At 40.0% G+C, this 275988-nt stretch overlaps 2 protein-coding genes across 5 annotated transcripts; both read left to right on the top strand.

Annotated features, from left to right (window-relative positions):
• Positions 1-53051: 53051 nt before the first annotated feature.
• On the top strand, positions 53052-214524 carry sema6cb (semaphorin 6Cb). 4 transcript variants are annotated; one of them, XM_087848419.1, is made up of 22 exons: positions 53052-53236; positions 71509-71596; positions 95614-95747; positions 118999-119175; positions 145468-145670; positions 150603-150717; positions 152144-152201; positions 157201-157257; positions 157646-157747; positions 163136-163226; positions 164146-164268; positions 166368-166456; positions 166635-166852; positions 168790-168921; positions 169187-169342; positions 171459-171635; positions 172084-172221; positions 179661-179738; positions 193276-193334; positions 193806-193856; positions 197944-198099; positions 210406-214524. In XM_087848419.1, exons 5-22 carry the CDS (start codon positions 145529-145531, stop codon positions 211734-211736), a joined length of 3273 nt encoding a protein of 1090 aa, XP_087704545.1. In that variant the 5' UTR covers positions 53052-53236; positions 71509-71596; positions 95614-95747; positions 118999-119175; positions 145468-145528; the 3' UTR covers positions 211737-214524. The 4 variants fall into 4 exon arrangements, with proteins under 4 accessions (XP_087704545.1, XP_087704547.1, XP_087704548.1 ...); XM_087848421.1 differs by having other exon boundaries at positions 197944-198021; XM_087848422.1 differs by lacking the exon at positions 197944-198099.
• Positions 214525-253142: 38618 nt separating this feature from the next.
• LOC102790461 (cortexin-3) lies at positions 253143-262161 on the top strand. The gene is made up of 2 exons (XM_006791807.2): positions 253143-253444; positions 258500-262161. Exon 2 carries the CDS (start codon positions 258577-258579, stop codon positions 258826-258828), a length of 252 nt encoding a protein of 83 aa, XP_006791870.1. The 5' UTR covers positions 253143-253444; positions 258500-258576; the 3' UTR covers positions 258829-262161.
• The last annotated feature ends 13827 nt before the right edge of the window (positions 262162-275988 follow it).

The raw sequence follows: 275988 nt of genomic DNA on the forward strand, positions 1-275988 counted from the left end.
GGGGGAACACCAAGGCGTTCCCAGGCCAGCCGAGAGATAGAATCTCTCCAGCGTTGCCATGTGATTGGCTGAATAGATATGTGTCATATTTGTGTCAAACTCATCAACTGATTCACACCAGAGAAACAAACTATAGGTCTAAACATGCCCTAAGCCTCTGAATCACTTTGTTTCCACATTTTCTTCACTTGGGAATGCACTCCCAAATTTTGTTGTTTAACTACAAGGGATTGTGTCCATGTTTGCTGTTGCATGCTTTCACCCTGATATCCTGCCTGCTTTTTATTTTCTATCTCAGGTACATTATAAGTACATAAACAGGGCTTCTCACAACCCAAGCACTTACAGGAGCAAAACTAATTATATGATGAGCCTAAAACAGATGTATTGTTTACACTGAGTACGCTTATAGGAGCTTGTTTCAGTTCCTCTGCAGAGCGAGTCTTGTTTCCTGCTTCACTGGTTGCTTTTTTTCAAATTCAATTTTAAAGTTGCTAAACTTAAGACATATTTGTATAACCTTCTGTGTTATTTTTCCCATGACCCTGGATTGGATGAGTAAAAGGAAATGTATGGATAAAAACTAGTTACTAAAATAGCTTCAGTTATATTAAAAAATTTGAAAATACCTTTTGCGTTTCAACCCTCTCAAATTCCAGCTTTTTACGTGCAGGGAACAGCTATAGTTCTGTGTGCATCGTCCTCTTATTTGACATTTCACATTTAGGCTATAACTCAATTATCAAGCTCCTCTCATGTGTGCAAACTGCACAACATTAATAAGCCCATCTTAAGTGCTGTTTAATGAACTATACATAGAGTAAAGGCCATCTTTTTTTCTCAATGCCACTGTATGCTAATTGTCCTCATGTCTCTGACACCGGATCAGACTGGCTTAGTTCAAGGTCGTGGTTTGCTGAATTACACCACCACTACAGTAATCTCTGGCTTTAAGCCCACAAGATTTATTAAAATATTCCACTGAATATAACCACTTTGCATTCATGCAGGCGATCTGCGTTGAAATGTCAAAATATTCTATTCTGGCCTTTGGCTTTGTTCTTTCCCCGGAGTCTCTCGGTTCGTTTAAATCATTACAAAAACCTTAGGCTACCTTTGCACACTGGCCTTGCACTCACATGTTGCTTTGCATTTTCCCACCCACACATCTTATTTTTGGCATTTACTTTCTGTGCCATTGTTGTATTACTGATTGTTTGCCTTCTGGTTTGCTTGTATCTTTCTCCCTTTTGCTTTGCTTTTTAAAATGAGCATTGCGTATGATTTTTACTGCCCTCGTGATGCAGAATGATCACATATCTGGACTGGCTTGATGGATTTTTAATTAACATGACAATCACTGGCCCAGGCTGCTGAGATTTCTGGCTTTAACTTTCTCCGTTGAAACAAAAAAATCCCATCAGTTACCAGTGGCAGCAGATGAAAGACTTTATATGTGGGGCTATGTGTTTTCCAACTAGGACATTGCAGCGAAACTTTATGGCAGCAATATAACAGGAAAAAGTGGTGTAGCAAAGGTGTGGAAGCACAGGCCTGTCAGTGCCGTTAATTACATTGTTCTAGCAGTCTGAGATGTTTTTACGGGTAGAGCAGCAGGTTGTGTGCAAGAATCACTCTGCAGTACAACACAATGTCCTTCACAACATTTGAATTCAATCACACGGTCAACCACGCTGCTGGTGGACCTGCTTTGTGCGAAGAATTGCTAAAAATTAAGAATTGTGCTAAAAATTCAAAATTTCTAAGCTAACAGTTTCTTTACTCATCAATAATGGCATGTGTCATTATTACTATCAGTAGCGCGCATGCACCTAGGATTTCTCCAAAAAGTAATCCACATCACAAACACTGAAGCTGACATGGGCGACATGGGGATAATTAGCATACAGCAGCACAGAGAAAAAAAAGATGGCCTTTTCTATATGTATAGTTCATTAAACAGCACTCAAGATGTTCTTTATAATGTTGTGCAGTTTGCTCACATGAGAGGAGCTTGGTAATTAAGTTATAGCCTAAATCTGAATAAGCGGAATAAGAGAATAACACAAACAGGCCTATAGCTGTTCCCTGCACTTAAAAAGCTGGAACATAAAAGTCTGAAACTATTTTACTAATTAGTTTGCATCAATCCATTTTCTTCCATGCAGTTCATAGTGTTTTATTTGTATTTTTGGAAATAAAAAAACAAAAAAACACTCCCAGCACCCAGCATTTGCAGCCAGTGTTGGGAAGGTTACTTTTAAAATGTACAGAATTACAGAATACAGAATACATGCCCCAAAATGTATTCTGTAACGTATTCCGTTACGTTACTCAATGAGAGTAACGTATTCTGAATACTTTGGATTACTTAATATATTATCATGCTGTTTACAACTACATGAATGTACTATTGCTGTGATTTATTACTGTTACTGAAGGTCGCGGCTGCGAACCGTAGTAAAGGGACCTCTGGCTCATACGTCGGGTTCGTTGGGCTCGTAGCCGAAAACTAGCTTTACTTTGTTGTCTGGGTCAAGTTTGCTAGTGAGAGACAGGGAGAGGCGTTGAAAGGCTGCTCCAACGGAACTTATTGTTTCGGAGGAAAACACGAACACGGTGTACAGTCGAGTCTTAATAGCTTACTTACAACTGGGCTCGTCAGGCACTCTTCTTGGCTGCAGTGGTTATTATTATATTTACATGCTTCCAGCTCCCGTTTTTGCTCGATGACAGCTCGTACTTTTCCTTTTTCTCCCTCCCTCGCTCACAGACAAATAACGGGTATGGCAGTCCATTCTCCCTGCAGCACGGACTACACTGCCTATGATGCTACATTCTTTAGAGCTATACCTGTAGCATTCTGCCTATTAGCTTAGCACAACAACAACAAAAAACGCTCTCTCACCCAGGAAACACGCAGAGAGAGAGCGTCACCCTGTAACCATGGCAACCGTAACGCTGCCACCTGGAACAACAGAAGTAGCTGTCAAACAAAACCCAAACAGTCCTGACCCGCCACAATATGAAACAGGGAAGTACCGCCGTGTAATCCATTTATTTCAACAAAGTAACTGTATTCTAAATACCACCTTTTTAAACGGTAACTGTAACGAAATACAGTTACTCATATTTTGTATTTTAAATACGTAACGGCGGTACATGTATTCCGTTACTCCCCAACACTGTTTGCAGCTAATGGTAAACAGTTAGATGATAAGTTTAGTAATGTCATTTTTCAGTTTTACAGTCAGCAAGGGGAGCAGAAAAGTGAAAGCGATGAGGAAGAGAAACAGGCTGCCTTTCTGTAAAAGTGACCACACGCCACTGTAACTTTAATTTCCTTTGGGGAAGAGAATGAAGTTGCACAAAGCCAAATCTTTTGAGTTGGATATGTGATGAGTGCAGGTCGTGTTGGTGTAGCCAGAGAAGTTGTGCCAGTGGGCGTGGGCGACGTGCCACAGTTGGGTCATCTCTGGCAAATGTTACATTTGAGACTGACAGTCTGACACTGCGGGCTCTCAGTGATGCTCTTCAACACTGAAGGTTAGGTCAGTTTAACACAATGTCAGTGATGAAGAGAAGTTTTATAATAATAATAATAATAATAATAATAATAAATTTATTGTTTGAAAGCTTTATTTATTTATAAAGCTTTCAAACAAAGTGCTGATTAGCTTTATGAAGATAAAAAAAGGATAAATAAATAAACAATACAGGAAAAAACAAATCATTTTAAAAACTGAAAAAAAAAAAGGGAACAACAATAAGAACCACTAAAATCTTTAAGCATGAAATTAAGACACGCAGGATAGGGTGAAAAAATGGGATTTTAGCTTAGCTTTGAAAACCTCCACAGAGTATGCCTGCCTAATATCATGAGGGAGGTTGTTCCACAAAGATGGGAGCATGAAACGAAAAAGCGCGCTCCCCAGTAGTGTCTTTTCTGGCTTTAGGAACTTTCAGAAGGTCAGAATCCTGAGATTGGAGAGCACTGGATGGAACATAAAGGTGCAAAAGGTCAGAGAGATATGAAGATACCAAACCATTTAAAGCCTTGTAGCTGAGTAACGAGAATCTGCTCGAACCTGACAAGGCAACCAGTGTAGGGATTTCAGTACTGGGGTAATGTGCTCAAATTCCCCAGTTTTGGTTAAAATACGACCAGCTGCATTTTGTACCATCTGTAAACCTCTAAAACTTTTCTTCGGTAACCCAGAAAGAAGAGAGTTACAGTAATCAATGCGTGAAGACACAAATGCATGGACAAGAACCCCTGCAGTGTAAAGTGATAAAACTCCTCTGATTTTTATCTATTTTCCTTCTCCGTCCTCGTTGTCTTTTACATGAGACTCGAAGGAAAGCACCGTGTCAAACCACACGTTCTTTACCTTGTCCCTGCAACTTATGACAAAAATTTCAAGGTGAAATTTTGAGATGAGTACCGAAAGTTTTGTGGTCCAATGACCATCAAATCTGTCTTATCAGCATTAAGAATCAGGAAATTATCAGATAACCAGCCCCTAACTGCAGATAGACAAGCTTCTAATTTAGACAAGTTATGTTTGTTTTTTTTTAATTATTTCCTTCAAGTAATTTTATTTGCAGGAGTTGTTTTGCTAGTAAGGTTTACAGAAAGAAACACAATGAGAAAAATATATATGCATCATACATATGTGCAATGATAGATGTAAAAATCAAGTCTAAATTAATCTATCATCACATTTACCATTAATAATATACTATTTGGAAGTAACATTTTAAGAAAGTTTTCATCAGTAAAATCATGTCAAATGTATATTCTATTGCAAAATATCTTTTTATGGTACATGAACACTAACAGTAAATATACCCGTAGGTTCTCTAAATGTGTCAGACGTGTACGTCTTTCCACAGCATTTTTTCGTGTGTCGGGTTCCCCTTGTATGTATGCTGACCTGGCCGACACAATTTGCCTATTCAAACGTTATTTTCCATGTCATTTTTCATAAGACCGTCAATGGTTACTTTTAATCCTCTTTCTATTGCTGTATCTTTGGTGTACTTTTACAATTTGATTACATACTAAAACTTTAAGATTTATAACAATTTCTCAAATTATTTTAGCTTTTTAATCTCTCCACAGCAGGTTACAAAGTTAAATAAGGAAACTGAGCCCAGAAGATTACATCTTAAATACGCAGACAGTGAGGTAGAGTCCTCCCATGACTATGACTGTATCCTTTCCACATTGGAGACGTAGCATTGATTACCAAAGGGTCTAAGCTATTATAGTCATTTGAGACATTAAGTTATATAGCTTTAATGGAGTCTTGATTTCAGTTTGCAAAGCAATACCATCTGATAATTAGAAAGATTGTTAAACAAGAAAAATAGCTGTTGTTTTATACTAAGGAAACGATTCTTTGTGCCAGTTATTGGTGTCTCCACCACTGTGTGATTGTTCTCTTTAGCTCTCTGTCTGTACTCTCAGACCTCTTACATCATCTCTGTGCATCTCTTCCAGCTCATGAAATTCAATGTATACCCCCCACACCCATTACCCACCCTGACACACTTAGTGCCTGTCTGTATTTGTCTCCTGCGCGTTCCTCCTTTCTTTCTCTGACACGAGTCTCTCCAATTGTATATCCTCATCATGCCAGATGGATCATCAAAACATGTTATATAAATATATAAAAGCTTGATGCTTCTGAACAAGGAAGGCCACATATTGTTTTCTTCCCACAAAGAGAGAGCCCTCAGTCTGGCTGAACCAGCAGGTTAGCGGCATAAACAGCATTGCAGTGTGAGGACATTATTTGTGAGAATGCAGCCTGTGTGTGGGTGGGAAAGGCTTCCACATCCATACAACATAAACACACAAGACCTTTAATGTATTTCAGTACTTTAGCGTTCCAGTAAATCAGTGGCAATTGTTACAAATGGATCAGTTTTTTTATAATAGAGACAGCGAAATTTATACAATAATGCCACTACGAAAGTATTCATCAAGCAAATGGTCTAGATATGACCTTGAGTCGTAGCGGTTAATGTTTTTTGTTACCAAAGGCAACCACTTATTCTAGAGCAAAAACATCATAATTCAATAACATGACAGATACATAATTTTACTCTTTTTTGTCCAAATGGAGCAACACCAGGATTCTGTGGTAGACTGCCAGTAAAACAATATGAAAATATGAAACTTTGAACCAAGTTGTGGCATTACAACAGCTTGTGCTCCTTCAGCAAATTCTCTAAATCTCTAACATGTAAAAACATCATGACAGACTAAGTTGCCAAGAGTTCATTAAAAGATGAAGTCAACTTTAAATTATTAATTTCAAAACTTCACATGTTATGAAAGTGGTGATGCCGCTGCTGAGAGAGCTCATTCTTCTTCATGGGTCTTCAGTTATTGTCATTTTGTTAGTTACTGCTGTCTGAGAGCGACTCAGACATTTTTCATTGTGTAACATTGTTAGGTTTTTCTCTGTATTACTGGAGGGCCTTTAAATGACAATATAAATTGCCTTGAGACAGCTGTTGTTGTGATTTGGAGCTATATTAATAAACCTGAAGTGAATTGAATTGAATTGAATTGAACTGAAATGGCACACTAGGTCATGGGAATACCAAGAAGGGTCCCACTCATAACTCATCATACATGGACCACTAAAATAACAAGTAAATACACTACTTTTTTTATTAAACCCAGCTATGTTGAAGTGTTTAAACCTAAGTAAACAATATAAAATCATAAGCCAATTACAAAAAACAGCTTCGTTACGTGGACTTTCTGTCTCCTTAAAACTAAAGGATCACTCACTCACCTGCCTGTTCTAGAGCTTTCCTCCATGGTCTTTCATCAGCAGATGAGGGTTATGCACGTGTCATGGCAATGAAGAAATCTAAAATAATGTTAAGCTAAATCAAGCTCAAGCATGCATTCATACATAACATACCTTGTCACTGGCTCGTGAGTGTTTTCCTGCTGATTAAATGAACAGCACCATGAAATCTTGGCTCCCGCAGAAGCATCATGATGGCAATGTTGTAAGAGGCTTAGCCTGTATAAATCGTAGTCTTTGCAGTTGTACCACTGATATACAAAGGCGCATACAATGTGCTCATAATGCAGGCTACACACTTGACATGTAGAGAACAATGGCAGCCATTTATTTCAGGCAGTCAAGAAGGTCCAAGTGGAAAAGTGGATCCTCAGCATCTTTGATAACCTGCAGCGGTGGGACACTTTGCCAATTTTTAACAGCCAATCACATTCCAGTGCCTCTTGGTTATTCCTTTGCTTGTGTGTGTGTGTGTGTGTGTGTGTGTGTGCGCGTGTGTGCGTGTGCGCGTGCACGTGCACATGGGTGTGTGTTTTTAATGACCTGAGTGAATATTCTCTTTCTGTCTATGTATGAGTGGCCTGTGGGTGCCTTAAACTGTTGACACGAGTAGTTTTGCAACCTTCTGTTGAATATTAAAATTAATATTGAATTATGTTATGCCAATATACATGGCAAGTACCTTTAGTAGGTGAATTAATCCAAGGTGTCCTGGCTTTTATACTTATACATGTCATAGATGGAGACAATCAGTGTCACTTTCTTGTGTATTCAAGAAAGCGTATTTGCACAGTAGTAACATATTTTTATGAAACATGCATATCATACACCATTCCACAGCCAGACATACTTTTGTGAAACAAATCTGTGATTCATTCAGAGTATGGCTGACATTGCATCAGATTTACAATAACAATAATATATAATATATTTCCAAATGCTTTACAAATGTGGTAGCCTGGCAGATCTAGGTTTCCCCTCACCAGACATATATGTATGAAGGATTTTTGTTATCATTATTATTATTAATACTTTATTTTATTTTGTTTTGTGTTTTTTAGAAATTCTTTCCAACTGTTCATTACAGAATTAAAACAATTATGGCCCAAATAATAATCAATTACTTTGAACTATGCTGAGAACAAAACCTGTGCTAGAAAAATATAAATATAACATAGAGGAAAACTTCAAAATTAAATCAACCCGGCAATGCTTTTATATTATTCTACATTCCTGATAATTAAAACACATTTCAAGGTCATTTAATTCAAGCAAAATATAACATTTTTCATCATTACATTCCTTGAACCTGCAGGATGGATGCGAATAAAGCTGGTAGGAGTCCACATCTGTGAGATACCTTTAAAATTCCCACAAAATGTTTTGCATAGAGCCCAGGTACTTCCATTTGAGGGAATGGCATATCTTTTGTACAGTAAGTTGATCATTTTTATAAAACCTCCATTACTCACTGTGTTTACTGGACACATATTTTTTGCTATTGCATTGATAATTTCAATGCACCTTTCTAAGCTAGATGGATATGCAGACGTGCTCATGGGCTCACTTCTATGGATGTCTTAGTCTGTGTTGGACAATTCACCTTAGCAGTCATTGCTTAGTTTTTGTTTTGTTTTTTTGCCTTCATGTATCCATTATACTTCAAATTACGTGTTTTCAGGCAGCCGAATAAGTTGTGTTGCTTTGCAGTGCTGACACAAATGCACAGCCCTCTTTGTATATGATTTGTCCTTGGGCAACATCACTTAGGCTACATCTAAAGAATTTCCAAACAATGGATGCTAAGCTTTTTTGAGAGACTGGTTCTTCACCTTCTGGTATGTTAGACATTTGAATTGTGTTGTATTTGTGTCTTTCAACATAGTGTTACTCATCCTGACCAGTCTGAAAAACTTCAAGCTGCAGGAAACAGCTGTGATGGGTTTGCATAGATATGTGGTCAGGCATTGATTTTATGGAGCGCTTCATTTGCTTTTGCTCTGTGTTGTATAAGTGGACCACACATTTTCAGTCTCACTCTATCTTGCCTATTAAACTTTGTTGCAAAAACAACAAAAAAAAGTGAAGAAGTTCAAAAAGGTTTGAGTCAGATAGATTTTATGACTTATCTCCATAATTAGGTTGAATCACCTGCTCGTATAGTCAATGTTACTTTTTCATGGTGAAAGTAAGAAGTACTTTCACTAGCAGAGTGTCTGCAGAAGAAAAACTTTCAAACCTTCAAAGCGTCGAGAGGTCTCCTTGATTAAATGCAGTGTAATCCTTTCAAAAAGCAAACAAACAATAACACAGTCAATCAAATTTATCTCTGAATGATGTGTTTATCAAATTATGTCACTCAAAATATAAAAATGGGCAAGGAGAGAGAGGGAGAGCATGTAATCATAAATGTGTAAAAGTATTCAAATACACAATTACTTTATGTGTCAAGTCAAGTGTTACGGCCCTGGGCCTTGGAGAGAGTGAGACTACCCTTTTGTGTTTATGCAAATCTAAGTGTGCTAGGACTCGTGGATGACTGGCTGCTGGGAGTCCTGTGCCAGCCTTCTTTTATGCAGATCCAAGTGTGCCAGGCCATGCGGATGATTGGCTGCCTGGAGGTCCCATGACACTCCAAGACCAATTGACTGGCTGATTGTCTGCACCTGGGAGTATAAAAAGGCTGAAGCTCCTTCACACTATTACGTTGCTCAGTATCCTCCTTGGCTGCGTCGCATTTGACCTTTGTTTGTTAAACCCGATCTACAGCTGAACTTAGTTTCATTAGACTTTTGTGATGCTGGCTTGCCTTAGTTAACCCTTAGCTTTTACTCTTGACTGTTTTTTTTCTTTATGTAATAATTGTTTGCCCAGTGGTCTGTTGAACAGCCCCGTCGGTTTTCTGTTTAAAATTTGAAATTAAAACCTTTTCTTTTACTCAGTTTTGTGTGGGGGGGCTTGTGTATGTTACTCCTCCCCTGACGCCTAGCAGAGGGGGTCGTAGCAGTGTAATCCTTTCAAAAAGCAAACAAACAATAACACAATCAATCAAATTTATCTCTGAATGATGTGTTTATCAAATGATCTCACTCAAAATATAAAAATGGGCACGGAGAGAGAGAGAGAGCCTGTAATCATAAGTGTAAAAGCATGCAAATACACAATTACTTTATGTGTCAAGTCAAGATATTAATTCACAGATAACCCATTGGTGTTGCCACAGCAAACACTGTAGTGCAATAAAAACACATTTCTGGTTCTGCCTTTTTCTTGATACGAATATTTCATTTTTAAATGTCATTGTTATCATCAAAATTGATATGTGTCAACACATTAATCACTGCACAGCATGATAATATGTCAAGTAAAACAAAAAAAGCAACCACCCAAGGTGAGGTAGTGAAGATGTGAACAGGATTTTAAACAAAGAGTTTTTTTAATATGTGAGACTGCTGCCATATCATTCATCTGCTTGTGTGAAAACACAAGTATGGCAATTGGAGTTTCTCATGCTGGCCGCTGCTGATTGCAGCTGAAATACTTGCAATCAGTGTAACACAGGAATATTGTGGTGAATCACACTGCTCGTCAGAAATATAAGGTAAAGGAAGAAAGGTAGAACTTTGTAAGAATTCACACTTACCATCATCGGGGCTTTGATATATCCTGTTTGACTTTTTGATCTTCATGAAAATTCAAAAAAGAAAGATGTGACATTAAAAAAAAACGTTTGCAGAAAATTATAGCGCTACTATGACAACCAAGGATTTCAGAATTTGGCATTACCTCCTCCTCTTTGACATTTGCATGACTTACCCTTTTCCAAAGTAGGTTATGCAGCAGTTTGCAGTGATCTTGATGTGCCCCTGCTGCAGAGCTAGTCCGAAATAATATGGATTCATAACATCCTCTTGTTTAACACAAAAAAACAAAGATGAAACTCTTGTAAAGCATGCACACATGGATGACTTTCTGCACTGCTGAATTAAATATGAGTCCTTTTCTCTCCTGGAGGAGTCTCGGTCTCATCTATTCTGCTCACATCCACTTTCAGGCCAGCGATGTTTGAGGAGGGCTTGTTGGGGTGTAAAGGTTTGTATACGATTTTCTGTTATCATTTCCACATCTGGAAGCTAAAACCTGTCACTTTTTGACATGAGGTTAAACTCTCAACGCTCCTGAATGAGATTTTGCTGACAGCCAGCACAACTTAATATGCGGGCGGAAGTCAGCTAATGTTGATCACTCGTTATGTAACTTCTCAGCAACTGTTCGGCAAAAGTGATTTACCATTTTCAGCACTTAATGTCGGAAATTAATCAAACAAGCTGAGTCATAAGAAACTTTTCAGCACCAAAGGGTGTTTTTCCCTCTAGTGGATATTTTCACTTTTTTCTTTCTCAGCAGTCTTTCCACTTATTGTGATTACTTATTAGAATCTTAATATAAAGAAGTTTAACTTGTTTCAGTGCCTGAATATAAAGCTGATGAGGTTACTGAGTTTACAGTCAAAATGAACTTGAGATGTAAGGACAGGAGTTTGAACTAATCCTGAATCCTTTTCAGCCACGCATCTGCTTCATGATATCCTGAAGACACTGTACTGAATCCTTTGCACTTGATTCCTCGCAGGTGACAGAATATTCATATTCAGAGCATGCTGCATTAACAAAAGCAATTTGTTAAGCTGTGGAAAATGATTAAGATATCAGATAGAAGCTTATTACAGGAGATCTGAAAGAAGACAGAAAAACAAAAAAAAACTTTGACTCAAATGGTTCAGCTCATTTATTCAGACTAAAGAAGGAAAAAGCAGTTGTACCACTGATATAGCTTTGTGGTTCTGTTGTTTTGTGTTCACACGATGGATGGATGGATGGATGGATGGATGGATAGATAGATAGACAGACTACTAAAAAGCATCCCATCAAAAAAATCAAAAGATGTGCAAATTCCAGAAATCTTTTAAAGAGACAATTATTCATTGACTGTGAGTTCTACTCACTGCTTCTGCTTAATAAGAAAAATTCTAAAACACTGTGCTTACTGAATATTGAATTATGTTAATTAAATTAATCGAGCATTAACAAAGAATATAACTGCTCTGTTTCATATCAACCATTAACAACCACGAAAAGTTGACAAAACCATTAAACCAAAGAGGATGGATCCTAAATGAGCTGCTTTTTTTGAGTAGGTTCCTTGTGTTATTGACCAGTCATGACTTTGTGCTGGCAACCACATTAACCCATACATACATTCAGTGATAGGGTGATCATTTTCTAACAATTGAACATACCTATGCACTCATTGGAGGAGCCAAGATCAAATCATCGGTATGACTTGCCCTATGTCATGGTCTGGCTGAGTCACAGTAAATTTCCACAGTGCCTACTCTCCTCCTTGGGGGGGAGCCTGTGCTGCTCCTCGCCAGAGTGCCACCTGAGACTGATTAAACCAGCTGTATATAAGACCAGCGTCCACAACCAGACTTCGCCAGATTGTCTGCCAACCCACTTGTTTCATGACTCACATTACAACCTTGCAATAGTCTCGCTCTCCAGGACGTTGGACTCCGTTATACTCCACAGCTGGTAAAACTCTCAGTTTTCTGCATCCTCATCTGTCTGCCTCCCTGCCTTCACTGTTTTTGGACCATGGATCACTACTCCACTGGACTCACCGAGGCCTCGTTATCCTGCTTTCCCCCCTCTCGCATGACTCCGCCTGCAACCAAGTAAGACTGTTCAGGCTAACAGTTTGGATTAATTCAGTCATTTCCCCAAGAACCACCCCGACTCTGTTTTCCCTCTGTTTCAGTGCCTCCCCACCACCCACTCGCGTACCGCTGTTTCTCTCGCCGAGTCCTGTCAACCACCATTCATGTTCTGGGACAATCTAGTTTAAAGCCCATTAGTGCTTCATGTCACCTTCTTAGTTCTTAGATCATAGCATGTGACAGTTTGCTCATAGCTTCTATTCATAGTCTCAACTTCATTCATATCTCCGAGTGTGTCACAGTTTGTTCTTAGTTTCCGTTTATTGTATTTCACAGTTCATGTTCTTATCCTCTCGTACCTTCACGTCATTGTAAATAAAACCCTTGTTCACATCAAAGTTCTGATTATCAGCTTGAATCTGTTTTTGGGTTCACTCTACGTTCTGGCTTCCAGCCGTGACTCTCTACCGCCCGAGCCTTAACTATATATTACCATATATTTCAACAATTTTAAAAAATAAGGTTTTTTGTGTTTACCAGCTGGACTTGTTTTATGCTGCTTTTGAACATCAAGCTCTTTATTATAGCAAATTAAATTTGCTGTGAATTCATGCATGTGACCTTTCTATTTCTATTATAGTGTTTTTAATGCCTACTTTTGATGTTCTGAAGAATATTTTCTCCAACAGGATCCTGTGTATGGCAATAAGTGCAAATAAACTGCAGTTGTAATTAAGGAATATGCCACCCTGTGATCAGTGTGGTAGAAATGAATTAATCTCTTCTTTTCATTGCATTTATCGACGAGGTAAAGTGTCTGCGTATGTCAAGTTGCTGTAAACTGTACAAAAAGTAGAGGGAAGAGTGCTAATATTGCTGATAGAGGGCACCACAGAACATTATATGGATCATTTAATAGCCCTGCTACACACAGTCCAGAAGTGGTGAAGGTTGTTTTGTGTCCTCCAACATTTTGATTCTACTTCAAATCACTCAACTTCACCACCATTAAACTCATATCTGCTGTCATTTCTGTTGAATATTTTTCAGTACGTGATTTTTCTCAAGTCTCTGGCGATGCCTTGAGCAGAATCGCAAACTTACAGTGGGGCAAAAAAGTATTTAGTCAGCCACCGATTGTGCAAGTTCCCCCACTTAAAATGATGACAGAGGTCAGTAATTTGCACCAGAGGTACACTTCAACTGTGAGAGACAGAATGTGAAAAAAAAATCCATGAATTCACATGGTAGGATTTGTAAAGAATTTATTCGTAAATCAGGGTGGAAAATAAGTATTTGGTCACCTCAAACAAGGAAAATCCCTGGCTCTCACAGACCTGTAACGTCTTCTGTAAGAAGCTTTTCTGTCCCCCACTCGTTACCTGTATGAATGGCACCTGTTTGACCTCATCATCTGTATAAAAGACACCTGTCCACAGCCTCAACCAGTCAGACTCCAAACTCCGCCATGGCCAAGACCAAAGAGCTTTCGAAGGACACCAGGAAAAGAATTGTAGACCTGCACCAGACTGGGAAGAGTGAATCTACAATAGGCAAGCAGCTTGGTGTGAAAAAATCAACTGTGGGAGCAATCATCAGAAAATGGAAGACATACAAGACCACTGATAATCTCCCTCGATCTGGGGCTCCACACAAGATCTCATCTCGTGGGGTCAAAATGATCATGAGAACGGTGAGCAAAGATCCCAGAACCACACGGGGGGACCTGGTGAATGACCTGCAGAGAGCTGGGACCAAAGTAACAAAGGTCACCATCAGTAACACACTACAACAGCAGGGAATCAAATCCCGCAGTGCCAGACGTGTTCCACTGCTGAATCCAGTGCATGTCCAGGCCCGTCTGAAGTTTGCCAGAGAGCACATGGATGATACAGCAGAGGATTGGGAGAATGTCATGTGGTCAGATGAAACCAAAGTAGAACTTTTTGGTATAAACTCAACTCGTCGTGTTTGGAGGAAGAAGAATACTGAGTTGCATCCCAAGAACACCATACCTACTGTGAAGCATGGGGGTGGAAACATCATGCTATGGGGCTGTTTTTCTGCCAAGGGGACGGGACGACTGATCCGTGTTAAGGACAGAATGAATGGGGCCAAGTATCGTGAGATTTTGAGCCAAAACCTCCTTCCATCAGTGAGAACTTTGAAGATGAAACGAGGCTGGGTCTTCCAACATGACAATGATCCAAAACACACCGCCCGGGCAACAAAGGAGTAGCTCCATAAGAAGCATTTGAAAGTCCTGGAGTGGCCTAGCCAGTCTCCAGACCTCAACCCCATAGAAAATCTGTGGCGGGAGTTGAAAGTCCGTGTTGCTCGGCGACAGCCCCAAAACATCACTGCTCTTGAGAAGATCTGCATGGAGGAATGGGCCAAAATACCAGCTACTGTGTGTGCAAACCTGGTAAAGACCTATAGTAAACGTTTGACCTCTGTTATTGCCAACAAAGGTTATGTTACAAAGTATTGAGTTGTATTTTTGTTATTGACCAAATACTTATTTTCCACCCTGATTTACGAATAAATTCTTTACAAATCCTACCATGTGAATTCATGGATTTTTTTTTCACATTCTGTCTCTCACAGTTGAAGTGTACCTCTGGTGCAAATTACTGACCTCTGTCATCATTTTAAGTGGGGGAACTTGCACAATCGGTGGCTGACTAAATACTTTTTTGCCCCACTGTACATTTATCAGAACATGTGTAGATATAGAAATTTATCATCATTATTAACATTTTAATTATTAAAATACACTTAAACTTAATAGTAAATAACATTTACAATAAGAAAATAATACAATTTTCTGCCAAAAACATGTATTTCCCATTAATCATTGGCTACTGCAGCTTGCTGCCCCTTTCTTCCCTGGTGTTATTGTTTCAGCTGCTCCTTTCTTACTTTTAGTAATACCATTGTTTTACATTTATCGTTTCCATGATATGACTTTATTATCATTAGCTTGACATAACATATTTAGTGCAGCAGCTCTCCAGACATGTCCAGCTGAGCAGCAGTAATTGGGGTTTGCGTTTCAGTTTTCACACTGGAACAGGGGGCATTTCCAGGATTGTTTTTTATAATGATTTCAGCGTGCACAGACCTGCTGCTTCAATAAACACATAGTATAAGACATAACTCTCCTGTCAGCAGCATTAAAGCACAAGATTTAACAACATAATGGAGCTAATAAAATACAGTCTGTTTACAGTAATTAATAACATTAAGCACATTTAATTTTACTGAGAAGTAAATAAGGGTGTTTCAAACATAGTTTCTTTACAGTTTGAAAATTAAGAAAGTTGAGGAATGATAGGCACTGGACCAAACCGCTGTGAGACACACAAGGGAGTGTCCAAGTTTCCAATTTCTTTTTTTCTTTTTTACAGAAAAAGGAAGCTATATCTCCTTTTCCCATCTGATAACCCAATGTCAGGAGGTCTCACCGGGGGGTCGGCAATAGATTTATGGGGGCAGAGCTACTCATGCCAACCTTTTAGCCTCTCCACGGGCTGGAAGAACATTTGGGCTGCTCTAGAAAGATTTCTGTCAGATTTCTCCCAAATTATTCACCAAAATTGGCCTCACATTAGAAGTAGAACACATCAGAAGCACCAAATAGGCCATCCAGCTGTATCATGCCTAATTTAATTTATTTCAGATTCATATCCCATGAAAAATGAAACCTGCAAGACTTAATTTGACTTTAAAGGTTACAGTTTTCTTGTTGTGAATAACAGGCAGGTTCCAATGTTCCTTCCGTTCCCCAAATTAATTTTGTTCAATGCAAACATAGTTCCTGTGACTTCAGTCTTATAGACTGTTTGCAAGCTATTGTCACTCTGTTTTATTGTTCTTTACTGCATATATTGGAGTCATGATGTTAAGTTGTTTTCATTTTCTTCTAAGTGTTTTTTCTAATTCAAGTTTGGATAACAGGTTTGCCACAAGCACATACTGATAACTTCATACTCACTGTGCAGGATGGGAGACTATGTTAAAATAAATGACATTTTTAAATAAAAGTTGTTGTTTTTTTTTAAAGTACATAAAAAAATCAACAACAAAAACATTTAAAATGGTTTAAGACTATGCACTTTTGATAAACAATTTGGCCATTTATTTCCATCCTATCTGCCATTCCTATCAAATCAAACTGTTCTCTTCACATTAACTGATCTTAATCTCTTGTGTGTTTGAAGTGGGGCCTTTTTCTTCCTTTGAAGCCTGAATGTGTCCTGATAGCTGCAGCATACCAAAATAAATTCCTCGCGCGTAATACCACACTTGACCGAAAAGAAAACCTTGTCCTGATTCAGATGTAGTACAAATGTTAAGAATAAAATTGAATTGCAGCAATAAATTCCTCAAATTAAACAGCAAAATATGTTGCTAGTAAATGCTCACCGGAACAAAACGCAGTGTTGAGCTCTATTCCAGTTTAAACCCTCTACCAGCAGGACAACATCCTTTTCTGAGCCTTTCACAACTATTAGAAATAAAACTTAAAATAAAGTCGCACCATGAACCATTTAGCTTCATTCAGTTAAGAAATGTACCGACTTTGTGGCAGCATTCAGACACAAGCACTGCTATTTATAAATGCGGCAGTGCTTATATCAAAAATCCTTTTAGTTCAGCGATACTGAGATTAAACATGTACTGCATTTTAGCAATTTACTGTTGTTGTCCAGCGGTGGACTTTTTAAAGTACAGAAGATATTTCTAAAGCTGAAATGCTTTATGATTAAATAATTCATTTGCCAGTATCATAAAGGAAGGAATAAATCCTACGAGAGGCGCCTCTGGAAGCTGTGACAGACAAGAATGTGAATCGCAGCTATATAAAAACAAATTAAATCAAATTTCTATTTATGTAGCTCAAATCATATGTTAAGCAATCTAACTATAGACTGTTAACTCTAATAAGGAAGACGTCCCCAGAAACTCTCTAACAAGGAAAAAAAATGGAAGAGCAGCATAGGAAATCCTTTTCCCACAACAGACAGATCATTGTTATGTGAACAGAACAGAGCAGCATTGTAAGTTTATAGTAGGGAAGATATTTACACTCACTGGCCTCTTTAACAGGCGAACCCCTTTGTGTTAAGTGCTTGGTAAAGCAAATATCTAATGCGCCAATCACATGGAAACAACCTAATGCAATTAGGCATGCAGATATGGTCAAGGTGACCTGCTGAAGTTCAAAGCAAGGGTGAGAATGGGGAATAAAGGTGATTTAAGGGACTCTAATCATGGCATTGTTTTTGCCAAATGTGCTGGTCTGAGTATTTCAGAAACTGCTGATCTACAGGAATTTTCTTGCACAACCATCTCTGGGGTTTACAGAGAAAAAGAGAAAACATCCAGTTCTTTAGGCAAAAACATCTTGTTGATCTCGGAGGTCATTGGAGAATAATCAGACTACTTTGAGCTGATAGGAAGGCAACAGAAACTCAAATAACCACTCGTTACAAGAGCATGTCTGAATACACAAGCAGCAAAAGACTACACTCCTATCCGCTAAAAACAGGAAGCAGAGGTTACAGTTCGCATGAGCTCACCAAAATCTGACCATAAAAGACTGGAAGGATGTTGCCTGGTCTGATGAATATCGATTTTTGGAGCAGCATTCAAAACAAACATGAAGGCATGGCTCCATCCTGGTTTAGATCAGCACTTCAGGCAGGTGGTGGTGTAATGGGGTGGGAGTTATTTTGTGGCACACTTTGGACTCCCGAGTAAGTACTGGGCATCATTTAAACACCAAAGCCAGCACGGGTATTGTTGCTGACCCTTTCGGTCCCTTTATGACTGCAGTGTACCCATCTTCTGACAGTCGCTTCAAGCGGGATACGGCGCCATGTCGCAAAGCTCAAATCAACTCAAACTGTTTTCTGATCCAGTTGGGATGTGGTGAAAAAAATTATTCACATCACGGATGTACAGCCAACAAATCTGCAGCAACTGAGTGACGCTAGGATGTCACTATGAACCAAAATCCAAAGGAATGTATTTAGCATCTTGTTAAATCTATGCCATGATAAATTAAGGAAGCTTTTAAGACATGTTTACTCTGAGAAGAGGCTTTTCTTTTTAGGTAGAGTACAGCAGTGTTGCTTAAAAGCAGCTTTTCCATATTTTTTGTGGCTCTCTACAGTAAAGGTTGCTTAGAACAAGTGGCTGACAGCTCCATATGTGATATGAGTACCAGATTGAACATAGAAGGAGGGAGATAGAGCGTGAGCAATAGACACGTTCTTATCTCTCTGCACAGAAATAGTAAAGGTCAGACAGGAGTCCCTAATCAATCATGCGTCACTTTTTTGGATGTAAGTGGAGTGCTGATCTGGAGGTCAGTGGTTTCACAATATTAACTTGGTAATCGTAACATATTTTTTTTGTTCGGTTTTTAAGAGGAGCCCTATAATTGGACAGTGTCAATGATTTTTTTTTTATAATTTTAGTAGAAATAAGGCTTCAGAGATTGCAACCCATCCACATAACATGAACATAACTACTTCATATTTGAATTACACAGAAATCATAGTGAGGCCCTTCGCCAGGTAAAGTGCTTGTATCTGTTGAACAAGGGTTGATTTTCCTCTGCTGCCAAGTCAAACCCCACAGTGTGAGACAGACAGCCGTGTTATTTTGGCCAAGGCCAGCACGTCATTATCTTGTTCTCAGCTTGTCTTTGGAGGATTTCAGGGCAACGGTGATGTGTCCTCTCCATTCACACTCAAACACAGAGTAAATATGCACACACACATAACTCAGCGTGATGTTTTTTGCTTTTATCTTGCCTTTTCCCCTCTCTGTTTTTGTAGCAGTGACCTGTTCTATATTATTGTGTGTCCTATGCTACCTACAGGCATCCATATACAAATTTATAGACTTAGCATGCATCAGGGCACAATGTACTCCTTGGACACAAACTCTAGCCTTAAGGGGTAAATTCCACTATATTGTTAAAGAAATAGATCTCATTCACACTGGGTGCTGTGTGAATGAGATCATATTCCTGTTGACTTTGGCCTCTAAAACCCCTGCTGCCTCACACAAAGGAATTATATTATATATATTATATAAAATAAACCATGGCTCTCCCGACCGTTATTATAGGAACTAAGTTATTTATTCTAAAGCTGGAGCAAGTGGTTTCTGTTCAATTATATCTACTTAACTAGGTTCCACTAACTAATACTAATTATAAACTTACAGAGCACTGCAGCATATTTACCAGAAAGTGTATTTTTTGTACTTAATACACTAAAAAAAGTAACAGTACAATACCAATACATTGCTTATGCGAATAATAGTATTAACAATCTGTCCAAGAAGCCTTATGAGTACCATTAATCAGCAATGCATCCATATTGGACACCAAGCTTGCTTGTAACTTAGCATTCTACCCTGGCATCCATATATGGTCACTTCTAGCTCCAAATAAACCAACATGGCAGCAGCCAAAGGGCTCATGTTAGAGATTGAAAACAATACAAGACTGCACTTGACATTGTGTCGTTACCTCATCATTTTTTCCAGACCTTAGCTATTAACCTGTTAAGCATGCATTACCATATCAGCAACAATTACGCTGCTAAAAACAATAAAAACAAGATCCAGTCTTTTATAAAGTCTCAGCCATGTCTGAAACAAGCTCTCCTGTCTCAAAGATATCCTCACTCTAATAATGCAGCTAATATGGTCTTCACAAAGGTAAAGGCACAATAGCGCATAGACAGACACAAACAACTCATAAAACACAAAATATGTCAGCCTGTCACAAAGCCCAAACCATTAAATCCCCCCCTTTAGTACCTGTTTATCACATCCACAAATTCCCAGCTGTGCACACACAGTCTCACAACACACCAGCTCATTTACTGATCAAGGGCTTGTCTCCATGCTGTACGCCTCTTTTGAGCAAAGGTGAAGATGTAAAGGCCCAAGATAGCTTTAGTTTGAGGGCTTGGGATACTGAGACTGAGCCAGATCTTATTTCTCCGTGACTGGGGTTGTCAAAAGCTCAACTTCCTGCAAAGTTGGCTTCTCTCATAGTCAAAAGTGACAATTACCTTAAAAGAACAATGTAAAAAGGATTTCTGATGGTTGAATTATCTTTTCATCTGAGCAAAAGCCGTGAGGAAAGACTGTGAAGACAAAGACGTTGCTGTCTAAGAAATGCCACCATTTCTCCGCTGCTGCACAAGATATTCACATTTCAAATGCCAGCAGGCACAGGCATCGAGGGGGGGGGGAGTTAGCAGAGGGGGGATATTGTGGGAGGGCTGATTTGATCAAGCAGCAGGCGGCTACAGATCACCCCCCACCCCCCTTTGCTCTCCACTATCCCATCTCTCTTCCACGGAGCGAGGGAATAAAAGTGACAGAGTGCAATCACTGTCTCTTATCTACCAATGAGGAGAATGGGTAGGGATGAGATTGAGTGACCAGCCGGCTGTGGCGTGTCTGCCGTGTCAGCCTTATTGAATTATGACTCGGCAGGAAGTGGCATGTTATGAGCCGCGCGGGGCCACGGCAAGATATCACGGACGTGGATTCGGGATGAGGCGACAGGGCGGTAAAGCAGCTGAAATGAAACCTGTCTGTATGTAAAGTTCATGATGTCTTTTATGGGGTAATGAGATTTGAAAAGATACTGGATTGGCTGTGATGAAAAGATGAGCTACAGCAGGTTTCAGGTAATGTAATATATCCCGCTTTGAACACATTGAAGTTTTCAATATGAGAAACAATGGCTGTGGATGGCTAATTGTCTAAAAAAAACATCACTGAGATACATTTGATCAATAGGGGGCAGTAAGACACAGACAGAGACAGATGCAGATACAGTCACGTTGTAAAGATGCTATGGCTAAACTTTAAGAAAGTAATAAGAAATCATGCAACACAAAATTTGATATGTTTCCCTGATGAAATAACTGTAAAAGAGCCAATATTTTGGATCTTATCTCTGATTTACTTTCTACCAAAACTTGAGAAAATGAAGATGCTACATTGGCCACTCAGCCATAAAGTCTTTTGATTATTGTTTGTTTCATATTTCATTGCACGAAATCAGACAAAAATAACTGTAGACAAGTCAACCAACAGATATGAAAATACCTGTAACCCTCTAAAGCCTGAACCATGGAATAATAATTGCCAATAACAAAACTGTAATATTAATTTGCGTATATAAGTTTTAATGTGTTTCATATTTGTAATTGAGGGGTTTTTTTGCAGTTTATTCCTTATTCCTTATGTATTGTGCAATTTATTTTGTTTTTTCAGGGTTATAATGTGGTAGAGTCTCAAAAACACACAAAATTTGAAGTATCAAATATGATGCACTTGCTTGGACTAAGGACTGGGCCCTTATTTTAAAAAGTCAAAGCCTTTTCATACTGCTGAATGCTGATATATATAAAAAAAAATGGATCTCAAGTTGCTGTTTCATGAACCAGCGTCAGGTTTTGAATCCAGGGTTTTGCTTTATTTTACTTTGAATTCTTGGTTAATATTAAGCATTCTCTGGTTTGGTTATAGTCTTTGAGTTTTGTTGTTTAGAGTTGAAAGTTTACAGCTGTGATGGACCGAGTTGAAAAACAGGAGGAGTCCCAGGAATTATTAGAAAAATATAGTTTCCATTTATTTAACCGCCAAAAATCATATTTACAAACGTAATAAATGTTGAGCTCATAAAAGAGGTCAAAGAAACAAAACTGAACTCAGGCAAAGACTGCAAACTTAACGACCCAAATGACTGCTACAAACAAACATAACTGACCTAAACATGAAATGACATACAAGGGTATATATAATGGCTGATCAGACCATTGTGACACATGAGGGGTAACAAACAAAACACAATCATAAACCACAAACGATGCAGTACAATCTAGTTTGTTAATAAACTAAACGCCAAAGAAGAAAATCAAAAAACCCCATTAAACCCTAAAGTCAAATATTTAATTAAATATAAATACTTTGTTTTTAAAGTAAAGAAAACACACATTCTCCCCTTCAGCAAGAAGTGGTGGTGTGGTCCAATTATCTTCCTTTTCATTTAATGGTTTCAAACCCTGGCTACCATCTTTTGTCCAGCAACTCCCAGGGATGATGGCAGGTAAGACATAAAAAGACAAAGGTTAGTCAAAAATCAAAGAAATTAAGTAGTATGAATACATAAGTAAACTAAATGTGCGCGCTTACAAATAGAACAAATGTATCCAAACCAATCAATAAAGTTATTGGTAACTAAAATGTATTACTATGTTCAAATGAAGAATGAAAATACAAAAGTTACCGACTTTAGAGTGTGGCCACGGGTTTGGCCATCACAACAGCATTAAGATTTTCCTCTGTTTTTGTAATATTTATAATATTTTGTAATGTTATAATAATAACTTAAACTCTACACTGTTCCAAAAAATAGTAATGTCAAAGTATCTTACTGTATATTTTACAGTTTTGTACTGTCTTTCTAGAATATCATTAAATTTACATAAGTAGACTGTGATTTTACATGTCAAAGGTAAAATAACATAACATCATTGTAAATATAGTAAAACACAATTTACTTGTGTTTTAAATATTTTTTTTTGTACATATGCATATTTAGATTGTATCATAATTTCACAAATATTTGTCTGTTATGTGATAGAATGATCTGTTAAATTCAAATGTAATACTATGGAAAAATATATAAAATGATCTAAAATTAATGAGAATAATCAATAATTAAAGGAGTATTTGAATTATAATTTTGCTGAAAATTTCATGTCATCTAGGTCTGATTCAATAATTCAGAGGTAACAAGTGAAAATATAATTAATAGGAATAAAAACTAAAAAAAACATATAAAACATTGCACGGCCACGCTGTGCTAATTATATATTTTTAAAAATAAATGTAGAGGTAGGAATTGCAATTAATATAAATCTCAAATCACAACATTCCTGAACAGAAATAGGCCTCTGCACCTGGGGTGAGGGTGTGGCCATGAAAACAATGTGACATGCCATTGGATGTTGGGACACATAATCAGTGTTGGGGAGTAACGGAATACATGTACCACCGTTACGTATTTAAAATACAAAATATGAGTAACTGTATTCCGTTACAGTTACCGTTTAAAAAGGTGGTATTTAGAATACAGTTACTTTGTTGAAATAAATGGATTACACGGCGGTACTTCCCTGTTTCATATTGTCGCGGGTCAGGACTGTTTGGGTTTTGTTTGACAGCTACGTTCTGTTGTTCCAGGCGGCAGCGTTACGGTTGCCATAGTTTCAGGGTGACGCTCTCTCTCTGTGTGTTTCCTGGGTGAGAGAGGCCTTTTTGTTGTTGTTGTGCTAAGCTAATAGGCAGAATGCTACAGGTATAGCTCTAAAGAATGTAGCATCATAGGCAGTGTAGTCCGTGCTGCAGGGAGAATGGACTGCCATACCCGTTATGTGTCTGTGAGCGAGGGAGGGAGAAAAAGGAAAAGTACGAGCTGTCATCAAGCAAAAACGGGAGCTGGAAGCATGTAAATATAATAATAACAACTGCAGCCAAGAAGAGTGCCTGACGAGCCCAGTTGTAAGTAAGCTATTAAGACTTGACTGTACACCGTGTTCGCCTTTTACTCCAAAAACAATAAGTCCCGTTGGAGCAGCCGTTCAACACCTCTCTCTGTCTCTCGCTAGCAAACTTGACCCAGACAACAAAGTATAGCTAGTTTTCGGCTACGAGCCCGACACAGAACCCACCGTATTAGCCAGAGGTCCCTACGGTTCGGAGCCGCGGACCTTCAGTAACAGTAATAAATCACAGCAATAGTACATTCATGTAGTTGTAAACAGCATGATAATATATTAAGTAATCCAAAGTATTCAGAATACGTTACTCTCATTGAGTAACGTAACAGAATACGTTACAGAATACATTTTGGGGCATGTATTCTGTATTCTGTAATGGAATACATTTTAAAAGTAACCTTCCCAACACTGCACATAATAACATGACGCTAAGCATCGGCCAATGAATGTGAACTAACAACCACAAGGTTGCGGGTATGGCAGCACTGTAGGAAAAAATGCTAATATAAAAGCATTTTACAGTTTTGTTCTGTTCTTCTAGAATAGCATTAAAGTTACGTAAATAGACTGATTTCACATTTCAAATGTAAATTAACGTTAAATCACTGTAATGTAATAAAACATAATTTTCATGATTATTAAATGTATCTGTCTGTACATATGCATATTTAGATTGTTAAAATACATTCACAAATGTATCATGATTTCACAAATATCTGTCCGTTATTTGAAAGATTGAACTGTTGAATTCAAATGTAATGCTATGGAAAAGTATATAACATGATTCCTATAAGCTTGTGTTACATCACATAAGTATTATTATCATTGCTATTTAGGGCGATCGTGGCTCAAGAGTTGGCAGTTCGCCTTGTGATCAGAAGGTTGCCAGTTCGAGCCCAGGCTCGGACACTCTTGGTATTGTGTCTGTGGTGAAGACTCTTCACCTATCGCCTACTGGTGATGGCCAGAAGGGCCGATGGTGCGATATGGCAGCCTCGCCTCTGTCAGTCTGTCCCAGGGCATGCAATCCATTTTTATTTAAACCAATGTACAGTGGGGCAAAAAAGTATTTAGTCAGCCACCGATTGTGCAAGTTCCCCCACTTAAAATGATGACAGAGGTCAGTAATTTGCACCAGAGGTACACTTCAACTGTGAGAGACAGAATGTGAAAAAAAAATCCATGAATTCACATGGTAGGATTTGTAAAGAATTTATTCGTAAATCAGGGTGGAAAATAAGTATTTGGTCAATAACAAAAATACAACTCAATACTTTGTAACATAACCTTTGTTGGCAATAACAGAGGTCAAACGTTTACTATAGGTCTTTACCAGGTTTGCACACACAGTAGCTGGTATTTTGGCCCATTCCTCCATGCAGATCTTCTCAAGAGCAGTGATGTTTTGGGGCTGTCGCCGAGCAACACGGACTTTCAACTCCCGCCACAGATTTTCTATGGGTTGAGGTCTGGAGACTGGCTAGGCCACTCCAGGACTTTCAAATGCTTCTTACGGAGCCACTCCTTTGTTGCCCGGGCGGTGTGTTTTGGATCATTGTCATGTTGGAAGACCCAGCCTCGTTTCATCTTCAAAGTTCTCACTGATGGAAGGAGGTTTTGGCTCAAAATCTCACGATACTTGGCCCCATTCATTCTGTCCTTAACACGGATCAGTCGTCCTGTCCCCTTGGCAGAAAAACAGCCCCATAGCATGATGTTTCCACCCCCATGCTTCACAGTAGGTATGGTGTTCTTGGGATGCAACTCAGTATTCTTCTTCCTCCAAACACGACGAGTTGAGTTTATACCAAAAAGTTCTACTTTGGTTTCATCTGACCACATGACATTCTCCCAATCCTCTGCTGTATCATCCATGTGCTCTCTGGCAAACTTCAGACGGGCCTGGACATGCACTGGCTTCAGCAGCGGAACACGTCTGGCACTGCGGGATTTGATTCCCTGCCGTTGTAGTGTGTTACTGATGGTGACCTTTGTTACTTTGGTCCCAGCTCTCTGCAGGTCATTCACCAGGTCCCCCCGTGTGGTTCTGGGATCTTTGCTCACCGTTCTCATGATCATTTTGACCCCACGGGATGAGATCTTGCGTGGAGCCCCAGATCGAGGGAGATCATCAGTGGTCTTGTATGTCTTCCATTTTCTGATGATTGCTCCCACAGTTGATTTTTTCACACCAAGCTGCTTGCCTATTGTAGATTCACTCTTCCCAGTCTGGTGCAGGTCTACAATTCTTTTCCTGGTGTCCTTCGAAAGCTCTTTGGTCTTGGCCATGGCGGAGTTTGGAGTCTGACTGGTTGAGGCTGTGGACAGGTGTCTTTTATACAGATGATGAGGTCAAACAGGTGCCATTCATACAGGTAACGAGTGGGGGACAGAAAAGCTTCTTACAGAAGACGTTACAGGTCTGTGAGAGCCAGGGATTTTCCTTGTTTGAGGTGACCAAATACTTATTTTCGACCCTGATTTACGAATAAATTCTTTACAAATCCTACCATGTGAATTCATGGATTTTTTTTTCACATTCTGTCTCTCACAGTTGAAGTGTACCTCTGGTGCAAATTACTGACCTCTGTCATCATTTTAAGTGGGGGAACTTGCACAATCGGTGGCTGACTAAATACTTTTTTGCCCCACTGTATATTTCTGTACATTTACGTATTATGATTCATATTGCCACATTCATTGACCTTGTTTATAGGTAATTTCATTGTTTGATCACATTAAAATGTTCCTAATTTAATGTCTAAACGCACTTGAAAAGGCAAGATCCCATGTAAAATTAGCGCAACAAACTGTATTGTCATTACTGGAAATAACCGTATTTTTATGAGGAAGTTATTTTCTGTTATTTTACGGTAGTATTTTGGCGCCCCAGCTGCCGGAATATTACTGTTTTTTAAGATGTTTTTTAACAGTGTAGTCTTTAGGACTTTAGAGTATCCTTTTTAGTTCTTGTTGCCTTTCAGTGTGAATTTTTTGATTCACCGTGCTTTTGTTTTTTAGGATCTTCTTTCTATGATAGTGCTGTCTTCCCTTTGTTCGTTGTGTGCCTGTGTTTCCAGCGTTGTGTGTTCCTGACTACCTTGTAATTATTTTGGAGTTTTTCCAATTGTTTCCTGCAGTAGAGTTTTGCCGTGTTTGCTTTGGACTTATTGTCAAGTAATTCAACGTAACAAGTTTTGCTTTGGAGTCCTTGGATTTGATTAGTCTTCCTCCATTAACCTTGACAACAGTAATTTGTGGAAGTTCAGTGCTGGTTGGAATTTTTCACCCCAAGACGTTACCAGATGGTTTGAGAGCAACTTCTTAATTGCACTATACGAGCCCAGTAATTAAGCATTCAGACTGTGTAATTGTGAAAGTTCTTTGTGTTGCTGCCTTACATTTTTTTTCCCCTTAATTTCAAGTCAAAGCTTGATGTTTTGACAGTTTTGACATTTACGTGTCAAATTGTCAACTCGTGAGATTTGCAAAAACTAAATCAAGTCAGACAGCAGCCTGACTTAAGAACAAGAAGTCCAAGTCTGCAGCCCTAATTAATACTACTACAATTAAGCTGGCTGATTACAAAGAATTTAAATGGCAAAAGCTGTCACTAGCAAAGATTTAAAGATTAATAAAGCAGTACAAACCTCTGCAAAAAATAAAAGTAGTATCTCCCTATTGGCCTACCAAACGATTAGTATATTATTAGTTCAATATTAACATAAGGTTAAGTGCTACTTTTATTACAGTCTTCAACTATTTATAGTACTACATTTATTTAACCTCATAAAATATGACTTTTGTATCTCTTCATTTTCGTCTTTTCTTTTTCTTCTTCCTTTAACTTTACATTTTCAACATCCTTCCAGATCTTTTTCACCCATTTCACACTTTCATTGTCTGCTACATCTAAGCGGCTGACCCCCATATGAGCAAGAGAACACACAAGGACAGCAATTATCAAAGGTACATTGAGGCCTGCTCTGCAGCTCAGGCTTGGGATTTGTGGAAAATTACACGGCAATAAAACGGTTGCAGTATTTCTATGCAGATATATATAGATGTGTGTGTGTGTGTGTGTGTGTGTGTGTGTATCTGATACAGAGGGCAAAGGCTGTATTATGGCTGTTGAGGTATTATATGAGAGAAAAGATACAGGCAGGTGTGTGACTACATGCCCTGCCTTGAAATGAGTTCTGAGCAGAGGAGTCACCACAGAGGGCAACAGTCAAGATACCATAGAAAAGAGTAGATGAGAGGGAGGTAGTTCTCTCTCTTGACCATTTATGTGCTTTGTGAAATCACAGATATCTGCTGTCTGGTCTAATAAGTGCTACTGAAAGCATCACAAGTACAGCTGCAACTGTGAGGGAGCTGCTGTCACCGCTGGCAGTCAGACTTTACTCACACAGCCGTCAAAACATGGCGCTGATATGAATAAATTACAACCAAAACTAGAATACTCCTCACTTCCACATCAAAAAGTCTTTTTAATCATTGTTTTGATTGACATTTGTTGTTTTGTTTTTTTCTCTGCTAAATTGTTTACTCAATCCTGAGTCCCAACAAAAGCAAACGCTGCCACTGAACCTAATTATATGTTATAGATTGTTCAGTCTCGATTAGATCTGTGAATGCACAAGCGCTTTTTATTAACAATTAATGAGTCCTTTGATCATATTCATTATTATTTAGGTATTATTAAAACCCTCAACATCCAAACAACACCTACCTACGGCGCAGAAATTACATTTCATTTTTATTCTGTATTTGAACTCTTTTAGTGTTTTTGCTAAAATGATCCCTTTAAAATGTCCAACAGAGAATAAAAGTGAAACTAAACCGGTGTAATTTAGCTTGTTGTATTATTTCATGGGTATTTTTAGCTGTGGGGTGTTTTTTTATATATATTATTATTATTATTTGCCTTGCAGAAGGAATTCAAAGCCAGAATGTTACACAAGAAAATCAGGATGATGTATCTGCAGATTTATTTTATGGCTACTTTTCTAATGATGTTGTTGTAATTTAAGCTCATCGCAAGCCAAGGGAGTAAAAACCTTTTGTTTTCTTTTTGTATTTTTGTTTTGTTTTTTTCTTGAATCACAGGCATGTGGATGTCACTGTATGAATAATAAATAATGGAAAAACTCGATGCCGTCCATCCTGTCATCTGTGTAAAAGTGACTCGTGTTGCTCTAGTTTGAGAGCGGGTAGTGGGGTTTTTAAACAATCCAAAAGTTGGTGGTTCAATCCCCACCTCCTCTAGTCTACATGTCAGAGTGCTCCGGGGAAAGATACCAAACCCCAAATTGCTTTGAGTTCATCCATCAGACTGTGAGTGTGTGCTTGACTGTCACAAAGCACTTAAAAGGCATCGAATCAAGAGCTGTAGGAATAGCTGAACGACGCTTGTCGTGGAAAGTGGTTTGAGTGCTTTAGAGCAGAAAAGTACAGTATAAGTACCACTATTCTTTGCTAACAGTACATTTAGAAATATACATTTTCTGGGCATCCTTATGAACGTCCAATTGCATTTGCTTCCTTTACTCTTTACTCCTCTGGCTTTCATTGGAAAAGCAAACCAGAACATCTTTCCCTAAAATGCCCAATCAGTTTACAGAGACAGAGTGCTGAGTCCAGAAACAGATGGACTCGGTTTTCCTTTCTTTAAAGCGTCACAGACCACAGCCAAGTTGGTAGTTAAATCTCTTGTCTCAAAGCAGCTGATTATGAGAAGAGAGCTGTCTGTGGCCGCAGTGTTTCCTTGATATATTGCTCTGAAATGAAATACTTTGTAGGCTTAATAAGTAAAATAAATATGCATGGTTCCAAAGCAGTTTCACAGATGTGCTGAAAATGACCTATTTTAGCAGAACCTGGCAGTTTACCTAAAAGAATGTCATTAATGTGGAGTTCAGTGAAACCTACAGTGACTCACAGTCTATGCTGTTTTATGGACCTTTCCACCATCCAGGAAAAGGTTTTTGCAGGGAAACTGGTCCCCGAATCACTTCCTTTTAGCCAATTTCCCGCCTTTTGTTTATCTGAGGCTTGTGTTTGACCCTTGACCCTAATGGGCTGATATTTTGCTAGCGGTACAGCACTGCTTCTCAAATATTATTTCATCTTAATGTCAAAATATTGTATGTGTTTTTGTTGTAAATTTTCTGTGAACGGTGCTTTTCCAAGAAATAACCCTACTATAGGGAGAGTTATTGTTCCTTGTTTCAGTAAAGGTCAGAAATAAAATAGCTGTTTCGCTAGCAAAAAGACCAGAAGAGATTTAACGCAGCAAATAAAATGGGATGCCAAACTATGGAAGGTTTATCACTTTGATCTTTGCTGGCATTAGATTTAAAGGTTAATAAACTTTTTTTGAATGTAAAGCAGCTCCATAAAGTTTCACAAAGTTAGCTGTCTTTCACTTTATATCAAAAGTTGTGTTCAATAGAGGACATGTATGAATGATTTATATACATTCGGTTTTAAAGGAATGCTCTAGCAGTTATCCTGAAAGATTTCCACTGAAAACTTCTTTTTCTTTCCCATTTTTTGGAGGACAACAACTACATCAAAGTGATAACAGGACGCAGCAGTTGTATATGTATTTCTGTCAGGCAGAAACTGGGTTTAGAAACATTAAACATACAAATACTGATCAAAGGGAGAAAGGGGGTGATACTGCAGGATCTGTGTGACAAGTTGGATATGTTAAAAGGTTTTGACACATTTTTGCCATGGTTTCAGTCTGATCCTGTGCAGTCATAAATCTTGGCTGGTTGACAGATTTTCTCTCTGGTTCAGTGCTTCAAGACAGACATGAGGAAATACTGTGAACTCAGTTTTATGAGTAGTCATGAATTCATTTCCTGTGTTTATGTACCAACAGTTTGAGGTCATGGTTTGGATGTCCACACACCACTGAAAGCAAACAAAAGAGAGATCACACAGAAAAGGACAACTAACTCAGATCAGTGCTCTTTTAAAAGCATTTAAAATATAAATTCTCCAGTTATGAGGTTTTGCAGTCATGTAGACGTGTAGCTAACTGTATGGGATGTTTGACAATCAGAAAGGCCAAGTGAATAAGTTCTCAGTCACAAAGACCCAGAGACCAGTAAGGAGCCTATCTAGTGACCACTGCTCATGAGGGGAAAAAAATATTATATATATCCCCTTACCAGTTGGCAAATCCTTGTGATTGCTTTGGTCAGTTGCTTTCACAGCCATTCATAGTTTACATGGAAGACAAGGACTTGTTTACAAACCCTTGCCAGCTATTCTCCAAGCTGTAGTGAAAAAGACTGAGACAAACCAGAAGCAGAGACTCATTCTGAAAGTAAAGGTTGACCTGTTGAAATGTGTTGACTTCAATGCTGAGGGAGAACTTTGGCTTTGAAGTTGTGTCTCATCTTCAAAGTCAAAGTTGTTTACAGCTTGCATCACACTTTTTCAAGTTTTACAGCCACTTGGCTAAAAGTTAGCAAGTGTTTGCAGACAAGCCAGCAAGCAATCTGCAGCAATCTGCTGATGACCAAAGGAATCATAACCACATTGAATATGGAACCAACTCTCAATTTAGATGCAAAAATATGACCACAAAAAGGCATGCTGTTACACAATGAAGCAGTGTGTTACTCATTCTTTGCAATTGCGCTTTTTAATGAAACTCAAGGAGAAACAGCATGCAAGTACTCAACTGGAAACATCACAAATTAATACAGGACATGCAGAGCCAGCTGCACATCACCAGCACCCATGTACTGATTCTTCACGTCTGTAATTCTATTATATAACTATGAGGTGACAGTTAAAATCCATGTTTAATCTTTAGTCATAATTCCACTTCCCAAATTAGCATTATTTTTGTGTTAGAAGTAGTTCACTCACTGGGCCCACGTCCTCACTGTGGGTTTGATAGCGTTGAATGGCTGAATGGCTTGGACGTGAATTGAGCTGCATTTGGGGAAGGCCTTGAAGGGGACTGGCAGCGGCTCCCGGGCCTGGCAGATCCCCGTGTGCTAAATAGAAGTGAAGAAGTTAACGACCTGAAAAGTGGAGGGAGTGTGGAGCAACTAAACGAGAACAAACAGCTTGTAGAACTGGGGGAACGTATGTAGATAAGAACCGGAAGGAGCATCTTTGGAGACGTGGTCCTGCTCCTGAAATTCAGATTGAAACTCCAGTTGTAGTGTTGAGCTTGGTGGCAAAAGCTGTTGCTTGCTGCTTTGGTTAAGTACTGCACTCCCTATGGGTTATATTATTTAAAGTGAATATAAAGCTCAAAAATGCAATATTGGGGTTACACGGGCCATCGGTGTAGATTGCAAAACATAACCTCTTTTTCTTAGTGCTAACTTATTTAACAACATTGTCAAGTGCATGAAGAGAAGAGTGGTATCTGCTGAATCACAAACTACATCAACAGAAAACCAAAGTAAGATGCTGCGTCGTGCTGCCCACATTGTCTGGTAGGTGATCTCAGGGAAAAACTGCGCAGGAGCACACAGTGGTAAGAGCTTAGCAACAAAGATGGAGACAAAATGAAAAAGAAAAAAAGAAATAAAACACTCTGTCACGGATTACCTCTTCATAAAGGATTCTCATTTCTAACACATCCTTTCTCATCAGAGCCAGGGCTGCTGATCTAACTGAGCCAAAGATTTTCCACCCAAATAAAGATGGAAAAAAAAGGAGGGGAAAAAGCAGAATAATCAGGGACACGCAATATGTCTCACACGCATCGTCATACTGCTGCCACTTCTCTTTTCGTGGCGATGTTTTGTTTGTATGTTTTTGCTTCCACAACAGCCTGAAGATAGAGTCAGGCTACCACAATGTGGCAGTACGCCTGTCACCTCGAGGTGGTGGGGATGGGGATGAAGGGGGTTAAGGGGGGGTGAGGGGGAGGAAGTCACATGCAATTCTGCATTAATTGGTGTCACTTCACCAAGGGAGGAGGCATAGTGTTACATTAGGTCTCCCTCTGCTCCTTTTTCCCTGACAGACTAATTAATGTTTCTGAGCTGCAGTGCACCTCTGTGTCTGCAGGCATGCATGTGCTGTGCGTGTGTCCGTGCATGCGTATGTGTTGAGGGGGCTTGTAAACAGGTATGTGGGGCACATGAAAAATTTCCTGATGAGTTATGGGTCATCAACACCTTATCTGCTGCTAATCAGCACTGCGTTTCCTCCCTCTCTCAGCCCGGCACCTCTTCATCACCCCTGTGCTTTTTGCAAACTCCTGGGTCCTAAAAGGAGCTGCTGTGTCACTGGGTTACTAACCAGTGTTTTTCATTGTAAATCACAGAAAGGGCTCTTTCTTTCTAACTGTGAGTGCTGCAAACATGTTGTAGAAGACTGGAAATGTTTGACGGACCTATCAGTGGCATAATCAAAAATAGCGTCCAGGCCCCAGTAATTTAAATAATGTAGAAGAGACTTTAAGACAAAACACAAAGTCCTTGATTATTTTATATAAACAACCATCGCCAGCCCCTAAAGTCACAAATATGTTATACTTAGGGATTTGATTTGATAAGGTTTTATGCAAGTCAATGCCATTATTGAACCTGCCCATCGATCCAAATCTTTATTGATTTCCATATTGATCACTGACCTATTTTATATGTGGAAATAAATATACCTACACAGACTTTTCAGGGTCAATACAACTGCTTTATTATCTAAAATCCCAAACAGACTGCTGCTTAATGCTAAACGTAGCATCTTAAGAGGAGAGAATGTTTGTATGGCATTATTTTTCATTCAGTCTTTGTGAATCACATAAAATTGTGTTAAGCATCTGTACAGATGTTCAGTTGGGGAGCGGTAGGTGTAGCACCTGTGATTCCACATGCATACACAGAGTGTTAAATACATGGCACCTCTTCCATGTTGTGTGGGAAAATGTTTCATCGTGTTGCTGTGGTTGGTGTTTCCAGCCTAGTTGAAATTATCATGTATACAGACATTACAACTAGCACATCATCTTTCTCTGGGAAGCAGTACTTTAGAGCACTTTGTGCGCTCTGCAGTGACTTCTTTTGTGGCAACGCGAAACTTGCATGTATGACATTGTTGATTGGCAATCAGTGTGTAGTGGCAGCAGGTGCAGGCATTGATAAAGGAATTGATAAGCTCGGGCGCATATGATACTGATGCTCTGGAAAATTTGGGACCCGATTTCAATTCCCACCCTTAACAGAGCAGCGCAGCTATTCATCGGTTAGTACTGTTGCTTCACAGTAAGACAGTCCTGTGTTTGAATCCAGTGGCTAATTGCTGCTTTAGTGGCTTTGCAGTTGATTGTTTCTTAACTGTGTGATGTTTTGTATGTTTCAAGTTATTTTTCCCCTGCAGCAGGTAACCATATTAGAAAATTTTCATTTAAACCTTTAATCGTTTCAATAAATTTCTTACCTGTGTGAGCATGTCACCAGGTAGAAAACAACAGAAGAAAAATCTTGAATTAGCATTGGCTCCTTAACTTCACAGCTCTATGACATTAAACAAAAAAGTCATAACCTTCATAATTTTATGACTCATGGACTGATATGCAGTGTTGGGAAGGTTACTTTTAAAATGTATTCATTACAGAATACAGAATACATGCCCCAAAATGTATTCTGTAACGTATTCCGTTACGTTACTCAATGAGAGTATTCTGAATACTTTGGATTACTTATCATGCTGTTTACAACTACATGAATGTACTATTGCTGTGATTTATTACTGTTACTGAAGGTCCGCGGCTCCGAACCGTAGTAAAGGGACCTCTGGCTAATACGGTGGGTTCTGTGTCGGACTCGTAGCCGAAAACTAGCTTTACTTTGTTGTCTGGGTCAACTTTGCTAGCGAGAGACGGAGAGAGGCGTTGAAAGGCTGCTCCAACGGAACTTATTGTTTTTGGAGGAAAACACGAACACGGTGTACAGTTGAGTCTTAATAGCTTACTTACAACTGGGCTCGTCAGGCTCTCTTCTTGGCTGCAGTGGTTATTATTATATTTACATGCTTCCAGCTCCCGTTTTTGCTCGATGACAGCTCGTACTTTTCCTTTTTCTCCCTCCCTCGCTCACAGACACATAACGTGTATGGCAGTCCATTCTCCCTGCAGCACGGACTACACTGCCTATGATGCTACATTCTTTAGAGCTATACCTGTAGCATTCTGCCTATTAGCTTAGCACAACAACAACAAAAGGCCTCTCTCACCCAGGAAACACGCAGAGCGAGAGCGGCACCCTGTAACCATGGCAACCGTAACGCTGCCGCCTGGAACAACAGAACGTAGCTGTCAAACAAAACCCAAACAGGCCTGACCCGCCACAATATGAAACAGGAAAGTACTGCCGTGTTATCCATTTATTTCAACAAAGTAACTGTATTCTAAATACCACCTTTTTAAACGGTAACAGTAACGGAATACAGTTACTCATATTTTGTATTTTAAATACGTAACGGCGGTACATGTATTCCATTACTCCCCAACACTGCTGATATGAGTGAGCAACTTTGTTGATTTATCATCCTCACATTCTACGTATGTGTAATATGTAAATATTGATGGGTTTTTTTATTATCTGCGACAATCCCCGTTTCTGAATAGATCCAATTTTCCTAAAAGATCATCTGACATTAACCCAGTTTCCCTCTTACAGTTTCAAAAGTTTCAAAAGACCAATCATTTATGCAGGGAAAGTAACACACAATAAGCCACCATTTATGTTTTATTAGCCCTCTTATTACCTTGACATTTTCTCGGCATTATTATCTCGGCGCTATCTTGACAAACTACGACTGTGTTCTGCTCGTCTGCGCTGCTCCCCCTCGACAAACAGGAGCTTCGTTGGGAAAACTCATATTGAGGGTCAGGAAGATTAGACTTTTTAATAACAAGGCCAATATTTGACTCTAGACTTCGCAGTGCAAAAAACATCAATATTTTTAGTCATTAAACAAATGCTGAACAAAAAAAAAATGACTCCCGGACCACTTCCCACTCCAGAGGCACGGCAGACGGATGCTGTAAAACATTTAATCACCGCTCTTTAAAAGCTCAGAGATTTACTCACCCCGCACTGTAGAAGGCTGCAAACGGTGTGATCTGATCTGTTTAAAATACTGCCCTTCATTCGCCCGGGGCAAGAGGGCTTTTCTGGCTCATTTTGTAATGTGACTTGCTATTTAACTGCCCACAAGTGATGTAGAGAGAGGGAGCCAGCAGGCAGTAGAAGGTCAGCCCAATGTGAGCTGCCGTGCCTGCCTGGTAAACTTTCCCGCATACCCAGTGTCGACCCGCAGCCCACCAGGCGCAGCGCAGCTGATGAGGCAGGCATCATTGAGTGAACCAGCCAAATCTCCCACCTACCTACCTCCCACTAAATTCACTCTTATTTGTTATTCACATGCCCTTAAGGGCCCGGTGCCTGCCTATTGACATCCATGCCAGCCTCTCTGTGTCCATAACACCTATCTGACTCTGGAGCTGGTGGGTGGGTGAGTCTAACATAATGCCCTTTTTAGAGGCCCCTAGCCTCACCTCAGACCATAAATTTAAGAACTTTGTATACACAAAGCAAAAGCGTTTCCAGTGTCAAGCAGACCTTTTTTCTGCATGACCTTGTGGTGCCCTGCATTATTTCTCTCTGATGAATCTCAGAAGGGTCTGCAGCTGTCTCACCATGTGCTGTTTCTGCAATTGTTTACTCAGGTTTGATGGATGTGACGCCCGATCCTTGTGACAAAGCGGCTGCTGCAGCGAGCCCTGAGCAACTCCTCGTGCAGCCTCGCCTTGCTTGCCTCGCCTTGGCCGAGTGATGTAAGCAGCCAAGACAAAACCGTGATGACGAACACATGACGAGGTCACAGGACATTGTTCATGACTGACAGGCAGCATAATAAGGGCCTTTGTTTAATTAGAGTACACAAGGAAAACTGCTGAGTCAAATCCTGTTCTACTTGCGCCAAACAAAAAGTCACCAGCGTAGGTGATGCTTAAAGAGCAAAAGACAAAAAAATAAAAACAAAACAGATCATTAACACTGTGACGTCCAGGCCAATTGTATTATCCTCTAATGCTGAAACAGTGGTTGGTACACAGGGCAAAAACAAAGTCCTCTCAAAGGTTATCAGTGTTGGGAAGGTTACTTTTAAAATGTATTCCATTACAGAATACATGCCCCGAAATGTATTCTGTAACGTATTCCGTTACGTTACTCAATGAGAGTAACGTATTCTGAATACTTTGGATTACTTAACATATTATCATGCTGTTTACAACTACGTGAATGTACTATTGCTGTGATTTATTACTGTTACGGTGACAAAGAGAGGCGTTGAAAGGCTGCTCCAACGGAACTTATTGTTTTTGGAGGAAAACACGAACACGGTGTACAGTCGAGTCTTAATAGCTTACTTACAACTGGGCTCGTCAGGCTCTCTTCTTGGCTGCAGTGGTTATTATTATATTTACATGCTTCCAGCTCCCGTTTTTGCTTGACGACAGCTCGTACTTTTCCTTTTTCTCCCTCCCTCGCTCACAGACACATAACGGGTATGGCAGTCCATTCTCCCTGCAGCACGGACTACGCTGCCTATGATGCTATATTCTTTAGAGCTATACCTGTAGCATTCTGCCTGTTAGCTTAGCACAACAACAACAAAAAGCGCTCTCTCACCCAGGAAACACGCAGAGAGAGAGAGCGTCACCCTGTAACCATGGCAACCGTAACGCTGCCGCCTGGAACAACAGAACGTAGCTGTCAAACAAAACCCAAACAGTCCTGACCCGCGACAATATGAAACAGGAAAGTACCGCCGTGTAATCCATTTATTTCAACAAAGTAACTGTATTCTAAATACCACCTTTTTAAACGGTAACTGTAACGGAATACAGTTACTCATATTTTGTATTTTAAATACGTAACGGCGGTACATGTATTCCGTTACTCCCCAACACTGAAGGTTATACACTTTGTCGTTGCATTTTTGGCTGTCCAGTCTCTCAAATTTCCTTGTTAAAGTTCAGTAAAGTTCAGCTCTGAAAGGAGCGTTTGCAACGATTAAATGCATTCCTCAAGCAAATCCTCTGATCATACCAGCTACATTGGAATCTAATTGATTTTTGCCATCTAAAGTCCTGGTGTGACGAGAGTCTTAATGCTAAAATTCCTTCACCATGTTTGGGAAAAAAAAGTCAAGTCAAGTGTGACTAGTCAGAACTGAGTTTGAATTTCAGTTCCAGTTCAGGCCTCCAGTACAATTACTCTGTGTGTATCAGCCACCTGAGAAATTTCTGCCGTGGGTGCAGGTAATGGGTTATTGTCCAAGATAACTGTGAGCTAGTGCGAACTCCTGGACAATTCTCTGAGTAATAATCTCTGAAATCCTGTAAACTATCAGGCAGATCCACTAGTGCACAATAATGGAGAGGATGTGAAGATTGCGGCTCTTCCTCTTCTTCCATCTCCACTTGCAAGCCTGTTTTCTTTCAGATGGGTAATGACACTATTTGGGAGGGCAGCCTTGATAACTCCGCTGAGATAATCTGGTGTTGTAATCCTCTCTTCTGTAAATTGGGCCTTTTCGACTGCCAAGACGATGGCGCTCTGAAGTGCTGTTGAGAAACACTCTCCTACATATTACCCCCCTCGTTTCCCATCTTATACCCCATTTCACACATTTTCATGTTGTCATTTTTCTGTTTTGTGCGCTGCTTTTTTTTGTAAGAATAAAAAAAACTGTGATCCTTTTAAACTACAGCCATTTTTTTCTCCGAAATCCATTTGGAGAGTTTTCCCATTTAGTGTCTATGAAATGGAAGCTTTTCCAAGAACTGTCAACAAAGTTAAGGGCCCTGCATGAGTTGGCTGTTTGTAAGGTTATTATTGCTCATAATAATCAGCATGCCTTCAGGCGAGACTGTGTCTTTTGCTGCTTCATCGAACGCAGATGAGTGAGGAAGACATTCGGAATGAGACTGTATATTGTATTTTGAAATGATAATGATGATGATAGGATTGTGCTAAACGTGCTTCATGGATGACAGCTTGGAGAAGCTGCAAGCCAGCATATCTATTTTGTTACTAGGGTTTCTGTGCCATATGGTCTATTAATGTAAGAACTGTAATAAAACACTCTTTTTGTCTAGTTATGAGCTGGCTCAAAGAGCAGTTAAGTTGCACAATGACCACTCGTACATGTATGCAGACCTTTTTTATTTGTAAAATTTGCCACTAAAAATTGGACCCGGAACTGCATAAGTGGTGAAGAAAATGGTGTTTATAAGTTATGACAAGTTTTTATAACATAATAGAAACTGGATTGGGAAAATGAAACTAATATAAAGAGATACATTTATGTAATGACTTAGATCATTAGTATAGTAATGATATACATGACTCAGTTTAGTAACAGTTTCCAAAACTTTTTTTAGAAAGTAGTGGTGAAAAGTTGAACCACTTAGGTTTTTGGACCTGTGCGCCAAAGGAGCAAATAAGTAGATAAATCAAGACATAAAAATGATGAAAGACACTTCAGGCATTTTTCGTATAATTATAAAGAATGATCATCATGATCCGATTGATCATTACACTGCCATCTATTAATGCGGTACCTCAAGGTTTGAGGTAATAACGGCAATTTCGGACCATTTTGTGAAGTTTTGTGTTACCAGAAAGAGAAAAAGGGAGGAAGAGCAGAATACAAGGTTACTTTAGGTTGACCACTTGGACCCCTAATGATTTTCTTTCCTTTATTTCAAACTATAAAGTTGGTCACAAAAAATAACTCATCTAGGAATCATCGTTGTTGTCGCTGTTTAACCCTGTAATGCTGAGAGTGTCTGACTATCCTCTACTTGATTAGTGCGATTTTGTTTTTCATCGTTACCTTCTTATATGTTTTTATTTGTTTAAATAATCAAACTGTTGGTAATAAATTGCCCAAAGGTTCAGATGTGGCAACAATGATAAGAATAAAAAGTCAAATATGCAAATTGTTCAATAAACACTGAAGTTTGTTTTTGTTTTTTTTATCAATTTTCTAACAATTTTTTCATGGCTCAGGTCATACAGAGGTAAGTAAATGTAACTGTTTTTTCTCTCCCTTCTGTTATGTGCAGGCTGTGTGCAGGCAGGAAAGGTGGACCCAGAGTGCAGACGCTCGGGGGCACAATGTGAACTCAAAAAAGGTAACAAAACTGAGACTCCAAATAAACTCAGGCAAGCAGACAGAACACACAGCACAGAAAACGGTAGATCGCAACACGGACACAGAGAAACACGGGGCTTAAATACACAGAGGGAGCAATCAGGGAATAGGTAACAAGAGGGAAGCACAGCTGGGGCAAATCAGGCCTAACGAGACAAAGGAAGCAAAACCAAACGCATTTACATGAGACACAGACTTTCAAAGTAAAACAGGAAACGTAACACAGAGTGAGCTTACAGACTCACAGGCAGGCACTACAACAGAGGGAACAGAGACGTGGGACCAGGGCAGACACAGACACTGACTGGACACGGGGATATAGCAACTAAGGATTACACCGAGACATAAACCATAAGACAGAACTCTAACAAACCAAAGACTACAAATGATAAATAATATAATAAACTCAAAACCCTGGGTCAACGACCCAGGCATCCTAACACCTTCAGTTAGTAACATTTGTTTTAATCTATACAACAATGTACTATATAACCTAATTTGCAGTATATGTGTTGGTTTCCCAGCGGACACAGTTTGTCCGTTATCGAAAAGTTCCACTGCAGACACAATCACGGCCTTGAAAGTTAAAGTAACAGCGAGGCACTGAATGAACCCAGCAGAAAAATTTCCTTCTCACGCTGTTTTGTTGCTGCATTGAATGTTGTTTTTGGAGCCTTTGTCTGTGCCAGCTCTTCTATTCCAGGTGTACACATCGTACTGTTAAAGCTATGCACATTAAATGAATGCAATGAGATCATGAACAATACCACCGAGCTGAGAGGATTTTACACAGCCTTTTAACTGACCTCTCTGATATGCCAAAAAATGTGTTACAGAGAGGAATTTTTAAAATGAAATTACAAATAAGTGAATTTGGGTGAAAAACGACTTGGATTTAAGTTCAACTTGATTCCTTAACCTTTGGGTTTATGATGCAAGTCAACACATCTACTGCATGTTCAAAGTTTGCCTCTCACTACATTCTTCTTCCCAGCACCTGCTTTGTTATCGATCCGCATAGGGTCATCTCTCTAATGGTGGAATGACCTTCCTATTCCAGTCATAACAAAGGATTCACGCCTCGCTTTCTTTGTAGACTGAAAACTCACCTCTTCAAGGAGCGCCTCACATCTCTCCTACTCCAAACACTGAATCATATCCATTCTCCATATCTTTCCTCTCCTCTTGTTCTCACATGTTCTCATCAGAAATCTTTCATCTTTTCCCCTTAGCCTCTATTTCTATTTTTTGCTCCGACCTTTCATCATTCTGTCACAGTAGCGTTCTGAGGGTGCTGCGGTTGTAACCCTTGACCTTCCTAGTATGGTTTTCTTAATATGACGGTGAGCTGCTGCCGGGGGTGAAGTTCATTCTGCTTTTGGGCTCGCTGCTATTCGTCAGCTAAAGGTCTACACTGTAAATGAAAGTGGATATAAATGGATAAAAAAAAAAGAAAATGGATTATTGGGGGGAGAAAAAAGAAAGCCTTAGGGCAAAGTATATACGATAGGGTAGTGCAACACTGTAATGCATGCAAAACGCTGGCACACTTTGGAGGATGTTCAGAGTACATGTTATTCCTTTCACTGGAATTGGAATGTAATAACCGAATGGAGTCTTCATTATAAATCTGCCTTTTTAATATGTTCCTTACTTGTTAAGGGGATGAGAAAATTATCTTGCATCCTTTTTCACTTTGGAGCATGCAAGTCTAATATTAAAAACCCATTGTACTTTGAGGCACGTGCGGAGTACCATTTTCCCTGGTGCCCTGACCATCAAAGACCCTGAAAACCACCATTTGGCTCATTTTAATCTGAATATGAAGCATAGTAGAGTTAAATCTTAAAAAAGCAAAGAAGAAGAAGAAGAGAAAGTATCCAGAACCTAAACAAGGACATTCACAAGTTCCTAAAGAATGCAAGACTTGCAAGAAAATGTAGCTATAAGTGGAACAATTTAAATGCTTTTGTATGCTTGAAAGAATATGATCAGAACGTGTATAAACTCCAAAATTTGTCGTTTTAGAAGTCCCTCAAAAAGCATTTACGGCTTTGAAACTGGATGTGCAAATGACAGCTGACAGAAGCAGCTGTTAACTGTATAAAGATGTAATATGTCATGTTTTTTTTTCTTCTGTCTGTTTTCTGAGCGACTTTGAAGAATATTCCATATCTTGTAATAGTTTGTTTTTTTCCTGCCATTGTGGGTGTCTTGTTTTCACCAGCTGCGTATTGCCCTTTCCTCCTTTGTAATTTGGGCTTTACTCATTTATCCACTTTGCGCCTTCTTGTCGCCTCTCTCCTCCTGCATATGACCCAGAAATTGATCACAAAGCGCCATCTTGCAGGACGTCAGGATGCATCTGCATCTGCATCTACATCAAAGAGGAACAGGGAAAGAGAAAAGCTGGAGGAGCTTTGAGCAAGAATGCACAGGCGCACTCTTTGTGGAAGTGTTTCTAACCATCACTTATAAACAAGGCGTGACACCCAGCTTGAATATATAAAATGTGACAGTCATTGAGGGGTGGACACAAACACGGGGCATGAACAGAAAAGAGTTCAAGTCATAAAAAAGATCTTAACAGGTAGTGGTCATACACAGGGCATCGGACACAGTGGGAAACAATCCAAGTGAGGCCAAAGCAAAAGGCAACGTCAAAAAAACAAGCCAGAGGTCATACATGAGGAAATACAAGCAAAACAACAGGAAGAAGCAATAATGGGCAGAAAGCTAAAATAAGAAAAGACAATCTGGCAACTGGGAGGTGAAGGCATGAGATATTTACACCGAGAAGAAAGATCGACTGAACACAGGTGTGGCTCAAAAAGGGCAGAAAACAGGACAAAGACTGGGCGTAGAGCAAATTAAAACAAAACAGATTTGAGAATAAATTAATTATCACGATAGAAAAAAATCTACATATGAATATTTCTGTTGTAGTCTTTGTTTTCTGTTAGTTTTTGTGGGATGAGCCACTGTGTAATAAAATGTTCTGTTCTCGGCCATTTGTGGCTTTGATGTAAAAACAAAAGCAAAAGCTGGAATAATGAACACTGTTATGGTCATCTGGGACAATAAAATGACAGGTAGCTTGTCAACAAAACAACTAATAGATGATGCAGCCCATACCTACCCATACATCATAATTAATCAGCATTGCCTTTAAAGGATTGGTCTAAATGGAGAACATGTTTTCTCACAGGCTTAGGTGAGTTATTTTGTTGTGCTCTCTGTGGGGTTTTTTTTTCCAATATACACTCCATAAAGACTCAGGTGAAATTAGTTTTTTGGACCTATTCAACTTTTTTGTATATAAGGGCTTATATAAAGACATTCATGTGATTTGAGTATTATTATACACTTAGAACCAAACCACTACATACTGTGCGATATGTGCTAAAAGCAATATATAACTAACCAAGACTATTTCTAATCTTTTATAAAGTGTTTTTTTCTATATATCTGGTACACACTGGGCTTTTTTTCTACCTTGCTGCTCTTTGGTTATTACACTAAATGGTCCATAAGCTTTCCTTCAGTGTCCCTTAGACTGTAACAGCATGCATCTTCTGTGGTATTTGTCACATTTCATAAGTATTATGTAACACAATATAAAACAAAATTGTTATGGCAGTTCAGTATAAAAACGCTCATTTTCAAGAAAAACACTATGAATCAGGCCAATTTCTGGCAGTTAGGTTCCTAGGAATGCTTTTATTCTCGTGGATGTCTCACGTGCTGTTTTAGCCACACTGTAGTGGGTGGATTGCTGCATCTTAAGGTCCTTGGGTTCAGACTGTGAGTGTCCTTCAGCCAAGTGGCCTAAGTTCGAATTAAAGTGTCAGCAAATGTCCACTCTGCCAGAGTGCCCTTGTGTCAGACGGTGAAGCTACTGTGAAACATGTTTTCACCGTTCACCACTATCGATTCTGTATTAGTGTATTATGGGCAATTTTTAACACAGAACAATGGACCATAATTTGAATAAAAGCATTCAGTGTCTGATCCATTATTGAAACATGAGGGCATGAATACCCAAAACACATATATATGGCAACACAACATCATAAGCTACTTAAAATGTGTAATAGAATTCACGAGCTTATATAAGCTGGGGGCTCGTGTGGTCTTAAATTTAAGACTTTTTTTTTCTTTTCTTCTCTTTTCTTGTGATCACAATGCTCCGTTGTGCTTGCAGCTTTTTTGTCTGTTCTTTGATGTTTTGTGTCTGAGGTTGATGAGGATGGCTAAACTAAACCAAACTGTACGGTGATAAAACTTAAACGCTCTATAGAAAAACCCTAAAAGGAATCCTAAAATACAAAAATAGAATCGAGAGGAAATGTTTTGAGTTTGTGATCATTTTCTATTGGTTTTTCACTACTCTCTCTTTATTCTTCTCCCCTCTTTTTTCATTGGCTCCATGGTTGACATAAACAAGTCATTACTGCAGCTTTAAAACAATTGAGATGCCTATAAAAACTTTAAATTCTGAGAGGAATCTTTTCACAATGCTTTAACAAAACCATAAATAAAGGATGCAAGCATGTCCTTTAATTAAAAAAAAGAAGACGAAACATGAAAGCCATTTATTATCAGAGATAATAAAATAATAATGACAACGCAGCAGCTTTTTGTAGCTAAGTCATGACCTCCAGGAAGTTCACATAAAATATTGTTATGTCTGAGGTAATGTAATTGTTTTGGTTTATCTCTTTATTAGCACGATTACTCAAAAGGTTCTGAACAGATTTACACTGAAAACTTTTCCCATAGGAGAAGCTTGGTCCAGTTTGCTGGGGTGCAGCTGTTTTCACACATGGCCAGAAATGATTGCATCCACTCTTCTATTGTAGCTGCAAATTTCAGAAGCAGCTCTAAATAGCCAAAGTTTTATTTTTTTAATCAAAACGTGTCAAGCTGTATGAAGCACCGAGGATGACAGAAATCCAGGCAGGAAGACTCCAGTCAGTTTTCAAAATAAAAGACTTTATGACGACTAAGCAGGTGTGATTTTAATCTCTGTTAAAGATGGAACTGAATAGCATGATAGACATTAGAAATATGCACCCCATTCACTGATGCATTTCCAAATTCAGAGGTGATTGACTTTTAGAGTCAATCTGGATCTAGATTGGATTTTTTCCATTGTGAGATGGTGCAAAATTGGGCCTTTCACTGCACTAAACCCCAGAAATTAATATCAAATTGAAATGAGAAAAACTGGAGAGATCAACTTCATATTCTCAAGAAAATAAAACCAAAAAATCCTGATCCAGATAGTTTTCTGAACACAGAAACTCGATCCATTCGTTGTATGGTGGTGCATCAAGTGGGCATTTTGCAACAACAGTAGATTTCTGTCTGAGGCTCAGTGCCTTGGCATTGATGGGAGCAGTGAAAAAAAATTAGAGCGCCATTTGTTCTGCTTCCATTAGTCCTGAAGCTGACCTCTGACATTCATTCAGATGATAAACAAGCGGCCAGATTCCTCCTAATCTATGTTTAGTTGAAAAACCCACTGGGGATAACAAACCCCAGTATTGGATTAAGATTACACAGACAGCAGATAAACACAGCCTATCACTAATACAGCCAAATGGCTAGACATGTTTCCAGACTCTCCTTATGCCTGCTAACATTATGAAATCACCACTTGTTCACACTCAGCTGTGAGGGGATAAGTATTATAAGAGTTATTTAGATCAGATACACGAAGAAGACACGTGTTTTATTTTCACTCTGCAGTGGAACATGTTTTGGTTTTGTGGTCCTGCAAATTTCATTTACTAAGACACAGCAATAAATTTTTTATCAATTAGGTGCTCAGTGTCAGCTTTTATTTTAGTGTGTTTGCATCAGAAATTTATCAGATATAGAAATCTAATTAATGTTATCACTGCATACGCATTTTCACAAAATTCAGCCTGACATAAACAACAAAAAAGTTGTCAGTCTGTGTCTGATCTCACCTTCAGTTTTCTCTCCTTGTGCACTTCTACACCACTTCCATTTATTTTTTACATTTGTTTAAACCGTTGTGTTTGTATGTGTTCCACTATCTAGTTGCCATATTTAGAAACTGTGCTGTGCCCAAGTTTTGTGAGTTTGAAAAATGTTCGTTTTCACACTGTGAGTTGATAATCACTGACCCACGTATGGTCTCTAAGGGTTACATATTGAAACATAATAATTCATAGTCTGGTCTATACCACATCTTAAAATAAGGATGACTACACCTTTCTTGGCTGCTGCCTCAAAGCACATTGTGCGCTGTCTATCTTGCGTGCTGCACAATATCGTTTAATATTTAGTATGTACTGTTATCTACTGCTAGCTAGTTTATTGTGATGGTGCTGTTTTTATTATGTTGCTCTTTTTTTGTTTGCTTTCTCTTCTGTTTTTTTTTTCTCCATACAGGTGATCCAGGTGTTTTGTTTGTTTTTCTTTCTTTCTTCCCCCCTTTCTCACCGTCTCTTCTCCCCTCTGGTTTTCTTTCTCTCCCTCTCTTTCTTTCATTCTTTCTCCCTGTCCTATCCCCCAGTCATGTCTGTCCCGTTTGTAGCGACCGAAAATAAAATAAATTCATAATTATAATAAAAGTCAATCAAATGGACCAATATGGCAAGGCCATGATGATCCACTTGGTAAAATAAATCCGCTTAGCATCTTTCTTGGCCTTAAGACAACAATTCTGATGGCTAAAGATCCAAACGGGACACAAAAAATAATAATAATAAAATAAAATAAAATAAGGTAAATAGAACAGATGAACTACACATGACTTATTATACTGTGTCATTATTTATTTACCAAACATAAGCCAATATGCAGGAGCAGTTTGTGAAAACTAAATACTTGATTAATTGACCATCAGCAAGTGCCACTACATCTGTTAAGTTTTAGTTTGTACTGAGAATCCAGATTTGTGATAACACAATGCTAAGGACGAAAAACCTCAGCAATGATCTTAGGGAAGCAATTTTTGCGGCTCTTCAGTGGGATGGGTTATGAGGTCATTTCCAAATAATTTAAAACACATTATTCTACAGTGAGAAAAGATTATTCACAAGTGGAAAACATTCAGCACAGTTGACAGTCTTTGCAGGAGTGAAACCAAGGCAGTCTAAAAGTCTACATCTCAGCCTCAGGTAGGCTGTTAACTGTTAAAGTTAAAGACAGACTCCAAGAAGAAATAAAAGACTTATTTCAAACAATTGCCAGGAGAAAGTCTCATCTCTCTAAAAAGACCATACAGGACTGCTTCTGTTTGCAAAGCTGAGTCTAAACAAAATACAAGACTTCTGGAAAAATGTCATTTGGAGATGTCTGGCCAGGATGCACAATACCATGTTTGTTGAAAACCAGGCATAGCATATGTCGAGCATATCAAGTATCAAGCATGTTGGTGGAGGAGTCATGATTTAGGCTGGTTTTGCTGCCTTGCAATCATTCAACTCCTCACTATGTCAAAGAATTAAATGTGAGGTCATCCATCTGACAGCTAAGCTTGGTCATAACTGTGTCATGCTACAGGATAATTATCCCAAAATGATCCCACACTAGCAAATTTACACCAGAATAGTTAAAAAAGAAAAGAAGGTGTAGCAATGCTGCGGTTAAAGCTCAAACCTCAACTCTCCTGGAATAACCTTAAAAGAGTTGGGCATAATCAAACAGCCACAAATCTCAATGAGCTTAAATAACATTGTAAAGAAGAGTGAGCCAAAAACAAAAAATACTTGTAGTATGCAATGCATAATTTTTCAAACATAAACATTATCTTAGACAATAATCTCAACACCACCTTCTAAAGTTGCCACATAAAATTTTATGGTATTATTTTCTTGGCAGTTTAAAGTCAGACAGTAGCATTACCATAGAATACATGAACAAATTCCACTCATATTCCCCTAGAGCTTAAAACGATAAATTGTGCATTACATTACTCCTTTGCCACATACTATCAATCCAAGTTTATAGCAGCAGTATAGCATGAATATATTTACATTATATTAATGATTATTGACAGGCAGGGATAGGTCCAGCTTCTGCGTAAACACAGGGGATCTGTGGTGTACAGGCAGTCTTTGCAGTCCTGTGAGAGGACGAGACACCAAAGCCTTGTAAAGCACTGTCATCATTATGCTGGATTCATAGCCCACACTTCTTCTCTTCTGTTCTTCCATTTTCATTGCTTTAGCTTGCTCAAAGAGACCCATGGGACCAAACAGGGAATATATTGCTTGTGTGTGTTTTTTATAATTGGCTCTAAGGTGACACGAGTCCTCGAGTTGTTCCAGCAGACTCCAAAACAGGTTGTTTGAATTTGCCCATTGTGTTTACATGATTCTCTGTCAATGCAGGCATTTGTTGATATGCTGCATGATTGCCAGTATAAGTTGCAGGGGCAATTTTGGAGACAGTCTTGTGGTCACAGGAGTATTTTGTATGCATTAACTTGTTTGGTATTTAGATTGCTGGCTTTGTGAGTTGGGTTATTGCAGTATTGATGCAAGCCTTTCACTGAAATGGACCAAGTGATTAATCCTGCGATTTCATCAACAACATATTACCACTTTATATCAATAAATATACATTTAACTTATAAAAAAACAAGTACAAATTGTATTTCTCATTTAGAAATCCTGATTACCTCAAAGTTTTTACAATTTTAACATGAAAGAAATGCATTTAGTTGAACAAATGTTATACAGCGTTGTAATATATTGCAACAGGCCAATGTTTAACGCAACCTCCAGTATTGCTGTCTTGTAATATGCAGTGGATATATTAGTGGCAAATAAAAACATGTCTATTAAATGTTGGATTCCTGTCTTGGCAAGGAAAATGTAGAGGGTATAATAAACAGAAGTTAACTAACTTTAAGTAAAAATAACACACTGACAGGTGTGAACTGGTGGACAGTGGTGTACGATAAATGAATCGAGACAGCACTGAAATTACATTGATCGGGCATAGCACTAAGACCAGTGACAAGTGAAGTGAATAACACTGTTTATCTCTTCATCGTGGCACCTGTTAGTGGGTTGGATACATTAGAGAGAAAAGAGAACATTTGTGCTCAAAGTTGATGTGTTAAAAGCAGAAATAATTGGCAGGCATATGGATCTGAGGGAGTTTGACAGGGGTCAAACTCACTCAGATTGTGATGGCTAGATTTCTGGATCAGAGCATCTCCAAAACTGCAGCTCTAGTGGGTTTTTTTCCAGTGGTCAATATCTATCAAAAGTATCTATCAACCACAGGCTCACTGACAGCCAAGGCTCAATGATGCACATGGGGAACGAAGGCTGGCCTGTGTGATCTGATCCAAAAGGTGCAAAAAAAGTTCATGCTGGTTGTGTTAGAAAGGTGTCAGAATACACAAAGCATCACAGTTTATTGCATATGGTGCTGCATAGCCAGATCTGATGATTTATGTTACCTTTTGCATCATCAAGGTTGCTTACCTTGGGAACATTAGGCACCAGGATACACTATTGGCAAACCAGCAGAGGCTGCGCGATGCTGTGACCCACAATCTGCTGAAAAACCTTGGATCCTGGCATCCACGTAGATTTTACTTTGACATGTACCATCTACATAAGCATTGTTGCAGACCACACATGCCCTGTCATGGAAACAGTATTCCCTAGCTGTGGCCTCTTTCAGCAGGATAATGTGCCCTGCCACAAAACAAAAGTGGTTCGGGAATGGTTTGAGGATCACAACAATGACTTTGTCCTTGGAATTCTCCAGATCTCAGTCCAATCAAGCATCTGTGGGATACACTGGACAAACAACTCTAATCCATAGAGGCTCCACCTCACAACTTAGAGTTCATGCCTCGACAGGTCAGGGCTGTTTTGGCAATAAAAGAGGCACTAACACAATAGTAGACAGGGAGCCATAATGTTTGGCTGATCGGTGTACGCTGACAAAAGCAGTAAATTTATACACAGTTCATTATGTCTGTCTTTGTTCTGTTATTTTTCTTCTTCATTTACAGTTGCTGCAATGTGTTCTAGATTTTTTTGTCTTGTGATATATCAAATATCACAGGATCATATCATGGTGTGATGGTACCATCATGTCAGGAGAATGACTGAAGTGTTTTATTGTTATATGTTGGAAAACCAAGGATGGACAAAGGGCTAAAGCTCCCTCAAAAAGGAGAAAATTCCTGAATGAATTTGTTGGTATTCTTCTGCACAGTTTTCAAGTTGGTTGTTACAAAAATCTTGGCGATCCTTCCTCAGTTGATCTGGGTATCTATTCTGAGTCGCATCTGTCTTTTTTTGTAATCCCAAAATCACTTGATGAGGCCGTGATAGGGACTGTGGGGGCTCCATGCAATCTGTTGCAGTGCTTCTTACAAATAATTCTTCGTGATTCTTACTAAATGGTGCAGAATGAACTTAAAAACTAATTAAATAGTGAGATTAAACTTTGAACATGTTAAATAGCTAAAACAGTTGTATATTACTGTATATATTCCACTTGTCTGATGTAAACACACAAATAATTTTCCAAATTTGTTAAAGTATATTTGAACAAATTTTAGCAAGAAAAATAATTAAGACATAGGCCTGCTGTGCCATACGTGTGCTCATATCGGTTTAGTCTAACAACATCCTTGTTTCTGTGTAAACAAATGAGCATCAGCTTGAATGATGACGATGATGACAGCTGAAACCACTGCTCCCATTTTCCCACCGGTTACTGTGTTTACATCTCTCAACACCTTTGTTGTATTTGCTGTGTGTTTTCGTTAGATAAGAAGGCAAAAAGTCAAGTTCAATCCTGGTTGTATGCAGAGAGTCACAGAAAGAAAATGATCTGCCCCGTATTTAAAATGTCATTGCGAAATAACGGTTGGATTGACAGAGTGAGAGATGTATTATTATCAAATAATTATTATCAAATTAAACAGATGCGTAACCTGAAATGCTGAACTATGGTTATTGTCAGCCCAGCAATTATTTTGTCAGAGTGGCCTTGATGTCCTCTACGCATGAAATGGTCTTTATTGAGAAACCACCACATCCCTAGGCTACAAAGTTATTTACATTAAGGCTCTAACCACTGACCCGCTTATTTAAGGAAAACAATAAAATAAGAAAAACATGTTTGCCAATCTTTCAAGCCTCTCTACTGCCAAAACCACTGCAAATGTTGTGGTGAAGTGAAAGTTGCCAAAGATTTACCAAATCCATGTAAATCATGGCCCTCTGAGCTTGTGTCCTCTCCCTCTCCTCAAAAGCCCTTCAACACAACAGGCAGCATCGCACTGCCAAAAGAAATGTCTGGAGTAAATCTGCTGGTGTTGAGTCACAGCTAACCCAAGGCACATCCATTTTTTTTCTGCGGCTCGAGGCCAAACAGAGATCTAATAAACAAGTAGGACCTGAGAGAAGGGCCCCTCATTTATCCGACTACCAGAGCAGTTAGTATCATAGCACAGAGGCCACTTGAACTATTGTCCTGTGTATAACTCATGAGCATTTTGACAAGAAAGACTGACTGAAATGGTAATGCAGTAGATGAAGGCTAGAGATGAATGAGACACAGAGTCCATGGTCATCTATTAGATTATCATCAAACAAACACGCAGTCAAACCAAATTCCTCAGCGCTGCCGTCTCTACACAGGTGTCTTATTAGTGTTTCTGGCAATGCATGGCACATCAGCATCACAGCTGATTAACTTTTGTGGATACATTTTGTTCCCTTCTTCAGATTATACTCAGCTATTTTCCTCAGTAGGATACTGACAGTACATGCACATGTTTCATAGTGTAGCATCCCCTATTGAAATGTGAATGTGTTATGTATGAAATTAAAATATTTGTGGAACACAAACCAAAATGATCTGAAAGTCTTTTAGTTAGTTCCAGCATCTACAACTGATTTTATCCTCTGCTTTATAGCCATTTAAGCTGAATATCTTAAGGTTTAAGAGTGTTAGCAGGGCAAAATAAAAGACTGTATAAAGAGCTTCTGTAGGACGTAAAGAAGAGTATTTTCACTGTTTTCTAACATTTAATATTTCTAACACTTCATGTATAATATTAATTACTGATAATTACTGTAATGAACGGCTCTTACACTAACAATATTCACTCATACATGTATATTCTGTACAAACAGCAGAGATTAGTCGAATCCACTAGCATGACTATACTAAATTTTGTTTCTGTTATAAGATGCTTTATTATAAACTGTAAAAATATATATATAAATAACACCTGAATTAAGAAAAATAATTCTCTAACAAACATTTTATGATACCCTGTAGTGCGGGCTAATGTGCAAGATAATAGTGCGGCTAAAGTACTTTCACATTGGTTTAAATAGATTCAACTCCTCCCATAAAGTTAAATTATCTGTGTTTAAACCCCGTATCTCGCGCTCTGATTGGCTGGCTAAACTGTATGGGGACCCTGGTGCTGAGGCATTCAACATCTGGGAGAAAAGTGAGCGTTACAGGGGCGGGGCGTAGCGCAAAAAAACTGCTCCATTGGCCAATCGAAGGCAACCTCATCCTAACTTCACTCGTTGATTGGTTTGAATCCCTGTCAAACAGCACTACGGGGGCGTGGCCTGAGCTGCAGCCGAGGTGTTGTGATTTCAGTCTAACCAGCTTCAGTCCTGTCACAACAGTGAGGGGCGTCTTTTCGCTACGCTGGCGCTCTGGGAATACTAACCATTTCAGAAACAACTAGCTAAAACTAACAACCCCGCTTTTTTTCCTTCGTCATTCTCGAGACTTTACAGCTTGTTCTCTGCGACAGTATCTCAGAAACACTGCGACGTGTGTATTTTCAAGGTGGAAGCACGAAGGTAAGTGGTTCGTTTACTAGTTGAGGACTTTGGCGATGCTGTTGCAGCTGTGCTTACTTTGCTCATTACGAGACAGATGCTTTAAGTTTGCCACAGGAGAGAGATTATTTAGGCATGTGAATACGATAATCACTTGAAAACAACATATCAGACGCTTTTAATAAACCTGAACTGTCCCTGTACTCTCCGGGAGTTTCATATATGGTCCGGAGAAGCCGCTGCTTTTCTGTTTTTCTCGGTTGTGTTTCGAAGTCCCCCTTTTTTCTGCACTGGTAACTGAATAACAGAAATTACAATCTGACATTAGCCAGGGTTAGACCAGTTTTATATAGTTTTTTTTGCAGTAGCTCTGTTCCTTTTTGTTTTTATTTTCGTGTGTGTATCATGGACGGGTTTGGGAGACGTGTTAACATCGGCAGCGAAAACTATATGCATAGTCATATGAAACCCTGACACACACGTTTTCTCTCTTGTTGCTGCAACTTATCAGAAATAAGCAACCGATAACACGTCTCTGACTGGCATCTCGCCTGAGACACTAATTGAATTTTTGGTTTATTTTCTGGCGGAAGCAGCCCAAACTTGTTTATCAAGGACCTGATTGTGGAAAAACAAAAGAAAGAAAGAAGGGGAAAAAAGCGGGGGATTAGTGCGTAATGGAGAATTTGCTTCCTTTTCACCATCAGATAGAGGGGGGAAATCAGTGTGAGTTTCTGGAAAAGAAAAGCAGCAATTACGTGGCAGTTGGATTATTATGAAACGGCACATCTCCCTCTCACTCTGCACAGATTTTACCTCTTAAATCACGCTTACTTGTCTTAATGCCAAACTCGGAGGGAAAACGATGAGCTCATTGTTCTAACAGGTTTCAACGGGAGAACCTGCATTAGACCTCAGTGTTGCCTACGATGCAGAAAGAAATTGGAAACCTGTGTTTTTCTCCTCTTCTCCTGCTTTCCTAGGAGTCGCTGGTGAATGTTTATGTTGAAATAGATGCTCGTGGCTGCTTTTAAACCGTCCTCCGCACAAAGGGAGACCACGATTTGTCTCAGCCCGCTGTGCATTAGTCCTCTAATTTCCTTAAGTGGGTGTTCAGTTTCAGTTGAGGCTAAGAACATTTCAACAATAAATAAATCTCTGTTGTGCATAAACACTGACAGACTACACCACTGCCTTTTCGATCCTGGACTCTTGCAAGGTGATATTGTAGACTGCATGCCCTCTTGCTTAACTCAAAGGCTGCCCGCTTCTGCCGTTTCTCTTTGCTGTATCTGTAGCCTTGCAAAAGTTTCCCAGGCATTTTAAAAATTCATGTTCAGCTTAAGGGTTGCTTTGCCTGGATTGAACAGCAGAGCCAGCACTTACTCGTCTAGCATGTGCCTTTTTGTTCTGGCTGTTGCATGATGTTTTCCTCGAGCAGTCAGATGTTTAAGCAGAAAGTGTGATTAGATCTTGTGATCTTCTTTACGTTTTTTTTTTTGCCTTGTCCCCACTCCTCACAGCTGCTGCAGTGATATCATAGGATGATGAAGCCACTAATGGCTTGCGGTTTCCTACCCTAGTTGTACAATGACTTGGCACTCTTTGCTGCTGCGAGGACATTGCAGTGTGCCTTCAGGTTATTTTATTTGACATGTAACTGGTGCACTAACCAGAGGAAAGGTGCTGCTGCTGTTGTGCAGGACTAGTGGGATGCTTCTGTGTAACGTATCCAATGCTTAAGCAGCAGCAGTGGTGGTCTGTGGTCCCATCTGTACTGTGCACAGTTCATACAAACCTCATTTGTGGTTGTCGCCCACAGTCGCAATGAACCAACTCTTTGTTTTGTTTTGTTTTTCCATTCTCTTACCATTAGGAAAGTCACATTCTGCTGATGGGTGAGTTGTAGTTGCGAATGTGAGCGAGAGCAAAGTACCAGCAGTGCGTTCATTTCCCTGTCACTGCTGAAAATTGCTTGCTCTTCGTCCAGCTCTCATTTTCAGGCCCCGATAGGTCGGTCGCTCAGTTAGCATGGTTAATGGTGCATTTAGCGCAGTGTGTAATTTTATTTCCAATTTCCATTCCGCTGCTTGCTTTTAGTTTGAAGTGACAAGAAGCCCCGATGGAGGGGCCCTGTGTGTGCAGATGGCATCTTCTTAATGGTCCTCAGGGTAATGATGGTTGAAATAGGCTCCTAACCAGGGGCTGAGGACTGTGGCCCTTGGGGGACATTCAGCAAGCCTATTTCCATTTTCATCATCAAGATAAAGTACTCAGAACGTAGGCGTATGTATACACACACACACACACACAGTTAGTCTGCACTTTGGATTGGTCAGAAGAAGAAAAAAAGATGAACTTCAGCAGGACTGATGAAGACACTTTAAACCCTCAGGCGAATTTGAAGTTGGTAAATTGCTGTGCCCTATTTTGAGCTCAGTGGAACTTGAGGGCATAGATAATATATTTTGGGATAAATTTTGTTTCACATCATGTTCAATATTGTCTGAAGCGCTTTAGACTTTGAGCACTTGTGAAACTGCTGATGTCTAAAGAAGGGTGGGTGCAGTGCCGTGCTTCAGGAAGCAACAGTTAATCGCCACTCCTCATCCGCAACATATGGGACTTTGTTTGGCCCTGTACCTGAGAGAGTCACCGGTCTGTGGCACCTCATATTTCATTTTGATAATGGCTGGTAACCCGTGGCAACTGTGGAGGCAATGAGAGCTTGGCTTCTTGAAGGGCATGGTTGAAAAAGGGAAGAGGGTGGGTTATGAGGATGTGAAGTCCAAGGCTGCTTCCCCCCTGCTCTTTCCTGGTTGGTTGCGTTGTGTCCAGCGAAGGATGTGGGACCCCTGGGGAGTGAATTATTACCTGTCAGCCCCGCAGGCTCCCTGTCATCCATAATCCAGGGCTGACACAGCACAGGCTGGTCCAGGCTATCAGCTGGGACCACAAGGCCTTGGCCTCCAGGTCTGACCTGGTTTGGCCATAGCTGGTAAGAAATCGCATTAACATGTTGAATCAAGCGTTACAAATGCACAGTTTAAGACTATCATACAAACCTACCTCGTGCCTTTTGCATTATAGCCAGTGGGTCTTTGTTATTATTCTGGCTAGTGTAGCTTTTACTGAGCAGAAGGAGCTTCTTTACTGTGCCTTGAAGTAAAGCTGTTGCTCATCATTTTGCTGATTCAGTGTACTGTATCTCCCAGGTTTATCAGCCTGTGTGGTTTTTAAAGTTCATTTACAGATTGCCAGTGGCACAGACATAATATATACTGCCAGCTGCATCTGTTTTCCTGTGATTGTCGCAGCTTGTTGAAAGTAAAGGTGAATACGGCACTGACAATTTTTGTCCGACAGGTCCAATCATTAACTGTTAGATGTGAATCCTTAGCAGGCATATTATTACTTTTGATTTCAAAAACAGGCGTGCAGCTTCATCCCGCAAGTGGTCCTGTGGTTAGTGCAGAACTGAAAATTATAGCCAAGCTGATGAGTGTGTAAGTTTTGGGAGGAAAACCTTTGAGTTCAGTGAAAGGCTAGAGGGAAGAAGTGAAGGAAGAAGAAAAAGATGGCGGGAGGCGGCAAACCACAAACTGGACAAGAGACAGGCTTTGGTGCTTCTATCCAGACTGGCTGTCTTCCTGAGGTTTTGTCAAGCTGTTCCTCAGAAACATTAACCCCTTGTCAAACATGGACTGGGTCTCCGTTTTCCAACTCGCCACAGCCACATGCAGTGCGGCAGGAACACAGGATGACTGTCTGGTAACACTTCATGAAGCATGGTGGATGCAGTCCAGCAATTGGAGTGGAAAATATAACCTGTGGCTCTCAATGTCAGCAAATTAGCTCAAAATCATATTTTTTAGTCTAAATGGGGGTCTCATGTATCACAAAGGAGTCTTTGTCAAAAATCAGACCTTTGTTCTCCTTTGTTTCTTTTCTGTATTAAGTCATGCACTGAGGTCTCACTGTTTTCAGTGTGGTTTGTCTTTTTAAAAATGCTGAAGTCGAGTAATGATACTTGTAGTTTCATGCTTTTTGTCTCTCTCACTCCATATCAGTTGCCCTTTAGATGAAGGACAGAATACCTATCTTCAGATATCAGACACACTCACTCTTTGATTTGTGTAACAAGGAGGCTGTGTATGCTACCTGCGGGGAAGCTTGGAAGCAGCATGCACCACAAAAAGGATTTCTCCTGAATGGAAAGAAAATGAATCATCCAAAAATAAATTCTTGTCATTTTTCATGCATATTCTATGTGGAGAAGTAGCTAATGCAGTGCGCTTGAATTTTTATATATATATATATATATATATATATATATATATATATATATATATGGAATTATTAGCTATTGAATAAGCACAAAGATCCTCCAAAATGCCCATTCAGCTGTGTGACCCACAATCCACAGAATCCAGTTTATTTTGAAAACCACAACAGTCAGTAGCAGAGCTCCCCAAAGATTAAGATAATGCAGACATCACAGCAGGCTCTCTTACATCCACAGAGAGCAAAAATCCCCACATTTATGATTCCATTTCTTGCCTCTGTGTTTAATTATAGGAAGCAACTGATATGAGGAAACACGTGTCTCTTTAAGTAGCCTCTGGTCATAAATACTAGCTCTTGATTCTTGAACTCTTAGTTGGGTCAGATGGGGAATGGCAGAAGGGCCCAGTTTGTTGCTCCAAATGATCTCTTAATTACTTCATAATGTGGGCAGTCCTCCTGCATCATTGATTAGCCAGTCAGGCTTAACATGGAACAAATTGCCCCATGACTTTCCAGTCTCGCGCCCTTATTGCTTATATTGGTAAAATTGGAAATTATAGTGAATGTTTTATGTTTTTATAAACTAAATATTCATTTCATTCAAATGGTATATACTGTACACCAGAGACCTTATTAGTTGTTTAGCTATTTACCAATAGTTACCAAAAGTAACATCATAAATGCAGAACATTAAGGCAGTATGGGATCATCTTGACAGAAAACGTAACTAAAGACGACCAACATCCGAATTTCCTAAAGACTACTTAAAAAAATTACAAGAAAACTTTAATTCAATTCAATTCAAATCAAATTAATTCAGTTTAATTTTATTTATATAACACCAAATGACAACAACAGTCATCTCAAGCTTTCCTTAAGATAGTTTAGGGTGTGTTGAAGAATAAATGGTCATACCAAATATTGACTTATATACTGTATTTACGCCTATGTTTGCATATTATTCAATGCACTGCACCTATTTCTAATTTTTAAGCAAAATAAAATGCAAAAAGGGGGGCAGGTCAAGACTTTTTCATAGTGCTGTACTTAAACATGCTGGTATGTTAATAAAAATGATCAGACATTAGGCACTAAAGTTGGCTTGTACTTGCCTATTCAGTGCATTTGAAAGTACTAAAGTAGACAGTTGGATATCTGATTATTAATATCAGCATTGTTACTGAGCTTGACTTTCAGTGTTTCGTTTTCTGATTTTATCTTTGTCTCCACGCAAAAACATTGTAGAAACCTATAAAAAGGCCCAAGTGTACAAAAATCTCTGCGCTTTAATGTCACTGTTTTGCGATGTGTGACTCTCAGAAAAACATGCCAGCTCTGATAAAAGGAATTGATGAGCTTAGAGGCTTAGAGGCTTAAAGGCATACAATTCCAATGGATTGAAAAATGTGGAGAACTGTTCCTCGATTCCGATCCTTTGTCCCATCTAACTGTTTTTAGCAGTGCAATTTATTGAGACTGCCCAGTCTATGTCACACACATAATGGCCGAAACACTGGAAAAATTGCAGCTGGTGTAGCATATGGGGAAGATCGAACAAAGAACAAAAACCTGTATTAGTTGTGCTGGAACAACTGGCTTCGATAAACAGTACAGAACAACACAAAACTACACTTTAAAATTAGTGTGTGAGGGAGGGAACAAACTATGTATTTTATCACCTGAAACACAGCCATGATATGTTACAAATGCTGTGTAGCAAAGAGAAATGTTGCACACTTGCTGCAGTCAATTACAAAAGCTTTGCTAATGTGAATTAATTAGTCCATATTTGGTTGTTTATGACACTTTTTTTTAAGTGTTTGAGTAATTTAAGATAGCTGCTCTGCATGTATTCTTAATATTTTGGTGGCACAGTTGGAGAATGATATTCAATTCTTGGAGTTAAACTTTGTAACTTTAATTTGGCCATAACCCAAGAACTAGAAAACACAGATCCCAAAGTAGACAAGAATAACAGCAGCATCTGCCTTTTCTATTATTCCAATGAAAGTTACACATGTGCAAAGTGTCCTCTATAAATTACCCAGTTGTGTGTTTTTGCAGACCTGGGCTCACAGAGCATGCACATTGCCATCCTTCTGAGCTGAGCTCGCAGGGAGTATGTGTAAGTGAGACTCCCTCTGGCCAAACCAGCCAGCTGACTTCCTGTTGGCTCCCCCACACACGTGAAAATAATCACATTGGTATGACTCCTCCACACTTTCCAAATGATGTTGTATCGGATGGATCAAATTCTGGTAATAATTGGGGTCATTCTCTAATCACTGTCAGCCCGACCATCTCCATATACATTCACTGAAATGGGAAAGTCAGCCTACTGCCAGCATGTTTTTCACACTTTGAAATCCGAATCAATGTTTGAACAGGAACATCTTCAAAACTGTTAAAGATAAAAACCTGAAATTTTCACTGACCTTTCTGGCCATAACATTGAAGCTGGATCTATAATTCAGGACAGATGCATTAAAAAAAACCCAAAAAAACCCCACTTGAATAGTGGCTAGTCAAGAAACATGTTATGGGTAGACAGAAACGTATTTGCTATATACAGCTATAATTATATATGTCTAAATTTTAAACCATAGATTTTACAGACAGAAACTTTGAGCAGAAATTGTTGAAAAAATGTAATGATTTGATATGGAATAAACCAAAGGAGTTTTGGGTTTCTTAATACTCGTAAAAAATGTGTTTTAGCAGCTCCTTTTCCAGCAATTTGGTTTATTGCTGTGTGCATCACAAGATGAATGTGGAAGTTGTAGTGATGTGGTTTGGCCAGTTTGGTGTGCAGCCCAGCAACATTTCCTCGTGTTGGATTTTTGTTTTTCTAGAGCAGGAGGGCTGGTAGATCTTTGATTTGGGTTTTGTTTTGAGTTTTGTTTTTTATTCGCTTGTAAAGCGAAAGATAAGAGAGAGATTAATTTTGCCTTAATAATGAACTTATTTCAGTTCTGCGCTGCATCAGTGCAGTTTTGAAGTTCTTGTGTTTTGACAATTAAGCACAAAAGATTATATCAGTCCTTTAGTTGGCAGTATGGCAGTTTAAGTATGATGAAGAACTTTATTTTTTTCCTGTGCATTTTCCTGTTTTATTTCTGACAATTTTTGATTGCCATTCCACTAAACCTGGAGCCTTTTTATAGTGCATGTTCTCAACAACGTTTATCTATTTTCTCCGTTGTGCAGTATCATGTTTTCTTCAGCATTTTCATCTTCATTGCTGGTTGTTGTTTCTTTCTTTTTTTCTGTGTGTGCCTCCCTTTCAGAGATTGGCTCTCAATCAAGTGGTGTGGGCAAGACTGTAATGCTGTTTTCAATTTGTCAAGTTTTTGCTTCTTTTAGTGGAGCTTTTTTTTCTTTGCCTGTTCAGCCACAGTGGCTATCACAGCTTCTACTAACAGCCAAGTTACTCTCCTATTTCCGGCAAACAAACAGCTGTTGTTTCTGGAGGAAATGTAACCATCCATCTTTGTCCCTGGCAAAGACCTACAAGATAACCAGAGCTCTTTTTGTTTTGGTTTTCACTTTCAAAAAGAACATTAGGCACAGCTTATTTTCCGTAGAATAAGTTGTTACAGACATGTATTGCTTTGAATTGGAGTACGTTTCTATCCAAGACAAACAGTTGGGTCTTTTTTTTAAAATAAATGTTATATAAAAAGGGCTAGTTTGTCCCTACATGTTTGGCTGGATATCAGTACTCACAGAGCTTTTGGTGGCACAGATTAAAATCTCACAACTCCTGAAATGGTGAACTGAGAGAAAACAAGGCTGATCCAGATCGGGTGGCAGAAAAAAGACTGGCCTCATTTAAGCCGGCTAACAATGCCTGTCACCCGTGTCTGTTTTGATACAGTTGTTTTTAGACTCCTCATTAGTCTGCTGTTTAAACAGAGTGATACCTTTTAGTCAGATGCATGCCTGCTTTGCGCATTTTGAGGATGAGAGACTTTATTTTTGTAAAGATTGTGAGTACTGTGTGTAAGAAATTTATGTTGTGTCAGTAATCCAGTCTGCTAATGTTTTAGAGCAATATTGGAGCTGCTGGCATTATTGCTTCTTTTTTTGTTTTTTCAAACACAAATGCAAAATGATGCCCGTTTTCATAGTAAATCTTTTGATAGCTGGTCATATGAAACCAGCAACTGTAAGTGTCATATTGCACTTTAAGCCACTGTATTTATTTTATTTCTCTTACTATAAATCAACTGATTAGTTTTTGGAAATAATAATAAAATGAGTTGGTACTTCCAGTTCTGCATGCACATAAATGTATCAAGTGTAGAATGGGGGGAAAAAAGAGAGAACCCCGCCAAATTCTCATATTTGAGAGGTTTGCCAAACATAATTGAAATCCACCAGAAGTGGGCTGCACTGAAAGACTTGGAAGGAAGTGTGCAAAGTGTTGATGTTGAAATGGCCATCGCTAAGGCTGTAGAGCAGATATGCGGAACGAATTGGGTGATGCAAAGCAATGTGGGTTAAGAGTTTCTGGCAGAGTGAGACTGAGAGATTGAATATCTGATTTTTCTCAGGTTTCTCTTTTGATAATCTGTTGCACAGAAATTGTCTGGCTTGTCAGATCTCGACTGAAGCAATTAGGTTGACTGCACGAGGGAGGAGGGGTCTGGTGTGTTGGTGCTATTGAAGTAACTTTGAGTTATGATCATGCCTCATTGTTGCTTATTGCCGTTTTTTTTGAAATGAGAATTTTTATGGCCCTGAAACGTGAAATGAAGCAGGAAATTAAAAACCTACGTTCTTTTTCTCCTCCTTCCCTCCTGTCCTATTCATCCACAGCTGATGCCTTCAAACAGTAGTAGTTCCTCGTTTCTATTCTCCACACACTCAGGTGACAGGTATTCACATATTTAATTCATTTAAGTGGTCAGAGAATTGATTTTTTTCCTGCAGGGAGTTATCTCACATCTTTTGAAAATGAAATGGGCTCTTCTCACAGCTGGATGGTAATATGACAGTCATACTTTGAAAGAGGATCATAAATGCATCTAATTTCCAAACTTTCCAAAAATAGCCCAAACCATTTGACCCCATTCCTTGAAAGGTTGGCCAAGTCTACATGCACTTACCGTACTGGTCTTACTTTAAATGGATAGCAGAAGTTAAACTCTGCAAACCTTAAATTTAGGTGGAAGGTAGATTGATATTTTCCGGAACCGAGACTGGCTTCCCAACTCTCGGCCTCCCTCGGGGTCTTTATCCGATTTCTTATGCATGCACCCTGCGCTTTGCAGATAGGAATTGTGGCTGATTTTGTGCAAACAACACTCTGCATACCCTTGTGCTTAAATTTGTAATGTGTTAAAATTAGAATCTATAGTGTGTTTTCTTTTAAGATTTAACTGTGAATTCCTGGGTAAGTATGAAATGTTTTACCTGTGTGAGCATTTGGGGCCGGATGTTAGCCGTTTTAATCTGCTTTGACGCTCTCATGCTATTATTTGTGTATATTTTAGTGGTCACCATATGTGCAGTGAATGTTTGGCTTGGACATTGTGCGATAAGTCTGCTCGCCTACACTTAGCTTGGTCATTTTCATCCATTTCTCAGAACTCCGGGCTTGTTTCCATTAAACTGAGGCTATTTTTATATCAGTGTTTGAGGGGGAGGGTTTATCAGGGGGTTTCAGTTAGTGTCATATGAATCCAAACCGGGCAGGGGTCCAGGGTGAGTAAAACAGACCTCCTCCTCCTCTCAAGTGCCCTGAACTCTTTCCATTTGGAGAGTGTGTGTACCAGTTTATTAACCATGTGTTGACTCACTACCACAGCTGTGTGATTGTGTATGAGTTTGCATTCTTGTGGTTAGGGGAAAAAAAAAAAGAAGAATTCTTCATAGATTCACCATGAATCCCTTGATGGTTAAGCACTGATGCCAAGAAATGTTAAGAAGAATTAAAATGTCACACTGTGTTGCTTATTTTTATTTCTTGATCATAGACTAAAAACGCCAAACGTGAATTTACTGACACAAATCAGAGAAAAACAAATTAAAATGCCCCAAAACCTGAATAACATAATTGGATTAATATGTTTAACCTCCTAAGACCCGAACTCTTCCACGGCATGCATTTTTAATTTCTCTTTGATATTTGGTCACATTGGGGCCCGATCAATGTAAAAACAAAGAATTACCAGATTGTTTGTTTGTTTGTTTTTTTACCTGATTTTTGTTTATAAGAAAAATGAGAGCCACATTTGAGGATATTTGTTTAAAATTTTGATAAAACAGTAGCAGTATAATGTCTTCGTAAGTGGATATCAGGCCCTTGTAGAGCAAAATTGAGTATTTTGGTCTAAATAACCCAAAATGTGATGTCCACATATGTGGACGCCAGCTTGCTCTATACCTCTAATACCTCTATAAGGTCTTGACCTCACTAAATGCACGGAAATTACTTTTGTTTTGATTTTGCAATAGATTAAATTGAATTCAACTTAATTGCTGCCTATTCCCTAATCAAATAAGCAGAGGATCATTTGAGCACCAAGTTAACATTTCTTGCATCATGCTTCATGTGTTGTCTCAGATTGTGAGCTGTTCATCTTTCTTCTTTTTGCATTACAAAAAAAAAGCATCTTGCATACATGACACATTTTGTAATTGGGTTATAGTGAGTGTGACTAAATAAGAAAGCAAATGGAAACAAAGGTTGAATCTTCTTACTTAAGCATATATAAATAAAATATAAAATAACCATCAATTATGTCAATTTTCATCTGTGTTATTGAATTTTGGATATCAACTGGTGAAGGAAAAGGTCATGTTGCTTGTCAAAAAATTCTGTTAGTCAAACTATAATTCCCTGAACATGAAAACAATCTTAGAGTAATTGCACATGATAATTTTGGCATAATTGTGTGTGTGTGTCCCACAGTGATGTGGATGACTGCGTCGGGCTTTAAAAACATGTTCATTAATTTACTGTGAGGCTGTAAACTTATTTCCACCAAGAGACACACAAACACAACAAAACACACCCACTCAGCCACATGAGCAACTTCCAATTTGCAGCGAATGAAACCTTGTTTGAGCTGTCTTCATTGCCTCCCTCTCTGTCCTCCCGGCTTCCATCGTCTCTCCCTGAGGGGAAGTTTTTAGTGACTGATGGCATGAAAGCCAGCTGAGGGTAAACAAACCAGCAGACCACACTTTTGCTTTAATGTCACAAGTCAATGACATGCAGCTGGGTGAAAGGAATGAGGGAGGGGGGGGCAACACCTACACTTTCACTCTCAGGGCCATATCTGAGGCTGACAGTAGCCCTCCAGCTAAACACAGACAGTCTGCATTAGTGTGGGCCTGTAGCTACAGGTGCCAGGAGAATCAAGCCCAGTTTTATAAGTTGGACAGAAAGACATGGTGTGAGTGTTTATGCTGCTCTGAAGCAGGTTTATACAGCTTTGTTAAAATTACCATTACTAGGTGTCAATTTTACAGCCTTACGGAAAAGAAAGAAGAGTCCTATGAGCTACAAACCTGAACTTATTATGTACACTTAAATGTATTTCCTACTTGAATGTATTTCACTTGAGCTGTATTTCTCGTCATTCAACTATGAAATATGTGGGTTCTTTAAAAAAAAAACAGGGGGGGGGGGCCCTTCCCCTCTGTGTGAGGCACCCCGGATTCTTACTCGTTTGTGGGGCATGAAGTGATCAAATACCAAGTTTCCACAATATGACAAGATTAAGAGGAAGGGCTGTTCAAATTGCAGTGTCTCATAGTTTTCTTTTGTTTGGTTTTAAGATTTTAGTCATTTAGATCCAAGTAGGTTTGACGTGGGTCAACCTTTTACAGTGCAACTCTGTCCACCAGCAGCTGTCAGATCCTTCTGGAAAAATAAGTTTTGATCTCACAGGATAGTTTTTGTCTATGGAATTTAAATGAGTTTAAAAGTGGCACTGAGTTGGCAATATTTCTCCTGGATTACTAAGTATCAAACCCTTTCTACTAGGATTGTGACAATAGTAGAATTTCAGATTTGATACCAATACCCAGGAAATACTCACAGTATGACTTTGATACCAGATTGTCTGACTGTGCTATGTTTCTGTTGTCAGAATTTTGTTGCTGATCAATCAGAGTTGGTAAAGTAGGGTGCCGCTCTTGTCTAGTTGCTAGTGGGCTTATCTCAGCTTCAGAAAGCTTGCAAATAACTGTGATATACATTAACACTGTCTGTTGACTTTACAGACACGCAGGACTCACTTTGCTTTCTAGTTCCAACATTACTGTCATCCCTTTTTTTTTTTTTTTTTTTTTTTTTTTTTTTTTGGGCATATGTACTATCCCCCACCTTAAAGATAACTTAACAGATGGCTGATGTGCCAAAGGGGTAATTGCTATTAGTTTTACAGTTACTGTTAATGCTTGCAGTGTCTGTGTGAAGATATACAATAACTGCTAACGGGCGCTTTAGTGGTGTTGAAGTGTGAAGTGCTGTGTCAGCTGGGAGGCAAAGGTGGGATGCTGCAAATAATAGTTTTTTTTCCTACCTACTTATCTGTCTCATACAAGCAGGTAAAACAAAATGGACTAATGCAGAATTATTGTCACATGCATGGGGTTTGGGGTGTGTAACATATATTGACACAATAAAAGAGTGCAAACATTAGGCTTGGTGTCTGTTTTGTGATAAAACAACCAACTTATTCCAGTGAAAGTAAAGTGATGTGCCATATATAATGGTTTTTATTGTTTGTTTGTTTCTTTTTTTAAATATTTTAGCCATAAGTGTCTTTTTGTAATTTCTTTTCCAAAGCATCTTGAGAAGTAGATCTCTTCGATTTCTAAAGATCTTTCAGAAACACTTGACTCTGACCTATGAATCATCAAGCATATAAAAGGCACCAAACTCAAGGGATGAACCAGTGTTGTCTACCCATACCAGAAAACTTTTTAAATTGTATCTTTAGGCACTTTAGTAGCACTTTACTGCCAGGGGCATAAACGCATAATTTGTTCCTATTTCTTTAGTTGAATCTATGAAAAATGCCAGAGATAATGACACACATGCACGCCATTCGAACTGGCATCAGAAATGACATTAGTGAAAGTGTGGCTGTCAAAAAGCCATTCTTAAGGAAAATTGGGAGAAAAGGCTGAACTGTTCCTGAAGACTACTTAAAGAAATGATTAAAAAAAAGCTTGCCTACAAGGGTTCAGGCTATGTTGAAGAATAAAGGTGGTCTTACCACATTTTCACTTTCAAGCTTGTTAGAATTGTACAAACTCACATTGCACATTTCAGTAAATCAATCTATTTCCAATTTTCAAGCAAAACATAAAGACAGTACTGTATGTTCCAGAAACATTGCTCTCTAACAATTCAAGTCATTAAAAAATAGCAGAATAACTTTAAGGCATAGTCGTGTGTGCATGTCAAACTGTCTTTGAACACATTTCAAATCGGTACTAACTGAAAAACCCGATATATTGACCTTTTTGTGAAAAAGTTCTGCACGAAAGATAGGGAATTAAATCGAATGTCATGTGCAAGTTTTATTGACTATATAATAGCAATTCAAAGCCGTTTATCAAGTACCAGCACCCCAACCGAGATCTAGTGCACTTCCTGCAGCGTACTATTGTGTTTGCCGCTCGTCAGTCAAAACCCCTCTGATTTGAAAATTAAATCTGTGAAAGAAGAGAGCTGCTGACTGGCCTATGCCTAACATGTGCAGGAGACAGAGGTCAGTAACTCCATAGACGGCAGTCTATTCACAAGGAAGATCTTTTTAATTAGACTATGTTCTTTTAATTAACCAGCCAGCATAATGTCTGTGTCCATTTGTCAGCCCTTTACTTTGCTTAGCGGAGCAGGGTGAAAATACCTTCTTTTGTCTCCTCACTGTTTCAGAGATCCCTGCTTCCTATTATTATATATCATTGTTCACTGAAATGTATTTTTTCTTGTCTTTTAGATTAGCATGATAATACCCCCATGGAGGGGAGGAAAAGTGGTGAAGAGCTATTGCAGGACTGCTCATCAGGCTCACTGTGTGCAAGACCGTGGTTATTATCATACTGAATGCACCATCAGTTAAGCTAACAGCCTAAATTTCGACATTTATCTCCAATATCATAGCCTGACTGTCAATTGCATAGGGAGCACTATGGTAAATTACAGGTTATGTCTTGCTCCTTGGAGCCTGGATCGTTCCCCAGTGTAATTACGTTATGCTAATTCTGCCCCCCATGTGCTTCCCATGACAGAAAGAAGGCTTTCCAACTGTTCGGATATTAAGTAAAATATGAAGGAATAAATGTGGCGATTTACGCTACGGCATTGCTCGCGAAACCTGAGCGCACCCCTTGTTTCTCCATGGAACTCTAGGGGATGGAGGAAAAGGCTCTGCTAGAGCTTGTAGCCATGTTTCCATAGACTGGTTCAGCTGCAGGTCAGGCCACCTTGAACTCCTCAGCTGGAATTATTGTGTCAGAGGTGGACAGGGTCAGGCCACGCTCCTCCCTTCAACACAAGGACTTTGTTAGTGTCGGACACGCAGCAGACACTGGCAGCACAAATCCCTGTCACGCTCTCGGAGTAGAACCCTGCATGGGTCAGAGGTTGTGTGTTAAGGGGGCATCCCCGTTTCATGACCTGAATACTGATTGATTTCCTTGAATGGCTATCAAGGTAGGGGGCCTTGCCTAGTGATTGCAGGGACTGGTCAAACCACTTACCCTTACCCCATGTGGCGATTCGCAGTGAGAGAATGCGGTACAAGGGAAGGGAAAAGCCACTCTTTGTCACAACATGCTCAACTGTGTACCTCAGCGGGCGTATGTTTTCACTTTCCCTGAAACAAGACACTAGACCACATGTTTCCCTTTTAATAGGCAGCTGAGTGAGGAAAGGGCAGGAGTGTGGTCTGTTTGCCATTTGGTAGAAGATGGACGAGGCAACACTCCCTAGTTCCTCTGATAGATTTATTAGTTGTTCAAAATTGCACAACTGTAGTGGCCATTGACAGTTATATCAGTCATTCAATTAGCGGTGTTCAAAGTGCTTGACAGTCGCCTAAAAGGCTGAACAATTTTCTTTATTTTCACAGCCAGAAGAGTAATTAATCAATCCTTTCAGTAACCATGTTCTGGTAAACACTAACCAGAATATGGCAACAATGCTAAAGTTGGAATAAACAATTAAACAAAATCAAAGGCATGATAAAATGAGCCATTCAATTACTGTAAACTTCAGAAAGTTTTCACTGACTTTGTTTACCATAAACTGAATTTGATCTGTTAAAATGACTGGCACAGGGAGAGCAGAATAATGCACAGAACTGTGATTATGACTAAAAAGTTCATCCTTATAGAGTATCTGCAGTGGGACAATGCCATTTAAATGTCTCCCATCTCCTCAAGTGAAAAAGAAAGGTCACAAATAAGACTGAAACATGGCACTCATCATCACTATAAAACCTCATGATCCCTTGTACTGATGGGAAACCCTTTAAACCTGAGTTTCCCCCATCAGGGTGGATTTGATATTTGAAGTTGGCTTGTTTCTGCTTGAGGAAGCAGCACAACATGTCCTTGTGTCCTTTTACTGAACCACTAGTAAGTGAACACATTTAACAATGTTGTCAATTGTTCAACTAAAGAATTAATCTTACCCATTGTTATGGTTTTGGTTGATCATGTTGTTAATGTCTGTGTAAATTAGGTGTAAAACGGCCTTATTGACAAGAGCTTGTATAAAAAAAAGACTAAAAAATAAGGTGAAAATAAATTCAACGTGTGATTGGCCTAAATATTTTAGTGGCTTTCAGCTTTGAGTCATCACACAAATTGTCACAGCCCAGATCATACACTCTGGAGTGATATGAAAAGTGAATAAAAAAGCGAATAAATATTCCTACAGCGAACTCGGATGATTAACCAAAGGCTGAGAGTTAGAGAAGATGTGAGCGTTCACACTGAGGCTTTTTGCTTTCCGTGCAACCTGAAAGTTTGTGCTTTTTAGTATAATTAAATAGTCATTAAGAACTGCTAATCACTCCTCCCCACCATTGATCTGAAAAAATGTGCATGCAGTGTGTTTTGTTCATTGGAACTGAGAAATAATGGTGTCATCTCCAGTCTCATTGTAGTGCATTTCTTTACTTTGGTCACTTGAAAAGTCATTCCCCAGGCGTGAGCTGGGAGGAGTCGATATAACCGTAATTGATTCTTGATACTGAAATGACTAAAAGCTTGAATTTGCCAAAGCAAGCAAATAAGAAAACGAGTAAACATCCAGTCCAGAGATGAGGCATCAATTTGATTACTCCTTCAGCTGTAGCTCCCAGTTGTGGTTTTGAAATTATTCTATTAGAAGGATCTAGTTTATGGGTTTTATTAACAGCTGAGTGTGAGCCCAGACTAGTCCGAAGTTCTAATGATCAGGGATTCTCTTTCATGCTCGTCACACGCTCAGGACAGATTAATATAACACTAAAAAGAAAAATCTCCAGTACTTCTCTTTAATGTCACGGCTTATTTTTTGATTTTTTTGTCAGTATTAAAAATGCAATTTAAACCGTTTGCAACCTTAAGTAATATGTTTGATATTTTATATATTTATGTAGCAATTGCCACACAATACTGAGTTGTATATTTTGTGGCAATTTCCCCCCATTTCTAGACATGTTGCATGAATCTACCAGATGGCCTGATGTATGGTATTTAAATCTTCCTTAGTTCTGGTAAAAACACAAGAACACAGTACTAAAATCTTCTAGATGCATTTAGGGCCAATTTAAAGTCTTGAAAGTGCACCAGAGATAGCTTTGTAGCTCAGGCAAAGGAATTTGTTTTCCACAAGCCCTTATCTTCCTTTTGATGTTTTGTGTTTTTTCTCAGACAGTATTGTAAGTTCCAACAAATACCAGACACAGATCCTTATTGTCAACATACCACTGATACAAGAAAATAATGGCCGCACGCCTAATGGTGTCACAATAGCTGGTATAGGCTGTTACTGATGCACAGTAGTTCTACTTTCCATTTGGGACTTGTGGTCCTTTTGTCAATACAGTGAGAACTTGAGAGAGAAGAAAATATGCTGGCGAGCTGGCTATGCTTTAACCTTAACTGAACCATCATCAGCATGTGGCTGCCAGCTGGAGTGTTTGCTAATCCAGAGGATGCTGCCTCTGCAAGTCTTTCTGGGCTCTGCTACTTGAAATTTGCAGGGTGTAAAGGTCTAAACCTCAGTCATCACCATTTGTCTGAAGTAATATTGGGACAGGTGGAGATCCAACTACGTCATTATATTACGCAGTATTTCACAAAAATGCTTAATAGTTATTGCTGGTTTAATAATTGAGACTCTACATACTCCCTATGGCTATATGATAAAGCAAATTAAATGCTTTTGCTATAGGATCAGGAACTACATCCTTCTAAAAGAAAGATAATCACTTGTCAACTTTTATGCATCGGTGACTCAGAATTTCACATTTTACATTTCAGCTTTCAGCTCAGATGGAATGTTTTTTTTTTGGTAATATCAGGCTGTATAAAGCTCTGTTTAGGTTTGTGCACTGGCAAGGTGAAGACGTTTTTGTGGGAGCAGACTGCCAGAGCAGATTGTGAGCTGAGATGCCATCATCAGATTTGGCAAGTTTGGTCTCTTGGATTTGTCAAAAGATTTTGTTCACTTATTGCAAAAGCAACCTGTTGTCATGCGAACAGCATTTCCAGCAACGTCTTTTCCTCCGAGTTCAAAGCAAGTTGATTCACATTTTCATTTCACATTCTGGCATTTTTCTGATGAAAGTGAATAGCACACCCAGCAATGGATACTCGTCATTGTTATCTATACTTTGGAGTTTTAGAGATTTTTTGATGGAGAATGCAACATGACTACTATGACTGTTTTTCAAGGCTTAGGCTGCATCACCGTAAGCTGTCCTGCATTATGTCTGAGGTGTACACAGATCTAAGAGGCATCTCTTATTTATCATTCACAGATTCACTGACAGCTGGAGTGTGTACCAAGCTGGTCTAGTTACCCGTTTGGTGGATCACTGGATTCAGCCGACTGTTTGAAAAGTTAAGGTAAGCTTTGCTGCTTCTTTCTAAAAGTGTGACTTTCTAAATGGATCCAATGTAATTAAAAGTTAAATAAGATTTGATTTGATGAGGCACGGAGTCACTATTCACTGATCTTTCAAATGCAGTATTTAGATTGAACTGAATATATGTGACGGTGAAAGTTCTACTTTCATGAGGCATCTACAGAGGACACTTAATTAATGGATGGTCTATGGAAACACTGCTACTGCTGCTTTTTTAAAATAGGTGATTGAGCATACAGCACTGTATCTATCTAATTAATTTAATCAAAGGTAAGAAACCAGCTTTAACACATTTGTCATACAACATTATCCAAGGACAAACTTAATTTAGTCCACTGGTTTTTAACTTGTGGGCTAAGCAACTGAATGAATCTGCTATTTTTAGGTAAAGACTTTGCTGATAGTATTCCTTTATTCAATTAAAATATAACGTTTTTTCTTGCAAATCACATAAATTGTGAGGTGTTGAGCATGAACTTTTTATGTTTTTGAAATAGGGGGCATTCATAAATTTAGAGAACCACTGATTTAGTCAGAGCGTGCATTAGGGCTGGGCGATATGACCCAAAATTCATATCTCGATATTTTTTACCTGGACGGCGATATAAGATATATATCTCGATTTTTTTTTTTTTAAAGCCATAAAGTAAGAACAAAAAGAGAGTTCTTAGTCAAAGCTGTGTCCCAGATGTCACACAGGCACTTTTATTAACATAGAGCATAGATGTACATAAAATTTACTCAAAAATAAAGTATGAGCATTTATTAAATAATAATGCTCCATAAATAAAAGAAAACTATGTTGTTTTTGTGCATAACAAAAAGCTCACAATTGTGCAGTCAAAATGTAAACTAACAGACGCTGAGCATAATAACAAAGACAGATTTCACAGCTGCTCTGTTCCCAACTTCTACTGTGTGACTGACAGCCTGGAGTTTGAAATCCTCTTCGTAACCACGTCGCTTAACAGGTGCCATTTATGGTCCTTATACACAGTAGGGTAATATTACGTTGAAGCACAGTATGTATCACTCCGCGAGGCTCCTCGGTAGCCGTAATGCTCTGACAATCCATCAACCGGTGAAGCACCGTAGCTTACCAAAGTCGTACTAAAACATTTTTTGACAGATTGCTGGGCGCTGTGTACCACATAAAATCGGTTCGCGGTCATCAAGCACAACCAGAATTCATACATAAGGCGCGCTGTCAACTTTTGAGAAAATGAAAGGATTTTAGGCTGTGCAGCGCCTCTGGGCTGCATGGCGTTAGCGTGGTTAGCTTGTTAGCGTGGTTAGCTAGCTAACACGCTGACGGCGTCCAGCCCCACGCACGGGGCGATGCGCAGTAACTCGTTAACGGAGATTTGCCGTGTCCATCTTGTCGCTTCCTGCAGGTGAAGCGATGGGGGAGGAGGGGGAGTTGTGTTCAGTGAAGGAGAGGCGAGGCCGAATAATGTTGCGTAAAGACAAAAGTGGACGAAAGAGAGGCAAACTTGCGGCTCCACAAGTATAGTTATAACGTAACATAGACTATATCGATATAAAGGATATTGTCACATCTTATATCTCGTATAAAAATATATAGATATTTTTTAAAAACTCGATATATCGCCCAGCTCTAGCGTGCATAACAACCACATATTACAGTGATGCGTAGAAAGTGTGAAGGACTGAGCTCATGGTTTGAGTTTGCAAGTTGTGTTCTTGAGTAACATTTAAAACCACACGTGAAATGGATGAAAAATAACTTTTCTGTCAAAAGTGCTTGAGTGGTCAAGATTTCTATATTTCTGTTTTTGCTCTGGTTTGGATTTGATGAAGCTCTGTTAATGGCAGTTGTTGAATTTGATGACATATGGGACTGTTTGCCTACATTGCCAGAAAATGAAAATGTAGAGTTTGTCAGATTGCACAGCGCATTTGGTAGAATGGACAGATGGGAAATGGTTACTTTAAATCAAGAAGTTTTGGTTCCTTATGTTGATTTAGAGTGCTCGTCATCACTGTTACTTAATGTCCTCAGGGGGGAAAAAATGTCCAAAGTCTCTTCATTCATTGATACTCGATAATTGCAAATTGGCACATGTCTAGTGCAGACCATGTCAATGTTTTCTGGTGCTGTGAGCTGTGCTGTCAGGTAGACAGGTAGTCAATGGGGAGAACAACTGAACAAATGCATCAGAAACTTGTAGCATCGCTGAAAAGCTATTGTGTCTGGCCAAGCATTTCCCTTGTGAGCTTGAATGTGGACAGTAGAGGACAGGGCCAAGGAGCGCCGATGACAGGATGCCTCATGGGAAGGCTGGAGACAGATGGCTGGCCAGATGTAGCCCTGCTGTGACCTTGAAGGCGTCTGAAGGTAAAAGCATAAAATGTCTCAAAAATGGCAGACAGAACGGCAAAGAAATGGGAGTGTTTTGTTGTGGCCTGAGCTGTTTTGGTTTTTAGACTCGTTGTTATGTTCTTTGTTCTATTAGCATGTCATCATTTATGCTCCTAATTTTCTTTGCGGTGGGCTGAAGTTTTTGTGCACATCCGGTTTATTTTTCAGCTCACACTGTTGAGGGATTATTAGACACACGAGGCACTCACTCAGTTGCACAGCTTTAAGTTGAAAAACTTTTCTAGCAACCCTAAGAGTAATATCTGATGTTGCAGGGAGGTAAAATTACCCTGGTTTCAGTTCATAGTCATTTTCGCACATGTACTGCATACATTTTTGGAAGAAAAAGGTCAGCACACTGTGCACAATTGCCCCTTTGCACTTCAGGACCCAAAGCAGGAGTTTTTTTTGTCAGGCAAGGGTGCTGCCTCGGCAGAGTCTGCAGGAGGTAACCACTAGCTGGCTGTGAATTTGCTGAACTATTAACCATGCTGTTCCTGCATTAGTGCAAATTGCAAAAGTACAACACACAGACTTTGTACTATGTAACTCTGCATAAAGACCATTTAATTTATTTAATGGTCCAACAAACTGTTTTGGATGTTTGCACCAGCATCAGAAAATGTCTAGAAAAGTACTGAACTGCATTTTATGTGTGAATACAGATGCATGATGGATTTATTTATGCTATTTTCCATAGTTTACGATTCATGCCAGTTAATAATAGACAAAGAAACTGAATGTAAACATAAGTTAAGAGTTTTGTTCATCTTTGCTTCACTGTGCAATGTTGGGCTCTCTAAACACTGGGAAGTATCAGGTGTCAGCATGCGCATTCTTAAACCCAGTGTTTAAGGGTTTCTGTGAGAATATCTTATTTGGTCACGTCTTCTTGATTCTCTCTGGATCGTGGAAAGAAACGAGACTTTATTTTAAATTTGGAGTGAACTTTCCACTGTCGCTGGCTGAACAGTAGTGATTTTGTGTCAATACTAGAAGAGACACACTCCTGATGCAATTCAAGCAGCAGACTGTGAAGCGAACGTCACCAGCAGCCTGATATTGTTCAGGCCTCTGGGGCTTTGAGCACAGCAAAGGGACAGCCTTGATCAGAGCTGGGAACTGGATGGTGAGCTGAGGGTGGGGGGGGGTTGCTGTGAGAAATAAGAGGAGATGGAGGAGGGTAGAGGTGTCAGGCGAATAATTGGGGTGAGGAGATCTCAGGGGTGGATAGAGGGAAGCTTTATTAAGACCGCTGAAGTCTGATGTGCTTGCATGGCCGCCTAGCTCTTCCTCACACACCCACGCCTATGGGCCAATCCGCCGTTTCCACAAGAGACTCTGTAACAACAAAGGGATGAAGGCCAAAGTCCTCAAGCTCCTTTCAGTCACAGATAAGACAAAAGACCCCATTACTTGAAAAGCGCTGATGGGAAAGCAGCAGTATATGGATCTGCCTTTTCTTTTAAACCAAGGCTCATTGTTGCTTCTTTTAAGCTATGCTGCTGTTACTTGCTGCTGTATTATATCCTGAGATCCTGTAGATTTACTAAGTTCAATGAGGTGCTGGTAATGTGTTCATTGTTGTATCGTAACTGGTAAATGCTTGATAGTCTTTTTGGATTCCTCCGCTCGTAGAGGAAATGTCCTGACCTCTTTGCTAAGTTCCTCTGAAATGTACGCTTTTGTCATTAGCTCACTGTGACACATTTAGACACGTACTTAGCACACTGCACAATACGGTCTGCTTTTAATGCATTTTGTTTGTGATGCAATGAATGCACAACTTGCAAATGCACAAGCTCAAAGTGTAGACAAATATTACCACTTCATATGGATAAAAGATGAGTAATCTCTTTTGTTTTGCCTCACAATGGGAAAACAAACTTTCCAGGGTGACTTCCCCCGTGACCGATCGTATCAAGTGTGATGGTGAGATTAGGAGCTTAACTGCTTATTTTCCCCTGCTCTGTGAACATTGAAATGTTACTTTTGAGTCAATGAAGTTCCCATATCAATAATTGAATCCTTTGTAGATGCGTGCTTCCTTGAGTTTGGTATTCTGAAAATGTTTGCAGTTTCACAAAAGCAGATTTTTGTGAGTGACACAACAAGGATTTTGAGTTGAAGCAGGAGGCGGTTATGGGGAGAATTAGCGGCCTCCCCCAGTTCTCTGCTGTAAATTGGTTTCTGTGGAAGTCATGAAAAAGGGGGCTTGGAGGTCTGTTTTCTGCTTCCTTAGTAGCTTGCTAATCCCCCACGGCTCTGGCTGGAGGGAGAGCTGCTTGCACATATACAACCGTTGTGGAAAATGGCGTTACTCCTCCTCCAGCCCTCTTTCGTCCTCTTTCCACTCGGTCCTGCAGGGCTTGGCTAATCCTCTGCCTGGTCATGGCAGGGAGATTGCAGCCTTTTTCAAAGCTGGCTGGACTTCAAAGTTACAAGGATACAGGGACTAGAGGAGGTGGGAGAAAATTGGGTCCACCGCAAGCAAAGACTGCAAGGGGTTCACCTCAGCTATTTCTTTTGCTGTTTATGAGGTGACACTGAAGAATTTGTGGTCTCACAGGAGAGACTTTGTTGATCGTAAAGACAAGACCTTAGAGGTGGTGGCTTTTTTGGATTATGATTTCTATGTAAAAAGAAAAAACAATACCCTTATGCAACAATGTGGGGCACCAACATGCAAAGTAATAATAGACACACAATTGATGCAAGATTCGTGATAAAAACACTAAAAGCTTACGTATGCTTTTACCTCTTTAGAAAATCAATCATGCTAGGTTTTTTAACTTTTGTAAGAACTGCTGCCAAAATGCACAACGAAAAGGGAAGTGGTATTTTTTCCCTATTATTTTAGAAAGTGTGTTTACTTTGAAAGATCAATAGATTTTGAACTCTTTTCTCTACGCGTTCCTTTTATGTTGGCCTAGTCTTATCAGGTTGTCATCAATTTAGCATTGCCCAGTTGGACTCACAGGTGCTCAAGAGTTTGGTTCTGTCATTAGACTAGTCTTTGTTAGAGCTTCAGCACTGACGTTTTGTGCCAGTTTTTTTTTTTTTTTAGTTTTTTTTTTGTCCATTACTCTTTATTCTGCTGGCAAATTTGTCTAATTTGCTGGAAATGCCTTTGAATGCTGATCCTTTGTTAAATTCTCAGATGACAGAGAGAGATTAGAGTGAGATCATTCCAGATGAAGAAAAATGTCTGCTATTGAAATTTTGTGTAGAAGTGTGTAGTTGGCTTTGTGATGTGTTGACAAGCACTACGCATGTTCACTCTGAAAAGTCAGACGGGAACTTAATTTGCATGCGAGTTTGCATGCGTGTTGCGACACACAGCTCGTGGAAGCAATTAAAGCTCTTTGCATCCTTGAAGCCATAATGTCTCAGTTTGTGTTTAAAAATGCTTTTTTACTACTTGGAATAGATTAATCTAATGAAAATGAGAAAAATGAAAGACACACTTCAAGGATATATTTTTAAAATAATTCCGATTCTTATTTGCCAATGTCAGAAATCAGTTTTAAGTAGTTTTACATAAATCTTGATAGAAAAAACTCGAGATGGCTTGTAAATCCTTTTATTTTCTTTTGCTTTTTTCTTACAGTCTTACTTGGTCTTTCAGTAGACTGCTGATGCCAGCTGTCCTTTAATGTAACAAAATATTGGCTAAAAACAACCCAAGAAAAAAAACCGAGTCAATGGTCACACTGTATTTCATCTTTTCTTTAAGCCCTTTAGGCCATTGTGTATCCTTTCTTATTTGGATTTTGTCTGGCTTTTTAAATATAGCTTTTAAAAAAATATTTAATAAGTTATTTTATTTAAGGTCTTGACTACAAGGAACCAGGATTGCAGGTTTATTGGTACTCCCTATTCACCAGCAACATGGTAATTACTTTAAGTGGACTCTTGGGGAAGACGAGGCACAGGGTTAGGATTTTACATGATTCCCTGTTTTGGTGTTCAGGGAAGTGTGCAGTCAATATATATTGCGTCAGTCAGATCTAATTCACACCCCTTTAACCAAGCGGGTGCGAGATGTCATCAAGCTTTTCTAAGCTTCACCCTGGGGTAACCCTTCATGAAGGTTGGTTAGTTTTAGCTCAACTAGGAGGATTATGTAATTAACCATGGTTTCCTTAGTAACTGCTGTTATGGAGTTTCATTGTGTTCATTTTATGTCATTAGTACCGCTTACTTTAAATGGATTTTAGATGCTATCAATATGCTCATGGTGCAGAAGACCTGCAATCTGTTTACTTTGGTCTGAACCGTAGCAGAAAAGTTTAATGTGTTTTTTTTTTTTTTCTTATACGCTTTAAGGTTTAAATGGTTTAATTTTGGCATATTGAGCTCAGATAGCACTGGTCGATGACTTGAAACAAAGGTGCTTACAGGAAAGTTTAACAATCCGAGTTTATGTATACTTCTATGTTAAAGAAAAAAAATCATTATTATTATTATTATTAAATGGAGAGGGATCACATGGATGTCAAGTACACAGCTTTAGGTTTTATTGACATCCACCCTGCAGGTACAGTAAATGAAGTGATTTTATATTTTGCTTCCAGGAGATGCACTTGGGCCAGGTGAAATTCAAGCCACATTATAAAGGTTAAAACAATGTCAAAGATGTATCATATGGAGGCGTAACAAACTATTACATGTCTAGTTAACATCAAAAGTACAAACAGTCATGTAACAGAGTGAGTATTGTCCAGGAGGTCTGTGGATTCCCTGCTTTCTGGCTCCTTTATTGTGTGGGTCAAACAACACCAACCTTCCAAACTTGACCTGCATTTTGATTGCAACTACATGCTGTGAAGCTTTGGCAGTTGTGTAACAAAATGTCAATGCAAGCGTGCTGAAACATGTTAGTCACAAAGTGTTTAAAACTGATGCCCTGAGGACAGACGAACTCAAGAGTTGGTTGATTTGGAGATGTTAACTTTTCAACTTCCAATGAGATTATTATATTTTTACTGCGAAGAGCACGCCGTAACTGCTGCAGAGCAGGAGGCACTTTATCCGAGAGCCTCTCATATTTCTTAAATTGATGTTTACAAATTCCCTAGGTGGGGCATTAAGGAAGATTGGTATATTAATTGCCAACGCATGCCATCTAAACGGGTAATTGCAAGCTGTTTGCTGGAATGCAAATGTACTCAGCTTCAGTTTGATGGAGCTTGTTTGTTGAAGTGCTGGTCGCTGACAAATTAAGATGGTTAAATTGATGCCCTCTGCTTTTAAGTAATCAGTTTGTTTGCTGATTGTTGTATTAGAGTAATAGCAAATTGCCATTTTTCTTTCTCTATTTTTTTTTTTTTTTGGGCATATCAACACATTAACAACAGCTCAGTGGCAAAAAGGACACGGTTGGGATTTCTGTGTGCTACGCTAACAATTATTTTCATTATTTGTTAAACCTCCAATCATTTTAGATTATTTATTCAAATGTTTAGAGTAGCTTTTTGAGACTTTTGGAAATGAGAACCTTTAACTTATCTGAGAACTATGACTTTTACTCGGGTGTTTAACATATAACAACAACAGAATGTAACAAAACAAAGGAGCAGATGAATTAGTTTGTATGGAGTACATTCCTCTTCCATTTGTGTTGTTACTATTTTGAGGCTGAAATATTAAGCATCGAAGTCCATAGCTACATGAGTTAACCCATAATTACTCGTATGTATAACAATGCCAGCCCCACAGATGGTTGTGATTTATTATTTGTTTTTTATTATTGTCTTGCTCATGTATATCAAATTGAGGTAATATTTTTTTGGCTACATCACCACACTCTGCGAGCAACTAATCAACTCAATGTTTCATCACGATAACTCATGCACCCCAGCTTGTAAATTGTTTTTTCCATATCCCGGGGTTCAGCAGTGCAACTGTAAAGTATGCAAATGTGATTTACTTGCATAAAAATACATTCTGAGCCTCTTGGGTATTCTACCTCAATAAAAGTGTTTATATCTATGAGAACCAATGAATATGAATGACCTAGTTTTTTTCATTTCTAATCTTATAAAAAAGATATTTACCTGAATGCCATTTTTCTCTGCACCACTGTGATTTGATTTAAGCTACTTTCAGCCGTCGTTACCATGAGACTGATCATGACTGATGAATGTCTGTGGTAGTCAGCTTAAGACATCGCCATCCCCCTCTGTTCCAGAACACCTCAACACCTACCGTTTTTAATAATATTGGCCGTCCCATATCTTTACATATGTGTGGGTGTTTGAAATAAGTTCATCTTCATTCATCCCTTCTCGGCGGGCTTGACTCCTGCACTTAGTATCCAATTTCTGCCCATTTGTGGGCGTAAGCAGCAGAACACTCTTTCTACAGCTCCCGTTCGCTTCCTGAATTTCTCCACACATCAGCACACACCGTCTGCAGGGCTGATCCATGGAGAGGGGGGTTAAGCGCTCTCCTCATAAGCACCTGTGTACCTCAAAGATCAGGGGATGAGAGTGGGCGGATGGGATAAGAACAGAAGGCGAGGATGAAGCAGTTGAGAGGGTGAGGAAGGTGATTACTGAGGGCCAGCTTCAGAGAAAGTGGCACTGGGAAGAAAAGATGATAGAATTCTCTTTGTGGTACAGCTACACACACACACACACACACACACACACACACACACACACACACACACACACACACACACACACACACACACACACACACACACACACACACACTTACTTGTCAGTCCTTTCTTCCTGTTTGCGGTTATTTTCAATCACTCCGCCTGACTCTTACAGCCCATCGGTCTGTCCTCTTTCTTGTATTTCTTTTCACCTGTCTTATCATTTCACTCTTCAACTTGTGTGATTGGAGCATACTGAGCATCAATGATCTAATCTCATCCCTATTCATCACTCTAGGGCCTTTTCCCTTTTCCCCCTCCCTTTCGTCAGCCCCCACATCCCTCAGTACACAACTTGCCGCCTCTGCTTTTTACCTCTTTGTTTCACATGTTTTGTTTAGCTTTTAAGTCCCCTTTTTACTCATCCGACTGACTTGCCTACCGTAGAAAAGTTGACACGGCATCACAAGCAAAAGGCTTGGTAAGCTTTTTAGAGCCAGTCACGGTGCACCATTTCCCCCATCGTAATTACTGCTGAAACAAGCAGCTATGGGAAGTTTCAGCACTGGTGGACCCGTCATTACTGACAATCTCCCAGCCTTTATCTGCCATAGCTAAGACGCTCTTGCACCGCGGGGCTGTGATCATTGCTTTACTGAGTTTGGGTAAGAATACGGGGGGGAAAAAGGATGATCAGAGACTGTGCAGTTGGAGGTTTTTCATAACGGTGAGAGTCATAGCGGTGAAGCTAAAACCCTTAAACTTTAAAAAAAAAAAAAAAAAGTATTTTAAACCAAAAGCTGCCCAAATCTTCCACAGAGGAGAACTTCAAATCTATTACACTCACCCTGTCCTGTCAAGCATGTTTTTGCTGAGGTGTCCAGCTCTTGGCTCCCAGCCTCCTGTCAACACAAGGCGCTAAAGAACACCAGATTGTTTGTGCCCTTCAGATGAAGGCATCAGCACTTGGAGCTCGGGATGTCAGGAATCATTTACTTGTCCTCAAGCAGTGTTTGCATCAGCTAGCAACTTTCCCAACCCAAAACACGCTTTTATTTTGGGGGGGCACACCTATTACTCGTCAGTTACAAACCAGTTCTTAGAGCATCGTGTATGAGTGGATTGAGACCATGATGCAATTTGGAGCTTTTAACTGTTTTAAGGTTTCTGTAAGGAGAACTGTTATGCTCATGTATTGATTTTGTGACTCCTAAAAAAATATATACATCTCATACTTTGCTGTGGTGCAGCTCTTTCACTGCTCTAAACACATCATTCTCACGTCCATCCCCCTCCCTTTAAGACAACTTCCCTCTGATTGGATGTCACAGACAGAATACTTGAGCAGTAGGTGTAGCTTCTGGACTCGCAGCCAGAAATGGTCTGAAATGACCATATTAATCCTGCCTGTTCTCACTGACATTGTGCTGACCCAGTTCACATATTTTACTGAGCCAAAAAACTGCCAGAAACACTAAATAATTGAAACTGTCTTAAATCTTGAGCTTTTGAATAGCAAGAATAACTTTCACATACTCTGACTACATTATTTTCAAAAAAGGGGGTTGCTGAGGCGCTCTGTAACACCATTTTATTCTAAACAAATGTATTATTGGAGCAATTCAGCAAGCAAAACAGACCAATGTGCATCGACTTCCAAGTCTTCAGCGGGATCTCTGGGTCTTTGAAACTCGTCACGTTTAATATAAACAACTATTATTTATATATGTGAGAAAATAGGCCCACTATAAAGGTTCCCTGTTTCTTTTTTTGGAGTACACCTCCAGTTTGCAGAATAATGTGGGAAGTCCAAAATCAGTGGCATACTTGAATTGTCTAAATGGCCTAAAATGTGTACTTAAAAAGATTTTGAAAAACCGATCAGAAGTTCTTGTGATATGTCTCAGAAATAAATGATAACTTAGAAACTTCTGTATCTGCAGAAAGCTTTTTGCTCCATATTTCTTGGGTTATTTACATTTGACGAAGCATGACTCATTGCTTCGAGAAGCTGTTAAGTCTGGCATTCTCTGCGGTTGAATTGTTATTTCAGAAGCCTTTTCTTCCATTTTTAGGAAACAAATGTATTTCTGGCTTTGAGATGAGTCACTAAATGCGAGCATAGTGATAATCAATCCGTAGTAGTAACCCAAAGGCTCCGGAAATGTTCGCCGCTGTAGACCAACCAACTGTTCTCACCAGCCATTGTGCAGCATATAGTCTACCTTCTGTGCTCACTGCTTGTGCTTCAGTGTTCCATGAAATAACTTGGCTAAATTTGCAGGCTCGTGGGTGTGTGATTGCATGCAAGTGCGTGTTTGTGCGTGTGTGTAGAGCTCCATCCGCTTCCAAATGGACGTGGGACTGTGCTAAAAAGGGAGAAGTGAGGCAACTGCTGGCAAAGAGCAACTGCGACCCAGCAGTTGGAAACAGGTGTCATTACTTACCTGCCTGGCTGTTAGCACCTGCCCCCAGGTGGAAAAAACCTGTTCTTGAGAAAACAACCCAGGTAGAGGGACGCAAGGGAGTGAACCTTTTTATTTTTCCATTCTGTAAGCTTGGGCTTGCCGCATTTCTTCTTAGGTGTATTCTTGTGGTCATTGTGTTTCACACAAGCTTGAAAAACGGCTTCAAAATGCACATCCTTGCTGTAATTTTGAGTCTCAGCAGAATGATTTGGAAATTTACCATAATTTTATTTCCACAGCTTGGAGCCGGACTGCAGATTTATATACTTCCTTAAACAACTCCTCAAATAACTTTGAAAGCCAGTATTTCACATCTTTTGCCATTCATCTCAAGTTCACGTTTTCTGACTATACGGTTTTTACTGTACAGAAACTAGATGATGGCTTGTATGGTGTATATTCAATTCGTTTAAGCTCTGTTACCAGTTTTTACACTGCTGGTACTCTACCACCCCATAATCTCATAAATTACTCATCACTTGATTTTTACTCAGAGGTCACATGCATAATTCAGAAAACATACATAGTATCATAAAGGAGTAGATTGAAATTCCAGCGTTATTGGTGTTTTGTCTCCTACTAAGCTTGGGTAGAATATGCAGCATGGGAGTTTATTTTTACAAGTAGAGCACAGTGGGAGGATTTTTTTTCTCCCCGAGGTTGTTATAGTCTTCTCAGTTCTCTGCACAAGCTTTGGATATGCTTTCCAACTGCATAATACCAACTCCAACCATGCCGGTGTTGTCTCAAGGGCAAAAACTGAATAGGGAGTAGCTCGCTGCCCCGTTGATGGATGAAGCTCATCCATGTGCCAAGTTCAACAAGTCAGCCGCCCTTCCCTTGCCATGCACCCCTTTAGCCTTTCTTTCAGCTGTGTGCCCCCTGCTATTGCACTCATCTTCTCCCTTTTCAAATGGTAATAAAACTGAACCATGCTGGAGCTCTTCAGCTAGGAGTGAACTCTCTCTTCTCAGAAGAGAAATTATGGATGGTCATGCAGAGTTTTTAAGGTTTGGCCCAGCAGGCACCAAAATTTTTCCTTGTGGCCGAATCATTTTGGCCACAGTCTAGGCAGCTTACCGCAATACACCAAGGGTCTCTGGCTATTGTTATTTTGCATAATGGAACAAAATCCAGTTTCAGTGCCCTCTCTGCACATCCCCTCCCCCCTCCCCCACTCCCATCACTCTCTGCTCCACAACCACTAATGTAGGGGATGTTGCCTGGCTTCTGCATGCTAGTGTGCTTACAACTGCCCATATTAAATTAAATTTGCCTCTTGAGCAACATAAACAACTCACATCCCCCCCCCCCCCCCCCCCCCCATCAAAGCCCGTTTAGCCAAAGGACAGACATTGACGATCAAAAGCTGAGCTCCAGCAAGGCTGCTCTTGGTGTGTTTGGCTTGTGGAAAGCGTGGACATGATCACACATAAACTAGAGAGAAAGAAGACACATAAATTTGCATCTGTCTTCTATTGTTTCATGGTTCCTTGTCTACTCATCCCACAGCCATCAGCTGTCAGTACACCTGCCAGATAATAAACAGAAAGCTTTTTTTTCTCCAGAGCTTTTTTCCCCAGAGTTTTAACAGATGCAGCAGTTTCAAAATATTTTTAAAAAATGTACAAAGCAACAGTATTTGCGTCACAGTCGTAATTGTTGTGGAACATTTTCTTTCTATCGTTCATCAAAAAGGTGTTGCAAAAATGCAGTGTGACAAATATTCACGACTGCTCTGAACATAAAATATTAAAGGTGCGCAGCTGTGGTGCATTAGAGGTATGTGTTACGACTGTGCCATTGGCAAAGGTGTAAAATATTGCCCATTACAGCAAATAAATAACAGGGCATTGTTACAAATAACAGAGCGGTGCAATCAGCTGCTTCTCCAGTGAGACTGTCGTCCTTTGGGAAAACTGCAACACCGCCTTCTTGGACTGCTCCACTCCTTATTCTGGCTTGCAGCCTCAGTTTGCGCACTGTGGTGGCACATGTATTAGATTTCCACCTGCTGCTGCTGGTTCTACTTATAGTGACCCTTAAGCTCACAGCAGATCTCCATAGCAAAAGGCAGACTGATGTCACCAACTGCCATCCACAACAGTGGAATGGAACCACTGTAGCTCCTATGCTCTATACATTTTTAGAAGTTGTAACGGCCGCCATTTTCTTTGAGTATTTATTACACGGCGTGCTGCTGGGAAAAGCCTGTTCTAACGTTTGAGTCTAAGGTTTATTTTGTTTTGAGTTGTCTTTCTGTTTCTCATCATTTCAGTTTATTTTGAAAAATCTCAACAGGATCTTCAGCTCTATTGTGAAAGGTTTATGTGGAAAATAAACAAGCGGACGGTGGAGCCACAGGCTGGGTTTACCGTTGTCGTTACTTATGACAACGCGTCAAAACAGTCGCTTGTCCGTCTGTAGTGTAGTTACTTTAAACATAAGAGAAAGAGAGAACTTTAAGAAATGAATATAGCCACTACAGTACCATCAAAACGATAAAAAAATATTGCCGTAAACAGTTTATTTTGCGACACAATGAAACAACGATGGTGCATTTTGAAACGATAGACGTTTTCATATCTTCATCCGATATATATCGTTATATTTAACAGCCCTGTTTGATTTGTTGATTACAAATGTGATTGACGTATAAGGACTTATGCCTGAAGTAACAATCGAAAGTATCAAGTTGCAGCAAGTGCAAAGTTAAGATTTAACATTTAAAGGCTTGTTTTAGGGCTTCTGTCCCTAATTCTTTAAGTCCTAATCTTCCGTGCCTCACAGTCATTAAATGTTCATGTGTGCTCGGTGGTTGAGGTTTAAAATCACTTCCAGGTGCATGAAGATTTTCAATGAGGCAGCAAAATGGCTGTTGGCGTTGGCTTCTGTCTGTTGCATTGAACTCTTGCAAAACTGGTTAGTAGGACAAAGTCCAAGATGCATTTACCATATGTTGCCTGCCAGTTCTTCTTGAAGGTGTGACTTTGCATAGAGCAATAAAGTACTCTGACAGCACTGGTCAGCAAAATAAAGTGATATCTTTTTCTTTCTTTCTGTCTCTTTTACAATCTTGGCAACACTTAATTTTCCAAACAGCCAGACGTGTCCATGAAGGCAAGGCTACACCCTATTAAACATTGAGATGAAAAGCACTTATTAAGTTCTTGTCAACATAAATAAGTTTAGGCGTGTGCTGTGAGTCAGCAATTATAAACCAGTTCTTGGCCAGTTTCCAAACCTGTTGTATTGAGCAGTATTGACTCATGATCGATTGTCTGCTGATTTTTGTTTTTAAATCCTTCACGAGGTTCAGGGTTCCTCCAAAGCAGCTTCTTGTAACTCGGCTTCTATCTTTCTTATACTGCACATGTGAAAGGCCACAAGTTCCTGGAGTTCATGTAGGGGAAAAAACAGTACAAGAGTCCAGCGCTTGTTCCTGCAAATAACACGAAACAAATTGGATACAGAGACAGAGGCTGTTGAGAGAGGACAAGCCAGACTAGATGACCATCTGGCCCTTGCAGTGTCAGTGACCCAACCAATATGCTGTTGATCTTTTTCCCTTAAATAACTCCAGTCTTTATTGCTACAGCCTTTATCAAAACCTCAGATCACGGAAGAAAAACTCTGGGTTGTAAACAGTGGGTTGTTCGCTTGATTACAGTTGCGTGCTTGTGCTGGTGTGTGCGTGAGTGGAATCTTGTTGATTGTCTGCATGAGCTGATTGGTGGTGATTTGTGCGAGGGAGGGATGGAGTGACAAAGTAAATTGAGGCGGGGAGTGGAGTTGTTGACTGCCAAGTTGTAGGCTCGCTGTATAACTTGTCTGCAGCTCGCTCCATAAGTCATGTTTTTTTCTTGGGGCTTTTCATAGCACAAAAAGGCAGCAAAGCAACAACTAGGGTCCTCTCAAAAGACATTAATCTGAAGCTGGCACCGCTCTGAAATGATCACCTCTCACTTCATACGTCCTTATGATGGTTTAACAACCCTCTAGAGTTGGAGATTGTTCTGTTTGTTTGGTTTTTTGTTTTCTTTCGTGCATTTCTCAATAATTAAACACTAACTTACCTTTTTTAAAAAAAAATATCTGTTTGGGGTACCTATTGGGACTAAATATTGGTTCACGGTATGAAGGAAAGCAGCACTGTATTCAGCTACAGCCATGCCTCCCAGTGGTGCTGCAGCATTGTCACTGCTACTGGATTTCAACATGGAAAACACGGCTACTCTCGCAGAATCCAGGCGTGTGATTAAGAAGTTTGCAAAACAATGCCTGAGTGCCTTTTTTAATTAATTTTTTTCTTTTTCACAGTTTATTACTTGTGTAAAACTAAGAAATACAGAAACAATCAGCTGACATTTGTCCGGGAGGGAAATTCTAGGGCTCTGTAATTTAGTCATTTGTGTAAGAGGGTGGCAGTTTGGAGATTTTTATTTATTTATTTATTCATTAGGATTTTATTGGAAAACATTCCCACTCATATTGCCAGTGGCTTTGACTCTTAATTAAATGCAGCCTCTAAGCAACCTTTTATAATTTATGACTGTATGATGGCAGAGACGAAAGAAATCCTGTCTCTTCAGCAGAAACATACACGTCTGATGGTTTAATGCTACATTCATGCAAATATTGCCTGCTGTCCTTGTTTCAGCTCAACTGTTTGTTCTTTCATTTTTCTCTTTGCTTCTCTCTTTGGTACCCCTCCCTTTCTCTTCTGTTCTCTGCTCCTCCCTGTCATCACCTTGGCAAAAACCCTTTCACAGGCCCTGAAACGCTTAATTGACTTTTCATTGGCACAAGCTGTAATTGGCTTTTAATCACCGTTTTACATCATGTTTTGAAATTCAAATCAGCAGTGTCAGCTCAGAGAAAGGGGCCTCTTCAGCGCTTTGCTGTCATTCACGGATGCTACAAGAGGAGCATCTCAGTATTGATGACATGTTTAACATCTTTCACTTGCTAAGTGAGTGAACGGAAACTTCAGGGTTTGTGTATAAGGTCCCTTCTGCAAGCACCAATCTACAGACTGAGTGATACTTGATAGAAAACATTTGGTTTCGCTGTGGCTCTTTCTGACAGGCAGCAGTTATGAGACGTTAGCATCATTTGCACAAGAACTCAGTTGGAACCAGGTAGATGGTGCCCTTCTTGACCTCTCTCACCATTTAATGCTAAAAGAACCCAAACAAAACCCACCTGAGTATCATAAAACTAATATGTCATATCCCAGTGCATGCAGTGGAAAATAATGGACAGCTTAATTTATGTAACAGTAAAAAGCAAAGGTAAGTCATAAATACGTCAGCAAGCTCAAAAAAGTGTGCATTGTGTTATGCAAACAATGCTTTTTTTGCTCTTATGGTGTCTGTAATGTAACAATACAGAGAGAAATATGTATATAGGTTGATGGGTTCCATTTATAAACTTGCCGTGGATTTGGCTGGAGGCCACGTCAGGCATGAAGATGTGCATTGTGAGCACTGTTCGATAAGTCAGGGTCAGTCTCCCACCTCCGCTCAACACTCTAAAAGCAGTTCCCACGCTCTCTGTTACCGATGGATGAGAGATGAGAGCAGCCGTGTACACTTGGATGGCATCGGTTTTACAGTACCCTTTTTTTTTTGTGTGTGTGTTAATTTCTCTCTTTGTTCTGATCAACTGCGAGCCTGGCAGCAAAACCTGAGCCGTGCATCAAGATGTCTGTAAACTCCTATACTTCAGCATGGCCTGTAGTTATTTGTGCTTTGCTTGGATAGCAAATCCCTTCACGATTCCCAGCTCTAACCCTTTCTCACATTGGTTAAAGAGCCATAGGAGACAAGGATTAGCATACATAAGTGTTTTTTTCCTTCGCTTTCTGTCTCCCTTTCAACTTTTAACTCCTTTTGTTTTTTTGTTTTTTCACATCGACCCTCTCTCCTCTTTGTCGATTCCTGTCACTTTCTCTATTTCCTCCTTTCATTTTCTCCTTTTTACTCCGTTCTGTGTTTTCACTCTCTCCTCTCCCTGGTGGCTGAATGATCGTGAGTGACGTTTAGCAACTCTTCAGCCGCCAGGAAGGCTTTGGGAGAGAGCCCACTCTTTTTAGAGCATCCGTGATGCTCCCCAACAAATTGTGACACTAAGACGAAATGTAAGCTGGCAGCCAGCGTGTAAACCGTTCAACTCCTTAGACCCTGGACAGTTTTTTTTTTTTTTTTTTTTGCTCCAGTGCTGCATAAGACTTATTTCATTCTCCTTTCACACTCCTTCGGTGCCCAGCTGGAGAATGGAAAATAATATTTTAGATTTTTTTTTTTTTTTTAACTTCTGGAACAGAGCAGAGGAAACCCTGTTGCTCGACAACCCCTCCCACCACAGCCTTTCAGCTGCTCCAGTGTCTTTCCTTGATTTAGGATGTAATTCAAAGATTTGCACTTAAATCCTTCGTTTTCTCACCCATTTCTGTCTCACCTCCACTAAAACTTTCCTTTCAGTTTTCATTATCATTGAACTGTCAGGACAAAACCTCCTTGTTGTAAATCACGGTTCTCTTTCCACCCCAGCAGGAGGGATTCATTTTCCAATTCACTTGCCACATGTGATTAATTTTAGTTGAATTGTGAGGGAGGCAATTATGATTTCAAGTAATTCATATATTACTTAACATTGAATAGTCTCCTTAGGTCATCATTCAGGCACTATATTAACTTTAAATAATCAAAAATAATACGACTGTGATAATGCACATTCTGAAACTGAAATGGGAACTCCGAGCATTAATATCTTTTGGGTTTGTCACTTGGCAGATTCATGTGTTATTAAACACCCAGTCAAATTTGAATGAGTGGAAAAAATTAATTAGATTAAATGATTGAAGGTCTCTGCTATTTGCCACTAGCTCATCTAATCATTCAAATTTTCTATTCTAGTTCATTAATTCTTATGTTCAAAACACTGTAAAATGCTAATGTTGTTGCTAAATCTTGATATACATATGCCAGTTTATTATTTTTAATAGTCCCATTTATGCTCAAAAGACTTACGTGGATCAAGTTGCCCATTTGTGCACAGCCCTAATTGGTACACTATGTGCAATTCTAGTATTTTATGAATAATACTGGCTTATTTTGAATTTGATGGAAATTCAGTTCAATTCAGCAAGTCTCACAACAGCTGGGATGGGGCAACAAAAGACTAAAATAATAAGTGGCACTGAAATGAGAGAGCTGGAGAAACATTTTATAACAAACTGACAAAATGTCACTTAACCTAATTAGCTCATTGGGTAAAAAAAAGAAAGAAAAAAGCATTTTAGAGAAGCAAAGTGTTTCTGATGTAATGCAGGTTGAAGCTCTAGCATGCAGAGAAGAAGCCATATGTGACCATGACCCATGGGTGTCGGATTTGCAAGTCATCACATTGTTTTTCTACACAGCGCCCACACTTTTTTGGATTTGGGATGTACATGAGCAGTGCATCAGTAGCTGTGGGTTGGAATGATAAATGCTGGCAATGAAGATGGTTTGTATGAGCTTATTTAATTGTAATAAGGGGATAATCCTTAAATTCCAGCTGGCTTTAATAAAAATTAGAAGTTCCTAATGTAAAATGGTCACAGTATGGTTTCACTGTGGCTCGTCTGAGCTGCACTGTCCGGGTGAATAAGGGCTAAAATTCTCAAAAATAAAATCTGTAGAAAAACCCCAAAACATAAAAAGTCACAGTGGTAGAAGATGTTTGTGGTGATAACACACATCAATACGACTCTTCACAAAATCAATCCACCGCTGCTTTTGATTCGGGAGAATGAGCTGTTCTGCAAATTTTGGCTTCCAGGACAGATACGTTGGACAAGGACATAGCTAGTGTAAGAAGCTGTGTGCTGCTGTACCAGTAAATGTAGTAACTGATCGAGCGGGAAAACCACAGACTTAAATGTCAACGGTAAAACCGCACACACTGTGTAAAGTGTCTCTCCCACATTAGCTCAGTAGTTCAGCAACCTCTCATATTAAGCTTCAGCAGGTCTTCTGTCCAACCCTTCGTTACTGATGACCCATTATCAGAATCTTTGTCCCTCTGAGGCTGTGAAACCAGACTGATAACGAGGCCTGCCATTTGAAAGGCCACAGTATTCTCACGGTGTCATGTCTCATTACAAACCACCGCGATATTTGTTTACATCCTCTCCTGGCCCCTGAGCGCTCTTATCAAGACCTTGTTTTTTTGTAAGAGCCCCTGCAGTCCAAAACACCTTCATCAGAGATGGGTCTGACAATTTCTGCATTAGTGTGAAGTGCAGTTGCACTCTATATTTTCCATCCTCTGCTGCCCCCTCCTCAATTATTTTTCTTTTTCAGTGAGATGAGTCGTATTTCTGCACAATTGCACTGATTGTAATCTATTCCAGCTTTAAAAAAAAAAGAGCTCAACCTGAAATGAAGCCATTCATCACAGAGTAAACAGCATAGAAGGGCAGGAGCAGGAGAATGTTAAGAGAAAATGCTTGGGGTAGAGGCAACGGAAGAGAAATCCATGCTGAAAAAGCAAACAAAGCACGCCACCCTTTGCCTGACAGAAGTTCGCCATCCCCTGCTCTCCTCACGAGGATGTGACATTTAAGAGGGTGGTGTCTTGTTATTGCAGGCCTAATTAACATTCCACGTTACGCCAGCTGGAGATGGACACCCTGCCAGTGCCGTCCTCCTTTTCACCCTCGTGTTTGTCCATGAAGTTCTTTGCTTTCTCTAAGTGTAACTGGCTCTCAGTGTTCCCTCATGCCCTGAGGTCTTTATTGTGTGACGATGCACACGGGCTCTGCCAATGTCGTCTCAAATGTTCCACTGTGGTCAGTCTATTTGCCATTGCCAGAGGTGTCAGGCAGTAGTAACCATGGTGACAGTGTAAGGTCTGAATTGTTGGAGGTGTCGGAGCCCTCGGGGGTGCTGCAGATCTAACTACAAGAATCTGTGGCGCCCAGTGAACTTTCTCTGTCAGGTCAGTTACCGTCTTATGACAAGATGTCGAAAGTGATTGATTTGATATTTTTTTTTATGAAGACGTATTTAAATGTTTCTCAATATATCAAAGGAAGTGGAAGTTTCTCTTTGATAGTTTTGTTTCCACCACGAATGTTATGATTGCTGATGTGATTATTTTTGCATTTTTATTTCAACCTTAAAGCTGCCGTTTTTAGATGGGTTTAGAGGAGAATTCCTGTCTGACCAAATCAATTACCGTCAGTTTAAAGCAGTAAACCGGTTAGTTAAATTTAAAGATCCCAAAGCAACAGTTAAATAAATGGGCGGCTTTAGTCTAAGAACACCTGCACAACTTCCAAACTGCCATGAGGATGGTTTTGGCAAAGGATTTCTCTCTGAAATAAAGTAGGTTTAAAGCAGTGAGCTGTTTATGAAGCCTAAAGTTGACAGAGGTGAACTAAACCAAGAATCTCAAGATCCTGTGCTAGTGATTTGTTAAATATAGAGAAGCTTAGTATGTAGAAATATGTGAGTATTAAAGGAAGTTCCTTTCTGAAGAGGTAAAGACAAGCAGAGTGTTCGCGATGTCAGTCCTTGGTTTAACGGCACAGTGGACTGATGAGGAGTTCGTTCGTCAATGCCAAATACTTTTGTTATTTTGTTTGTTTGTTTACAATATGGACACTCTGCAATAATTTAAAAGTTTATTTTATTCTCAAACCTAATTTGTATTTATTTTATTCCAAACAGAAGTGTTTATTTATTATTCTGAAAGCTCAAGACAGTGCCAATAGTTCAGTGATATTTTGTTAAATTACAATGTGGAGACTCTGCAATAATTTAACAGAAGAGCTTATTTTTCACTTGAAATTTTTTTGTGGTCATTTTTATTAAGATTTTATTTTTTATCGGCAGAGAATAAAATAAAACCTGTCTTCCAATTCATTGCATTTGTGTGTGTGTGTGTGTGTGTGTGGTAGAAGTATCGGTTTTTGTACTCTGTATCGGCAAGTACTCAGATCCAAGTATCGGTATCGTATCGGTTTGTAAAAATTGGTATCATTACATCCCTACACAGGACACACACAAACGTCAAAGAGTTTAAGTTAGTACCCCATGGCTTTACTTTTCAGACCCTGAATGCTATGACCATCATGTACATGCATTTCTATAGAGATTAGAAGGGAATATAGGGATTTCTTTTTTATTATGTACTTCTCTCACACACAGTCGATATCACCACAGAGCTAATTTAAAATTTGAAGTAACTCTTCGAAAATGTTACCCAAAAAACACAGTTTTTTGTTTTTATTTAGCTTGGTTTGATATTGGTAATGATCAAAGCAACAATTTAACAAAAAAAGAAAAAACCCATCTCTATAGTCACTCGCCATCCTTCAGTGCTTTCCAGAAAGAGCTGAAAACATTTAGTGTGTGAGAACAAGGAGCAATCTGACATGCAGGGCAGGGGGTACAGAACTGAAAGAAAACAGAAAATTGCAGACAACAAATAGTGGATAGTTCCTTTGAAGTATATGTATTTTTGTTTTGGTACAGGCGCTGTACTTAACTTATTATACTTGATGCTTAGATGTTATCCTTTTTGCACAAAACCTTAAAAACACTCTCTTCAATGGAGAAACAGAGTGACATAATATCGGACGTTGCTGCAAAGAAAGTAAATTAACGTTATAGCGTTTATGGACCTCTTGGAAAAAATGCGAGAGCTCTTCTTTTTTCCTGCTGTTGGTCCTTATTTCCAAAAAAGGGGGAAAGCTTAGATATGTAACAACAATTTGATATTAGAGCATTAACTCTTGAGTAAAATTAAAGAATTAGAGAACCAATTTTTTGAGAGATAATTTCAAATAAAAAGCTTGAAATATTGTTAGGCTACGTTCACACTGCAGGCGAAAGCGCATCAAATCAGATTTTTTTTTGACCCTTTGCGACCCATATCCGATCATGGTATGACAGTATGAACGGCACAAATCCGATATTTTCAAATCCGATCTGGGTCACTTTCGTATGTGGTACTGAATCCGATACATATCCAATGTTTTAGAAAGCGACTGCTGTTTGATGGTCATGTCGCATTAAATCCGTCTTTTACGTCACTGACACGAGACAGACGCTGATTATCAGCGCCGGAGAAGACATCGTGAACGCTTCCTGGCCATCCAGTGTAGATGTTAGTGAAACTGTTGGGAAAACAACGTTGGAGAAACGTGAACATTTTATTTGTACTGTATAATCTGCAGATTCTGACAGAAATCTGCAACTATCCTTTGAAGCACCGCTCCTCTCTAACACATCAATAAGGATCATTATTAGGTTATTTACATTATTATGTAAATAACAAAATAACTTAAAGCAAAAATTGGGAAACGTAAAGTCCGAAGTCTTTATATTAAGGGCCATCAGTCAAACAATACTGTTTGCTCTGGGTCTAAACAGCGCGTTGTGTGTGACGTCTTCTTTTGCGCATGCGGGCGCTTTGAGCGTTCACACTAGAGCGCGTTTGCTGTCGCATTTTATTTGTAGTGTGAACGAGCAGACAAAAAAATTGGATTTGATCAAAAAAATCGGAATTGAGCATTAAGACCTGCAGTGTGAACGTAGCCTAAGTCACACAATTGTCACGCATGTCACACTGACAATATTGTGAAATAGTGTGAATGTGAGGTATCCAGCATCACCATAAGTAGTGGTGTGTGCACCTTAACCAAATAATACAGCATGAAGCTGTGCACAAAATGTGTCCTAGAATTCTTCAAACTAGCCAAAAATACACCAAATAAATTGGCCTCCTCCTGGTTTTAGCACATGTGTATGTGCTTTATTGTGATTTATTCATCACCTCAGTGTTTGGCTACTTATCAGCAGTGCAGGCAAGTATTGAGCTTGTGGAGATGATAGAATTGTGGGACTTGCTGTGCCGGGCTGGAACAATAGACGAGTGGCAGTGCAGAGTTGGGGGGGGGGGCGTTGTCACTCGTGTGAAAGATGGATGCCACACAGAGCCAGGGCTGAAAGTGGGACAGCTCTCAGAAGGACAACCGGGAGACAAAGGGCTAAGATACCAAAAGGCCTCCGAATCGGCAGTCTGAGGAGATCTTTCAAGGACTGATTCCACAGTCCTCCGTTTCATTCTTCAAGACATGCCAGTCTAATAAATAATAAGCATGCGCGGTTTGGTTTTGAAGTTTATGGCCCCCTCTCTGCTGTCAGTTCAAATCAAACTCCAATTTAGATTGTATTCCTCTGCGCATTTGTGCCTCTAACTGTAGTGCTTTCTCCCACTGGTAGTAAATTCCAGTGACATTTCATCGTCTTTGATATCCTTGATTGTGTACTTCACCTCAACTAAAACACAGCCTCTGAGTCTGTGCTGGTCTCTGTAGACTGTCTCCACTGATCAATTCTTCAGCCCATCTGTCTGCCAGGCTTATTCACAGGGCCGCACCATAGGCAGACGAACTCTCACGGCAGGAGTCTTCATTAAACCAATCCTCCCTACCTCCTCCTCTCCCTCCCTCCTTTCCTTTTTCTATCTCTCCACAGGCCTGGGGAAAGTTAATAAGAAGATTCGATCAGCTGGCAAACCACCACCCCCCACCTTCCTCGACGCCATCCTCTTATCCCAGCCATTGTCTTTGTCCAGTGTTGCTGTGACTCACTGACATAGTTGGATGCTGGTGAGTCAATAATGGTCTAACCTCAGCTGTTTTTTGATGGGGTTAGATCACTTAATTTGAGAAATATTGCAAACTGTTCCAAGTATCAGATGTAACTACAACAGTATTAACACAGCTTTCAGTTGTAGCAAACGTTGTTCTGCCTTATGTTCATATCATAGCTTGATTAAAGCTGCTAAGTAAGTGAACTTACTATTATTATTACCGTTGGAAGCTAATGATACAAAGTAATCCCATCTTTTTCTGGGATCAGTTACTTTAAATGAAAATCCTGTAAATCAGCGGTCCCCAACCCCCGGGCCTCGGACCGGTACCGGTCCGTGAGTTGTTTGGTACTGGGCCGCGAGAGTTGAGGCTCAGGTGTGAAATGTATGGTTTTCAGGGTATTTTTTTTTTCGGTTTTTAGCGTTATTTTGTTATCGTTTTTATCCTTAACTCTGTTTTCCTGGGTCTTTTCACGTGTGTTATGAATAAATCTTCTTTTTTTCGGTACCGGTATTAGTTTTATTTTGTTGTATTTATCTGCGACACCTTAAAGGCTGGTCCGTGAAAATATTGTTGGGCATAAACCGGTCCGTGGCGCAAAAAAGGTTAGGGACCGCTGCTGTAAATAGCTTTACCTCACTTCACACCAGTGTAAATCGCTGCTGTCTTGATCTTAGGGTTCAGGCTTACGTTACTGTGCATACACAGAAATAACACTGGGGTCTGTGTCTGGGCAGTATTTGTTATTTGTACCAAAGTTTTTATGTTGAATAGAAGAGCACAGAAATGGGGCAAAATATGTGAACAGCAATCTTAGTGTTATTTTCATCTAAGCTGTGTTGGAGAAGGCACATTTTTGCCAAGTGTTAGGAGGACTAGAGTGAGAGGAACTGTAAACAAAAAACGGCTAGTAATATATGGTCACCTTCAGCCTAACAAGACTTCCCTATTTGCTGAAACCATCAGAACCCTTGTTTTTTATATTTCTTTCTACCTGCTGCTAGGCTGTGCTTTGTGTGAGGTGAGGGGGTGTCGGTTTGGCTCAGTTGTCCTGCCAGAGAAATGGATTTGCCATGATGGATGGCACCAGTGGCACTGTACAGGTCTCAGCCTGTTGCTGAATCACAGCTTTAAACTAATTTTGTGGGCACAGCAGAGCCGTTGTGCTTTGTGCCCGAGCTTGGGACCTGGCTCATCTAACAGCCCAGCTGAAGCTTGCATGCCAATTACACCCCCCCCTCCAACCCCCACCATTGGCCAAGAAGAGCAGGCAAAGCAAGAAAATAAAGAAGTATCTGCTCACTTGCTGAGGCAAACACTTTGCTTTAGCGCCCTTGTAATTCAGTAGTGTAGGTAACAGCCATACGCTGTAATATCCTGTGGGCGAGCACTGAGTTAATTTAATTATACTCGTCATGGTCACTTTCCTTCCCTGTAAAGATTGTTAACGTAAGTGTACTACTTTTATAGTCGCAATTTCTGCTTGATTCACCACATCTCGGACATGTTGACATCTTGTTGTGATTTATAAGTAGCGTGTGGGGCTCAGATTTGTCTTAAGCGTCGAAGCTCAGTAAGCACTGTTTACCCTGTGCATGCTTTGAAAAGTGATGCAGAACCCAAACTGAAGAAATGTCCAAAAGTTTTTATTGATGGAATTAATTTTGCTCAAGATACTTTCATGTCACGCCCTGTTTTTAATTTTCCAGAGACTGCTGCACTTGCATGTGTTTAGCTTAGATTAGAGGTTTGCTATTGTGTGGCAGGAAATGTCTTGAATTCAAGGTCTGCATCACAGCAAAGAAGAATGTCTATTGCATAGTGTTTTGACCTTGAGCCCTTTCTTGTTCTAATTGCTGGTTTTGCTGTGTTTTGCATTTCCCCGTGACATAAGATTTTGATGCAACTAGGAAGATGGTGAAGTTGTAGTTGGATTCGCAACCTGCAGGTGTCATAGGAAAAATCAAGTGCTTTCACATTGTTGGATGTCATCTCGGTCTGATATTCAGTGCCTTTATTTTTTTAAACTTAGGATTCAATTTACTCTTATGGCGTAACAACAATAAATAATGAGCATAAACCGATTTAAATCAAAGCGCTTTTAGTCATGGTGAGTAAATGTAAACAGCTTAAAGGTGTGTTCGGTATGTTTTGGGGTATAATTAATCATGATTGTGCTCTTGACTCCAATCTCTTTGTGGTTGCTTTGCATTATTGTGCTTTTAATTTACTGTGTGAGAATTTTGACTTGGGGCGCTTTCCGAGTGAGACGCGACAACAGCAGCAGCTGCCATTTATTCTGCACGGCTCTCACCAGATTACACAGCGGCCTGCTCTGCATCCAGCAGCAACATTTTTGACATGGTCAAACTCGAGCAGCAGCAACAGAAGAAAACTGCTCATTCACGGTTCTCTACCCCCACAATGCCCTCTCTCTGTTCTCTGGTCAGAAATGTCATGCGGGTAAAATAGCATGGTGGCAACATGCTTCTGATACTCGGACCTTTTTTCACACCGACATTCTGACTTGTCACAATAGGTAAAACAAGGCTGCGTAATGGTGACTGCATCCATTCAGCAGCAGTCAGGCTTTTGAACATGCTGCTTGGCTGCCATCGCTTACTGGGACACTTCTTATGCTGAGCACAGTCTACACAATATTTTTGTTTGTGTATATGATGGCCAACATTTCAGATTAGATGATTAGAGCTAGAGCTGGGTGATATATCGAGTTTTTAAAAAATATCAATATATTTTTATACGAGATATAAGATGTGACAATATCCTTTATATCGATATAGTCTATGTTACGTTATAACTATACTTGTGGAGCCGCAAGTTTGCCTCTCTTTCGTCCACTTTTGTCTTTACGCAACATTACTCGGCCTCGCCCCTCCTTCACTGAACGCAAATCCCCCTCCTCCCCCATCGCTTCACCTGCAGGAAGCGACAAGATGGACACGGCAAATCTCCGTTAACGAGTTACTGCGCATCGCCCCGTGCGTGGGGCTGGACGCCGTCAACGTGTTAGCTAGCTAACGAGCTAACCACGCTAACGAGCTAACCACGCTGTCGCTACCCGATCCGTACCGGAAACCCGATCGGTACCCCGCATGCGCAAATCTTACGTCACTTCCTCTCTTTGCCAACATTGCGACATTCAGTATATTTGAATGATACGGTTAGCGCCCAGTTAGCTCCTAGCATTTCTCAACAGCTCTGCCTCCTTTCCGACTGCCCGGGACATTTAAACAATGGATAATCCGTATACAAACAAATTCACGCTTTTCTCCTCAACAGAGAGCGTTCCCCGATTGAACAAAAGCGCCGTAAAATAAGAAGAATGGCGCCTAATTACAGACGTAATAATATTGACTTAGCAATGTGTCACATGAAGATTCAGCAGCCAGATTAAGTGTTTACTGACAATTGACAGTGATAGCGGACATCATCATCACTATTCCAGTCAATCCTCTCCACACAGACAAGCATAAACACACTCGACTATCACTAAATCAAATTTAACACACGTTTGTAATGACGCCAATTCAGTTTACAATAGGGTTCATTCGCTCGGTCAGCAGGTGGCAGTATCCTCGTACACTGGGGAGTAAACTGCCATTAAACGAACAGAAGAAGAAGAAAACCCCTGCACATGCGCGGTACGGATCGGGTAGACCCGGGCCCTTTCTCAATTCTCAAGTACACGAGTACGTACTCGCGTTCTCGGCGGGTACGTACTCGCCGAGAACGCACGGAAGTAGGGACTCGCCGAGAACGCGAGCACTGACTCGCGATTTGTACAATTGGAACACCAGCGTACTTCGTACTTGATGATGTCACAGGTCCGGAGTTTTTACTGCCGTCCTTAATTTAACTGTGAGTAATATGTTATGAAGCTTAACTTTAATCACAGCCAAACCGGTTTACTCAGGAACAAATAAAAGCCGAAATAAGCCAAACATTAACATTTAGAAGTGATCTAAGTGACTTATATATCATGTTTAACCTCAGTAGTGAAATCTCTATTAATAAAAATAGTGTACATGTACATACGTGTACATACCTTAATAAAAACAAGCAGGTGAGATGTTAGAACGCTTTTATTTTTATTTTAGTGGACACTCAATACAATAGACAGCTACTGGGGTTTGTTTAACCTGAGTAGCGAAAAGACCGCGGGGGGGTTGAAAACGATCTGCCGGGAGTCTGCTGTTCTCGCCGGCTGTAATAATCCTCGACCTCGCTGTCTGCTATGGAGCTGGCGGGTCACAGACGTCTCCGAAAACGTCGGACCTCGTTTGGAAATATATGATATCTTGATAAACTGAGCAGATATTCGAAGTTTACACAGCTACATTCTCGCTTGAAAAGAACTTAAAAGTTTATTTTGTGACCCAGAAAGAGTAATATTTAAAAGTTTTTAGCCCCGCTCGTCCACCATTGCCGCGTTTGAGTTTTGGACGAAATGCATTCTGGGATATTTAGCTGTACCAAGTCCACACAAGTCACCACCGATGCATGCTCGATAAAACGGGCGGAGCGAGAACACATCCGGGACTTTTTCGCGTTCTCAGCTTGATGCGTACTTCGAATTGGAACAGTACTTGGTCTCCGACTGATGACGTATCACGAGTACACGAGAACGCAAGTACGCACAAGTACGCATATTGAGAAAGGCCCCCGATTTGTACGGTCCGACTTTGCACATGCGCAGTAAGGATCGGGGAGTCCCGATCCGTAACTATCTTTTTATTTTTCGTTTTTGTCTACATTGTACTGAAATGCTTCATTATTGCAAACATTTTAAGATATACTTATTATTCTTAACATCTTAACAGATACTCTGACCCGTAACTATCGTAAAACGCTTTGACCGGAAGTAGACACCTTTCGCGCATGCGGGGTACCGATCGGGTTTCCGGTACGGATCGGGTAGTGACACACGCTAACGAGCTAACCACGCTAACGAGCTAACCACGCTAACGCCATGCAGCCCAGAGGCGCTGCACGGCCTAAAATCCTTTCATTTTCTCAGAAGTTGACAGCGCGCCTTATGTATGAATTCTGGTTGTGCTTGATGGCCGCGAACCGATTTTATGTGATACACGGCGCTCAGCAATCTGTCAAAAAATGTTTTAGTACGACTTTGGTAAGCTACGGAGCTGCACCTGTTGATGGATTGTCAGAGCATTACGGCTACCGAGGAGCCTCGCGGAGTGATACGTACTGTGCTTCAACGTAATATTACCCTACTGTGTATAAGGACCATAAATGGCACCTGTTAAGAGACGTGGTTAGGAAGAGGATTTCAAACTCCAGGCTGTCAGTCACACAGTAGAAGTTGGGAACAGAGCAGCTGTGAAATCTGTCTTTGTTATTATGCTCTGCATCTTTTAGTTTACATTTTGACTGCACAATTGTGAGCTTTTTGTTATGCACAAAAACAACATTGTTTTCTTTTATTTATGGAGCATTATTATTTAATAAATGCTCATACTTTATTTTTGAGTAAATTTTATGTACATCTATGCTCTATGTTAATAAAAGTGCCTGTGTGACATCTGGGACACAGCTTTGACTAAGAAGTCTCTTTTTGTTCTTACTTTATGGCTTTAAAAAAAAATAAATAAAAAATCGAGATATATATCTTATATCACCGTCCAGGTAAAAAATATCGAGATATGAATTTTGGGTCATATCGCCCAGCCCTAATTAGAGCCATAAAAGCTTTGCTTCTTGTTTCTTTTTGTCAGTCAAGCTTGTTGGCTTTCACGACATGCATGATGTCAGTGGAAAGGAGAGTCGAGCTAGAGAGTTAAGCTGTGTGTGTGTGTGTGTGTGTGTGTGTGTGTGTGTGTGTGTGTAATAATGGCTGTCTATTCTGCTTCACAGTTCCACCTACCTAAACTGGATAATGAAGCAGTCATGGAAGATTTTTTGGGAGAATAAAAATGTGACATGCAAGTCAGTGTGCAGGGACATTATAATGTACCCCAGATATGAGAGATGTGAGAGAAAGCAATCAACTGACATGCACGTTAACCATTTCCAACAAGACCCTATGTTGTGTGTGTTGGACCATAACTGGGCTGTTATTGTGCAGTCTGAACTTGGTACGCATTAATTCCACCTGCGTTTCCTCCCCCTGTGGAAATTGTGACGTAAGAATTCTGCAAATCCACAGTTTGAAAGGATATAGGCATCATTACTTAATCATAATTGGATCATGAATGAACTCTTATTCAAATACACTGTTTTTCCACTTCACGGTTTACCTGAAATATCTTTAAACATGAAAGCTTTCAACACGCTGGCATTTGTAACAGTTCAGGACCGTTAAATGCCAAAAGTAACATGGCGTCACCTCAAGACTAGACCGCAGGACTAGTCTTGAGGATGTTTGTACCTCAGTTTTAGTCAATAGTGGAAAAAGTTCTGGCAGTGAATCCAGCTTAAAAGAAATTAGTCTTAGTCACGCAAAGTATGCTGCAGTTGTGCGTCATAAGGATGCATTTTAGGGTGGCTTTACCCTATTAGAATTGGTAAAACATTCTATACTCTTAGGACAGCTTTTACTGATGGCCTGTCACGATGCAGGTAGTGCTAGGAGGTGATACAAACATTAAAGTGGCAGTATTGTTCTCCTTTGTGCACCCATCAAAAACTCCCTGGCCATCTCATCTCTCCTCCTCTTTTAGAATCAGACACAGGGATTCATGGCAGCAGTGTGTGACCTGGGACCTGTTTGGGTCTGCAATGCATTAAGATGAATACAGCCATCCCACTGTCAGATGATAGATGGCGGGCTGCAGGGAAGGCTCTTCACTATGTAAAAGAGGTGCTTGCAGACATGGCACTTTCATCAATCAGAATAGGAACCGCTGTAATGTTGTTACACCACAGAAAAGATGTACAGTCTGTTTCCGTGCAGCACACAAATTAATCCTCTTTGTCTGTTTGGATAATGCTTTTCACCCTCTGCGTTGCAGGGGACGTGATTCGGGTGCAGTGATGAGATATTTAGGTGCATAAAGTCCTTGTTTTGAGCTTCATTTAAAATAATCCCACTGTGTAATCAGCTGTCCTTACACAGGTGTAACGTCGCCTTATCTGCGCTACAATTTTTCCGTTTCGCTCAGACGGCAGCATCGAGGTCTCAATTAAAGTGACACCTGGTATCTCACATTCACACTTCCTCGCGAAACCCCAGCAGAGCTCCCTGACAGTGAGCCTGGAGCTGCTTAGTCAACACTTCAGAAAAACCCTGGAGATGATTTTGGGAAAGGTGCAATGCCCCCAGTGGAGTGAGGGTGACGGTGTGTTGCCTCTAAGGCTACGTTCACACTGCAGGCGAAAGCGCATCAAATCAGATTTTTTTGACCCTATGCGACCCATATCCGATCATGGTATGACAGTGGGAACGGCACAAATCCGATATTTTCAAATCCGATCTGGGTCACTTTCGTATGTGGTACTGAATCCGATACATATCCGATGTTTTAGAAAGCGACTGCTGTTTGAACGGTCATTAAATCCGTCTTTTACGTCACTGACACAAGACAGACGCCAATTATCAGCGCCCGAGAAGACATCGCGAACGCTTCCTGGCCATCCAGTGTAGATGTCAGTGAAACTGTTGGGAAGACAACGTTGGAGAAACGTGAACATTTTATTTGTTCTGTATAATCTGCAGATTCTGACAGAAATCTGCAACTATCCTTTGAAGCAGCGCTCCTCTAAAACAGCAATAAGGATCATTATTAGGTTATTTACATTATTATGTAAATAACAAAATAACTTAAAGCAAAAATTGGGAAACGTGAAGTCTGAAGTCTTTATATTAAGGGCCATCAGTCAAACAATACTGTTTGCTCTGGGTCTAAACAGAGCGCGTTGTGTGTGACGTCTTCTTTTGCGCATGCGGCCGCTTTGAGCGTTCACACTAGAGCGCGTTTGCTGTCGCATTTTATTTGTAGTGTGAACGAGCAGACAAAAAAATCTGATTTGATCAAAAAATCGGAATTGAGCATTAAGACCTGCAGTGTGAACGTAGCCTAAGATTAGAGCAGCAGACGGGTTTATGTGGGACACGCAAGGGTGAATAGTGCAGTCACTGGTAAAGAGAGCAACAGGCAAAGGAATTTTTGAGGGGTTATTTTTATCCCCTTTTTCTTTCTTGTTTTCTGTTGTGATAAAGGATCCAGTGTGAATTGGGATTTGGTTGTGGAAATATTATGATTAGTCTTTAATGTCACTGTGTTTGAGGAGCTCATTTAAGTGCCTTGGCTCAATAATGTGTATGTTTTTCTTTAAATTGCTTGCTAAATCTCTAACACACATATATCATTTTCACCATTTCTCAGTTCTACTCTCTCTGGTATTCTCCTGCCTCTTCTACAAGCAGCACTTTCTTATAGCTCAGAGGATCTAATCATTCTCCTGGCTTCTTCTTTTTACGCTGCTAATCTCCTCCCCGAACCTACTGTATCTCTACCTCCCTTTTCTCACGTCTCTTCCATCATGTTGCTACCCTCTCATTCTCTCTGCATGTAGCCGCTGAGTCGTAGCAGTTCTTGTGGCAGGAGGTGTGGTGTAACCCCGGCTGTTTTGGCAGATAAGCCTCAGCCTGCCCACCTGCTTCCCCGCTGCTTGTCAGCCAAATAGGACTTGCACTGTCACTGACATTCATTCGGCGGCAGGAGGTTGCCTCCTCGACGGATCCGCCGCAGCCGCCTCACCGCCTCTAATTTTCATGCATGAGAAGGCTGAAGAGCATTCGACTCTCCTTGAAACAAACAGCAAAAGTCTCAAAAGAATTAAACCAGCGAGTGTTAAAATTGCTCCCCGTTTCAGTTTGAGATGAATTTTACGTTTATTTTCACTCAACCTTTATCTTACCTGTGGAGATCAGAGTATTGCTTTTTTATTCTGGCTATATAATCGCAACACAGTGTTCAGAGAAAAAGCTGCATTGCCAAAAAATTCTAACAGATTTTGTTGATCAGTCTGTTATTTTTTTATGATTTTTTTTTTTTTTTTAAACAAGCCTTCCAAACTTGACAGTTTCCCATTAGTCTGTATTTAGACTCCAAGTCTACAAACATGATCAACAAAAAGAGGAAATAAAGGAGGAAGTTCAGTGCTGGTATACCTGCTCTAAAAAAACATTTGGGACTGGCTATTTTAAAAATATCAGTGAGGATGAAGTCTGTCATTTTAGATTTGGGGAGTTTTACTCCCTTTAGGGCTTGATCAAAATCAGGGAGCAACACATAAAAATCAAAAAAAATAAAATAAAAATCTCTGAAATAGTTTTTTTTTCCCTTCTGGAGAGACTGGTTTGACTTGTTTCTCTTGTATGCTTTTATTCATACTGCCCATCCTTAAGGGCATCGTCCTAATTGAAGATTTTAAAGCCAATATGTTATGCCTGTGAAACTGGATGACAGCAGCTTGGGCAAGACTGAGAACCATCAAGTATAATGTTGTGAATACAGACTGCGAAACCATATGCCTCTCAGGCACTCATGTGAACACGGGCCTTTAGTGCTGTAATTCCCTTTAATTGATTTGTTACTGCACTAATGGTGGTTATAATATTGAGTTGTCTTCTTTGATGATCCAATCATCGCTGCTGTCAGAGAGGCACTCCTCCTTCGCTCAGGCACCAAACGCGCTTCCTGAACTATGTACGCAGCTATTGAAGCCAGTTGTACATTTGTGGATTTGCAGCACTGAGGCGGCAGAGCAGTGGGAGCTACATCTCTGTGTCTTGAGCCAAAGGAGTGATTGCCTGGTGAATAGTTGTATGGTAAAGGTCAATAAACAGTGGCTAGGTTATTGTGCAGCAGATTGAAAAGGAAATTATATTGCGGCGAAGACGGGGAGGTGTGCGTTTGCATGTACTGTTTTTATGTGTGAAATTGTGTGTAGAGGTGCAGCCCTGTGCTCTTTTCTTTCTGTCATGAGTCTCTCTTGGCAGTGAGTCTTCCAGCTGACCTGTCAGTGTTATTCAGCCTACAGGGCTGTGAAATGACCCACCACAGGGCTCACCTGGGGCACTGCAACCTCTTTTAGCTTTTCCCTTCACACTGTTGCTCCCTAACTATGTTTTATTCCTTTTCCTGCCTGTGTTCTCACTGCTTTATATTCACTCGCCACACCTCATTCACTCTGTCTTTTCACTCTTTCACACAGACAGAATTGCTGTACTTTCTCTCTATTCTCCAGAGACTTAATGTTTCCTGTTTGGATCCTGCTCGCAAGGCTTCAATAAGAATCGCTTAATGAAGTAAGAGGGGCGATGCAGACCCCTATTTTTTTTTTCTTCATAGACTACTGAAAATGTTCCAGGAATAGGAACAACCTATCTCAACAGCTCGTCTTGCTTTCTGTGGTTTTTGGCTGTGTCTGATGCTCTTCTATTATGTACAAGACAAGAATGCCAAGTTTTTTCTTTTCCATTTTTGTTTTGTCTTCTCTTCTGCTGCAGTACATTTATCCCCTTATCCTCACAATACTCAAAACACACCCTGCTCTACCTGCAACTTTGAAGCTTCAGGTGTTTTATTATGTGAGGTTGATTTGGGGAGCAAATCCATGTTGTTCTGGTCCAGCATGCCGGAGCGCTGTACTTTTGCTCTGATGGTGAAGAGATGGATGATTGAAAGAGATTAATCGTCATGGAGCAGACATCAGTCAAGCTGACAAATGGCAGCCGCAAACTTGGAAAGCCATTAGCGGACCAAGGCGGGAGTGAAGCCCAGCCAAGCCCTGCTGATTTCCATGAGTCTCCCTTCTAAAGCACCGGCCCGTGCCAGGTCGCAACACAGTGGTGGGTGTGAGCACCACCTCAGGTCCCTTCTGGCCTTTGCTGCTACCAACCAGTATGTTGACATGGGGTTGATTCTCAGCCATTAACGAACAAACGCTCCAAAGAAACATGAAGGAGTTAGTCCATCATTTCACTTACCTGTCATGACTCAGGCAAAGAAGTCACGTGAGTTGAAAATAAGGGCGTTGACTGGCGTTATGTCCTACTGCTTAGAGTTTACAGTGTCAGCATTAATGTTGTGATTCAAACGGATTCAGATTCAGACAATTTGAACAAAATAAAATAAGATGATGTTCCAAACTGATATTGAATATTTTTCTGCGCTCCGCTTTTGAACAGCTCTCCTTCTTTTGCTGAATGTGCCAGTTTGCAACGGTTTCGATTTTGATTTTCACTGCACATATTATGCAAAACAACTTTTTTTTGAGCCTCCCATACAAAACCAGGTGAGAGGTTAGCTGTTCTGCTTTGACTGCACTCCACAGAGAAGAAAATGTGTGGTAGACATCAGCGAGTGCTGTGTTTTCTTTTTCCTTTTTGTTTTAGCAGCTGCTTTTGTAAAGGAAATATCTTTTTTGTTCAAACAGAAATAAAGAGTCACTTGGGAGGGAGGGCAGATGAGGGGTGGGGGGTGGGGGATGGGGGGGAATTGGCTCGTATAAACACTGTGCCAGAACTGTTCTTCTGCAATTAATGTAAACTGACACTGAATCTACTAAAGGGTGTTCAGAGTCTTATTTTGCAAGTTGTTTTAAAAAATGCATTAGAGTGAAGCAAAAAAAGTGGATTAATGCAGCATTAAAAAATAATTTACCCTACGTTAGCAAAGCATTAGAGCCAGACATCTCTCTTAAGTTATTATAAGAAATGGCAACGTGGATGCAAAATAGACAAGAACAATGAAAGTCTCTGGCAGTGAAGTATCTGATGCTCTAGTTGAAGGGAATACCTTATCTTGCAGACAGTGTTCTGGAATGTATCAGTGTTGTGTTAAATGGCGTACAAGTGGGGAGAGAATGTCACTCTGCAGGAAATGCCATGAAGCACTTACAGAGGTAGCACGAGAAATGTGGTCAAACTGTTGCTCAGACCAGCCATCCAGTTGTTGATGGGGGGGGGGGAGATGCACTTTAAACTGAAAACAGCAAGAAGCCCCCTCACATGGATAAACATTTGGACTAAATTTATTTTGTAATTTATTCTGTGACTTCACGCAACTTTGGAACACTGCAAAAGGGCATCAAGTAAGTAATTTTCAGCTTTTTATTCGTCTTGTCTAAAACACTTTGGCTACAACAAGTCAGTTGTTAGTCTGACCTCAAGTCAAAGTCTCTTTAGAATGGGATTGATTACAAGTTGAAACACTGGAACCTCTCGATGGACAGACCTCAAAATAACTTGCAAGGATGTATAAAAACGAACATAATAAATTATATTTGATTGTTTTTCATGCAGGCTGCTCATTTAAAGTAATCTGTGTATGAAACTTGTGATTGATACTACAGCACGTAATTATTACTTTTTTCTTTCCCAGAAGAAAGATTACAACTATGAAATAGTTGAGCTGATATTTTTGTCTGTTGCTTGGAAATACTGGAACTGTGTCACGTTGCTCATGCAAACATGACCGTGTGATCGACACGACAGTCATGCCGATCACGCAAACATTAACGTTCTTGTGATTGACATGACACAGTGCCACCATTTTTGATTCCTACAGCTTCTTTTCTGTTGAAACCAAATTTTTTTTTGTATTTCTTTATCTTTTTTTTCCTGCAGTCTCATGCTGATCATGCAAACGATTGGTGCAAAAAATGGTGGCATTGTGACACATTGATCACACAAACATTAGTAGACCTATATCTACTAACCTGTTACGTGATCAACGTGTCACAGTGCCAACTTTTCAGATATAGATTTGCTATTGTTTGAGTGATCAATGTGACACTGACATTTGTAGAAAAGAAAAACAAACAGATAAGAACTGCGACAGAGATAAAGGTAAGGCGTGTTGGCATTCCAACAGAAAAGAAGCTCTAGTTGAGCTGCGGTAGGAGAAAGGTATATGCACGAAGTGGCCTCCAGCTGTGATCGATACAGCAGCCACGTTTCTTAGCCTGTGATTGAACAGATAATATGATCATACAGAGTGCAAACATAAAATCTTGTGTCTTATTAAGGCTATGTCCACACGTACCCGGGTATTTCTTGCAAACACAATTTTTCTATGCGTTTGCACCTTTCGTCCACACGTAAACGGCGTTTTCGGTCACTGAAAACGGAGATTTCTAAAAACTCCGGCCAGGGTGGATATTTTCTAAAACTTCGTTTTTGCATTTACGTGTGGACGAGAAAAACGCAGAAAACGCAGCGTCAAAGGTGTGCGCCTTTTTTGACGTCACACTGTGCGCCACGTTATTGTTTCGGTGAAATGAATTTCTACAACACTGTTACTGTTAATTGTACTCTCTGCAGTGTTTAAATGCTTACATATACACACACAGTTGCTGTCCCTCCACACATACGACTCGGTTCTGCTTCTATGCCCCAACTTTTTTTACTTTTTCCCACCGAGGCTTCTAGACTTCTGATTGGCCAACATTTCTACACGGTTAGGAATATAGCGCCACCTGCTGCTTTGGCATGTTCCTAGCAGCGTTTTCCTTCATTTCTGCCTTTACGTGTGGACGGGATTATTTTTTAAAACGAAAACGGAAAATCTCCGTTTTCAAAAATACCCGTGTACGTGTGGACGTAGCCTAAGTTTATTAGAAGCATGTTTTTAGCGTGTGGCTCTCAAAGAGCTTTGTTGAAATCACTGAGATGGCACTATATTTTGTAAATGAATATGTGACTATATGCTTGCACAAAACAGAATTGGAAGTGGGGACAGAATTAAAAAGGGAATTGGATGATATAGAAAACGGGAAAAGAAGGAAAAACAAATGGACTTGGTCTTAAGGCTATAGATGAAGCATCCCAGTTGAACGCTCATACTAAGACAATTTTAAGCAAGTGGACTTAAAAACTCACTTTCTTTTTTCAGTAAATGGATTCAATGAGTCATTTAGGCCAAATACAGGACAATCAACGTGTATACTTGGTGCCTTCAACAATAAAACAAATCTTTAACTTCAGTTTTTACAAGCTTGTCACACTGAGATTGTGTGTGAACCTTACCTTTTACCTTAGTTACTCTGACATGCTCCCTTTTTGTAGGATTTTAGTTTTAGTCTTTAGTCTTATAAGCTGTTGCATTTGCTATCTCTCCAGCAAACTGCAGACTAGTTATAATATTGTCAGTCTGTGGGTGCCTGTTGGAAGGATTTTGAAACAATATGAAATTTAATTTACTATCGGGATACCTTGTTTGCTTTAGAGCTCCAAACACCTGGAAACTGGCAAACGTGAGCTTAAGATTGTCGGAGGGGGGGGAAAAAAACGGATGGCGTTGACAAGGCAACGGGAGCTCATTATCTCGTCGTCTATGCTGGTCCACGGTGCGCCATTGATGGGTGCCAGAGGAGAGTTTTCAGGCAGACAGATGGGGTTGAACTCTGCATTTCACGCAAAAGACGAGAGAGCAGGGATAACAGCGTCCACAGAAATGACATGTCGGTGTTGTAATCCTGGATTACCTGTCTGCCTTGCTCTACTTCACTGTTCGTGTTGCACGTTCCACATTAGACAAGATGACAAACAGTGGCTAAGCCTCAGCTGCTGTGAGATTTGATCTGTATTGTCAAGATACAACATGTATGCATTTAAATTCAGCTATCTAACACTCCTTACCCACACGTTTTCTACTGACCATTTTTTGAAATGATGTCTGAAAAGGACAGGTAAGCCTGAAGCAGTTAAAGACGAGGGGAAGGATGAGTTGCATCTGGACCCATTTGAAATTACTGCTTGTCTGATTTCTTTTTTTCTTACTTTCTTTTCTGTCGGAAGTGAACATGCAGTACTCAACTTGCAGCAGGTGGTTTGCGTCATATCTTCCAGGAGTGAGCTATTTAAGTTCTGAAAGATTAAGTGTTGGACTATGGCTAAAGCTTGCAGCATAAATCCTGGTGCACAATACACCAGCTTCCTGAGCAAGAGACCTTCTGAACAATAAAAATTTGTTTTTGGTCAGGTAGACCAAAAAAAAGCGACTGAAAGTCACAAATATGAAACCACATAGTGAGCATGAATTATTTACTACAGTTTAAGAGATTTTAAGTTAACAAAGACTGTCAAAGGTAGTTTTATGTGTGTTCAAGATATTTTTATTCCTTTTTTTGGATATTTTCAGGCGTTCTTTTGAATTTTCACTGAGCTGAGAAATCGGTGCACACACCAACCAGGCTGACAGCTTTGGCTTCTGTTTTTGAGTTCTGGTGCATCTTCCATTCCAGCAATGGTTATGACAGCTGAAGCATCTAATTGGCATGGAGCTGTGGTCATAAAAGTTTTCCTTTATTCAGACTAAAAACACGAAGTGTTGTGTCTCGAGCCTATTTGTTAGCATAATTATGTAGCTATGATGCGTATTACAGGAATTAGTTTTGCGTAAGGTCTGTAGGGAAACACCTGAATTGAGACAGTTTTCCGACTAATTATGTTCATGCTCGCAGAGTTTTACTTTTGTGGGTACAGATTGTGCAGGACTCTGGTCATGTCACAGCCACAGGAGCCTGCAAAGCAAAACCTCTAACGAGTAACCCATGCCTTTGTTCAATTCCCATCCACAGTATTTTATTTCTAGAGTGTAACAACTTCTATTCTGAGAGTTTGAGAGCTGTTTACACTTCTGTCTCTCAGCAGCGAGGCTTTCTTTCAGGATGTGTTCTGCTGCCAGTGTTTACCAAGGGATGCGCCTTGTTTGCAAGAAATGAGTGGGAGAAAGAGATTTAGTGTTTTTCCTGTTCTCGATTTGCATGATTTTGGTTGGAAGCACTGTGGCAGCCGGCAGAATCTTAGACACATTTAGTTGGCACAAATAATCACAGCTCTTAGTGCAGGCAGAGACTTGACATCTTGGATTCCTTCAATCCTTTCAATAAAGCTTTTTCATCATGTGTATTATATCCAAACCCCTAAGATGATGAGTAGCTGTCCTTAGGGGTGAAAGAACAAAGATGCATGAAAACAATGGTGATTATTAAAAGCTCTAATTGAATGTAACAAGTACATTTTATGCAAATATTGACTTGTAATGAACTTGACATCTTGCTGCAGTCTTCTTTCAGTCGCTTCCTTTGGGGGTCATAACAGCGAATTATTTGCTGCCATCTTACCTTGTTCCTGCTCTTTCACACAAGCCCTCTGCTGAATTGCCCTATGCAGCTTAGTTGCTTATTTTTATTCCTTTTTTTTTATTTTAAAAACTACATATAACAAGAACCTCTTTCTGTGTGTAATCCTGTTGAAATTATGCTTCTTTGAGTTTTAATAAATCACTGGAGCTGACAGTATGTAGTAGCAATGTCACAGCTGGTACTGAGTCAGGCAGTTTTATTACTGCAGGTTAAAGGCTTTTAAAAAAGGGGAAAGGAAAACACACACATACAATCTGAGTTTTGTTTTGTTCCATTTTATATGTATTGTCTGAATTCTGGGGGTTTTTGGACTTTTAGTAATTTATAATGATCTGTGTGACGTTTGCACGATCCATAAGTGCTCTTGGGCAGAAGAGCATCTCAAGGGACATTTGCCTGTTGTTACTTCACAGTTGTTTAAAGCAGTGGGCATTTAAAGAAAGAGTTCAGAGTTCAGTAGGGTGGAGAAGCAAATCGATTGCATTTGAAAATAAAAGAGTAGTCAACTATTGTCTTTTAGATGGGAAGAAAACTTTGAGAAAACGGAAAGAATCAATGTTTTCTCTCCGTCAACATATACGGCCATATGGTGACTCATCTCATGTTATTGCGATTTCTTCGTCAGCTCACATGACATTTACTTTTGAGATTTTTCCCATTTAGTTGTCAAAGTTAATGAAAGGATGGAGAGATAAAGCAAATATAACACATCAACAAAGCAGAGCACAAACGCATACTGTTGTGTGCACTGTACAGCCAATAACACGGAGTTTTCACTAAGGCAAATCAGATATGAATAGACATTCATACTTCCGAACTGATGCCTCACTTGCTGTGGGAGGGAGACAATTGATGTAATTGTGAAGAGGAATGGTGACAAGATGTAAAAACAAAGGCACTCTGTCACAAACACAGACACAGAGACAGTTTTGTGTATATTAAAGCTTAGAGAAATGTATTTGTGCCTGCAGAGGAAAGTATTTGTATTCTTGTTTGCATAAAAATGAGCTGAGGCGTTTATAGTAGGGGCAACTGAGGAAAAAGCGCCTTTCAATATAATATGCTCTTTAATAAAGACACAGGTTGGCAGATTGGGAGTGTCAGTGCATGTGGCATGCAGCCTCTTCAAGTGATTTATGAGCACACCGCTAGGCTATTACATTATGGGCCCGAGTCCTATTCAGTGAGGGTGATAAGAGCAGCCCACCTCTGTTGAAACACTGCAGGTACAAGCGTTTTGTTTTAGTGGAATATCACTAGTTTTTGATAAAGGAATTAAGTATGAGGAGAATCTAATCATGTTGTCTGTGCTGCAGCTGTATCTCATCCATTAAGTTAGAGTTTGTGCTTTTGTCCTTCAGAGTTTGCAGAGCATGTTCGGGGGAAGATTGCTTGGAATTGTTTGCATCTTCATTGAATTTCAAATTGAAGATCTCTTTTTAGTGTGTAAACAATGTCATGCATCAGTTATACTTGCATGAAAAAAAATGGCAAAAAGCACATTTTCTAACCGCTAGAGGACTGGTTTCATTTACTCTGGAGAAATTTCTTTAACTCGTAAGAACAGTGAGGGAAAACATGCAAGTCTGCAGTTTCTCGCCGCTCTGTGTGGCTTCGGATTTGGCCCCGCATTCGCAGAGGGAGAAAGGCGAGAGGCCAGCGCGGCGAGGTCAGAGTTGACGCCGCAGTCGAAAGGCCAGTTGTCAACCTCCGGCGGAGAGAAAAACAACGGGGCATCAGCTAGAGTGGTTTGGAAAAAGGACGAGTCAGGGTCGCTTTCAATTAGCACAGCATGCTGTCATAGCAGTGAGCCACCGAGGCAGCGAGAAGGAGGTGAGAGGTAGCTTTGGGCTTATGGAAAGAAGAAAAAGGAAAGCAGCTACAAACCAAGATTGACAGAACTAAACATGGAAAGACATGCACGAGGCGGTTGTTTTAAAGAACGGATAAGAAAGAGCTTCCTCTATGGCTTGTGGTGTTACAGGTTCCTAACCCAGAGGCCTGACGGTAACAGTGTGTAACCTTTGCTTGCTCAAACCCTGTGTGGCTTCAGTTTTTCCTTTTTTCTTTTTTTGTCCCGCTCCAAACAAAGATGTAAGTGCTTCCTGGCAGCGACGACACAGTAAAGTTGGTAAATAACATGTCAAGAGTTCTGAAGGTGGCTTAAGTTCAAAAGACTAATCATGACAGTTTCTGCATTGTGCATGAATTTGTTGGTTGTGTTGTCCTTTGGGATGATGTGTCAACAGATTTCAGTTATGGTAGTCTAACAAAGCTCCGTCTTTAGACATTTGTTGCTATAGCAGTGGAGTCAAGCATAAATGAACTTTGTCAGATACGAGGAACTGTCTCAGAACTGCCTCCCAGCAGGATGGAGGAGTGGAATAATTAATAGGTCTAATATTCCACTTCATCCTGACAGCTTCTCGAGAACTCATGTGTGACAAGAAAGCGTAAAGACCCATCTCGCTGTCAAACAGGCTGATAAAGATGAGTCTTTTTATGATTCATGACATGAGATAAGAAGCACAAAAAAGCAAGCCCTGTGTTGGCGAAGTGCATCACTGGCAGTCCAGCTCTGATGTCGATGACATTATGTCAGATTTGTGAGATGGATATGGACGACAGATTTCACTGTGGTGCAGGCTTTCCTTGTAATTTTGCAGTTGGGCCAAATGCATGTTTTCGACAGGCTTCTAGAGAATAAATCTTTTTTTTTTTCTTGTCATTTTTTTTTTCTTTAAAATCAAAAGTGGCACAGTTATTGCAGTGAACGTAGCGATGCATGCTGGGACTGTTCTCCCGTGAGCTTTGTGAAAACCAGCAGAGCACGATATGGCTCTCCATGGTCTGTTGGTGTAGAGGCAAGCCGAAACAAATAATACAGCTCCCTATTTGGAAGGCATTATTCCCACAGAAGTGTGAGGCTATTTATGTTGAGTGTGGGCGTGTATAATGAGTGTGGCCATACCAATGTGCCAATTAGTCTCATACATGCATGCCTGCTTTGCCACTTGTTGGGAATTAAGATGTGATTTTGACAGAAATAACTGCAGCTGTGATGTCGATCGTGGGCTTGGATTATGTGATTTTTTTTTGATTTTTTTTTTTTTAAGCCTGATGCCTGATTTAATGAAGGATGGTTTTCCAATAAATTTTAATATTTGGATTAAAGTGCTTCAGAAAGACTGTGTGACTGTGTGAGACAGTCGGACGCTGTTAATTGAAAGCAAGGATAATTATTATTATTAAGAATAACATCTTCCCACAGTCTGCCAGATAGGTCCTGATCAATTTTACAATAAATACGCCCTCAAACAAAGATGCATCACATTCATCTTGTGGAGGTTACACTGTGACACTGAATATCACGAAACTGAGTTTTACTTTGAGTCCAAAATGTGGGCAAAACCAATTTCAGTCCAAAGTGACTTAGGGCAGAAATTAGTGTTGTGAATTTAACTAAATGCTGTGCGGAAGAAAAGATGGCGGTAAATATATTTGCCTAATCATTTGGTAACTTTACCACTCACACTGCACAATGTGTGCAACACAACTCAAGGCTTTGATGTGAGTTTTATTAGTTTTATCTCTAAAGGACAGTTGGGAGATTAAGTGTAACTTAATCTCTCCAAACCTCTGTGCCTGTTGGCAAATGGCAGTTTTCTGCAACACTAGCATTACCCTCATTACATGAAAACTGGATAGAAGTTGGCCTTATCATGTTGTGTTTTCCAGATGGCAATAGCTAACAAGACAACAAATGTGGGAATAATAGGGCGGGAATGGCCTCGAATCAAAGCAACAAATAATACTGCTGTCGACCTCAGTTAGTACCACGAGCACTGCAGGTGAGTTGTTCCTTTGGCATGGACAGGTGCGTTTAAGAGAGAGGCCTGCAGAGAACTGAGCAATTTATTCGACATTTTTAAACCAATCGGTGGGCCGGCTCTTGATTGATCTGTTGTTTATTGCACAGACTCGGGGTATTCTTTCCTTAATTTAATACTGAACTGAGAGGAGAAGCCTGATTTGTAATCTGCAGAGCCACTTTTCCTCACACTGTATGTATATTTTTCAGCCATCCTGGCTCCAATACCATCACACTTGTCAGGACTCCGGTCTATTACTTTCTCCTCCTTTTCTAAAAGACAGCAATTAATCTAATTAGTAATCAATCAGCCTTTAGGCCTCCCGCCTCCTCTGTGCTAATGGAGGATATGACAGGCCTGGACCTTGCATTATTAATACCACCATTCCTGTACCCCTAGACCCCCCCCCCCCTCCCCGAACGCCCACTGCCAGGGGGCCATTGATCACTACCATAACCAAGCGAGCACTGCAGGGAAGTTTCCAGCGTAGTGGGATTGTAGACGGGAATGTGGTGTGTCGTCGTGTGGTGTGTTGCTGTGCAATCCGTTCAGTGGGATTTAGCATAATTTTGGTAACGGAAAGAATTTGCCAACTTTGCTCACGGGAGACCAACTAGATGCAAAACTTCTAAAAATGAAATATTTTCTTGCTGGTGCATTGAGTCTGTGGAGAAGCTCATGGTGCACATTTGAAGGAGAAGAGGGATTGTATGAGTGGTGTTAATGGGAATGTTGTGCTCTGAAAAGCTCATTTGGTAAATGGGGCTCACCTCAAAACTATTATGGCAGGATACGGGGGCCTCTCTGCGGGACTATTTCTAGAAAATGAGATTAGAAATTATAAAACGCTGCTAATGCCGGGGCACAGTGATCGCAGCGTGGCAATAAAACAATCACGGCAACATTATCCTTCATCTCCCATGCGCTATATGAGCACCCAGTGTAATAGACCCAGCAGCTGAAGTGATGGTGCCTGGTAGCGGCCCCACCAGCTGATCTCATTCACTCTAATCAATACTGGAACCTACTCTGCCTAGACTGGGTGGGAAAACAGCTGCACGGAACAACAAAACTTCACCTTGTGTCCTCTTTAACTGAATCTGCTGATCCTAATTTATCTAACCTCTGCGCCAGTGGCTGTTAATCATGTTGTCATCCAGACTACAGGTTGTTTTTGAGAACGACAAGTTGAGGCTTGCGTGACATGGATGTTTTTGAGAATATCCATTTTGTTTGAGATGAAGCCCTACCCTTAAAATTATTAGTCAGTTTGAAGCTGAAATGACAACTTTATTATTAGTAGTAGTAGTATTAGTAGTACTGTATAAATGGGGTAAATGTAGGCTTTGTGGTTGGACAAAACAAGTAATTTTAACATAATTTGTATTAGTTTCAGCTTTATTTGAAATAAAGTTGCACATTAAACAAAAAAATTAAGCAGGTGATGAGTGCCACTAGGCGTATTAAAGGTGTTTTGGATAACTAACACCTTATTTTAAACATATTTCTTTCATTCGTCACCCTTCTGCATGCACAGTATGTGTTGGAGGGGAAATAATCATTATTATTGTTGCTTAATATTTTTGATGGAGATGATTTTTGACAAAAAAGACAGCTGCAGCCTGTCCGCAACATGACTGATGGGTGGGAGGCTGGAAAGGAGTGGTCAGAGGCTCTTTTGGTCTTTTTAAAGCTGACATCATTCTTTACTTCAGCCGGCCACTTCCCGTGACTAAATCAGAGTGTGATTTGGCGTAGTGGCCATAACATTTAAACTAACCAGCCATGTGTTTAGAGTATAACACGGCCTCCTGCCTTTACACCACACAGGTTAAGTCACCACAAACCAGCGTGCCAAAGCTGTCACACCACTCTGCTTAATTTGCGGAAGGCTGGGGTTGTTAAGTATTTACAAGCCTTCAGTGGCTTTATGAATCTATGATGGGAGCGAGCGTTGGTGTTGAGCTCACAGCAGCTGCAGTCGGCTGCCTCATTCGGGAGGGATTGGGAAAGCAATGCAGCTCATCTGCTGCGCTGTGTGAGTGAGTCAGTGGACAGGCTTTATCCGTGGCTAAGGATTTTGGGACTCACTCTGCGGTCACAACCTCTTCCCCCCCTTTTTTTTACTCGAGTGCCGTGTGTATGTAGGTTTATATAGATTAAGAAGTCATTTTCTTAGGAGGTAAGCTCAGTTACGGGAATTCGTGCACTTTCCATTAGTCATCGCTGGTTATCTGAGATGACTTTTTGTGTGTGTGTGTGCGGAGAGCTGAATTTGGGATAATGGATGTACAAGGAAGTTCATCTGTCATGAATTCTCTTCAGTGCGATTGTGGTTTTGCTATGGGGAGGTTGGGTAAAGAATGACTGTGCAGTTGGAGAGATGAACTAACTACAGAGCAGCACTGGTTTAAACCCCCAGCTGTGTTGCATGAATGAGTCTCTTGAGAACAGAGAGGGGCTTCAGGCGAATGAAGAAAGTTTCAAAGTTCTGACAAGTCTAGATAGATGTGCAAAAGCTCCCAGCAAACATGACAAATAGTAAAGCTCCTAAATATCTGCTACAAAGTATGAAGAAAGCAAACTTATTTGCATGGTTAATGCTGGGGTAACAAGGTTATGCAGATCAGAAATAAAGTGCGGGTGTGTTAGGTTCAGCTCTATTTTTATACCATCGTTGCTCCGTTTTATTATTTTGCAGCTAATATTTGGAGGCGCATCAGTCCTGTTGTTCTACATAGTCTTACCTCCATATTGTATGTTACAACACCAAGTTTTGGATGAAGTTCCCACACAGTTTACCATAAGCGTGGGCACGTTTAAAACCACAAGGTGCATTTGGTCCACATTTTGTGTATATATGCAGAGAGTGTGGGCAGAGGCATTCGTGCTGAATAATCATGAATTTGTCTTTTTGTTTATACAAATTTGATATTGTTTGTTTTATTACACAGTGAATGCACACTCATAAATCATCAAATTGGACAGGGAAAGAGCAACGTGGTCTATAAGCAACATGAAGCTGCTTGCCTATACCGGCACATCTGCTTCCATTTCTGCTTGTGTTGGTTGTGATGTTATGACAGCAGAGGGACTGAGGAGTTTACACTGAGAGGACATAGAGCCCCTCTCTGTGGGATCTCTTTGGGTCAGTGGCCCCGTTTTAGGAACCCCAGAGGTTTTTCGGCAGTGTGTTTGCAGTGCAGCTGTCTTTATTCTGCTTTACATTCTCATTTTTTCTCTCTGTTTGCTTTCAGAGGAAGTTCACTGAAGATCGTTTTTTGAATGGAAGACCTCAAAGAGACTTTTAATCCTTGAAGACCCTGCAAACACCTTATCTTCATAACCCCTTCTGCACACGGCTGCCGAGGTCCTTTCCCGAGAGACGAAGGGGCAGCAGAGATTGGTGGATTTTGGATGTGACAAACACCTTTGTAAGTTCAGTTTTAGCTTTCCCTTGATTTAAATTTTTCCCTTCATTCTGGGTTAAGGAATTCCCAATCTGTAATCAGGATAATATCTTAGGATATTTCCAGCATTGTACTTGAGTGAGGGCTCCTGGACACCTGATTTCACTCCTTTGCATTTTGCTGTGTTCAATATTTAAGATTTAATAAGCAATCAAACGGTTCATGAGGTTTACCCAGAAGTACATTGATTGATTGAAAGTGGCAGCTTGATGGCACCATTAGAAACGACCAACTTCCATCAGATTGAATATAAGCATTTGATTTCCATGCTAAATTTTGAATTCAGCAGTGCAGGACAAAACAGAAGTTTGCCTTAAACGCCTTTATGATCTGTAGAGCATGCAGCATCGTCTGCCCTTAGACACGTCATTGAGCCAAACATGTGCCAGAAAAAATGGAGGTAATGGTTGCAGAAACGCAGGAGATGATGTTTTAAGCATGCAACACAAATACATCAAATTAACCATGACCAGGCTTTACACTGCATTCCTCTGAAATGTCTGTGCACGCTGTAAACTCTTTCAGAAGCATAATTTCACACAATTTTGTGTATTGTTGATGAATGTGGGAAATAATGACATGTTTGTCTGCCATGAATTTGAGTGCATAAAGTTCATACCCTGTGAGGCTCACATTGGCCATAGTAATAAGAGAAAACCATTTGGCAGTTAAGAGCTTGATTGTATGAGACAGTGCAGGTCATGATTTCATTTTGTGTTTTTCCAAAAGCAAAATGACTCGAGGGCTTTCAGGCAAAGCGCTGCCTCACAGAAACAGGTAGACAAATAAACGTGTAAAAATCGTTTGTAACTCGAACACATTGTTTTCCTGGGGTTGGCAGAGGCTTTGTCCCCACGAGCTGTTATTTACGATGATCTGACACTATGAATGCTCACGTTGGACTCTTGATCTCTTTATTCATACCACCTTTCAAAGCTCCACTGTTGTGTGATCCCTCTTTTGGCTGGCTCTGCATATGTGCAGCACAGGACCATTGTGGAGTGTTGCGCGTCAGTCAGAATGAATAGGAGCCCACCGCTCTTGCGTTGCGCTGTGCTGACAGCAGGGAAACAATACATGATAGCTTGGTTTAGAAGGTTGAGTTTGTAGGAATTAGGTTGTTGGTGTTGAACCGGATCACTGGCATCACGGTGGCATAAGGGGCCCCGATGTGGACACCCATTTTCTGCCTGTCATTATTGATGACACAAAGACGTATCAAAAAGGGTGAAATGGGACAGAACAGCAGTCAGTGCGGGTGCAAAGGCGTGAAACATGATCAGACCACTCTGTTGAATAGTGGTATTATGGTGCCAAAAATGTGAGCGAGAGAGAGAGATGGGGGCAGAAAGAGAGTGACTGGCATTGCTTTCATATCTTGTCACCTACTCACTCCACAGTGCTGGCACTGTGAAGCATAGTTTGATGCATAGTTTAGATGTATGAACATTTGTTCGTGGCCCACATGGTTTTGCAAGAAAAACAAAAAGGGTCTTTGCACGCCAAACCATAGCAGCCGAAAGCTGCAGGCAAATCCTGCCCTCTGTCTTAATTTGTACAACTTTACAAGCAGGGCACTGAGCTAAATTTTCGAACCTGCGTGATATGAATGAAAATCACAGAGGGGTTAACATTTTAGAATTATTGTCTATTTTTTTTTCCAGTTTATTCAGATAACAGATTAACATTCTTTTCCACCCCATCTCTTCTCTGCATGACCCTAGTTTTAGCACCTGTCTTTTCAGCTACAAATAAGGAAAGCTGTCTCTAAATCAGTAACACACTGAGAATGCAGCTGTCTCTGTTTCCTCCTTTTTATTTTAAAATTAAATTGTGGATTTTTTTTTTTTATTTTCATTTTTTTAGTTTGTTTTTGCCTTTTCCTAAAAACTCATATGGTTAGAAGATGTGACATACGTGCTGGCCCACGTTTTAGCCCAGAGTGTTGCAATGTGGTTTGTACTGGAGTCACCAGGATGCCCCCCTGTGTATATTTCTTTGTCTTTGCCCTCTGATAAACTTCAGTTGACCTCTCTCGCTGCATGTCTCGAGGGCTTGAGTCTTTGTCAGTGCCCTAATTTCCTCCTCCTTACCCTTTTTCCCATCTTCATTCCTGACTTGCGCTCTTGTTCAGTGTTAAATGAAGGCATGGCCACACTTGGATGTGCTGTGACAAATTGGCACACAGGAGGCAGATGGTGATGGGGAGGAGACTGGTTGTCATGCCATTTGCTGTAACGACATGAATTGATCTCCGTGCCACAGAGCAGCCAAACACGCTTCACTTGTGTAATCCTGACTTTGGTTAGCGCATACGTGCATGCACACACACGTATGCCTACACACACACACCCCAACAAACTCTGTTCCACATGCCACACTACACCAGCCTTCCGTCCCCATTAGTATCAATGATGTGTGCAGTGGAGGCGCTCGCTAACTGTCATAGGCTCTTTGCTTGGATCCGCTCAGAGAGGCAAAGGGATGCTCAGGGATTTTGACAGAGAGACAGAGCTCAGACTAATGGTAGGCCGGTGAGAGTCGGGGAGCCCTAAAAAAGAGCCTACGATAGGCATAGCTTTGCCGGTGTACTGTACGTGTCAGCCAGCTGTTCTATTTACAGAGCTGCTGTCTTAACAATGTTTGCCCATGAGGCTATGGTGCAACTCGTCTAAAATCCCCATGGGTGTTTTTTATTGCAACATAACTTCTGGAAAAATTATAGTTTTCCTGACAGGACTGGCATTGCTCATTAGGCCTTCCAAGGGATATTAAATTTGTTCCCCAATTGGGTTTTCTTTGTAGCTGCATTAAAATATACTCATCTTAGCTTAAATTATGTGTGGATACACAAGAGACTATGTGTTACGAACAGGGTTTTAATAGTTTTGCAATTTTCATTAGTTTTTATTTTTATTTAGTTTTGACTTCAGATTTTCAATTTTATATCAGTTTTAATTAGTTTTTACCAATTGTTTGCTAGTTTAGTTTAGTTTTTATTTTTTTGAAAATCCTTAGTTTCAGTTTAGTTTTGATTAGTTTCAGTTATAGTTTTAGTTGTGTTTGCAATAATTAAGTGTAACAAAATCCCAGTTTCATCATATCAGTCATTCTGCTCATCCTTGGGTATGTTGCTATTCCAGCTACCATACTGCACCCTGGACAGGTCGCCTGTCTGTCGCAGGGCTAACACGCAGAGACAGACAACTCACATTCCCACCTATGGGTTCTTTAAATAAATAAATAAATAAATAAAGGCAGATGAACAACCATTGATACCAGGCAACTATAAAATGTATATCTTGGCCCCAATGAGACTATTAACTCTTGCAGCACCGGGTGTTCGTAATTTTGGTTCAAGTGAATTGATAAACTTTTTGAAGGTAATTGACTCACACAGTTGTGTAGATATCCCAGTCCTGTTGTCTCGGGATGCATCACGCTGCCTTGCCTGGGGTTAGCTTCTGTTTTCTGGGGATGAGGGTTGAGTGTGCTCCCTTACCTTCTCAAGGTAAGCTAGGTTAGCCTTCTTGTGTGAGCTTTTCAAGTGCACTTTAAGGTTTGTGGGATTTTTTTCCCTTTAGAAATGTCTCTTTCCACTACAAGACACTTGCTTTATCCAAAACAGTCATATTCAAAGTAATCCCAAATTGGACTCTGGCGCTTTCTCCCGACTTTTCCTGACATGATTCTGCGCGTGGACGGAGCAGCAACACAGACGGCTCGACTAACGTACTGCCACCTGCTGGCATAATGAGACACAGCAAGAAAAAAATCTGTAAACTAAACTTCATTTTCACCCTTGACTCTTGTATGACACGCACACATCAACGAAAACTAAACACATTTTTGCTATAAATTCAGTTAATTTTAGTTAGTTTTGTGAACACTCATTCCAGTTTTAGTTAGTTTTCCTTTTTTTGTTTTTATTTTTATTTCCGTTAACGAAAATTTCTTCTTTGGCTCTCGGAGGAGGCGGACGCACTTTTTCTCCTCTCCCTTATCTTCCCTGCTTATGTCCTTGTCTAGTCTTGTGGGGTTTTTTTGTATTTTCCCTGGAACATTCTCTCACAGTCTGTTCTCTAAAACCTAAAAGAGGAATTATGGATTTGATCAACTGGTCCCTAAATGCAATCGACACCCCTTTCTCAACGAGAAGTTTGGGCTTGGGTGAGCCTGAGTGCTGAAGATATCTACCTATTCGGAACCATGGTAACAGGGTTCTGGCGGATCGCAGCTGGCTTGGCCCTGACTTATCGAAGAATTAAGAAAGCGGAACCGGCTGTTCAAACCCCCACAAGGCTGCCCGCTGGAATTGGAACAATGGGAGAGGCGTGAGTTTCTCAAAATGGGCTCATTGAGTCAGCACGGATAAGATCTTGGAGAGGCTACGGCTGCTGTGAATACTCAGAATAAGATCTCTGACTGCAGACTGGATACATCTTGGAAGGGCTAGCCGGAATAACATCTCTGGGCGCAAAATTGGATGACATCTCGGGGAGGCACACTGCCGTGAGTTCTCAGAAATCGGCTCCTTGAGCACAAGAAATGACAACATCACAGAACGCAAGTATGGCGAAGCTCGCGGCTCTCCAACGGGACCAGTGTTGGACTGTAGAACTGCTTTGAAATTCATATGAGCTGTAAAAAATTAACATCACTTCATGCGGATACCCTCTCGGCGCCAGCTACAAGGCCGGAGCTGAACAAAACACCCTGATAACGACTGTGTTTAGTCTGTTCCTTCCCATTCCATGCAAGGCCACCTGGGTTGGCTGGAAGACTGTTTACTTAGCCTGGCAGGGCGAAGGACACTGTCTCAGCTGAACTATGGAAACGCACACACATACATATACTGATACTGATAAGCACTCACCGACGCATCACCCTCCCTACCCCGGATCCAACGCCACCTCCAACGCTTACCTCCCCTCTGATGTGGACATCGGGTCAGTTGGAGGCGCAGTCGAAAGATTGCAGCGGTCCCAGATCAGATGTACACACTGGAACTCTTTCCCATGTTGCTTGTCTGTGTTTATTGTGCTATGGTGTGTTGATATCTGTGCATTCCTGTATTATCCTTTTGTGTTACACATTTCGATGTTTTTTTCCTCGCTACCTAGCCTGACCTGTCTCCCCAATGTGATGTTTGTGTATTGTATGTACGGTCGGCAAGGTCTGTCATCTCGGTTGTGGGCAAAAGACCTGCAACTGACAAATAAAGGCTATCTCATCATCTCATCTCATCATCAAATGTTTTTTCACTTCTAGTTTTCGTTATTTCGTTAGTTTTCGTTAACAATAATAACCTTGGTTACGAATTGGTGTAAAATTAAAAAATGAAGCAAGCTTGGCACTTTTGACCCTTGAGCAAAAAGGTAAAGGGTCAAGGACAGGTTAACAGTTAAACTACTAAAATTCCTGCTGTAGTATCTTACAAATAGTTGTCAGTTTAACACAAAAACAAGCGGGTGCTTTAGAATGGAGATGGCGTAGATACCATCAGACAGGAAGACAGTGCAACGTATGTTTTATCTTAGTGTAAGACTGATGAAATGCCCAACGAACCAGTGTTTGATTGGGAAACTGCAGAGAACTGAGAAAGGTTAATGGATTGTGGTCTGTCAAAATCACAAGTACTGAATTCACGTACACGCCAAAACACTGTAAAGGCCAGATCAATGACAGGATTTCCTGAAGCAGCGGTTCAGAAAATCAAATTTACTGATGAACTTTTCTACCCCTACCTGATCGATAGAGTCTTCAATACACGGTAGAGGGTAGGAGTAGGAGTCTGTACAAAGTCTTGGCATGTTGTCAGACTTGGACAAACGTAGCAATGCCCAACTAGAACTGGAACGTCGAGATATTTTCGTCGGACAAGATAAACCCAGTAAAAACATGTGATTGGATTTTAAGTCTTTACATCTATGTTATGTTCACTCAGCTGACTCTTATATGGCTTCAGTAGAGTTACATGACAAAGCTGCTTAGAAGCAGTATGATCAGATGATTCTGATTTGAAACCATTCTCCAAACCTGCGCACAGGCCAGCAAACGTCATCTATAATAGGGAACTTAGAATTGGCAACAGGCTAACACCTGATCTCCAGGGAGAAAAACGCCTCTCTCGCTCTCTCCACACGCTGATCATAAAAGCTCCTAATTCTTCTCTGGGTGGATACCAAACTCTCCCTCATCGGCTTCTATTCATCCTGGAACAACAAGGCAAACCCTCCTCCCAATCACGCTTAAATTGTGCACAGTATGCGCGCAAGGCAGACTTCACTATGTGGTTAGGCTTAGTTGAGCCTTGGCATGTGTCACATGGCTTTATACATTTCAATCGTCGCCATAAAACGTATGTGAGGATGCACTCATGGACACCTGGATGACCTAACTGATCATGAGAAAAGTGGAAAACCACGTCATGGAATTCTAGACCGAACTGACCCTCAATCCCCTAGTTCCCTTGGCGACAGTCTGCCTTCTGCTGATTTACAGAAAACATTTTTGAGTATGTATTAATGTCCTTTGGGTGCTTCAATAAAACACCCCAGTGCTAGTACATTAAAAACCACCATGCAAATATCAGTCAGTTGTAATTTGCCTGATTTAAAGTTTTTAGCCATGATTGCCACTGTTAGATTATAAACATGTCTTTCGTAAGGGAAAGCAATCTGCTAGTCACATATGGCTCTAAATTGAGTTAACCGTTAAAAGTACAGGTTTTCCAAATGAAAGGGGATCGTTAATGGATCCGATTTTCTTTTCATTAAAAGCCTGCATTCAGTATGTGGGCGAGAGGATGGGATAATTGCTGGCTTTAGCGCTCCTCACCTGGAACGTGACAGGATAACTTTCCCACGGTTGTTTAATATTCAGTGAACTCGCGAGCCCTAAGCAGGGAATATCGATCAACACATGTAATGTATTCCTTGCATCCCTAACAGGCATCTGTAGAGCAAAGATCTCAAATGGCAGAGTCTCCTTTCATGATTTTCCTCAAGCAGTGAATTATTCTTTTTACAGATCACTATTTAATCTGATATTCAACAGTGTTTTGATGAGCTTTATAACAACAGAGAGAGCCAAATCGACTTTTCTCTGAAACATACCTCTCAGACTAATATTTGGACTTCAAAGCAGCTTTTTGCTGACTTTTATATTTATCAATGGCTAATTAACCTCACATGGGAAAGCAGAAATGATGCGATTTCTTGGGGCTAGCTTAACTAGCCAGCTTAGCAAAAAAAAAAGAAAAGAAAGAAAAGTGCAAACCTCACACAGCATGCAGTGTTTTATGAGATGTCCACACGCTATTAGACACTCAAGAGTTGCTGGACAGGAGCCAGTTTGTCAGTTTGTTACAAGAACGCATACAAATGCATTTGTGCGTCTGTGCTTAAGCACAGCCGGCAAGCTGTGAGGAGGAAAACAACTCTGTTTGTGATAACAGCTCTTTCAATGTCAGAACAAACAGTCTGCTGGCCTCACTCCCCATAACCAGGACTCGTGTTCACATTGGCCATATTCACACTGAAACAAAAAGCTTCCAGAATATAGAGTGCAAAAACAAACCTGCAGCTAAGTTTAAATAAATCATCTCCCTGTAATGGAAAAGAAGTAGAAGCGTAACTGCTTTTACAATGTCAGCAAACATGGCTGCAGCCCTGCCGTACACCACTCAGGCTTAACATCTGTGTCACGAACAAAATTCAAGCGATGTGGATGTGCGCTTTACTTCACTCCCAGTTCTCACATCTCTAAGTCATTTTATCCTTCTGCTCAGGTTGGAAACATTAAGTGAATTTGGTTAATGAAGGTTTTGGATTGCGTTGAGGTGAAAGTCAGGAAGCCCTCCAAAGTTTGACTCAAGGCTGTTTATAATTACAATTCAAATGAGCAAAGGGTCAACAGTTTGCTAATATTTTTTGTCTTAAACAACAAGTAAAGGTCATAAAATAGTGACTCTTATTTTAGAGTTGGTCTAGATTTAAGCATAATTTATGGTAATGCTCTATGCTATTGAATAATGTTTACTTTGAGGGCAAAGCCTAAATTAATTCAATTATAATAAAGTTCATATATTTGCCCATTAAAGTTCTGTCACTTTCACCCTTCAGATAACTCCTGTGCACATTAAAATTGATCTGTTTGGACAGTTGGCTTGAATCCAAAGGAGCTGCTTGAGATGGAATAGGATCTCTGATTTTTAGCTTTCGGCTGTTTGCACTTGTTAGCTTGACACTGTCTCGCCAATTTGAAATAGTAATTTGTTTTTTTGCTTTTTGCTTTTTTTACTTGTTTGTCTTTGTTTGTGCCAAAATCAGTGCTCTAGGAAATTCTTCTTGTAACACATCAATTTTGGGTTCTATGGTTATTATTCTAGGGTTGCTATAGGTTATTTGTCACATAAGCCCTGTTCTAATTCAGGAAATCCTTGAATATACAGGCTACAGGTTTTAGTTTCTCATAACATTTTTTGTGTCAGGTTTGTCTGCAACAGGGTGTATAGTGTGTGCAAGCAAAACAAGGGTTCGGGTTGGCGATTATGGACTTCAGAGTTTGAGTAGTCTAGCTACGGTCTTTCTCAAAACACAGAGAATTGTGCTGTGGACAGTATTAAGGTCTCAGCCACTGCAAGTAGATCAGAAAACCACAGAACTGCAATAGATGTAGCATCTCAGACCTGCCTTCAGCCAACAGACTTGAAGGAGAGACTGAAGCAAGCCTCAAAGCCTTGTGTTTTTAATGACAGAATGTGCTCTGTTATTGAGAAGACTGATTAAAAGCCTTTTGTGTCGCAGTCTGGGCGGCAGTAGCATATGGCCGGAGGGCTTAAGCATAGAAAAAAGAGATCTGTAGTACCAAATCCCTGGGACAGAAGCAAGGAAGTAAAGTCATGGAGATTAAAGTGAATCTGCCTCATTCCTCTGCTGCAGAAAGTCCTCATTTGTGTATAGGCTTTTAGCTGTCGATTGGGGTGCAACACATAGCACTGCACTGCAATCAAAAATGACTGAACATGTTAAATTGGAATTTAAGGGTATGCTAGATGACTTCAGGTTAGAGTTTAATAATTTCAGAATGCCCTTTGGTGAAGCAGGCATGTTTCTTTCTTGTATACCTTCGAGCCCTGCAGCCTATGGCCCTCAACTGACCCCTGGTCCAAGTTTAAGCTTTAGGGAATTTTGTATTACAACTCTCAGGTTGGCTAATGGATCCTTTTAGGGAAAGTAAATATGGACCTCTTTTGCAATTTCTTTAAAGTTGTTTTTGTTTGCAAACCTCTGCCTGGCCTCCATCCAGTGTCCAAAGTTTGAAAATTCAGTGTATAAAAAAAAACTCTCACAGTTTTCACATTGTAGAGAGTGTTTATAGGTTTGGGTGCATACTGTGAATCTATGTCCAAGACTTATAAACAAACATAAAAAGACAAATGACAACTGTTCTTCCTCATATACACATAAGAGTTCATCAAGAGTGCTTGCATTTGCTCTCAGGCTTTTGTTTTATACTTTCAAGTCACTTTCAGGGAATTGTTGCACTGTGCAGCGAACGGTTGGACTTTGGATGGACTTCGCTCTAATTACATGCAAATCATGAAAATGCATTTATAACACTTGTGTTTGTTAATATGTCACAGCTTAGAAATGTACAAACTTTTAAATCAAAGGAACTGTAAAAATTATGAAATTAAAAGCACCAAAGATTCAGAAATAATGCAGATATATTCCTCTAGTGATAACCTGCGAACACTTTCACTGTCCCTCTGGAGGTGTGCAGGTTTGCGTTTAAATTAGCTCATGCATATTTTTGAGAAACTTTACAGTTATCTCAGTGAGTTTCTCCTAGACTCGAAATAGTCTACCTGTCTCTTTATTTACCTTTAATTTTTTTTTTCATTTTGACTTGCCTGAATGTTTGAATCAGAGTTCAAATTTTTCTCTGCTTTCATCTTCCGAGAGTTTACACCTCTGAGATCTGAACAGTCTCATTGCTGTTCTTCTTTTTCAGGCAAGCAATGATGTCAGTTACTGAAAGAGGATCAGATTTTATAGCTCTCATACTGCTTCATCAGTACCCAGCGCATATTCTTCAATTGAAGAACAACATGGCACTCGCTCCGCAGAGGCTCGTACATAATGAAAAATATGCAGCAGTTGAGCATCAAGGTCATTGTCGAATAGGATTTCTCAAGAGGGCTGAAAAGTCATCTACAGAGTGAAAAAATAAGGCCAGGTGGCTGATGAACTCCAGGAATAGTTTGACAAACCCTATCGCCAGTGACAAATTAAAGTGTCAGCGGCCGGCCTGTGTGGCATCACATTACCTGTGTTATTCTCTGATAAGTCTCATTGCCGAGCCAGCAGCACATGGTCGTCTGGAAAACAGCCTGAGACAGCTATGAAGACAGAGGTACAGTAACAGGAGACCTGGGCAGATGCTTGTCTCTGTGTATTGATTGGACCAGACGTCCAGACGACTTTAACAGCCACTGACGCAGGCTGTCGAGCTAGAGTGGAAGCTACCTCTTCTTGGCTCCCACGTCAAACTGAAAATAAAATGTCCAATCATATATTGTTATATAGCATCAGCTAATATGCTAATGTTTCCTGGGGACATATAGCCTTTTTACACATTTATATTCAAAGGTACTGAGCAGCCATTATGTTAGTTTGCAACACAGGCAGCTTTTACAATACATTTTCATGTAGTACTATTGCATTTACTGTGTTTTCTAGATAATAGCTAACTGCTATCATTATACGAAAGAAGCTGGAAGAGTTATTATCCTATAGGTACCACTTAAGGTTGTTTGGAAGTAACATTCACGATTGCTCATAGGAAAAGTAGTTTATCATACACCGTGGTCTTTAAACACAGTTTAAAGTTTAACGAGTCAGCTGTTGTTACACTTGCTGTTGTAATAAGTTAACGCGTAGCCTCAGATTTTGAGATGTTTGTGGTTGGACTGATCCTGTGTCTTCATTTATGTTGTAGGAGAATTGTGAGTAGGGCTGAGAATGCTGCCAGGGATGTTAGTGGTGGGATTGCATGAAAAATGCAAGACGGATGCAAATATTGACATGGTACCTGGGTGGCTGTAGCTCAGGTGGCAGAGCAGGTCAGCCACTAATCAGAAGGTCGGTGGTTCGATCCCAGGCTGTCTCCTGGCTGCATGCCAAATATCCTTGGGCAAGATACTAACCCCATATTTGCCTACTGGTGGTGGTCAGAGGGCCCGGTGGCGCCAGTGTTCGGCAGCCTCGCCTCTGTCAGTGCGCCCCAGGGCAGCTGTGGCTACAACGTAGCTTGCCATCACCAGTGTGTGAATGTGTATGTGAATGGGTGCATTCAGTCATTCAGTCATTCGACTGAATGCAGTGTGAAGCGCTTTGGGGTCCTTAAGGACTAGAAAAGCGCTATACAAATGCAGGCCATTTTACCTCAAACTACATTGATTTAAATTCTAATGTCTTTTTCTTTATCTCTGAAATGATATGGAGAGTCATCACACCACTTATACCTATGGACCATGCCAGTGATTTTCTCTTCATAAAACACCAGAAATGGTGAATGTAGCGTGTCAACTCTAAATCTAGTTCAAGAAAATTAAACGGGGAACATAGAAAATATTTTAAATCGCTTCTATTTCTGCTTTCTTTGCTGACTTGCATTATGAGACTTTGTAAAATTATAAGACATGAAAAGAAATTCGTATCACCTTTAACATAGTATTAAGGTGACACAAAATATATTCACCAAAGACCAATTTGTTATTTAAATAGAAACCACAGTGGGAAGTGATAATTAAGAATGTGAATTATGACTATTGAGACTTCCAAGTCATTCAATCAGCATGCCTGTCTGTTGTGTGAGGACACAGGACCTTTGACTATGGCTACCAAAAGGTGTCATACATCACCTAAAATGCCTCTACGTATACAAGAATTGCTCTCGAAGTACACACTTTCTTTTGTTCTCATATACAGACACCTTCAGCCTCATGTCAGGGCAGCTGCAAGAGTAATGGCCCCAGGTCTCCTCCTGAACACAGACTAATGAGAATCTCAAATACGACAAGCAGAGTGCATTTATCACGCACTCACACTTAATGACACCACCACCCAGGCTCAACTGCATGCTCATGCCAGTATCTAGCTCCCTTATAGATGGCCCCGTTTGTCCCTCTGCTTTTCTATTATTGTAGCTGCCTGGTCAAGCCTAGTGGAAGGATGGAGGGGGCAGGGGGCGGGGGGGAGCAGAATCAGACTGTGTTTGCAGGTAAAATAAGACCTTCTTTGTGTGTGTCTCTCTCTTTTAATTTATGTGCTCCTGTCTTTTTTTTTAATACACCACCCTCCCAGTGTGAATTGGTCTATTCTCAACTTCTTTTATTCTCTTTGTGTCTGTTTTTTCTCTTGTCTCTAAAAACTGAAAAATGCAGATGAGTGGAAGTCTTCAGCTGAGGAATGGTGAGGGAGTTGACAGATGAATGCTACATGCACTACTTTGATCTACCTCAATGAAGTGGTGTTGTTTTATTTGCGGGGTGACATGGAGCTTTGTACGAGGACTCTTGACTCGAAAAGCTTTAGAGATCTGCCTGTCAAGGCAACACGGATTTTCACACAATTAGACACCAGGCAGCAGATATTAAGAGGCATATTTTCTATGTGTGTTCAGTAATTCAGTTAAGCTCATCATTTTAGGAAAAAAGTCTCATTTAAATAACGATTCATGCTCACTTCAAGAGTTAATCATGTCGAGGTAGTGAAAATGTCATCATAAATACAATGCCCAATGCATTGATCTTTATGTTGGGAAGAATGATGATTGGAACTGTAATTAGTTGACTTCCATGGGAGCCCCATTGCCTCTAATGACTTGTGGGTATTTAGACAGAGATAAGGGCTTATCCTCCTTAAGTGCTGGAAGGCTACATTATCTATACTGAGATCCAAGCCAAGCTTTAACACACAACTCAGACACATGCAGGAATGCAAGCAGCCAACAGTCCCATTCAGGAGTGCAACAAAGATGGTCTGTAGGAGAGCCGACAATAGTGATGTACTGTATGCCTCCAATGGACCTGAAAATGACTTGGATCACTTGAGGTGCAGGTAGTTCTGATCATTTGTCACCAGGTTTATTGCAGAAGACTAATCAGCTAAGCAGAAAGGTTGCGTTCTAAATAGCCCTATTTGTCTGAGCAATGCCAAGTTATGTGATAACTTCATCTTGTTTTCAAGCTATGTAGCATCTGTGAGTTAGAGGAATCCTAAAAAATGTCAGCTTGCTCAACATGTATGTATGCAGCCAATCTAGCCATGCAGAAACACTCGTGTGTTCTGTCAGAAGTGATGAATCTTTTGGCCTCCACTGTTTTCATTAAAAGAAACACTGGGGGAGTGTCTTAGTCATTAACATGAGTGTTACTTTGTTTTTGTGTATCCATCTGAGACTACCTAAGCTGCAAGGGGACATTAGATGGATGTTATTTTTGAAACTGCTGTAGCTTTTAAGGGTTTAATTGTGGTAAAACCCATTTAACCCAGCAAAGCGCTAAAGATGAGATTCTCTGTTTCTACTAAAAAGAGGTCAAGAATTGCAATCTGTTACTTTGCAGTAGTTCCTCATTTCTTAAATCTTGGAAATTTTCCATCACTTATGTTGTGTTGTTTTGACTCTTGTAGCTCATGCTCAAAGTGCTTAATTAATCCCAATGGAAATTTTTAGGGAATCATCCAACAAGGGATTGAGCCCAAAGCTGGTTAGTTGTATATTGCAGTGTGTCCAGGGTCGTTATACATTTGTGTCATTTGGCTACTGTAAGTAATCATTAAAGTAATTTAGGCCTGTTAGTAATTTGGTGTTGTAGCAGGACCTGCTAACCTGAAACTGAGTGGTGGAATTGATTGTGCATCTGATTCCAGATCAGTGATCTGTGAGAAACTGCCATCTCCCCCTCTGCCAGCTCCTCCTCCTCCTCATTGAGATTTCTGTCTTTTTACTGTCACTATTCATGTCCCATTTCCATGTTTGATGTCCCAGCTCCTGCTAACTTCCTCTCTTGTTCCATGTCACACTGGAGCCTTTGATGAGGTGAAAGGAGCCACACTGCTCCTTGGTGTATGCTAGCCCGTGGCCATTGACTTGGGCAAGATGGAGGTTTTACAGCCATAAAATGAGATAAACTGAGCCTGAAAGCTTCTGGGTCTTTCAGTATGTGTTAAGATGATATCGTCAGTGTGAGACGGTGGTAATAAAAGTGAGGTCAGCTGCCACCGTGGGCTACTGCCCTGAAAGGTAGCACTGTCATGATAAGACTGCTGTCTCTTTTCATCTCTCCCTTTTCTCCTAGTATGGGATGAAGCTGACACATGGATGTTGGGTTTGAGTGGAAAAGGCATCTAATAATTGGATGCATGCTTGCGTACGGAGAATGTTTGTCCCAAAGACAATGATAAAGTATTTAATCTTCCCAGGAACAGTGAGCCACACAGGCATGATGATGCCATTATCTCCGTGCAGCACTCTCGCCAAGAAGCCTCACTCTTAGCCTTGATTTATATTTCCCTTCATCAGCATCGACCAGTCAGATTGCAAAAATCATTCATTTATAAAAGCAGGGCTCGCTGCTTTTGTTCTTCCTTAACCAAAATTCACAAAATGTACTTTTGTCACACATTCCCTTGCTAGCTTCCCCCCCCATTCCTTGTAATCTTGTTGGGATAATGTGACGCCGATGGATCTTCTCGGTGACGGTTGTGTGATTGCCTCCGCTAACAAGGGATAAAGGCAGTGGAAGAATCTTCACAGCTATTTATCTTCCTTTGATCAATTCTCAACTACTCTGCCTTGCTCTGTTTTATCTTTTGACTATAAATATCAGCTTTGGCACAGCTGAAATTGTGACCTCTTCTTTTGTAAAGACTAAGAGAAATGGTCAGGCGCTCCCCTCATTGCATGGTAGTGAAATAAAAACATTTCCACACGGGGTGAAAACACCACTGATTGGTTGCGGAAGACAAGTAACAGATACCTTATGCCTCTCAGCTTTCCCAGCGACCCCTCATTTGAGTGACCCGAACTTTAGAAAGATCCCCCTCGAACCTCACTTTTTACTAAGAGGGAACAAAAGTTGTGGTAGATTGATAATTCATGCAGGATGTCTTTCAAAATAGGAAGTGTGAAGAGTTTGAAATGCAAACGGTGCAGCAAACTAATTGGTACCACAGGGGAGATGGAGATCAAAGAACCTCTGTGTTAATAGAGAACTCGCACTCTCTTTTCGTCCGCTGCCGAGTTAATGGACACAAAGCCACTGTGAAGTCCTCTACAGTGGTGGTCCTCGGTTGAAGCATCCTCAGCAACAGCAAGCAAAAAAAGAGATTGCCCATCTTCTGACTCATTTTATCAGTGGTGCAGGTTTTAGCACTGATTGAGTCTTGTCAAATCATGAAAATGCAAGGAAAACCTTTGAAGTATTGATTGCCTAGGTCTTTTTCATGGCTTTGCATTTGTTGTGAGAAAGCCATGAGTATGAGGATTTTTATGTACACTTGTACCTCATGGGGGTCTTTTTTAAATTCAAGCTTCCTTATATAAACCTCACCGCTCTGCTTGTTTATCTGATGACAGAGCAGATTTTTCCTACACTGTTGATTAAAAGCCCACGCCCACTCTACAGTCACTGTTGGCTTTTTATTTTAGCAATAAAGCAGTTGAGTACACAATAGGATCATAAGCAAGATAAGCTTCTAACCCATTATGTGTATTGCTGTTTGCACAACAAAAAGTCTCATTCTTGTTGTGATTTCGGCCAGCTTGGCACACTTCTGCTTATGCATGAGGTTTTGCTTTTGTTTCCTAGGATTACTGTTTTTTTTTTAACCGCCTACTGCAGTGACAGCTGAATCACAGCCTGCCAAGTCACCCCTCTAGAAAACTGTATACACAGTCTTCTCAACGTATTGCTTGGTGTAAATGGTGCAACTTAGGATATAAAATAAAAAAGTAGATATAAATAGATGAATAAATGACAAATAAATGTGTAGGCACACCCACATGGCTGCAGGCAAACCTCTTAGCTCTTTGCGCTCCTCTTCCCATGAGTTTGTTTATTCACCTTAGGGGATGCATAAACATCACCGAAGCTTTTAACCACCTGGCTTGCTTTGACTGAGAGCACAGGCAGTGGCGTCTTAGCTTTAGTTCTGGTCTGAATGCCCATCACCTGGCAACAACAAACCTTTTTAATGGCTGACATCATTCTCACCACATTTTATTGAAGCATTTTATTAGCTTATTTTGATCCCGTCTGGATTGTTGGCTGCTTCCCTGGATAACCTGTGCATCTCTTATGCCCTTGCGAGAGGTCAGCAGTTTTGTGCAAATCGTGACAGATGCAGGCACCGTGATGGTGTGTAAAGTGCACTGTGACAGGAGATTATATCTGCTCTTTCCTCCTTTATATCAGCACTTTCATCATTGCTTTAGTACCAGAGCAGACAACAATGTACAGCATCTGAACAGAGGTGTTGTGTTTCCATAATGTCCATGCAGCTGAATCAGTTTACAGGGAGAACACTGATTTAACATTTAGGATGGTATCAATTAAAATTGGTTTGTCCTTTATAATGTGTTTAAGTCAGCCCCCTCGCCCCTAAAACAAGCAAGCAAACAAACGCAAATTAAATAAATTTCACACAGTTCAGTGATTCCTTTTTGTAGTTATAACTGGGATCCTCAAACACATAGTCAAGGGAAAGTCCTCTGTTCGATTTGTTTGCCGACTTCACCTGTGAGGGCAGACTGGGGTTCCTGAAATAGAAAGTTAAAATTGGAAACACAAAATAGAGAAAACAACAACAATCGTCCCACTTTTCCCCCTTTGCTCTGCATTTCTCATCAGTGGCCTCTGGGGGTATCCAATTATGACGCCCTTGAGGGAATGACAGTGCTTGGATTTCTGTCAATACAGGGTTCAGGTAGTGTTTCTCAATAACATTGTGAATTATTGATGACAGAGAGATTGAAAGGAGAAGGGGGTAGTTAACATTCACTTTTATATACGAAGAGGAGAAAGAGATGAGGGAGCTAGGTTAGCACAGATGCTGCCCAGCATATTTTAAGCTGATCTATTTGATTAGAAGACCCCGAGGTAAGTCTCGATTTAAATGCCATAAGGACTCCGGAAGATTGAAGGTGGATCCTGACTGACAGGGAGCACAGAATGCTAGTGGAATTATAGGCCTCCCTGAAGATGAATGTAAATAATTAACAGGAGGGAGACGATTGAAGAGGATTTCACTGGTGCAAGCCTTATCCTTCTTCCACTGATAGCCCTTTGGGTTTTTTTTTCGCCCATTGCAAATAGACATGAAGACGATGGATGTTGCCTGCAGCGGTTTTGCAGATCGATCAGAGAACCGTCTCACTGTCTGAGTCCTGCATAGATCCCCCTGTGTGAAGTCTGGCCAACTTGATGTCTGTAGAAAGAAGTCCTGAGAGCAGGCCTGACTGCAGGCAGGGCTACTTTTCTCCAAGAGTGATGCCCAAAGCAATTGGTGTTAGCCAGCATCATCTATCCATTCCTATTGAATCCATGCTGCTCAGTAAGACGCTAACATCCTCATTTTTGCTCGAACAATTGACAGTGTACATTATTTATTGCGGAAACAGTTTCCAGACGTTTGTTTTCTCTCTCCATCAGCGCGGTTGTACTTTGATATCAGCTCTCTAAAGATCTACCATCTAAGCTTAAGTACAAACCACACTCCGGTCCGTGGGGATTCTGTGATGAGAAGAGAATGGAGATTTCTGACATGGGGTGACAATCGATGGCCTGTGCAACAGGACAACCCATCACTTGTCTGAACTCTGCGGGCACTGAGGTTAAAGCAGCACTTTCTTGGGAGCAGGCTGAGTGGCATTGATGGCGAGGAGGGTCCCAACCTCCCCTGACAGACATGTCTCATCCCGGATGCCATCTTGCCCTCTCTTTTCCATGGCACAATGCAGACACTGTGAGAATAAGACTACATTATACTGACACCAGGCAGTTGACATACTAATCCAAGAACTAAAGGACTACAGGGACCATTGATTTTCTATTCTCGGTAAAATGCAAGAAGCCAGCCATCACTCCTCTTCGACCTGCGATGCTAATGGACTTTTTAAAATGTTGCCACACTGATCCCCTAGAGCCGTTCTGGTTTTGCCACTGCAGGACCTTTTGAAAAGCACCAGAATCCCAGTTTCTTTATCTGACATGTTTGTATTCAGAACCCCATCTTCGATGTCTCTGCTGTGTCAAGTCTTTGTACATAGCATCTGCTTGGCCAGCGACAGGTAACACTGGAAGTCTGATTTATTAATGAAAGTGGCATTATAAACATGAACATAAGTGTTTCTTTTTATGTGTTAAAATATGTTTAAAGATCTTTTTATCTAGGTTGTAACTACAGTGAACTGGCTTGTACCATATGCAGCATCTACCTAAAATCTCGAATCCACCTATGTGTCTTGTGGGGGTTGTTCTTTCAATTATTGTCCAAGGCTCCTTGATCCCAATTCCAATTTGCAACCACGGCGTCTTTGCGGTGAGCCATTGGAAATCTAATTAGCGAAGTTTCTCCTGTCTGGGAGGGTTCAGGGCAGAGTTGAACTAACTGGCAGAGGAAAGCATTGCTTCGAACATTTGTAGAGAGTATTTCCAATGAAGAATATTTTCGGGACATTTTATTTTTCACATCAGCTTTTGAACGTTAATCGTGGCTTTATGTGGAAATATCTGAAAGTATGCAGGAAGAGCAGGATTTGAGTGCTTGAGAAAAACAACTCAGTGCAGATGGTGATGTGCTGTGTGATTTGTGTCATGGGACTGCAATGAGATTGGTGATCTGATGAACCTTCCAAAGGGAGTTTGGGGAGGGACAATATGGCTCGGGACTGAACAATGAAACGACTGTCTCACCACACACCATTCATATCATGTGTTGTTTTTCCTCCGGTCACATTAAAATTCCCCTGCAGTTGTTTTGACAGCAAGACCAAAAAAATAAATAAAAATCATGAGGCAAAAATATTCATTAGTTTTAAAAAGCTAGAAAACTCAAATATGGTCTGTCATTCAAATGTTTACATTTTTTATTTGTTCATTATGTGGATTTTACAGTTAGGTCCATAAATATTTAGACAGAGACAACTTTTTTCTAGCTTTGTTTCTGTGCATTACCTCATTGAATTTTAAATGAAACAACTCAGATGCAGTTGAACTTGAAAAATGTGAGGAAACACAGCATTTTTTAACACGACCCCTTCATTTAGGGCATCTGATTTTATTTCAGATATGTGTCCCTGTAAAATCTCTAAACAGCACAGAAAGTCCATCACAGAAGATTAATTGTTGTTGGAGCAGGTTAATGGAGGTATAAAGGGTGCCACAGATACACTAATGGAAACTGATGTTTCTTAAAGCATCTCAACTCTCTATATGCCTTCTTGCATGAATAATATAACACCACGACCCTAATTGTATATCCAGCAGTCAGGGTCTGTTTTCTTCGCTTACTCTTCTGCCTCTCTTGCTAAGTGTTCACTCTGTAAAGCTTGAACACAGCGTCCTCAAACATACCCTACACTTGACTTATCATGTGGAAGCCATATTCTTGGTGTTATTATAGCACCCAGAATAATAGCCTGTTTTGTAATGGCCTGCTGAGAGCAGAGGCTAATGTGGCTAATTGTGTCTGAAATTATCACGGAGTCCAGGGATATGCTCGCTCATTATGCTGACCAGTGTTTCCTGCAAATATGTGAGAACAGAAACTTCAGACAAAAGATTCACAGCCAGGGGGCTCAGAGATATCAAAGCCCACGGAGGTGAAAGGTAGACTCAATTCTGTGGCTTTCAAAAACTGAGTGGATTAGCCTCCCCACCACTGAAGCACGGTAAGGTCTGGGAATATTAGAGAGTGATTTTTGCATCAGGATTATGCTGTGCTGTTCAGTTGTGCAGAAGGTGTTGTCAGAAAACAGAAGTCCCAGGAGTTGACAGGCGCATACGGAGCAATGCAGCTGATTGAGGATGAAATTGAAATTTAGATTTTAAACGTGACTTTTTACGGGACAGTTATTGTCAGGCAAATGGGGATGCGGAACATAAAAATTTACTTGCAGGAGTTTATATATGAATTTAAATGACTGCATGGCTCAATTCATGACAATGATTTAAGGTCATCATTGCTTATTGATTTAGTCTGATTTATGCATTAGCCCAGAAAAGGCCTGGATTCTGTGTGGATTCATCTTACAAATCCAGATGTGGTGCTGTTGGCTAATCCAAATGAATGTCAGATTATCAATGGTGTGCCACAACATCCCAGAAACACTTACCCCTCCAAAGAGGCCCAACTGCCAGACTCTCACAGATTGCTTAACACGTCCAGTTCATTAAAAAGAAAATGATCCAAGCCCTCCCATCAAACCCTAGATCACAGAGAGTGAACATGGAATAGGATCAGCACTGGCCTATATCCTTTGGACAGCTGTCAGCTCACCAGCTATCCCTCTCTCCTTAGACTGCACAGAAAGTCATTAACTGATTAGACTTTGTGTTAGGTTAAATTAAGAGAGCTCAGAGTTCCAGAGGGTAGTTGATTTGTAGACACATTTTTCAGTGTGCTTTGCTTCGTCTGCTAATGTAACAGATTCAAAAGTATAGTTTATGCTCGTTTCCAGTTTTATATCTTTATGTTTCTTTGACTTTAGCGGGGTAGCTTGATTTCATTTGCAGTTGGAAAGGAAATATGCATCTATCTCATAACCAGCCCTGGTGCAGCTGTTCAGTTCATCCTGTCTAAAACAAGCTGCTTTAGCTCTCCCTTTAAGCCAGCTTTCTTTTGATTAGCTGCCTCGTGTAAACAGAAGGTTTTAACTGTTTAGCGGTTGTGCTCACAGCTGTGGCTGTGAGGACCATATTAACAATATCACCTGTTTTTGATGTTACACAGACCTAATGGCATTAAAAACTGTTGAAAACAGAGCTTTTAGGGCAGACTGAAGACTGTGCTTTTGGCACAAATGAGTTATTTGTAATATATTGACCTCATTATTTGGAACTTGGGCCACATTTAATATAAGAATCCACTATTGAAACGGTGTCTGTTTGAGAGAAAATGGGGAAAAGCATAATAAGTCTACTTTAAGCTGTACAACCAGAACAATGTCAGCGATGGAACAGAACTAAAGGCAAGAGCTTAGACCTTCAGTACGTAATGTCTCTCTGCAGGAAATCATCTGCGGAGCACCAAAGACTGTTTATTCTAGGAGAACAATTTTAGTAAGGCCGACTTTAGATACAAATCCCAAAATGAAACTTGTTTCAATATCTTCCATCCAGAAAGTTCCTACAGATATAATATACTGTGATGTTTGATTTCATAGTTTCAGGTAAGCAGTGTCTCTAAAACAATCAATGATGCTGCATTCAGAGCCTGATTCACATACAATAAATCACACCTAGAGAACAAATTTATAATCAGGTGAAATGTTTGATATGCACTGCACAGTGTACACGGCACAGAAATGAGTATTTAATCTTTTTCAAGTGCAGAACTGAAATGTTTTTTTGTGCAACATTGATTCATGGATGCGAGCTACTTCGGGGGGCCTCGTTTGCCAGCATTTAACTTAAAAGTTCAGCAGCTTGTGGAGTATATTTTTGTATGATTTGAGCTTGCCAGTATTTCACACTTGAAATCTGAAGGTAAAAATCAGATTTTTTTTTTTTTTTTTGGTGAGGGGTTTTTAGCCTTTATTTGGTAGGGCAGAAGAGAGCAGACAGCAAAGAACAAGGGGGAATGATGCAGGAAATAGTGGGTGGAATCTAACCAGGAGCTCTACTTTTCCCATATGCTCAAGCAGGGGTGGGCGATATATCCAATACACTCGATGAGTATAAAGACAAATCCCTTCTGTCTAGATTTGCAAGTATTTATTTTTGTCACACAGCTTCTAGCAGTAAAGTTTGAAAAATGTCTCCAGCACCAGTTCAGGATAATGAAGTCCTCAACAGTCTGAAACTCAACCTCAACTACAAGCTAATACTGTATGCACAAACCATGTAGGGTATATTACTTGTCTTGCATAAGCTCTTGTACTCAGTATGGTTGTCTTGTTTTCACACTCTGATGGTTGCCTTCCTTTAGCTAAGTAGGTTGTCAATAAATGATCTCTGCCTTCCTTTCTCACAAGAACATAGTGTTCCCCGGACACGCTGCTTAGGTTTATGTGCGGCTCTGCGTATTCATGATGAAAGTGGATACATTTTGACATTCGGCTGTTTTATTGGACAAAAGTTTGTTTAGCCTTTTTCTGCCGTGAATGTTTTTGACGTTTTAAGCGACGTTTCTCACTTATTTGTCTTCATAATAACATCATCTGTTTAAATAGCTGCTTCGCTGGCTGGGAGAAAAAAAAACAAAACAGCCAAATTATACCATATGAGGCTAATTCATCAGGTATATCGCTCTCATATACTTACTAAGGCAGGCCACACAAGCTGCTGTAATTCACAGAGTAAACACAAACAGACACACGCCTACTCACGTCGATTTATGGTGTTGTGATCATCGCTTGACCTCATTGCTAAATGCAGCTTTCTGCCTGCATTTAAATGAGGCACACTATTATCAATATTGATGACAGTTCATGTCTCTGTTGACTTAATTTTCTGCTCCCACTTAAAACCATGCGGCCCAAGTCTCACTGCCAAGTGACACAGTGCATAAACTTGGGAGGGCTTGTAAGAACCCCTGTAGAGGACACATTGCCCTCAATAAATTGGCAAGGAGTGCAGGTCATCACAGTTTGAAGTTGGTTTCGACAAATCCCTCTTCCATCCATCTGTTACTGTCTCTTTCCTCAAATATCAAACAGATGTGGAAATTAACATTTATGCATAATCTCAGCCTTGTGTACAATGTCTGGAGCTGTTAATAATTCCCACACAGACACTTGAGTCCAACTTTTATGCAAACTTTTTTTTTTAAAGAGGAAATATTCTCAGAGCTCCTTTGTCAAACACTTTATTGAGAATGATAATCTGTGATTTGAATTCTTGGAGGTGGATGAGGTTGCAACATCTTTACTTGATAAGCTGTCATTGATGGTTTTTGTTTGTTTTGTTTTTTGAGATCATTGACAGATACTGCTTGTGGTGTTATTACATCTTTCTTTGACTTTTCCGTTTTGAAATCTTGATTTCGATGGCAGCAGCCTTTGTTCGGCTACGGAGTTGTTCCTTTAATTATGCAAGACAAGTTCTTCTCTCATGCTAACAAACGCACAACAACAAATGAATCACTTTCTGTTTACCACCCAACTTTTTTCCAAAGGACGTGCTCTGTGTGCATTTGAATGTTTTTAGCAGCAGGTGTTCAGATTGATAAATGCAGCAAGTATTTGTACTATTTAAGTATCAAGCATTTGAATGGTACAACCTGGCACATGCATCTGTTTCCTTACTCTGTGTGCTTTAGTGCAGATCTGCTTGCAGGTCATGTTAACATTTTCTGATATCTGTTTAAAAGCTGCTTTTAAACAGTGAGCCTTTTGAGCCATTTGAGCCTTTGCGATAATGGCCCAGGAAATTGTCCTGCCTTTCTCGGACACTAACCCACCCCTAAGCCCAACAGTGTTTGCCAGTATTGAAAAGATGCCTGATGCAGACAACGTCCCGTTATGTGATTGATTAAAGAGTGCATTTTCATCTGTGAAAATTACTTAATAAATCTATGAGGCTCTCCAGCTTGGGTTTGTGACTTTTCTCGCACTGATTCTCAATTTCATTTTTTTACCCATTACTATTCTTTTTTTTTTTAAACTTTACCAATACATTGCAGTCTGCATAATGAAATATTTTGTCATTGTAGCTTAAAATATCCATTCTTAACCCTTTAAAACCGGTCAGAGCGGGCACGCTCCGTTTTGCGTATCTATTTTTAAATCCCGGTAGCTCTGCAACCACGTGAGCTAGCGCAATAATTTTTTTTGCATATAAAACCGGAGGAGTTGTACTTACATCTTATGCCATCAGCTTGTCCTCGGTCACAGTTTCCTTCCACATATAGCTTTGCAAAAACTGCATAAAAAGCACTTATAGCAACAAAAACATAATATTCCAGAAACACGCTTTGCCGATCCGATCAGCTGTTCATAACACTTCCTACGTCCATCAGGGTGAACTATCGCATGTCCGCCATGACCTGCCCGAAACCGGAAGTGACGTCATTTTTGTGGAAATGTAGTTTTTTACCATCAGGGCCTCATGAGCCTATACTGGTGTTTTTAAAAGTTATGTTTGACTTTATGACTTTCTGTGTCGTTTCTGGGATGCTTAGGACTCATATTGCACTGCTGGAAATAGTTTATTTTGATGCATATGCTGCTTTCTTGCAAATTTGCATTATAATATTTATTTTCGTTTTTCCTGCAGTATATAAAAATTGGTGTATTTCAAAAATAAAACTATGAAGACACTCAAAATAAATTTTCTGTGGTGGGAAACTATTTTGTGCAACTTTTTTGTATTTACAGTTTTGAGGGATAAGCCTCTTAAATTTCTCTAACTAGAAATATATGTTAAAAAAACAAAAACGATTTTCAATTTTTTTGTAGTTTATTGCACTTTTTTGGAATCTATGTAATTACTATGCACTTAATGCATGCATATTATTAAAATGTAGGCTGTAATGGTTGTATTGATGTATAGCAACTTGAAATGCTCCCAAAAATGGCTCCACAACATGTAAAAATATAATATAAGCTCTGGCGGACTTGGTTCTATGGTAGGTCTTAAAGGGTTAAGTAATATTTGTATTTATTTTCCAACTTTTGAATTGTTAAATCTTTTTACCCCTGAGACCTAAAAGGCTGACTGGGTATTGCCACCACCCTGCATGGTGGGTGGGCGCAGCGTGGACACCAAGAATCACAAAGAAATAGAAAGTTATGGGAGAATTCAAAAATACCAAAGATAGCTGTCACTTCGAAAAAGCCAATCATCTTCTTTGTAGCAGAATCTGGAAACATATTAGCCTTTTGTGTTGTTGCATAAATTCCCACAAGTGAGTTTCCTACACTTTCAACTCTGTGGCGGCAGACATATCTACTCTTTACCATAATAGAAATCATGTGAATGTTTATTTTAATCTAATATCACAAGTCCCGGTCACCATTGCCTTTAAATGTACAGCTCTATCACAAATTATCCAGGTATTAGCTTGGGCCTTTTAACCAGACAGACAGGTGTGGCAATTCTTTGGAAGGATGCCTTTCAAACATTTATAGTCCTGACCTATAACTCACAATTGATTCTCCATATAAAGCACATAATCCTGCTGCCACTCTCTCACCGGTGCAAACAGAAATGTTGAACGTTCTTGCTGCTTCACTGTTTTCATCTTTTTTGTTTGTTTGTTTTGTTTTATTTGATGGTCTCCACCTTTAGTTCCTCCTGTAAAAGCCTATAGTTGTATGTGAGAGATGTTCACCCTGTTCATCCTCATTAAATTTCATCAGTTTCAGGCTCTCTTTGGTGGCTCATGAGGTTATGGAGAGTCTTTAAAGCCTCCTCATATTTCTTAACCATTGGTGACCGTTGCAGTTGAAGGAGCTGTTTTTGCACAAAGCTCATGTGTTCGAGCCACCTTTTAGAGGTGATATTTAAATATACACAGGAGTGACCTTTTACCTTTTACTAAATTAAACAAGTGCGAGGACATCTCGCCATGTCAGGCTGAACAAGGAGTGTTTATTGTGTTTAAGACACGGTTGGGCAGTGAATGTTTAAGTGTCCTTCTGGTCAGGGTCCTGCAGCCTGCCTTCTCTCCCGGTTGCTTCCCTCACACGTCTGGTTTGCTCTGACTCCATCTGCCTTTTTTTAAAATGCATTTGCACTCTTACAAATCAGTGGTTGGGCGGACACTCAATCACATCACTGCATTGGCATGAGGCATTGCATGCTAATAGGAACTAAGATGCCACCTTTAAACATTACTCTAGTCATTCTTCAGTTATGTAATTGTTGCCTTTTAATTTAGAATCTCTATAAAATGCATCTATATCCAATACGTGCTACTATATTAGAAGTCGACCATGTTATACTGTCTGACTGTCTTAATTTTGTTACACTGAGGTGTCTCACAACAATGCACCAACTCTGTGCCTTTTCTTTTTTAGGTTGGTTAGGTGAATCCGCTGTGGGCCATGTGTTACTGGTGAGGTCTCTCCCTCTGCCAAAATGAGGCTGATGGTCGTCTTGCCTCGACCCATCCTGCCAGCCTTCCTGGCTCTCACCTTTGTCGCCTTCTTAGCTCAGCTGTCCTCAGGAGCCACGCCGTTCCCCCAAGACCTGGAACCAATCAGCGTCGTGGGCAGAGAAAGTAAGTTCAAAATCTGTTGTTGCCATGGTGATCTCTGTTGCAGGAGCACATGTAAATCTAGAGCGAGGGTCACTAAGGCATATCTCGTCACTGGGGGATATAGCTTAGCGAGGTGGATGTGTTTAAGGCTATGTTTGCAGCAAGCAAATCTGTAGATGTTGATTCTGCTGCTGGAACAGCTATAATTAAATTTATTTGTTGAGCTCTGCGCTGACTTGGTGTCGAATAAGGTCACTTCGGTTTTAGTATGCATGATTAAGAAAGGTCTCAGTCAGAGCGGAGGTGCAAACTTTTAGCAAATTTGTAGAATAATTTTGATGTAAAGTGTGTAGCGCTGATGTTTTATTTTTATTGCCCATGTATCTGATTCACATTAGCATACAGCTGGGCTATTTAGACTGTTCAACAGGCTAAACATTGTTTTGAATAATAAAACATTTATTGTATGTAGCATACAACTGGAGTGTGTAAATAATGTATGCAGTATATCATAAAACGAACATTTTCACAATGCTCTCATGTAAAAATTCTTCTTGTTTGATTTATTTAGCTTGGTGTAAAAGTCAGCAGCCAAATTTCTCACAGTAGCTTCATTTAGCACTGACTATGAACAGTTGCAGGAAAAATGACTCGGCTGTCACTCTGTGGGTCTTTCATGTGTAAAACTACTTACTGGTGTGCAAAAACAGCACTAACAAGAAATAAACACAGTAAATATTTCTTTCCTCTCTTGGTTTAGATCAGAGTTTGGCAAACTTGTACTACAAAAAGAGCAATTTTTCAGTATTTTATGCAAAGCAAAACAAAACCCCATCTGTATGCATGCACAACACATACATACTGCTGTTATAATGAAGGTGACAGCTGGTTAGTTTACTGACATCGTAAACATTCTTCATTTTAATTTTCATACTGAGCTTTTTTTCCTGATAAAGAGTTGGATCACCACTGATAATCAGTACTTGTCCCTACCTAGGAGACAGTGACTACAATATGGATTTTATTGAGTGTTTTTTTTCTGTTTTAGTTAATATCACCTGACTTAATTAATGTCTGAATCGTCCGTGCTCTTCAGTCCCTAAAAATAATACCATAATTTAATTAATTCAAACACATAATAATGCTTTTTTCCTGTAATCTTTCATACGAACAAAAGATTTTCATCTCTTCATAGCACAACTGTCTCAGCCATATTCCAATGACAGTCGATAGAAGCTAATAATGAATTATTACCCCGTCTCCACATGTTACCACAGCACAAGACATTAAAACTTCAGAGCTACAGCTGGAAACCAGCAAGTTTTTGATTTAAGAGACTCTTGAAGACTTCTAACACACTCAAGACACTGCTCTGTTGGACCACCTTAGGGACCCATCTGTGGCACCCAATAACTGGGAAGGTCTACAGAAGAGGTCTTGGCTGCTAAATGTAATGGCCCATAATTGATTTAAGAGGTGGCTGAGACCATGGCCCACACACTGTAATTGATCTATCTGGAAGAGAGTAACGCTACCATTAGCAGAAATAGCTGTGCTAATAGTGCTATATGTGGAGCTCCGTCCCAGGTGTAATGAGAGCAATTTGTCACTTCTAGTTCCAGCAGGTGACAGCATGGCGCAAGGTCCCTCGCAACTCTGAGACATCCATTATGAATCATCGTACTTCATCAGGATGAAGTCTATGAAATCATACCTAAGTGACTCCTTCTTTTAGAAAAGCGGACAAATAATTTTTTTACACTTTTGTTTTTGACCGACACCGTGCTGTTTAAGTTGGGCATATTTAGGTTTTCCACAGCCAGTACAGCTCATACAGGTTATACAGAACACGAGGCTATTAATAAAATGTCTAGTCTTGTTTAGGACGCATACACTACACTACCTATTTTCATGATTGGTTTCCGGCAGCTTTTTTGCTATTCTTGGTTCTGTATGATGTCTGAAAGAGGAACTTTCTTTAATCTTAGCATCTTACACGCACAACCTTTTTCCTTTGTATGTTAGAGGCAGCCGATCAAGAGATACTGTCCTTAAAAGAGGGACGTTGTTAAGGTTAACCTAAAATCTCAGTCAGTGAATGAGGTGCTGCTCCAAGGCTCTGCATGTGATAAATAAGAAACAGTTTCTCATGCAAATCAATTCCAACAGAGTTCAAGAATAAAACCATGCAGTTGAAAAAGGGCATAAAAGGTTCCTTTTAAAAGTTCTCATTACTATGCAGTAGCAATAGATTTTAAATATTGAACTAAGTCCTAACAGTTATGGATAACATGTCATAACTTAACGTGTGTCCTTGACAGACTGTTTCCTCTTTCATTTGTTCTTTAAAATGCAATCTTTGAAGTGCAGTTTGGGGAATACATCTCAGTACAAAATTGGTTTTACAGCATATCAACTTTACCTACACCCATTGTCCATGAAGACTAAAAGCTAACCATCAAGATGGTCAAGAAATAACATTGTCTGTGAAGGTTCTCAGTCATCCAGGTCATCATAGTCAAAGGAGCTTGCAAAGAAAAGCGTCTGGACTTCTTTAAGTTGCTTGAAGACGTTTCACCTCTCATCCGAGAAGCTTCTTCAGTTCTAAGGTCAAATGGTGGGGAGTCCCAGATATAAACCTAGTGGGAGTGTCCCCCCACAGAGGGACAAAAGGACCCCCTGATGATCCTCTAATCGCCTGAGCCAAGGTGTGAAACTGGGTGTGGGTCCCAATCAGCCAGAGTTTCGGGTGAGTTCATTGGGAAACCTGGGCCCCACCTTATCATGCGACCTACATCATGGGACCCACACCCAGTTTTACACCTTGGCTCAGGCGATTAGAGGATCATCAGGGGGTCCTTTTGTCCCTCTGTGGGGGGATACTCCCACTAGGTTTATATCTGGGACTCTCCACCATTTGACCTTAGAACTGAAGAAGCTTCTCGGATGAGAGGTGAAACGTCTTCAAGTAACTTAAAGAAGTCCAGACGCTTTTCTTTGCAAGCTCCTTTGACTCAAGAAATAACATTGTTCTTCATACTACAAGTGTTGCTGGAGCTTCAATGTAGGATTCTGGTGTAGTTCTTTGAGTACTTGGTCTTATACATTGTACGTTCTTCTCGTTGTAGCGATCCTAAATGCCTCGAGTCATTATCCTGGGGGTTTTCTGCTAGCAATGACCTAGCCAAGCCAAACAGGGTGTGAAAGTGCTAAAGAGTAATTAGAAGTCCTCATTTGCCAAGGGGGAGGATGGCAGGGCGGGCTGCTGAGCCACTGGGAGTCTCTTCACCAGACAGCACAGCAAGGTCCAGCACTCAGCCAGACATTAGGCATTTAAATCTTTAAACAGTCGATTTGAGACGAGTGGTTAAAGGAGCGTGTACGGCTCCCTGTAGAGAGACTAATTTCAGATTGTGGTGTATTTCTAGGGGGGATTGCTAATTCAGCAGCAGCCCAGGTCAGATGGGAAGCTGGAGGGCACTTAATACAGTACTTTACAGACACAGAATGCTCTGGCCTTCAGCTGAGTCTTTGCTTAGTTAAAAAAGAGGAAGACAGCAGGGGAAGTATCTGATATGGAAGACAGCGTGGTGTCAGTATTGAGCCAGGCTTATTCCATTTTTGCCTGAAGGATCTTTTTTTAATCAAGTTTTTGAAAGGCATATCCATCCACTGGCTGACTGTTATTTTGTTATTTAAAGTACTGGACACAATCTCCCATTGTTTAAAATAATATTGCCCTCTGGTGAGCTCGTCTGCACTTTGAGTAAGGGAAAGAAAATGAAATTAACATGCGGAAGAGGAAGAAGGGGGAGCTGAAAATCAGCCATAGTGCACCATAAAGTTTATATTAAATCACTGTGTCTTTGCACGACTTCCCTCAGTTCATCTTATTTAACATTTTATGTTTGTTTTTTGTTTAATGATTTCCCTATTGGTGTCATTTGTTATAGAGGCACTTTACCAGGTGAAGGTATTTAATGGCATTGATGATAACACTAAAGACATTTTCACACATGAACTTTCGAAGATTTCGGGAGAATCACGCTGGGATATTTTCCTTTCTCACACGTGTCATGCAGCAGTAAATGGTTTGCGTTGGAGTGAGTGCATCATGTCGTTTCTGTGACAGGGATGCATGCAGGAGATGGAACACGTGTCGCCCACTAGTTGGCCTACTTGCACATTCAGCACAATCGTGCATCAGACAGACCTTGCAATAAGGACCTCACAAGAGTATTTAATGTCCAACATTTGCATTTTCGCGTGCGGCTCTCCCTGATAAGTCCCAGAAAAGTTCACGGGTGCAGTGCATGCATGAAAACAGCTTAAGCTAAACTTTCGTGACCTTTGAAGCAGGTGAGACTGATTTAAATGTGACAATTAGAATGTCTATTCAGATGTTTTTGATTTGTTTCTTTGTCCTCACTTGGCACAGTCCCCAGACATGTCTGCTCAGAAATGCTTACGAGGAGCCAGGTATTTAAATCAGATTGACTTCTATGACACGACTGCCTAATTTGCAGCTTAGGATGCTATTTTTCTCCCTGATCCACCTCCACAAGTGTGCATTTGCATACAGTGTGAGCTCAGGGTTTTCAAAAAGACGACTAAATTGTAACCTTGGGTTAGTGTTTCTTAAATTGCTAATACTACTGTGCATGAAATTTTTAGCTGTCGTTGTCCAACTGCCTCCATTAATGTGAAACTGAAAAATTGCTTCTTTTTTTTTCAAAGGGAAAAAAACGCCACTGACATTTGACAAAGACTGGAAATCCCCATTTTAGTTTTAAAATTTTGATTCCACGGTGAACTGTCACAGTAAAGTTCTGACATTCCTTTCCAGTTGTTTTTTTGTTTTGTTGTTGTTCTTTTTTTTTTGGAGGGGGGGATGCATATGACTGTCTTATACTCGAATAATTTCTTCTTCTCTTCATCTTTTTGCCCATGCAGCCTCGTACCTCTACCCCAGCTTCCAGGGACTCATGTCAGACAATGACACTGTCCGTCTGGGTCTGGATTTCCAGCGGATGCTAAGGATCAATCACATGCTCTATATCGCTGCACGGTCAGTCACCATCACTCAGCTGCTAATTCAACATAACAAAAGATATAATATGACAATGTTTACATTGTTTACTGAAGTTGAAAATATGACTCAAAACATTGACCATTACTTCATGTATAAATATATAAATATTAGGACTATAAGGACTAGGGATATTTTCATACATGTGTTTTTTACCAACCTACTGTAAAATCTGTACATTTATAAAGAGATAGTTAATAATGATCTTACACATTTATATTCATTAGCATCCATCTATAAGTCTGATACTATGTTAACATGTGCATGGTTGCACAAAGGCTTCAGTATAATAAATGCTTTTGTGAGTAATTATAATCATGTTTCTTTAACCTAAACCTTTATCCACACACTTCTTAAATAGTTTGATAAGCAGCCAACAAGCTCTGAATAATTTATCTGATTATATAAGCAACACATTTACCCATTTGGAGTTTTTTTTTTTTAGCCAGTAAAGCTAATTAAGCACAAGTCAGTTTATTTTTTTCCTTTTTTGCAGCAAAAACAGGGCAAGAGGTAAATGGGCTCTTGGAAGGACACAATGAAGAAAGACAAAATTTGCAACTAATTGTCAGGGAGGGAAAATAGCCCAGCAAAACAAATCAGTGTCAACAGTGCAGATATTATATATTAAATGCATAATAAAGAACTCCACGAAGGCCAAGTGAAAGTAAAAAGTGATTAGGGGAAAAAAAAACACGGCTACAGAAACTGCTTCTTGTAATTTTGCATTCTTGTGAAAATGTAAAACTTCCAAAAGGTAAATGTTTCCAAAATGAAACTTTTAGCTCTTTGTGATCTATATCTCAGGCAGCACTTCTGCATCAGACTGCTTTCATGTTTGCAGTTTGGCAGGACCTCTGAAGTTTTTTCAAGTGCATTACACAGCCTAATTTGCACATTGCTCTGCCACTCGATGTGTTTTAGGTTAATTATCTAAACAGTACAGGGTTGCACCTCCTCTGCCCAGTTGCATTGTGCAAAGTAAGTTCTGCTATAGCGTTTGGCTCTATTTCAAAATAAAGTGCTCCCACTGCCAAGAACCCAGTCCAAAAAGTTATAGAGGTCCTATATGCACATAAACTGGCTTAATATTTTCTACAGCTGCGTGCAACAAATGCATTCCTCACTTCACAAAGTGATTCATATGGGTTTTGTCGATAGTTGGAAAACTTGTGTGATGTCCTGAAGCCAAAAAGCCAATAAACCTTGCCTGTTAATCCACCTCCCAGTCTGTGTTGCTGCACAGCTGTAATCAATTGCACTCAGAGAAAAAAGGAGAGTTTTGGAGCAGGTTTTGGTGAATTGGTTAAGTTAGATGCTTCTAAAGCTTTGCATTGGAAAAAAAAAATATGAAGGGTTGCAAAGAAAGATGACATCAATAATGTCGTGACTCACTTTCTTGCAGGGACCATGTGTTTGCCATCAATCTTGCAGCTTCATCTGAGCAGATAATCCCACAGCAAGTAAGTGTCTGTCTGCTATCATGATTGAAAATCTTCCAATGTGTTTACTTTATTTCGATCTTATACAAAAAACCCACCATAGCTATATTCTAGTTCAACATAGAACTTTTAATTGATACATGTGTTTAGGTCGATATTCATTTATTTAAGGACATTTTATTTATCTTGGATCGTGCGCTTGCCATTTGCTTTTAAACCTTAACAACAGTCTGTTGATTTTTCTGAATGCAAAAACTCACTTCAGAGGTAAATTCTTTCTGTAAGACTCTGACATTTAAGGAACGTTTGATCTCTCGATCCTTCGCGATCAATACCAATAATGTGAGCGTTATCAGGCTTACTCGACTATTTTGGTCTGCTAAAGTTGAAATAAGTTTTAGGATTCTGTGCTCATTAAACATAAGATTAACTTTAAAGTCGTTCACATAAGCGAACATGGGCTTTTACTTGCCAATAGTAATAGTCTGAATAATACATCACCGGGACAAAATAGACCTGAACCCATTTTAAGGAATGGTTTGAACCAAGGTAGAGCTCTTTGTGCAGCTTTTCCTTTCTTGTACATTTTTTGTTCTTTTTTTGAACAGTGGTGTTTTTACAGGGGGGATGGGCTGTTTTGTTTGTATCTCGTTATTTTGTTTTCTACCCTTTTGCCTTTCCCTTTCATTCAAGTATTAAGCAATCTCTCTTCAGACATCTATATCCACTACAAGTGGAGCGCTGCTCTTGTTTGAAGTGCCATGTTCACTCCTATCTGAATCTCATTTGTCAAACATGATTGCACTTAAATAAAAGCCCTCCAAGGCTTGGACTTTTGTTTGGTTGTATATAAATTACTGCCAAACACGGATATTTATTCTGATAACACCTCCGTTCCACACTGAGGACATCTAAACTATTGATTTGGGTGTGGAACAAAACACAAAGAAGGGGAACCTTTGAACAAAACTATGTTAGTCGTTTTTTCTACTGGGTTATACGAGGACTTGAACATTTGTGTGTATATGATGTGTGTTTTTTCTCCCAATTCATCCATACTGCTGCTGCCTCCAGTGTGACAGCAGGAACTGAGAGGAAAATTATTAAAGACTGTATGAATACACCGCCATCACGTTCTCGCTGTCCTACGCTGTTATCCATCTGAGTTCAATTGGTGGTGTGTGACTGACTCGTATCAGAAAATGGTGGGTCCCCCATCATCGTAGATCCTTTCCTTCATGGCGACAAATTTTTAAACTAGCTCTTCATTTTTCACACCGGGCGCTCATTCGCATTCTCCCCTTCACCAGTCTCCCCGGGCCTGGGTGGCCAAAAGTAATTATTAGTAAACCGAATCGAGCGTGGACAAGGTAAAACCTATTACCATAAATGCTGAGTCCTACTGAATCATTTTGGACCTTCACAAAATCACCTCAGAGGTCTTCCAAACAAAGGTGTTTTTCTACAGCAAAGTGTTGGCTGTAAAATCAGTGTGCCATGTACTGATTACAAAGTGATGGATTTGGTGTCAAAAATTTGACTCATGATCTTCGGTTTTATATAAAATGTGTTGGACCAAAGATGTACACCCTCGAGCACCAGGGACATCTCACCTTTAGAGTAAAGTTGGCAATGTGTAGTTTTCCTACAGACAAAATAATTTAAATAAAAGACCAAAAGCAGGAATGAATGACTCCTACCGTAAGTTGGATTGTCTGTTTAACACAAATCTGTGACTTGTGCTTTATTTTTTTTTATTTTTTTATCTCTGTCCTATCTAAACTATCATGCATTATCCTGCTGCTTGAACTCTCATCCTGTCACGCGGGAACAGGGAGGACTCGGCGCAGACTGAAATCACAGAAAACTGAATTTTATTTACACACTCCCGGTGCACTATATACAGGTGAAGGAGAAGGGGGCCAAGGTTCCCAGGGGTACAGGGAAGAATCAGGAAAAATGTCCTCTCTTGCTCCGCTCCACACGAACAGAAGAATGCACTTGGAAAGGTTCTTTCCTCACACACGCCACTCTCACTGCGGCACTCACGCACAGGCTTCGGTGTCCAAACTTCCGAACTGAGCACGAAGAATCTGTATACAGAGATCAGGAATTAACACGGAAAACTTTCACGAAGAAAGCACAAAACGGGCTTAGGCTAAAGCAGCACTGACGAGCGTTACTCAATAGTCCAGCGGCGAGGTGCTCTCAGTCACTGCCTTAAGTAGCGAGAGCAAACAAGAGCTGTGTCCCAATTCAGGGTCTGCACGCTTGAAGTACGCGCACTACGCGTACTACGGACGGTGCGTACTATAAGTACGAGAAGTGCGGAAGTGAGAGGCTTGTGAAATGGGACGGTCTAGCCTTCGTCGCGCTGTTCAGGTTGCCTAGCAACCACGATACTAACCGCGAGAAACGTTACATACAGCTTTGTTTGACAGAAATGAAGGAGAAAAAACGTTTTGTTGGTCATTCATTTTTGTCATGACATCACTTTGATTAGTTGAGTATCTGAGGCTGAAACCACGGGACTGTAAAACATGATTGTTGGGCTTCATTTCTGTACTGAACAGTCATTTCAAGATTAGCTAGTAAATAACAATTAGCTAATGTTGTTCATGAGACTAAAATCATCTCACTGTGGCAATGTGGCCAACAGCAATGTTTTAATGTTCTTCATTATTAAACATTCGCACATAAATAAGTGACGTCATATTCAGTACTTACTTTTGACAGTTCACTCTTCGGCCGCTCCCTTCTGCCGTATTTTGCGGCAAAATTATCCACACCCACCACCGCGCTATGAATTGTGGGATATATGGGACCACGAAGCGTGCACCGGACCACGCTTGATATTTGGGGAAATCAACGGCGCATTTGGAGTATGCCTTTGAAGTACACTTCGAATTGGGACAGCCATCGTCGCGTGGCGGTGACGTAATCACACTTAAAATGCGTACTTCAAGCGTGCAGACCCTGAATTGGGACACAGCTAAGGTGAGGAGCCACAGGTGATTGCTTGCAGGTGGTGAAGGCCAGGGGCGGGAGCCCACAATGAGCTCCGCCCAGGCAGCAAGTAGAGAGAGAGGAGAGAGACAAAAGCAACACGCATGTAGCCACCAGTGTTGCCAACTTAGCGACTTTGTCGCTATATTTAGCGAGTTTTCAGACCCCCTAGCGACTTTTTTTCTAAAAAAAAGTCGCTAAAAAAAGACGTGAAAGCGCATATCGCTTTTACTCTCAACAAGCAGCGGGTGCTGTAACGCAGTCAGTTCTTCTTTTACTCTTTTAATCTTATGCTGTTTTGTGGATCAGGTTTAAAACTACTTATAAACACACACACACAAAGTAACTCCACCAGAGTGCCTATTTCGGGTCACTTTTGCCGGTCCAAGCCCGGGTAAAGGAGCAGGGTTGGAATTGTGACATTAAAAAAAACAATAATTGCTAAAATAAATTTAATTTGCAGTTCTAAATAAATTCTAAATGCATTTAGGATGTTTTTTACTCACTTTATGTCTCGTCCACGATGTTATTTCTCTCTCCAACAACGTAGGTTACAATTATATTAGCATGACCAATTATGCAAATTAGGCGATGACGTCATTTAGCGACTTCTAGCGACTTTTAGGACAACCAATAGCGATTTTCCTTACTGAGGAGTTGGCAACACTGGTAGCCACACAGGGCCAGCCGGGCAGGCACGGGGACGATGACACATCCATAGAAATTGTGTGATGACTATTTTTCATCCAGTGTGCTCAGGCCAAGTGAAAAAAAAACAGGGTTTAAAATCCAGAAATGTAAGAGAAGTACTGAGATATGTTTTAATTCTATTTTTTGACAATGAGAAAAATACATATGAATAGTAACCTTAATCTTTTATTCATTCATTATCATGTTTATCTGAGAAAGTGGAAATGAAATAATACTAACTTTGTAGATGTACCCTTAACAATTAAAATGCAAATCTATTCTTCATAAGTTTTGCTATACTGAAAGCCGTCCGAGAAAATTGAGAGCCAGCCACAAGAAATGGAGAACAAGGTGCCTGTGGGATGAATTGTGCTTCAGGGACTTGTGGTCCAGCAGAAGTGAAACCTCAGCTTCAGTAAAGATTCAAGATGCATTTTAAACCAGTGTTGCTTTCTGTGCAGCTTTAGCAAAGACATAAAAAATATGCACAGCACTGTACAATATTACTTTAACCAAGTATGGCACTGGATTTGTGGCAAATATTTTCTTTTGGTCGGGACACATTTACCTAAAGCTCATTTCACTCAAAAATGTATATTATTATGTGGCAACGACGAGAACTCTTGGTCTGGATATCGACCGACTGCACAGAAATATTGAATACTTCAATATTGGCAGCCTTCCACTCAAGCTAGCCAATTTGTTCCCAGACAGCCAATTGAGCCATGCAGCTCTTATCTGCTCACATGCTATTGAGAAATGAGTTTAAATAATTCCAAGTATTTAGCTTGGTATTGATAAGTTCTGAGAAAATTTGGCCACTAAATTAGTCAGCAGTTGATGGGGGAACATTAATCCTTCAGCTGGCAGAGCTTGTTAACAAGCTGATGGATCTTTTTCAATAAAAGCCTGCTGAACGACTAGCACGGCTACAAAAAGTGTATTTTGTCGTGTCTACAAAATAAGGACAGGGCTTTTGGCCAGCAGGTTAATGAAGCTAATTGACTCCTCCTTATATAGACAGTGAAGTGTTGCGAGCAGCGCTTTGTGTTTTGTTTCACTCATGTGTGCATTTTCACAGAGATTTTTATCACTGAGGCACCACAATGCTTAACTGCCCACTGATGAGCTGCTCGAGCCGCAGCAGGCATCGCTGATATTTCTCTGTTTGCTTGTTTTTCTCTACAACAGTTTATTGAAATTAATGAGATTTTCATCACAGCTGTCTCGTAATAGCACTTGAACGATTGGGAGCAACAAAAGCTGCGATGGTGAGAAGCAGCTTGTCTTTGAGCTGACAGTTGGCTCTCTGTTCATTTTTCAGAAACTGACTTGGAAGACGAAGGATGTGGAGAAATGCACTGTGAGAGGGAAAAACAGCGTGAGTATAATCTTCCAGACACATACACATTCTCATCTCGTTCTGTTTTCGGTCTTGGGTTTCACTTCTTAGGTCTTCTGTATTTGCCTCTGCCTTCATTTCCTGAACAAGAGAAGTTTTCTAATGAGCAAAAGTAGTGTGCAGGTAGCTTATCAGAAATGCAGCCATCAGGAGAGACATATTTGAGTTTTTTGGCATCACATTTTTCTCTCCAGAGCAACGGTGAAACCACAAGAATTGCCCTGGGGATTACGATAATGACTGTGAAAACGCAGGAAACTGTTAACCTGCTACAACTCCTTCTTTGATTGTGTTTTTGCCGTGCCAGGACCCACAACGGACCGGCTTTATGATGTGCAATAATGTCCAGGTCTTTTTCTCCTGACAGGATGAATGTTACAACTACATCAAAGTTCTGGTACCACGCAACGACGAGACGTTGTTCGCCTGCGGCACCAACGCTTTCAATCCCACCTGCCGTAACTATAAGGTAGGAAACGTACTCCCGTGTGCCGCCGTCTGGCCTCAATTACAGATAAGAGATCATATTACAGCTGTTATGAGGTTCCCTGTCCTTGTATATTTTGTCAGCTGGATGCTGTTGTTTGATTTGCTAATGGAAATGACAAAGTTTAAGCTAAACTCATGCCACATTAACACCTCACGGGCTTCGTGTGCAAGCCATCAGGATGACAGTTGAAACCTTAAATTCAAATTCAAACTTTATTTGTCACATACACAGTCATACACAGTACGATATGCAGTGAAATGCTTAGACAACTGCTCGTGACCTAAAATAAAAGACTATGAATAAGATAGGAAATAAATAGGGTAAATTTAACTAGGAAATAATAAAATAAGATATAAAAATTAAAGTTAAAAATAAAATAACTGTACAACAAAATACACAATACAGGAAATAAATATAAAAATTAAAATAAAGGGTAAATTTAACTAGGAAAGAATAAACTAAAATATAAAAATTAAAGTTAAAAATAAAATAACTGTACAACAAAATACACAATATAGAAAATATATAAGAATATATGAAGAAATATAGAACAGTAAGAGCAGCTGTACGAGTAATAAGGGGCCACATGCATCACAAGCACTACAACATATTGAAGTAAGATGGCAGAACTTGAGTGATTGAGTGGTGATGCTTGAAATCCTCTATCGACATTTGTGATAAAACATCTCATAGGTTTGATATTTGTTTTTATGAAATAGAAAAACATGTCATGCACACTTATGGAGAACATGCCCTTAAGGTTGGGTAATAAATAAATAGCTGGCCAGGGTGTCTTAGAGAATAACACCTTACAGCAGCTGCACCAGAGATAATTACAATGTTTCATCATAATATAATAGAGCAGTTTGAACAATTGAACTCTACAGCGTGCATACATTAATTTACTATTAAGAAAACTGGTCACATAGATGAATTGCATAAAGTGGATTAAAATAAAGGTCAGCCCTGATTATTGTAAATAACAAGCTGATGCAGAACATCTGTAATAGTCAGCTAGAGCTCGAACAATAGATTTAAAAAAAAATGTTAGCAGCACTTGGGGAAAAAAAACATCTACTGTGATGTAACACCCACAAACACTGGCACAAAGAGAGGTCATTCCAGGTTGAATGCAGCATTCGTCAGCTTTAAAAGAAGTCTGGCAGTCAGCACTTCAGCGATAATACAACAAACAGCTGTGAGCTTAAGCTACAGGCACGCCTAAAAAGATAACTGGAAAAACTGATTTAAGACATCAGCAGAGGCTGAACACGCAGAGGCTGAATGCAGACAAAATAAAGAACCAACTCTTAGATGTTGAAATAAACACACACAAATATGGAGCCCAAACGTTTAAATATTAGCAGAGTATTTGTACTTAAATATTACTGCAATGTGTTCCCATATTTGTGTGTTACATAGACTTCAAAGTTTGATGTTGATAGAACAACGTGTTGGTAAAACACGAAGAGCAGTCTGTTGACTGAACATAAAGTATGCTGATGGTGGCTTGATTCATATCTCTTAGACAGCAAAGCTGAATGAGTGGGAATATCAGGGACCATAATGGCACAAAGTTTGAGGCAAATCCATGCTAGTACACGAGGCTCTCAGATGCACCTAGCCTCCCTGGTTACCCCTCCACTTTAGAGATAAATAACAGTGTTTCTAGCCAGCTGAAAGCACTATATTTTAGCAGGAGCACAGGTACAATTTGTGTACGGACAATGTGAGTGTAAGTCTTCCGCAGTTTGAGGACTATTGAAAAACTTGACAGGAAGCAGTGGAAGCTCTGAGGTGACATCACAGCTCTGGACTGGGATTCACAGCAGGCTATTAGAAGAGGAGGGAGTAGACGTCCCACAGCACCGACTGTAAATCTAAGGGTGTGGGGGAGTCTGCAAACCAAAGAGGAGTTGAATAACTCTAGACTTTAGTTTTTACAGTTTTCTTCTTCTCCCCAGTGCGCTAACCCACAAAGTAACTCCTGGGGTTTCCAACAGTCCACAACATTAGAAATGAATTAGAATTAAACATTTTCAAAATAAGGGATTATTTTGAAGAAGCATAATGGATCTGCTGTAGAGAGCAAAGTCAAAAAGTTTTCTGATGGCTCCTTGTTTCCTGGTGGTGCATACTAAGAAGTGTAATTAACAATATTTAACCAAGTGCAGTGCATAAAGATAGCTGTTTAATTTCTTACACTTTTGTAAAACAGAAAATAATCTGCCAGATGTTTAAAATGAGTGTTGCCCTCACTGCAGCATGATTATGTCTAGTTTTGGGAAATCGGAAGTCATTCTATTGAACAATGCTCAGTCTCGTCTCGAGGCTTATAGACGCAGGATCTCCACAGGCTGATGTTTGCTTCCAGGATCAAATCCTGTCTCAGTCATGTCCTGAAGGTCCTGTAGAGAAGTTGATATAAAATGTTTAGAGAACTGCGTAGCGACCTACATTCACACATTATCGTCGTCTCCCTGCCACAGACTCAATTTTGGTGAAAAGAGCAGCTTTACATTTTTACTAAAACACATCCACACGTTCGTTCTCTCTGCAGCCCCCAACACCCTTTTTTTTCTGACAAGAGATGACTATCCACACAGCTGGGGAGAGAGGGAGGAAGTGTAAATCATATCAAGGAATCTGTCTCTGGGAATCCACGAAAAATCTGTGGAAGACAGTAGGGGATTGGGTCAGAGGCGTGTGTGTGTTGTTCAAAGAAACGAATGGATGCCCAGCCATGCACTGGCAGCTTGACTGACCAGGCTGCTGAGACAGCTGGTGTGTAGACAACAGCGAGGCTGTCTTCAGCATGCGGTTACGATACAACTAAACCTTGAAGCATCAAATCCGTCTGTCTTCATGTGCCCACTGGGGTAACGACCCTACAGTCACTGCACAACTTTGCTGAATCCTAATTTCTCTCTGATGTTCTCTCTGAAATATGTTTTGGGGGATTAACAAACTGCTGTGAGGAGAAGTTGGCTGAATACTGGTGATTTGAATTAATTCTCGCTTAAAGAGGACCAATCTTCTGATGATTACTGATTGGGAACTGAATGGGACTAACAATGTTTGTATTGTTTTCTTTGTTTTCTTCCTGATTGTTTTAATGTTTTCTTCTCATTAGTTACACCATTTAGTAACATCTAAATAAGTAAGTAACTTTCTTGATGAATTTTCGGGGTTCAAAGCTTCTTAGAGGTTGAAAGCTTCCATGGATGCGAGATTCGGAGTCTATTTTGGAGAATTAACTTACTTCGTAAGTAATGAACAAATACTGTGGAATGCACCCAGTTCCTTGCAAACATTCCCAGTGTTGAAAAAATGGCCCAAAATTGCTTCTTTTTTAAAAAAAAATCATTTTTGTTGCCACATTTCAAGGAAAAGGTCCAATAAGCATTAGAAGTTACAGTTTTATCTTTACTGCCTTACCAGTCTTACGTTAAAAAATTTAACCATGTTTGTTTATTTAAAGATTTTTTTTGAGAGGCATGTTTTTAATTAGCTTTTTCCTGTTTTTCTGCCTTCTCTGATTCGTTAAGCTGTAAAACACATTAACAGCACTTTATCTTTACTGCTGTTACCTTCACTTGTGCAACTCTTCACCTGGATTTTTGTGAAAAGCACTATTTACCAAATCTAACCAAAGTTTACCTTTTAATGCCAAACAAGAGGCACACACAAAAAAACCGAACTACTGCAGTGTGATTCTTTTTATTACTGCAACAGAAGCACAAAATAAAAATCTCACTTGAAAGCACTTGAAGCTACACCAAAGTGATATTTGGGGCAGAGCTGTTGTGCTGGATTACATCAGCTTCAGGAGTGTAGTGTAGCATAAACACATACTCTGTTAAGAAACTGAAGTGTTTTGTACAAATCCCTTGAGACATTTATGCACAATTTAGAAGGTAAAAGTCTATTGTAAGGTTTTGTCTTGCTTATTTTCTCCTCTACTGCGTGATCTTATTTCCAAATGTACAGGGAGCAGGCAGCCATTAACCCACCAGAAATGCGAAGTAGGTTTTTACAGCTAAACTGGTGTGAATGAGCTCAGTCACAGGGTGCTGTTGCACCACAGTTAGCTGTGTGGCTGTGCTGGAGAATGGATTACAGCCCATTTCCAGTCTTGCGTATTGCCACAAAAGCAAAGTCCGTAAAGAGTAGATACCAACCAATGTTCCCTTAACCTCACCTCATCGTGGCCTGGAACAGCAGCCTAACTCTAACTTAACCCTAAGCTTACAAAACCTATCCGTACCCGACAGTGTGAACGTGAAATGGTCTTGTCATGTATTATAGTCTCTTGGAAAACAGCACCTGCTGGGGAAAGTGGTTTACCCTTTAAGTGCAGGAGAAAAACACACTGGCTTGTATTTTTTAAAAACAATCTCTCGTGAGGAACACTTAGCTCGGGACGCACTGAAACTTGTTTTGGTGAAACATTTGCACACAGGGAGGTGGGTGCTGTCATGAAATGGCTAATGCCTATCAATAGAGAGAAACATAAAAACTGTAAAAGACATTCACAGTCCAGGCTGCCTGAAAGAGCATTGTTGTTTTTAATATTCTGAATATTGTAACGTGCAAATATAGGTTTAGATAAAAGTTCTTCCCTTTAAAAAATGCAATATATTTCTCCTAAATGCAGAGCATGTCTCTTGTATTGCTCTTGTTATAGTTGCGTAACTGTTAGGTTATCATGTCTACTCTACAGTCATGATCTCTCTATTTAGTTTTGTAGAAAGGACAGAGTTTGACAATCATCTCGCAGAATAACAATAGAACAGCAATTACACAAAGCTATGTGTCGAACAAGCCTGAAAAATCCAGGCCAACGTGTTTATGGACTGTTAACGTGCTGTATGTGTGTCAGTCACCTTGTTGACGCAGAGGGCGGCGAAGTCGCTCTGCTGGGTTTCTCTTGTTGTTGTGTTTGAGGCTCGCAACCTTGTTAACAGCAGGGGCTGGAAAAATGGCAGCTTTAATATCTGTGCCTGAGAGATAAACTGGCCTCTCTGCTTTCACACATCTTTTATGGAAATGACCTGTATACAACACACCGAATAAAACTAATCTTTATGATGCATGTGTTGCCTTTCATTATTACACATTGATTTGGTACACCTCCTTTGCGTCCAACTGCAATTCTCACTGCATTAAAGACTTTTGGTGTTTGAGGGTGATTGATTTTTTTTTTTTTTTTTTTGTCAGAGCAGAAACAACCTCGTGGGTTTATAAGTGTAAACAGCGGTGTTGTTTTCTTGTTTACAAGTGTCACTCTGTGTTTTATCGCCCATTCTTTTGTTAGCTTTGAAGCTTTGTATACAGCCTTGTAAAGCTGCTTCCTTTCTGTCCTAGATGTCGACACTGGAGCAGGAAGGGGAGGAGGTGGTGGGACAGGCTCGATGTCCCTTCGAGTCCCGCCAGTCCAATGTCGGCCTTTTCGCAGGTAAGTAGTGACCCAGATGATGTTCAAACTTGAAATCTCACAGGTTCAGGTTTCTCACTGCTGATGATCTGTGCTGTGACATTTTTATTATATAGGTCAGGCTTGGAGTAATGTTTTTTTTTCTCTTTTTAATCAAACTAGCGTTTATTAAATGAACTTGAAGTCGGGTAAAACGATGTTCGTGATGGACTATATTCAGATGAAGTCACATATATTTTGCCTGTTTTGTTTTTTATATTAACCTTGTGAAAAGATGTTATATATGTATTAGAATGAGGTGGAACAATAGGAAAATGACGTTCATCTTTCAGAAACAGAAGAGGATGGTTTGCTAAAAGCAAGTAGCTGTTACATATAAAGGACCATTTCTAATCAATAGGCTTAAACGTGTAACTGCACTTGGTGTTCTGTCTCTGACGTGGTAATTGGATACTAAGATAATAATATATAATCTGCTAAACTGCATGTTAACTTCAATTAGTGCCTCATTGCAAGTGTGTCTCAGTAAGAGTCTGAGCTAAAAGCCTGAAATGTCGATATAATTGAGTATCTTGGCATAAATCATCAGATGGTATAATCTGAAGTTTCCCCTTCACAGATCCCGGTTTGCGGTTAGATTTACTGCTTTATGAACATAGCAGTGAAGCGAGTTGATACATTGTGAACCCGTCAGGGTCAAGTTCAGGGAAGAGAGAGCCAAACGTACACTCAATCCTGCCAGGTTTCCACTGACATTTATGCAAAGTTCACACAGGCTGTTATTAAGGCTCGCGTAGTCTCCTACAACTGCTCTCCTTAGCCTCCTTTTAAAGAGGAATAAAAGTCACCTGTGACCAAAATAGACACTTAAGAGAAGTGGGTTAGTGGGAATTGCGATCCTTGACTGTAGTTCTCAATAACTTTTTTTCCTTTTTCTCAGGTGGTGATTTCTACTCTGCCACCATGACTGACTTCTTGGCAAGTGACGCAGTTATTTACAGAAGTTTGGGTGAAAGCAGCCCTGTGCTGCGTACAGTGAAGTATGACTCCAAATGGCTGCGAGGTGAGAAGCCAATGCGATAAGGTGTAATGTAATGGCATATCAAATGCAGCTGTGGCTCTGTAATGCGGTTGGCGGTAGGTTAAGGAAATGGAAGATTTTCTGATATGGCGTGGGATCTGAGACCTTGTTTCATTTCAGATGACATCCTAAATGTGTAAACTGCTAAAATTCACCGAGCTTTGAGGTCTAATGCAGGGCTTATCAAATCTTGTACAAACATTTACATGGTTGACATCTGTAGGTAGCACTGACCTTTAAATTGAACCTTTATTTTGGAAGTAACTTTCTTCGTGTCCAGGTTTATGTTTTTCCACACTTTTGAGCCATTACAAATAATTAATAAACATCGGTTTTAGGGATGCAACGATACCAATTTTTTCAAACCGAAACGATACTGATACTTGGATCTGAGTACTTGCCGATACAGAGTACAAAAACCGATACTTCTACCACACACACACACACAAATACAATGAATTGGAAGACAGGTTTTATTTTATTCTCTGCCGATAAAAAATAAAATCTTAATAAAAATGACCACAAAAAAGTTTCAAGAGAAAAATCAGCACTTCTGTTAAATTATTGCAGAGTCTCCACATTGTAATTTAACAAAATATCACTGAACTATTGGCACTGTCTCGAGCTTTCAGAATAATAAATAAACACTTCTGTTTGGAATAAAATAAATACAAATTAGGTTTGAGAATAAAATGAACTTTTAAATTGTTGCAGAGTGTCCATATTGTAAACAAACAAACAAAATAACTTAAGTATTCGGCATTGACGAACAAACTCCTCATCTGCCCGTGGATCATCAGTCCACTGTGCCGTTAAACCAAGAACTGACATCGCGCACGCACTGCTTGTCTTTACCTCTTCAGAAAGTTTTGGCACCATTATCTCCCTGATTTTCCACGACCAGCATTGGCTGGTCATCCAGAGCGATAAAATGAGTCAGAGCCTCTGTTATTTAAACTGCCCGTGGATTTTCTCTTGACATTTTTCATCGCTTTTCCAAAACCTGAGTTAAAGTTGGCTGTTCCGGTCCACATTGCTGACATTTTGTTTAGCCTAGCTACAGCAGCCTCCAGTTTCTCTTTTTTTATCTGGAGCTGCCAGTCTCACTCGCCTAACCCTGTGCCTGTTTAGCGCGGGATGTCCCCCTAGTGGCCAATCTAAAAAACTACAACAGAAATGACAAGCCACCCTCTGATTAATTAAATTAATTAACTTATTAAAATAAGTTAGTATCAGTTTAGTATCGGTTCATGGTATCGGTTAACTTTTACAAGTATGAGTACACACACATTTTACAGTATCGGCCCCGATACCCGATACCAGTATCAGTATCGGTGCATCCCTAATCAGTTTCATTTGTCAGAATCTCCCCTTTAGTTTTTATTGGCACTGGTACCAACAAATATTTTGTCACTTAATGAGGGTATTTTTCACTTCCTTGCAGATGTAAGTAGCCTCATCCAGTGAAGTGAAAAAGATGGCTAGAGTATCTTGACTTGTTATGTGTCACTTTCTTTATGCATTAAATTTCATCTGATTTCAAAAGGGAGGAAAGAGACAATCGCTTTTCCTCATCTGGGAGGAAAACAGAGCCGAATCAACCTTCCAGTAATAAGAATGTTTGATTGTTATCATCACAATAATTGCTAATTAATTTGGCATTAATTGTTTTAGCTATATTATCTTTATGTGCAATAGATTAATTATTTTATCCTCGTTAACAGCGCTGAGCGAGTTGGGTCGTTTCAGTAAGCAATTGCTCGTGACAAGATAGAAAGGGCAAAGTAAGCTGTATTCGGAGTTGTAGAAAGTGCTGTTGCAGAATGTTTTAAGTTATCTTTATTTCACTACTGATGCAGGACTATCTCTGCTATTTCACCCGAATAAGGATCTGTTATTGGGAGAATTGGAAGGACATTTTTCTCTGCTAAAATTTGGATTTTCCATTTTAGAGCTCAGGCATTTCACATTTATCTACGATTTATAAACCAAATTGAACATCTGTGTTTACCAGCTCCACGTCCAGCCTGTCATACTGGAAATAAGTCATCATTACCATTTTTTTTTCTTGTCCTCTACAGAGCCCCATTTCCTCCATGCCATTGAGTATGGGAACTACGTGTACTTCTTCTTCAGCGAGATCGCAGTGGAGTACACCACTCTTGGAAAGGTGAGGTACTCATTTCAGAGCAGACACTCCACAAATTTGTGTTGTGTGTTGTTTAAGCTTGTTGTAGTTTCCGCTCGAAGTCAACATGCAGAGCACATTCCCGACTGCTGCTCAGTATTCTGTGTCGGCTGCGTCTGAGTGTGATGATTATAAATGATTTCCACTCCTGTCCCCTCAGGTGGTTTTCTCAAGGGTTGCACGTGTTTGTAAGAACGACAATGGGGGCTCCCCGAGGGTGCTGGAACGTTACTGGACATCATTTCTTAAAGCTCGGCTGAACTGTTCTGTTCCTGGTGATTCCTTTTTCTACTTTGATGTTCTCCAGTCTCTCACCAATGTACTGCAGATTAACCACCGGCCGACTGTGCTCGGAGTCTTCACCACACAGGCAAATAGGTTGGCATTTTTTCATGTTTTTTTTCAAGGTAAAGATGAAATTGAAATGTTCGTGTTATAGTTAGTTAGTAGTTAGTGTGATAATGTCTCTCAAGTCATGTTTGTTTAATCCTCTTTTATGTGATCTGCAAATTTGACCTGTTAACAATGAAATGTTACAGAATTCGATCAGAATTCGACAAAAACATCTTCGCAAAAGTTAATCCAGAAAATGTTTGTTTTCTTCGATGTAACTTACTTGTAAGGTACTACATGAGTGGCATCTCAAATGCTATTACTAGTAATCTTTTTTTCACTTAACGTCGCTGAGCCAAACTAGCAATTTACACTATTCTGATGCACTTTTTGGCTTTCAGTGAATGTCATTGACAAACAGGAAGCAGTTCCTATTAGGGCAGGGCCATATCATACCGTTCACTGTAACACCGGTATAATGTTGGGCAACGATAAGAAAATGAAATATGGCGATAGAATATGGGTAAAACGCGCATGCGCAGTGCCTTTGTTTTCATACGCACGCGGCGGAAAAAGCATCGCAGCGTCGGAGAATGAGAAGGGCGAAAGCGGATCGTTGAATGAAACTGATGAACCAGAACTGGTTTGTAAAAATGCTGCAACTTCAGTGGTGTGGAACTGGTTTCGTTTTCGTCCGTCAGATACACAACAAAGCACTATTTTTGGTAGAGCATGCTAGCGGGCCGTCGTTATTACCGTGTTGTTTGGAAAATACAGCACACTTAAAATCAATCCTTTGATTTTTCTGAAAATCCACAGTGCCCCTTATAATCCCGTGTGCCTTATGTATGAACTCTGGTTGTGTTTACTGACCTCGAAACGATTTTATGTACACGGCGCTCGAAAATCTGTATAATGTTTTAGTACAACTTTGCTAAGCTACGAAGCCACACCGCTTGATGGATTGTCGGAGCATTACGGCTATCGTAGGGAGGAGCCTCGCGAGTGATACAACATAATATTACTATATTGTGTGTGTATAACCTCTTTTTAAGTTTTGTGGATATTATACATGGTTATGCTGAGGATATGTCGGCCAATTTCCACTGGAAATGACTTTTGGTTAAACTGTCAGCAAGGAATTTGTATTTGCATGGTTACATTTTTATATAACTTTAATGCACATAAAAAACAGCTGCTTGTTTAAGTGAAAATTGATTGATGGTGGGTTTTTTTGCATTAATAAAGTTGAGTAGTAAAGTATTTTGTCTAGTGTCAATTATATCATCAGTTATATCGTTATCGTAAATTTTCAAATGTATATCGTGATAAATATTTTTGGTCATATCACCCTGCTCTAGTTCCTATCATGCTCTGCAGGTCTAAACTCTTACAGACATCACCCTGCAGAGTTGTATGTGGCAGACACAAATGTTCAAATCAGTCTGATCGGGTATTAAACTGAGTTTAAGCAGCCAGCTTTTTCTAATTGAGAATAGATCAGTTATATGTTCTGCCCCCTGCGCTCTGCTGGCGCCTCACTATTCTCTGACAGAGAAAACTTTTGTTTTTGCGAGAAAGAGCAACATCTGATAATATCACAACGTGATTTTCATGATTGTCTGGAGTTCATATGTCAAAGCAGCTGGAAGGATCAAAGTCATTCACTGCTTTCCATGAAAACATGCAGTACAAGCTATTAGTATGTAATTCTGGATGGATGCATTTTTAACTTTTGCAATATGGAGACTGTTCTGTTTTTTTTCCTTGTATCGTATCTGCACTGTAGAGGGTTAGAAAGAGGTAAGAATATTTGACATATACTAGTGGTAGTAAAGACGAGCACAGACAGAGCAATCAAAAATCATATTTTTGGCCACTTGTGACAAGAAGTCAGTGGGCTGAATTCTTGTCTTTAGCTGGTGAATTCCAGACTTTTGTCTTGCTCTTTGTAAAGTCTTCTTTTGGGGTCCTTTTAACAGCATCACTGGCTCAGCAGTCTGTGCGTTCTACATGGATGACATAGAGAAGGCCTTCAGTGGTAAATTTAAAGAGCAGAAGAATAGTGAGTCAGCCTGGACACCTGTTCCAGAGGAGCAAGTCCCAAAACCAAGGTGAGAGACTCGTCTTTAAATAGAAACTGTCACTTTCCTCGAACATTATTTTTCTGCTTTTGACAACAGAGCTTTTGCAGCTGTTGCTGTTATTGTTCTGCACAGACATCTCTTAAAAAAAGGCAGCCACACAAGGCACCTGTTTTTTCCTCCTGCTCATCCCAAAAACAAACAGCTGCCAGTGTTTTTACATCTGCCTGTGGAACCAGATTTATGTCTAATGCTTCTTTTTTTCTCTCTCTCTCGCTCTGCTGTTGTCGTGCAGGCCAGGCTGCTGCGCTGGCGAGGGCTCAGCCGCCGCCTACAAGTCATCCACCAATTTCCCTGACGAAACTCTGACTTTCATCAAGTCTTATCCGCTCATGGACGAGTCCGTCCCCTCCGTCAACGACCGACCCTTTTTCACCCGCACCACCAGCAGGTACAAGATTTGTTTCAATAAAAGAACAGATGGAAAAGATTATGAAAAATATTTTTGTTAAATTACTTTCAGTCACTTTCTGATGGCAGTATATGTACTTGGAATTCACTAACAAAAGGCAGTTGGCACCTGCCAGCATCTGCACAAACTTGTGGAGTGTTGAGTTTAGACTCTAATTACATTCTCCTACAGACTACAGACATGAATGTTAGGTTAACTGTTGGCTCTAAATTACCATAGATGTAGATGTGAGAGAGTGGTTGTGTGTTTATGTTAATGTGTGCTTTTACCGACGGGCGAGTTGTCCAAAGTGCTACTCCACCTCGGTTAAAACAGACCATAGGTTTAGCGTTGCAGGTCTATCGGACAGCTGAGAATTACAAAGAAATGCCTGCTATAATTATTTAAACAATAAAAACCGGTGACATTTAAAGGAGGACTTGCATAAGCTCTTTGGTTTCATTTCCTGTACTTAGTGCATCAACACCAAAAAAAACAAATGCAAAGTTATTCCTCAAGACCTCTCAAATGGTCACGTATTTTTTGGTGAACGTTGTCATTAGATCACATTTAAAATCATTACCGTGAGCGTTGCTCTTCAGAACATGGCTGCAGTTATAAAACAGACCTTTAGGAGAAAATGCCAGGATTATTTCTTTGGTACTTTAGTGGCTGTTTGCCTTCACAGCATCATGTACCTGCAGTGTTTTTCTTGCAACTGTGATTGGTATTGATGAGTGACCTCAAGTGGAACACACTACCTTGCTTGCCATTAAAGCACATTGAATTTTTTTCAACACTGGATTTACATCAAACATGAAGGAGAGGACTTGTCTGTAGGGCTGGCCTAGCTCCACAGCCCACCTGTCAAATGAAGGACGTCATTGGTGTGTGTGTGTGTGTTGTGATATTTAAGAATCCACTCATACCAGATGATGATGCAGTGAATGTTAAATTGGTGAAAAGTGTCACAAGTGTTTCACGCAGTACCTCACAAACCTCAGACATGTATGTACTCACAGCGGATACATATCACTGATTCAACTTACAACCACAGGCGCAGTCTCATAGTATACAGGAGCCTTGTCCACGCCTGCTGAAGCAGAGCCAGGCTGACAGCCAGCCAGACACTGCAGTGGCTCCACACTGGGGAAACATGCACCGCTTCACATCTGGCGCCAAAAACATCACATCTGCTTCGCCTATCCCCAGAGTGATGCTAGATAAATGAAATCTAACCAGAAGCGCATCACGCGCTATTGCCGAGTCATTGCGGGGACGTAGCCGTCAAGTTCATGTGGGTAAACACACCAGCCTCTGTGGGACCATCTGGGAGGCACTGAGGGAGAAGTGACGGCACAGAAGTTGCCGCGGGTGTCCTTTTTATAAGAATCTAGAAGCACTGCAATGCCAAAGAAATTATTAGAGGAAGTTTGTTTGTTTAAATCCTCGGGCCAGAGAATGGAAAAACAGCAGAGAAAATGAGCGAGTTAAGCCTATCCACCTCTCAGCCACCACTGGACTCAAGGTGCCCTTCAGCACAGCTTTTAATCCTCACCTGCTCCAGTGGAGCCAACAGTAGACAGCTGTGGTGATACTGGGCACCTCCCAGGTGTAACTGCGAGAAGCTGGATGAATATGAAGCAGGGTGGCACTCCAAATAAAGCAGCGTGTTGCTGGACTTTCACATAAATACAACCAGAAAATGGAAAACCGGGCCTCTGTGCAAGACTGCATAGAAAAGTGGCTTAACAACACAAAGAATGGGTCGATTGAACGGCTCTGGGTGGGCGGATAGATGGATAGATGAATTGATAGGATGAAGGCTTTAAAAGATGTAGGCGATGAAGGAAGGGGATGGTGGGTTGGTAGATGAAGTGACTGATTTTATACAGATGCTTTATACAATGAGCTTAGTACTCACCCACTGTTTGTTTTGTTTACCACTGAAACTCTACTTTCATAAAACAAAGAAGCAATAATAAGATGCTAACCAGAGCATTTGGTGTTGTTAACGCCCATTTATGCAAGCAAGTGACATGACAGCTTAAATTTAGATGATCTTCAGTGTAGATGTAAGTCGCTTTGTCTTGTTTTCTTGTTTATTTTAATACAGGTTCAAGTTGACTCAGATTGCAGTGGATACATCTGCAGGGCCTTATAAGAACTACACGGTAGTCTTCCTCGGGTCAGATAATGGCCATGTGCTGAAGATCCTGGCCAGCACTGAGGGAGCCAACGCATCTTTCAGCACCCAGCTCCTAGAGGACCTTGATGTCTATAACCCTAACAAGTGAGACAAAGTCTATTATGTGTCGTGTTGCCTCTGTATTAAACGATGCGTGTTCTTGTAATTGTCTCTTTGGTTTATTGCGCTCTCTCTTTTCATTTCTTTTGCTTTCTCTGTACTTTACTTAGCACATCTCTGTTCTTTTCCTTCTCTGTTGCTTGTTCTCCTCCTCTCCTTGTTCTGCCTTGATCTGTCCTGCCCACCCACTCTTTGGTCTATTGTAACACTTTGCATCACCCTGTACAGCTGGAGGGGATGCTTTTTTTTCCCCATGTATTCTTTTGTTTTCTTGCTGCACAGCTTGAAAAATCTATCTGCATCGAGTTTGATTCGCAGTCGGCTTTCTGTATAATTTTCAGACTGAAGCAGCCGTGTACGCCGCTGATTTAAAAAATGAAACAAAATGCAAAATGCCTGATTGTGACAGTTGGTGTTTTTCCCGTGTTCCCAGGTGCAATGTGCAGGGGGAGGATAGGAGGGTCCTGGGGATTGAGTTGGACCGGGATCATCATGCGTTGTTTGTGGCGTTCTCAAGCTGCGTGATCCGTGTGCCACTGAGCCGCTGCTCTGAGTACAGCCACTGCAAGAAGTGAGTCAACTATACAGTAAAGCATTATCGCCACCAGAGTTTGGACAGAATATTATGCATATTCTGTATAAAGTTTTTGATACTGATCAGTATATTTTGTTTAAGTGAAAGGTCCCAAAACTGTGCAGTACCTCAGAAACCATGCATGGGTTTTGTGTTTTCTCGTTTTGTGCCACGAAGAAAATGACACTAACTGATCCAGGTAAATCAAGTAAAGTAAGATCAGTTTCCCTTAAAGCTGCCAGTTTAGCAAATGCATCCACTCACAATGCTTTTATAGGCTTTCGAATAGAGTACTGTACCATAAAGCAGATGTTGGACTATTATTTGCCCAATTCTTAGAGTTGGACCACTTTTTCAAAAAAGTACTATTAAGTTATTTGTGGTGTTGGCAGGTAAGTGACCATAGGAAAAAAATGAAAGGTTATTGAACCCATTAGCAATTTCGTATGCCTTCTACATTGGAAATTCTGTGTTGAGAAGTTGGACAAGCTCAAGTCGTCAGATTGCTGTCTGATCTTCATGTTTGAGTATACGTGGTCCACTGTTTATACAGCTGTAATAAGGAGCATTTGCATGTGCGAAAGCATGCACAAATGTTAACTGGCAAACTTGAGTTTGAAATACAAGCATACGAGCCCCAAATGTAGTCCTATTAAAGATATTTTTTGCAGCTGTTTTTGTTTGTTTTAGATTTTGGAGTGTGTTTATACTGTACGCTGGCAAGAAACTAGATTATCCACAGAAATCAGAAAACACATTTGCATGCAGTACAAAAGTGTGTGCGCATGTGGAAAGTCAGTAATAAGATTTCTCCACTTGCTTCGACATTGTTTTGGGGGAACAAATGGTGCTCCTTTCTTGATTTTCCCTGTATCGAGAGAGCATAACTTTTGCTTTCGCGTTTGATGTTTCAGATGTCAAACGTTCACCGGTACAAAATTACGTATACCTTTTCATCATTTTGTTCCCTTTCTTGCACATGTGTAGCCGATGTTTAAAAGGCTCGTTGCGTTTACGGCCAAGAAATCAACCGTTTTAGGAGAACAGCAGGGAAAAGCTTTAAGCCCTCCACCTGAACTTTAGAGACTGCTTTTACATGCAGTTATTATCAGAGTATTAGGTTACCGCAGAATGGCGAAAAAGAATGTAAAACACATGATGTAAGTATTTCACCTATGTTACTTTCATGTATTACTTGTAGGAAAGGTATGGTTACATCATTGGTCCGCACAGATCTGCTGTTTTCATCTGCTGCGATTTTCATCTCTGTGTTTGAACAGAAGCTTCACTGAATGTTTATGCTGCATGCCGGGTCGTCGTTTATCTGCCCAGGTCCTATTGCATTGAGTCAGTTTTGCTTTTATCCGTTTCTGAGTTTTCCAACATGGCCTATATTAAAAAACTTTTCTTTGTAATTTTTCAGGGGTTTACTCCAAGTTCACATTGCTTACCATTGCTCAAACACAGCCCGTTGTATTCTGTAATTTTTTAAACAGGGCAAAGTAAAAGCTTTTGTGAAGGAACACGCTTATAAGCAGAGCACAGCAACAGCTTCAAGTATCGTGCTTTGCCAAACTACATTATAGCCTCAGCTAATGTAGTTGCTCCTCAGCTTCAAGGTCTATTTTTGGTGCTGTGAGGAATGTTGGCCCCTTATAACTCCCCCCTGTTTTCAGCCCCTTCAACCCAGAGGAAGGATTTCTCCTCAGCTACCCCAGGGAATGCATATTTAGTCCCATAGCATGCAAACCCCTCATTGCAAAGGCCTGGAGAAGCTCTCAACATCATTTAGTCATAAATTGCATCCAGCTGATTGGCTGAGAGCCAGTAATGTTGCTCACTGCTTTCTTTTCCTGATGTTGTAAGGGAGAGAAAAAGGAAAAGAAGGAGCAGAAAGAAAATGGATAGGGCCTGTCTTACTTGAGCTCGTGGCCTTGCTGCATCCACAGATCCTTTTTAGAGACTTACAGCTACAGCACACCTCATCCTGGGATTAGCGTCCCCCATAAGCAGCATCAGCACTGGCCAGGAGGTCAGATTTCAGCCACAATATCCTCCTTTACCACACCGCTGAAACAATCTCCCTCTAGATGAGATTTACTCCATCTCTCTCGTGTCTGCTTCCATTTTCTCTCACTCTTGGCTTGTTTCTCTCTCTCGCTCACTAAAACCAGTACCGTCAGGTTTGTTTTCTCACTCGAGGCCCTGCTGCCAATATTAGGTTTCAGAAAACGCTCTGTTTTGAAGAGCAGCTGAGAACTGGATGAAATGGGAATTTTAATAAAACAGTATAATAAAAGGGCAGAGGAGGCCCCAAACCCTCTAAGTCTTTAGATCCGAGGATTTTCAGCTCGCTTGTCTATTTATTTTATTTATTTATTTTTTAATATGAACTGGTTCAACTTGCTCATATTGTTATTCAGGACTGCTCTTAATATAAATGTATATCAATTGATGCTGTCACATACAGGGTACTGTTAATTAACTGAAGATGTAATGCCTCAAAGGGTAATTCCAGGTTGTTAAAACTTGGCTTGTATTTTTATAGCATTGGCTGTATTTTCTGTAACCTGTGATGATCTTGTATTGTATCAAAGTTATTGCTGATATCCGGGAAGATTGCAAGTCTATAATAACATCCGAAAGGTGCCAGACACATGAGCAGTCAGGTTAATAGAAAGGCTTTAAATCAGACAGTCTAATCCTCCAAACAAGTCTCGCACATTAAAAAACAAAACACACTGTAATTGCTCAGCAGAATAACACTTATAAGCCCATTCTTATTTCAGAACCTCATTTTTCTCTTGTATAAGGTTAGAGAATAATGATAGCTGTTGTTGAACTATAGCTATGACTGGCAGTGGGAGGCAGTAAGCAGTCTCCTGTAATAAATTATCCTTTTTGCACTGAGACACATGAGTATTTTCACTTCAGCATAAATATATAATATGTACATTTGGTCTGGAGCTAATGTTCATCTTGGTTAAGAAGTTCATTTGACTTGAAATATAGTGGTTTCCAAAACTGTGTCGCAGTCAGCACAAAAGGTCAAAGTTGAACTGTAATGGATATGTTGACAATACAGGGCCCTATTTTTTCTTACATGTAATCTGAAGAAACTGTTATACATGTGGTACAAGGAGCTTGGAAAGGAAAGCGCCTGGACTTCTTTTGTTTTCCTTGAAGACATTTCTCCTCTCATCCTAGAAGCTTCTTCAGTTCTAAGAGCAACTGGTGGAGAGTCCCAGATTTTAAGTCCTATGGGGTGTCCCCCAAGAGGGCCATGGACCCCCTATTGATCCTCTAACTAATCACACGAGTGAAGGTGTGAAAACGGGTGTGTGTCACAGTCACCCAGGGTTTTGGGTGAACCCATTGTGAAGTCTAGCCCCACCCTATCATGTGATTTCCTGAGGTCAAAAGGCCCAGGATGTGAGTGGGTGTGTGGGAGTGGTTAAGGCGTCTGAGCAGGGATCTCAAATCTGGATTATAGACGGCAGACAGGTGGGGTAAGCCATCGCCTCTGTTCAAAGACACAGATGGCTTCTTTCACTCCTCTTTCAAACCATCAGTCTTCTTTGTCCAAAATGTGAACACTGGCATCCTCGATATCGATAATAGAAGGCCCATGAGCCTCTTGGGGACACTCCCGTAGGGCTTAAAACCTGGACTCTCCACCAATTGCTCTTAGAACTGAAGAAACTTCTCGGATGAGAGGTGAAACGTCTTCAAGAAACTTAAAGAAGTCCAGACGCTTCCTTTCCAAGCTCCTTAGACTACGAATTCCAAAATTGTGGAATGAGTTGCCTTTACATGTTAGACAGGCACCTTCCTTATCTGTTTTTAAATCACGTCTTAAAACATATTTATTTACCTTGGCTTTTAGCACAGCAGGACTTGTTGATGTCTCTTAATGTTTTCTTATTAATTATATTATTTTTAATTTTAAGATATTTTTTATATGTAATTTAAACCGTTTCCTCTCTTATATTTGTAGCACTTTGGTCAACATTGTTGGATGTAAAGTGCGTTATAAATAAAGATGCTATGCTATGCTATGCTACGATCACCTGGATGACTGAGAACCTTCACAGACATGTTGTCCATGTGATGAAACCACATGTGCAAATGTTAAGCAGCATAGTAACTATTCAGAATGGTTAATATTACCTTTTAGTTTTCCATCAAGCAAATATATGTAATCCTTAAATAGTTGTTCACCAGTGACATATCATATCTGAAATCCTTTCCACTCAGTATTTTGTTATTCTCAAAATTTTGGCTGCATAACAGCTGGAAGTCATGAGGCTCAGCCTTGGAGGCCCTCGGCAGCTAATGGATGCCCCATACGCACACACACACACACCATGACTTACACACCACTGTGTTCACTTTAGTTTGACAGAACCATGAAGTTTTAAAGAGTGGCACGGGACACACACAAGTCTGTTTTAGAGAAACTGCACTTACGACAAAGAACAAATGACTTCACTGCACATCTTCAGAAATCAGAGCTGGAGAACTGACTGTGCTGTAGTGCTGATGGCCGTGTCTGACCTGTAAGTGTAGATGAATCTCTATGACGACGGTGAGAGGAGAGTTGGAGAGTTAGTTAGATGTGCATATAAATACAGACCCTATGGCGATTGTATGAATAATGTATTAATGCAGCACACAGTGTCACATATTGGCAGTCACACACGGGGATGAGGCTAATTTCAGGTTCTTGATACCTAGAGGGCTTCAATTTTTGATGCTGGACAAAAACAAATAAAACACTTCAGTTTTGGGGGCGGTTTATTTTGGCATTTTGTTTTTCATTTCCCATGAATGTTGAAGTGTCAGTAGCCCTGCATTGAACACGAGCAAAACGAGGATTGAAACATAAGAAGACATGCAATGGTGTCTGCATTTTTAGGTTTTTGTATACAGTTTTTAGATAGACATCTGACAATGATGATTTCTCCAGCCACTTCATATTCTAAGCCCCTCCAACCAAGAATGATTCTCTTATTGCAAATAAATTATCCTTCGGAATAAAAAATATTCCAAGCTGTAAAGAAGATGTTGGTTTACCAAGAATGCTTACTTCATGCCTAAAGACACAAATACAAGTCTACTTTTGAGGTAAGCACTCAGAAATAGGCAAGTATATGACCTTGCCTAAACCTACATTAACAACAGGGCTTCTGTATTATTGTGCTGTCCTCCCAAGAACAAGAACCGTAGCAATTGTTTGTGAAAATGCCTAAAGCGAGCGGTCTATATCTGTATGTCTCAATGTTTTGTTTTCTTGACAAAGCATGTGGATCGAGGGTGTTTTATGATGCAGGAAAGGTAAAGATATAGGATATTGTTGTAGAGCCTCAAAGGTTCACATTAGGAGGAGGTCTGGGTGTTTGAATTAATCCACACAGCACACAAACTGCTGTTCTGGAAGACACTGACACATGACATCCTGCTGATAAGGGCATCAGCTCAAAGAATCTAATATCGGCTCTTTTAAAAGACAAAGACAAATGTTTTATTTTATCACTTGACATTACCATTATTGCATTTGATTTAGCTTTAAAAAGTCATGCATTATTTATTTATCTTCCATTCCACGTGATCATACATGTTTTTCCCATCAACCCAGTGTGCAGATAATTGAAGAAAATTGTTGCTTTAGCAATTGGAATATAGTTACTGAATTTAGGATGGGTATTATTTTACATTCCTCCTTCAAATATACGATTACATGTATTGCTTTGTAAAGTGTTGCTCTTAAGGCGTATGACCTCAAGGTTAGGGATAGGTTTTTATTGTCGCTTCAATCAAGACAAAGAAAGAAAGTTTGTGTAATGCTTTGGCCCGTGTATTTCTTTATACCCAGTTTGCAGCTGCAGATTGCACAAGTACTAATGGGAGAATATGTCCTGTCTTGACTTTCCGTTTTCCTGCACAGTAAGATGTTGGCAGAGCTGCACACACCTGCATGTTCAGTTGAGACATCAGTAAATACTTAAAGATATTTAAAACGGGTCACAGGATCTTTGTTAGAACTTGCTTTTTTGTCTGCCTTGAAGGTTTACTTGACTTTTTCTTTTCTTTTCTTTGGAATTAGGCTAAAAATATCTCTAACGTAACTGTAGATGGGAAAAGCAGGAGAGCATTATTGTTTTTCGTCATTCTTTTTGTACTTTATGCTCATTATGTCGGTGCTGCTGGGTGAATACCACACACATGCAAAAAGTAAGCTCTGCACCTGTGAAAAATTGTGTTCATTCACTCACTGACACCCAGTGTGGTTTTGCAGACACATACTGGAAGTATGAAGGCCACATGATTCATTCAACACAGGAGAGGGAAAATTGCATCCACAGACTTGTGCAGAATGCAGTGTTAGAGTTTTATCAACAAAACTGATGTGTGGGTCTCGAAATGGAAGAGAAGTACTGAATGTTGCAATGCTGCAGGGAGTTTTTACTGTAGGAACTGTGACTAAGTGAGGTTAATGCTGACTGCTGTAAGAAAGAGGTAAACAGGTCACGGTTTTTATACTAAAGCAAATAGTATCAGCTGACTGTTGCAGCAGTCTGCATGCCTCGCCAGCGTGACTACACTAAAATCTTGACATTCATCATATGTCCCTAATTATTAATGAACAACTTAACCTAGCTAGATTTAGAATTGATGTATAATGCAAAACCAAACAGATGCTGGTTGTAACTTTTAACCTGTGAGACATGCAAAATGTCACAAAGCCATTCTTTTTTCCCCCCCTAATGTCTTTTTGTGTTTTTATAGCCAGACAAAAACAAGTCTGCAGTCCAACCTCTAATTACAAACTAATCTGATTGCCATCTAAATTCTGTCTCTTTGTATGCGCATCAACATTCATTTCTGTTGTAGAGAATGCAGTATTATTGGAAGCAATAACAGGCATGTGATTAATTGTATGAATAATTATTCCACCATAAAGTCGAAGCTGTACTCTATTTGAATGTTGTACATTATTTGTATAACACCAGATTTTAGAAGTAAAGTAGTGGAGCTCTTTAGCCTCGGACCCCCCTGTTTTTATGCAAATTAAATAAAGATGTAAAGATTTATGCTGCAGTTTCAGTAACTCTGCTTTTATTTCGTCAATTAGTGCTGCTTGGTAAATGATGTTTTAGCCACACTTAAAGAAAATGAGGATGCTGCAATTTCATGTCAAATGTGTTTATTCAACTTATCTGTCTTTTCTTAATGAGACATTAAATGTTCAGCCACGTGGTGCAAACCAGCCTACAAATGGAGAGTTCTTTACCCTTTGTTAGTTGAGGGATGTGGGGTTTTTTTAGGTTATTGGCTGGGTAGTGCCTCATTACCCAACTAACATCCACTGTCTGCATGCATGCTGTTCTTCATGTTTCCTTCTATCATTAACTGTCTGTCTTTCTGTTATGCAGAAGCTGTTTGTCCTTACGGGACCCTTACTGCATCTGGCTCAAGTCGGGCAGCTGTGTCACAGTTTCACCTGGTTTCAGGTAAGTCACACGTGCAGTGAGTAACAACAATTTTTATAGCTTTAAAAAAACACTATTATAATCATTAGGCGAGCGCTGGCTTTGAAATCAATCAAAGCTGCTTCACTGCTGTGTTGTTTGTATCAGAAATTGCCAAAAGCATTTAGTCTAATGAGGTTCACTGCAGTGCTGATTTAAAATTATTAGCTGTCTGTTTCATTGCTGTGATGCATACATTTAATGTCAAGTGAAAGATCTTTGCTTGAATGGCAAGCTGCATAATGTAGGCATTTAATTGTTAACATCTCTACAAATTTTACAATCCTCAGTCATATTTTTGGCACCTGTGCCAGAGTCTGCAGCGTGTTGCTGTAGTGCAGTTTGCTCCATTACAGTCATTTTTAGCGCTATGTAGAGATTTGGGATAGTAACTGTTTCTCTTGCTCATGTCTAAAATTCAAAGTGCTCTGAGTAGCGTCTAAAACAACAGCCTGACAGCAGAACACTGTGACATCATTATCAGATTTGAAGACTCAGTGATTATGAAATGATACACGTTTCACTGATTCACTGGATTCCAATCTGTTTGCATTATACTCAACATGGTCAAAGGTCAGCTTTGAGTCAGGAAATTTTGGTTAAGCACATTATTAATTAAAGTGATTATTAATTGCTCTCCGGATGTGAGCAGTGTCGCTAAAAAACAAAAAGGCTGCATTACAAATCTATGTAAATGGTTATGAGACAAGTGCCTTAAACCAGCATGTTGTTGAATGGTTAGCAGGGGCCAGAAGTTTAATTACACAACATCCTATACAAAAAACACTGTATTGTTTACTTTAAACATTAAACTACTGAGGCTATAACTTTAGAAAAAAAGTATTTAATACAAAATGATGCTAATTTTGTGAATTATAATCTCATTTAGAGTGAAATTCAGAATAGAAAAAAAGATTGATTCACAGTCTGGCTATCCTGTTATTGAAAAGTCACAGTGTCCCTGAGTTTCTCAATCAGATCAACTCTGCTGTTGGTTTAGTCTCAGAAATCAAAGCTTGATGCTTCAGAACAGACGTCTGCTAACTACTAAGCGGTTGGATATTGATTCTGTGAATTAACTCATAAACTGATCCTGTGCAGTTGTAAATTCAAGCTACTTATTTTTTTAATCTTTTACTTTGAATTCTAGTGGGGATTCAGATCTGTTGAAGGATACAAAATGCACTCATTTACGTCTTTCTAATACCAGCTTGGCCTTCCAAACTGCCTTAACCCTCTCAAGGCAGGCGTTGCTGATTTGCAACAGTTAAAAAATAACAACCTGATTACCCCACATACATTTTATGAGGTTTTTTTACTCAGAAGTACCACTGCAGGACTTGGTCGTGCATTAGCAACAAAAAGTTTAATTTGAGCCTGAGAGGGTTCATTCTTTATGGCACAGATTCAACAAGGTCCTGGAAACATCCCTCGCAGATTTTGCTCCATATTGATATAATAGCATCACAAAGACTTGTTGGCTGCACATCCATGATGCAAATGTCCAAATTCCAACACAGCCCGAAGGTGCTCTGTTGGATTGAAATCCGGTAACTGTAGTGGCCATTTGAGTATAGTGAACTCATTGTCATGTTCAACAAAAAAGGTTGAGATGATTGAGCTTTTTTGACATGGTGCATTATCTTTTTGAAGGCAGCCATAAACCCATAAGACCCTTGTCCTCTGACCTCTGGCATCATCAAGGTATTTTCAGCTAGAGAACTGCAGCTTACTGGATATGTTTTCTTTTTCAGACCATTCTCTGTAAAACCTAGAGATTGTCGTATGGGGAAAAATACTCAGACCGATTCGTCTGGCCTCAACAACTATACATGTGAACTACCTTTTTTCCCCAAATCTAATGCTCTGTTTGACCTTCAGTTCTTTTTCACATTGTCTTTGTGACTGATTACATTGGCTTCCTGTTATGCGACTGGCTGATTCGATATCTGCATTGCTGAGCAGCTGAACAGTTGTACTCAATGAGGTAGCATATCTTAGTAACAAATATATCTATCATTAACACTAAGCTGCTTTTGGCAAATGAGTGCTAGTACAAGGCGAAGCTATTAAGGGAATAAGCTGACCTTGGTCTTTATTAATGCAGGGTCATTCTGCAGTTTATTTCAGAGGGCACTGCAATGAACTGTTAGTTGACATTGGTTTTCTGGCTCCACTTCAGTGAGTGGCGGTCCAACCAAAACTAAAACATACTTTAAAAGTTAAAAGCCCTTCATGTCGTAAAAGTAATTTTCTGATCCCATCTATAATAATGAATCACCCAAACAAAATTGTGCAGATTTGCTTCATAATCAAACACTCCAGGAGGTTTCAGCTGTTAATTCTTCCCCGGACGAACATATAGTAATTAGTGGGAACCGCCACTGTGGTGTTTGGTCAGTCTGAAAGCACTTGGGAGGGCACAGCGATATAAAGGCATTATTAGTTTCTTAACTCCCAGGCACAGAGGACAGGTCCGCAATTTAGTCAATAATGTGCAGCCAAACAGGAAGAGAAGCAATAATTTTTTAATCTCATTTCACTCCTCAAGTGAGTTGTTGAGCACTGCACGGATCAACTTGACCTGCTGGGGTGATGTGCTCTTGACAATCAATAGCTAATCTACGATGAGACAAGTGGGCAACATTAACATGATGAATTTGTGATCATCATTTTGCCGGACTCTCAACATGTCTCACTTTTGTTTATTGTACTGGACGTGTTAAATCTGTGTAATTGGGTTGTTGATGGTGAAAATGTGGTGGGTGAGAGGCAGACGGGTCAGCAGAATTAAAATCCAAATATATTTCTTTGCCCTTGGAACTTTAAATGCGTTAAAGCTGCAAGCGTAGGATTTGTCAGGTATATTATTAAATTAAAATCACAAAAGAGTTTGGTTTACGTGGGTTCTCCCCGGGTGTCCTTCCTCCCACAGTCCATAAACATGCAGTAGTGGGGATAGGTTAATTGGCCAGTCTAAATTGCCCATAGGTGTGAATATGTGAGTGCAAATGGTTTTCTGTGTCTGTGTGTTAGCCCTGCGACAGACTGGCGACCTGTCCAGGGTGTACCCCGCCTCTCGCCCTATGACAGCTGGGATAGGCTCCAGTGATAAGCGGAAGCAAATGGATGGATGGAGTTTCTTTTAGCAAGTAAAATCCACCCATCCATCCATCGATCAGTCCATCAGAGCTCAAAGCTTTTCAAGATTTGTGTGATCTTGTAGCACTGAAATAACTTGTATAGTATAATGTTCTGCTATACACGCTCCTCCAGTTTTGGCTAATGAATACATCTTTACTCATAATACTTTTGGTGAGGCCAGTTTTTCCACACCTCAGTATAGTACTAGGCAGAAAAACAATTCTGGTGCCATTACTGCCAACCTATTTGGCTCTGGCATTAAAGGGAAAGTTAAGGTTTGCAGTAGTGCACCAGTAAAACCTGCTGCTGCAGCTCAGTTTGTGCTCCAAATTTAATCTACGCCCATTTTCCTCTGTCCCAGTATGTTTGAATATTAAGACAAAGATTTTTATGCTTCATCTATTTCTGTTGTGCGTTCCTTCCCGGTGTAAAGGAGTAGGCAGTTAAGATCTTGAGAGACACTGGGGCACTGCATCTGATTCTCCCTTTCACTTTGATGTGTGATGTGGCTACAACTGTTATGCAGGAACACGAAATTGAACCTAGCCTGTGGTTTGGTTACTGGAGAGGTTGCAAGGTGTACCCGGCATTACCCGTGGAGGAGGCCGACATAATTAAGCAGAGCTGGCGCTTCTCCCGTGTGGCTTAGGGCAGGAAGCAGGATGCTGTGTTGATTCATTCGGTTTGTTTTGACAAATAAAAAATGAAACATGATTAATTTATTTGTAGTGATGCTGATTATAGGACCTCAAAAATGTGCATCTAAATTGACCAGTCTTTGTATTTGTAGCTAGACTTTTGTGCTGTAGTGTACTTGCTAACACAGGGTCTGCATCCAGCCTGTGTGATGTATGACTGATGTTATCAGCATGACTTTCTCCACCAGATGTTTGGCTGGTTGCTTGTTCAGCAAGCCAAGGTGTAACACAAGATTGATGGAGTTCATATTCTTTCTGTATTGCATCACAGCGATAGGTGCGTGAGACATTTTTTTGAACACATATATATTTATAATGTGTAGCGTGTGGAGAGAAACACTGCAAGGAATTGAAGTTCAGGTTCAGAAATGGTAGTAGGAGACAATAAAGGAAAATAAAAATGGAGCAGGGGAAAAACTTTTTGCAAACTTTCCAATACTCAGACTGAGAAAGAGTAGCAGTCTGGTTAATGCATAAAAAGCCAGTTCCATAATAGAGATTGAAAATAATAATTGTGCGCTGTCTATCTTGTGTGCCGCACAATATCGTTTAATATTTAGTATCTACTATTATCTACTGCTAGCTAGTTTATTGTGATGGTGCTGTTTTTATTATGTTGCTCTTTTTTTGTTTGCTTTCTCTTCTGTTTTTTTTTCTCCATACAGGTGATCCAGGTGTTTCGTTTGTTTTTCTTTCTTTCTTCCCCCCTTTCTCACCGTCTCTTCTCCCCTCTGGTTTTCTTTCTCTCCCTCTCTTTCTTTCATTCTTTCTCCCTGTCCTATCCCCCAGTCATGTCTGTCCCGTTTGTAGCAACCGAAAATAAAATAAATTCATAATTATAATAAAGGTCAATTAAATGGACCAATATGGCAAGGCCACGATGATCCACTTGGTAAAATAAATCCGTGTGGCATCTTTCTTGGCCTTAAGACAACAATTCTGATGGCTAAAGATCCAAACGGGACACAAAAAAGAAAAAAAAAAAAAATAATAATAATAATAATAATAATGTCATAGTTCTATTTAAGGACGATCACCTGAGACAATTTTGTTTCACGGCCACTGCAGACCACTACCGTATGCTGCAGGAACAAAATAAGCAATGCAATTTCAGCTGGACTCTAATGTGCAAGCAACAGGTCGGCCATTGCCTCTGTTTTCTTCAGACCCTTCCCTCCCCCTCTCCTGAAGTCTGGGCCATAAAATCAGAAGTGATGTTCAGCTGCGTGTGTTTCAATCATGCAGCCATGTACCGCTCCGTTTGGTAAAATAGGGAAGAAAGATGGATGGCTGGTTGGTTGGATGGACAGATGGATGAATAGGTAGGCAGATAGATGGTGGTAATAAAATCTAGAGGAGGAGGGGTAGGAGGTAGGAGTAAGGGCAGTTAAAGGTACTATTTTCTTCTCCTGACAGTCAAGGACTATGTGCGTCCCTGTGTGGTTGATGTACAACCTGCTGCTAAATCACCTCGCCTGGCGTCTTTTTTTCCCCCTTCCTTTCTTACCTCTCTGTACATGGGTTGTAAACTGTTGTGCTTGGAGTTTGCTGTAGACTGACATCGCACTACATTTGCCCCTGTCTCACACACAAACACACCGAGGGAGAGTGGCACTCTCACTGTTGACTGGCTTCCAATAGATTATTCTGACGGCTGAAAATGTGCAGCTCTGGAATTATTGCATATCTTCTGCTTGGCCACCCAGACATATTACTTTCCCTGCCCTTGCACGGACAGAGGCTAATGGGATTTTTTTCTAATTCCTGCTGCTGTTGTTATATTTGTGTATTTGAGAGAGCCTGGTGTTTTGCTTCTTGTACATAAATCATTATTTTTGTTTTGTTTTCAGTCTGTGTGGTGAAATTGTTGGCATGTGACTGTAAAGGGATAGATTTTAGGAAAATATACACTTAATAGCTATTTTGAGAGTTTTTTGGCCAAGGATAGTGACTTCCTGGAGTTTTGTGACTTTGCGGTTGCCAGACAACCATCCGATTCCACCAAATGGTTAGCTTATCTTAGCATATAGCCTGGAAACAGCTTATTGTCTGGCAGGCTAGCATTATTAACACTATTCCAGAAAGTCGCTGCACACAGACAAGGAAAGGAACAGCATATTGTAGATTTTAAGTTGTGGTTTATTTACAGAGTCAAGCTGGCTGAAATACTAGGGTGAAGTGGTTAATCTGATAATGTGTGTCCTACTGAGGGGGGGGGGGAGGGGGAGGGGGGGGGCAGGCATTACTTACTGGGTTTATAGAGAGCTGGATGTCAGCTAGAAATTTGCTGCATTGTTTAGAAATCTGTGAATGTTTCATGGCTTTGGGCTTTTTTTATGCCTCCTGGTGCATGCTGAGATAATCAGTAAAGACACGCTGCTTTCAAGAAAGTAAGGAAGAGATTATGATTTAAAATATTTTTGTCATTATTAAGAAATTCGTGTGGAATGAGATATAAAAGTTGGTAAGCACCATGAATTTTCAGAGAGTTTGAGAACTGGAATGAGTCTTAGGGTTGATGATTGTGGTTGAGGTGAAGACTTTGCAGTTCTCACTGGATGGTCCTCGCATATAGAGGAAGTTTTGATGTGGCGTCGTGCTGCCAGTGTGCACTGATTTATGGATATAGTGTGCGGTTTGATTTATGAGTCGTGTTTAGCGTGCAGGACGGAGCCACACTGGAAGCCAGCGGACCGTAGTCTGAGAAAGATCAGCCAAAATATCCTGCCCAAACTCAACTACAGTATCAGACCCGAGCCAGGGAGCAGGACAAGTATGAGCAGACAAAATGAAAACAAAGGGAAGGAGGAGAGGAGGAAAAAGAAACTGGGAGAAAGGACAAAGCCAATAGGTGCAGAGAAATGTTCATTAAATGAGCGGAAAATAATGAAAAAAAGAACACGGGGGTAAATGAGGGAGAGAAAGTTTAAGGAGGATTTCTCAGAGCAGAACATGTGTTATTCATTTAGATTTTTGTATTCATGGAAAGAAGCGGTCCGCTCCAGCTCTCTGTGTGCGACTCTGAAGTAACATCAGATTTTAAAGCTGCATTAACTGATATCTTCTATATATGTGTATATATAAATATATATCATTGTAAGATGGTGAGAAATAGCAAGTGAATGAGGAGAAAGGGAAAAGAGGATGATAAAGGGATGGCGATGGGACGGGAGAGGGGTGAAGCGATGTGAATCAGGGAGCAGCAGAAAAAATCTTTTTGAGATGAAGCAGCTCAAAAGTCATCTTTCTCCTGGGACTTCCTCCTCTGTCTGTCTGTCTTTTTCTCGCTGTCTCCTCTCTCACATCACTCTTTTCATGGACTATCAGTCACTTTTTTCCCCCCATTCCTTTCTCATCCAGAGGTGGCATAAATTTTAATGACTGATTTGTGGCTGATCCAGAGGATAGGTGGGAGAGAGCAGAGCACATTCACAGCCCCGTTTCCATCTTTTCTTCTCTCACATTGAAATATGGCAGTACCAGATGGCTTGGCTTCATATCATTTCTGGGTGTTTTAGTTTATCCATTATGCATTCAATGCAATCAGTGTCACCAGTGCATAATGCCAAGGACAAAGAGTGGACAAAGATCCTAGAAAGGAAAAGCATATCTGCTCTGTAAAGAAGATGAAACGGCTAGGATGAGGATCAGGCCACCAGTATTTCTACTCAAGATGTGATGACAAAGTTCTGCACCTCTGCTCATGAGATGATTTAAATTTGGCTCATTGCTCCTTCAGGGTTGCTTCCTTGTGCACTTTGTTTATTTAAATCACAGTCCTGTTCTGAGTCTTTGCAGTCTTGTGTCGACAATTTAGCCTTTTCTATGTCAAAATGGTCACAATTCGTAGCTCCATCTACAACCCGAAGATCAAACATGAGTGTAGTGTCAAAGTCAAGTGAGTTCTTTCCTCAGGGCTAGACTGTACCCAATGTTCTCTCTCAGGTGCCTCACAATGGTATAGTACAAATGCACCAACAAGTGACCTTGACCACAGTGTGCGTCAGCAAGAATTGCAAGTTTTCTGGCAATTTGATGCAGTCATCAATCACCACCTGCTCTTCTCTTTAGATATGGCTCAACACAACTTTCTTCTCTTGCACAAAATTAAAGACTCACTGTTTTCACTCACCAAAAGAAATCCGGTGTGCATTACAGATATAAATGATCACGTCAAAACTTCCAGAATATTTTAAAAGTAGCAGTTGCTTTGCAGCTCTTCCAAGCTGATGACGTATAATGAGCTGGATTTTAATCAGGGCAGCGTTTGGATTTTCATGGTGTTGCAGAACTCACCGGTTCCTGAAGGTGTCAATCACCTTAAAAATACATTTCTTCTCTTTCAGTTTCTCAGAGGCTTAGGAATTTCTTTAAAAGTGAACACTACTTTTTAGAAAACACTAATCAAATGGATTAAAAGAACAAGTATGGTCTATTTGCTGGGGACTATTTTCACCTTTGGATTAACTCTTTCTGCTCCAGTATTTCCAGTAATCATCCGTCTATGTGGGATCAATAATAAAAAAAAAATCTACTATGTGTGGGAGTTCAGTGCAATAAATCATAAATAATATGTCACCCACTGCAACCTCACCGATGTGTTTTTAGAAGTGTTTGGAGAGCAGTTAACCTCAATCTACTAAACTTTTCAGTTATTTACTTTGTTTTGATCTGTTTTGGACTCGTAAATACTGAAAATAAAGTTAAATGCTCTAAAATCTTACAGATTCTGCACATTTTGGTTGTGTTGCAGTTTATCTGGGAATTAAAATATGGTAATATTGATTAAAAATAAAAATGGGACACAGGCATACCCTGATGCCAAATGCCACTAGTACCATATAATGTGATGATGGTTTCACTGACTGCCAGCTGGAGCAGACTCTGCACAACTTCTGTTCAGTCATGGCGCCAAATCATAAATATAACTGGCTCTGCAGTCATTATTTCCCCTGCTTTAGGACATTAGCAGCTATACTGTATGTTATGTTTAGTTCATACATTTTTCCCCAAGCACCTTGTATTTAAATTTCTTTGAAGTTAGACAATATTTATTATTATTTTACTGAAACACTGAAGTGCGGTCAACTCTAGAATATACATACACATGTTTACATATTACATATATATCTGTAGAAAATATCTACAGCCATTCAGGTTGTGTATGATTGAATTACACATCTGTATCCGTGCAGTTCTCCATCCTGCCTTGGTGGTTACACATGTGATTAATTTGAGCCTACGTTTTTTCCTTGTTTATGGAGTCCCGTGTGAAAGAGTTATTTTCTTGTGCAGATGCTCACCTTACCGTCATTAAAGTGGAACGTCAGACATCCAAAAACATTATTTCTCTGATCTGCTAAATAAAATCAATACTGTGCTCCTGGCTGGAAGGGCATTTTGTTTTCAGTGTCAGAATAGAAATAAAGACCACGGAACAAATCTAGCACACCAGGCAGAAATTTAGATCTCTTTGCTCAGCAGCATAGTAAAAGCCTCAGTACTTGAACCTAGACTGAAAGATTTTGTAAATAAGAGCAGTGAGCGCGTTGTAATTGTGAAGTTGAGCACGACAGTGTGAGTGGTCCTTGGGTTCAGCTGTTTATTCATGCTCATGAACTCCAGGACAATTATGGTGAAGGGTGCCAGCGGTTTTGCATATTTTTTAAACATCAAGGTGACCGGTCAACCTACTAGTTAAAACAACTCTATTTATAACCTTGGTTTACTTTTTTTTCACAGTGTGAAATAAAATAGTCCTTCCACTTGCTGATTGTCACTTCACAGTTTGACCTTCACTTTAAAAAATGAGTTTGAGGCGTGTGTTTTTTTTTTTTTCCTGGTGAACAGCTAAAGGTGGATGGAAACAGCAGGGTGAAAATGTCGGTCATTTCATCTTAACATTGTTTGTCCAGAGGGAAATTTGCCTCAAAGCAAAATGAATTTATAATACAAAATATAGATGTAAGTACACTCTCCAGCCACTTCATCAGGTTCAGCTGCTCATTAACCTCCTAGGACCTAACGTCCACAAATGTGGACATCACATTTTGGGTTGTCCACACCAAAATACTACATTTTGCTCTACAAGGCCTGATATCCACTTACGAGGACATTATACTGCCACTGTTCTATTGATATTTTAAACAAATATGCTCATATGTTGCTCTCATTTTTCTCAGAAACAAAAATTAGGTAAAAAAAAAAAATCTGATAATTCTTTGTTTTTACATTCATCAGGTGCCAATCAGCCCAAATATCAAAGAGAAATTAAAAATGCATGCCGTGGAGAAGTTCAGGTCTTAGGATGTTAACCCAAATATCTAATCAGCTGTTCAGATGTCAGCAAGTCATGTCAATAGTTATGACAGTGATTTAAAAAGGTGTAGTTCATTTTCCTTGTTTAAAAACATGTTTAAAAATAGAGTATTAGAAAAATATATATATCAAGAATGAAAAGAGCAAAAAAACCCCAAAAAAACTCTTGATTCTTTTGCTTTGATGTAGTTACTTATCTAAGTTGGAAAGTTTTGTTTTGTTTTTTTGCTTGCTTGTTTGTTTGTTTTGTTTTTGCTTTGTTTTATTCTTTGCTTCGAGCCCTGTGTACAGGAGCTGCATGCAAAAAGATCTTTTGTTAAAAGGGTTGGCGTAATAAGCAAATGCTTCAGCCAATACCTTTTGATTAGCCTTGTCTCATGCTTTCTTGCATTGTGGTAATCTTTATTCTGTCTTCACTGAGATATTTGAATACTAATCAATAAAATCAAAATCAAATCAAATCAAGTCAGTGATCTTAGGCAGACATGGGCAAGGTAACCTGAGTGTTTCAAAAACTGGAGGCCTGCTGGATTTTTCTGCTACCTAACCAGCCAACCTCTTAGGTTTACAGAGAATAGTCTGAACAAAATAACATTGTGTTGATGTCTGAGGGTTAGAGGAGAATGGCTCAGCTGCTTCACATTATGAAAGGAAGGTAACAGTAATTCAAATAACCAGTCATTGCAACCAAGGTATGCAGAAGAGCGTCTCTGAATGCACAATATGTGCAACCTTGAAGCCGATGGGCTTCACTAACAGAAGGCCACACTTTGTATGACTCCTTACAGCTAAGAACACAAAACTGAGGCTGAAAGGGAATGAAGATTAGACAGTGGGTGATTGGAAAAAAACGTTCCCGATTTCTACCACGGCATACAGAACTGGAACCACATAAAATGTGTTGTTGATGGTATAACGGGGGGATATTTTCTTGGCATACCTAGGACCTGTTCACCTTTGTTTAAATACCACAACCTACCCCTGTATGACTACAGTATACCCATCTTCTGATGGCTACTTCCAGCAGGATCGCACACCATGTAACAGGGTTCAGATCATATCAAACTGGTTTTCACTCTGTGTACTCAAGTACTCCACAGTCACCAGATCTCAATCCAATTAATCCAAATCTGAGAACAACTTGGGGGTCCAACCTGGTAGTAGCAAGGCATGCCTAATTAAATGCCCAGCGAGTACTGATTAAAAGCAAGTGCAACAATGGTAGGGTGAATAAAAAGCAAATGACGACTAACATACAAAGTCTGTGACTTAAACAAAAAGAAAAAATACAAACGGATAAAAACTTCATCTGTTGTTTAATGTCAAGCACACCAGCTGCTCCTAAGCTGTGAAAAGGCATCCTTTAAAGATATATCTTCTTTTGTTTTTCTCAAGTTTATCTCGCAAACTACTCTTTTCTCCGCACAACACTGAGTATCAGCATGGTGTTCTTTGATTTGATAATCACCTCCTGTCCTACGCCAACACTCTCCCTCCTCAGGAAACATAAGAAGTTGGTATAAAAGAGTCAGGGTTTTTAGTGAGTAACAAAGGGTATAATTTGGTGCACCAGGTGGGCCCATGTGAGCTAATCAGCCTCCTTGCAGAAGGTTTTACAAACACAAATCCCTAAATTTGACTGTTTGCAGTGAAGAAATGATTATTTGCACTGATTTCCCCCCCCCCCCCCCCCCACCAACCTCCTTCTGAGTTTAGTATTATTGCTTTTTCGATGCTCATTATTTGAATTTGTGCTTGCAAAAGTGTTTCTCTTGTCTCTGTGTTAGAAGACTTTTTTGCTAATAATAGATGGATGCTGGGGGTCTGTGTTTGCATAAAATCTGTGTGAGACTTATGTTTCTGTTTAGGTTATATAAGGAACTAATTGGTTTGTTATGGAGTGGGCGTGTGAGTGTGCTGTTACAAAGTGTTTCTTCTTGTATACTGGATCATTACACTTAAGCTTATGCAGTATATGAGCCTGTGTCTGCTTTATTTGGTTCATTACAACATGTGGGAGGATTGTTGGCGACGATGTGAAGCTCAGCTCAGCTCAGCTTGGAAAGACTTCCGCTCCACCGTGCACTGGCTCAATCTCAATGCTTAACCATCAAACGGATGCATCTGGATGAGCCGTTTATTTGTGATTGACTTGAAGCTAAAAGATGGCTCGTCTGTATTAAGGGGAAAAGCGTATCAATCGTAGGCGCGTTTTGATCAGAGCAGCAGAAAATCAATAATTGTCAGATTGTGTTTCTTGTCAGTTTGAAGTGGTTCAAAAGGTGAATTAAGAGGATTTGAGTTACATACTCACAAGTTCACAAAGGCGAAAATTACACGGCGAAAACATTTTTGAAGGGACTTATTTGATCTTTAGTCTCTTCACTTCACAGTGGCTCAGTTTATGACTGTCACTAGATTAAATGTAATCGAATGTAGAATAAAGTGCCACACAAGCATGCATAAAGTCTGGGGACCACCAAACATTATAATAATTATACAAATATTCATTAACCTTCCACATCGCTTGCATAAAACAGTAAATGGTGTTTTGAATGAGACCTTGTGCTTCCTCTTTTCCTCTCTGAAATCCACAAAAAGCTTTCTGCAAAAGCAGTTCATTTTTCTGTATTTATTTCCTTCAGTTTATGCTACTCATTAATTTGGAAAAGTGTCCATGGAGGTGGCCAGAGAGTCAGGAGCAGAAAATGTCTCAGTGAAGACATCAGGGAAAATGATAGGCTTTGGTGTCAGTGAGTCTGACCTGATACACTTCACTGTTTCATCCGGCGATCGTACATGGCCGAGCGAGCGAGCAAACTGTAGGTACCAATTTTATCAGCTGCAGCTTTGGTAGACTAAAATAAAGTGCAGCTAGAGGAGGTGTTGTGGATAGAGAGAGAGGCTTATATCTACAAAATGTAGGAAATGACTAAGTACAGTACAGGCAGAAGAGCCAAGCTGAGGAAATGCAAGGACACACAAAAGTAAATTACTACTTTCATCACAAACTAACTTCTGGAATCTGCTGAACGCCACAAATTTAATGGTATACAACCTTGCAGGAAGATCTAAGGGTAGATTTTTTTCCTTCACTACTGTGTCCAAACAACAAACACTCTGACCTCAGCCAGATGTAAAACAAATGAAATTTTGTTGTTCTTTCTTTTCTTTTCCCCCCTTTCTTTTGGTGCGCTTGCCTTCCTGTCTCCAAAAGCTGCTTTTGAGCAAAACCAATTTTGGAAAGAGGTGCTTTGTTAGAAATGGACATTGAGTGAAATGGATTGATGCAAATTTACTGACAGGCTTCGTTGTCTTTGTTGCTGTGTGGGTGTTCGTCTTTGTTTCTTTGTCTTCAGAGGCGGGTTTGAACAGGATGTGGAGAACGGCTACCATCAGCACCCCGATACCTGCCACGGTGAGATGGAACAAACCCATTTATTCGTAGGAATTTACATGATCAATAAAGGCAGATTTAAAACTACTGATTGTTGTCAGATCTCGATGGCAGCTGGCGCAACCGATTGCGGTTTGAACAAATTAAAATGGAGCGTTACGATGTTTTATTTTAGCTGCGGCTGCAGTTTAGTTCATGTTGGAGGAGCTTGAAAAGTAGTTTGTCCACCTCCGTTCACAATCCCTGCTGGAATACTGTTCTCAATCTTTCTATGCTAATTAAACATTTGCTCAAAGAAGCATGTTTTTGCATGTAAGACAAAGTGAATTGTTTACAGCTCTTTTGCATGTGTCTGGGATGTGATGAGAACCACTAATAGGACAAATTCAACAATCATTGCCTCCCATCAGAACGTAATGAAATGTTGTCCAGAAAACGCAAATCTTAACAAATAATATCACACTGATGTTGTTTTGCATGTCTTTTCTCCAGATGTCTTGGCAACCACTCGCAAGCAGAACACAGCACTGGATTCAGCGTATGGTCAGTGGACACATTTATTTATTTATACGTATATTTATTTGCATTATGTCCCTTTTCTCTAAAGTCCACAGTCTCACAGCTAAGAAACAACGAACAGCCTTTCTTATTCCCAAAGGGATGTTAGTTTTATCTTTTCATTTATTTATTTAAGTTTGGAAATTTTGTTCGCATCCTGTATTATTTTAGACGTTTTTTTTCTACTATGCATAGCAGCAGCACTGTGTGAGGCCCAGAGGTGTGTAAGGAAGTTACCTTGAAGATGAGACCAGCAAACGTTAAAATCAAGTAGGGTTTTTGTATGAACAGAAGAGAGATTGGAAGATAAGATTGGGGGAAAAAAAGGCCGTATTAGTAAAACAGCTGGGATATTTTTTAAAATTATCCCCAAATATCATTACAAAGGACTTCTCACTCCCTTCGAGTCAGATCTATGCAGTTATGTGCCTGTAAAGTAAATGTTTCCACACTTGGCTACATGGGAGGTTAGAGAATCTTTTACTGAGGCAGCTGAATGGCTGGCACCACCTCTCCCTCTTAGCCAGTTTGACAGTTTAAACATTGAAGCCATTGTCTGAAGCATCACTTCTTTGATGGACCAGGAGCTCCACTGGCCAGGCTGCCTAATGCCCTGTATCAAGAAGGATCATCATCCCTGTCACGTTCCATTACTCCCCCGCCAGCCACACCGCACAGCCCCTGGCATGGCCGGAATAGAAATAGAAATGGCGCTAAGCTGGCTAGCACTCAGATAAGATTGAGGAGGTGGTGTTAGGACAATTTTCTGACACTGCTGCATTCAAAAGTAGTAATTTTCAAACAGATGGTTGCTAACAAGGCTCATTCACTTTTATCTACACAGCTAGCGCACCCGCCTCAACTTTTTAAGGACTTGAGGAGTCAGATCCCTTTGTCACTGGACAAATTGAGGCACAGGGGATCTAATGGCAGTGGCTGATCCAAGACAGTGATTTATAACAATACCGAGCCCATCATCCTAGAAGATGCTGGCCATTATGGCTCAGAACTATCCTTCCTACATCTCTGTGTCTTTTTCTTAGAACAGAGGCCACTTTGTCTGCTCGAGGCTTCAGCCCAGACCTCCACAGTCCCACACTGCCTCAGTAGTCTGTAAAGCCTCACTGCTGGAGGAATTACAACTCAGTTGGTAGCAAGACTTGATGAGCAACCCTACTGCTTAATCCTGTGGGGTTCTCACTACCCTAATGCTTCACTGCTCCGTTTGAAGTTTTCCACACGCAGTCAGATTCTGTCTCTGGTTTATTCTTTTTTGTGTGTGTCTATAGTTTTTTTCTAGCTGATTCACAAGAAAAGCCTTTTAAGTCTCTACACTGAACATCAATTATCAGCTTTCCGAGACAATAAAACACTCCATATGCCTAACAAAGCTGTTGTCATTCGGGGCTCTGTTCCCTGTTCGAAAAAACCACCAAAGGCAGGGACGTTTTCTTTCTTCCACTGTCACCCAAACAATCACAGCCAGCACAGGGATTAGCTTGAGACAAGCACCTGCCTGTGTAGGTAGTAAAGTGTTTCTGTTTTATAGTGGACGGGGGTTTTTGTACTTCACTAACAATAAAAAAGACAAACATTTTATTAGATTTTCTTAAAAAATGGTAAGTTAATAAAGTAATGATGAAGTCATGGAGCTGCCGTCCAAAATGCCAGGGCCAAGCACCTCCTGGTACAGTTTTAATTTGCCCAGCACAGATGGCGAACTGACAGGGCTCCTCATTCAGAGTGAACACTGTCAACTGGCTCACAGTGAGAAATAGAGAGAGCAAACTCTTCTCATCCAGTCTGGGTGTGAACTCTGCAGAATGCTAACATTATGGCTGGCTTATTAGTGCGTGAGCCCAAGCCAATAGCAACATGCTGTTCACCATACCTCAAGGACAACAGAGAGCTAATCGTGCAATCAAGATGTGGAGTGTGTCATCGGGAAAAAATATGTTTGATAATACCGTGCCTGTGGCAACTAATGCCCAGTGTGTTTCTTGGCATATGCTTGAACCAAATCCAAATGTGTTAGTCATAATGTTTGCTGGGCTACACCAAGGTGATGGAGAAGTTAAGTAACTTGTCAGGAATGAGTGTTTTTAGACAAACGTAAGGGAAATGCAACTTAAGGTGTCTTAGTAATGCGTTGGGACACCATGTATGATCAGAACAACTCCAACTGATTTTTTTTTTTTTTAAGTCGCTAAACTGAAGGGAAGAAAGACGTTGTCATCCCAAAGGAGCTTCTGGTAACACTTTATAATACAAAACAAAGACATAATTATACTTTAAATTTATAATTATCCAAGTAATTTTAAGTATTTTTAGGTAGCGGATGATTAATTTTAAGTATCATATATCCATATCACAGATTATGGAGTGACTTAAGTTATGTTTCAACAGTAGGGAGAAAAAATGTACATCGAAGTAGTCAAAATTTATTTGAAATAATTTTGTAGTAATTTTACAATATAGGAAGTTCTTTTTCCCCATCTCATATCGTAATTCTGCTGTAACAAAGGTGCATGATGATTGTTGTAATATTCAGGTATCCTTTTATTTTACCAGTATAAATGTGACAAGGATGGTTTTTGCTTGCTTTTATAAGAAAGAATAAATTGGTACCATCAAAATTGGAACTTACAATGACAGAGCAAAATCCAGCTGTTTTTTTTGTTTGTTTGTTTTTTTGAAAAGGAGTGTGCATGAAAGGAATGTCTTCTTTTCTGTAAAATACCTGGAAGTTAACAAGGTTAAGCCCCTCCCTAATCTTTAATATGGTTATGCAATACCTGAAATTACTTACGCATTACTTTAAATTACTTGCAGATTAAATTTAAACTCTAACGATTTCTTTATTTCCTCCAAGCCTGACTTTTACCACATTGTTATAGTGTACCTACTTTTAACTATTTTAATTAAATATAATTACATTATAATTTCAAATAAAATCCAATGAAATTCCATTTATTTACAGGTGATTTATGCCCGTCACAGGCTGTATTATAAAGTGCTACCGATCTTCTATCCTTTATTGTTTTGATGATTGTGGAGGAAGAACACTTTCTACCATGTGAGTGCTGGTCATCAGGAACACCCTAGCTTGTGATACATATCATTTTCATTCTCTTCAAACTATTCAGTGGCCCTTTCTGTCCTATAGATGAGGACATTGCCGTCCTGGCCACTTTTGCATAGAAATGTTGCATTGTAGGTTAAAAATGATCGCTCTGAACATTTGTGTATTGATTTGCAACAACCTGTTCCTTTTAGCAGACACATGGACCCAAACTGTGTTGTGAAAATTGAGCCACTGGATCTACTTACTGCTCAGGGGTTCAGGTTTTCCTTTATTTTGCTGCCCATCCGTATGTTCATTCATTCACTCATGTTCACTCAAGAATTTAAGCTATGGTAGAGTTCAAGGAGGAAAGGATCTGATTAGATAGGAATATGCATAAAAGAATAATAAGTTGCAATACAATAAATTCAGAATATGAAAATCTTTTTTTTCCTGAGCTCTGGGAATTTATTCAGGTAGTCAAAACCTTAGTTGCAGTTATGCCATTGTGAAAAGAAATACTTATATCATTATTTCAGTGTGAATCTTTTCAGAGCATACTCTCATCATGCCCTCATAACTGTTAAGAGTCGCAAAATGTGAAAAACAGCTCTTTAAAATGGTACAAGCTGTTTTTGGTTGTAAAATATTTTTTGAGTCCAGGATAATGATCACAAATGCTGAGATGCTTTAATCTCATTTGCTGGAGAAATACATTGTGACTTGAAGCAGCTGGTTAACTACACTGCAGAGATTTAAATCACTGTATCTGCGGAGTAGCGAATTGACAGACGAATTAACTTGTGCTCTGTCTGCTCATCGTGTCCCTGACAGTCATTACAGGGTCTTTATGTTAACGGGTGATGGTTATCTTTCTACTCAGGAATCACCCTCATTTCTCTAAAGTTGATTCTACAGACTGATTCACATTTCACTAATCACTCACTCTGTTGCCCCCTCCTCCTCCTACTCCTCCTCCTCTTCCTTCCCCCTTCGCTACAACCACAGGGAAGACCACACCCACAAGCGCCAGCACAACCTATCATGGGGCGGCATTCCCAAAGGAGGCAGGTGACCCTGAAAGAGGTACAGGTCCTGATCGCCCTCCCCCTGTTGGGGAACAAGGGTCACCTGACTCGGAGCCAATCAGTGTGGAGATGGAGGGTAAGGGGGAGGGATGTATGTCCTCGATACACTCTGACCTGCTGAGGATTGCACTGCTGGGCCCCGAATGCCTCACTGTACACTTCTAACCAGACTAAAAGTAACCCAAAAAAAATATATCACTCTGGTGCAACAGTTTCCCGTTTTCAGCATGCATACCTGCAATGCAGTTCAGTCCTCTTGCATTCAATCTCACGCAGCTAATGAAAAAACACAAGTGAGACAAATTCAATCAACACTTATTTTCTCCAGTTTTCAGTCATGCATTTTTTCTCTCTCTGCAAACTGTGAAGTAGACTGATTCTGAATTGTTAATGAGAACAAATACTCTCCAGTAGAACACAAACTTATATTGGAGGCTGACCATTGTTCTGAACTCATGTGGTGGTATGCATGCTAATATGGGCATAATGTTCTTCTGGGGTGAAATATCGCTTTCATTATCTGACTAACACGTAACTCTCTAGTTAAACCAATCTCTTAGTGAAAAGGAGAAGGCATTACTAATTGATCCTTTTGATTCATATACTTCATTAGTCCCTGCGATTCATGACGTGATGCATAATTTCCCACACAGCTTCACCTAATGGTTCTACTGACTCAAAGCCCAGTGGGGTAAGATGAAAGTGGGCTAAATGACAAGTTCTTGGTACAGTAATTGGAGACCACATTGTGCATAATCACTAAACAGAGATGGACATTAATCAATACAGCTGAGTCCGGTAAGCTTAAAAAGTATTAGGGGATCTCGCTTTCTCCTTATGCGCAGCCATACATCTTGATGTGCTCTGTTGACATGGCAGCCATAAACGTGAAGGATTTGATGACGTAAATAGATTCTGCGTTGGCACTAATTAACTCCTCGCATCAAGCGGAGATCCTAGGTCTACACAACACCTTTCCCGCGTGCCCTTTCCTCATCTTTTATTTATTTAGCTCATCAACACACACACAAATATCCCCTCAGCGTCAGTGTTCAGATGAGAAAAAAAACCCACAGGCCAGGTAACATTTCTTTCTCTCTTTACAAGACCATTCATTTACAATTTAAATGCCCCTTCCAGTTTTAGGCAAGAGTCAGCCTTTAATACAAACTTTGAGAATGTAATGTCAGCTTTCAGGCTATTTGGGGTTCTACCACCGATGATACTCTCTCTTTTCCTGAATTTGATTCTGATTTAAAATTAATTTTTTCAAAGTAAAATGACAGTATAAAACAAAAAGAATTTATTCCCTAAAAATTATGGCATACGCTTTCAACAAATAACATCCCACCAAGCTCCTCCTGTTCTTCAGACTCTATCAGAAGAAAATATTATAGGGAACAAGCTGTTTAGAAAGATGCTAGCGCCATCTCCCTCATTACACCTAAAACCACTTATTGAATGTTCACTTTCAAAAAATTAAAAGTAATGAAAACATATAGTGTTTATTATGAACATCTCTGTAACTGCTAGTTTATACCTTATTGTTGATTTCCACATACTTTGATGTCTCTTTCACACTTTTTAGCTTTAACTTCTATGGTAAAAAAAAAAAAGCGTTATCAATAAAAGTCATTATTAATTCTCATAACTCAGCACTCGTCTTTCCACAGCCTGCAAAACTGGTGACTTTTGCAGCAAATAGTATTAATTTTTTTTTTTTTTTTAAATGAACAAAATGATCTGTTGTTATCATTCGTGTCTTCACACAACGTGACGTACACTGTTTTACACTTATTGATGTATTTGGCACAAATTATTTTATCAATAAGGAGGTTGTCTGCTAATATTAGTGATTAATAACAAAATCCTTATGGTAGTTTTCGGCTAAATTAATAAAATCTACTTTTTCTTTCTGTTTTTACTTAATTTGCTACAATGTTGCACACAGAAAAAAGCTACAAAATGCTATATTTTAGAAGGTGGAATCGTCACAGTATTTAAAAAATCAGTTCTGCTTGAAAGGTTTCATTGTTAACTTAGACATTTATAATCTCTGTAGTTATAAGTGCCACAGTGATTTTGAATTAGGTTTTATTACTGCTCAAGTTTAAAGTGCTCTAGTTTAACTTCAGTTCTCTGTTCTCACATTGTTAAATACATCAAACATTTCATTTCTCAGTAAGAGCATAAACTCTTCCACACCAATCCTCAGCTGCCCCAGTAAATGACATGACCTATAAAAGTCTAACCAGTTTCTGAATATTTAATTACTTCTTGATCTTCATTGTCTCGAGTATCATTTTTTCCCTCACTTTTCAAGATGACAGTTCAAACTTAATCCTGATTAACATTCCAAGCATTTGGCGTTTCAGCAGCTGTTACTCTGCTGAAACGATCTTGTAACGAAATAGGAGCTGCAAAGCAAGAGAAAGTTTTTGAAGCTTTGCTGTCTCGAGTCGAAGCATTTTCTTGCAAGTTAACAAAAGAAATGCAGTTCATTGGCTAGGATTCAATGAAGACAAAACATCGTGAAGCAGTGTTTTGTTCTCTTCTCGCTGCTTGCCTGTGCACACACCGTGTCAGAATCCGTAAATCCTCACCATGTAAAATAAGCTTCCATTCAGGCAGAAACACTGTGCAGTGGCAACGATGAGCCGTTCAAGCTTACATTTTAAAATAAAGTAAATAAATGACAAGCAGGACCTTAAACCAGGAAGTCAGAGAACATGTGGTGTGTAAGTGAGCCTGTTACACACCTCCCAGACGATGTTCCAGTAGACAGATTAGGACACAAAATAAACTTATGGTAAAAGTAAACTAAAACTTGATTAAATGATTGTCCATCTTTAGGCCCAGTCTTTACTCAAAACATAAAGTGTCCAATAATTACAGCACCAACTGACCTTGAGGCTAAACCAGTGTGAAATCAAGTTTTCTGATATACTTCTGATTACTTTCAGCTGTATATATACTGCTGTGATGGTTGATGTTCATATAATTTTTGATATGAGCATGCTCAAGCAAAGATTACTAATAACAATAATGTTTAAGTAATCCCTGTGAGGCACAAGGTCAGCCTTCAGACTGCTCTAAATACTGTTTCTGAAGGTTTTTTATTATTATTCCTTTTTTATCTCAGTGATGTCAAAGATGGGGTGTCTCATTATGGTCATTTCAGGGATACACAACTGCTGTTCAAACACTGTCTGCAACGAGCAGCTGATTAGAGCAAAGCCGGTTTAAATGGATAGTGGGAGAGGAGCTAAAATGTCTTGTTTCAAACGGTTGATTAGCTGAGGGGCTAAGTGTAAGTTAAATTAAGATTATTTAGAATATGGAAGCATGCTCCTGTAATAGTAGAAGTACTAATGAAGGTAGTGGTGGTAGTACTCGACTAATCCGTGAATAAAAATATAAAACTGTAAATGAGCTTAGTAGGTCTTGTTTGTGATACTCGGAGGTTTACACATGTAAAATAATAAATGGGAAAGTAGCCGACAGGCTGAGTAATATTAGTTATAAGGACAGCTGCAGCCGTCTCCCATTAAAAAACACAACTGACATAGTATTAAAGATGAATGATCAGATGCTATAATCTTGAATTGGACTTGCTGTAAAGGACTGAGATTTGACTCGGCATGCACTGCCTGTCTGCAAGAGATGCATCATAAATCTCATTCTCATCTGAGGAAACAGATGTGCATGTTAATCAATACTGCTGTTGGCACTAGCTTGAAATGAGTCTGGCTTCACATTTGTATATGTGAGGCATCTCTATAGGCATCGAGTGTGTTTTCTTTCAAAGTGCTAAGCCACCATTTATTACTTATAGATTCAGCTATGAGCACTTATAAAACACTTCATAATGCACAGCAGTGGCTGACAGGTTTAAAAGTAGATGCTAATGGAAGTGCTGATGCTGCTGACATACTGCTTGCCTACAGACTTGGAAACAACTTTTTTTAGTCAAGTTTTGGCAGCAGTTAAGTTAAGTATGTAGCCCCCAGGCTGCATAATCAGTGTAAAGTAATGTGAAACAGAAACTCTAGACCTTACAACAGCAATTTAGACTTGTTAGAGAAGGAAAAGCCCAAGTGTCACTAATGAGATTAGAAATGGCTGGAGTCTCTTCAAGGTCCCAGTGAACTCTGTCAGGATCATCAGCCCCGTAAACAGAGCTTAACCATCATTTACTTTTTTCTGCACTTTTCTTAATCTAAAATATCTGTGAAAAACATTTTTGCACCCCCTGTTTTTCATAGAAGATGCAGAGATTGGAAAGCGGACTAAATACTATATATGGTTGGAAAAATGATGAAGTGTCAATATTTAACCAGGTTTTAGCAAACGGTTACATATTATTGTTTACACCTAATAGGAGAACTTTTTTGTTTTGAAAAAGAGAAAAGTGCCTTAAGCCTGCGAAACAATTCACAATGACTATTCTGTTGTTTATATTCTATTCTGTTTATAACAGTATAAACAAGTGAAAACATGAATGAAATTCAGGGCTTTTCTTACCTGAATTGACAAAGTCTTTAATTTTGAGGTTTGACCACAGTTCCTGTGATTTTGCTCACAGAAAATAGAAAAAGGGGGGGAGACTGGTCTTGTGGGGCAGCAAACATGATACAAAACATTTGGATAGCTGTTAATCAGAAACTTCTGCATATGCAGACGTCATATGGAATATTACAGTAGCTTAATCACTGCTGTCACCATGCACTTCCCAGTGGCTGCAGCTAATTTGTCTCACGCAGTCATTGCCAAATTTGCCTCAGCAAATGAACTTCGTCACACACTGAGCAGAGGGCTCATCGGTTAGCAAGAATATCAGTCCACCTTAGATTTTAGCTTCTTGTCTAAATGTTGTTGTGCAAATAAGCAAACAATTGAAGTGAAGCATCTTTGACTTTGACTTTTAGGGGCAGCCCTACTAGACACATTCAAAATGTACAGTAACACAGGGATAATCGGTGTCCTAAAAGGCATCCAATTCTCAAACCACTAGTATAGACTTTAAACACTAACCTTCACTTCTGGCTCTACTTTTCAACTTGTGGCCTGTGTAAGATGGTGATTTCCTTCAGGGCAAAACTAAAATTAACTTTGGAAAAAGGATAATTGGTAAGGCAGTCACTGTTACATTGAGAGTGTGAAAGAGCACCTGTGCTATGGGCAACAGTTCAGATATAATGGCTCAGAAAAGTAACCCCAAATTTCAAGGTTTGCCTTTGAGTGGACATCTCTAGAAGAGCCTCTGAGCAGAAATAAACCCTTTTATTAAAGGTGCGAATAAATAGAAAAGGCAGATATTTGACACATAAGCTATGCTAATCCTAAATGCATTATCTCTTTAGTGTAGCTCAGTGATGGTTTGCTCTGATGTGGATAGCTGCATTACATTATGTAAACACCAGAAAAGACTAAAAGGCTGGGGCAGAGACCTGCTGACCTGCTGCTATTTAGAAAAGAGAACAGCAGTCGGCTGCACTTGAGCAGTTTCTGGCTGGGAAAACGCCCACCTCTCCATTTCGTGCGAACACACATTAGTCTCTGGGCTAGCAAAAGTGTGTTGCATCAGATTCCCGGTTCCAGACCTCTCCGGTTTGTTTTCTCCCCTTCGTCTGCCCTCTATTGTTATTTGACCTTTTCCTTGACTCTTGCACATTTAGATGAACCAGCGTGGGTTGGACCAAAAACTCAGGTTAGCAGCTAATTTAGCTGACAAGCGTGGGGAGATGGCTCGATAATAGAATCAAGTTGGGCGGGCGTTTTCAATCTCATTAAAACACTACAGGAGCAGAGCAGAGAGTGAACTCGAGCTGAACCTTTTCATGAAGGAGGGCTGGTGTCCTGGGGGGACATTGATGCCAGCTAGTTTTCTAAAGAGTTATTTATACTTCTGAAGACCATGGCAACAGACACAGCCTGTATCATTAGTCAATGAGCTCTGACTGTGTCCCTTCTAACCACCCTCCAATATCCACTCCTCAGAGACACTTCATTCCACATCAGCATGCGTACTGTTCGATAATCAGATATCCGAAATCGTCTTAGACTTGTTTGTCTTAAATGAGATAAAGTTGGTAAAGTTGTAAACAGCGTGTTGTTATAAATAAATAAATACCCAATGTCATTTCTCACTATTTAAAAGAAAGGGACTTGTTTTTGTTCTACTTTTCATACTTTTAAGCACAAAAGTGTGAAGTTGAGCATTCAAATATTTAATGCATTTTTTAGATCTTTAGGGTCAGACAGAGGCTGAATATTCAGAACATGCTCATTATGACAGTTAAAGACTACCGCCGTCTGCCAAATTTCATTCAACCCGTCGCTCTGTGTTGACCCTACTGGCTGTTTTTGCATCATTTATCACAAGTCGGGCCACGATTGCGTTTTTGAAAAGCTGCTCCAGTTTGGACTTCCTGAGTCCTAGTCGTGGCGTAAAGGTTATGCAAAACTAGGCCATCTTTTCCCTTCACTCAGCTCACCAGCACTTCACAGCGACTGAGTGACATCATGTTTTACTGCAATGTGCTATAAAGACTAACCTTTAAAGGCATTACACATACCAAATACTTCACTTTCCATACTTGGAACTTTTAATGGCTTTTTATTCCACATTGGCTATTAAAGTTCAGCTTAGGTCAGGGTGTCACAGAAATCCACGGGGCCCACAGTGGTGAAATCCAACTACGCAGTAGTCCCGGCCCTTAGCCTTAACCCCTTACCCTTTTATCTGTCTCACTGACCTCTGGGGGAGTGTTACTCCCACTTTACCTGCTTGTTTTCTTTCTCTTTGTTCTTTTCTCTGTTTAGTTGGACTAACCCTTTAGCTTTACCTGCCTCCTTTGTTGAATTCTTTCTCACTGACCCTTTTCATCGTCTCTTTATGATCTGCCTTTCCAATTTTACAGCGGATGGTTGAAACTGTGTGCAGGTGTGTGAGTGGCCCGCAAGTTTCTCCATCTCTTAAAGCAGCAGTTCATGCCAAATAAAGCACAATTATAAATGTGCACACAAAGACAATTCGGAGAAAAGATTTCACACTTCAGGTGATGCGGCCACTGATTTTCCTCACCTTTTATTTGTGCGTCTTCATTACAGTGTAATATTATTATTGTGTTATGCTTTCTGAAAAGTGACTTTGGTGTGGACTGTCTCTTTAAGTTTACTGGTGAAGCCAAGATTCTTCCAGTGCCACGTTTCTGCTGCACCAGATGCATTGGAAGCATTTTGTTTCACCATCCACTGAATGGCAAAATAAACAGCTCCTTTTGTTTCTGATGCAACTGCATGTAAAAAGGAAAAAGGACCCAGTGCATGTGCTCTGCATAGTTTAAGGGTTTGTGATGAGTAAACCCGATACCAATTTATATAATGACAACAAAAAGCACATTTACTCATGTAAGTAAGCTGCAGTCCAATAAAAGATGCACCTATTTTTGGGAGATATCAGCCTCTGAAGATTGTGTTCGTGGCCCATTTCCTTGAGGAAGAGTCTTTTTTTTTTTTTCCAGCAAGATTTGTTTTTTTAGGCAAACAAAGCTCAGTCACCTTTAGATGTGCTGACGTGGCTTCATCAAGTGTGGAGGCTGATAAATTAGAAGACGGATAAATCAAATTAAACCTGTCTGCACAAGAAGTGAGAAAATGTGTTTTTTGGGTAATCTGGAAGGCTACACCCTTTAACCAAACTATTTCCTGTCTGGGTTTTTGAAGCGAAATATATTGTTGCTGCTGCTTGAAAACATGTCTGTCTTCTCAAAGCACAGGTGTAGATATTGAAGGATGTCAGGCAGACACCAGATTCTGATTACCAGATGTCTCAGCATGGTTAATTTACCAATATTCAATCAAAAACGTAATGAGATATATGCTCTGTATGCATCAGCACACCACGAATGAAATGCAGCGCTCATTACAACTACTTTTCAATTGGAATGGATCTGTTACATTACACCATATCACCTTAGCTCGTGTGCATATATTAAACCGCATCCAATTGGCTGAGCACTGAGGTGGAATATTATGCAAATGCCTAATAACAAGTGTACATGATTGAATTCACTCTGTCAACAGCCAGAGCCCCGCACGCATACAGCCCGGATACTCCGTGTATCTGTATGGACACGCACACTGATGCGCACAATCATGCTCCATTTGCTAACCATGTCTGTCAGTGTGCAGACATCAAGTATTAAAAATGTCAAATTACTAAAAGCTCACAGCAATGGGGCAGAGCTGCTCTGCTTTTCACACAGACTTGGAAAAAGGCAAATAATTAATTTGTTCCGATCTTCAACCTCAGGGTGTCTCTCAAGAGTTAAATTGTTATTTTTGGTGTGGAAGCATTAGCAGACGGGGGGCAATGCTTGTCTATGAAGCCTGGGGCAATTTTGTCTCATTGGCTTCTCATTGGGATGGAGTAGCCATTAACAGAACAATTACATGCACTTGTAAGCTTGCAGAAAGCAGAAACTAATTAGGGCTATTTTGGAACGTCTTCACTTGATGCGAAAAAAATAGAACATAAATTGTTTTCCAGGTTACAAAGCATTTAAACACACCCTTGAGAAAAGCCTTGTGCACTGGAAAAGTTGTGCGTGAGAGAAAAAGCTCTGAATTATTATGCATCTGACCTTGACAGTGTTGGTATTCAGTCCCTCTTTATATTTAATATTTAAAATTCAAGTTTTCTAGAGTGCTAATGCTTTAATGTCCTGCAAGACATGCAAAAGGAAATTTTCACAATTGAGCAAGTGTGAATCTTCAAAGGGTTCAGATTACCGGTAATTGGTGTCAAGGAAAAGCTTATGGGTGTTTGTTAATGAAGTCGATTTGAGAGCTTGCAAAGACAGGATCCATTTATTTAATCACGCACTCCTAAGAGAAATTGTCACTTCCATTGTAATTTGTTTTCAAACTCGCCTTTATCACCTGCAGGGGGAAAAAAGGGAAACTCTTAAAACACACCTATCAACAGCAAGCCCTCCTTACTTTGTTTCCCCTCCTGCAAAAACCAGCACCAATTAGTAAGACGTGGCACAGGCAGCGCTATGTAAAATGTGCCTGTTTACATAACCTGCCGTGCTATCTATTTTTAACAATATGGATGCAATCATGAAGTGCTTCTCTTCCTACGGCACTGTGGAGGAACGCGAGGCTTGTTCTCCATCCGTATCGCAGATGCCGCAGAGCACCAGGCTTCAAAACCCAGCAGAGTGACGGTCTGTCACTCACCCCGTCAAGTCTGCGTCTCTCACTCTGCCTCTCTCCTCGTCTTCTTCTTTTAATTCTTCTCACATACATTTGCTCCCTCTCGATCTTTTTCTTTTTTCTTTTGGTCCTCTTCTTTTGCTTTTACACTTGCTCCCCTGTGTCTTGGATCCTTGGGTCCCCACAAATTCACCTCCCCCCCTGCAACCAAGGTTGAATTTCATTCCTTCATCTTTCTCTTCAGTTATTTTTTTTTCCTGGCTATCAACATCCGTCTCTCGCTCCTTCTCTCCTTTGCCTCGACACATGCAGCCATCTGTCTTTTTACCTTTTGGCAGACTTGGGGTACTGCTATATTAAGCCGCCGCTGAGCCAAGTCCATGTTGAGTTGACACAAAAATATAATGTGACAACGTTGGAGAGGAACACTGATGGAGAGCTGTGTAATTAGTGTAAAACTCTGTTAACATGGGGTGACCCCCCCTCCCAATAAAGACTTTTTTTGAACTACATATTTATTTAGTTGCACACACTGTTTCGTTTTTAAATGTTTGTGAAGTGGTGCAAATTCAGTAGGTAAAGTTGGCGAGCACTTCCTGTGCGCCACCTAGCTGCTCGCCAGGCTGTTGGTATGATTCACCGGGTATTAATTTCACTGTGACCGGTGGCACCATATGTCCCACATACCCACTGATTGAGTTATTCAGCCTGCTCATGAAACATGTTGTGACAGGCCATTCATAGGTTCTGCGTTTGTTTACCTCAGCTCTGTGTTTTACCTCCTGCTGTGGCACTTGACTCATAGCCTTCAACCAGGAGGAACATCGCTATAAGCCTGTAAGCACAGACACTGAGGAGGGTGTCGTGGTCCAGAGGGAGCAGATGACTCACAGCCACCGGGAAGCCACGGGGGTGACGGGAGACAAAGTGCACACCGAGATGAGAGCAGAGTTTTACCACTCATTACAAAAGCTGCACGCCGCCAGGGAACACATCAGTTAGATCAAAAATCGTGGAATCATACTGATGCTGCAAAGCTGATTGAAAGAAATGCCCGAGATTAAAAGAAGTGGTATTAATGGGCTCACTGCAGCATCACTTCTGATTGCCTCACCCACTGGGATTGCAATGATGATTTATGACTTTTTAATGCGGTCATAAGTTGAAGCAGTCATAAGAATAAATGGCTAAATACTAAGAATTTTTAATTGGAAGCTCTATTAAAAGCATTATTTCCAAAAAGATTAGTGCACCACAGAATCCTTCAGCTGGGCAAACGATGCTAAATCACCCCTCACAATGAATGCAGTGATACATTATGAAGGGATGGTTCGCTTTTACAAGCACACCTGCTCAGTTCAGCTCCACATAAAAGAGGTGAAAAAGTTTCACTAACTTCATGACCTAAATAATTGAGTCTTTCTCCAAACACAAATAGCTAGAAACTGTGTACATACAGCTCCGTTGTGAAGAGAGCTAAATCTTGTTTGATTATTATTTCAACATATCAGTCCACTGTTGTAATGAGATTCTGTCAAATTAAAGTTGTAATGACAGGAGGCAAATTGCTCATCTTTCCTTGTCATGTGTAGTGTAGTTACCGTGGTCTCTTTTGAGGCTTAAGAAAATGAATTTAGATTCCACTCATTTGTGCTTTTGTCTCGTGTGCATTTGTGCAGAGATTTAACTGAAACTTAGCGAGTCTCTGATCAGATTTTCTCTGTGTAATATCTCACAATATTTCCCTCTAATTCCATAAACACAGTCAGAAAGGTCCTTTTTGACTCTCCTAACACATACTTATTGCCTTTAATAACGTTATGTAGGCGGGTTTCTTCCTGCTCTTCACCATACTAAAAAGTAAAAGTCCTTTAGTGTCAAAACCGATATCCTCTAAGACTGGCAGAGGACTCGGGTTCTCTTCGTGACTCCCTGGCAGACTAAGATGATATCCTAAAACTGCACATGCTTGTTAACTTTCCTAGCAATCAAGAGACGTTACTGTCTATACAAATCACACTATGTTATATACCATTGTCACAATGCCAGATTGCTTCACTGATCCCTGGCTGCTTTTATGTTTATTATTCTTTTTTTTTTTCTGAGAGGAATTTTAATTAATATAAAGTTTTGGTTTGAATCATTTAATTTAAAGTAAATATTAAAACTATTTATAATGCAGACCTAATAACTGAACTGGCTGCCCTAATACTCATCCACAAATCGCTCTGTAAACACCTTATAAACTATCATCAAGGCTGATTTAGACATAATTGTTTTCCATTTTAATTCCTCCACTAAGCTTTCATGTGCTGCTGAATTTAACTTGTGGGGAGCACCTGCATTCTTCTCTGTTTTCAGTTCAGCTCAGCTGTCCCCCTCTGCAGACTAATCAGTTTCGCAGAACTGTCATTAAGGGCAGAGAGAAGGGTCTGTCACCACAGATGGCAACAGCCTCTTGCAAATGAGCTCTGATTACAAGAGGTGGCAGGTTTCTCTCTCCTTATCATCCCTGCCTTTCACGCCATTAGGCAATCACGGTGCTTGGGTCACAGCTCCTAAGGACAGTTACATGGTAGATTTACCTTCGCTAATGTCCTTGTGTTCTTGGTGTGCTGTTTCGCAAACTGTCCCCTCGGCTTCATTTTGAAAGAATTTGACAACCTCATTTGAGTCTGTGTTGGCAAAGGTGCCAGACTCGGTGAGCTATTGAATAGACCTGTTATTTTTGGCTCGTTCATCGTACCAGGTGCTCTCGCTCCTGATCCTCGCATTGGAAGGCGAAGTCTGTGAAAATGACATCAGGTTCCTGCTGCTGTGCTCCCATCAATATTTAAAGCTCTAACTCATTTCAGAGTTGATTCCTCACTGACTGGGGAGCTCTTGGCCTTGCCTGTCTGAGGTGAAAGCACAAGTCCTAGAAAGAAAGGCCGTATTCATCTATTAACAGTGGAAGGAAAGGAAGCCAAGAGCTTAGTTCAAACACCCCTCCCATGCTGTTTCCCACATAGTGAATCTCCTGTAAACACAACCTGTCGGTCCCAGCTGTTGCTTGACCTATATTAGCTCTTGAAAAAATGTTTTTATTTTTTTAAACCTTCTGGCTCAGTCAGAAAAACTAACTGGAGTACCTTTTTCTCTTTTCATCTGTTTTAAGGTGTGAGGCGACCTCCAGAGCAAGACAAACCCAGTCCTAGTGTCCATTATACTCTTCTGATTGCTTGTGTTTTGGTGGCCTTTGTCCTTGGTGCCTTCCTCTCTGGCTTCCTGGTTTCATGCTACTGTAATCACACAAGCCACAAGACCAAGAAGTTGTCGAAAGACCCCGAAGCCCCAATCCCGCATGCTCTATCACTGCGCAGCCTAGCCAAGCTCAATGGCCTCCTGGACAGCCAAAGTAAGGACGACAAGCTGGAGGTGTCATCTCCCAAGATCTACAACTCTTTCTTCGCCAACAGTAAGGAGCATCACCCATCGAGGAGAAATGGTCATCATGGAATGACAATGGGAGACTTGGTCCATGCCCAGCATCACCAACTCCACCATTCCTCAGAGCTGTCTGGTCTGCCTACACCAGACTCGACCCCAGAGCTGCCAATTAAGAGCATGAAAGCATTCAAGAACCAGTGGGAGAAGAATCAGAACTGCAACAATGCCAAGGAACCAAAGTCCCATAATATTGGTTCCAGGCCCAGCTCTGCCCTGCTTCACCAGCAGGTCTTCCCCTACTCCCATGGACTGTCTAATAGCCAGTCAGCAGTCGGACACCTTCATCCCGATGAACGCAAAATCCACAATGTTGAGCGTGTGTTGTCTCAGCAGCCTTACGCTGGCTACTCTCAGAAGGTGATGGAAGTAACCTCACTCGATGAGCTTCTGAAGCACATCCACGAGGCTAGCGGCAGCAAGAACTCTCAGCTAATGAGCCCATCTGGTCTGATGGCCAGCGGAGGTGGAGGCCAGCTAGCCTTTGCCAATCGTATCCAGCCTCAGATACCTGAGACAGAATCAGCCCCCTACTACAGCTCATCCACTTTACCACGTGACAGCCTCACCCGTCGCATGGATGTTCCCCCAGACATTCCCATGCACCACCAGTCTACCTTGGAGAGGAGGCATTCCTCCCAAAGGCAATCACTGATTGCTGCAGCCACCAAAATGCCCAACGGAGGTGGAGTAGTAGGAGGAGGGGGAGGAGGAATGATCCCTCGCCAACACAGCTTCAGCCAACGAAATGGCGGGCCCCACCAGCCACCTCCTCTTTTGGCGCGGATGAACTCGACAGGCAGCGCGTGTGAGGTTCACTATCCCCTGCTTCCCAATGGATACCTGGCACGTCAGCACAGTTATAATGGAGAACAGCAAGAGGTTCCACACAGGGGTGCGATCGTCCGTCGGGCAGCTTCTCTCAAACCTGACGTCCCTCCCAAGCCCTTGTTCATACCTGCCACATCCCCAGTCAATGAACAGGGAAAGTTCAACTACTGAGGGGTATGCTCTTGGACTAAGAGAAGGAGCCTCCCCCCCCTCCCCTCATTGTGTCATCTGTAAGAAACTTTGAAGAAATGCAGTGAGTTTGGGGTTGCAGACCTTTACCTGAAAACACAACCAACTGTGTGGCACCAGTGTCACTGTGGACAAAAGCCTCAACCAAACTTGTTTTTTTCCGCTTCTTTTTGTCCAACGAATATCTTTGTACCATATTGGTATTGCTTAGCTACTTGCTTATTATAGAACCGCTTACTTGGGTGACGTGATGCCACCTCCTTATATTAGGCTGCCAATGTCCTCAATGTGGATTTACAATGCAACTCCGTTTTTGGACACGTTGATGTTGGAAAAACTTGACACATCAGTCATCTTGAAGACTTAAAAGCTCGAGGCTCGCTTAGATTCATGCTTTTGCTTAACCTTTTCTGATGTAGTGTTGGTATCCGGTCCCCACCCACCCCACCCTCGAATGTGTTTATATTATGCATGTGTGTGTATATATATGTGTGTTTATATTTACACCGTATATGTATACATATACATATGCAGTATGTGTAACCTGTGGTTAAAAAAAAAAAAAAAATCCCCTGAAAGTAGTTATGTCTTTGCCTTACTATACTCTCTCATCTTTGGGTATATCAAACGATCCCCCCGCCCAAGCCCTAAGAAATATCTTAGGGGCATCAAATGTTCATCAAATGTTGTCATTTGGCTCCAGACACCAATTCAAATTTGGTCACAATGACAAGACAAAGGAAATACTTCAACAAAGCAGCTACACTCGCCTTCTCTTTTACTTTTTTCCCTGTCCCAGCTGATGTCAGGTGACAACATTCGGGTCCGTTTAAGTTCTTCAAGAATGTTTCGACAACATTGGTGCTCCGCAACTCTAGTGGGTCTAATATTCTTTGAAATGGAAGCAACCAACATATTTCTCTGAAATATTTTGGACCCAAAGAGGACAAGACAAACACGTCTTGCCGTCTGGTGTTAGGAGAATGAACACTGAACATCGAACAGACTGCAGTTATCATAATTATTAACTCTGTGGCTATTGGTTGTAAATAAAGGAATAATTACTAGCCAAATTTTAACTGTATGTGTAAATGTGTGCCTTATTTAATAATAGTGTGTGACATGGGCTTAGGGGTCAATGCAAGGGGCTCAGATGGCAACTATGCTACAGTATATTGTAGGTGTTTGATTTTTCTATGGTTGTCAGTATGTGTCATACAGTATCTATTGTATATGTGAAGAGTTTCATTCCAGAATAAGATATTTCTCATCGGTTCTAATTAACTGAATTAATAGTTTGACTGTAACACTCACTAATAAATCACATGTTATGTCATATATTGACTATAATTTTTTTTTACAAAGTAGGCTAATATTTTGTAAATTATCTAATTTTTTTTTAATCGACGTAAAATAACTAGTACCTTTTTTTTCAGCATTGTTTTGGAATGAAACCCTTCGTTTTTCGCTTTTCTTTTGTTTTCATCCCAAAAGTGTGAGCCTACAGGTTTTTAATGCGAGTGTGGGACACAGCAAGTACGAAGCCTGAGACTGCAGACATTCAGGTTTGACTGTATACTGTCACTTTCACCTGGGTGTCGATTTCCTTGTAGGTGCCATTGTTACGTTTTTGTTTTTCGTAGTGTTATCTTCTTGGGTTTCTAAAGGGGCAGTTCACAGTTCCTCTTAAGTTATCACCTACAGATGTGTGGCCATTGTAGAAGTTGCATTTACCTTATGGGAGGAAAAAAGCGTGTCTTGCTTGAGTTTTGAATGTCAGGATATATGTTTTAGTAAGTGTGTGAAACCATACGGTTTCAGTTCTGTATGAAAATAAATCCAGGTTGGTGGCATGTAGCATGACTTCTACAATGGTTACTGCTGTAGATCTTGACCTAGTGGTGCCACCGGGTGTTGAATTTCAAAACATGGACAAGAAACATGGAGCAGTGCAATGAACTCTGATCCGACAGGCTGAGATTGTCTCTTGGATTGATACTTGGGAAGTGATTGTGGAACCGGTTCACAGGTGACCGTGCTGCCAAACACTGCTGAGGATTTTCACCTCATTAATGGTGATGCCAGCCAGCTGTGCCTCAGACATATCACCCCTTCAAAACTCAACTGTTGTACTTTTCAGGAGAGTCGCTTTGACCACGGTTGGCTGGAACCGTGATCAATTCTGTGAAAACAGCACTATGCTATTTACTGTATCTGAAAATGGTGTTTATTGATTGAAATTTCCCAGAGCTCATTTGACCCAGTGTAAAGTTTACCATTCACACTACTCCAGCTTCAGTAAATTAAGGAAAAGTACCTAACATTTGTAAGGAAAAAAAAGTTGATTTGGTAATTAACAGGCAGCAGAGCATTAAATAGCCTTTCAGACGGCAAATAAAAAACATCCAACTTGATTTAGGGTTGGGGCGGCAGTGTTTCGTAAGAGGAATTGTGGCAGCTACAGTGTTTTAATGGATTTATTTTTCTGTTTTGGTCTGGTTTTTTGTTTTGTTTTGTTTTTTTTGGTAATTTGTTTGTTTTTAATCTGCCGGTAACAGATTGTACGGAAATGGGGACAGTCTCGCCTCTTAAAAGTTCTATCAGTATTTGATTTGGTGTAAATACATTCTATCTGGGCGAGGTCTCATTGATTCAGTATTATGTTTTTCTCCGTTTGATTTCCAGGCTTTGCCTCTTGACTTACTATGAATTTGGTCTCACAGAATATCATTGTATGTCTCTTATACTAGGAATAAAATGGAAAATATGATGAACGTTTCACTAGTCAATGTGTCAAAATAATCCCGGTAACATCGTTGATGGTCATACACAAAGTCTGAAAACAAGAATAGCAGTAGCAGATAAACCAGAAGCTCATCTCTGAGGCAGAAATGTTTAGGTGAGATGGTGATTCAAACTATACTTTGAGACTGTTTATTATAATAGATACACTGCTCAAAAATTAAAGAAACACTTTTCTAATCAGAGTATTGTATCAAGCAGTTTGACCTTGTGACAAGGGAGTAGGTCGAGGAGTTGTTAATCAGTCTCAGCTGCTTTACTGTTAATGAAATTAACAACTTGTGCAAAATAAAAGTGTGGTCTTAGAGGTGGATGCGACTTACATTTTTTCCTGTTTATTTTTTCACTAGTTTTGCATTTGTCAGTGTCAGTGTTGGTAGCATGAGGCGATCCCAGGACCCTACAGAGGTTTGATAGGCAGTCCATTTTCTCCCAGTGCAATCTCAAGAGCATGGAGGAGATTCCCGGAGACTGGCAGTTACTCTAGGAGAGCTGGACAGGGCCATAGAAAGTCTTTAACCTATCAGCAGGACTGCTGTTTGCTTCTTTGTGCAAAGAGAAACAGGATGAGCACTGCCCGAGCTGCAAAATGTCCTCCAACAGGTCACTGGTGTGAATGTCTCTGACCAAACAATTAGAAACAGACTTTATGAGAGTGACCTGACTGTCCAGTGTCTTCTCATCTGTGAAAAGCCCTGGTCCCTGTGCTTTTCACAGATGAGAGCGGGTTCACCCTGAGCACATCTGAGAGATGTGAAAGGGTCTGGAAAAGCTGTGGAGAGTGTAATGCTGCCTTAAACATCATCCAGCATTACCAATTTGGTCTGGGGAGGCATATCTACGAAGAGATTTACAGAGCTCTCTATGATAAGCAACTGTGCCCCGGTTGCTATTAGATAATGGGATGAAATCCTTAGACCCATCATCAGACCCTACGCTGGTGCAGGCGTTCTTGGGTTCCACCGAGTGCATGGCAATGCTGGTCCCTATAGAACTTGGGTGCTTTACAAAGTCCCGTTTTGAGTTGCTGAAATAAAATTTTGGCAAAATAACCAAGCATACGTCATTTTTTTCTCTTGGGTTTTCTGGCAGTGAATTCAGCCCTCTGTAAGTTGATGATTTTAATTTGCATCAAACAGTGTGGCATCCTTTTTCCCCCTAACACATTACCCAGTCCATATCAGTACAAACACCCAGCAAAATTCTTATTCCCATTGAACTCGGAAATGTTGTCAAAGTATTTTTATAATTTTTTGAGCAGTGTGCATCTTGGATCTGTTTTCTCTCTCTCTACTAAGTGCATATTCTGTCCCATGTCTTGGGATGTCTCAGAGATATAGATGTAAAATTTGGATGTCAGTCAAGAAGCAAGTGATTTGTTTTTTGTGTGTGGATGAACGATGTTTTTTGTTTTCTAAAGGAATTTTTTCAGTGGTTCTGGGAAATAAAATGTTTTTCTGTGTCTTTGGGATTTAGAGTACAAGATATACTAAGCATCAATTTAATTTGTGCTTTTAGTACAGAGATATCCAACATGTGATTTCAACTGCCATCTCCAGTAAGAACCAATATACTAATTGTTTCAATACACAGGGGGCAGTGATGAGCCCATTAGAGTCTGGCACAGCAACCCGAGTGAGATGAAACGAACTCCAAAAGTACTTGGAAAAGCAACAAAAGTAGTTTTTTCTTTCTTCTTTATGAAATGTCTTCAAACAAATTAATTCCCCAGTGAAAGCTTTAAATAATAACAACAAAACAGATTTTAGTGAGTTCTTGTGATAAATAACAGCACAAAGCACCACAGGAAACGGCCATAATCCATGTCCAAACAGTGAGCCAAGTCCATCCGTGCTCCCAGGAAGAGGGAAAACAAACATACTTCCCAAAATGTTGAGCGATTACTTTAAGACTGAGCGTGCTTATCAGAAAAAAACCCACATACTTTTGCCAATTTTTTTCTTTTTTTTTTTAGTTATTGAATTTATTTTAAATACTTGTTACTGAAACAGTGATAAGGTTTGTTGTGCAGTTCGTTACATTTCTCACAGCTGCCTGAGAATTTCTGCGCTTGTAGATGCTATTTGACTCTGATTACAGTTCAGCCAACACAGAGTTTAGTTCTCATACTTAAACTGAATCGAGGTTGGAACATGTTATTTTATCTAGCAAGTCAGCCTTTCCGTGGACTGTCTGATTATTGTGACATTACAGCATTTTGGTTGTTGTCATCTTGACAGGAGAATTTTTGTATATAAGAAAAAACAACGACCTGGGCAATAAAAGAGGCGTAAGACAAATATGTATTTATTTTTGCTGAAAAAGCAATTCAATATTCACTGTAATAAATGCAATCCAAATGATGAATAAATAATAATAATAATTATTATTATTTTTACAGCTGCAGGGATATAATCTCAAATTTTAGGCGTGCTAAATCAATATAAATGACATGCACTGTGCCCCCTCCTTCAATTATAGAGTTTAACCTATCAGGACATCACAGGTTCCAAAATGATTTAAAAACAACCTCAGCTGAATAAAGGTGACATACATATGACAACATTTTATCATTAATTTAACAAATAGTGAGCCAACATGCAGAAGCAGTGCATGACAAACTAAGTACACCCAATGACTGAATTTCAGCAACAAGAACTTGAAGTAGTCATTTTATCTCCGACTTCATCAGTTTTTCACATTGAAAGCCACAGTTTTGTTCATGTCCTGTTACATAACCAACTTTCAGACAGATGACCTCACATTCGCTCTACAATAGTTTGGTATACAGAGGAGTTCACGCCTCAATGACTGCAAGGTGTCCAGATACTGTGGCTGCAAAATGAGCCCAAATCATCCCCTTTCCACCACCGTGCTTCACACTTGGTATGAGGTGTTTGTGTCGGTGTGCTGCGTGTGGTTTTCACCGAACATGGTGACATTTAACAGATTAACTGAGACCTGTACAGCCTGAGAAGCAGCTCTTTGATTTTTTGCAGTTTCTCTAATCACTGCACTGTCGGACTTTGGGATGTTTTGGTGCATTCTTTCGTTGGAAGACTGGTGTGTGTTTTGAATGTTTTCCACTTGTAAATAATGTTTCTTATTATAGAATGACAGGCATCAGTTTATATGGGAAAGGCCTCATGACTCTTCCCATATGAACCGTAGCAACAGCTTGTGTTTTTCATAGACTGAATCTTTTTCTTTTATTATCATGGCCTGATATTGAAAACCTTAGAATTTAAAAAAGGGGCACTTTCTTTTTCATGACTTTTTCATATCAATTTGTTCATATTAATACATAAATCAGATCTTGGAAAATTATTGTAAGATTTCTTTGATAGATAACAGACTGTAAGATGAATGCATGTGATGAGTAGTCTTTGATTTGCTTAACTTATCATCATGGAGTCCATTGGGGTTATCCTTCTTTTTTCTTTCTCCCCTGTTGATATATGTTTTTATTTTTTATTTGGATATCAACAAGTCGGCGCACATGGGTAATTTCCAGTATTTGCTTGTGGACAGTTTTACTGTGATAAATGCTACATGCCGTGATGTTTTTGCACTTTTCAAGCAGCAGGTCATCAAAATCAGGGACTGATTCTTGAGTCAAAAGTACTTACAAAGGTTTGACTTCTCAGGTATGAGGTAAGCACCAGGCTACTGTTTAAAGTCGAGTGGACTTTAAAGCAGCTTACTTGTTTGCAGATCTATATTTCAACTCATCGCAGGAAAGCAAATAGTGTCATTTTCACCAGTCTGAAAAAAAAAGAAGCTGTGTGGTGTTTATAGAAGTAAATCTGAATTTAAATGCTGACTCACATTGAATAACTGAATCCTTGCGGGCTATTACGTAAGTTAATAAACAATCATGTTGTGATTGCACCCCTACAGTGAGTAAATAGCGAGGAGGTTCAGGATCATGTTGAGAGACATTTCTGCTGAGTTACTGTTGATGGAAACGCCATGTGTGAGATTTATTTTGGCTCTGTGATAGTCATTTTAACCACCACACCAGTCTGACTAAAAGTACTGTGAACAGTCTGTTTGCAACATTAGAACAAAAAGATTCATACTTGCCACAAGTGTTGTATGACTATTGAGTAATATTGGGATTATTCTCCCAGGTTAAGGTTGCTTGCCTACTTCCTTGTTGGTAAATAGTTCCTAATGACTTTAACTTTTCCCCCCGTAATTTTATGTGAATTCAATTCAATTCAATTTTATTTATATAGCGCCAAATCACAACAAAAGTCTCCTCAAGGCGCTTCATAGATACAGAGAAAAACCCAACAATCATATGACCCCCTATGAGCAAGCACTTTGGCAACAGTGGGAAGGAAAAACTCCCTTTTAACAGGAAGAAACCTCCAGCAGAACCAGGCTCAGGGAGGGGAGGCCATCTGCTGCGACCGGTTGGGGTGAGAGAAGGAAAACAGGATAAAAACATGCTGTGGAAGAGAGACAGAGGTTAATAACAGATATGATTCAATACAGAGAGGTCTATTAATTCATAGTGAGTGAGAAAGGTGACTGGAAAGGAAAAACTCAATGCATCATGCGAATCCCCGGCAGCCTACATCTATTGCAGCATAACTGAGGGAGGATTCAGGGTCAGCTGATCCAGCCCTAACTATATGCTTTAGCAAAAAGGAAAGTTTTAAGCCCAATCTTAAAAGTAGAGATAGTGTCTGTCTCCCGAATCCAAACTGGAAGCTGGTTCCACAGAAGAGGGGCCTGAAAACTGAAGGCTCTCCCTCCCATTCTACTTTTAAATACTCTAGGAACAACAAGTAGGCCTGCAGAGCGGGAGCGAAGTGCTCTAATAGGGTGATATGGTAGTACAAAATGATGAATCAAACTGACAAATGTATTTCAGGTGAGTTAGAGTTGAGTGAGTTCAGGTGAGATAATCTTTGAAACATTGCGAACAAATATTTTCAATCATGCTTACATTGTGTTTAGCCGAACCCTGCACAATCTCCTGCAGTGTGAACGCGGGATTTGCAGAGGCTGATTACGAATGTAAAAGACTTGCAGCAGCAACAAAACAAAGCTATTAAAGCAGCTTTGCTACCTTTTCAAGGAAGCCTGCAAGCTTCACTTTACTGCAACGTGCCTCAGGCTGACGTCTGCTGCCTCCTGTAAATGCATTAAACCGCTCTTGGCATTTAAGTAAAATGATGTCTTCCCCTTAATATATACAGTTAAAGGACTGTGATGGGTGCTGCGATTGACCTTTTAGCCGAAACTGTTCTCCTAATGAGGTGGTATTGATTAGTTTATGCAATTATCCTCCCCGCAGTCTATTAGATAATCATACCTGTTCCAGTGCGAGATCCCTGCCTGTGAGAAGAGGTGGCTGACAGATGGAGGTGTTTGTTGCAGTTGGACATTGAACTCGGGCTGGATAATGGACCGCGATTAGCCGCACCATAATCACTGGATTCCAGCAACACGGCTGTCGATGACCGGTAGTCCCAGAGAGGTCAAGCTTTTCTCAAGCATGTTTCAACTCAAATGGCTTCTGAGAATGATAGCATTAAGTCTCCACTGGAGCTACTATTTGAGTCTATTCCATAAGCACAAAAATCCTTTTATAATTCAACTTTTGGTAATTCTACCCTCACATATTGATATTATTGTGATACAATCCAGCATGAAGTTTAAATAACTATTTGTGTTTTAAGGGGGAAGATTCAATACATTGTTTTTTTTTATAAAGGCGAGGCATATCCTGCACTTCATATGGGAATTCTATGACCTTCAGCCTGAAATACATTAAAAATGCCAAATAATATTAACTACTAGCACACTGAACTCGCTGCAAGAAACAAATCGCTTATATTTTCAGACCTTTCTTCACAATTTTTATATTCGTTTTATTAGAAATCAACCAAATGCTTAGATTTCAACTCGGATTGTGTAAGCAAATTTTTGTGTGAGATGAGCTTTTGATGGAATGGAAAAAAAACTGTTTTCTATTTGATGTTTAATGTTTTTTTTTCAGTTCTCATTCCGTTCTGATTGCTACTTTTCTCTGCGTTTTGCACATCGTCTTCTGAAACCTAAAAACGGGGCTCTTTGTTGCCTGGAGCTACATCTCGATCTCTCCATCTCTCTTAAGACTGTACAACTTTTAAGTAAGTATGACATTGTTATTTCTTTGTTTGTATGTTTTGCTTTGTGGTGTGAAAACGAACATGGCCAAATACCCCTGAGTCATTCTCCTGCAAAATATTTTGATCTCTAATCCAATTATGGGCTTTCACCTTGTTTGCACTTTAGATGTCCACAAAAAGAAAAAGCAGAATAAGAAAGGGGGAAAAATGGTGTGACTGACAGAAAAAAACCTTTCCAATTACTGTACTCAGTCCTCTACCTCTCCTAATCTGTCTGACTGGTGACTCCATGGATTTTTAAATGTGTTTTGTGTTGTCGGCCATTCCAGCGTGACCTCTTGCACCTTCCCCATAACCCTCTGCCCTTACAAAAAAATACAGGGGAGTCACGGTATGCACCAGTAATGACTTTCTATTCCCCACATCAGCGCCCTGCCAGCAGCACGCTGACAGCTGGCATCACAATTCATTATGTGTCTGCTGGAAAAGGCTTCAAAGAGCCAGGGAGAAGCTCTCTCCATATTTCACTCTGTAGACCTGTCAGTAAAATAATCACCAACACTGACAAGTTGCCAGTTGGTTATTTTTTTTAATTTTTTTTTTATTTACTCCTTATTCTTTTTTTCTTTCAGGCTGATGTTTTGAGAACACTGATCCTGATTTCAGGGCACACGTACTGTTCTTTGTCCCTCACTTGAAGTAACATACTTTCTCCGCAGCCCCTCCTTGTATTATCTCATTCATCACTGTCAACAGATGGTGAAGTAAAAGTCTTGCATTTTGCTGCAAAAGCAAGAAGAGCGATTGTGCAGGTTGTCTGGTGGGAGGCTACCTGTCTCCTAACAATGGTGGTCTGGCTTGGACTGGCTACAGTCACTCTCAGACAGATTGGCGAAGGCTTGCAAATAACTGCTGTTTAATTCATAAAGTCAGACAGACACAGCCGGCAGATTGCAATCAATCTCAATCGGCCTGCATCGATGAGCAACACTCGTCTGCAATGCAACTTTTTGCAATTGGAAATTTGACTCAACTGGTTGCCAACTGGTCAACTGCATCACTATTTGTTGAATTTCTGAATTTCTCTTTCAAGTCAGTGAGGTTCTGTCTGGACCGTGAATCTAAATAATTCTTGTGAATGTCTGTGTGTGTTTCATTTTATTACATGTTCATTACAGCATTATGATGAACAGATTGCATACAATTGCCAACTTGACCCCATTCAGTCACAAACTGATAGCAGACTGATAGCACGCTTTGAAGCAAATAAAGTAAATAAACTATGGCAGCAAATTACATTTGCAATAATGAGTAAACTTAGATATTCAACGTCTTAAATATTAGCCATTGCTAATATTTTATTATGAGTCAGTTTTCCAAAGTCCTCGTATGGGAAGGACTGTCTATTTCAGTGCAAACTATTCAACAGTTGTTCAAACTCAGGATCGAAATGTGGCACTATTCAGCTGACAAACCGTGATCAGCACTACCGTGGCTTTCTGATGTGTCATTTTGGATCACAGGACAATTTCTGTAGCTTTAATTTTTAACTTTTTACTGAGCGACCTAGCTGCCCTGCGCCTCGGGATCATATGCAAAGGCTGCGTTTCTGCTCTGCTCGCTCCCAGGACTCGATTGAAAGCATCCAAAAAAGCGTCTCATTAAAGTGGGCATTAATTTAAGCTTGTTAAACATCCCGGCGCAACTTTCATCTCGTTTCGTGACAGACACATTTTCCTGAAGCTGACAGTAAAGGAAGTTAGAAGTCGGCAGTTGGATCCTTTACCTGTCAGGATGGATTGCGAAAGCCGGGTGAAGAAAACGGGCAGAACTTTTCTGATGTCTCTTTTCTAATTTACTTTCCGAAGCTTTGAAGCACTGTGTGTAAAGTCTGTGTGCAAATTCAAGTGAAATGAGGGACATTATAAGGTCTACAGATGCCTGTTGGGACTGATCTCACTCTTTTGTCTTTATATTCTATTCTATATTATGGATGTTATCAGATGTTAACAATGTTTCGCTTTAAAATGATTATACACTACTATTTCTAATAAAACCCAAGGGTCTTCTATGTGACAGCTGCTACATAATACTAATTATACATGTACAACAAGTGAAAAACCTAAAAAAAAAAAATGGGATGCATACTACACAAAAATGTGCAAATAGCTCAAATTGCCTCAACTTGACCAAAGAAAATGATGAAATATTCCGCATCTATTTATTTCAAATAATAATTTAATAATACGTGACACTATAACACTCTCAGGCGGTAGCAGCTGGTGCTAAAAGCTGTTGTGGGCGGGTGTGAATGCAGTAATGTAAGACCGAGTGTCGAAGAAGGATAATTCTGGTTTACTGTAACTTGGCATGTGTCTCATTAATCTGGCTATTGTAGATCAGTGGGTCACGCTGACTTTGTACTCGCTACTTCAGCTGTTAACATGTGCAGAAAGGGAAAATTGCCATCTCTGTGCAGACTTTAAAAAAATATTTAATCATTTATAACTATCGTCTAATTTCAGATCCGCCCAAAAGTAAACAGTAATTCACAGCATGCATCAATCGTTTTACCAAACGCATTAGGGACTTCTATTTAACAATACTTGCACTCTGCTTAAATCAATGAAAATATATTGATAAAATCAGGTAATAAACATTGTATAAGCATTGTTATTGGTAACAGTTTTATATCAAAGCAACAATAGTACTTTTTACTGTCCAGGAAAATAAGGCCTGTTTATTTCTGCACATCAAACTAACCAATCATCAGCCTTACACCAGGAAGGAAGGGTGTTTAAAAAAACAAAAAGCTGTGCCACATGAAATACAGATTCACCTGCTGTGACACCCCCTTGGGAAATAAAGGAGCGGCAAAAAGTACTTTCTTATTCTTCATGTGTTGCGAGGCTGTGGCAAACCCTGAAAATCTGTCTGGCTATGGTGAGCACTGGACGTGGCTACTTCTCAGGAAGGTCTTTGGGACACTGGACAAAGCCAAGACAGGAAGCATGAAGATGATCTTGAGTGAATTGAAATACAAAACAACAGGAAAGTGGAAACTCTTGGCAGCCCTATTTGTGGCTCCGCAAACCAATAAACACCAATCCCACCAAATCGTTGTCTTCCCTGCGGCGGTTCAAATATTACCGTTCTGTTAGATTTTCATCTAACATGATAGAGATTTGGACAAAGTGATTGTGCCTCAACCCGCCAGCTGCGCCACTATTTTACGCCAAGAGATAATCAGCTTTTAAAGAGCAAAAACATCTACTTAGACCTTTGAGTTTTTCCAAAGTGCTTTATTTTGCTCTGCTCGTTCATTCGCGCCATCATTTATTTACTTTTGTTTTCACCCTCCGGTTAAATTTAGGCACCAGAATGACTTGTTTAGGTTTGCGGCATTAACCCTGCACAGTGAAAAATGACACTTACCTAAATGTGATGTCAAGGAGTCCTTCATAATAACCTTTTGTGGTTTATTATTGTAGCGCCTTTACCTTACAATATAAAGCGATTGTACTGAACACACTTGTCAGTTGAAATATCACTTATCTAATCCTTACATTGAGTGTCTGTACACAAATTCTGCATATGTGTAGCATTTGCACCATAACTTTATATTGTCCTGATATTGAAAACCGTCCAGTCAGGCTTGTTTCCAGTGTTTGAACTGGAAAGCATCCATTCAGCAGGTTTGCTTCTTTCAATTAGAGGAGCTGCTGCTGTCAGGGTCGAGCACTGTGAGGACTTTGCCTTCAAATGGATCCAATATGTACACTTTTAATTAAACTAAATTTACTTGCAAAAATCACTAAGAAACTTTTTTTTTTTTCTCACTGAGCAAATGCATTAAAAAAAAAACTTAACTACTTCAACACCACAGGCTACATGAAAGGTCTGCCATTATAACAAATTAATGTTTCCCCAAAACGAAGAGCCGTTCAGCTGCCTACTGAGACAATTTACTAATCTGAGTTTTCTTCGTGTTGATTTTCATGACATGCTGATACATATTAATGTAAACCGCTGGAAGTCTCCAAATGAGATTTCCATGTTTTTTGTTTTTTTTAAAAAAATCATTAGAAATGAACTGTAACCATTAGGCTCCCACGTTTCAGTCAGTATTGTTAGAAATAAATACAAAATTAATTATGACAATAAAACAAAAAAGATTTACACTGACGAGGACAAAGATGCACATAAAAACCCAAAGAGCATGAATGCATCCATACTGATCATCCATCACTGGGTGAGACGTGGCTGCCAGTCCGACAGCTATTCACACCTCACATGCATGTTTTTGGATTGTGGGAGGGCGTTGGACTACCTCCATAATGCACTTGAACATGTCCACACACAAACCCCACAGCTGCATTTGAACTCCGGACGTTTCTCGCTGTGAGACTTTTTCTTAGCAACGAAGGTTGAATTTGCAGTCCGATTAGGAGGAACAGAGACAAATTTCCAGAGTGGCAAGGTTCAAAGTGTCAAAGAGCGCCCTGTAAATGTTTTCAAATATATGAGCGAGAGGTAAAAAGAACAATCTTACTGCCCAGGAGTGTTTCTTAGATCAGGCTCTTATTTGGCTGATATCTGATCTCGCCATTAGCATCTCATTTCTAACTCTGCACAAAATGTACAGAGTAAAGATATAATTAAGTGGGATTTGAACCACGAGGAACAGCAGCAAGATGTGAACAACACAAATTGCTATCCATTATCTGCTGATTTAAGAGGGATCATTAAAGCTCGTACAAGCGCACAGTAAGTAAATTGAAGGACCGCGCGGCCCACTATTAAACAGTGTGATTCCTTTCAGTAAGCCGAGGCTGAGTATGGATTTGTAAACCTCAAAATATATTTAAGAGGTCAGCTGAATATTTACATGGAAAGACCACCAAATTAAACTGGTTAGACTGGCCACATACTCTTTATCAGTCAGATGAAAACACAACATAATGTAAGAAGTAGTTGTTTCACGAGCCAAGACGAGAGTCAGCAACCTTCTTTCTCCTGCAGCCCCCAGTATAACTCTGGCTCGCTGTGTCTGTGCTGTTTATTTTAACTGTGAGCCTGCGCTGGCAGCTTGCCCAGGGCTTTTGGGGAGGACTCGTAGGCCGCAAACCACGGCACATTTGGAGGCTTTTAAATGCCCCATAAACACTAGTGGAGAAACACACGGAGCTGCAGCACACAGAGTGACAAGACTTCCATCCGCTGCCTCCCCTCAGCCCCTCTACCCCCACCCCACCACCGAGCCAAATACCAATTCCTTTTCCCCGAAAATGGCTTCAGTGAAAACTATTACATTTCTCAATCTGATATGCCTTTGCTGCTTTTTTTATAAGAATTTCCATGAAAGAGCCTTTTATGCTGAGGCGAATGAGAGGAGAAATTACAGTTGTTATAAAATGTCTGGGCTGCCAGGAACATCACAGGGCTCAACGCCTCATATGAAATCCTTCCTAACTGATCGAATAGAACAGACCGAGCCGGAGTAGATAAACGGCTAAAAAAAAACCACCCTTCTGGCTTCTGTGGAGCACGAGCCTCAGAATCAGCTGACTGCCAGTTGTTAGTTTAGACGCTGTCACGTGTTTCACTGATCACGATCCGGCATCGACTCCGAACTTAACTACATCTCAGTCCAGCGTACTCTGACCTCTGTCTTACCTCTGTCCAGCAGTCAATTCACTCACACTCCGTTTATGGACTCTTTTTTTTTTTTCCAGCACATTTAATAAAGGATCTTGAGGCCTTCTCAATAAGGAGCAGACTGTGCTGTGTTTGGCGAGGCAGACTTGGACCCTGATCTTCTTTTGCGGCTTAAGAGTAGAATCCTTCAGTTATTGAGTTTCTATCAGCTTTTTCCTCCGTTAATGTTGTGGTGGTGGACGAGTGAGAGCCTGGTCTCGCTTAAAGTCAGGGTGAAATGGCAATTAGAGCATCTGTATCTTTTTAAAACATGATTTATTTCGGAGTAAAATGGACATCACTATGGTACAGTAGCCACAGTGGTGACTTTTATCCAAGTTTGTGGTCGATTTGATTGGACTGTTGAATCGTGAGTGTGGCCTTGTAAACCCGTAGCTCTGGTAGACTGTTATTTTTTATCCACATTCATTACATTCACCTCTTTTTGTTGCATCAAGAAGTCGAGCATAGATGACGACACCTCAGCCACATTTACTGAAAGTGTAAACAAGTATAACATCCATTCATGTTATCCAAACACACTCCAGTCCAGAAATTCACTCTTCTGGCTACAAACTACAGTCGAGTGTGATGTATGTAAAAGGCGACAATAGTTGCCCCACATTATGTATAACTGGATGCACAATATGTAAGTGGGGGGCACTCTGGTGCTGGGGTGGCAAATAGTGTAGCGGTTAACACATGTTCTGGGTTAATTGGTGATTATTCATTTGCCACAGGTATGAGTGTGTGTTCTGGCCAAGGTCTACCCTGCTGTTGGTTGTTCTAGTGTGAACAGTAGTGACCAATCATGTCGGAGCACACTGTAAGCACGTTTTTAGCAGTCTGTGCAGACGGCAAAGGAGTGATTGGCAAAATGAAAATCAAAACGATCCAACTCATCTATCATCTGACAACAATTTATCTCTGCATCAGCTTTTTCCACTCATACATTACCAGTTCATTTGCAACCATCCTGGCTCAAAGGAGCTGAACATATAATGCTGCTGTCAGTGTTGGGGAGTAACGGAATACATGTACCGCCGTTACGTATTCAAAATACAAAACATGAGTAACTGTATTCCGTTACAGTTACCGTTTAAAAAGGTGGTATTTAGAATACAGTTACTTTGTTGAAATAAATGGATTACACAGCGGTACTTCCCTGTTTTATATTGCGGCGAGTCAGGACTGTTTGGGTTTTGTTTGACAGCTACGTTCTGTTGTTCCAGGCGGCAGCGTTACGGTTGCCATGGTTACAGGGTGACGCTCTCTCTCTGTGTTTCCTGGGTGAGAGAGCGCTTTTTGTTGTTGTTGTGCTAAGCTAATAGGCAGAATGCTACAGGTATAGCTCTAAAGAATGTAGCATCATAGGCAGTGTAGTCCGTGCTGCAGGGAGAATGGACTGCTATACCCGTTATGTGTCTGTGAGCGAGGGAGGGAGAAAAAGGAAAAGTACGAGCTGTCATCGAGCAAAAACGGGAGCTGGAAGCATGTAAATATAATAATAACCACTGCAGCCAAGAAGAGAGCCTGACGAGCCCAGTTGTAAGTAAGCTATTAAGACTCGACTGTACACCGTGTTCGTGTTTTCCTCCAAAAACAATAAGTTCCGTTGGAGCAGCCTTTCAACGCCTCTCTCTGTCTGTCGCTAGCAAAGTTGACCCAGACAACAAAGTATAGCTAGTTTTCGGCTACGAGCCCGACACGAAACCATATTAGCCAGAGGTCCCTTTACTACGGTTCGGAGCCGCGGACCTTCAGTAACAGTAATAAATCACAGCAATAGTACATTCATGTAGTTGTAAACAGCATGATAATATATTAAGTAATCCAAAGTATTCAGAATACGTTACTCAATGAGAGTAACGTAACGGTATATGTTACAGAATACATTTTGGGGCATGTATTCTGTAATGGAATATATTTTAAAAGTAACCTTCCCAACACTGACTGCTGTAGTTCAACAAGCTTTTAAAATTTCAAATAGAATTTTTTACAAAGATTGGACACAAAGAAAGGAGATGGGAGGAAAGAAAGCTCCCATCTCCTTCTCCAAAGAGGAAAAACACCGTGAACCAGCCACACACTTAGACACAGCTGACTTCTTCCTTAAACAAACATTAGCAAAACTAAGCTAACAGAACCAAAATGAAAAACGGGACTACTGATAACTACCAGCTCAACTGATATTCAATTTAAAATAAATCCTGCAAAAGCAACCGAGGGATAACAACAGTGCTGATGATAGTGAGGGAGATACTCCATGCTCCACTTGGTTTGGCTCTATGAGTTCAGGTGGACCTTCTGTAGCCAGTCAACACCAGGACGGCACCAAATCAGAGAGGAGAGAACAGGTTAATACGGATAATAGAAAGATAATAACAGGATGATAGACGTGCCGCCACAGAAGGGCAGAACAGTTAATAGAAAACATGCTGCGGGTGCAGTTCAGTTCCCTTTAAAATGTATGCAAATTATTAGACAGTGTTGCCCTGATGGAGAACTTAAGATTGGATATGTTTTCTGGTGCTTTTAGGAAGTATAATATAAACAGTGTTTTCATACGTCAGTAATGGCATTTCAATTTTGGAAACTGGATTCCCCAAGAGAACGTGCTGTCTTTGCTCTTTTATATCTCCAAATCTGTTCGTGTGTCACTTCATTTAGCAGGTAATAAGAAGAGGTCAAACAACCTGCCAAAGCTTCACAATGTAACATCCACTCCTGCTCAGCTGTCAGGGTGATATATACCTGGATTCACTGTGATATAATGAAGCAAACCCTTATGTAGGAAAGCCATGAACTTGTCCGTCTCGCTACTCTGAAAGTATTCTTCTTTTCTTTTGTCAGATCTTTTCCGATCTCTCTTTCACTTTGAGTCCTGGAAATCCTGCCAACACATAAATGAAGCTCACTGGTTAACATCTGTCATCATATACACTGTGTAACTGTGTGGTCACAGAGAGACCTTTAGTATTTGTAAAGTTAAACTATGACTTTAAAAAGCTGGAAAAGTCATATTCTGATTTTAAGAATTAATTAATTTTAAATATATTTTAAAAATGGTGGTAAGTGGAAGATTGTTATTCTCATCTCAAACATAATTAAAAGTAAGAAATATGTTCACTAACTGGACAAGGTATATTAGATATACCTCGCTAATAGCGAGTGAAATTTTTCCCTTCAGAACTGCCTCATTTCTCTGTGGTACAGACTTAACAAATTGCTGGAAAGATTTTGGTCCATATTGACATGATAACATGACACAGTTGCTGCAGATGTGTCAGTTGCCAGATGTGCTCTATGGGATTGATATCTGGTGACCGTGGAGCATATTTGAGTACAGTGAACTCATTGCCATGATCAAGACATTATTTTGAGATGATCTAAGCTTTGTGACATAACATCCTGCGGGAAGCAGCCGTGGTCATTATAGGATGGACGTGGTCAGAGGCAAAACTGTGGCATTTAAACACTGCACTTCCACCAGCAGCCTCAACTTTTGAGTCCATGCTTCCATGTGTTTCATGCTTTCATGTTTCTAACACTACCATTTGGATGTTGCAGTACAGTGCTGCTGTAAACCATCTGCTTTAAGGGCTATCATATTGTGCCTTCAGAGATGCTCTTTTGCATGCCTTGGTTGCAACAAGTGGTTATTTGAGTTACTGTTGCCTTCCAACAGCTCAAACCACTCATTCTCCTCTGACATCTGAGATCAACAAGATGTTTTTGTCTAAAGAACTTCTGCTTACTGGGTATTTTCTCTTCATTTGAACCCTTATCTGCATTATATCAGCATTTTCTGAACTACAGTCCAGCCCGTCTGGATTCAAATCACTTTTCTTGCCCGTTCAGATGCTCTGAATTTCAGGAGGTCTTAACGACTCCTTGATGTTAACGTTCCTAAATGCACTGAGCAGCTGCCATGTGATTAGCGGGTCAGATATTTGCATTAACAAGCAGCTGAATGGGTGTACCCAATAAAGAGGCCAGTGAGTGTTGAGGCTAACACAGAAGATCTTAGTAGGCATCAAATTATCATTAAGTAATATTAATCTAGATAGCTGCATATACAGCAAAAAGTTATAAAAGTATTAAAATTGTAAAATTATTACATTAACCTACTTTTTGTGGTTGTTTTGGGGATTTATCAGTCTTGCAGTGAAAGCTGGTAAATCTGGATTATCAAACCCAACTTGAAATTATGGAAGAAAGTTAAGAATCCACCCAAAGCCCTGTACACACACAGTACCCACAATTACTGTGTTAGCATGTCTAGATACCACCAGTGTAAAATAAGAACATAGTCATAGTGACACTTCATCCATCCATCCAAAATTCACAGAAATCAGAGTGTTACTTATGACAGCTGTATGGTTTTAAAGTATAACCATATATACAGGATATTTTGCAGAATATGTTTGTTTGGTTTTTTTTGGGGGGGGGGGGCAGCATGTTGCCCTGTATTCAAAGCCGCTGCACTTTGCCATAATAGGGACTGAGGTCAGTGAACAGTTATGTGGTATGGTTGGCATGCCCGGCACTCCTGGCACTCATGGCCCGATGCCTGACCCAGCTCCCAGTGCTGCTGTAGCGTGTCTGTGTGTATGTGTTACTGGTTTAATCCAGAGCACTCGGGCGAAGCAGAGGTCTCGACTCAGCAGTTCAGACACTTTCACCCGGAGACAAGGACCCACCTGTGCTTGTCTGTTTCATGAGGAATCTGATTCCGCCTGTCGCTCGCACTCCCTCAGCCGGCCATAACCTGTTCACCCTGCACCTGTCCTCACCAGAGCATCTCGCTCCATTCCCCCTCCCCTGACCCGCCACATCCATTGCCGTCCCATTGGAGCCAGCTGGAAATCCCCCGGCACAACCGGTTCTGGGCGCTCTCTTCCAGTCCATGATGATAACCATCATCCAACAGCTCAGTCTGCACTAATCTGTCCTGCCAGACCAACTGTGTCCATATTAACAGAGGAAAAAACAGGACTCTCTCTAAGGTCACTGGTGTTCGAAAGCAGTAGTGGTGCAGAGGTGAATGATTTAATTATAGTTCTTCTAAGTGCGCTGCTTCTAGGTGCAAAAAACCCAAGTCTTCACTCTGTTTTTGACCTTTCTGCAAACACAAAATGTAGTATCTAATGCTTGCTATTATGTTCCAGGGATGCCCTTAAAGATGTATTTTTAGATAATGTCCTCGGGCCAACAAAGGGCTCCTCTCTTGCTTTCTCTGGTGAGCAAAGGAGCCACAATCGATGACCAGACATTGTGCTGCTAGATAAACTTCCCACAACAGGAAAGCTCAGGGTGTTCCACTGTACAAAACAAAAGAAAAAAAGCTTTGTGTCATTGGATATTTCATGATATAGTCATCATCCACAGCTTGAAGAAGCAAAGTAAGACATTAAGTGGGAGGCAGAGATGTCAAGACATCATTGTGTCTTATTTATCCAGCTAGTGCTGTAAAACTTGCTGTTAAACTGATGAGCCAAAATATCATGATCACTCCAGCCTTTTATGGTTTTGGTCCATCGTGTATCTTCAGTGATCCGTCTCTGAAAGTGTTTTCAAGTCATTTTTCATAACTTTGAGCTGGAAATCTTCACCTAAAAGCTACAAAGTAGAACATTTTATGGCAAGTTAAGCTAATGTGAAATTAGCATTCATTTAGATTTCTTTTGGATTTTTGACACTTGACAGATGCAAGCCTGGTTCTAAGATCTGTTTGGCTACTACATGCTCCACTTTCATCATCTATTGTCATATCTCATCTACAGGTCAGTGCAAGGAAGGCAGCTCAGCAGGCTTATTAGAGCTTGTTTGAAAACAGCTCTCTGTTGCTGTAGGAAACAGTGAAAGTCTAGCAGTTTAAAGACTTCTTCTGAAGCACTAGCAAGCTAAAGAAGTTTCCAAGCTAAGCAAATGCTTACTAGCCAGCTTCAATATGCTTTCAACCTGTTTGTTGAAGCTGTTTGCAATTAGTTAGTGAACTTGTGTGATTCCCTGCAAAAGCAGGTCACACAACTTCAGTTAATCACTAACTGCAATAAGTATAGTGCAAAAATACAAGTTTATTCAGAGGGCAGCTACTCCTTATTCTGAAATTAAGGTTGATGACACTTTGGATTCTAAGCCAAAAGAATAAATGTGCCATAAAAACCAAAACAGTGAGTTAAAAGAGGCTAATTTGAGTTTCAGAGTTTGCTAACTGTGGTTATTATCGTGAGCAGGACCTTTTTGCAGAGCTTCAAGTCTTGTCATTTGATTGATTGTTTATTTAAAAAAAAAAAAAAGACTGACTTAATGGAAGTTTAAATAAAATCCTGTGATTGTTTTAGCTGTTGACCAAGGCTAAGGGTTTGTTTTTTCTGTAGCCAGCCAAGAATTTTGAGGTCATTCTTTCTATGAAGGATATTAGACCAACATGTGTGGTAATCATGCTCAAAAAAGGGTGTTTTTACAGCATTACACACACCTGATATATGACTCCACACTTATTTTATGTTCGCATGCTGGTTAGACACTGAAAAACAAATATGTTTTAAATAGATTATTTATACGCTGCAGGTTTTTTCCCCTTAATTTTACTATTTGTACTGGGCAGACACAAAGAGGAGACTGAGGGAAAAAATCTAATTGTATAGACGTATATGCAACCAAACAAGATAAGTAAACTGCTTTTTAACCCTTTAAGGCCGGTCGGAGAGGGCACGCTCCGTTTTGCAACTATTTTTAAATCCCGGTAGCACTGCAACCACGTAAGCTAGCGCAATAATTTTTTTTGCATATGAAACCGGAGGAGTTGTACTTACATCTTATGCCATCAGCTTGTCCTAGGTCACAGTTTCCTTCCACATATAGCTTTGCAAACGCTGCATAAAAAGCACTTGCAGCAACAAAAACATAATATTCCAGAAACACGCTTTGCCGATCCGATCAGCTGTTGCATCCATCAGCTCGAACTATCACACGTCCGCCATGACCTGCCTGAAACTGGAAGTGACGTCATTTTGCAGAAATGTAGTTTTTTACCATCTGGACCTTATGAGCCTATACTGGTGTTTTTAAAAGTTATGTTTGACTTTATGACTTTCTGTGTCGTTTCTGGGATGGTTAGGACTCATATTGCACTGCTGGAAATAGTTTATTTTGATGCATATGCTGTTTTTTTGCAAATTTGCACTATAATATTTATTTTCGTTTTTCCTGCAGTATATAAAAATTGGTGTATTTCAAAAATAAAACTATGAAGACACTTAAAATAAATTTCCTGTGGTGGGAAAGTATTTTGTGCAACTTTTTTGTATTTACAGTTTTGAGGGATAAGCCTCTTAAATTTCTCTAACTAGAAATATATATGTTAAAAAAACAAAAACGATTTTACATTTTTTTGTAGTTTATTGCACTTTTTTGCAATTAATGTAATTACTATGCACTTAATGCAGACATATTATTAAAATTTGGGCTATAATGGTTGTATTGATGTATATCAACTTGAAATGCTCCCAAAAATGGCACTACAACATGAAAAATATAATATAAGCTCTGGCGGACTTGGTTCTATGGTAGGTCTTAAAGGGTTAAAGGAGTTAGGGAGTGTGAAGATAATCCAAAAAATGCAAAAAACTCAAGAGGTTAGTGGTATAAGGAGACAGATGTTAGTGTTTGGTATCCAGCTGTTCTTCATGCTTGGAAAGCTGTGCATAACAAAAATGAACTGAACACAAAACTGGAGCCAAGTTGAAGTGAAATTCCTCCTGCAGGGCCAAAGAGGAGATTTCTGAACTCTTTAAATTAAAGTAATCACAAGGTAAACAGTGCAGAAAAGTCCATCGTGTTTAGTAAACATTACACATGCTGGAATAAAATGCAGTTAGACTTCAAGCAAACAAAATATAAAGCACTCCGCATAGGAATTACATCCTGGTACAGGGATGTATAAAGTAAACAGAGTTGACTGCATTCCAAACAAACATCTGTATGAAGGTTATATTTCACCTGAAATTAAATATTGATATAGTGTCAGTGATGCTGATATGATAAAATGGTCAATAATTGTGTAACTATTTTTTCCCCTATGCTTTTGTGCAGCTATGTGTTTGCTTTTTGTTTATACATCATCTGCATTTAATCATTAGTTGGCTCTCTTTGTCCTGTCTTTTCCCATCGCTCCCAACTAGTCATGGCAGAAGTCCACCCCTCCCTGATCCTGGCTGCACTCGATGTTTCTTCCTGTTAAAATTGAGTTTTTCCTTCCCGCTGTCGCCACAGCACTTGCTCATAGGGTGGTCATATGTTTGATAGGGTTTTCTCAAGTGGTGTGTGATACGATACCAAGTAAATACGGGTCAGTATCACCGATACTTTTCAATAAATAAGGTGGATGCCTCATTGAATTGCTAAATCTCAATTAATTTTCATGACCTTAAGTGTTGTTGTCCTTTTTTATTTTTTAAATAGTTAAAACCCAGGACATAATTGGTACAAAGTTTCTAATTAAATAGAAAATGATTGATCCCTTTTTTAAAGCGCTTTGGGGTCCTTAAGGACTAGAAAAGCGCTATACAAATGCAGGCCATTTACCATTTGCCATTTACCATTTAAAGAAAAATCTTAAATAAAAAATGCACATAAACCAGTAAACAAAGTAAAACAAACAAGTACTGTTGAGAAACTATAATACAAAAATTACAATTAAAATTCTCAACAACAAAAACAACAACTGGTGAAAATGTAAATAATATTTAAACAACTTAACAACCTCGAAAGCGTCTAAGTCACGTCAGGTGACGGTGCAACATCTAAACACAAGAAGGGGGAGTGGGAGCAAAGTGCTCTGTGCTGACACAGGAGCGCAACTCTGGCAACCTGGCTGATTCGTCTTTGCCAAAACCACAGCATTGCAAACAAGGGCAGAACTTAAAGAATCGATCTCAGCAGGCTAGTATCGATTCGATACCGATGACTTGGTATTGATACAAACGATATTTGGGTCGATCCGCCCACCACTAGTTTTCTCTGTATAATTGGAGAGTCTTTCCCTTACAATAGAAAGTGCCTTGAAGCAACTGATGTTGTAATTTGGCGCGACATAAATAAAAAGACCTTGTTAAAAGACCTCTGTTTCAGATTTTGTAGATTTGTTGATATCAAATTCATATTTTCACCATGGGTTGCTTTTGGCTCTGGTAATCATGAAGTGAAAATATGACATTGTGCCAGTTTGCAGAGTGCATTAGCTCTGTCGTTTTAAATAAGTCACATGCTGATCATTACAGCAGCTCTGATTCATATGTTTTCCTGCACTTCCTTTCTCACTTACTGATATTTTACCAGATGGTGTGGTTGTCTCAGTTCTTCAGTTCTCTTTATGAGATATTAAGGTTTCAGCCTAAGTTACATATGAGCGTTTTTCTGTCATGGACACACTCTTGACTATATAGCGCTTATAGCTACTCCTGTGAACTCATCATTTCACTCTCAGGACTTTTCTCATCAGTGAGCAAAGATTAGAGGACAGTTTCTGTTGCCTTCCTTCCAGCATTAAGAAAATTGTCTCTTTCAGCCTCTCCTGAGTGGTGGTAGCGGAGCTGATTACTCTGCAGGTCATAAGTTAATTGTTTATGTGACTTGCATGTCAACTAGAAATATGTCATCTGCATCCCTGAGAGAGGAATAAAAACCTTGACACTGCATTAACTTCAGTGAGGACTGCAAAAACTGAAAAAAGATTATTGGATCTTCCCAACAAGCCCGGCTTCTTTTTCAGAAGTCAAAGATCACAGTAATGGCTGGCAGCGAGGAGCAGCCTTTTCTATTTATTGTGAATATTTTACCACAAATAATAAATATAAACTTCTATGAATGTCTGCAAAGCTCAGCAACACACTGTTAACCTGTGAAATATGGGCAATAACTTTGGGCGCCAAGAAGTAAAAACTATGAGTCAAAGTTTAAATGTGATTATGCGACTGAGCTAGTGACAAACGTGTCTGGAAGCATTTTCATTTGGTGCAAATGTTTAGGATGAACAATCAGAATGTGCAAAAACATCATGGTCATTGTGACTTTGCTGCTTTTTTGGCCAGACGGCAATTGCAGCAAGAATTTGCACAAATCTTTAGTAGAATACAAATTGTGAGTTTTTATATCTGACCCAGGCACAAGGGGGCCACAAGACGGTGTACTCCAAGCACTGGTCCAAGTCTGGATAAATGGAGAGGGTTGCATCGCTGCAGGGCATCTGGCCTAAAACATGCAGATCATCTTGAATGAGGGATTGAAACAACAAGTTACCTACGAAGTGGTAGGCCCCGTAAATCCCACAGTGGGGTCAGAAGATGCTGAAATGCATGATGTGCAGTGGTCACCAACTTTCTGCAGAGTAAATCGCAGACTTCCAAACTTCATGTGGACTTCAGATCAGTTCAAGAGCAGTGCACAGAGACCATTTCCATGGCCGAACAGCTAACCCAACATGTATGTGCACCGGTGCACAGAGAAAGATCCATAAAGACATGGATGAGTGAGTTTAATGTCCCGAGTCTATCAGGTTGATCTCAACCTGATAGAACACCTTGGAGATGATGCTATGAGCCAGGCTTTGTCATCCAGCCTCTCAAAGAATGATCAAAATTTCCAACAAACCCACTCCGAAAAAATTGTGGAAAGCCTTCCCAGAAGAGTTGAAGCTGTTCTAGCTTCAAAGGGTGGGCTGCCAACATATTAAACCCTATGGATTAAGAAAAGGATGTCACTCAAGTCCATAAGAATGTGAGGGTGAATACTTAAGGCAATATAATGTACAAAGTACGACTTGACTGGCTGGTGGAGGTGTGCGACTGTGATGGAACAATTTGCATGTTATGTTATATCAAACTGACAGTTTTATAGGAAACTGTGAGCATAAATGAAGAAGCTGTGTTCTCCTGCAAAAGTATATTAATTTAATGTGATTTTAGGGTTTACACATAGTCTGCAAACTAAAATCCAAGCTGTGTGCATATGAAATGTTACAGTTGTAATTATGAACAAAGAATGAAGAAAGTATTAAGTTTATGGCTAAACATAAAACATGTAGGTTCCTATTTTACAGTCCTGCCTGCTAGAATAAGTTTTACTGCTACTGCATATCTGCAGTAATAACTGCAGTGTCTGAATCGCGTCGGTTTAGCTCAAATATTACAAAGAAATATTAAAAGAAGGTGTATCAGAAAACACTGAAAAAATACAACAGCTGCAGTGAGATTTGGACAAAGTGGCTTCTTATTAACATTTTAACAAAATCCTGATCTTTCACTAACTTTAACCAGGCTAACCACATGTGTCCTTGTTTCTACACTCAAATCCTCTTTTATTTCCTTTCTGAATGTAGAGATGTTGTTGTTGTTGTTCAGTGCAGAAAATATTGTTATTGAACTTAATCTAATGTAAGTTCTTGGAGATTTGGGTTTGTGTCCCTTCAGCTGCCCTTAATTTTACACCAATTGACTTTTTTTTTTATTTATTTATTTTTAAACATCTCTCCCTTAGAGATGGGATGAGACGTTTGGCCATTCGGGAGGTGCTCAGAGTAGAGCCGCTGCTCCTCCAAATCGAAAGGAGCCAGTTGAGGTGGTTGGAGCATCTGACAAGGATGCCCCCTGGGCGCCTCCTGGGTGAGGTTTTCCAGGCATGTCCCACTGGGAGGAGGCCCCGGGGAGACCCAGGACACGCTGGAGAGATTATATCTCTCGGCTGGCCTGGGAGTGCCTTGGTGTTCCCCCGGATAAGCTGGAGGAGGTGGCTGGGGAGAGACGAGGTCGGGGCTTCTCTGCTTAGGCTGCTGCCCCCGTGACCCGGATAAAGCGGAAGAAGATGGATGATTACTTTAGTTTTTTGGATGCTTTTTAAGTTTGCGCACCAAAATGCATTATTTAGGTTTGTTGCAGTTAAGAAATGCATACAAAAGCTAATACTTGAGGTTGGTCTTGTCACCCTAACAGCTGAGAAAGTGGAGCAGACGCTTCTTACCATTTGTTGGCATATAATTTCAATAATTTCACATTGTATTCCCCCACCACTTGATACAGTGTTAAAAGATCGTGTATTATTTCATGTATTTCTCTGTAAAAAAAAAAAAAAAAGAAGAAAAAAAAAGACAGAATGTCTCATTTAGCTTCAAATGTAAAATTAAACAGATTTAAGAGGTTTCAAAGGGATATACTTTACTGCAGGCTTTTAGAAGCCTTTTATTTCTCTTTTCATTCACTGAACTATATTTTTTATTGTTGCTGTTGCTGTTTTTTAAGGGTCTCCAGGGACTGAGAGGTATAACAATGAAAGCTGCTGATTAAATGTGTAAAGGTACAGTGTGAATTTCTAAGCTTTTTACAGATGATCGTACACGGTGAAGTTTAGGAGACGGGTGCAGATGTGGAAGCCATCGCAGTCAGGACATCGTTGCTTCTTTGTAGCTTCCTCAGCTTCTCCGCTGAAGCTTTCAAAACTGCTCTTTGTTAAATTCAGGGTTTGCCGTATGGCTCCGTTTTTACAGACTTCACCTCTCCAAGCCGCCCGTCTGCTCGTGCTGACGACAGCAGCTTTGAGGCCAACCCACCCATGGCTCACGCTGATACTCAATTAGTCCTGAAACAGCAGTGCTCCCGTCGAACTAATGATTCACAGCAAACCCTCGCTCGCTCTCCCCTCATTCTCCCTCTTTTTGTCTCCAATCTCTCCGCCGTGAGACATTTCTTCCCCCTCCTCAAGCTCATTTTTTTCTTTAAATTGCACGTCTCAAAATGGCGGCGTCTCAAGACCATTACTGTCAGCGTGAGATTGAAGAGATGACAGTTTTGAGGAATGTGGATTTCTCTGTGCAGGCGGTAACATGGTTAGTCTTTGTCACCCTAAATGAGTTTGGGGTCACGTGGCGTGTGTGAGTGCAGAGAAAATGGAAACCATGAGCGCAACCACAGGATTGATCTCGTAGACTCACCGCATTGATTTCCCTCTTCACCACCCATTTGTTTTCTTGTTCGATGAATCAGCGGACATGCTTCGTATGAGTCATGTTGCCATCACATGGGGAGGAGGTGCCGTTGACCAGTGATGTAGTGTGCGTTTAACACATGCAGCGCTCTTGTTCTCTTTTTGCTTTATTATCGTATAGGATTGGCAGCTATTTTCATTTTTTTTATGTGAGGCTTTTATGGTTCCAGACACGGCATTCCTCTTGAAAAGAAAAGTGTGTCACGTATCTTCATTGAAGCAAGACGGCAACCTTGATGAACCCACACTGGCTTCCTTTTGTCTGAGAAGATAAAGCTTGAGTGATCAGTATTAAAATTTAAACAAATAAGCACATATACACCTTAAAATGCTTTAGTCTGATAAACCCACACACAGAATTGACAGCAAATACTATTTGCTGTCATTTCTAGGCTGTCCTACTGCAGGGGCCACTACAGAGGATAATTAACACCACCCAAAAAATCATTGGCTGCCCTCGGCCACCCTGGAGGCCATCGGCAGATCCTGTCTCAGAAAAACCAGCGGCATCACAGGTGACCCCCTGCACCCCGCCCACCACCTGTTTGACCCGCTGTCCTCTGGTCGGTGCCTCGGGTCAATCAAGTCCCACACCTCCAGACTCCAGAACAGCTTTTTCCCCTGGGCCATTTGGACCGTTAACAAACACTATCCCCCCACACCCTCCCCTGCCCACCCACCTCACCAATCTGAGCAATGGTCTGAGTTACCCTCATCACTCAGACCACTCACACACAGACTCTATACTCAGACCAAGTCCTTTGCACTACACTATGTTCTCCAATGTGTGCCTTTCTCTTGATTGTATATATTTCTCATGTTTATTATTTATTCCTGTTGTCTTGCTACTTATATTTTATTCCTACACTGTTGGCGTGGAACACCCATCATTTGGTTGTACATGTAAAAAGACAATTCTTTTCTATTCCTTAGCCTTTTACCATACTGTTTTGCAACAAATTAACAAACATGCTGCCATTTCGCCGCTTTCTGCATCTGTTTCACCGCAGAGCTTTGATAAACTGTCACCTGCCCACCTGCAAATAACAGAGTTGGTGAGGAGCTGGGAGAGAAAGTGGAACATTAAGTAATTAAAGAGCCAGGTGTACTCAATAGTTAGTTACCAACAGAGGAGAACCGAAACAAGATGAAATATTGAATTTCTGTTACTCAGAAAACATGACTGAAAATATGTGCAAATTGACCATCTGCTGGGCTTGTAAGCAGGCTATTGTTTGCTAAACTGTTAGCTAAAATGACTTTATGCTGTAAACTGAGACAAATGAGTCAAACTTTCTGTCAAATCACTGTACTTTTAATTTTGGACTCACCAGGTGAAGAAAATATGCCCTTTTATTGTTGTTGGTGGGTTTTTTTGGCCTCTGCTGTGGCCTCTACCCACTTCTGATGGAGGTCTGCACCACTTGACCACTCTGTCAATAGTTTGGTGTTTTAATTTTTGTTTTGTTTTGTTATTCACCGTCAAAGCAGTTCCAGTGAAGCAGAACTGTGAATTTATTACCTAGACAGCTAAAGCATGAGCTCTATGGGATGAGCGGTGAGGAATTTGTAGCCCTCCCTTTCATAAATAAAATTATTTTCAAGTCTTTGACTATTATTAATATAATGTCTTTACCAAAAATAATCATATTTATAATAATGAGCCCCTTTTGTTGTGTCTCCATGAGTCACACATGAGTCTTTGGTCTCGTCCGCTGTAGTGAAGCCAAGACTGAGATAGGCCTTCATAGTTTTGTTTTGGTAGATGTAAATCCAATCCCTGCTTTAGGGTTACCTGGGTGTACTTTCACAAACCTGTCCATTGCCATCCCATCAATGTTGTACCCCATTAACAAGCTGCTTCTCCATTTCAAGAATCACTGCTAAGTACATCTTATATTTATACAGTAAAAGAGAAACATTAGGTTGGATATGAAGATAAATCATGTATGAATGGACTGGAGGACCATCGCTCTAGTCCGATGGGGCAAGAATCACGGGATAATCTCCTGCTGTGAGGAAGCAGCAGAAACACATCTGCTCATAGCTCAGCATGTTTACCCTCTGCAGCTGGAACTACAATGCAAGCAATTAATTAGTACTTTTACTCTATATGTTTGTCTACGGGTGGATGTAACAGTCACAACTGTGCACGTCTTGGTCGTGAAACTGTAGATGATGTATTAAAAACTAAAAACTAATTTGCATCCCAACTGACCCCCAGGCTATATGACTTTTGGTAAAAATATTGGTGAACTAAAGTGTGACATACCAAAGCCAAATGAAGATGTTCACTGAAAAGCAAATCTATACTGGAGCCTTGAAAAGTGATTGTGGGAGCTTCTTGTTCACAGTCAGGCGTGTTTAGATTATACTGCACCACTAATAGACAAATTCCAGCTCATTAGAAATGAGTATTGTAATGAGATCATTTTTCAAGTCCATTTCGGGCAGATCGCCAAGTGTTCTCATTTCTAGGATTGTTTACCCATTTGCTAAAGTCAGGAATTATTTGCCAGCATGTCTAGCAAGAAAAATCTTTCGTGGAGTTTTCAAACTCTGATTATGCACCAGACTGATATTAAATCAATTATGTTAATTTGAATGTCACAGCAGTTCAAAAGTTAAAGCCCTGGGCCCGGCTGACAGGGTTGTAAAGCATCATTCAGACTCACTCTTTCTTTACACACAAGTTTGTGCTAATACTTCCCGTAACTATATCACCAACACGACGTCCTCTGATTCTGGCAAACCACTGAAATCAAATAGGAGTGAGCTATCCTGCCAACATTAGACAATGACAGGAAATGAGGCATATTTATCACTCTGCAGCGAGGGAATCAACCCTTTCTCACAGCAGTTCTATCAGTTCAGGTTTCTAATCAACTTGCCTCATTAATTCAAATGACGCGACACAACAAAACCTTGTTGCAGCAATCAGAAGGTTAGTTAATCCAACTAATTAGCTTCCAAGTGGCCATGGAAAGATCGCAGGCTTTCAAAGGGTTTCCTGGCCTCTTTCCATTTGCACAATAAACAATAAATGAAGACAAAAGCATCGAGCCATTTTATGAGTTTAACTGCAGGCAGGATTTCTAGTGATAAGAGCAGAAGTCAGAAATTATGTAATATTTCTAGAATACATGGGCTTTGTGAGCGTGTGTGTAAGTGGTTATGTGTGATGGGAATTTCTTTAGTCAATCCACACCTTGTCACATACCTACAAAGATCTGTTTGAAGGTTTAGACATGTCTGTTGGGTTCAAGCTGAGGACGGGTTAAAGCTATGGAATATATTGTGTCAGTCCTCACAAAGGTAGATAGACAAATATGTGTGCAGAATCAGGCTCTAACAACATGAGATACGGTATACGCTTGATTTTCTGTCGTATCCTGTCAGTGAAGTGGCCACAATTCATCCAGACCGTCACTTTAGTAAATTAAACATTTGTCCAGCTAGCCAAAACTCATCAGGGTGTACTATCAGGTCTGTACTGCCGGCCCCCAGACTCCCATCCAAACAGTGTTTAACCACAGCCAATAATTCCTAAAACACACAGGACGTCTCAGTTGACAGATAAGAGGTTGGAGGTTGTTTGTACTTTGGCACATCCATAGCTACATACTGACACCCTGTGGCCACTGCTGGGTAGTGCAGGAAGTCTTCATTAAGTATCATCACAAAGAGCACATCCTAAGTGTGAGAAGAGTATTTTTTCCTTGTTTTCAGTACAGAATGGACCTGTTTGCCACATTTAAGGGAGCTATTCCTTAAAATTCGGAATGCTGTTTTCCCAAAGCATGTTACAAATGTAAATTCGTTTTTCTAACATTGAGCCACAGGTGACGGGTGAAGTGAACACTGATCGTCTTGGTACAATGCAGTGTTTGGCTCTGAAAAATCGAGGGCTTTCACCAACATAAGCATTAGTCAACCCCCCTCACAGAAAAAGTTATTTGCTGACAGCAACAGCCTCCCCCAGCTGGGTAATGTACTTCACACACACGAGAATTACTTGAAGAATACAACAATCCAAGTCCAGCGGATCAGAACCAGAACCAGCCTAGACTGCACCCCTCTGTCATCAGATTCCAACACCTTGGATGCCTTAGAGGCCCCATGTCTGTGCCTCAACAGGGCTTAGCTACTTTGGCAGAGGGGATCTACACAATACTCTCATTGTTTCTTTATTGTCATGGCTCCACTAACATATTTTAAAGCAGAGGAGTGGTAGGAAGCTGTGTTGCATGTGTTTGTGTACTTTAATAATCACCCTTTCAAATGTGCAAATTAATGAAATGAAAAACGCAAATATATCATTATCTCGTTTATATTGGCGCTAATGTTTTTGCTGTGACCACTGTTGAAAGGATTTCAGCTTCCACAGGGCTTTCACTGTGGATCTTGCTGATAACACCAAAATTAGCACTAACAGTACTGCTGGCAGAAGATTGAGCTTGCCTAATTTCGCAACAGTGATTCCATTTGTTTGCAGTAATTACTCTATGGCACTGAAATGTTATTATGTTTTGCAGGCCTAATGCTAGAAATGCAGTATTTTTCAGGTTTTCAGAGAGAGCACTGCAAGCTGAAGAGAAGGAATGTCTTATCAAAAGGCCAGTGCTGTCAATAACACACATGCCGAGAGGGGGAAAAAGACCTCATACAGAGCAAGTCCATTCTGTCAGTGTGGTGCACTGTAAGGCTGCAGCTGTAAGTAGGGATAAGCAAGTGCACAAAAAAAAGTGGCTATCTTTCGCTGAGATCAGATAAATGAAATGCACAGACAGTAACCATTAGGACTGCAGGTTCCCACAAATACTCAATAATGCCCGAGATGCTTCCGGAGATTACTCAGGGCTCCAAATTGGATTAGCGAAGATGCTTCTGCTAGCAATTAGTCTGAGAGAATAGATGAGCTGAAGGAAGCACAAAGCTATTAATTAATGCTGGAGGGGAGATGTGCCACTTAGTTCATACAGTAGCAATGACGATGAGCCTCTGAGGGAGAAGAGGTGTCAAGCAAAGTAGCCCATCAGAGGAAAGGTGTAGAAAGGAGCGAGGAAATCAATAAAGTCTTGAGCTCTGCTTTTAGTACAGTTGATGGCAGACTCGCAGACGAGTTTGCATGCAGGCAAGTCTCAAGGAGCTGCAGCATTAGGAAAGTTTGTAAAGTGTATGGTTGCGTGTTTTCTCACACTTGCCTCATTAGGAATTTAATTTGAGAACTCTATGTTGCAAAGCAGACAACATGAAAGGCGTCTGTGGGGACGGGGCAAGACCGGGGGCTCCAAAAAGTTGTCTCATCAGTCCACACACCAAACTCCTGAGTGTTCCCTAGAGTCAAGAGCGCTCGAGCAGAATGCAAACTGTCTTTGAGTGTTGGGCATACCTTTTCAAATGCAAATTATTGGAATCTAAGTGATGTGGTCAAATGACTTTTCCCTTCTAGAAAACTTGACATAAAAGAAAGCTTTTAGATGAGAGTCATTCCTGCAGAAACTTGACATCTGCATAAGGTTTTCTTCTGCTTCAGTTATTCGCCATCCCTATTTAGCGTTCACTGTCCCGGGACTACTTTTGTGTTTGTTTTTACTTCACTTGCTTCAGTTTCAAGACTTTTCAAAAGCCCTTGACAACATTAGCGTGTCTTCCGCTAAAGACAAAATACGATGTGTTCGCTTTGTAGGAGAAAATGATAATTTATTAGTGCTTTTTAAGATTAGCTCTGTGTAAGAACTCATTCAAACAAGCAACATGAAAGACACCTGCCAGGGGAATAAGAAGATTAATACTTTTATTCTGAGCACAGGGAAGCGCCATTCTACAATCACCTTACATTTAAAGCAGCAAACAAAATTTTTACTACTTTAAACACTACTGACAAAGATTAGATGTGCCAGTCATATTTCTCTGAGCTTAAGGAACCACTATTTGCCACTCTTATGCACTGGGACTACTGCAAATGGGCTTGACTAATACTTACTGAGCAAATAACCTTAAACTGAAGCATCTTTACTCAGATGCTCGGATAATTTGGTAATCCTTTTGGTCTTTCTGTGGAAAACATGTTTGTGGTGGGTGAAAAGAAAGTGTGTAGACTTTCCTTGAACTTGAATTTGAACTGAAAATATATGTTTGTTATTGAACCTTATCTTTTTACTTCAAATTCAAACTGTTTAGAATAGTTTGGATTTTTTTTTTTGAAGTATAAAAACCCCCCTAAACGTATCATAATGCTTTTTTTTTTTCATTAGTTTAAAAACCCCAAGCATTATATTGACACCAAGGTCAGAACACTGGGGGAGCACTGGGGGGATTTTGTGGTATAAATAAAATCTACTTTCAATTTCAAATGAGTCACAGATCCACTTTCAGTATCAGCAGGATTCATTTGTTGACTCTCTGCTTGTCATCTCACACAGTTCACATCAGTTCAACCGTCCTGGTCCCACCGCTGTCCCAGCCTTTTCCTTTTTGAGTCCTGGGGCGTATTTTCTTCTGTGTAGGAGCTCAGATGCTCTGCCGGTCACCCACCCCCAGAGTCAGTCAACTGCTCTGTTTGGCAAGCTTGTTACACAACCTCCCCTTTCTCATTAGCCAGCCACTGTGCTCACTAGTCATTAACTCTCTTCTCCTCTGTAAACCAGCATATCTGTTTCTCTTTTGAGAAGCTTCCTTTTAAAATACACATCAGCTGGCTTTCCAACAGCTAGTTATCCCTGTGCCTCCAGACGGCCAAACTTCCTTCTTTCTCCCAGTTTCTCCTCCAGTACCCCCAATCTGTTGGTTTTCTGGTTGTTAAGGTTCCTTGTCTTCCAGTAGCCAACTCCCTTGGGAAGCATTGCACTTGCTGCTGCAGCACTGTTTGACCCTGAGTCCTTTTTTTTTTTCTCAGAAAAGATTTGTCTGGGCATAAGCTTGAATCTGCCTCCCAGTCTAAGCCTAAACATGAAACTTAGATCTTCAACAGTCTATTCTACTCAACCCAAAAAACCTAAACATGTTAGTTTGGACGTGAGCCCATGTATCAATATGAAACCTGCTGTCTCTATGCCTGAGCCTAAACCACAAGCTGTCTTTCTATATAATCCAGAGCATTCACTCATCTCTCTGTTTAGGTCTGACTCTGCCTCTCGGCCTGAGTTGGACACCAATTGGTTTCTTGTTCTCAGCCTAAATATCAGCTTATCTCTTTTCTGTCAAACAAAATGACAAAAAAAAAAAAAACCCTCATAAGAATCTGGAAAAAATCAATCTGAAACCAACACATAAAAGTGAAGCAGAGCAGATATGCACATATTTTTTTTATTTTGTACTTGTTCTGAGGCAGTCAGACACATCACCAGGTTCTGTTTGGGGTCAGCATCACACATCTAAGCCAAAGTCAACCGGTGCTTGTATACTTAAAGGATTTCTCCCCTTCAGTCACAGCCATTGTGACACAAGCCAGGTGGGATTTAAAAAATAGCAGCTGCTGACATGTATCAAGTAGTAATGAGCAGCTGCTAAAATCACATTGTGTTAATAAGGTTGCAGCAGGATAATGTGTTTGCCCATGACAGCACTGACTGTCCACTTTAACCCTAAAGTTCTTCATGCCTGCAGCCAAACACGAAAACGAGCGACATTATTAGTATCAGTATTTTAAATCTGACGCTTATAGGCTGATGTCTCTGCATTTGGGTAACAGCATCCCTGAAGGAAATGTATCAACCAAGGCTCCATCAAATATTTATTTTATTTAATGATTAATCTGTTTCTCCGTGAATCAATCCATTATTTGTACCATAAAATGTCAAAATAGGAAATATGCTCACTGTTCTTTCTCTAAGACCAAGGTGAGATTTTCATATTATTAGTTTCGCCCAAACAACACTTTAATCCACAATCCCGTGTAGAACAAAATGTATATTTGAATATTTGGATATTCAATATATGTAAAGTCATTTAATATACAATAAATGTATAATAAGTGGAAACATTAATACATGGAGTGGTTTTTTTTGTTGTTGTTTTTTTTATGTTGTAGGTTTTATAACACTTGTTTTTGGAGAAAAACATCTACTATCACACAATATTACATTCTGTTTCACCTAACATAACACCCATAACGACTGAAATCTAATATACTGGGAGGGAAAATGGCAGGAACAGTCTGGAACTGTTGGGATTTGTTATATAGCCATGTCTTTTTTTAACCATTCGAACCATTACAAGTATTAATGTCCTTACTTCGATTCATAAAATACAGCCTCATAACTACCATTTAGCATTATCAATATTAACTCATAACACATATTTACACTTAAAACACAAAATATCATTATTGTTGCAACCAGTTGTAGAAAAACCTGCTTTGTTTTTCCTTTTGATCTAATTTTTTTAATCTCACTTTACTCAGAATAAATTCATTCTAATTTGTTGCACATGCTTATGCAATGCACTTGTATTTATTCACTGCATTTCTAGTTTTGCCGACCAATCAAAATACGTGTAGCTGCAAGTCACACTTTAACTATACACAGTGTTGGGAAGGTTACTTTTAAAATGTATTCCATTACAGAATACAGAATACATGCCCCAAAATGTATTCTGTAACGTGTTACGTTACGTTACTCAATGAGAGTAACGTATTCTGAATACTTTGGATTACTTAATATATTATCATGCTGTTTACAACTACATGAATGTGATTTATTACTGTTACTGAAGGTCCGCGGCTCCGAACCGTAGTAAAGGGACCTCTGACTAATACGGTGGGTTCTGTGTCGGGCTCGTAGCTGAAAACTAGCTTTAATAGCTTACTTACAACTGGGCTCGTCAGGCTCTCTTCTTGGCTGCAGTGGTTATTATTATATTTACATGCTTCCAGCTCCCGTTTTTGCTCGATGACAGCTCGTACTTTTCCTTTTTCTCCCTCCCTCGCTCACAGACACATAACGGGTATGGCAGTCCATTCTCCCTGCAGCACGGACTACACTGCCTATGATGCTACATTCTTTAGAGCTATACCTGTAGCATTCTGCCTGTTAGCTTAGCACAACAACAACAGGCGCTCTCTCACCCAGGAAACACGCAGAGAGAGCGTCACCCTGTAACCATGGCAACCGTAACGCTGCCGCCTGGAACAACAGAACGTAGCTGTCAAACAAAACCCAAACAGTCCTGACCCGCCACAATATGAAACAGGGAAGTACCGCCGTGTAATCCATTTATTTCAACAAAGTAACTGTATTCTAAATACCACCTTTTTAAACGGTAACTGTAACGGAATACAGTTACTCATATTTTGTATTTTAAATACGTAACGGCGGTACATGTATTCCGTTACTCCCCAACACTGACTATACAGCACTATATTTAATATGCTACAAACACTTTATCGACCTCATATCCACGGTCAGTTTAGAATGACCAGTTAAACTGTCGTGCATTTCTTTGGACTGTGGGGGGGAGGCCAGAAGACAGACCAGGAGGAAATTTCTTCTTACGATGATGGTTTGGGGAGAACATTCAAACTCTGCACAGAAAAAAAAAAGCACCAGCTAGGATTTGAACCAGAAACTGTGAAGCAATGTTGCTACTGCAATGTGCTCTATTACGGATCCTGTGTCTGTGTCGAGACACCCTCTATATGTATCATATGTGCTCATTCCTGTGCTGTTTCACTGTTATACTCTTTGGAGAGTGCTCCATAATTCTTGAAATATCAGCAGGTCCCTGTCCCTGTGGGAACCTGGGCAAATGTGATGTGAATACCGATTTTTCTTGTAACAGTGCAAAGGTCCCTCCCGAACTCTGTCACCAGTGTCCCATAAAACATACATACAGACATGTCATATACAGTTTCACATGTGCAGAAATCCCTAGAATCACAGTTTGGTGGTGGTCAAAATGAACCCACACAGTATGTAAGGGCGAAAGAGATTATAGATAAATATTTATGTCTTGTAAGCTTATTATGCAGGAGCAATCAGCTGAGAGTTACACATTAGCATTCACTGCCTCCTGCAGCTGATCATGTACCCACTGTAGCTTTTATTGGCAGATCAGTAGCAGCTTCACATCTATCAAGCCGATTGCTTGCCCAAGTAAGTTTCAAACAAGGTCTGAAACAGCTCTTCTGCAACATGTTTGTTTGTTTGCTTGTTTGCTTGCCTGCTTGCTTTTAGTAAACAAAAGGGTAACAGGGAGAACACTCCACAGATTTCCAAGATGAGATGACCTTCCCACTGTGAAAAATAATGAGGGACAGAAAACGTAACTTTATGTGCCGACTATGTAACTCCCAAGGATCAGCAAAGGTTTCCTCCTGAAATCCACAGTGATACACAACGTGATAAATTCACAGTTTTCTTTGTTCTTTTTTTTAATTCTTGTTTTTATTCTATGATATAGAAACTGGAAAAAAAAAGTTTCTTTAATTTCCCCAAAGAAAATAATAATACTTGAATCATATTCAGGAACATTGTACAGGTATTCAAATTGTTTTGTAATTAATTGGTTATAATCTGTTACTGTAATGTAAATAACAATGGCCAAAAAAATCATATATTATATACATATACATCCCCCATATTTGCCTATATGTTGTAAAAACAAACAATGGCAATAAGAATAGTTTTAAATGTTTCTATATGGCATTATTATTACTTTGGCCAACGTATTGACACTGAAGGAGAGGTCAAAGGTCAAATGTGATGCGACAGCCACAGGATATTGAATTCCTAGTTGTCACTGTGTCATTTATCACATTTATATCAATTAAAAACTTTATTTGATTCTTAGCCCATTAGCACCAATGTTTTATAAAAACCAATGTTTACTCTGTCATCCAAGCTGCACCAGAATGACAGTTTTGTACAGACATTCGTGGTTCCTCAGTGATGAATCTCAGTGACTTAAGAATTAAAAAAATCCTAAAGTACAAGGAATTATTTGAAGTGGTGAATATGTTAAATCTTACTCTAGTTGAAAGATGTTAACACAGTCATATCTGCTGCATTTTAGCATGCTGCTGTTTGCTTTGAGCACCGGTAATGTGTAGGTTTTAGTTTGTGTTGACAGCAGTCTGCTGGAAATAACATTTATTTCTAACTAATTTACAGCATCAAACACATTTTAAGCAAAATTACATGTAAAGTTTTATCAACTTTACAAGAATAAACGTTTACTAATTAAAGAACATTCAATTCATTTCAATTCAATTTTATTTATGTAGCATCAAATCACAGTCGTCTTAAGCTGCTTTATATTGTAAGGTAAAGACCCTACAATAATGCAGAAACTGTTTTAATAGACACTAATGGGCTACACTGGCACCCAACAACCTTCAACTCAGTTAGAAAATATGTCATGGATTTGGTTACATAATAGCACAATGAGAGTATTCCTGTTTTTTCCTCCTTTAGTCAGAGTTTGTGCAGACATAAGGCAGATACATTTGCTATAACTGTATCTTGACAGTTGCTTTAATCACTGAGGGCTGGGAGACTGACACAGCAGCATAAGAGCCAATCAGCTGTCTTCTCTGACCTAGCTATCCAATTAGCAGCGCCCTGTCCTGGCTTTCATAACTGTTTTGTACAATCTGTTATACATATGTAGTTTTACACGGGGTGTGTGGAAAGCATTTTTAAATTCATGTGTTTTTTGTGAACTACTTTGAGTGTAGACTCTTTTTTTTTCCTGTGCAAAAATCACAAATTCAGTCATGAAACACTTTTCTATGAGATTATTAAAAGGATTTCTAAAGTTTCATTTAGAAAGTCCGAAAGGCATTATTATTGCTATTACTCATTGATGTAATTATTATAAAAAGATGTCAAGATCTGGAGGCCAACCAATCTATCATGGGCTTTAATAAATACATAGTGAATTTATGTGTCTATTCCTTTATTTTTAGAGTGTGACTATAGATGATTAACAGCTCTTTCTAGTTGTATTGTTCACACTAATATTTCAACCACAGTGAAGCAAACTTTTACACTTCCTTCCAAACTTTTCAGAATTAGATAAAATATTCATGAAATAAGGAATTTTAAGGTTTAACGCAAGATGTATTTGATTCTCAGCCAGCTCTCATTTGAATAATTATGGATTTAACGGCTGACATTTTGGAAAATACCAAGAAGCCAAGAGTTCAACATTAATCTCATTGAACACTAAGTGTGAGAGTACAGCCAGGAGACCTTTAGTTCAGCTTTGCACAACAACTGGAAAACACTGCAAGTTCCTTGTCGGTCTTTGTCCTGGAGTAACAAAATCCACTAATACTTTTAAATTCTGAGTAGTCTGGCAAGCTCACGGCTATGAAATAGTCTGGCAGATAAACTCCTACAATCTATGGAGGTTCAAAACTGCAAAAAAAATTAAAATACAGAAAACACAAGCCAAAAAAAAAATTAAATACACATGCATGTCATTAGTATAATAATTTACTCATCGTCTTGGCAAGTGAATGGTCACTGGTTTGAGCCCAGCCTGCAGGGTTGCATTAAGTAGAGCATCTAATGTAAAGCTACCTTCTATAAAAGCTACCTGCTGTGGCAACCCCTTATTTATTTATTCAAAGCATAGAATTTTTTACTTGCTGAGCTTTAGAGATGTTTGTTTTTCAAAAAGTTGACAGTGTCTTTGTTCTACTTTTATATGACAGATATATTTCTAGTTAATGTTAGACCCCTGTTATACCCGTTTAGCAGAGATGGTATTTCTGGTAAGCTGATCTTCCTAGTGAAAAGGACAAAACAGATGAAAAAACATCTTCCCTCATAAACTGTGAAAAGGTAGAAAACAGTTCATTACTGATATGGAGTTTCAGTGGTTTTTCTGGATGAATCTTACACCTGCAGTCTTCAATCAAGGCCACCAGATGGAGATGCAGTACAGCTGTTGGACACTCATTTGAGCAGGACATTATATAACCTGAGATTTCCCCAAACTGCTGCTCTGCACAGTCACTCTGTGACCCTTCACGGTCCGTCACGTTTTTCCACATCTCTGAGGGGATTCGTGTTTGTCACTATGAGGCAGCTAAGACTCCGGAGTCTTAGCTGCCTCACAAGAAAAGTTTTCTGCTTTAGATGTCACCACATCTTAATTTCCCACTTGTATACTGCCCACAGCCAAGCTTACCCTCCATTCATGAAGTTTACTCTTTATTTTTAGATGAATACTCTGCTGTTTTGCAGTAAAGTGTGTGACAAACTAAAACATATCAATCTAATGACGTGGCACGTCGTGTCTTCCCAAATCTCTGCGGGGATTTGTGTTTGTCACTGTGAGGCAGTGAAGACTCCAGAGCTTGTCTCTATAAAAGGAATGTTTTCTGCTTCAAATGTAATCACATCTTAATTTCCCACCTGTATACTGCCCAAAGCCAAGCTCACACTCAAGTTTACTGTTTATTCTTTTGACGAATACACAGCAGTTTTACAATAAAGTGCGCGACAAAGATCAAATACTAATGTATCAACATGCATTTTAAAATATCCAAAGGGTGATTTTATATTCTTCTCACCTTTGAGTTAAAGTCTCTCAGACGCTATCACTTTTTTATTATTATTATTTAATTTTCGAATTACCTTTAAATATGTGTTATATGTGTGTTTATGACTCAGTTTGCATGTATTGTATGAGGGCCACACCTTTCCCTCATCCGCTTGCAATATATAGCCTACCTGGAAGATTGCTATGGCAACAGGTTGCCAGTAGCGACTGGGTACCACTACATCCCTGCCTGTGTGTCTGCGGGGATAAGCGGCGCGTCAAGAGCAGAAGAGGAGAGAAAATCGAGCAGCAGAGGGTGAGGTCTGCTCGGCTCAGTCAGCAAAGACAGAAGAAAAAAGCTCTGACAGGCTTTTTCTGTCATGTAGTGAGGAGCCCTGCGGTCTGCAAGGACGCGTCTGTTCGTCGTTTTTGTTGTTTCGGTGAAAGACCTGCAAAGAGAATCGTCGGATCTAGCGGAATGGAGACCTGCCGCTGACGGAGATTCCCGAGCTCCCCTGATAACAACAGGTTAGTGTTTACAGACTCGGTCGCTCGCACCTGCGACTGATGCTCCATCTGACCACAATCCTCTTCGATACGAAATCTTTTAAAAAAGAAATGCGTTGATTTTGTGCTTTGATCTTCGCGCTGTAAAGGTGTGACAGGTGCGGGCAGACGCACCAGAGGCGACAGAAATGGTATTTGGACACATTGTGATCCATCCACGTGTGCGGCGAGGAGTCCAGCTGAGGCTCATAGGAATAATGGGTTCAAGAAAGCGGGCAATTTTGAGCAATTTTTTTATTGAAACAACAGGGGCAGTTTCAGACCGAATAGCCAATATGTTGCATTTAAATGGCGGTTCATCATTACGCGCTGGATTGTTAAGCATTCCTGCGTTGAATCTGCGGGTGTGTCTACCTTTGATTACAGTTGCATTACAAGGATTTGGATGAATTGGTCGATATGAATAAGAATATCTCAGTATGAGGACTCTTATCCATAACACCACTCTTTTGCATATTACATGTTTATTTTTGCATCCACCTGCACTCACATGTATAATTAATTTTGCAGTGGTTCCTCTTTGTTTGCATTTATTTACACAAAGTATGTAACTTAAAAAAAAAACATTAGGCCAGCTGAAGAATTTGATTTCTTCAATTAATCTTCTTCAGCATATATGTTTAAATAAATGCTGTGTGCGTGTGTGTGTGCGTGTGTGTGTGCAGGCTTTAAAGATTTTAAAGCTTTTATCTGTTGCATTCATGAACCGTGTCTGTAAAGAAAAAGTCCACGACGTTGAAAGACATATAAATAAATAAATTTAAAAAATAATGCATTAAAAAGGAAACATATGCAAAATGTATATTTTGACTAAATTGTGTATATTTTACTCATAAATGGCCATCATAGTGTAATTTCTGCAGTTAATTTGTTGTAAAGCACATTTATACTGTGAAATTCAAAACATATTGAAGAATTCTCCTAAACTGCTTAATTTGACCTCCACTGATGTTGTTTTAATTCTCTATTAGTCATAATCACAACACAGACATGCAGAGCCTGCAGGTTACATCAACACTTCAACATCACTGGAATCATTTCTAAATTTGGCTCGATATCCTCGTCACACTCACTTCCTTGTCAATTTTACTCTCGGCGTCTGGCACGGTTTCATATCTTCTCCTCACCACAGCAACTGCAGCTGATTTTGTACAGTTGAACTAAAAAAATAATAAAAACTGCGCCCTTACATAGCTTCTAAAATTCGACACCGTGCATTTGTATCTCTGTCATCTACTGGCAATTTCAGGGCTACAGAGGCAATTTGCTTTTTTCTGAAATTCAGCTGCTGATGAGCAAAGCACAACGTTTCGTTTTAAAATGAAAAGCTCCTTCTAAAGTTGTCACTAGCAGCTTAAATGTTTAGCGTATCCCTGTTAAATACTGTCAAGAAAAGCTCCAAACGCCGAGTGCTTAGTCATGGAGCTGCTGATGATGTAAATGTTTGGAGTCTTTGAAGTCTATTACATAACCTTGTAACAAATATCAAAGTGGTTTCTGGCCCAAAGTGCTAATACCCTGTAACCTCACTGTGTCATTGCAGGACAAGACGGTGAGATTATGATTTGACAGTAAACCAGCAGACAAAGAAAAACAGCTATGTTCCTTATCATTTTTTACTGTGAGGGCAATGAATCACTGCTGTGAAATATCATTTTTGAGTTTTAAGTGTGATGGATTACAGGCTGCTGATCAGCGAGGCATGGCTGAAGGCTTTGCTCTCTCTGGGTCTCTCCTGAGAGTTGCTAACATATTTTTTTTCTTTTAGGCAGAAAGAGACAGCTCTTCTGCCTGTCTTGTCACTTTGAGTTGTCTCATAACACATTCAGCACTCCTCCCAATGTGATTGTCAGTGTGTGTGACGGCTTGTCGCACTTACAGAAGCATAACTGAAGGACAGAACCAAAAAGGATTAGACTTTGGGTTATGCAAACATTTCTCAGAGAACATTGCAAATCAGATAATAAATCTAATAGATGGGAAAATGTCTGGGAGGAGCCAAAGTTTCTCAGTAAACGAGTAGCGGCAGGCCCACTTTACGCAACCCGGGTCTAACTGGTATACCTTGTTCCTCTAGCTCGCTTCTCATCAGTATGTCCTGAATCACCCGTGTTACATTACATTTACATTTATTTTAAATGTATCTGAATTTCAATCATACTATATTATATTTTGTAGGCATATATTCCAGTACAAAGGGACTGAAAGAAATATTGAAGAACGTCTTGTCATGTCTGCTCAAGTCCAAATCTGTCAGTTGACCGTTAGCTAAGAGGACAACAAAATCTATGTGTGTGGAAATTTCAACTAACCACCAGTACAACCACTGAGGTTTTACTGATGACCTCACCACTGAGGGCAAAGATGACGGGGAAAAATCAACCAATTTTTTTTGCCTAATCTTGATTGTGTTTGTGTTGTGTGTGTCAGTTGTGGCCCAAATGTTAGTAGCCATGTTTGACGTGGGTTATTGACACGTGGCTTCATTGCAGCAGTCGTGTCTCAAATGTGGCCCTAAGAAAACTGCATGTGTGGTCCACATTTAGGCCAAACACACATTGCTTTCTATGTTGTTTCTGCAGCTGCTTTGGGGATTTCAAAGTCATTTGTCGGGAGGGATTTGTTAATGTTGCCAAGCAAGCTGAAGAGGAAAACTTGGCTTTCTTCAACAGAGTCTGGATCTAAACCAAGCACATTTAATGGGCTGTGTGAAAATATCTGATAAGGTGATTGAGGCAAGCTGGAAGGTATTGGCTCTTATTGCAAAGCAACATTAATAGGTCCAGATGATCAATAGGTTATCTGACATTACAATCAAATGACAAACTGACATGCCAGATATCAGATATGCTGTTTTTCACAGGTGTCCGTTGAAACTTTGGCTTGTCTTTGGTGTGTCTTGGACACAAAATGATTGAAAAAAACCCCATGAGATAGACGACTTTAAAGTGTGTTTCTCCCACTTCATGCCAAATAATTTGGTGTGCTGTGTAATCTGATGGTTAGGAGCCCCAAGAAATGTTAACTGTGTGATAACACGATACGTAAAAAAAGAAGGGAAAAACTGTAAGGATTTACAGATGTTCCTCCAATCAGTGTTTTAATAATTATTTAAATAGAACAACCACACACATACAACAGGTGGCTTTGGGTTACAGTTGGACATCCCTCCAGCTTATATGGTGGAGTTGTATAGCTATGCCAAATGTGGTAATTAAGCAAATTAATAATTTGCTAAGCTACGAAAATTATATAGAAAAACGCGTTTTGAGAAAAACAACCTTGCGATATCTGAGCAATCTCAAGGTTTAAAAAATTATATTCCCTCTGTAGCTTTCCTGTGGTGTGAAGAAAATAATAATTTTCAAACTGGTTTGGAATAATAACTCAAAGCGAGTGTTTGCTCAGCAGGAGGAAAAACATCAAACGATGAAGAGTCCTGCTGGCTGTTTAGGAATTGATTCATTTATCTGCAGCTGTCTCTATAGAACTGACAACCCAACTGCCTCCAAATTCATTGTGTTAGGCTCTTTTTTGTTAGAACAAATGATCCACACAGCAATAAGCCTTTCTGGAGATATTTTTTTTGAATAACTGAACATAATGAAAAAACATGACCTAACCACTATGGATTGAAATGAAGTCGTTCCCCAGCATCTTTTGCTCTAAGCTCATAGATGACATTGAAATAGCATATCAACTCACATACTGCATTACAGAATTCCCCATGAGTTTCCTGATTTAGTGTAATCTAATTGACCCTAAGGACTCTTACTAATTTAATACACTCCTTAAATGAAGCCAGCACTATCCTACACCTATGTGGAAGTTGGCTCAGTACAGGGGGGACTTATTTTATTTTAGGGTCTTTTTTCTGTAAGTCTCAGGTTTGGCTTCAGGTTTGCTGTCTGCTAACTGGATTAAAGGCTAAGGCTGGTGTTATAGTGCGCTTTTTATTGACATCAAATCCCACCAAATAAAAAAGCCCCAGCAGTGTGTTGGTCTCTCAATTTTTATGGCTTTAGTTCCTACTGAAGATGTTAATCTTTAATAATTTCCTGTATATAGTTTCATTAAAAAAAGGGGCTCAGCATTTTTGTAAATGTGCTAGGCGCTGTAATTTTTAGGAAACTTTATCGAGAAGAGGGTTTAGGATTTGTTTTCAGCTCAGGAACACTTGCATAAGATCATATGCGTTAGAATATATAGAATCGAGGTACGAAGATATGCAGATTTCTTAATTATAGTAATTCATCATACCCATTCCCCTAATGTGTATGATGTAAAGTTCAGAGATATACACAGTGTAAGAACTAAACTAGATCTAAAATATCTCAATTAAAATGATGTGCTGAAGCAATATGAAATAATGCCTTGAGCATAACAGATGTTAAACATTTTGTCATAAAAATGCGTTTTAAAATTAAATTTTTATTAAATGTGCCCTTTTCATGCACATTTCTGTCCCCCTGCACTTCTGGGGGTCTGTAGCAGCTCTCTGCTTTGTCTGTTGGTAATCCATCCTTCATCAGGCAGCCGTAAACCTATTTGAATTCATGTTTCATTCATGTAACCTTGTCTGAGGAGAAACTCGTTTTTCCTCATGCATGACAATATTTAAAATAAACGTTTCCACAGAATCTAATTTGCTGGTGCAGGTGGTTGCATATGAACACAATTCACGGGAGGCAAGGTTAGAAATTCAGTAATAATAAGCTGTGGTTTAATGAAGCCAGTGACATTTCTACCTTCAGAGCGATATTGCTTCCATTAAATGTTGTATAACTAAAGCTCCCTCGTGAATTTCATTGCCAAAGGAGTCCTCTGGGCCTTCTTTATTCACAGAGCAGACTTTTTTTTTACCTGGAGTTGCAAAAATAAACTCCTCTTGAAGCCACTTTGTCCTGTCGTCTGTACAAATTGAGTTTTGAGAATTTAAAATTATTGGTTTACTCATTCACCTGCCAAATCACAGAAGACATGATCTATAACGCATCTATCTGGATTTTCACACAGGTCTTTTCCACCGAGTCCATCTTCCCCTCAAAAGTCTTTAAGCAACCAACAAAGAGCTGGAGCAGAGACGATCAAGCATGGATGTGCCCAGGATGGCCGAGGGCCTCTTCAGCAGCACGCTGTCCTCGTCGGGTGGTGGCCATCACGTGCCTTCCTACCTGACGCTTGAGCAGAAGGCTGCCTTTGTCTTCGTGCTGCTGCTCTTCATCTTCCTGGCCCTGCTCATCGTACGCTGTTTCCGCATCCTACTGGACCCATATCGCAGTATGCCCTCATCCAACTGGACAGACCATACTGAAAAGGACACATTTGATTACCGCATCGTGTGAGGACCACTAACGGTGCAAAAATTATATACGCATATATTTATCTCTCTATATATAAAGAAAAAAAATTACACAAATAGACTGATTTGATGCACTCTGCCAAACAAAAGACTGCCAGGAAAACAAAAGCTTTCAAAGAAATCTTCTAAAATTTAAGACTGAAAATAAATTAGACACGATTATATTGAGTGCAAACCACAGTTCTACAGCTTCTCCCTGCCAATTCAAAGCAATTCTCAACCACAGCAAGAGAGCCTGAACTACACTATGAAGATTATTAATCAAACCACAAGCTAACGCGGCCCTCAAGTCCGAGCGACACACCAGAGCCAATTAAGGTTCACCCATAGCTCCTTTCCCCTTCCATTAAGTCTCTTGTGGACTACCTCGCTCCTCCACCATCTCATGTGTGGGACTGTTTTCTCGTGTCATACAGGGTCAAATATCTTCTGAGATCCAAGCCAGTTGGATACTAACAGTGTTTACATCCTATCATGTTTACTTACATCCTTAGATTTCTATTGATAATGTAGACAATCAGTGTTTAAAACAGCGAACAAGTATTTGCAGAGTGAATAGTTAAGGTTTTTTAGCGCTTTCATTTGTATGTGTGTTTTTTCTTATTTATGCACAGAGATGAAAGGTCACAAAGACTATTTATGAGCGATATGATTCATGCGAAGAGGAATTTAATGCCTTATGTTGTATAGGATATCCTGTGATAGCTTCTAGTGTCATCACAGAAAGGAAAGGCCATAAAAAAAGACTGATACAGAAGTCATAAAGCAGGTTTAATAATCACAAAGGAGGAAACTGCAGCGGAAAGCTCCCTTTAATGCTTAGGTTTGGACAGATAAATGCCAGCAGCGAGGGACTAACTGTTCTGTGTTTGCGATGAATAAAAAAAAAAGAAACAAAAAAGCCCTATTTGTCCTTTTAGTCATGGAGGGGCCTTCAGTGTCCACGTCTTTAGATGTCAAAAACCAAAAGAGGTATTGAAGAAAAAAAAAAGTTTACTGTGCTGTACCGTGTGCCTAATTTGAAAAAAGATTGATGTGAAAAAGAAAGAAAATGGGTTCATATTTCTGTTTTTGGTTTTTTTCGTGCGTGTCGTGCCCATTTAAATAAACTTAAACAGCATTTTACTGCCTGCAGTTGGTATATTGACAGTTGGTATGCCAGATCTGCAGAGTGTTGATGATGAAGATGATGACGATGCATTTTCACATCAGACCCTTTATGAACTGACGTTGTGGCTCTTTTGTTGGGCAACTTTTCAACTGTGCGCCTTATAGTGTAGATTGTTTACAGTATTGTAGGTAGCTGAGACACTGGAGATGCCGATGCCACGGTGTCTTTGCACTTCACAGAGATGTCATACAACCTGTTAAAGTTTAAAAAAAAAAGATATATATAGATATATAGAGCACTCCCTGATCTATTTCCAACCAAGTATTACTTCAGAATGTGTAATTCCTGCATTGTTTCACAGCACAAAACATATCAGTTTCACAATAAAGGCTGTAAGATTTTGATTTGCCTATAATCCTTTTTAAAGCCCATTGTTTTCAGTTAACCTGCATCAACATCACATGACTGTAAAGTTTCTTTTTTATTATTTATTGTTTTAGATTAAGTTTTATATTCAGTTGACAATCACCTCAAGTGCCGGTGTGCTGTAGGTTTTAGATGTGTCCTTGATCCAACACAGCTGATTTAAATTGCTAAATTACCTCCTGAACGTGTATTGTAGTTCTCCAGAGGCCTGGTAATGAACTAATCATTTGATTCAAGTTGACCCAGAGTGATATCTAAAACGCACAGGACACCTGCACTTGAGGCCTGGACTTGCTTAACCCTGCCATGGACTGTATATGATAAAATGTAGGCAGGTAGCTGCTGTGTCCATAACCATTAGTTTATAAACCTCCATTTCCAGCACGCTGACATCTGGCATTATGGCCATCACCATCTTTAGTAAGGCTTGGTTAGTAGTGTATATCCCACAGATGCAGTACTTGCTAAATAGTACTAGCATATAAAAAAATATAAACAAAATACTACCTAAATATTACCCCAAACTGGAGCACAGACTTTTTAAGACTGCCTGTTTATATCGATTTATGTTCATAAAAAGCCATATTTGTCAGAATAGCTTCATTAAAAATGCTCCAAAAGGCACCAACAGTATAAACATACACCATAGCTCACTCAAGCTATGGCTATTCATGTGAGTGCCTTAATGCAATTTAAACAGTAGTTATTTAGTGGATGTACATTTAACATGGAGACCAAAATCATTTTTGTATGAGGCTGTAAACACGCTTTTGTAAAGCTGAGTATTTTAACGCGTGAGTCTAAAGAAACTGGCGAAATTTTGGAGTCAGTCTCACGTGGATAATTGAGGAACTATAGACTTTAACAATTCTGCGTTGGTGTCAGCACTATACATCTCACTATAATGATCGTAGTATATGTGTGTGTGTGTATATATATATATATATATGTATGTCACGACCACCTCCTCAATGGGTGGGTCAATCTGAAAAAAACTTTGCACAAACAATGTCACGCATACAAAAATTATTAACATGTATACGTTTAAAATAATAAAAAAAAAAAATTCAAAATCCTAAGTCTTTAGATTTTCTTTTATGTTATCTTCATTTCACAATGAATCACTGCTAAATACAGAATGAAGACTGAAGCAAAAACTCGTCCTGAAGGATCATTTTTAACCTTTTGATTATTTCTAAGCTTACTTCATATTTTCCATCATTTTTTTTCTTTACGGTCACATTTTGACGACATTCATTAAAAGATCACACGTTGACATTTGACAACACATGCTAGAAAACCCCATTTTCCATTTTATGTTGCTAGAAAGAAAAGGCAATATTGTAGGCATCTCACAATTTTACAGCCTTTACTGTAAAGCTAACATGTTTTGCACTGTGGGCCAGTGTAGCTATGACACATTTTGCTGTGCTACTGGTCTGTCATGTTCCCGCCCGGGACAGCAAGTGAACTGTGACCCTTTTGACGACATGTGACGTTCTTGTGATCTGCTGTGGCCTTTTCCTACCTAATGCAAATGTTGCAATGTTGTGCTGAGGTAGCGTGTTTTTGTTTTTTTGTCCCTCCCTTTTTTTCCACCGCATGTACGTCCTGCAGAGTGTCTTCTCCGTGCATGATAAATTGTGAAGTGCTTTAATCCTGATGTTGTAGCTGTGGGTCAGTTACTCAAGCAGCTATTTCCTGTCTGTACTGGAGCCTTTTGTTTCGATCTGTTTTTCGCCAGGAGCTGACGTCCTTTTTGTAATAAAAGTGATCACAGTGCACAACTGCCTTTTTAATGTGTTTTATTTCTTCGGGTTCATTTTCTGGCGCAGAAAAGGTGTCAGGTGTTAAGAACAGACAAAAACATTACAAATAAAAATGGGTGAGGTAACCATTCGTCCAACCTTTCCTGCCCTTTCAAAGGCAGGCAAACGTGCTGGAGGCCAAACACATTCTTTTCCCCGTTTTATCAGCAGCTGGCAGTGGTAGCCGGCAGGTGTCTCGATTGGTTTTCTGTGAACCCAGACACTTTGTCTCACTACACGCATGCACACACACACAGACACACACAGAGTAGTCTCCAGGCTCCAGGCGCAGGCTGCTCTTTGAGCCGAGACCCTCCAGAATGCCTCGCAGAATAACAATCTTCTCTCTGACACCAACACTGCAATCATCTGCAAACCACCTTGAAAAACCTGCATCATTCCTCACGCTGAAGCAAGCCCTGGACAGATTGGGGTATGATTTCGTTTGCAAGTAAATATAACTTTCTACATCTGTTGTGTTCGTTATTAATTCTGCTGATATGACACATCCACGGTCTTTTTTTTTTTCTTTTAAGGGAGGGCAGCAGAGCTGAAGCGGATCAGAATTTTAAACGGGAGCTGATCCCACTGAGCTGAAATGTGCAGTCTGTGCTTTTTGGATTATTATGTAAGAAGCAACCTACGTCTTTATTGTAGCCTTTTCACAGTTTGCTTGTGTTAAAATACATAACAGTGATATGGATGCCACCTTTGGCTGATAGCAGCTGCTAACGAGAAGGCAGAACTAAGCATGTGTCATTTGCTTAGACAACACTTCTCTTGTACAATGCACGCTGGAAAGAGAGGGGAATCAGTTTGTTATACAAGAAGCTCAAAGAAGTGAAGATTGCAGGGATGCAGGAAACAGGGATGTAAGAGCCATCATTGGTAAATTACAGAGTCTTGCCTTCTACCAAAGATATTAGTCTTTTTAAAACCTCTGCTTATCCCAAAACAGTTATTAGCATCGCCCAAGTGAGCTGACATTTTGATCATTTCAAACCATAGCCAAAATAGAAACATATTATTTTGGAATGAAAGCCTTCATTTTCTATCTCTGAAATCTCATTAGCTCATGCCAAACAAGGATTAAAATCCAATCGAAACACACCCATACACAGCGAGTGGGAGCAGTGGCAGGGAACATGAGCCATTATGGATCAATATTACAGTCATGCTTTATGCAACATGACTCATATTAAAGAAAGCCACTGATAATTGAATTATTTTAATTATCTGCTCTGCACGCTTAGACGCCTTATGCTGAATTCATTCCCACCCCAAACGTCCCATTTCACTATTCAGCCTCCAGTTAATTTAATGGTCTCTAAACAGGTTGGAAGGAATTGTTCCCATGTGAATGGAAGTAGCGGTGCAAGAGGACATAAGGCCATGGAGGAGTGATACCGCATAATTGATTTTGCTGTGATTCCTTTTCTTCTCAAGAGCTTGTGACCTTTACAATAGTCTGTCGCCTATCTCATTGACAAATAGTGTGTGAGATCAGGGAGCACTGATGGGAAAGAGGATCCATTTCAGGCACATATTAGCCTCTTATGTCAGCCTGATGAGACTGAATTGTCAACTTGTCACTCTTTAATGCATCATCAGTTATTCTGCATGAAGCTAACTAATGAAAGCTATCATTAGTTACAGCACTGAATAAAAGAAACACGGCAAAGAGAACAAAAGCACAAAAAACCAAAAATGATAAAACAATTTAATAGAATATTTTCCGTTTCCAAGCAAAGCTTTGACATCTTTAAGTTGAAAAGGCAATTTTGGGTGTAGCCACCATGATGTCACACATTGGTTTCTGGACTTTTAAAGCCCCAAAGGTATATTTGGACCAGAGGGTGGAGTCTGAAGGATAAAGTTTTGACAGACAATCTTGTGAATAACCAAGTTCACCCAACGATTCAGAAGCTCATAGAATTACTTTTAGCAGCAATAAGCTAAAGTAATCATTTTCTGTAGGTATGTATTAATCTTCTAATAATAATAATAATAAATTTTATTTATGAGCGCCTTTCAAGTCACCCAAGGACACTTTACAATAGGATAAAACACTTAGTAAAACAATGGCAGAATAAGAACAATAAAATAAAAGCACAAGATAAAATTAACAAACAGTGGATTCACAGTGAATATGCAGATTTGAACAGATGAGTTTTGAGTTGGGATTTAAACTGTGGGAGAGAACCAATGTTTCTTATTTCTGGGGGCAGAGAATTAAACAGCCGGGGAGCAGAGCAGCTGAAAGCTCTGCTTCCCATGGTGGTGAGGCGGAAGGAAGGTACAGCAAGCTGGATAGAAGAAGAAGAACGAAGTGAACGGGCAGAACAGGTGGTGGTTAATAGGTCAGAAAGGTAAGGAGGAGCGAGGTTATGAATGGCCTTGAAGGTGAGCAGAAGAAGTTTGAAAATTATCCGGAATTTCACAGGGAGCCAGTGAAGTTCCTGAAGAACAGGGGTGATGTGCTGGTAGGAGGGGGTTCTGGTGATAATGCGAGCAGCAGAGTTCTGAACCAGTTGAAGTTGAGGGATTTTTGGGGGAGACCATGCAAAAGAGAATTGCAGTAGTCAATATGGGAGGTAACAAGACTATGGACAAGAATGGACGTAGACTGGGTGGAAAGAGAAGGACGCAATCTGTTAATGTTACGTAGATGGAAGTAGGCAGAACGGGTGAGATTATTGATGTGAGATTTATAGGAAAGTGAACTGTCTAGGATGACACCAAGGCTCTTAACCTGAGGAGATCTTCTGCATTGTTATGGATAAACTTTGGTGCATTCGTCTTTACAACGTCAGTTCAGTTCATCGAGGTTTCATTTATGCACAGCTCTCTGAAGGTCGATGCTTTTCAGTCAGTTTGACTCTGACTGGATCATTGTGACACCTTGACTCTTTTTTCGGCTATTCTGTTGTAAATGTTTTTGGTGTGTTTGGGCATACACTGGTAAACTACAGTTCATGCCTGACTCCTTCAACTCCTGTGGCTGCAGAATAAACCCAAATTATCACCCATGCTTGTTTTTCACCAGACATGGTGCTGTGCAAACATCTCCACTTTGGTCTTGTCTGTCCAAAGGACACCATTCCAAAGGTCCTGTGATTTGTTCAGATGCAACTTTACAAACGTAAGTTATGCTACCATACCAAGAGGCCTGTCCTGGCACTTCCAAACAAGCCATATTTGTTCATCCTTTTTCTCATTGCACTGTCACGAGATTGCTGTGGAGTCTGAGGTGTAGTTCTTGGGGTCTTTTGCAATTTCTCTAAGCATTGCATGGTCTGACCTTGGGGTGAATGTTCTGAGATGCCCCCTTCTGGGAAGATGATGGCCGTTTGTCAAACAAGCTGCTAAAATATCTTCTTGCTGATAACCAATTAATTAAGTGATTGACCTGGCTGCAACTTACCGTACGTGGAACATTTTCCCAGGACTGCAAAGAGTCCTTTATGTCCATTGAAATGATCCAAAGGTACCAAAACCATGAATGTTATAAAGAGTGGTTTTCTCAGTTAGTGGAAGTGAGGCCTTGAAGACAGTCTGCCCCAGGGCAGCTGTGGCCTCCACCAGTGTGTGAATGGGTGGATGACTGGGTGTGTAAAGTGCTTTGGGGTCCCTAGGGGGGACTAGTAAAAGCGCTATACAAATACAGGCCATTTACCATTTACCATTTACAGTGACAGCTGCCATCTGTTTATAAAAGTAGCCATGCCCTAACTTTAAACTTGAAAATTATTCCTAACAACCAAAACTGTCTTTTGTACCAGGCTGGAAACATGTCAGTTTCAGAGCTGAAGTTAAACTTTTTAGTACGGGGGTCTATGAGCATTGTCTTTCTTTTGGAGCTTACCTCAAGTGGCCACTGGGGGAACTGCAAGTTTTAACACGTAACACTGGCCGTTTAGTTTTTAGCCCAGCAGGTTCCCAATTGGTGTTTGATAAAATTGCCACTTGCTTGGCTCTGACTTCCAGTGAATAAACCTTTAAGGAATAGCATTCTCATTTAAATATGCCTGTTTGTTCCCTCTGTGAGACTCTTCTCTTGAAAAACAAAAGGGGCAGAGGTGCCCTAGCAGTAACAAGAGCAGCTGTTTGCAGAGTGATTACCACACTAAACACTAAATTGCAAGAAAATAGCCCAGAAAAGCCATTTTAACAGCACTCCTATGCTGTAGAAATGCTAAATGCTGACATGTAAGTATTGTAATTTCAAGGAGGCAACATCTCAGAATTTGTCCTTTCTCACATGCAGCAGATAACTGGAGATTGTTCTCATCTGTTGCTACTGAAAGGCAAGGATGCTTCTCTAATAGATTTCACAAGCCACAGGATAAACTGTTGTTAGCTATGAATTCACTTTACCTGGCTATTCTCACACACATACTAAGTGTACTTTAATATATGATTTGACCAAAGGTGGGAAACAGAAAAGTACAAATACTTTGTTACTGCACTTAAGTGGATTTTTTCAGGTATCTGTACTTTAAGTATTTATTTTTCTGACAACATTTTACTTTTGCTCCCTGCATTTTAACCCAAATGTCTCCACTCTAAGCTCCTTTAGTTTTCAGAACAGGCTTAGTACTTTAGGTTTAATGTATTTGAGGCAATACATAAAAGACAATGTTATTGGTGTATCCATCACTGGGGCTTTTTATAGCACTACATTCAGGGGTTAAAGTGGGCCGGGTCAATCTGTAAGGACGTTTTTGGTGCAGATGCCCAAAAGTTGTGATCAAGAGAGTTCAACATTTACCAAGCGCTGCAGAAGGGGAGCGAGTGTACAGGGAGTATTTTTTTTTTTAGTTTTTTGTGTGGCAGATAATTTTAAATGCAACGTTTCTGTCACCTCAACAAATATCAGCAAATATACAAACTCTTTGTGTGCAGTTTGCCACATAGTGTCTCTGCTAGCTAGAGATACAGACGCTGTATTTTCAGGGGAGAGAAAAGAATGAGCGATAACACTCAGCGATGGAGAAAAATATAAGAAGGACAGGACAGGAGGGGGAAAAAAAGTTCATACAAAAGTAAGGATGTTTGATAAAATGGAAAGTTTACATGTAATGCCCTTATTTTTTAAATGAATATTAGATCTGAATATGACGTGAAGTCATGTTTTTGATATTGTGAAACATCCTGCATAACCATCAGAGTTACTGTATACGTTTATGAAAATATTTGAATTTGAATTTATTTATTTATTTAAAAGGGACAGTGCAGTTTAACATAGTTCAAGTGCAAGACATGAAACTGATGTGCCGCACATAGGTTTATAGCTACTGCTAATTTTCAACAATTGTCCCTTGTTGGGCTTACAATCTAAATAGATACATTTTACATTAAAACATACATTTTCATAAAACCAAATTACATCATAAATACAATTAGTTACTCGACAATAATTTTAAATAAAATTAAAATCATTAGTTAAAATGACTACATCTTTAGTATAAGTTGAGCGCAGAATAAACAGGTTCGCTTTTTGTACTAAGATGAAATTACAATCAGAGCTGAGTTGGACTGGTGCCCAGTGGCTGAGGTGTCCATAGCCACAATTGGGTTACATCCAGTTTAGTGCAGATGAATTTGCATTTTAACTGATGATGCTTAGATTCAGTCACTGAATTCAACCTTTATACCAACCAAATACTGTATTAGATATAGAGAGACAGTATTAACACTATGATGCCAGTGTAGTGAATGGAAATCAGCCAAGACAGCCTGTGCAACTTCTGCTTACATGTTGTTGAACTCAGTTGTGTAAATCCATAAAGATCAGCAAACCTCAAAGTATCAGCATAGATCAGCTGATTGCAGCCTGCACACAAAGGAAATGTATTGAAGCCCTCCATAGAAATTATTGTTTGATACAAAATTATTAACAAAGCAGGAACTCCAGCAACACTTGAGGGAAGATGAACAACTTTAATAATAGACCAACGCATTTCGGCTTGTGGCCTTCATCAGGGTCATAGTAAAACATTGTAAAAATTGCTTAAATACAAGACAGGAAACAGAAAAAAATTTCAAATTAACCAGTCAAAACTTCATAGACAGGTCAGCTGACATATAATAGGTAGGTATTGGTTAATTGGCTAAGTCACGCCCAAGTAAATACCGGACTAAATCATTACTGATGAGGAGGAGGGGGGGTGACATAACCCCCATATGTCTGAAAATAACACATGCATGAAATGCATAAGGATGATGCTATAAATATACACACAGGTTTAAAAAAAGGGGGGGGGGGTCTTTAATGGTAAAAGCACGTTTGAATTAGAATACAAGATTACATCATCACATGGGAACACATTTGTTAAAAGATCCTTATTTATGTCTCTAAAATGTAATTGATACGAAATTATTATCCCAATTTAAAATTACAAATCTCAACTGTAAGCTAGCACTAGATAAAAGGCATAAATAAGGTTATGAGGATTCATTGTCTAGAAAACACAACAAAATTTTATAAAACTGTTTTTAAACCATCCAATAACATAAAATACATTTTAACAAAATGTTCAATCATGGCTGCATTTTAAGAGGTGGTTCTACTATTCAAGGATATGTGATCTCCTCAGGCGGGTTTTTTTGAGCCTCAGGGCCCCGATTGATGAAGCACTGTTGCTCCTGGTCGCTCTGGGACAGCCTGGGGGTGCCTATCAGGTGATGTCAAGCTATGAGAGAGCCCACATAGCCTTCAGAGCACCATAACATAGTACCAGGCCATGATAAACTTTTAAGGATAAAATTTGTAAAGCACTGACAGACTGTGTGCGCTGCAAAGATGTGATTCCATCTCCCACGTCTTGGTAAAAGTCTGGAGCTGGTTTGTCAGTTACATGTCAGCTGCAATCTGCTTCCCTCCTCAAAGTACATCAGAGCAAGACAGCTGTTCAGGAATACATATCACATCAACTACCAGCCCTCACTCCCACTGAGCCTTTCTGTGCACACATTTCAAGAGTTTTGCTAACGGAGCTGCGTGCAATGGTATTTTTCACCACTATAACTGACTGTTGATGTCTAAGAGCTGCCCAGTGTAATGACAGTCATTACCGAAGACCATGGGGGAACTTGACAAGGGCAGCTGGGAATATAAATGCTTCTACTGGCTGTTGTACAAAACAATTTACATAAATTTCACTTGCACATAATGGCTCATAAGCGTGGAGATCTTTGTAGGACACAGGAACAGTGAATGCAAAGCAGAAACAACTTTCAGAAATAACTTTGGAACTGGAATTATAAAATAAATGTTTCTTGTTCAAGCCACTTTAGGATTGTTCATGCAAGAGCTCACAGGAGACCGATTAAAACTGTCAAAGCGTCAAAGAAAATTAGCCCAGGAGTCCCAAGAGTCATCATCCAAAAGAAGTTCATTTTTCACTGTGCAAATTTGTCTCCAGTTAAACTCATTAATTAGGCTTGCACTATCAATTTTATAGTCACCAGTCCAATCTGAGACTTGACAAATCTCCCCATAACAAATGTATATGTCACATTTAGAAGAAGAAATAGAACTTGGGAGTTTTCTGCTAATGCTACTGCTGAGTAGCTAGCTTGATTAGCAAGGTGTATCCAAAATGTAAGTGATTTTGAAAGGGGGCTAAATTGGACTTGTGACCCACAGGTTTAAAACCAAATGCACATTGTAGCAATAATGAACACTTACTTTCAATCAAAAACTTAACAAGATCAAATAGCAGCCACTGTGTCCTTGATTCCACATGACTTTAAGCCTTAATCTTTTTCTTCTTTTGGCTGCTCCTTTATGGGGACACCACAGCAAATCATTAGCCTCCATCTCAGCCTTTTATATCATCATCATCCACTGTTACATCAACCTTCTGCATGTCCTCATTTAGTACTTTCATCATTATTCTTTGTGGTCGTGCACCATCTGTGCCTTTAGATGGTTAATCCCAGCTATTTAAACTCATCTGCCTTCACTATCTCTACTCCTTGCCTCTTCAGTGTTACACGTCTCCTTCTAATCCACACGTGCATTTTTCTTACTTCTATTGACTTTCTCTCCAGTGCATCCCTGTGCTCTCCAGGCTCTCTTCTGCCTGCCCCCCTGCTTGCAGATGTAAGCATCTGCAAGCATCAAAGTCCTCAGAGCTCACTTCAGTTGTTAGTACATTTCCATCTCTAACCTGCTCTCCCTAACCTGCTGCACATCCTTTCTAGTAATATCTCTCTGATGTGGAAATTTATGACATTTTCTCCTTCTTTAGTGTCCAGTCTCTCATGCAACTCACTATAGGCCATTTAATGTCCTATAGCAGCGGTCCCCAACCCCCAGGCCACAGACCGGTACCTCGGTACCTTTCCGTAGCGCAAAAAAGGTTGGACCGCTGTCCTATAGTGTATCCATGTTTAAAGTCCCTACTCCCATCTCCACACTCCAGGGCTCAGCCAATCTGGTATGGAAATCCCCCCGTGCCTGGGTTAAATTAAATTCATTTCAATTCTACATTATATCAGTTTATTTCAGGATATTTATTTCTGCTGTAAACTTTTGTATTTTATCTTGGGAATCTATGGAAAGTTTTGGAGCGAGCCTAAAGTGACCATTTGAGGGAATGCAGTTATTGACACCTCCACATTATTTACTGAATGTAGTTTTCATTTCCAAAATATGTTGATGTGTCCAGTTCTCATTGAAATCAAATCTATATTATAGTGGCTATGTAGATGGAGGAGGGTTCTCCACAACAAAGGTCAAGTTTGATTCAGTGAAGATAAACTATTGTTGTGGGTTCTGCTGAAGTGTCCTTGAGTGCAATATTGAGCTTCTATCTGCTTGATATAGGTCATCATGGATAAGAGCGGATGAAGTGCTCTTACAGTAATTGCTTCATTATTATATTTGTCCATACAGTACACCTCCAGAGACGTTTACTGCCTGGCACATCACTCTGAGGTCATTTATCACAAATCCTGACAGAAAAATAAAAAAAAAAAACTTGAAAGTGACATTTTCACATACTTATGGAGCATTTTTCTTTCCTACCTGACTAGTAGGTGTTTAACTTTAGCTCACCAAGGAGCCTCACAAACTGTTTTTGCTCCTGTGTTACTTGTAAAACAGTAAATTCTAGATACATTTTGTAGAGAAGGAGCCATTAATATTACAAAACTTTCAGCTCCCATTTATTTGGCGGTTTTAAAATGATAAGTCATCTTGATGTGATTAAATGATGAAGGTCATTAAAAGTCTGCCCACTGCTTCTTCTGCAGACTCAGTGTGAAACACTAATGAAACAACTTTTTCCTTCAGCTTATTGATCTGTTGACTTCTGCAGGAATAAAGCTTTAACATAGAGTATTACCAGAAACCTGCATCCTTTTCTTCTGGGGAAAAAAGTGTATAATGTATCAGTAATTCTTAACCCTTTTTCAGAGCATGATCCCCTTTAGTCAAGTCAAGTCATCTTTATTTATATAGCACATTTAAAAGACATCAAGTGTCGGCCAAAGTGCTGAACAGAAGGATAATATAATAAAAGAATTAAAATAGAAAGATTTTAAAAAGAATTGTAAGACATGTAAGAGTATATAGCATATAATGTACATGCAAATATGCACATACATTTAGGGATGAAAATATTTTGTAACAATTAGTCTTTGAACTCTAAGACGCGCTCTATACTGAATTTAACTTTCCTTTAAAAAAGGAAGAAGAAGACAAGTTTTCTCACTCTCACTTTAAAGTGAATGTCACCTTGAGATTGTCAGACATGCTACTGGGGAATCATCACTGAGAGATTGGTATGCTGTATCAGTTTCTCTATTTTGCTTGCATTCTCCATAGTGTCCCATTTTAATGTGTTTAATAGTTATCACGTTTTAATCCACTAATTGCCCTGTCTTTTGTTTTTTGAGGGTTTTTTCCAAAGGAGCTGACCAAAACTAGCTACAATTATTATAATTTCAGTGCATGTCTGATCTCCCTTACCTCCTAATCAGTATTCAAAAGCACTGAGCACACAAACAACCCACTCGCTCTGCTGCCAAAGCAGGGTGAGGATAAACTGTTGGCCCACAGCTGCTGGCTCCTTGTTGCTGGTTCACCAGTATAGAGATGACCCTTAGCCCACCATGGTGCAGCCATGCTGAAGAATTATTTCTACCCGCTCAGCATCCACAGTGTTCTCTACCTTGTCTGAAGACAACAGTTGGCTAGCTTTGTTAGATAACAGCCACAAAGGACCACTCCAACACTTTGCTGCCGTACAAAAATGAAACAAAGCCAAACTGTTACACAACCACAAAGGGAAAAAGGGATTAAGCTGTGCATACTAACATTTTTGATGTTCTTCTATTCTCACAGGTGTAAGCGGATGATTGCTGCTCTAAATGAATGTTAGCTGTTGAAAGCGTTTCCTTCCCAGAACATTTTCTGAGTTGTTCTGTTTAACAGTTGTCAGTTACTGTTCAGTAACTTTTAATTTTTTTTCTTGTTTGTTGTCAGAAATCATTTTTTATCTCTCGAGATAATGTGATAAGTCTTGTTAGGTGTCTTTTCACATATTCCATTGCCTCCACTTCCATGCCGTGATCTTGCTGGAAGTAGAGGCCCAGTTCTGAAATGTTGACAATCCCACCAGCATGGATGATGACGTAGATGTAGTTGTTTCTGGTTCTGTAAGCTGTCCTATGCAAACACACAAGGAATTGGTGGTTTTCAATTAGGTAAAATTAATTTCCATTGCATTTACTAATAGTCTGCAAACCAATCTGCCCCCAAATCAAACCATTTGTCAGATAGTGTGTTTTCCTTGTGCCATCAAAACAGCTCTGAACAGTCAGGACATGGACAGACCTCTACAGATGTCCTGCGGTGCCTAGCATTGGAAAAATATAGACCCTTTAGATGTAGAGGAGGGAAACCTCAGAAGATTTACATTTTTTTCAACAAATCTACACAAGGACAAGGATGTACACAGGTCAAGGCAAACTGCCAAGGGTGACACAACTGGTTATTAGGCTTTGGGGACAATTACCTTTTCACAAAGGTTTGGATAGCTTTTTTCCCCCTTACTAAATGATATAATCATTTAAAAGCTGCACTTTGTATCTATGTGAGTCATCTGTGTCTAATATTAAAATCTATTTGATGATTTGAAACATGTCAAAAATACAAAAAAAAAAAAAAAGGAATCAGGATGGAGGCAAATACTTAGTAACTGAATGTGACAGCACTTTTTATAAAGAGTAGCAAGTGCCTAGGATTAGAAAGAAAGCATTATATTGATTGTACCATATTCTCTTTTGCAAAAAAGTAAATCATGCTATTAATGAATCCTGTCTGAATTTAGTGCACCTCATCTGAAAGAGACATCTGCATACCACTTGAAAAAACAGAGTGTCTGTGCTCTCTGGACATGATAAAAACATTTAACAAGTTAACTCTCGACGATGAACTCATGTTGGCATAATGTGCGCTTACAGTGATTCATCCTTCACAAAGTCATGAATTCCCTCCTCGTGGGTGTTTATGTTTCATAAACACGTTCTGTATCGGTGCCCTGTTGTATGCAACCGTGTCGCATGGGTCATCCATTGCTTTTGCTCGAGGCCCTACTATCTCTAGTCTGGCTAGATGAAGAGTCCTGATAAGGCAGATAAGTTATCTAATGATAACTAGAGCCTCCTACGTATCGCCTGAGAGCCCCCACACACCTCAATTATGTAAAACCTTGGTAGGAAAGCACGTGGGCCTTTTAAAATCTCCAAATGTGTCCGTGTCCACCCATTTTAATATAATCCACAACCATTTAACTGTTATTTTAATAATCACTGGGTCTAATCCTCTATATTGTGAAATGGTGTCTTAATGTGGGTGCTATGGTAAAAAACAGTCTGCAACATCTGACAGACAGAGGCTGCATGGCTATTGAAACCATAGCAACACCAGTCAAACTGGGGCTTCGCTAGTCGCACTTAGAAAACATCAGACGTATTTTGGAAATCACAGGGGGCCCATGCCTACATGTTTGGCGCCTGCAGGCCCACAGTCTTCTGACTTTTCGTCCTCCACCATCAGCCCTTTTTGTTAATATCCCCGGCTTCACCATTTCTCTTCTTCCTCATCCTTCCTCTCTGTTTTGCTGTCCCTATAATCTCTGTCCATCTTTCTCCCTCCCTCCTCTCTCACAGGGCCCTGATTTATCCATCCCTGTCTCCTTGCCTTTCCGCCTTCATCTATCTGTCCATCTCGCTCTCCCTTCTGTGTTCATTTTTTACCTGCCTTGGCTGAAATGTGCTTGGTCATTTTGTGTCTTTTTCACTGTCTCCTGTTCCCTTATCTTGTTTAATAACCTTGTGCCAAAATGTTATGTGTCTGAGATGCTGCCAGAAACCCAGATGACCTAACTTGACTTGCCCCAGCTTTTCTGTCCTTAACCTATCTTTCTCCTTATGTCCTTATATCTCTTCGGTCCCTCTTTATTAAGTCCCCCCTCATCTTTAAAATGCCCTCTTCGCCTGCTTTGTTCATCTTCCCTCTTTTATCTCACCATTATGTCTGTATTCACCCCACTTTGCCTCAATATCCTTTATCTGTCTTTTCTACTGACTCCTTACTCTCTCACACTGTCCTTACGCTTCCCTGTTCTTAACTGTCTGGATTCCTCTGTCCCTCACAGTCTTTCTCTTTCCGTCCTCACCCCCATCTATCCACCTGTAGCAGTACGTTCAGCTCAGTGTTCCTGGGATCCATCATGTCGAGCTCGCTGTGGGAGAGGACGTTTGCACCGCACCCCAGCAGGAGCTCGGCCACCTCCCTGTGGCCGTGCGGAGCCTCCCAGTGCAGTGCCGTCGTTTTCGGCACGTCTTCGGTGTTGATGCTCTGACGCTGTTCTGTACAGAGGCCCTCTGGTGGTAAGAAAATGAAAAACACAACAGAGGGCAGAAGAAGAATGAAGAGAACGTGAGAACAACTGTAGATAACCACATATGAAGACAGGTGTTTTCTGCACAGGGTGACGTTACTGAAAACCATGCAAGATGGTTACAGATTACTATTATTTATTATTTTTAAAATGTGTGTTTTTCTTTTTTGTCATGTCAAAAAACGGGGGAGGCGGGTTTGCAGCTTGGGACATAATGATTGCAACAATCCAGTACGTTATCCAGCTGCCTATATATATATATATATATATATATATATATATCTGTCTATCTGTCTATCTATCTGTCTATCTGTCTATCTACACTGAGTGCACCTTCACTGATCTAATAACTACTTCAAGGCTGGTAGCTGCTGTAATGTAGGTAAATATTTGTGTAGAACCTAAGCCAGAGTAATTTCTATGATTTATACACTGTCATTCCACTTTCAGTAATATTTTGTTGAATTACCACTCCAAAAGAACTTCTGTCATCTTATAACTGAACTCCTGTCACCATCTAGATCTCAGATTTACCATAAACATAACCTACAGGCTAAAAAAAGCCCTCTTGCATAAGTTTGTCTTTTTTATGTAATTACAAGGGAATGATGTATGAGTTTGTCACAGACTAGGGAGTTTCCAGCTCTCTCTCACACACTACATCAAATATGACAGCTTATCAGCCAAAGCTGACACTCCACGGTAACAGAAATGTAAATGATCATAACTTTCACTCACACAGTCGACTTTACTTTAGGAGAGGAGATGGGTCTGCCCCATTTCATTAGCAGCAGTCCTTTAATTCATAAATATAAATTATCCTGGATGTGGCTGTTTTAAAAAGATAAAAAGGTGAAAGCTCCAATTTCTCCACTTAT

The sequence above is a fragment of the Neolamprologus brichardi genome, chromosome 11, assembly GCF_056152115.1.
Source record: "Neolamprologus brichardi isolate AB-2024 chromosome 11, ASM5615211v1, whole genome shotgun sequence".
Lineage (NCBI taxonomy): Eukaryota > Metazoa > Chordata > Actinopteri > Cichliformes > Cichlidae > Neolamprologus > Neolamprologus brichardi.

Bases quoted from the DNA above. Each gene is read 5' to 3' on its own strand.
- sema6cb (XM_087848419.1), top strand. From the start codon at position 145,529: ATGAGGCTGATGGTCGTCTTGCCTCGACCCATCCTGCCAGCCTTCCTG. The intron at 157,748-163,135 runs GTAGGAAACGTA...TTTCTGTCCTAG, and splicing joins CCACCTGCCGTAACTATAAG to ATGTCGACACTGGAGCAGGA. The intron at 171,636-172,083 runs GTGAGACAAAGT...CCGTGTTCCCAG, and splicing joins GATGTCTATAACCCTAACAA to GTGCAATGTGCAGGGGGAGG.
- LOC102790461 (XM_006791807.2), top strand. From the start codon at position 258,577: ATGGATGTGCCCAGGATGGCCGAGGGCCTCTTCAGCAGCACGCTGTCC.